Raw genomic sequence first — 288,358 nt, forward strand, 5'->3', positions numbered from 1 at the left:
GAGTGGTGAAGGGAGTGGTGAAATCTAAAAAAATTTCTACCGGTTCTGTGGGCGTGGCTTGATGGTGGGGGTCATGTGACTGGGTGGGCGTGGCTATGTAGTCATGTGACTGGGGGGTCAAAACTCACTTTAACAATGTCCTGATAGAGCAGGGGGTTGGACTGGATGACCTTCAGGTCCCTTCCAGTACTGGATTGCTGTGCTCTTTCAAGGTATCCTTTGAAGCTGCATCTAGTTCCAGATTTGTGGTCCTTCCTCCCTCTCCTTTTTTCCCTCCCCCTCTCTCTATTTCTTTCTTTCTTTCTTTCTTTCTTTTTTTCTTTCACTGCACCCCCGTTTTTGGCCTAGCAGGCCTCAGGGAAGCCTCCTGGGAACAAAAACGGACTCCAAATGCTAAAAAAAAGTTTTTAAAAAAGTTCCTACCATTGCACAGCACAGCTGATTGTTGGAACTTCTTTTTACTTTGTTAAACATTTTTTTTTACTACTGGTTCAGGTGAATTTCTTATGCTCTTTATGTGCTAGCTGTACATGGAAATAGAAACTGTACATGGCCATAGAAATAGAAATGTTATTTCTACTTTCAAAATGCTTCTAATTCAAGATTACCCCATGAAGATGTTTAGTATTAGATTCGGAAATTCTTGCAACATGTAAATTAAAAGGTAAAAAAAACCCCTTTGAGTTGCGCTCCATTCTAGGTGACAGCATGAACATTTCCCTGTAGGTTTACTGTAATATGATAGAAATGATTTGCCATTAACTTATTTCAGGATGCTTGCATTCAAATATTCTACAATCTACAATATATAACCCATAACTTCCTGAAAGTACCTGATAGAAGCAATTAACCAGATCTGATTCTGCTTAGATTTTTTTTTCCAAAATCCGCAGTCAGCTAGTTGCTGCCCCCTAGCTGTTAATTGTATTAACTGGTATTAAGGGGGATTTGCAAATCTTCAAACAGGTGCTTTGCTTTGATCTGAGCGAAAGGATGTAGCTTGTCTTGTAAATGCTGGCGCAAATAACGTGCTTTACATCACTTCATGCCAATGAGAAGGGCTTTTATGCCTGCAGGGGAAGCCATTCTTTTGAACTGAAGTGATAAATGAAGCAAATCAGCTGCATCTTGGCGTTTCGCGAAGGGAGGGCTTTTACCTCTGTGAAGAGAAGGACTTCTGCTAGCCTGATCAAGTGTGATTCGTGGAGGTCTCTTGCTACGTCCCAGGAATTCATTTCTATAGGATGCACAAGGCTAATTGCACAAGGCAAGAGATGCAGTGGTGAAATTCATTTTTTTTTACTACCGGTTCTGTGAGTGCGACTTGGTGGGCATGGCAGGATACTGCAAAATCTCCATTCCCTCCTCACTCCTGGGGGAAGGATATTGCAAAATCTCCATTCTCTCCCCACTCCAGGGAAAGGATACTTCAAAATCTCCATTCCCTCCCAATTCCAGGGGAAGGATACTGCAAAATCTCTATTCCCTCCCCACTCCAGGAGAAGGGTACTGCAAAATCTCCATTCCCTCCCCACTCCAGGGGAAGGATACTGCAAAATCTCTATTCCCTCCCCACTCCAGGGGAAGGATACTGCAAAATCTCCATTCCCTCCCCACTCCAGGGGAAGGATACTGCAAAATCTCCATTCCCTCCCCACTCCAGGGGAAGGATACTGCAAAATCTCCATTCCCTCCCCACTCCAGGAGAAGGGTACTGCAAATCTCCATTCCCTTCCCACTCCAGGGGAAGGATACTGCAAAATCTCCATTCCCTCCCCACTCCAGGAGAAGGGTACTGCAAAATCTCCATTCCCTTCCCACTCCAGGGGAAGGATACTGCAAAATCTCCATTCCCTCCCCACTCCAGGAGAAGGGTACTGCAAAATCTCCATTCCCTCCCCACTCCAGGAGAAGGGTACTGCAAAATCTCTATTCCCTCCCCACTCCAGGAGAAGGGTACTGCAAAATCTCCATTCCCTTCCCACTCCAGGGGAAGGATACTGCAAAATCTCTATTCCCTCCCCATTCCAGGGGAAGGATACTGCAAAATCCCCAATCCCTCCCCCACTCCAGGAGAAGGATACTGCCAAATCTCCATTCCCATCCCACTCTGTGGCCAGTCAGAGGTGGTATTTACTGGTTCTCCGAACTACTCAAAATTTCAAAACCTGCTGGATTTCACCCCTGAAGAGACGGATCTCAAAAGTAGCTTAGGTACGACACAGACTAAGCAACTGAAACTTAATTAACTTAATTAACTCACCCCCAACTCAAGATTCTTGACAGAATGCTCCGTATGATTTATTTTATTTTATTTATTGGTCACCTATTTCCCAGATATGAAAGACTCGGAGGATTTATTTTTTTCCAAGAAATCATCGTAGATGGATTGCTATTTCTGCTGATTGATTGAAGGGTGGCCTCATTCTGGTTTCAGGTTCTATCATGGTGCTCAATCCTTCTGCTTGGTCAGCAGACCCAATTTGGGGGGGGGGGTAGACTTTTGATTGCTGCTGCTTAATGCTAAGTCATTCTATAACAAGGCTATATAATGTGGCCAATAGGTTTCAGGCATGAGATTGATGAGAAATTAGGGCAAGGGCAGGGGTGTCATCCAGGAGTCTCTTACAGCTTTAAGGGGCCCTGGTCCAAAGATTACCCAGTATAAGGCCTTAACTTTGGTTCTAGGGATGGTTGGTGTTGTATTAGGTTCCCTTACTCCCATTATGGCAATCCTGTGGCACATGTGCAAGAGATGGCACACAGAGCCCTCTTTGCTGGCAAGCGGGCCATCGCCCACGACGAAACAGAAGCTCACGAAATTAATTATAGATATAGATATATAGATATAGATTGGTAGGTAGGTAGGTAGGTAGGTAGGTAGGTAGGTAGGTAGGTAGATAGGTAGAAAGGTAGACAGGTAGATGATAGATAGATGATAGATGATTGATAGACAGATGATTGATAGATAGATAGCTAGATCGATAGATAGATAGATAGATAGATAGCTAGATAGCTGATAGGCTAGGTAGGGTAGGTAGGTAGGTAGGTCGATAGTTAGATGATAGATAGACTAGATAGATAGATAGATAGCTGATAGATAGATAGATAGATAGCTAGATAGATAGCTAGCTAGATAGCTAGATAGATAGATAGATAGGGATGGATGGATGGATGGATGATAGACGCTGGTAGGTAGGTAGGTAGGTAGGTAGGTAAGTAGGTAGGTAGAGATAGATAGATAGATAGATAGATAGATAGATAGATAGATAGATAGATAGATAGATATGGATGGATGGATGGATGATAGAAGATGGTAGGTAGGTAGGTAGGTAGGTAGGTAGGTAGGTAGGTAGGTAAGTAGGTAGGTAGAGATAGATAGATAGATGATAGATAGATAGATAGATAGATAGATAGATAGATAGATAGATAGATAGATAGATAGATAGATAGATAGATATGGATGGATGGATGGATGGATGGATGATAGACAGATGGTTGGTAGGTAGGTAGGTAGGTAGGTAGGTAGGTAGGTAGGTAGATTGATTGATAGATTGACAGACAGACAGATAGATAGATAGATAGATAGATAGATAGATAGATAGATGATAGACAGACAGACAGACAGACAGACAGATAGATGATAGAATTGTCCTAAAATGCAAGTTCCAGGTGTAGTTATAAAAGAACAGACATAATGATCTCCGGAACTTTAAAATACTGTATATTGCTCACTGAGCTTTTGTTAGCTACTGCTAACATTGTCAGAGTGTAAAAGCATTAAAGAGATACATGCCTTATACAATGCTAATCAATTTGGCCATTGCCATGCTGTTAAATCAACATCAGACAGCTCAGCGCTATTTCCTGAGGAGGAACAGCCAAGTTGTGTCAATAAGGGAGGAAGGAAAACAGGCACCGATGTAAAAACAACAAAGCTAATCACAGGTGGGAGGCGGGTGGATGGGCCTATCACAAGCGCAATGGCCAAATGGATTAACATTGTATGAAGGCAGGTATCTCTTTAATGGCTTTTACACTCCCACGATGTTAGCAGTGGCTAACGAAAGCTCAGTGAGCAATATATTTGAAAGTTCCGGAGATCATAATGTCTGTTTCTTTGGGGTTGAAGCTGGGATGGGGGTTAAGGTTAAGGAGTTGATTAACAACTCCTAGTCAAAGAGCAGGTGGCAATCATAACCAATAGGAGCTTTGTGTTATGCGCCAGTTGCACTTCCTGGATCAGGAGGCTCCAATCTCAGTAACTCATTCTCCAGTCACTTCCTGAATGGATGCAACGTTGAAGAGGACCCAGATGTTTCAGCTGGTACAAAATGCATCATCATGGCAGTTATGTGTGCTCTAAGAAACACTCCACAAACTGTTTGCTTGCTAGTTTCTCCCAGGTCCAATTCAAGATGCTTCTTTTGATCTTTAAGACCTAACATGGCATGGGACTAGATTATTTGAGGGACAACCAATCGTGACATCAATCGTTCCCATTATGTTTGGTAGAAAGGATATGTCGTGGGAGCTAGAAAAAAGCCTTTTCTGTGGTGGCACCTGCCTTCTGGAACATCATTCTCCCCAAATTGGTCCTGCTGGCCTTTCAGAAGCACCTCAAAACTTGGACGTGCCATCAGTCTTGAGAAACCAAGAGATCGTGGAGCCTATTCCATCATTGCAGTGCCTTTAAGTTTAGGCTGCAGTCCCTTGTCTTTTGTTCAATAATTTGTTAACTTGAAATAATTCTCCAAGTCTTCTCCAAGTTCAAAGGTGTCAATACCCATCCTATATTGCAGGGATGGCTAACATTTTTGTCCTTGAGCGCCAAAAGTGTGTGTGTGTGTGACAGCATGCCCGTGCATACCCACACACATAATGCAATGCAGGCGTGACAGCCCCCGTGTCCCGTCCCTGTGCATGCACATGTGACACCCCCCCTGTGCTCCCTCGCCCACCCACGCTTCCGCGTGCGACTGCCCTGCCCATTTTAGGCCTAGCAGGCATCCCAGAAACCTCCTGGGACCTCAAACAGGCCACGGGGAAGTTTCTTCTACCCCATGCTCCCCCCGCCCCATATATGCATGTGTGCCCCCGCCCCCTGGGTATGCATGCGCACCTCCTCACGTGTGTGGCAGAGATCTGAAAATCAGCTGGTCGGCAGGAGGTGCTGGGCATGCACGGTGGAGCTGAGCTGGGCGACAGCTTGTGTACCTGCAGAAGGGTTCCATGTGCCACCTGTGGCACGCATGCCATAGGCTTGCCCCCATGGCTACATTCCTTCTTCAAACTCCATTTTTTGCTTCCAAAGGCGTCAGCGGAATACCGTGGAGTCCATACTTCTGTGGGTATGGACCATCACAGCATTTGAACATCTTTCCAAGGGGCTGCCTTATCAGATGCTAGTCTGCCACATATCCCTGACTGCTTATTCCCTTACTGTTGATGGTTGATTTGAGACGACAGACGCTACCCCACCACTTGATATCTTCATTGCCAATTCTAAGGCTACTTTTGCTACATGCTACATTAGTTTGGTTTTGGCTCAGTGGATAAGACGCTGAGCTTGTCGATCAGAAAGGTCGGCAGTTCGATGGTTCGAGTCCCTAGTGCCGCGGAACAGAGTGAGCTCCCATTGCTTCTGCCAACCTTTGCTTTGCAAAGTCCTAATACTTTGTAGAACAAGATGACAATCTGGATTATATTAGATGGTAACAGTGTATATAAAGGGACGTGGTGACTCAGTGGCTGTTGCTGAGCTGTCAATCAGAAGGTCCAGCAGTTCGGCGGTTCGAATCCCTAGCGCCACGTAATGGAGTGAGCTCCCATTGTCATAGCTTCTGCCAACTAGCATTTTGAAAGCATGTAAAATTCAAGTAGAAAAATAGGGACCACTATTGGTGGGAAGGTAACAGTAATCCGTACGCCTTTGGCGTTGAGTCATGCCAGCCACATGACTATGGAGAGGTCTTCAGACAGCGCTGGCTCTCGGCTTTGAAACTGAGATGAGCACTGCCCCCTAGAGTCAGGAACGGCTAGCACATATGTGAGAGGGGAACCTTTACCTACCGTATTTTTTGGAGTATAAGACGCACCTTTCCCCCCCAAAAAGAGGGTGAAATCTGGGTGCGTCTTATACACTGAATACACCATTTTTGACCTTCCGAAACCCCACTCCACAAATCCTGTTTTTCACAAAAATGGATGTGCAGAGGGTTTGGGAGGCCTGCCAAGTGCTCCTGGGGGCTGGGGAGGGCAAAAATGAATGAAAAATGGGCTCGTCTTTTGCAAAAATGTGTTTTTGCGCTGCCAAGCCCCTAGGAGTACTCTGCAGGCCTTCCAAACTCTCTGCATGCCCCCCCTTTTTTGTAAAAATCAGCCTCGTTTTTGCAAAAATCATCACCATATTTTACTCGTTTTTGCCAGCCCCCGCCCCAGGAGCACTCTACAGGCATCCCAAACCATCTGCATGCCCCGTTTTTGTGAAAACCGTGGTCATTTCTTCCATTCCTATTTTCCTTAATATGTTGGCTAAATAAATAAGCAGAGTCCTTTGTTAGCAATATATAATGTGAGTTTGTGGAAGACCTTGAGTCTTCGGTATTAAAGGTAACCGATGGAAAAAACCAGCGTCTTACACTATATCCAGGACCATGTAGCTGCAGATAAACTAGTCTTCTCTTTTGCTCTATGGAGGCGTTATTTTTCGTGGAGATTGTGCATTGTTTTGCATGTGTGAGGTTGCAGAATCAGTGTCTGATTCCAAGGAAAGATATTCTAAAGAGAAGGTGGAGGCCAAGATACTTCTTAGCCAAAGGCCCTGGAAGGCTGCCACCAGTCAGAGCAGGCAATGCTGGGCTTGATGGCAAAATAATCTGCCTAGACAAAAGGCAGTTTCCGATCTTGTTTTAAACGCTCTTTTGTTTTCCTCATCGTCCCGCTTTTAAACTTCCAATATTTAAGCCTAGCCCGCAACATTAAGCAGAACTAAGTCGTCATCTACAGTTGCCTTTTGGTTGCTGGCGAGCTCTGCCTTCCTATCGTTTTTAAAAATTCTACCTAGGGATAAAAAAAAATGCATCAACCTTGAACTGGAGCACTAGACATGACTAGCTGGAGAGCAGTGATGGGTTTCAAATTATGATTTTAAAAAATCTGGCTTGAAAAGAAAGGGAGCAAGAGGAGGAGGAGGAGGAGAGGAGGAGGAGGAGGAGGAGGAGGAGAAGAAGAAGAAGAAGAAGAGAAGAAGAAGAAGAATAATTATTCTGCATGTGCATTTCAAGATTTGCATCCATCATCCCATCTCGCTGGAACGAAAAACATGTTTCTGAACAGTTGGGGGAAGAAAATGCATCGGTGCCCTTTGGTAAAACCCTAATATTTGGGGTTGGCCTTCTGGCAGCCCTAGTGCAAACGCAATTGCTCACAGGGTAGGAGCTCTGCAAATTATTAACCGGTTTATTAAACTGTGATGTTAACTTGTACCAGCGCGGGGGGGCGGGAGGGGAAGAAACCCTCTGCAAAATAATTGTTTGTGGAGGGTTGTGAGGACAAAGGAGATACCAAAAACAGCCTTTAACAGCATTGGCAAGAATTCCAGTTCGCTCCCTCCTGAATCTTTCTGGTGAATTAAATTCTTTCCTAATTAGATTTAGAAGGTGACTTTTTTTGCTCCTGCTCTTGATAGGAGGGAAAACAAGCTTTGATTACACAGCATGAAAGTCCACGTAGGGTGGAACTGAAGGGGACCCCCGGAGCAGGAAAGATTAATGGGACAGGCGGGGGGGGGCGGTAGAGTGTGCCGCCTCTGCCAGAAGCAAAGGGGCTCTTAAAACTGCCACACACACACACACACACACACACGTGACATTTCTTTGAAGTCAAGTCAAAGTCAACATTTTTTTAGAAATCAACATTGCCGAGCCTCCTCGGCTCCGCTTATGCCTGCTTGATATTGTTTAGCTCGCACCTGCCACAGCGCTTACAGCAGGCGGGAGCAGAAAGCAAAAACAGCGGTTGAAAACAGCCGCAGCAGCCTTTCAAAGCCTTCCGTTGAGACTAGTTGGACGGGGGAGAAAACGCTTGGCAGTGACATCCCCTGGAAGAGGCGTGCGGGCTTCAGCCAATCCACCGAGGAACTTGAAGGTGGTGTGCGGATTTTTCCGAGCCTGGTGCCTTTGCCACAAGAGCCGAGGAGAAAGAGAGAGGAAGGCAAGAAATCATCCAGACTAACTGAAGGGAGAGCATTTTCTTGCATAATAATTAAGGGGTGTGTGTGTGTGAGAGAGAGAGAAGCAGCTCTTTGAAGCGCATCTCTAATGGACAAGGGGAGCCTTTGGGAGATGCTGTCGTGATTTTCGTCCCCTCTTTACAGAGATTTTTTAAAAAAGGAACCATCCCAGGAGCCTTCAACACAATTCTTTGCGGGGGGGGGGGGTGTCCTTTTGGCTATTGTTCTCATCTTCCATTTACGCACTGCTGTTTGCTGACCTTTCGCACCGAAGTCTCTGCTGCCACCCCCCACCCCCTTTCCCAGTTGCTCCACCTGTACAGTTCCAGGGGGAAGAGGCACGGTTTGGGGAAAACGTGCCACGAAGCCACCCTGCGTGGTACCTTCCACGAACAACGAGGGCTGAGATTTCTTTTTCATCAAGGCGGTAGGGCATTGCGACCCTTCCACGGGAAATAAAACTAGGAGCGAAAAGAGTGAAACGAAGCCCTCCGAAAACCACTAGCAAAGAAGGGAAGGGACAAACTCCCCCCCCTTTTTTCTCCCCCTTGAAAGTGTGCCATCGCCACGTTCAGCCAAGGCGGAGAACATCCACCCGTCTGAGATACTCAGGAGTGGAGATGAGAAGACGAAAAACAGTAGCAGATAAGAATGACTGATGGCACCATGACATCCCAAAGTAGACAGTTGACATCTGCTTTGGGCTAGCAACTCTTTCTGAGGCCCGCATGATGCCTGAAGACAGGAATACGGGGGTCCGTGCCTCCTCAGGTACCCTGGCATCTTCTCCTTTTGTTCCCAAAACTACTTACAGGAGGATTAAGCGATGTTTTAGCTTCCGAAAAGGTAGGTAGACTTTTCCTTCTTTTCCTTTCCAGAAAGGGCTCCGGGGTGTAAGAGAGAGCAGAAATGCCCTTTCATAACCAATCCAGAAACAAAAGGAGGCGAAGCGATCAAAAGATTTGCCAGGTTTAAGTTTTATTTCACCTCGCAGGTGAAGTTTTATGCCGCAAGAGTCGCCATCCTCTTTCCTCCAGACCCACCAGGGGAAACCAAAAGGGTTTAAAATCCCAGCGCAGGGGAACTATAAAATCGCTCGGGCATCAAGGGCACACTGCTTTCCATCCAAGAGGGAAGAAATGGCCAGCGGTAGAGCTTAAAAAGCAGAGAGCCATTTGTGTCTGAAAAGGATTGTGCTGCGGGAGATTTGCAGTTCCAGTGTCCCTTCTGTTCACATTTGGCTCTTGTGAGTTTGCTTGCATGCTTTCTAAACCTCGTTTCTTTCTTTTTTTACCTTTCCCTGGTGCAAAAACAAAAACCCACAACCCTTTTCATTCTGATCGTTCCACCCCCCTTTGCTTAATTATTACACTTCTAATCAATGCATCGGATTTTCCCTGGGCATGTGTGCATGCATGTGTGTGTAACACAGCCGCTGTTGGTGGAAGTGCAGAAACGTGTTACTGAGGGGAAGGGCAGGATCGTGTTAGTTTTGAAAAAGATAGGAAAGAATTTTCCCCCAGGATTGATCCAGTTGGCTAACCCAACGGCACTCAGAACTAGGGCATAAGACCAAGCACATACTGTCTACCAATTCCCTTAAGATCCAGTATTTTCAGACCGTTTAGTTTTAATTGCATTCCCCTTACTTACCTGTGACAGTTAATGACTCCTTTATTTCTGGAGGCAATATGTTCTTTGGCACAAAGTCTTGAAATACAGGCATTAATATAAAAAGGGGCAGTGTGCTTTGGGGGTGGGTAGGTAGGAGGGGACTTAAGACACTAAATATCTTTACTGTACAGATCTGAGATAAGACTCAAGAAATAAGATCTTATCTTGGGTCACGAGAAATTCAGCCATCCCTTTATTGTTAGCCTTCTGGTTGTGTCATTCAGTTTATTTCCATTGGGAAACTTGGGAGAAATGGGAGAAATCATGGACAGAAAGACATTTTCAAAGTTTCACCCTATGGTGTTGACCAAGTTGCCAAGGGATTGTGTCATGTGTATCTGTCATTTCTTAGATGTATTTAACATGGGGTAAAACATGTATCCATGTTGGCTATAATGCAAGTCTTGGGATTATATACAATTGCAGTGAACTCTTTAAGAAGCTTTCTTGTTGTAAATGTTTTTTTTAAGTATAGACCTTTCTTTCTGTCACTTTCCAGAAATTTAATAAATGATCTCAACATTCCTGACATCCTTTTATATTTCTCATTTTAAAAAAATTCTCTAGGCAAAATTCAGTGAGACTTCAATGGAGATATGAAATAGGTGGGTAGTCTTTGACAAACCATTTGCTTCTGGGGGAATTTAAACTTTAGTTTTTCCTACAAAGGAGCCCCCAAATTCATCTCCAATGACATCTTGAAGCACGCTATAGAACTAGAAGATTCCATTGAGGGTAGATTTCTTCAATTGAATTCATTTCAAGCATGTGGATAATATTGCTGGAGATACACAGACCACTCCCTCAACTGATTCTAACCCAGATAGTGAAAATTGGAGCAACAGGGCCATCTCAGCTCAGCTGTGATAAATTTTAGGTCAAAACTGAACATCAGAGCTCCTACTGAACAAAAAAAAAATATGGCATTTCATCTGCCACATCTGATTCAGTCAGAATTAAATATCTCATTTCTCAGCAAGCTTTGAAGCAAAGAGCAAGCAGAGAATTTGAGGATCAAAGCAATGAGCAAGACCAAGAAATGACCATTCAGCCTTCCTGAATTCATATCCAGAACAGATACAATATCAAGAATCCTCTCTTGTGCACTCTTGTTAAGACATAAGAAGAGGAGGTGTGATGGTATTCAGTATTCTAGACTTTTTATGAAAGAACAGATCAGGAGCTTTTAACCCCAGATAGAACAAGAGATAGATAGATGATGATGATGGATGGATGGATGGATGGATGGGATGGAGGATGGATGGATGGAGGATGATAGAGATAGATAGATCTAGATCTAGATCTCTATCACTATCTAGAGCAGTGATCAAAAAAAGCATCAGACCATTAGTTGTAGTTTACAAAGAATCTTGCTGGTGAACTGTAACATGTCCATCAAACTAAATATCTTTTAAAAAACCTATTGTCTCATAAAATGGCCAAATCTTAAGACTTTTCTTGGTTTCCCTGAAGTTCGTTGTGCTTAAATGTCCCAGAATTTGATGATCTCCCACGATCCTTAACATTTAAGTTAGTTTTTAAAAATATCTTTTTATTCACAAATATCAGTTCAGGAGATACTCATGTTCTACTATTTGTCTACATGAGGATCAGCAAACGTTTTTAATGGCATCCACAAAATAAATAAGTAAATGATTGGAAACTATAAATATTAGCCCAGTAGCAAAGAATAAATAGAGACCAGGTTACGTTTTTCTGACACCATGGGACTTAAGCTTGGGGAAAGTTGTTTAATTTATTTTCTAGTGAATATGATTGTCTGCTGGGCGAGAGAATTCAATATTTTGGAATGTGGTTTTGTTTTTTTATACCATCCCTCTACCCAAAGAAAAAGCTTTCACAGTTACTGCATATCCACCCAAATCAAAAAATAAAGTATTAAAAGCAAAAAAATCTACCATTTAAGTCTTAAACTGAAAGCTAAACGGAAGAATTATTTAAAAAATAGTTCAGCCTGAATGAGGTTTTGCTCTTGAAGTTGAGTAGTACATATGCGTGTTGAAATACTCACTGTTCAAAATTTAATAGCATCTGCAAGGCAAACCATGTTTCAGGGAAAAAAAATATTCATTAAATACAGTGTGTGGAAATATTTACAAAAGTATAACATTAGCGATTTTCCCCCAAAAAACACCATTAGAAAGAGTACAAAATTGCAAATGGTAAAATGCAGCAATGAGGGTTTTTTTTCCTTACAAATTTACAGACGAATAGCTGAAACAAACAAAACATCAGTAAAATTAGAATCCAAGGGAAACAGGAATATACACATTCAACTGTCCTCTGTTAAACGCATTACCGAGATGTAATATTTGGCTCCTTTCTGCTTTAGAAAAATAGCCAAGACACCCCCTTTTGCCTGGTTTAGAAGGCAGACTTTATTTATTTTTAACTTAGCTGATAACCGGGGCTGCCGGGGTATTTATTTATCCCAATCCTCCTTCCATGAACGTTGCCGCAATTTCTAATGTTGGATTTCCCCCCATTCCAGAGGGAGCTCCCTTCTGGAGTACTGTGAAACCGTTACCACGGCAACTCCACAGCGCTGTACAGTAGAAGGCATTTTAAGGCAGTACGGTAGAATCCATTTTAAGGCACAACAGGCTCTTACAGAACACACCCTGAGGGATGTTAAGGGTGTCTTACCCCCCACAGTATTTTTTCCAGAGGGTAAGTAATCTGTGTACCAAGTGTGGTTGAAATTGCTCAAGGCGTTCCAGAGTTATGCTGGAACACACACACACACACACACACACACACACACACACACACAGATAGCCATTTAGATAGATAGATAGATAGATAGATAGATAGATAGATAGATAGATAGATAGATAGATAGATAGATAGATGATAGACAGACAGACAGACAGACCAACCAACCTATTTTTATATGTTACTTATGTCTGTTTAATGGGATTGCACATTCTATCCCTGTCTACCCATCTCACTTCATGTTGCCTTCAGCCACAATGGAGGCTATAGGCAGACCTAATGAAGGCCTTGGATTTATTTAAATACAATTGTACTTTAAGAAATCTTGTCTTGTTTGGATTTTTGCTCACATACACGTAGCCCTTGACTTACAAGCCTCATTTAGTGACCAAAGTTACAACAGCACTAAGAAAAGCGGCATGGCCATTTTCCACACTTAATGGCCATTGTGGCATCCTCACAGTCATGCGATCAAAATTCGGGCGCTTGACAACTGACTCATATTTATGACGGGCTGCAGTGTCCCGGGGTCATATGCTCCCCTTTTGCGACCTTCTGACCAGCAAAGACAATGGGGAAGCCAGATTCACTTAACGACGGTGTTCCCAACTGATTAACCACTGCAGATATTCACTTCGCAACTATGGCAAGGAAGGTCATAGCGTGGAGCAAAACAAATGTTCACAAATGTTTCACTGAGCAACAGAAATCCCAGGCTCAGTTGTGTCCGTAAGCCGAGGAGTACCAGTGCTTGAACCCAGATCAATGAAAGTGCAATTTTCCTTCAAACTTTCAAGGTGAAAGAATGGACATCTAGGACAGTGATTGCGAACCTTTTAGACACTGATTGCCCAAATTGCGCGCACACATGCCCAACTGAAAGGTGTGCAAATGTGCACACGCATGCACTGACATGCGTGCATGCACAGACATGCATGAATGTGTGCATACGCAGGGCATCCCAATACCGGCAGCATGGCAAGAGGTAAGATTTTTTTCATATGCTTCTGTTTCGTCATTTGCAGGGTAACAGAAGCTCACAAAAGAAACACCATGGAGATTTGACCTGGGGCAGCGGCGCATGTGCCAGCAGAGAGAGCTCTGTGCCACCTCTGGCATGCGTGCCATAGGTTCGCCATCACCGATCTAGGAGAATATGGGATTGGCAAGTAGTGAAGATATATGGGATGAGTTCAGCCTGCACAAGCCCTTGTTTCACTCAGTTTGAAGCTCTCGTAACTTTAGATGATAAACCGAACAAGGACTATCGAGAGAGTAGGGGGCAATTGTAGGTCTGAAGCAGTGGTGGGATTCAAATAATTTAACAACCGGTTCTCTGCCCTAATGACCATCTGGGTAGGTGGGGCTCGGTGGTCATGTGACTGTGGGTGGGCGTGGCCAACTCAATCACTCAGGTCCGTGGGTGCTTCACCTTAGCTGTTACAATGTAATAAGGGTTCACCAGAGAGGCAGTTTCTGTAAGCAGCAATCAAGATAGGCTAGAAACAACACCAGAATGTTTCCTTCCTGCCTTCCTTACAGGATTAGCCCTGTAAAGTGGAAAAAAAAAATGAGATTTCTTCCAACAATCAGTTCTGAACTGCTTAGAAAGTTACCAACCGGTTCTCCCGAATAGGTGCGAACTGGTTGAATCCCACCACTGGTCTGAAGGAAATATATAATCGGGTGGGATTCAGCTGGTTCCGACCGGTTCAGGTAAATCAGTAGCTCCGACAATCACTGATAATCAGGGGTGCCTCCCACCCCTGCGCTATAGACCTATATTTCCTTTGTTTGAAGCCTAGCTGATAGGCGCGGCAGAGCGGATTGCTGCGCCTCAGCCGTTTTACTCACTGGGGCTGCAGTAGAAGGTAAGTTTCTCCATAGTTGGTGGAGATAGCATCCAGGAATGGGTTAACTCCGTCCAGTATCCAATCGGACGAGTCTCAATCTGTGATGTCATACCTGCTCTGGTAGCTCCTCCCAGCTTTTAGACTCAGTCTATCCTTGGACTGGATGTGATTTTTTTCTCTCCTCCGAATCTTTTGTAATTGGCTTCCCCCCCCCAAAAAAATTTATTCCTAAATTAACTATCTGCTCCCTCACATGCGGGTAGAGCAGGAGGTACTTATTTCCAGCAGGCAGGAGTTTTAAATGCATTATGCGCGCTCAATGGACTGGTTGTTCCACAGGTTGAATCCCACCAGTGTATATAATGCCTCTTTATGCCTGGCATAAGTATTTCGGGGGGGGGCGGTCCTTGGTGCTCTCTGAGCTTGCTTGTTTCCTTGCAGACCATTTCATTACTCAGACTAGCTCTAGCACTGATGACGTTACCTAGCTTGGTAATGAAACGTCGGCCGGAAAAACCACCAAGCTCCGGGAACGTCAGGGACTCCTCATATCAACCTTGAAGCTACAAATATTCCCCTTTATTGATAAGGGCTTCTGAAATGGCAACATCTTCAAAAAAAAAGGCTGTTTTTCTTTTTGTCCAGGCGTAATAATTGAACAGCTTCATAGTGAGACGGGCCGTCCCCTATGAAGACAGGTCATAGCTGCTCAGAGCTTTGAAGATTAAAATCAATGTCTCAAATTGATCACAGAAAACAATTAGCCAGCAGCTGAACATTTGCACAAGCAGCTTTTTCAGCACTGATGTCACGTGGTGCCAATTCTGCGCACTAAGTAGCATCCTAGCTGCGGACTTCTACCAGTTACCATCTGGGAAACTCCTGTTCAACAGCAGGTCTCCCAAATAAGACCGACCGTCGTACAAAATGTTTACACAAAGCTGAAAACTAATCTAGACGTTTTTCCTGGCGGACAGGTCCCGAGCTGACAGATCTGTGTTTTCTTACATTTCTTTAATGGGTTTCCTCAATCCTCTGAAAAGAGCACGCCAACGGTCTGTAGAAAGCCAATACTGCAGCTTGAATGCTTGATAACCGTGCGGCTCGTATGTCCATGAAATCCAACATGTTAGTGAGCCAACGGTGAACTTAAGCTTGTCTGATTGCATAATTAGATGCCTATCTTCATCTATTCAAAATCAGCTCCTTGGGTTCAGATTCCCCCCCCCCCAAAGTGTCCTCTATTTGAGATTTTTTTCGTGCCTTTTATAGCCGATTCCCAAAGCAAAATGGAAATATACTTAAGCTTGCTCAATATGGAGAAATTGAAAACTAGGAAAGATTCCGTTTGACAGATGTCTTCATAACAGAAAGCATAAATTCAAAGGTTCCCCGACAAATGCGCACTCGACGAAACCGCAGCGATAAAACCGCGAGTTCTAAATCGCACCGACGAATGAGCGCAGAAGCACGCCGACAACAGCGCGCCGACAAAAGCGCGCTCTAAACCTAACCCTAAACCTAACCCTGAATCTAACCCTGAAAGTAACCCTAAAACTAACCCTAAAACTAACCCTGAACCTAACCCTTACCTTAACTTAAATCGCTCTTCTGTCGGCGCGCTGTTGTGGGCGTGTTGATGACGTCGCGGTTTTGTCGGCACGCTTTTGGCGTGCGCACATTTGTCAGGTCACGACATTCAAATACTTTGGGGATACAATTCCCCCCATGTTCTCAACTCTGCCTTTCTCTCTTGTGTGCCTATCTCTTTCTCATGTTCTCCTCTTCCTCTTTCTCAGTTCACCTTAACTTTCTCCTCTTTTCCTCTTTCTTTGATGGTTAGCAGTGTTTTCTTTCCCAGGCCAGCTTTGTCCAGTTTTGCAAAGAGTGTAGACAAAATGGTGTAGGTCAGTGATGGCTAACCTTTTTTTGTCACGTGCCGAAAGCACGCGTGCCCCCTGCACTCCCCCCATGCATGCACACTCAACACCTCCCCTGCACCCCATTTAGAGCCTAGCAGGCCTCTCTGGGACCAAAAACAGGGCATGGGGGATACGCCGCACACTGCACCCCCTGCTCCCTCCCTCACCCCTGCGCATGCACGTGCAACCCCCACCCCCACCCCAAAGCATGCATGTGTGTCTCCCGCATGCGCCCCGCCCCTACGGATACACAGCGGAGACCCAAAAATCAGTCAGCAGGCAGGAGGCATGCACGCATGCACAGTGGAGCTGGCTGGGGCGACGGCTCGCATGCCTGCAGAGACAGCTCATGCCATAGGTTCGCCATCATAGGTAAAGGTCATGGGTATCAAACTCAAGGCCCGCTGGCCGGATCTGACCCATTGGGGCTTAGATCTGGTCTGCAGGATCACCCTGGAAACAGCGAAGGACTGGCCTACAGTGCCTCTGCCAGCAAAAATGGAGCCCAGGCTGTTTTCGCTGGCAGATGGCTTCAGTAGGCCATCCAGGCCAAAAACGGGGCCTGGGCAGGCCGTGCACGCCCCCACCCCGGCTTTCCTTTTCACTGACAGATGGCTGTAGGAGGTCATTGACATGAGAGACCAAATCTAGAACTAAAGAGAGATTCCTTAACAGTGAAAATAATTAATCACTGGAATGGTTTGCCTCCAGAAGTTGTGAGCACTGCATCGTTGGAAGTTTACAGAAGAGATTGGACAGCAATTTTCCCAGAATGGTATAGGATGTCCTAGTTGATCATGGGCTAAACTAGAAGACTTCCAAGGTCCCTTCTATTCCGTTATTCTGTTTACGTGTTTCAAGAGAAATTGAGTTGGATCCCCTCTTTCTATCTTATGCTATCTTACCTTTGGATTTCCTTGGAACCTTATCCAGTGTCATTCACTCCCTTAAAATCCCTTGATTTTATATCAGCATATCTCAAAGACCACTCAAATGAGAAATAAACTGGAGTGGAGAAGATGGATTGACTATATTCAAAATAAATACGGGACTAAGAAATTCCAGATAGTTTATGACTGAAGAAGCAAGGAATGATAATCTGTTTAGAGTTAGCCTAACAAAAGAGGAGTTAAAGCTCAAATGAAGATGATACTAACTTTTTTTAAAGTTTATTTTAGAACAACTTTCTCAAAGATTTATACCCTGTATTTGTTCTGGGAAGTCGGGGGGGGGGAAGGTTGGGGGGGGGTTCGGGTGGGGGGGGGGGGAGGGGAGGTAAATATTTGTAAAAGCCTTTTTTTCCAAAAAAATTCAATTAAAAAAAAAAACAACTGAGAAAAAAAATTCCCTTGATCCTTTTGTATGCGTGTGGGGGGTGGGGGGTTTTTCATTAACCACTAACTGAAATGTAGCCTTTCACTCAATAATGCATGCACACTATAAAGTAAGACCACACTTAGCGTACTGCATCCAGTTTTGGCCCCCACACTATAAAAAGATGTTGAGACTCTAGAAAGAATGCAGAAATAAGCAGCCAAGATGATTAGGAGGATGGAGACTGAAACATACAATGAACGGTTACAGGAACTGGGCATGGCTAGTCTGGTGAAGAGAAGGACCAGGGGAGAGATGATAGTAGTGTTCCAATATTTGAGGGGCTGCCACAGAGAGGAGGGAAGTCAAGCTATTTTCCAAAGCACCCAAAGGCCAGACAAGGAATAATGTATGTGAACTGAACAAGGAGAGATTCAACCTGCAAATAAGAAGGAATTTTCTGACAGTGAGAGCAATCAACCCATGGAACAGAAGTTGCCTTCAGAAGTTGTCACTGGAAGCTTTCAAGAAGAAGAAGAGACTGGACTGCCATCTGTCGGAAATGGTGTAGGGTTTCCTGCTTGGGCAGGGGGTTGGACTACATGACCTACAAGGTCCCTTCCAACTCTCTTAATTTGTTAAAAGTGATATCTGGCCTCTAGGCTCCAAAAGGCTAGTTGCTCATGGCAGAGGTGGCTTTCAAAAGCAGTTTAGGGAGGACGTAGAATAAGTGACTGAAACTATACTTTTTGTCAACTTGCCGGTAATTGGGTTAACTTAATTAACTTACCCCTAACTGGCAAGACTGAATGGTAGGTGGCTCAAGCAGCGGGTTGGACTAGGAAAACCCCAAGGCAGTTCTGTGACTCTTTCTCCAGCAGTCCCCACCTGCAGTCATTCTCCATTGCTCCTGGGCCCATTGCCAGTGTACCCATTAGTGGAACAGTCCAGAATTGGCCAGCTCTCGGCTTTTATTATTCTCCACTTTTTGCAAAAGTTCCTGGAATGTTCAGAACTTGAGAAAAAAAAATGCTTCAATTTGCCGTTAATGAGTTCCAAACTCCTTCCGTTTTTTGTTGTTGTTTTTTTTAAATTATCTGCCCAGGACATTCATAAGAAAATAGGATTGTCAGCTGTTTATCATCCTACATGATTCAACAAAGGAATCGGGCCTTTTGAATCATGCATTAGCCATTAATGAGAACAGCTCCCTTTGCCTATATTAAAGGAAGGTCAAAGCACAGAATTGTCAGTACATTCATTGCACGACTGCACCAGATATATCTCTCTCTCCCATCAGAGCTGGAAGCAATCTTAAAAACTTGGCTGGTGATATAAATAAATATATATTATGTTGGGATAAAACTATCAAAAGTACTAGATTAGAAGTGTGCCGTAAATAAAAGGAACAGGTTAATTTTTGCAGATCAACCCCAAGGAATTTACTCGGGTACAATTTGCAGTCCTTTGTTAGTATATGAGGTCCTTGAATATAACAGTTCATTTAGCAACCGTTCAAGGCAGAGGTGGGTTGCAAATCCCGGCGCTACCAGTTCGCTCGTGCTCGTTCGTGCTTGATGCTTCTGCGCATGCGCAGAAGCATCCAGGTGGGTGGGTGGGCGGAGCAACCGGGAGCAACCCACTTCTGGTTACAGCGGCATTGAAAAAAGCGACATGACTATTTTTCATACTTCACAACCACTGCAGCATTCACATGGTCACATGATCAAAATTCAGATCTTGGCCACTGGTTCATAGTTATGACGGTTGCATTGTCCCAGGGTCTTGTGATCCGCTTTTGTGCCTTCTGACAAGAAAGCCAGATTTATTTAAAAACTGGATTATTGATTTATCAACTGTAGTGATTCGCTTAACAACTGGGGCAAGAAATGTCATAAAATGGAGCAAAGCTCACTCAATAATTGTCTCACTTAACAACAGAAATGTTGGGCTTAGTTGTGGTTGTAAGTGAGGACTACCTGCATATGACTGTAAGCCCACCCAGAGTTACCCTGTGATAAGATGGGTGGCCAATGCCTTCTATAAATAAATTTTATAAATAAATAAATCTGTAAGTGACTTTCCATTGTAATTGCGGGCTCAAATAAGGTCATAAGTTGAGGACTACCTACAGTAGATTAGCTTCAGGATATTGTCTTGTGCTAAGATTTTCTCAAAAGAGGCCTTTTAGGGAACATATTCTGGCACTTTCTCTAGGATGCTCCCATTGCAAGATAAATAGATAGATAGATAGATAGATAGATAGATAGATAGGTAGGTAGGTAGGTAGGTAGGTAGGTAGATAGGTAGATAGGTAGATAGGTACAGATATAGATATAGATATAGATGATATTGATATAGCTATATAGATATTGTCAAACATTTTCTACTAGCTGATAACCCGGCACTGCCCGGATATTTATTTATCCCAACCCTCCTGCCATGAACGTCGCTGCAATTTCTAATGTTGGATTTCCCCCCTTACCAGAGGGAACCCCCTTGTGGAGTACTGTGAAGTCGTTACCATGGCAACTCCACAGATCTGTACAGTAGAAGCCATTTTAAGGCACAACCGGCCCTTAACAGAACACACATCTCGAGTGATGTTAGGAGTGTCTTACCCCCATGGTATTTGTTTCCAGAGGATAAGTCATCTGTGTACCAAGTTTGGTTAGAATTGCTCGAGGCATTCCAGAGTTATGCTGGAACACACACAGACTCACACAGGTGTCTATATATAGAGAGAGATTTTGTTTTACTTTTTCTTGTGTGACAGTTCCTAACCAGTCCTAAAATATCCTAGAATTTTGCTATATTTGAGGCACTGTGGCAGATACAAAATGGCAGTCTAATGAACGGAAGACTTTGGTTGCTGCTAGCAGTATTAATGGTGTAGAAAAATATCTCTCTCTCCAAATCTCTTTGCATGATATCTTCTCCAGAATGAGGAATGATTACGCCAAGCTAGGCAAACGGCCTCTGTAACTTTAAGAGATTTTCAGTCATCGCTCCTGTCCCCTGGGTTGTTTGAGATTCCATGATAAGAGTATTTCGGAAATATTAATGGAATTCACCATTTATCTCTGTTGCCTTAGTTAATGAGACCAGACATGCATTCTTTGCACACACAAAAAAGCTCTCCTTTTCTTGGTCCTCAATTTATAATTAATCTGTTTAGATAGATGACTCTGTAATTTAAGTTATATGTTGCATTCCTTTTCATTATTTTTTCTTTTTTTAAAATGATCTACAGTCTAAAATCTTTTCGACAATAAAAAAATATTTTTAGATGTTTTCAGAGTTTAATCATTAGGTTTAGCTCAGGAATTACAAGTGAGATATTTCACCAAGTCAGTTCAGGCCTTTGTGGTCATTAACCAGATGTTTCTCCAAGCTCTTGAGGCATTTTTGTGGGGCGGCCAATTTTGATCACCGGTCAAATATGACCATATTTTCAAATTTGATTAGATTTATGGTACTGTGGCTAGGATGGTGGCTTCAGAGACCAAATGCCTCTTTTGTGCCTGGAGGCACAATAGAGTTCTGGTTGGATTTTTCTCAGATTGATAGTCTTGTGAAACACCAGGAAAATCGGGAGATTCAAGCAGTTCAAATAAGTATAAAGATTTATTGCAAGTATAAGCTGTCTACAAGAATCTGACCTACTAACAGTCAAGGGAAATCAGGGGAATAAGAAGGCAGACAAGGTGAGCTGAGCTTAGATCTCTGTTTGGTGTGCAGGAAATCATGACTTATGACGCATTTGACCTCTCCTCGGGCTCAGCCTGGTCATCTCCTACAGTTCTTTAGTCAAAAAATATGCACTCAAGAATGCCATGAGAAAAAATGTGCAGAATATGCATACCAGTGAAATTATTGTACAAGTGATTCTTTTGAACTGCAGAAAAAAAAACAATTGCTACCAACCTGCCTTTCATCAAAAATCTGTATACTAAGCCCAATGTAAAGAAGTTATCAATTTTTTCCCCAATATATTTAGACTGTTTTTGTTAAAGATTTATACCATGTATGGGTTCTGGGAAGTCGGGGGAGGAAAGACTGGGGGGGGGGGTGGGGGGGAGGGTAGGAGGGAGGGAGGTTTTACGAGGTGTGTCAGACTTTAATGTAATATGATTGCACATGTATACTGTTTTCTCTTTTTTTCTTTAAAACTACGATATGTTAAGTATATTGTTATGGAAGTATAAATACTATCAACATAGATTGGAGTTTGCTCAGAAGCGGAAATACACCAATGAGAGGAAGAGTGGGAAATAGAGGGGAGATGGGAAGAGAGGGAGGGGAGAGGTGAGGGGGGAAGATGAGGAGGATAAGGAGGAGTGGAATGTAGAGAGAAAGATGGGAAGAGAGGGATAGGAGGGAGGGTGAGGAGGGAGGGAGGATGGGAGGATGAGGATAGGGAGGAGTGGAATGTAGGGAGAGGAGGGAGAGGGGAAGGGGAAGTAGAATGGGAAGGGATGATGGAGGGGAAAGTTAGGAAGACGGAGAGAGGTAGAAGAGGGAGGTGTATGGCGAGCAGAAGAGCTAATAATGGATTTTTATTTTGGGGGGGTGTTGATGACAAGAGGAACTGATGTGATCATTATTTGTTACTATATGATACTGGCTATGTATAGTATACATGTGATTGTATGTTGTGAAAATGGAAATTAAAAAATATGTTTAAAAAAGAAGAAAATCTGTATACTATATGGGTCAAAAAGAGGGCTGTGAAAATAACCACACACCTCTCAGATCCTGGACATAAATTGTTTCAACTTCTACCCTCAAAATGACGTTATAGAGCTCTGCACACCAGAATAACTAGACACAAGTACAGTTTTTTTCCTGAATACCATCACTCTGCTAAACAACTAATTCCCACAACACTGTCATATTACCTACAAAGACTGTATTCGTCCTATTCTTCTCTTCCTTCCTAGTACCTATCTTTCCTAGTACCTATCTCTTTCCACTTATGACTATAAACATGTTGTGTATCTTTAAAATTTATATGGTTTTATTTGTTTCCTAGTATAATTTAATTGCTTATTAGTAACCTATGACTATCACTAAGGTTGTATTTTATGATTCTTGATGAATGTATTCTATTTCATTTTCTTTACGTACACTGAGAGCATCTGCACCAAAGACAAATTCCTTATGTGTCCAATCACACTTGGTCAATAACGAATTCTATTCTATTCTATTCTATTTATCCTATTTCAAAAATAAAGAACAAAAGTCCACAGTGAGTGGCAGACAAAATTCCACAGTGAGTGGCTTACAATTGGAAATATGTCAGAAATAGAATTCATTAGTTTTATCCGTTCTTTGTCCAATATTTCTGCAGATGGGATGGGTATTGCTATTGCTCCCATGTTGATGAAGCCACAGAATGTGTGCTATGCAGAAAATAATGCTGACTTGATCCTTTCTTCCCAATTCTTCTATTAGTTTTGAAGAATGGAGTTGTGCTAATAGCAGGAAGGAGGGGGAAGGACACTATAAATACTATTGGAGAATTCACAGAGTTTTATATACCTACAACGGGAGGCAATCAATACTCTTGTACAGGTTGTGCTCGAATATAAGATCCGTGATATTTCTGTAACTCCTTTTCTACCAATGGCATCAAAATCTTTTCCCAGGGATGATCAGGGAGTGGGTATTCTGTGATAATACAACAGGATATAAACTATATGTAGATGTACCACTACCAACCAAGCAATGGGGGCAGGAGGCCACATAGTGGATTTTTGCCAGAACCTCCCAAGCAGGAAGTCCTCAATTTACAATGCTCATTTAGTGACTGTTCAAAGTTACAACGGCACTGGAAAACAGTGACTTCTGACCATTTTTCACAACTGGTGCAGCATCCCCCTGATCGCATGTTGGCAAACCACACATATTTATGATAGTTGTAGTGTTCTGGATTATGTGATCCTCTTTTGCGATCTTCTGATCAGCAAAGTCAATGGGGGATGCCAAATCCATTTAACAACGGTGTTACTAACTTATCTGCAGTGATTCACTTAACAACTTTGTCAAGAAAGGTGGTAAAATGGGGCAAAATTCGCTTAACAAATGTCTCGGTTAGTGTTTTGCCCGCCGGGGGGCAGCAGAGCTAGCAGCATAATCGGACAGTGAGTAGGTTTGGGAGGAACATGGGCCAGTCCTGGGGGCTGAGGAAAGCTCAGACGAGGGCTCTGCGTCAGAAGCAGAGAGGGAGCTAGACAGCAGTGAGGCAGAGGAACAGCTGGAGCCTGTTCCCAGTGTGCGCATGCACAGAGCTGCCAGAAGACCAGAACAACTCAGAAAGCATGGTTTAAGCGTGATTGGCCCCTCCCAGAGGAAACAAAAAAGAAGTGAATGGGGAGTGGGCTTTTGTAGGAAACAATTTGTTCCTTCAGTCATTTCAAGAGAGGAAAGTTTTGTTTGTGATTATAAGAGACTCTGTGCCAAGTTTTGCCTTGCCCTACGTTAGGAAGCTAGTTATCTGGCAGCTTGCCAAGCGAGATAAGGTTCGTGTTGGTAAACATTCCTCTGAAAGACTGTTTGCCAAGCCTTGCTGACTGTGAATGAAAGGAATTCACAGTCATGTAAATAAAAGAGGTTTTGCCGGGACCCAGACTCTGCTTCATGCCTGTTAAGGAAGCCTAGGTCAGAACAGTTAGCAACAAAACTTTTGAGCTCAATTGTGGCCGTAAGGACTGCCTGTATATCCAGATTTAATAAAGACAAATTTCCTTCTCCCATCCCACGCACAGACCCAGCAAGGTGGAGCAGTGTGGACCACCAATGAATTTCTTAGAAGGTTTTCCAAGTATGAAACACTCAATATTAGTGATGAGAATCATTTGAAATCATTAGTATGGCAGTTTGCTGTCTTGCCTGGGGTGGAGGGGGATGGGGGGCAGACAATGGTTTGCTTTGTAGGTCACCATTTCATCTTGCTTGAGTAAGCGAAGAATCCAGGAGTCTCCTGAGCCTGCAACTGTCACAGCTAGTTACAAGGAATTTTGCCGCCATTCATAACCTCATTGTCCTTGCAAAGAGAGTTTAGCGATTCTTCACAAAGAAGAGAGGCTGAGTTTCATTATTGTCTCCACACTCCATCAAAAAGCATCACCACTGCACTCTAGAAGTAGTCTGTGATTTATAACACTATATGCAGTGGCAAGGAAAACACCACAGTGCAAATTAGCAAACGTGAGATAGAGGTGCTTTTGCTCCTGGTAGCAAGCTATTGCAAATGTAGTCTGAACCTTTCCAGGAATGTTTGGAAGGATTAGGGTGAACCTTAATGAAAATTGAGCTGTGATACTTTGATCTCACTGAATAGACTAGATTAGGGCGAATCTTAATGAAAATTGAACTGTGATAATTTAGAATAGAATAGAATTAGGTAGAGTAGAGAGAAGATAGAATAGAGGTAGAAGTAGAATAGAGAGAAGAAGAATAGAATAGAGGTAGAAGTAGAATAGAGTAGAGTAGAGAAGAAGAATAGAATAGAGGTTGAAGTAGAATAGAGTAGAGTAGAAGAATAGAATAGAATAGAATAGAGGTGGAAGTAGAATAGAATAGAATAGAATATAATTCTTTATTGGCCAAGTGTGACTGGACACACAAGGAATTTGTCTTCAGTGCATAAGATCTCATGTCACCGCTTTGCAAAATCATATTAAATAGAATTATTTAGCCAACTTTGGTCCATGTTTTAAAAGGGGATGTCAAATCCGTGGCACGACAAAACCGCGGTCCACTAAAGCGCGCCCGATTAAAGCGTACCTGACGTCATCAGCAGCGCAACAAATACGACCGCGGAGAAAAATGGGCGCTTTAAAAAGCGCTTTTAAAGCAAGCTGATTCACGTTAAGGTAAGGGTTAGGGTTAGGGTTAGGGTTAGGGTTAGGTTAAGGGTTAGGGTTAGGGTTAGGGTTAGGTTAAGGGTTGGTTAGGTTTAGGGTTAGGTTAAGGGTTAGGTTTAGGGTTAGGTTTAGGAGGGTTAGGTTTAGGTTTACGCGTTAATTTTAGCTTTACAGCTCACAGCGTGCTTTTTTCGTCGTGCTGTGATTATGTCAGGTACACTGTTTCGTCGAGCGCACTTTAGTCGACCGCGGTTTTGTGGTGGAACCGTCAAATCAGTAGCCAAAGGAAATAGAAAAGAGAAAAATGCTAAGAAGGTGTTTCTACATATCTATAACATTTTCATCATGAAAAAATATGAAAGAAGTGTTCATCCATTAAACTCTCTTGACTTTCATAAATTCACCCAACCCCGTATACTGATGTAAAGTTCAAGTTATTTCAATACCCTAATCCTAAGCATATTCTTAAAATGAGATGTAGATTCTCAGACAAATGAGTGCTTCATTAAACATCTTATTAATAGCAAACTCAACCGTTTCCCAAGCATTCTCTTTCTTGTGAAACAGCTCAATATTTATGCTGGTTCCATACCAAAAATGTCTCCTTCATTTCCTCTCCATCCCTTCAAATGGATGGAAAATAGACTCCTTTGAAATATCTTAAAAGAAGAGAATGACATGTATGTGTGTGTATGTATGGTTTTGTTTGACTTGACTTGGCCTTGATTTGACTTGACTTTGACTTGATTTGACTTGTCTAGATTTTGGTGAAATCCTGATGAATGGGCTATTGTGTTCTTGTATCTGTTTACTTTCTTGTTGACCAAATGTTATGTGTGAATGCCCTGTTTTTCATTGTACTTTCATTCCTGCCGACCTCTGACTTCCCACATTTCAATCCAAGCCAGGATTTGTCATAAGAGTTCAGTCCATGAGACTTTGCGGTTTGGTAGCACAACTAGCCATAGAGGCTTAAAAGTGGGTTGGGGGAGGAATCAAATTAAGAATACTTTTTTTTAAGCTGAGGGAGGGAACTTTTGAGAATCTGCATGTCAGATTTCAGTGCAACGTTCGTTTCTGCTAACATTCAAACAAAGCCTGCTTCTGTTCAACTTCCACCACCTGTAAAACCACTTCCTTCTGGGGAAGAAAAAACTTCTGTAATCATACCCAATATATTATTCAAGCATCGTTGCAGTTTTGAAACCTCAAACAATGGATCTGTACAGCTTATGGAACGAGCATGGATGAAGGGTCTGGAAGATCATGATGTATAATCAGAGAGGTCTTCTTTGTCAGAGTTTGTGGCATAAATTCAAATCCAGAAGCCCACACAGATAACTGATTCAGCTGGATTCATTAACTTCTTTATATACATAAGAATAGATGAATAAATGTACAATACCAACAGGTGGTTCTTCCAAGGAAACACAAGGCAGGAGAGTTACAGGCAAACACTAGCAGTTAGTTCTATTTCAGCAGACAAGCCCAGACAGACTGCTAGTTTACTTCTCAGAGCAGTTTCTTAAGTTTCTGTTTCAATTCTCTGCACAGACTCAGATCTGTTTAAGCTCCCTTTGGCTGGCTTAGTTACTATGCCTATTCATTGGCTGGCCTTGTTCCCATGTCTCTCCCAGTCATGAATATTCTAACATTCTTCTACGTCGATTATGACTAACGTGGCTAAAGAGTTATACATAAACCATAAACAAGTGGTTGTATTTTTCAAACAGAAGCTGATTTGTCCTTGAGAGCCTTGCCAGAAAGATAAAAGGGAGTGCAGCTAAAATACAACACAAGCAATGTTGGTTGCTAATGGAAACGTGACGAAAAAAAGGACACCCTTCCATAGGAAGCTAGCAGATCTAGGCACAGATAGAGGTTCACTTGGATTGAGGAGGAATGAGACAATGTGGACATTCCTGGGTCTCAGGTCTCTCAGACTAGCCAAAAGCACTTTAAGAAACAATTTCCCCAAACAATGCAAAAATAACATTGCTAAGGTTTTTGCTCGTTGTTTTGCTCAGCCTTACTTGCAAATACTTCATTTGAGCGGCCCCATTTGTTTGCATATAACATTCAGAGTACTTCAGTTTTTAAGGATAAGAAACTTCTCCCAAACAATATAGAAAAATGGCTTGACGTTTCCTTATCACACAGAAAGTTCTAAATGATTAATCATATTGCTTTTACCCAACAAGATGAGATTTCAACTCTATTAAATAGTAATGACAGCATTTCTGTCCTGTTCTTGTTTTTTTTCTCTTCTTTCTTTCTCTCCTTCCTTCCTTCCCCCGTTCTTTCTTGATTTCTTGCTTTGCTTCTCTCCCTCTCCATTTCTCTCTTTCTTTCTCTCACTTTTTCTTTCTTTCTTCTTTCTTTCTTTCTTTCTTTCCTTTCTTCCTTCTCTCATTCTGTCTTGATTTCTTGCTTTGTTTTCTCTCTCAGTTTCTTCTTTCCTTCCTTTCCTCATTCTCTCTTGATTTCTTGCTTTGCTTCTCTTCTCTCTCTTTCTTTCTTTTCTTCCTTCCTTTCTTCTTTCCTTCCTTTTCTCATTCTTAGTGTGTATAGCTAACACAACATAACCACAGGGCCTCAACCTCCGATAAATTCTACATACTGCATTTTGGGGATACCCTTTTACCCTAGACCAAATTCTATGCAAAGAGTCCGTTTTTAAAGCCCACCAGAAGGCTAATAGTATGGCAATCCTCTGAATGGAACTGAGTATGTCTAGTTTAATGAAAAGAAGGACTAGGAGAGACATGATAGCAGTTTTCCAATCTCAGGGGTTGCCACAAAGAAGAGGGAGTCAAACTATTCTCCGAGGTACCTGAGTGTAGAACAAGAATCAGTGGGTGGAAACTAATCAAGGAGAGAAGCAACTTAAAACTGAGGAGAAATTTCCTGACAATTAGAACAATTAATCAGTGGAACAGCTTGCCTCCAGAAGTTGTGAATGCTCCAACACTGGAAGTCTTTAAGAAGATTTTGGACAACTATTTGTCTGAATCGGTATAGGGTTTCCTGCCAAGGCAGGGGGTTGGACTAGAAGACCTGCAAGATCCCTTCTAACTCTGCTATTGTATTGTATTGTATTAAATGTCCTCTTTGTGGATGTTTGTCTTTGTGGGGGTGGGGAGGTGTCTGAGATCCCACCAGATGGCAACATTTAAGGGAAGGCAGCTGGAGTTACAGTAGGTTTTCCCTTATTGTTGACAGATCAGCTTCATGTTGTGGTCTACCAGACTTCTTATATTTATGTATATAGCTAACGTCCATCCTGTTGGCTCTTTCTTCAGATGCCTTGTAGTGAAATAAACTCGTAGTACTTTTGTACCACTCTATTCTGGTTCCTGAGTTCTTGCACCTGACATCATTGCAGATAACGTAGTTTTAGTGTTAGGGTTTCCCAAGGCCCACATAAAACGGTGCAATGAAAGACATATTTACCGCTAAGAGTTCACCTGGAGTATTTACAGCTACTGTTGTCATACACAGGAATATTTGGGCAGAAGCTGGAAGACACGTTCGTTATGAGAAGCGATATGGAAACCATTTGGCTCCATTGCTGGTAGAACAGTGTGTGGATTTTATTCGTCTGCGGGGGTTGAAGGAGGAAGGACTTTTCCGATTGCCGGGCCAGGCTAACCTCGTCAAAGAGTTACAGGATGCCTTTGATTGCGGAGAGAAGCCACTGTTTGACAGGTAAGACCACAAACGTTTCTTTTTATAGACTTCTCTTTCAGGGGTCAAAGAACACATTTCTCAAAGCAAGCTCCCCTACAGTCCACTATGTCTCTTTGACTGTAACTCCACATACTGTGATGACCCAGGGAGTGGCACAAAAGCAACACAGAGAACAGGTCTAACTCCCCTTGATTTCTCCCACTCTGCCACCAAACGTTCCCACATTCACTATAAGTCCGGGAGCAAAGCTCTCACACGCATCTTCAAAAGCCTCAGGCTCAGTGTTGGTTTCCAGATCCTGTTGGAACTGGTACTCTGCAACGGGGTCCGGCGTCCTGTGAACGCACATGCACAGCGTGAGCATTCGTACTTACCACCCGCGACACTCCAGCTGCTTGGCGGAGCATCACGCAGGCAACGTACGCTCCATACGGGAAAGCCCCGATCGGCTGAAATAGCAGTAAGGAGAGTGGGCAGGCAGGCGGGCCCTTCGGAGCACCATACTGGAACAGTACCTGGTGCTCCCAGCATGCACCGGTACTCTCGTACCGGGGCGTACCAGTCGTATCCCACCACTGCTCTGGCTTCAAGTAATCCAGTAAGTAAGGTTAACTAAATAGCAACCAGGGCCAGCAGTCCAATAAGCTAGAACAGTAACCAGAGCAAGAAGTTCAGCGAAGCAGGCAAACTGACAAGCCCCACAAGGCAGAGGACAGTAGTCTCCAGGCGTCAGCAAGTTCACATGAGACGCCACAGATTCAATGCTTGTTCACAACAAATGCCCCTCCAGTGGTGGGTTTCCAAATTTGTTACTACCAGTTCGCTCGTGCGCACTCGTTATGCTTCTGCACATGCACAGAAGCATCCAGGTGGGTGGGCGGAGCGTTCTGCCACCGCTACTACGGATTCAGCTGAACCGGGAGCAGCCCATCTCTGTGCCTCTCTCACTGGCACCTTCTTACGTCTCAGTCCCCAGGTGTGCCTTGTGAAAGTGGGTGCAGCACTCTTTCATAGTCGGCTCAATCTGCGTTGATCTCTCCTTCTCTCTTCCCTCCTGGTTCTCGGATCAGGGGGGGTGGTCCTTGCTCTTCTCCTGAGCTCTCCCTGTCTCCAGGACTTACTAATTCAGAAAATCCTTGCCTGGACCGACTCTGCCCTTCCCCAGTTTCCTCCAAGGCCAACGGAGCCGGCCTCTCCATCTCTGTCAGTTCTTGTTCTGAGGGGGGCATGACACACACATTTATATTATGAGCGCAAGAACAAATGCAATCCAGCATGGTCACATTGACTATGAGATTCTGGGAGTTGTGATCCTCACACATCCATAAGACACCAAGTTGGGAAAGACTGTATTAAAAACTTACTATTGTGGGAATTTATAATAAAAGGAGATTTGGACTTGAAAGGTCTAATTCAAATTCATTCTCCAGTATAAATCCTTCCAAATTTTTGAGATGTATTAATAATTATTCACTATGCTAATAATGAATGTGAGACTTGGGTCTCCGTTACACCTTCAAAACCGTTTCAGAAGTACCTGATAGAACCTTGGCTTTTCTTTAAAAATTGTTAATGTTGTACACCTCTTAGAGCAGGAGTGTCCAAACTGGGAACTTTAAGACTTAGGGACTTCAACTCCCAGAATTCCCCAGCCAGCTGGCTGTGGAATTCTGGGAGTTGAAGTCCACAAGTCTTAAAGTTCCCAAGTTTGGACACCCCTGTCTTAGAGTCACTGCCTATGAGATTGGCAGACATATACATTTGATAAATTTATATGTCCGTCCATAAGAGCTACGGTGGCACAGTGGTTAGAGTGCAGTACTGCAGGCTACTTCTGCTGACTTTCAGCTGCCTGCAATTTGGCAGATGGAATCTCACCAGGCTCAAGGTTGACTCCGCCTTCCATCCTTCTGAGGTGTGTAAAATGAGAACCCACATTGTTGGGGGCAATAGGGGCTCTATAAACCTTAGAGAGGGCTGTAAAAGCACTGTGAAGCGGTATATAAGCCTAAATGCTATTGCTATAAAGAAATAAAATTATAACCTTCCATTTGATCCAAGAATTCTTGATTGGGTGGGACGGTTTCCCTCAATCAGATAGCCACTAGAATATTGAGACTAAAATTTCCAGAATGCTGAAATCTGGAAGCAACAGGAAAACAAGCTGCTGTGTGTGATTTCGCATTTCACTACCAAGAATTCTTCTACCTTTCACGTATGTGTGTGTGTGTATGTGTGTATGTATGTATGTATGTATATTATATGTGTGTATGTTGTATGTGTGTATGTAGGTATGTATGTATGTATGTATGTATGTATGTATGTATGTATGTATATATATATATATAATATATATATATATATTATATATATATATATATATATAATATATTTAGAGTCACAACCCCTGGTAAGCCCCAATTATGGGAGGAAGCTAACTGCGCTGATAACGGATCAGAGCCTGTGGCCTAATGGCTAAGATGTCTGCCTAGTATGTAACACAGCCCAGGTTCAAATCCCAGTAAGGGTATGGCTAGCTGATGAGAGCTAAATAGCTTGAAATAGATGTATACTAGTCTCCCTTTATTTATTTATCAGCACAAATAAACACACACACACACACACACACACACACACACATATATATATATATATATATACACATACATACATACATACATACATATATTTAGCCTCGCGAAGTATTTTATGTTTTCCTTTCCCTCTGTCTGTGTGCCAAGCGCTCTCTTTTTTATGACTGTTCATCTTGCCTTTCTCTTTCCAAAAACTCCTACTCGCATCTGGCCGACGATAAGGCGATTGTCATAATAGCTGAATGAAATGAGCAACTTGTCTGTACACGTTGTCAATTTGAAGAGTCGGTTTTCATAAGACGAAAAAAGCTAAAAATGAAATGCCAAGTATTACTCTCGCACGTTGATTGATGGGGCCAGTGCATATGAAATAATATATTTGTTAAGGGTCAGGCTTATGGCACTATCTGGTTCAATATCGCTGACAATGACTGGGAGTCCATGGCATTTCAGACAATCTAGTTCTTAATAGAGAGGAGAAGATTTATAGCCCAAGGTTGAACTGTGGGGTCCTTGGTGCTCTCTGAGCTTGGTTGTTGTCTTGTAGACATTCTTGTAGACATTCCAGATGTTACCTAGTTGAGTAATGAAATGTCTGCAAGAAAACAACCAGGTTCAGAGAGCACCAAGGAGCCCACTTTCTTTTTTCCCCTCCTTGACACAAAGACATCCCGGCAGATGTAATTCCCCTAGGTCAGGGATGGCAAAACCTTTTCGGCACCGAGTGCCAAAAAGAGAGCAAGCGCATGCGTGCGCAGCACCGAGTGCCAAAAAAGGAGTCCTTCATGCTCACTCGTCTGGGCCGCGACCAGGAAGAGGAGCCCCCCAGGGGCATGCGCGTGCCGGAAAATGAACTTCCAGTTTCTGGCGCACAGATGCACACCAGCCAGTAAGTCTTCCGGTTAGTGATTTATTTATTTATTTATTTATTTATTTATTATTTATTTATTATTTATTATTTATTATTTATTTTATTATTTTATTTTATTATTTTATTTTATTATTTTTTATTATTTATTATTTTATTATTATTTTATTATTTTATTTTATTATTTATTTTATTTTATTATTTTATATTTATTATTTTATTATTATTATTTTATATTTATTTTATTTATTTATTTATTATTTATTATTTATTTATTTATTTAATTAATTAAATATTTATATGCCACCCAATCCCGAAGGATCCGGGCGGCTTACAAAAAATAAGAAAAAAAAACACCTAACGAGAAAAAAAACAGTTTAAAATAATAGCAATAGCAATAGCAGTAGACTTATATACCGCTTCATAGGCCTTTCAGGCCTCTCTAAGCGGTTTACAGAGAGTCAGCATATTGCTCCCAACAATCTGGGTCCTCATTTTACCCACCTCGGAAGGATGGAAGGCTGAGTCAACCCTGAGCCGGTGAGATTTGAACCACTGACCTGCTGATCTAGCAGTAGCCTGCAGTGCTGCATTTAACCACTGCGACCTTGGCTCTTAAAAACAGCAACACCCTCATACATTCATTCTAATTGGGGCTGGACCACAACAGTGATGTCAACAGCCCCAGGCCTGCTGGAACAGCCAAGTTTTTACAGCTTTCCTGAAGGCCGGAAGCATTGATCAGCTGGCCAGCATGCATACTCCCGCTGGAAAATGGAAGACCAGCCCTTCCGGTTTCCGGCACTGCTGCCTGCACAAAGGCCAGCTGATCATCGTATACGCATGCACGCCAAAAACCCGGGAGAGGAACAGGCACACACATTGCCAACAACATGGCTCCGCCTACCACTTTGGACACCATGCCATAGGTCTCTTAGGCCCTAGTTCAACTGTGACCAAGATGTTGGCCTTAACCTTTCTCCATCTTTTGTTGAAAGAATCCATCACCTGTTTGGAAGTTCCTAAGCTCTGCTGGCTGTTTAACCTTCCAGGCATTGCAATTGCCCTGGCACCGTGTGTGCCTCAATTTAATCCACAGTGAAGCCTGCTGAAAATACATCCATGTGAAATCCTTTTTCACACAGGTGTGCGCTCCTTCCTCTGCAACAATTCTACGCCTAGGAGTTTCCTCAAGAGAGATAATGCTGAAAAGAAAGTTCCAGCTGAGCTCCTGTGATTTTATAGATTAAGCACATTTTTGCTGGGCTCAGCAACTGTCAGGGAGCGGTGGCTATTCTTAAAAATGGACCGTTGCAGGAAAAGACAAGTTGGCAAAAGAACCTTTGCAGATTTTTGCTGTTCCAGGGTCTTTCTGGCCTTCTATTCTGTACTTGCCTGAAGGCACAAGCTGCTCACCCTTTTCACACTGTGGCAAATTGCAGGCACCCGTACAAGGCATGTATTTACAAAGAATGGTCCTGAATTATGCCATTATCTTCCTTAAAATAAATGGAACCAAAAATATAGTTGCCAGTTTCAGCTGAAATTAATCATTCACGCACACTTGAAATACGTGCATGTCGCATATTTGCATGTACATGCATATATGTATGTACCTGCCAGAAGCTACATTTCCCCCCACCACCAAAAAAAAGGGCAGGGCCAAGAACAAATATACTAATTAAGTTAACAACTATCAATTAAAGTTAATTCCTTGCAAAATGAAGTGTCCCGGTTACAAAAATTGTTCTCTTATCTGCATATGGCAACCAATCACTTTCTGAGATATGGCCCAGTTTCACACAAAGAAGTGAAAGAACACACACACAAACACACACACAACACATAAACACACCCTTATTCCTTTCAGCGGGACCAACTCCCAAAATGAAGGAAATTATGGAGGTGAAATAAGAGTAAAGGGGAAGGGAGAGGGAGGACAGGACATCAGACGGAGGTAAGGAACAGCTAACTGGAGAAAGAAAGAAAAAGAAAAAAAGGAAAATCCCATTACAAAAGAGTTAAGTTTAACAGGCAAGAAACTCTTCCAAGCTAATCTTCAAATCATCTGCTGTAGCCATTTATTTTTTGTGCCCAGTCTGTTGCTTTCAGCACTTTCCTTTATACTTATCAGGTACAGTATAAGATAAATGCCCCTCCCTCCCAAAAGAATATTGGTAATTATTATAGGAAGAACCTTTTATGTCTTTTCCCCTCTTTCAAACACCAATGTGATTGTATCCCTTCATTAATTTTCTTCATTTCCTAGAAGTAAAAGTGTAAAAGGCCACCTCTCAGCCTAAGGGACCTAACCTCTCTGTGATGTACCTTATGGACAATTTTAAAATTGACCAGGGATCTTAATCTTACAAGTCCGTTTGTCTAAGATTCACCCCGTGCCACCCAACAGAGCAACTGGTTGATACAGGTACCAGATTATCTGTCCAACTGCCTGTTGCTCACCTTGGCTTTTTTTTTTTTTTTTGCAAATTTATTTTTTATTTTTTATTTTAAACATTAAAAAAACATTTAAAAAATTCTCATCCATTACATACAGCGTTACAAGTGTTTTTGCATCCATATTCTGAAGTCCCCCTAAAAGAAAGGCAGATGGCATTCTATAATATATTAACATTAAAATAGAAATTGGCATCCTTTATGGAGAACCTGGATTCTTTCATGTGTCTTTAAAGCAGTCAATATGTTAGATTTTGAAAACCAAATTTTAAATGGGCAGTTATGTCTGGTTGTAGTGTGCTATGGAGTACCAAAAATGGGTTAAAAGAGCCAAGGTGGCACAGTGGATTGAATGCAGTACTGCAGGCTACTTCAGCTGACTGCTAGCTGCAGTTCGGCAGTTCAGATCTCACTGGCTCAAGGTTGACTCAGCCTTCCATCCTTCCAAGGTGGGTAAAATGAGGATCCAGACAGTTGGGAGTAATAAGCTGACTCTGAAAACTGCTTAGAGAGGGCTATAAAAGCACTCTGAAGCAGTATCTAAGTCTAAGTGCTATTGCTATTGCTAATAATTCAGTTTAGATTTAGCCTAAAGACCCAGTCATTCCTGGGTTAATGACAGTATCTAAATTAATCAACTGATTACAGTTAGTATAATTACCTGGTTATCTATGGCAGTGGTCTCCAACCTTGTCAACTTTAAGACTTGTGAACTTCAACTCCCAGAGTTCCTCAGCCAGCTTTGCCAGATGTGGTGGAGCCCAACAATTTGTTTAAGTTGGGTACCAAGTAAAGAAAGTGTGATTTAAATCAAAGCAATTCTAGTTCTAATGTTATCACTGTCTATTCAAACTACAAATGATGTCAAATGCATCTTTGATTCTTCTTCTCTGGATTCTCTGGTTTTTCTTTAAAATACAAATAGTTGCAAGAGGAGGCAACTGCAAATGGATTACAATGTGGACATAGACCAATTCTACTTTTCCTGTGCCATTTCCCCCTCTATTGGTTTCTAAAACAAAGATCAACTTCAGAAGAGTAATTTTAGCAACAAAATTACGAGTGAAAGCATTGATGCTATTTCCTCTCCATTCTGCCAGCTGTCAAAGCTGCCAGCTTTGCTGGCTGAGGAACTCTGGGAGTTGAAGTCCACAGGTCTTCAAGTTGCCAAGGTTGGAGACCACTGATTTATGGGACTTCCATTGTCCAACTGCCTCTTTTCTGAGAATAGTATATACAATCCATCTACCTTCCCTCACTTTCATTATACAGCGTATATTCAATTACAATTGGCTTTTTTTTAATGGACATTTACAAGATCTTAGGTAGAGGCAGTCACTAACAGTATTCCTTTGGTTTTTCACAGACATACAAAATTTAAATGGGTTTGATGTTTTTAGATGCACAGAAAGCCTTTGACAATGTGAACTGGCGATTTATGTTGATACAGCTGGAACAGATGGCTTTGGTAAGAAATTTACCCAAGCCATACAAACTATATACCATAAACAAACAGCAAAGTTAATGATAAATAGAGAATTGTCAGATTTTATTGAAATAAAGAAAGGGACGAGACAAGGTTGTCCACTATCACCTCTGTTGTTCGTCTTAACATTAGAAGTCCTCTATTTTTGGGGGTACTGCTGATAAGAGGAATGGCTGTGTTTATTGTTTAATGTTATATGGCCCTGGTTATGCACAGTATATATGACTGTACGAAAATGAAAATGGAAAATAAAAACATTTACATCGGGGGGAAAAAAGAAGAAGTCCTAAATAGAAGCATCAGAGAAGAGAAAGACATAAAAGGAATAAAGATTAAAAAGGAAGAATATAAATTGCAGGCATTTGCAGATGACCTGGTCTTCATCTTAGAGGACCCACTAGAAGATGCACCTAAATTGATAGAAAAATAGAGAAACATGGAAAAGCAGGTTTGAAAATAAATAAAGATAAAACGAAGATTTTGACAAAGAACATGCTAGTAAGACAAAAGGAAGAATTGGCAGAAGCTTTGAAGATTCAAGTCCCGAACAAGGTGAAGTATCGGGGGATATATTTGACAACAAGATGTAGTACACTTAAAGAGAACAACTATCAAAATTTAAGTAGGAAGATTCAGGAACCTAAATGTCCCCAATATCTTTCTGCACAGGTAGTCCTTGACTAGTAACCACAATGGAGCCGAAATTTCTGTTGCTTATCAAGACAGTTATTAAGTGACCTTTGTCCCATTTTATGACCTTTCTTGCCACAGTTGTTACGTGAACCACTGCAGTTGTTCAGTTAGTAGCACAGTGGTAAATTGAACCTGGCTTCCCCATTGACTTTGCTTGTCACAAGGTCAGACTCGGGGGCACTCCAGCCATCATAAATAAGGGTCAGTTACCAACAAGGTTGGGTTCCTGCCAGTTCTAAGCTCTTCTATAGAAGAGGTTCCACAAATCTACATTTAGAACCGGTTCCAGCTCCCTCCCTCCGCCCGTCACACATCATCAAGATGAAGAGCAAGAGGAGGAATTCTGGGAGTTGAAGTCCGCAAGTCTTAAAGCTGTCAAGTTTAAACACCCCTGGGGTTTTTTTTTCTAAAGGGGGAGGGGTCCAAGGGTCTTGTAACTTGACAGCTTTAAGACTTGCACACTTCAATGCCAGAGTTCCTGAGCCAACATGACTGGAGGAGGAATTCTGGGAGTTGAAGTTCACAGGTCTTAAAACAGCCAAGTTTGAATACCCCTGGGGTATTTTTTCCTAAAGGGTTAGGGGTGCAAGGATCTTGTAACTTCACAGCTTTAAGGCTTGCACACTTCAATGCCATAGTTCCTGAGCCAACATTTGGGTTGCTAAGCAGAGCGTTGCTAAGTGAGTTTCACCACAGTTTACAAGTTGGCTACGCCCACCCAGTCACATGGCTGGCAAGCCACTGCCACCCAGTCACATGGCCATCAAGCCACTCCCACCCAGTCACATGGCCAGCAAGCCACTCCCACCCAGTCACATGGCCAGCAAGCCACTCCCACAAAGCAGACCACACCTACAGAAGAGGTTCTAAATTTTTGAAACCCACCACTGGTTACCAAGCATCTGAATTTTGATCACGTAACCATGGGGATGCTACTACAATCATAAGAGTGGAACATATTTTTTAACAGTGAGTTTGTTTATATGTTAGGGCAGTGATGGTGAACCTTTTCGGCACTTGCACGGAAAAGCCGTGCACACGTGTGTGGGCTCGTCGGGGCCGCGCTCCGGAAAAGCCAAACTTCCTGGTTCTAGCACGCATGCGCACCTGACAATCAGCTGGCTGGCACGTATGCACAGGTCGGTTTTCGGTACTGCCGTGCGCAGGAAGGGATCACACTCCGGAAAAGCCAAACCGGGTTTCGGCACTGCTGTGCGCACGAAGGACAGCTGATCGTGCACGCCTGCATGCCAGAAACCCAGAAGACAAAGAGGCAAGGCTGTGCGTGCCGGGGGACATGGCTTTGCATGCCACTTTGAGCACACGTGCCATAGGTTTGCCATCACGGCGTTAGGGTTTTTTAGTTCACTATCTTCAACATCTTTACTATTTTTAATCTTCTCCGTGGCAATTATCCAGTGTGCAAGAAGACAAAGCACTGAATTCCATGAACAGTACAATGAAGGGAGAAATGAATAAACACTTAGAGCCTCTCTGTACTCATAATCAAGATTGCTTCAAAGCGATCGATTGTTTAATGGTACTTTTATGGATCTCCACAGCTGACTTCTTTATTGTTTTGCTTTAATACGTAATACGTAACATGTTAGGGACGCGGTGGCTCAGTGGCTAAGACACTGAGCTTGTCAATCAGAAGGTCAGCAGTTCGAATACCTAGCGCCACATAACGGAGTGAGCTCCTATTACTTGTCTCAGCTTCTTCCAAACCACAGTTCGAAAGCACGTAAAATGCAACTAGAAACATAGGAACCCCCTTTGGTGGAAGGTAACAGTGTTCTGTGCACCTTCGGCATTGAGTCATGCCTGCCACATGACCACGGAGACGTCTTCGGATAGCGCTGGCTCTTCGGCTTTGAAACGGAGATGAGCACCAACCTCTAGAGTCAGGAACGACTAGCACATATGTACAAGGGGAAACATTTATCCATCTTCAACATCTTTACTTTTTTAATCTTCTCCAAGGCAATTATCCAGTGTGCAAGAAGACAAATGAACAGTACAATGAAGGGAGAAATGAAGATAAATACTTAGAGCCTCTCTGTACTCATAATCAAGATTGCTTCAAAGCGATCTATTGTTTAATTGTACTTTTATGGGTCTCCACAGTTGACTTCTTTATTGTTTTGCTTTGATACAGTACGTAACGTGTTTTAGTTTTCTAACTGGAGTGTGAAGAGGTGGGACTGAATTCAAGCAGGTCTGATTATATTGATATTCATCCTCCCAGTAAACATAACTATGACATATATTTCCCAGAATTTGTGTGAGTGCCTGTGTATTCAAGAAGCAGTAATAACATGCACACTGAGACCAATTTCACTTGGACCTTCTCATTAACAAAAGAAGCCACAGCTAAAAAAGCATGTACTAGTTTTTGACTGCAGTTTTAAGAGTGTCTTGAAGTTCAACAGACTCTCAAGGATCTTCTCCAGCACCATAATTTGAAAGCATCAATTCTTCAATGCTCAACCTTCTTTATGATCCAACTCTCACAGCCCTACATTACTAGTGATGTTGTTTACCTTCCACCTTAAAATGGCCCTGATTCACTTACATGCACTCTGCTGTCTGAAAATCAGGCTGAAAAAATTGGGGTGTCCTTATCTATCTCTCCCTCCCTCCTCCTCTCTCCCTTTCTCTCCCTATCCCTCTCTCTGTCTCTCTCTTGTGTCTCTTTCTTTCAGTCTCTCTCTCTCTGTCTCTCTCTTTCTCTTTCACTCTGTCTCTCTTTTTCTCTCTGTCACCTCTCTTTTTCTTTCTCTCTCTCTTTTACTCTCTCTCTCTCTCACTAACACTCTGTGTCTCTGTCTCTCTGTGTCTCTTTCTCTGTCTCTCTTTCTCTCTTCTCTCCCTTTGTGTCTCTTTCTCCTCTCTTTCTCTTCTCTTTCTTCTCTCTCTCTTGTCTTTCTCTGTGTCTCTTCTGTTCTCTCTCTCTTTTGTGTCTCTGTCTCTGTCTCTCTCTTTCTCTTTTCTCTTTTTCTGTGTCTTTTTCTGTCTCTGACTCTCTTTCTCTGTGTCTCTTTCTTTCTCTCTTTATCTCTGTCTCTCTTTCTCTTTCTCTGTCTCTCTTTCTCTCTGTATCTTTCTCTCTCTGTGTCTGTATCTTTCTTTTTCTCTTTCTTTCTCTTTGTGTCTCTTTCTCTCAGTCTCCCTTTCTCTTTCTCTGTGTCTCTTTCTGTCTGTCTGTCTCTCTCTCTCTCTTTGTGTCTCTATCTCTCTGTCTCTTTTTCTTTCTGTGTGTGTCTTTTTCTGTCTCTGTCTCTTTCTTTTCTCTGTGTCTTTCTCTTCTCTGTGTCCTTCTCTTTCTCTGTGTCTCTTTCTCCTGTGTCTTTCTCTCTCTTTCTCTCTCTGTCTCTGTCTCTTTCTCTCTGTGTCCTTTTCCCTCTCTCTCTTTCTCTCTTGCTCTCTCTTTCCCTCCTTCCCTCCCCCCTTCTCCGTTTATTGTCTCCTTGGACTACCCCAAACAATACAAACCATAGCATGAATCTGGTGGCAACAGTGCCTAGAAGAACCATTCCAAAACTGCAGGTTCTTAGGTGAGAAGCTGTGAAGTGTAGCATGCAGAGAGGATGTCAACAGATAGATGGGAATTTTGGAGACCTGCTTAGTATCCACTTATTCTATGCCCTTAGTGAACATTGGCTGACCTATGAATGATTTGTAACAGAGACCAAGCCATGCAGAAAGTAGCTGCTGTCCAAGGTTCTGCTGTCTCTGCATTTTTGTGTTTCTCTATCCAGTTTCAGCCAAAGACTTCAGGAAATGAATGTGCATATTAAATTGGAAGCAAGACAGGGAACCCAACATCACAGGATAAGCTGTATACTTAAGTTGCTCCCAGTCTCAGATTAGTTAATGGTTTGCAAATTCTCCCTTGGAAGAATTAATAATTAAATAGCTGGCTCCCGTTAGCAGTACAATTTATCACACAACCCTCAAAGCACTTTGCAAACATTAATTAGTAAAACGTTCCAAGTGTCATGTGAGTAGAAATATGGAAGTACACACAGGACATAATTCTTTTCTTTTTAAATTTTGCTTGGTGCAATAGGTTGCAAAAACTCTATAACTCAACCTTTTTTTTTTAAACTAGCCAGACATAACCTTTGAATCTACTGAGTTGCACATAAAGGAGAAAGACATTCTGGGATAAGCTGAAAGGAAAGCAATAATGATGCACAGGTTGGATATGGAAAGCAAGAACGAAGTAGTACTAATGAAAGGAAGGGTGATTAAGAGTCTGACACTTGCAATCTACCTACCAGCTGCCTAGTCTATTATTTATTTATTAATACCCTTCTTACCTAATCTACAAAATAGATAAGGTAACCGCAAGAGAATCAAAACTTCTATTTAGTTTTGTTCTATTCATAGCTTATAAGAGTCAACATTTGAAAACAGCATGTTATTGCTGCTAGTTGGTGAAGTCGTGTCCGACCCATCGTGACCCCATGGACAACGTTCCTCCAGGCCTTCCTGTCCTCTACCATCCTCTGGAGTCCATTGAAGCTCATTCTGACTGCTTCAGTGACTCCATCCAGCCACCTCCTTCTGTGCCCTCCCTTCTTCTTTTGCCTTCAATCTTTCCCAGCATTAGGCTCTTCTCCAGGGAGTCCTTCCTTCTCATTAGATGGCCAAAGCATTTTGAGTTTCATCTTCAGGATTTGGCCTTCTAAAGAGCATAAAAACAGCATAAAATAATCAAACCTGTATTTTTTTTAAATGCACATTTCCTGGATAATTTAGAGATCTTTAAAATGATTTGTCATATATGTGACCTGCCCATATTTGAGGACTGGCTCTCAGAGACAGATTTAATTTGAATTCAGGGCAAGAACTGGTTAGATTGCTAACTAATACATTACACTGCAACAGATATTGGAAGTATGGGGAGTTAAGAACCTTTGCAAACCATTTCTGTGGATAAGTAGGGTATAAGTACCTACAGCCATGGATGGTTGCAAGTTATTTGATTTCACCTTATCCCTGAAGAAATCCAGGGAAGGCATTCCTCTGTCCTGTTTTATCATCATGTCATAACTGTGAGTAAGTCAATTTGGGAGAGAGAGAACCATATGTATAGTTTACTGTATGGCTGAGTAGATATGTTAAGACAGGTTCAACTATATCAGTATACCAATTTACAGTCTCTTTGTTTTTTTCTTTTTTTTTTTTATTAATGTTTTTTATCAATTTACAGTCTCTTTTCCATCTTTCCTGAAGAAATACCAATAATTTATGTCAATTGCTGAATAGCTGCTGCTCAAACATATATTCCATATAATATTATTTAAGAAGCCAGTGAAAACATAATTTGATTTTGATAAGCTTAGTGTTTTAGAAATACCATCTTTTTGTTGGTAAATAAACAGGAAATTAATTGGAAGGTTTATGTTTTGTAAAAGTAATATTATTTTTAAAGGTTTTCTTAAGGGAAGGATTTTATTTCAACCCTTCTCTGATTGTTATTGCTACATGAATTGGGAAAAATTTTGGAGTAGGAAAAGGCTTGAGCCTGTCACCAATAACGTTATTATCTTTACATGGGAATAACTTTCCAGAATTTCAGAAAAAGTAGGTCTCAGAAGAAGTTAATAGTGCGCCAACTGAGACTGCAGATGTTTGACTGGAAGAGTATAATAATACTACTGAGTATCAAATGAACACAATACACTTTAGTGTCTGTCATTAATTGAAATACTACATTGTGTTGGTAATAGCACATATGCATAGAGCTGAGGTGGCGCAGTGGTTAGGGTGCAGTACTGCAGGCCACTTCAGCTGACTGTTATCTGCAGTTCAGCAGTTCTAATCTCACTGGCTCAAGGTTGACTCAGCCTTCCATTCCTTCCGAGGTGGGTGAAATGAGGACCCAGACTGTGGGGGGCGATATGCTGACTCTGTAAACCGCTTAGAGAGGGCTGAAGCCCTATGAAGCGGTATATAAGTCTAACTACTATTGCTAGTGCTTAAATATTATTAAATTTGGTCACAAACTTTGAAATTTATGTCTTAAATCCCCTGCATAAATCTAAGACTGAAATGACATTGTAGAAATTAACCCAATAAGAGCCAGAATGTGGCAGCCTTGTTCTCTTGAAGGAAGTCTCCATAAGAGCCGAGGTGGCGCAGTGGTTAAATACAGCACTGCAGGCTACTTCAGCTGACTGCAGTTCTGCAGTTCGGCTGTTCAAATCTCACCGGCTCAAGGTTGACTCAGCCTTCCATCCTTCCGAGGTGGGTAAAATGAGGACCCGGATTGTTGTTGGGGGCAATATGCTGACTCTGTAAACCGCTTAGAGAGGGCTGAAAGCCTATGAAGCGGTATATAAGTCTAACTGCTATTGCTATTGCTATTGCTAAGTCTCAATGTGAGGTGAGAATAGGCTTGTCAGATCCAGGCAAAGACATCCACCAACTTTGATGAAAGAAAAGAGTAAACTGGCAGAAATTCCCTTCGCTCAGTTTTTTGGGCCAGAAAACTGAGTGAAGGGGGAGGGGGGTCTTTACTTTGTGTTTATTTGACCAACAGAAACAGAGTACAGAGAAGTATTTTTTTTCCCTTCCTTCCTTCCCTATACTTTAAAGTAACAACCCAGGAAATGTTTAAGTTCATTTACAAGAAAAGTTTCATCCTTGCAGTTATTGTGTGTTTAAATGATTTTACCTGTTCATTTCTTTCCTGAAGCATGTGAATCCAGACCCCTTTTCTCATCTGTGATATCCCCATAATGTTACCAGTTTATCTGTTTAGCAACTGATGGTTTTTTTCAACTCTGCCTGCAAGCTATGGGAAGTGATCAGAAAACCAGAAGTATTTATCATGGTCTGCCACTTGGTATCCTAGCTTTTTCATTGACTTTTTCTGAGTCACCGCTGTGCTGTTTTTGTATGCTCTCAACAACTAAAAGATGTTGGAGTTAATCTAAAGCATAATGCCCAGCTGAAGGTCATCTTCTGAAGAAAGATATGAAATCAAGGCCACCTTGACTGAACGCTCTGCATCTCCTTTACTTCAAAGCTCCTTGTGCTTTTAGGAATTGGAAGTCGCTCGTTCAGATCATTAATACAGTGTGCAATTCCCTGAAACATGCACCAGCAGGCTGTCACACAAAACACAATCGTGTTGCCATGGCTCTCCTTTGTTGCTTTCCATCCACCTAGATCAATCTAATTAATGTTCTGTAAACTTTACCCTGGTTGGTTATCAGCTTTTGCAGGTGCTCATTCAGATTGAACACCTGGCATATGCAGGTATGAATGGTCCAAATGCATCATTTCTTTAAGATTCAAGGTTAAACACTGATGGAATAAATAAGTAAAATGCAGTAAAAAAGGTAAAGGCTCCCCTCTCCCATATGTGTTAGTCATTCCCGACTCTAGGGGGCAGCGCTCATCTCCGTTTCAAAGCCGAAGAGCCAGCGCTGTCCGAAGACGTCTCTGTGGTCATGTGGCCGGCATGACTAAATGCCAAAGGCACATGGTACGCTATTACCTCCCCACCAAAAGGAGTGGTTCCTCCTTTTCTAATTGCATTTTTTACGTGATTTCAAACTTCTATATTGGCAGAAGCTGGGACAAGTAACGGGAGCTCACTCTGTTACGCAGCGCTAAGGATTCGAACCATCAAACTGCCGACCTTTCTTATTGACAAGCTCAGCATCTTAGCCACTGAGCCACCATGTCCCTCGTCATATCGTGCTAATTCCAGCTGCTGGACCACAGGTGTCCATCCACAGCTGGTTGCCAGTTAGCTCTTGTGTTATAATTTACACTCACTGGAAGGTGAATTAAAAAAAAAGAAAGGCAACACATTTCAAAATTATGGAAGAATGATTCTATCCAAGGTCCTGGGTGTTTCTCTTGTCTCCTAAATTCTGACCTCTGTATCAGAAACACTACAAACTATGTAGCAGCTCCTAAGTGTAAGTTGAATATGCGTCTGTCATCACTGAAGAAGCTTCTTGGAGGAGAAGCGAAATGTTCTTCAAAGAAAAAACAGAAAGTCCAGTTGCCTCTTGAAAAAGCACCTGTGGGACTCCATTGTTGGAGTAACCATAACCTCTGGAGGCAAGTTGTTCCACTGATTAATTGTTCCAACTGCCAGGAAATTCATCCTAGTTCTAGGTTGGATATCTCTCCTAACAAACGTAGAATATACCTGCTGAACAAAACTCTGTATTGGTGACAGGAAGGGCATCTGGCCATTAAAACACTCCATTTAGCTCTGTTCAGTTGCCCAGACTCCACCCTGCAAGGGATTATGGGGACGCCAAATTAAGGTGATGATTTCATTTAATTTTGAAAAAGCAGGTACCAAGAGCCGAGGTGGCGCAGTGGTTAGAGTGCAGTACTGCAGCCACTTCAGCTGACTGCTAAGCTGCAGTTTGGTGGTTCAAATCTCACCGGCTCAAAGGTTGACTCAGTCTTCCATCCTTCCGAGGTGGGTAAAATGAGGACCCAGACTGTGGGGGCGATATGCTGACTCTGTAAACCGCTTAGAGAGGGCTGAAAGCCCTATGAAGCGGTATATAAGTCTAACTGCTATTGCTATTGTCATTTAGGCAGATTTACACATTTTTGAAAGCCACAAGCAATCTGACAACCTTTCTCTCCTTAGATGTCTTCACCTTCTGCCTGAAATTGGTTGCCTTACTATGTTCGTAGCAGTGGCGTCATCATGGACACACCTCAGTCTCCATGTTTGCTTCTGCATGTAAAGGTTCCTTGTGCATATGTAAGGTCAGCTGCTGAACTGCCCCCCGAGTTTGTAATTGGCCTGACAGCATTTCTTCAATGCCTCAAAGCAAAAAATCTTGTTGACACAACAAATTGCAGGGAAGGAAGTCAGTGACAACGGAGGCTGTGATAAAAAGAGCTCCCAATCCAGGTTGTTTAATTGCACAGGAAAAGTCCTGTGAGTGTTTGCACATCCCAAAGCCTTTATTTTATCTTTCTATCGGAGATTTATTGTCCAGTGGTGTAAGCATTAAATGAACAATAAACTTATCTGTTCCTCATAAGGTCTTCTAACATGTTTCTTTAAAAGGAAGAGTATGAGGAAGCTGTGAAAAATTGATGCAGAAAGGGCAAGAATTTAGAATATTCCAAATATATGTGGGTTTTGTATTAATCATTCCAACTAGGAATAAAGTTTGACATGACAGTAATAAGTCTAACTATAGCAACATTTTAAAGCCTTTTCATAGAAATTCTATACAGAAGCATGAAATCGCTTAATTCACTCACAAAATCCTTTGAATACAAGCCAGTAGTGTGCTGCAGCAGCCAAAAAAGCCAACACAATCTTAGGTTGCATTAACGGAATGAAGATCACATGAAGTACCGTGTTTCTCGGAGTATAAGACGCACCTTTTCCCCCCAAAAAAGAGGCCAGAAATCTGGGTGCGTCTTATACCCTGAATACAGCATTTTTTTTGCCTCCTGAAACCCCATCCCCTTCACCAAAATGGCTGTGCATAGCCTTTAGGAGGCTTTCATGGTGCTTGGGAGGGCAGAAATTACTGGAAAATGGGCTGTTTTTTGCCGAATTTTGCACCCCCCAACCCCCCAGGAGCACTCTATAAGCTTCCTAAAGGTTATCCATGCCCTTTTTTTGACAAAAAACAGGCCTGTTTTTGCAAAAAACTGGCAATTGTTTGCTAGTTTTGGGGGGGCCCACCCCCCAGGAGCACTCTACAAGCCTCCTAAAGGCTATTCATGCCTTTTCTTTAAAAAAATGGGCCCATTTTTGCAAAAAACGGGGCATTTATGGGAGGTCTGCAGAGTGCAAAAACTTTTTTTTCTAATTTGCCTCTTCAAAACCTTGGTGCATCTTATACTCCAAAAAATACAGTATTAGCATCACTTTATAAAACCTTAGTAAGACCTCACTGAGAATACTGCATCCAGTTTTGGTCACCGTGTTATAAAAAAAAGATGTAGAGATTCTGGAAAGAGTGCAGAAAAGAGCAACAAAGATGATTAGAAGGATAGAGTCTAAAACATCTGAAGAACAGTTGCAGGAATTGGGTTTCTCTAGTCTAGTGAAAAGAAGAACTAGGGGTGACAAGATAGCAGTATTTCAATATTTGAGAGGTTGCCACAAAAAATAGGGGGGGGGGTCGACCTATTTTTCAAAGCATCAGAAGGCAGGACAAGAAGCAATGGGTGGAAATTAATCAAGGAGAGAAGCAACCTAAAACTAAGGAGAAATTTCCTGACAGTGAGAACAATTAATCAATGGAACAACTTACCGCCAGAAATTGTGAATGCTCCAACACTGGACATTTTTAAGAAGAGAGTGGACAACCACTTGTCTGGAATGGTATAGAATCTCCTGCTTGTGCAGGGGGTTGGACTAGAAGACCTCCAAGGTCCCTTCCAACTCTCTTCTTCTGTTATTCTGTTAAATGCAAGCCACAAAACTCCAAATACCATACACAATTCTCTTAGGCAATGGCCCAGATGAATTGAAAAAATGGTGGGGGGATATTTATGTGATCAGCTAGCCAGCTACAGTATAATGGGTTGCTTCTGTTAAAAAGGAGCAAAACATTGAATTACAGAGAAAATGGAGAGGAAATCAATCTAATTTAGAAAATAGCGGTCATTGTTCAATACTCCCCGGTAATTTTGAAGCAGCCGTGTAATAATATTACTTTGGCAAAATGAGTTTCTGTATGAAAATTCAGCTTGGCTTAAAAGCTGCCCGGTGATAGTTTTCCAATTAATGCATTTCACAGGGCTCAGTTATGGGTCGAATTTCATGTTGGTCCATTAGATGGGAAAGAGAAGCAGGATGCACCAGAAGACTGTTATGAAAAAGGTGCTTTAGCTAAAATCAGTAGACACTACTTAATGCATTTAATAGTTAGTAGTCTTAGCTAAGGTGTCCGGTGTACTAGAGGTGGTATTCAGCAGGTTCTGACTAGTTCTGGAGTTCTGGTAGAGGAAATTTTGAGTAGTTCGGAGAACCGGTAAATATCACCTCTGACTGGACCCGCCCCCATCTATTTTCTGCCTCCCGAGTCCCAGCTGATCGATGGGAAATGGGGATTTTGCAATAACCTTCCCCTGGAGTGGGGAGGGAATGGAGCAGTGGTGAAATTCAAAAATGTTTACTACCAATTCTGTGGGCATGGTTTGGGGGCATGGCAGGGAAAGGATACTGCAAAATCTCCCTTCCCTCCCAACTTTGGGGCCAGCCAGAGGTGGTGTTTGCCGGTTCTCAGAACTACTCAAAATTTCCGCTACCGGTTCTCCAGAACCATCTGAATTTCACCTGTGGAATGGAAATTTTACAGTAACTTTCCCATCACACTCCCCGAGCCATGCCCACCAAGCCATGCCCACAGAACTAGTACTAAAGGCCAACTAGGCCATGCCCACTATGGCCACACCCATCCAGCAACTGGGCAGAGAACCCGTTGCTAAAAATTTTGAAGCCCACCCCTGATTATAACCCGGTGTATAAACTGTGTAGAAGTGTGCTGCACAGGGATGGGGGAACAATAGTTGTAATTTTTTTTAAAAAAACAGCGGTCCAAATATCAATAGCAGACGATTGGAATTTTGCACACACATTCTCAGAGAATTGTGACAGAAGCCACATCTGCAACCTAGCAGGCCTTCGTATGAATGTAATAATTTTTAAAAACCCGACTTCTAAGTGGAATTCTGCAGAAGGGAGCCGGGTATGTCAGCAACAGTCTTGGTATTAATGGAAATTGTATAGTGTATTTTGTCAAGGTCGTGCTATCCTTATTGCGAGCTCACCATAAGCCATGCTGTATTTCATCAATTTTCGAATATGCCACAGTGGCTTAGTTCATGCATGCCATACCATGCTATAAACCACGACTGAGAACCTATAGCAGAGGTGTCAAAATCATGGCCCGGGGGCCGGATGCGGCCTGTAGGATATTTAGATCAGATCCGTGGAGCCACCCTGGAAAAACTGAAGGACTGGCCCATGGCGCTTCTCCCAGCGAAAACGGGCTCCCAAGCTCCGTTTTCAGCTGCCATGGCCTCCTACAACCCTCTGCCAGCCCTCCCGAGCTCCATATTCACTGGCAGAGGGTTGCAGGAGGCCGTCGCAGCCTAAAACGGAGCAAGGGGGCCCGTTTTTGCTGGCAGAGTGCTCGGGCCACCACAGGCGCCCCCAACAGGAGTCGAGCTGGCCATGCCTATCTGGCCATGCCTACAGCCCAGCTCCCTGAGATAAAACACAACCCAGATGTGGCCCTCAATGAAAACAAGTTTGATACCCCTGACCTATAGTGTCTACCAAAATCCAGTAAGTTACAATAGGTGTACTCCGAGTGTTTTTAACTTGGAGGAAAATGGTTTTTTCTTATGTTTTATCTCCCTCTGGTGATAGCAATTCCTCTTTTTCAGGGATGTGTAAATAGCTATCAACTCATACAATATCCAAGCGTAGAGGAATCCTCACTACTGAAATATGATTCTGTCTCCACTTTCATTCCAGGAAGTTCTCCTTTTAAAAATTAAAGAACCCATATGTACTTAAATCCTGCCTTCGGGATGGCCATTAAATTCAGCATAACAGTAATTCCCTGCCATGAATAAATAGAATTTGAGCTTACAATAATTTCTTCCATCTTATTTTACAAGAGCGCCATCTAGTGGGCCTAGAGGGAGCCATCATAATTTCCAAGGCTTTAGCTATCTGCCTTACTGGGGGAAAAGATGGATTGATTGATTAGTTGATTGATTGATTGATTGACTGATTGATTGATTGATTGATTGATTTTTCCTGGGGTCACCTGATTTAGCGGCACCATTGTAATTTTCAGGATAGAAAATTGGCTGATCTTCCAATCTCAAAAAAAATAAAGTTGTAGAAGAATGTAGGACTTGGTTAAGAATCTTTTTGAAAATACAGAGTATAGACTACACTGGAAGGAAGACAAGTCAACTAGAAAAAGACAATAGTAAGCCACCTCAGAACTGTTTTTGTAACTCTGTATAGACGTGGAAAGTTTCATGAAACCACTTTGTCTCTTAATTCAACTTGATAGGGACTTTAATTCTTGACTTATGAGGAGTCACTAACCAATCTTTTGAAGGCACTAAGGACCCCCCCCCCAAAAAAAGGTACTTACTACCTGAATTTGAAATTCTGATGGTCACTGCCATCCCCCAGCACCCCCCCCCCCCGATCACATGACTGCATTCTGGGCACTCGGAAGCTGGCTTGAATTCATGACTGTTGGCAGTGTCAGACTCTTAAACACAACCACAATCAATCCATCCACAACGGAAATGTATGGCTAGTTTTTCTTTTTCTTTCTATTTTCTTTTCCTAATTACTTGCTTTGGGATTATTCTTTAGACTATTTATGTTGTTTGTATTTTTTGTCATGGATTGCACCAGTGAGGCTAAAACCAATTTAGTTGTATACATAATATACAATGACAATAAAGAGTACGTTATTCTGAATGTATGACTATTTGCAATGTCCTGCTCAGGTGACCACAGCTTATGAGGTTTTTGCCAAAACATTTCAGCACAAATGGCCCAGAGCAAACAACGGGTTCGCTTTGTGACCATGGTGTTTTATAACCAAAAAAGGCTGTAAAATCAAGTTGTGCGTGACCCACGTTACGACCAACACAACTTAAAACCGCAAGAGGCAGGCTCCATTATGGCCATAAGTCAAGGAATACATGCCAATCACCAAGCGCTGGAGGCTTGATCATTGGACCACAGGGATGCGTAAGTGTGCAAACAGTCCTAATTCAATTTAATTAGCATCATTGTAACTTCAAACAGTTACTAAACGAATTGTTGCAAGTTGAGGACTAGCTGTGCACAGGTTTTCTGAATAGCTAATATGACTTGCTTTAGAACAAGGGTGTCAAACTCAAGGCTTGCAGGCTGAATCCAGCCCATGGGGTGCTTAGATCTGGCCCGCACAGTCACCCTGGAAACAGCAAAGGACCGGCCACAGTGCCTCTGCCAGCATAAATGGAGCGTGCTGCGCACGCGAGCTCCATTTTTACTGGCAGAGGACTGCAGGAGGCTGTCGCAACCGAAAACAGAGCTCAGGAGCCTGTTTTTGCCGTCAGGGCACTCGGAGCACCACAGGTGCCCCTGACACAAGTGACGTCAAGCTGGCCATGTCCACTCTGCCTACACCCACTCTGCACGCCCCCCCAAGGTCAAACGCAACCCTGATGCAGCCCTCAATGAAACGAGTTTGACACCCCTGCTTTAGAAGCATCCTAAAAGGTCCAAATTGGATAGAGGATGTTCAGAGATCCAATCTTACCTTCACAACTGGATAATTTCTGTTCCATTCCTGCAGAAATACAGATGTGCATACAGTGGCCTCACTGTTGAAACTCTACCTCAGGGAGTTGCCAGAGCCGGTTATCCCGTATTCCAAATATGAAGAGTTTCTCTCCTGTGCCAAAATGCTCAGCAAAGAAAAGGAAACGGTGAGTTTGGTCTCTTGGCTTGGATTTACGTTAGCACCCAAATCCCCTTATCTGGGGATTTCTACCTGAATTTAATTCCTAATTATTTGCAGGGGAGCTGTATGTTTCTCCATTTTCACTTTTTTTTTTTTTTTTTACATATTCACACAGGGGCTGAATGAATTAGCAAAGCAAGTGAAGAATTTGCCGCTCGTCAACTTTAATTTACTCAAGTACATTTGCAGGTAAATCATCCTAACATCCACCCCCACCCCCCCCAAAATCATACTATGGCTGTGCCCAGTAGATCATTAGACAGCCCAATTGTTTTCATCTCTTTTATTAGAATAATTGCAGACGGGTTGATTTTTGGGGGGGTCTGAATCCTTATTACACGTATGAGAGACTATATGGAGACCACAATATCTGAGAATTGGCTGGAGATGTGGAGACTTCCAGTCCCACCACATCAGGGGAAGCTACACTGGAGAAATCTAGCAAATCCATCCACTTCTGATTTGTGTTTAGCAAGATGTAGTAATTTCCCAGATTATGATTACCTGAACTGCAAGGCTATGCCATTTGGTCTAATGGTCTTCAGATAGGCTTGATTGTGGTTACCTTCATCCTCTAGCCAGGGGTGTCGGATCCAGGGGGGTGTGTGTGTGTGTGCTTAGATTTAGCCCACAGGGCTGCCCAGGAAACAGACCGGCTCATGATGCTTTTGCCAGCGAAAATGGAGCTCGGGAGGGCCGTGCGCAGCCCTCTTGAGTTCCATTTTTGTTGGCAGAGGGTTGCAGGAGGCCGTCGCAGCTGAAAACGGAGCTCGCGAACCCGTTTTCACTGGCAAATTGCTTGGGCCACCACAGGCACCCCCAACATGAGTGACATTGAGCTGGTCACGCCCCCCCTGCCCCCCACCAGCCCCCTGAGTTCAAACACAACCCTGATGTGGCCTTCAATGAAATCGAGTTTGACACCCCTGCTCTACAACAAAACCTTCTTACCAAAAATAATGGAAGTTATGATCCAGACCCTCCAGAAAGCAGCATTGTTTGCCCTAGGTAGAAGGCAGAGGTGGGTTCCTACCAGTTCGCACCAGTTCGGTAGAACCGGTTCGTCAAATCTACCCAACCGGTTAGAAGAGGTTTCACCAGTGGACCTGGAAAGTAGGCCACACCTACAGAAGAGGTTCCAAAAATTTTTGAAACCTACCACTGACACACACACACACAGACTCACACAGAGAGAGAAATAGAAAGAGAAAGAAAGGAAGGAAGAAGAAAGAAAAAAAGAAAGAAAAAGTGAGAGAGATGAAAGAAGAAAAAAGGAAAAAGGGACAGAGAGACAAAAGGAAGGAGAGGAGAGAGAGAGAGAGAGAGAGGAGAGAGAGAGAGAGGAAGAGGAGAGAGAGAGAGAGGAGAGAGAAACACATGGCTGGCAAGCCACTCCCACCAGGTCACATGGCCGGCAAGCCACTCCCACAAAGGAGGCCACACCCACAGAGTAGGTTCGAAAAATTTTTGAAACCCACCACTGGTAGAAGGGAATCACGACAAACACCCAAGACTCTTATTGGATGAGCATGTGGTTGGAAGACTAGAACAGTGTTTCTCAACCGTGGCGACTTTAAGTCTTGTGGACTTCAACTCCCAGAATCCCCCAGCCAGCTCTTACTGGCTGGGGAATTCTGGGAGTTGAAATCCACAGGACTTAAGTCGCCAAGGTTGAGAAACACTGGATTAGAAACCATTTTTGTGCCGGGACAATAACATTTGCATTGATTCTTTTACATGTTATTGGCGCTCTGCTTTTGGAAGGAAGGGGTATATAAAAACGAGGGAGATCATTTTTGAGGAAAATGTGCAGTTCGGAAATGTGAAAAAAATAATTAATTAAATAAAGACATTTAAGGATTTATAAGAATGGTGATAATGCTTTGTCCTTAGATTTATAACTGAAACTTAGTTGAGATGTATGTTCCATTGATTTCAGTGATATGCATTAGGTGGACATTAAACTAAGTCATAGATCTGGGTTCATGTATTGTGCTAAATCATGATTTCCTGAATAAGCCACAATGATCTGGGATCATGCAACATAGTGAACCATACAGTAAATCATGCTATATATACTTCGGTGGTTTGATTCATACAACTGGCTCAGCCAAAATCGAAGCAAAATCATTTAGTGCTTTGTATGACCTCTTACTATAGCAAGCTCACTGGAATTAATTGAACCGATGCAAGTCCTTAATGGTTTTAATAAATCCATTTTATGTCTGGATACATCTGGATTCAATACCCATATGAACAAATATCAAGAAAATATGAATAGGAGGCTAAGAATGTAGGTAGAAGTGGGTGAAGAACAGTAGTTACTCTTCCTGGAGTCTAGCCAAAACTTTCTGATGCTCTTCTAGTTTTTATCTTTGCTTTCTTTTGACTTTATATTCCATTTCTTTCTCCCCCCCCCCCCAAATTCAAGCAAGGAAATTTTCTGTGGACTAAAGTAGACAAAATATAATCAGTTGCACCAATGGGTATATGAAAAATAAGAGCAAATAGCAATAGCAATAGCAGTTAGACTTATATACCGCTTCATAGAGCTTTCAGCCCTCTCTAAGCGGTTTACAGAGTCAGCATATTGCCCCCAACAACAATCCAGGTCCTCATTTTACCCACCTCGGAAGGATGGAAGGCTGAGTCAACCCTGAGCCGGTGAGATTTGAACAGCCAAACTGCTGAACTGCAGTCAGCTGAAGTAGCCTGCAGTGCTGCATTTAACCACTGCGCCACCTCGGCTCTAGAGAACCAAATCAATCCTTGGAGAATAAGGGCTTTTTAAAAATCTTTTGTTCCTCCTCCAGGAATTATCTGTCTTTCTCCATTTCGCCCCCAAAGTTATTGTCTGTGTCATTTCTCTACTTCCAATATAAAAACAGCTCCAGAGAATAGGACAGGCAGTCCAGTTCAAGATTGCAGCAGAAACCTATTATTATTGCAGCTTATTTTTAAAAGAATTTATGTATACGATCCCTACATCTATTTAGCGTGATCTATCTAATGAGATCCTGTCATCATATGTGACTGAATCCTGGGCTTTCATTCTCCTCCTACCCCTGGTTCCTTGAATGTCTGAATAGATTCCTGGATGAAGTTCAGTCCTATTCTGGAGTCAACAAAATGAGCGTGCAAAATCTTGCAACCGTGTTTGGCCCCAACATCCTCCGTCCCAAAGTAGAAGATCCTCTGACAATCATGGAAGGTAAGTAGATGAGGATGAAAATGATAATGCAAATTGTCCAAATTCCATGAACTGTTTTAAAAGATAAAGATACAGCATGGGTAGAATGTTCTTTTCTCATACTTAGTTACCGTATTTTTTGGAGTATAAGACGCACCTTTTTCCCTCAAAAAAGAGGCTGAAAATCTGGGTGCGTCTTATACACTGAATACATTATTTTTGCCCCCTTCACCAAAATGGCCGTGCACAGCTTGTAGGAGGCTTTCCGAGAGCTCCTGGGGGCTGGGAAGGGCAGAGTCCATTTTTTGCTCAATTTCCCCCCCCCCCAGCCCCCAGGAACACTCTAAGCTTCCCGATGCCCTTTTATTGACAAAAAACAGGCCAATTTTCACTAAAAACATGCCATTTTTTGCTCGTTTTTGGCTCCCCCCCCCCCCAGGAACACTCTACAAGCCTCCTAAGGGCTATTCATGCCCCTTTGGGGGGGGAAAAACAAGCCTGTTTTTGCAAAAAATGGGCCATTTTTGGCAGATTTGCAGAGTGCAAAAAGTTTTTTTTTTAATTTGCCTCTTCAAAACCTTGGTGCGTCTTATACTCCGGTGCGTCTTATACTCTGAAAAATATGGTAAATCATAGAGATTATCTGAAACGAACACTGGAAGTTTACATTTTTGCTAGGTGGCATGGCAAAATTGTAAATTTCTCCTACCCAGTACAGGTAGTCCTCAACTTACAACAGTTCATTTAGTGACTGTTCACAGTTACAACAGCACTGGAAAAAGTGTCTCTTATGACTGTTCTTCACAGTTACAACCTTTCCAGCATCCTTATGATCATGTGATCAAACTTCAGATGCTTGGTAACTGGTTCATATTTATGACCATTGCAGTGTTTCAGGGTCATGTGATCCCCTCTTGCAACCTTCTGACAAGCAAAGTCAATGGGGAAGCCAGATTCACTTAACAACCAGCTTACTAACTTATGAACTGCAGTGATTCACTTAACAACTGTGACAAGAACGTTTGTAAAATGGGGGGAAATTTACTTAACATGTCTCACTTAACAACAACAAAAAATGATCTCAATTGTGGTCATAAGTTGAGGACTGCCTGTAGGATCCATCCCGTGCCCTGAAAAAAACAGCTACATATCACAAAATATAGCTATTTTCAGCATTTGAGCTTCTACAGACAAGAAGGAGTTAAAGCCGATAATCTATACATTCTAATTTCTGAGCCGCTCTAAATGTTATAGAGATTGAAATTGTTAGATCGGCTGTATGAAGAATCAGAGGCGTCTGAGGTAACAGTAACCATTTATTGTAACAAGAACGTTTGCAACAGTAACTAACAGTAGACCGGATAGTCTCTGGAGTTGTGTGTGGTAGATCGGATAGCCTCCGGAGTTGTGCAGCCTTTTATACTCGGCTGTCAAACCGTTTAGCCAATCGCCTCTCGCATGACAGCCCGGCAACCCGCAGGCGCGTCTGATTGGTTAAGATGTGCCTGGCTGCTGCCAAGCTGTCATTCGTAAGTGCGAGGACTTACGAGGCTATTCAACACTTCTTCCCCCCCAGCTGTGCGCATGTGTTAGACTTGCGCACGCGTAATCATTGAGATACGCTGGTGAACGGCGGACACGCCCCGACCGCCGCAGTTGTACTGCAGGCGGATCTGGTAAAGGATGTCCCGCAGGCACGTCTGATTGGTTAAGACGTGCCTGGCTGCTGCCAAGCTGTCATTCGTAAGTGCGAGGACTTACGAGGCTATTCAACAGAAATAAACATAGCAAACTCAAGATATCGTAATGGTGTAATTATAGGAACAGCCACTCCAAATCATTTATAAAGCATTCCTGTTTTATAACCATGTTCTAAAACATATAAATGATATAGAATTATTCCTGGGGGAGGCGAAGCTTATATGACCTTGTGCTCAGGCTTAATGCAATGCAGGGTTCCCCAACTTTTCAATTTTTGCAAACCGCCATGGGAGGAGAAGAGCGGAAATAGCTCCGCACGAGTGGCAGTGGCTCACACAAATGGAGCCTGCACGCGCTCACTCGCTGCTCACACAAATGGAGCATGCACGCATGCACGCACTCCCCCACTGTTCTCATACCACTTCCATGGCCTGGTACTGAATGGCTTAAGGCCCGGTACTAGGCCGCAGCCTGGAAATTGGGGACCTCTGAGGTAATGATATCTGAGAATGACCTTGGGAGATAGGAGGCAAAGCACGGAGTTGCCAACTGGTGTGTAAAAGATATCTCAGCCCACAGAGGACGGTTGTGGAAAATATGTTAGCGTCCTGACCTAGGCTTCCCCAAAAAGCACGAACCAGAGTCCTGGTCCCGACAAAACCCCTTTTATTAAACAAATGTGAATTCCTCTCATTCACATTCAGCAAAGGCCTGATCTTTCAAAGGTGAATTTATGACCACAGACTTTATCTATCTTGGAAATCTGCCACGTTATTATTTTCCAAATGAGGTGCTGTGCAAAGAAAGATTGGGCACAGAGTCTCTGAGATTCACGGACAGATCTTCACACTCCTGAAACGAATGACCGAACAAACAAATGAATTGTGTCCTGCAAAAGCCTGCTCCCCTTTCCTATGGGAGGGGCCATTCACCATCCACCTGTGGCTTTACTCCCAAGTCAACCCTGATTTCTGAGCTGTTCTTTTCTTCTGGCAGCTCTGCGCATGTGCACACTGGGAACAGGCTCCAGCTGTTCCTCTGCCTCACTGCTGTCTAGCTCTGAAGGCAGCTGAGAACTGCCAGACGGCCTTGGCCCCCTCTTTGCCTCCAATGCAGAGCCCTCGTCCGAACCTTCCCCAGCCTCCAGGACTGGCCCATGCTCTTCCTCAACCTCCTCACTGGCCGCTGGTGGGCCACAACAGTTAGAAGGGACCCTCCCAAGTTTTCTAGAAAGTAAAATGAAAGGAATGGTGAAGTATTTCAAAGGTACAGTTTCAAAAGCCAACTGGATTTTTTTCTTGAAGATGTTTGGCTCCCCATCCAAGAAGCTTCTTGCTGGTTCTGATGAGAAGTGAAACATCTTCAGGGAAAAACATAGAAAGTCAAGTTGCCTTTTGAAAAAGCATCTTTGAGACAACCTGAATGGCTGAGTATCTCCATAGAGAAAAATAATTTCAGTCTTACAAGATTCTATTAATATCACCTTACAATTAAGGTAGAGTTAGTAATTCTGGTTAGGCTCTTGTCTGGACTATTTCACAGAGTAGTTCACATAGATCAGGGGCGTCAAAGTGGACGCCCATGGGTTGGATGCGTCGCACGGAGGCCACGCCCACCCCAGCTCCGCGAAGGGGGGGAAATGTCACGAAACATCACATGACGGCAACGTGACGAAGCGAGTTTGACCGCCGTGACATAGATATTCTCATTTGCCAAGTGCTACTTAAATAATCCAGACAGTAATTATATATAGCAACAAAAGCAATTAAAATACGATCCTCTCCCCCCATTTCTTTACAATTATGGAATTCAGGGCCATACGATGAAAACCAGATCTTATGGATAACGGGAGAGATAAAATTATTCTCGCTCTCGCTCTCTCGCTCTCTCTCTCTCCCTCCCTCCCTCCCCCCTCTCCCTCTCTCTCTCCCTCTCTCTCTCCCCCTTCTCCCTCTCTCTCTCCCTCCCCCCTCTCTCTCCCTCTCTCCCTCCCCCTTCTCCCTCTCTCTCTCCCTCCCTCCCCCCCTCTCTCTCCCTCTCTCTCTCCCTCCCTCCCTCCCCCCCTCTCTCTCATACTGTTACATAACCATTTCCAGATCAAAGGATCTATGTTTCCAGCTGGGACACCATTGGAAAAACTAGATCTGGTTTGGCTCTGCATATCCTGCACATTTTTAGCAATTTAGAATATTGGGGAAAATGTTTTACATTTCAGTGGTTTGACAATACCAGTATTAATGAGTTTGCCCATTGCTTTATGCTGCTGGAATGATAAATAAATAAACATACCGGTGAATATAAATACATGAGGGACTCGGGGATGGATTTTTGTTTGGAAGAATTGTGAACTCAGTTGAGTTCTGGTCGACTACCTAATTTGGTAGTCTTAGAATTAATTTTAAATATGTATGTAAGAACATGTGCATGAAAATTATTTGTACAGTGGAACCAATGCTGGAGGGACGTGTTGGACTCTGCTTTATTAGAAGAGTTGAAGCAGACACATTTGAGAGGAGTGTAAATTCCTGCACCAAGGAATTGGTTGGATACAATACAATACAATACAATACAATAGCAGAGTTGGAAGGGACCTTTGAGGTCTTCTAGTCCAACCCCCTGCACAAGCATTTCAGACAAATGGCTAGCCAACATCTTCTTAAAGACTTGCAGTGTTGGGGCATTCACAACTTCTGGAGGCAAGCTGTTCCACTGATTAATTGTTCTAACTGTCAGGAAATTTCTCCTCAGTTCTAAATCTAGTGATCTAAATGATTCTTTCAAACTTTAATTGCTTCAACTTTAATTGATCTCTGGATTCTAGTTTAAAAACGGAATCTTTCCTTCCATGCTTAAAGACTCCCCAGCTCTCAATTAGATGTCTCTAACATTCCTCTCACAATATTAAAGGCTAATTATGAAAGTTCAAACGCTCCAATTGCTTCCAAAGATCCAGATCTAGGTTTTCATCTCAGATGCATTTTAGCAGTAGCACTTAGTCCTCGACTTCCAACAATTCATTTAGTGACCATTCAAAGATACAACGGCATTGAAAAAAGTGACGATCTTTTCTCACACTTATGACCATTGCAGCATCTCCATGGTAATGTGATCAAAATTCACATAGCAATAGCAACAGCATTTAGACTTATATTACCACTTCCCAGTGATTTACAGTCCCCTCTAAGCGGTTTACAGAGTCACCGTATTAGCCCCAACAATCTGGGTCCTCATTTGACCGACCTCAGAAGGATGGAAAGCTGAGTCAACCTTAAGCCTGGTGAGAATCGAACTGCCAAATTGCAAGCAGTCGGCAGTCAGCAGAAAATACTCTGCAGTACTGCATTCTAACCATTGCGCCACCGCGGCTCTTTTTAACCCATTAAAGTAGCATGGGGGGAAAAATGGGCATATCTATCTTGTGCCTGCAGATGTTCAGATTGTCCAGGTGTTACCTCCAATCTGAGGAGGCAGATTGCTGTGCTATTCACATGAAAAGAAAGAGTTCAGTCAGCAGCTTACAAGTTTTCCATTTTCCTTTTGTCTGATCTGCATTTGATTTTTTTTTTTTAAAAAAGGGCATCCATCTTGGTAGCTAAATCTAGCTGGTGAATTTTTGAAGCTCAGTTGTCTTTACAGCTGCCTAAGGGTAATTTCCACTAAAAGAAGCAGAAATCCCATCCTAGGAGTTGTGCCTAGAAGAATCCTGTTAATCTAGCCTGGCATTTGGTGTAGGTAAGCAGGCTGGTCATGACGGCTTTTTGGAAAATGGGGACATTAGTCAACTGCTCCACTTAGTAGAACAGGCTGGGTAGCGAATTGGACCCTCATTTTACCAAAACAGCTAAGATACCTGGTTTTCTTGAACAGCCACTGCTCCGCCATGATTACCTGGATGTATTATTTTGAACTTAGCTGTTGTGACCTGTCAGCTGCCCACCCCTCCAGCAGCCGAATCAGAGGAGGAGGAGGAGGAGGAGGAAGTGTGGGAGTCAGGGTCAGCATCAAGGCAATCTGAGAGCTCCGAGGGGGAAGAGAGAATGGAGCTGTCAGATAGCGACAGAAGGCGGAGCCTGGGCCATCCATCAGCCTTCAGATGGGGATTAAACAACTCCCAGGTCTGGAGGTGGCTGATGAGGAAGAGGGGGAACAGCTGGGTCCAATGCCTGATGTGCGCATGGGCAGAAGGCAGAGGAGAGGAGAGCAGTGGAAATCCGTGGGCTGGTCCTTGGGACGGAAGAGCCACTGCTGCTAGCGAAGCTGCACACTAGCTCTGGGGATAAAAGGCAAGGGGCGGAGATGAATAGACGCCTAGAGCACCTATGGAGGTCCAACAAATCCGAATCGAGCCGAGCACTTCTAACATCGTGCATCAAGGAATACATCAGGGCAATTAGGACGGCAAAAAGAGCTTATATTGCCACCTTGATCGCCTCCGCTGAGTCACGCCCAGCCGCCCTGTTTAGGATAACCCGTTCCCTCCTAAATAGGAGGGATACGGGGGATCCCCTGCAGGGTAGGGCTGAGGACTACGTCCAGTTCTTAGCGCACAAAGTTGCTCGGTTTCGGTCGGAGTTGGACTCCGATTCTGCAGATCCAGCCGAGGCACAAGGGGATAATCTGGTAGACCACCCCTGGGTTGAGTTTCAGGATGTTGCCCCTGGGGACGTGGACAAGGCCATGAGAGCTGTGAGTGCCTCCACATGTGTACTGGACCCGTGCCCCTCCTGGCTGGTTGCTAACAGCAGGGAGGTGACACGGGGCTGGATCCAGGCGGTTGTTACCGCCTCCCTTCGGGAGGGGGTCTTTCCCCCCGCACTTAAAGCGGCGGTGGTGAGACCCCTCCTGAAGAAACCATCTTTGGATCCAGCCGTTCTTAACAATTATCGTCCAGTCTCCAACCTCCCCTTTGTGGGGAAGGTTGTTGAGAAGGTGGTGGCCTTTCAGCTCCAGCGGTCCTTGGAGGAAGCTAGCTATCTTGACCCATTCCAGTCCGGCTTCAGACCTGGCTACAGCACAGAAACCGCTTTGGTCGCATTGACCGATGACCTCTGGAGAGCCAGGGATGGAGGCTTTGCCTCCATCCTGGTTCTCCTTGACCTCTCAGCGGCTTTCGATACCATCGACCATGGTATCCTTCTGCGACGACTGCGGGAGGTGGGGGTGGGAGGCACTGTTTTGCAGTGGTTCTCCTCTTACCTCTCGGACAGGTCGCAGTCGGTGTTAGTTGGAGGGCAGAGATCGACCCCTAGGCCCCTAACATGTGGGGTGCCGCAGGGTTCGGTCTTGTCCCCCCTACTTTTCAACATCTACATGAAACCGCTGGGCGAGATCATTCGGCGGCACGGGATAAAATACCACCAGTATGCGGACAATACTCAGTTGTATCTGTCCGCCCCGTGCCAACTCAATGAAGCGGTGGACGTGATGAACCAGGGACTTGAAGCTGTTAGGGACTGGATGAGGGCTAACAAACTCGTGCTCAACCCAGATAAGACCGAGTGGCTGTTGTGTTTCCCTCCCACCAATTTGGCAAGTATTCCACCTCTCAGGCTGGGGGGGTCAAACATTATACCCCTCAGACAGGGTCCGCAACTTGGGAGTCCTCCTGGACCCACAGCTGACTTTCGAACACCATTTGTCAGCTGTGACCAGGGGGGCATTTGCCCAGGTTCGCCTGGTGCACCAGTTGCGCCCCTACCTGAACCGGGAGGCTCTCACAACAGTCACTTGTGCCCTTGTGACCTCTAGGCTGGAGTACTGCAATGTGCTCTACATGGGGCTGCCCTTGAAGAGTATTCGGCGACTTCAGCTAGTCCAGAATGCGGCCGTGCGAGCGATTGTGGGTGCACCTCACTTCACCCACATAACACCTATCCTCCGCGAGCTGCACTGGCTACCTGTCGATCTCCGGGTGCGCTTCAAGGTGCTACTTGTCACCCATAAAGCCCTACATGGTAGTGGATCTGGGTACTTGAGAGACCGCCTACTGCCAATTACCTCCACACGACCTATTAGATCTCATCGATTAGGCCTCCTCCGAGTTCCATCTGCCGGTCAATGCCGACTGGCAACTACGCGGAGGAGAGCCTTCTCGGTGGCTGCTCCGACCCTATGGAACGATCTCCCCGTGGAGATTCGTACCCTCACCACCCTCCAGACCTTCCGCACAGCCCTTAGAATCTGGCTATCCCGTCAGGCCTGGGACTAAGACTGTAACCCGCCCGAATGGTATGAATGTTGTGTTTTTTAATTATGTATTGTCTTATATGTTAAAAGTTTGTCTCCCCCTCCCCTTTGGGTTGTGAGCCGCCCTGAGTCCCCCCAGGGAAAAGGGCGGCATATAAATAAACTTCAAACTCAAACTCAATAGGTGTGACAAACAACTATTCATCTCTCTGTGGGTCTGCTACTGATAACCCGCACTTCCGAATCCTGTCTGGAAATTATCGGAATTCTTCTTGGAATCTGCAGCACCCTCTGAGTGTGTGTGTGTCTCTGCTGCTGGAAGAAAGCGAACGCACCTTCCAGAACTTCCTTTGCAAGAGAGGGAGAGAGACTCCTGGTGTGCTGGGCCAGTTCAGGGGGAAAGGGAGCGAGCGTCCCTTTCCGCAGGATGTAGAGACTTCGGAGCCTGCTGTGAGAGAGCAGCTGCTGGCAGGTGGCCCTCCTGAGCTCTCTTTTTGCTGGCAGAAGTTTGCAGGAGGCCATCCAGCCAAAAACGGAGATTGGGAGCCAATTTTCCCGGCAAAGCACCACAGGCGCCCCTGATGCAAGTGATGTCAAGCGGGCCGCGGCCCCCTCTCCCCCCCTCCCCGAGGTCAAACACAACCCTGATGCAGCCCTCAATGAAATCAAGTTTGACACCCCTGGCTTATACTATAAAAAAAACCATTTTGAAAATATGCTTAAAACGGCCCCTCCAAGAACCCCACCCTAAATTTACTTTGAGAAATATGGAAGGAGGTGGGAAGGATTGTGAAGTGCTGGATGCCATGTTCCACATGAAAGCTCCATAAATTAAAGAAAAGGAGGCCTGCTGTTTGGCTTCCAGGAGTCTCTAGAGAAAGCAGTCTGGCCATTCATTATCTACATCTCGAATGACACCCCCCTCCTGGCTTCCTGGAATTCACTTTGATTTATAATACCGGCAGCAGCATAGTCTCTACTCAAGAGATTGGGAGGCTGCTCCAAGTATCATTCCGGAGTGTTCATTTATATTGATATTAGATTAATTTTACAGGCCTCTTCGTTATTATCTGCTGTTACAGTCGGCAAAATCAAATTTGTAGCAATGGGAGCCAGGGAGCTTCATCTTCTTTCTTCTGAAGGTTTCTGAGGTGGACCTCCTCTAGGGCAGGTGACCCTCCAGCCATCTGGAAGGGAACGTCAAAAATCCTAATTAGACCATTCATCTCTCTGCTCAGTATGGCTTCGCTCCCAACCGTGTCCTCCCAGAGTTCCTTAAGGGTTTCTTTAGTTACTTGTTTTGTTCTGCTGTGAAAAAAATGAATCTTTCCCATACCGTGCAATCCATAGAGGTTCACATTATATGGACTAAACAGGGATGAAAGGAGAATAGAGTTTTTTCTGTGTGTAATATGGGCTTCGGTCAGCTGCATTGTATGCCTTCAGAATCCTAAACCACTGTGGCTAATTCTGATGACGTTTCTGAGAATAATTAGTCCAATGATCAGGCAGTAATATTGGTACATAGTTAGAATAAATGGGGCATTAATAAAACGGAAACATAGCAGAGAAAGAGGGAGGGGGAGAAAGAAAGAAAAAGAAAAGGAGAGAGGGAGAGAAAGAAAGAGAAGAAGAAAGAAAGGGAGAGGGAGAGAGAAAGAAAGAGAGAGAAGAAAGGGAGAGGGAGAGGGAGAGAAGAAAGAGGGAGAGAAAGAAAGAAAGAAAAGAGAAGGAGAGGGAGAAAGGAAAGAGAAAGAAAGAAAAGAGAGAGGAGGAGGAGGAGGGAGAGGGAGAAAGAAAGAAAAAGAAAGAAGGAAAGAGGAGAGAAAGAAAAAGAGGGAGAGAAAGAAAAAGAAAGAGAAGAAGAAAACAAGGGAGAGGGAGAAAGAAAAGAGAAGAAGAGGAGGAGGAGGAGGAGGAGGAGAAAGAGGGGGAGAAAGAGAGAGGGTGGAGGGAGAGCGAGAGAGAGAGCAGAAATCACAGATGGATTGTCCTCATAGCTACATAGTTCTACAGAAGTTTAAAAGAATGCCCAGGTGAGCACCAACCTGGATTGCGTTGGACTTCATTTTAGTCTTGGATTTGGACCTGTTTTGGTTTTGTTCCTGGAAGAACAGGCTGTGCCGACTTTGCTAGTCTTGCCAGCAATGCTTACCACATCAGCCATGGTTGCCACACACCCGGGGGGGCTGGTGGTGATGGTTGAGGGCCACCACCCCTCTAGATGCCCGTGTGCTCTGGCATCTCTCCCACTGCAGGCATTTTTCTTTGTGGCAGTTGGGGAGAATGACAGAGGGGCTCGGAGAACCTCCTGGAGGTGCTTATAAACTGTGGACGTTGATTTTTATTTTGCAAATTATGGAATCAGAGATGAGAACGAGAGCAGAAGGGAGTCACGTCCAGCTGTTCTGAAGCTGTATATATATATATCATCTTTCTATCTAGTCCGTAACAGCGTATTCTGCATCAAATTTCATGCTGTTTTACCACTTAATGTAAGCAACTGAGCAATTCATAGGCAAGTGAAGCCATGTCAACAACGTTTAGTTCTTGTCACTTTTTCTTCAATGCCCTCAGCATAGAGCGTTGGGCTTCGTCTCCAGGTAAAGCAAAACAAGTGGGCCAGCCCTTAGAAATCTATCCATTTATCCTATCTTTTAAAATAATTTAATACAATCTGTTTAAAGAGCTAATGGCTGTCTTGATTCAACTTCACAGTCACTGCTTCCTACCCAATTACAGAAAAACATTCACTGGGAGAGTAGGACAGGCTGTCAAACTTCATTTACTGCTATAAATCATGGGACTTTTAGTTGAGTTATTTTGGTATACAATGAGATGCTGAACATTTCTTTTCCTAGATTGCTCTCTTCTTGAAGTGGGATGGAGGGATGGGGGGATGGAGGGATGGATGAGGAGGAAGGGAGGGGGAAAAGAGAGAGGGAGAGAAGCTATTTTGCACAAAGACTATTTTATGTGATACTAGCTGATAACCCGACATAGCCCGGGTATGTATTTATCCCAATCCTGTATTACAGGGAGCCCCCTTGTGGAGTACTGGGAAGCCGTCACCATGGCAACTCCACTGTGCTGTACATGAGAAGCCTTTTTAAGGCACAACAGGCTGTATCTTAACAGAACTTGAATCCAAAATGCACACTATCACTATCAAAAGTACTGTGACTTGACACTATAGATATAGTTCAGTCCTTTTCATTTTAGCGGCCCAGACGTTCCAGAGTTATGCTGGAACACACACACATAGACACATGCACACATAGACACATGCACACACACACCGAGGGGTGTTAGGGGTTCTTACCCCCACAGTATTTGTTTCCAGAGAGTAAGTCATCTGAGTACCAAGTTTGGTTGAAATTGCTTGAGGTGTTCCAGAGTTATGCTGGAACATACGCACACACACAGCCATTTTTATACTGTAGATAAACATCATTGGTGCTTTCATGGATGAAGGATAATGTTGCAGGGTCTAATCTGGGTCTGTCATTGTGATCAGAGGTTTCATTTTCTGAGCTTTCAGACTCATGTTAGAGCCCCTCCTCAGGGAACTTCTGTCACTCAACATTCTGGTTTGAGAGAGAGAGAGACGTTCCCTGAGGATGGCCTCCAGTATGAGTCTGAAAGCTTGGAAGACTAGACCTCTGGCCCCGGTGACCAACCCAGGTTGGATCCTGCCCCATGCTTTGCTCATGACCAATGAGGATTGTAAGAACTTTCTAGATGAGAAAGTCTCCTCTTTTATTTTTCCCCATTGGAAAATAAACCTGCCACGAGACATTGGATCTCATGCAAAGATAAAGCTTGGATGTAAAGTATGTGCAGAAGTAGCATTTTTTTATTTCAAAAGTTACGGCATGCTGAACCTGGATTTCTTTGTGTTATTTCCTATTAGGTACTGTGGTGGTTCAGCAATTGATGTCCATGATGATAAGCGAACATGAGCTGTTGTTTCCCAAGGATGCAGAGTCCCAAAGTGGACAGGAGGTTTGCAATAACAACAACGAGGTCCAAAAGAAAGTCATCATTGGACAACTCCAGAACAGAGAGAATAATAATACCAAGGAGTCGTCCCCTGTAAGGCGATGTTCATGGGACAAGCCTGAATCTCCACAAAGAACCCTGGTGGACAATGGATCTCCTACAGCTCAGCCCGGAAGCAAATCCAACAGTCCAAGGAACAGCCTTCACAAACTGGACATGACCAGGAGTCCACCCCTTACGGTGAAAAAAAACCCGGCGTTTAATAAAGGTAGCGGCATAGTCACCAACGGCTCCTTCAGCAGTTCTGTAGAGAGTCAGGAGAAGACATCACCCTCTCTACCCAACGGCACTTTGCAGACCAGGAGAACATCTTCTCTGAAAGGGCCAGTAACCAAAATGGGCACGCACAGCGTGCCAAACGGAGGGGTGCGAATGGGTATCTCCAGCACTGATGCCCACAGCAACTCTTTGAACAGCCGTTGCCAGAGCTGGATGCCTAATGGCTACGTGACCTTGAGAGACAACAAGCAAAAGGAGCCTATGAGCGATTCAGGCCAACACAACAGACTTTCCACTTACGACAACGTGCACCAACAGTTCTCGGCAGTGAACGCCGAAGATAAGCAGAGCGTGGACAGCGCCACTTGGTCTACGTCCTCGTGCGAAATATCCCTCCCTGAACATTCGAACTCCTGCCGCTCGTCCACCACCACGTGTCCCGAGCAAGACTTTTACGGGAGCAATTTTGAAGACCCGGTTTTAGACGAGCACCAACAGGACAATCTCCTGAACCCGGCCGAGGGTGAGAGCAAAGTCGACCGGAGAAGCATGGGTGGGCGAAGCAGCAGGGCTACGAGCAGCAGTGACAACAGTGAAACATTTGTGAACAACACGGGCAATCACAGTGCTTTGCACAGCCTGGTTTCCAGCTTAAAGCAGGAAATGACGAAACAAAAGCTGGAGTACGAAACGAGGATAAAAAGGTAAGATTTCAGCGGAAGAAATTTCTGAAGCCAAGATAGGTTTAGGTTTAGGTTTATTGGATTTACATGCCGCCCTTCTCCCAAGGACTCAGGACGGCGTACAACATAAAAGAAAACACATATTACAAAAATTAAAAGGGACATTAAATAAAGTATCCAAAAAATCCCCAATTGATATTTGCAATAAAAATTAAAAAATTAAATTAAAAAATTAAATTAAAATTAACAACCAAATTAATCCTATATTTTATTCTATTCAGGCCAGGCCGGCTTGCTGGAAAAGCCAACTTTTTAGGGTGCGTCAGAAGGACTGGAGGTCGGGGATTATACGAAGCTCCGTGGGCAGCTCATTCCAGAGGGAAGGCGCTCCCACAGATATAGGCTGATTGGAGATTGTGAGAAATGGACTCCATTTCTGGCATATAGCAATTAAGGGAAGACTGTGTCAGGGTTCCGACCGATGTCCTCATTAAATCATGAGACTCGAGCCAAGCTTCAAAAGAATTCCAGTTATTTATTAGGAGCTTCACGTCTGCATGTTCCCAAGTGAAGCCAACTCTGACCTCCCTTAATTCATGCCCTGGCTCTGACCCTGTTCCCCCCTCCCCCCCCAAGGTGTGTCATCAGTCACATTCCCCAGCGAAGCAATTTCGTGGGTTGTACAAGTCCCTCCCTCTAGCCACTGTGGGTGTCCGTGGAGATGGTCTTGACATAGAGATGGCTGGAATGTGTTTTTGTTTTGACTGAAGTGCATTTCTCTCGCTGCAGCTGCGAGGCTCGGTTCCTTATCTCCCTGCCTATGGCAACTCAAGAGCAGGTCAGGAATGCTTTGCGAGTTGACAGACTGATTTCCAAGGTAGTGCTGGAGGTACAGAAATCCCTCTCTTTGGTTTCATACCTGGAGGTTGTTCACTGGGTTAGATTCCAACTTCAATTTCAGTAAATTGTTCTTATACCAAGTGAACTTATACTAAGTGAGACCATTGGTCCATCTAGATCAGGGGCACAGATGAGGCACATCACCTGCCCCCCAAAAACCTCACCTTCGACCCAAGTCCTTCCAAAACATGCCAGCAAATTGTAATTTTTAATGGGTCATATGAAGAAAACTATTAAATATATGGGGAATTAAATTAAGGGGACATAATTTACCTTTAAATACATCAGATTCAGTTTTTCCCCTGGCCTCATGTGTTTTTAAGAGTGTGCCCCTGACTCAACTGTTGATAGTTGTGAAGTTGTGTCCGACCCATAGTGACCCCATGGACAATGTTCCTCCAGGCCTTCCTCTCCTCTACCATCCCCCGGACTCCATTTAAGCTCAGGTCTACTGCTTTGATGACTCCATCCAGCCACCTCATTCTCTGTCGTCCCCTTCTTCTTTTGCCCTCCATCATTCTCAGTATTAGACTCTTCTCCAGGGAGTCCTTCCTTCTCATTTGGTAGCCAAAGTCCTTGAGTTTCCTCTTCAGGATCTGGCCTTCTAAAGAGCAGTCAGGGTTGATCTCTTCTAGGACTGGCCGGTTTGATCGCCTTTCAGTCCAAGGGATTCGCAGGAGTCTTCTCCAGCACTAAAGTTCAAAGGCCTCCATTCTTCGGCGCTCAGCCTTTCTTATGGTCCAACTTTCACAGCCATCCATTGGAACTGGAAAAACCATAGCCTTGACTATATGCACTTTTATTGGGAGGTTGATGTCTCTGCTTTTTAGGATACTGTCTAGATTTACATAGCTTTCCTCCCCAGGAGCAAGCATCTTTTAATTTCTTGGCTGCAGTTCCCATTTGTGATGATCTTGGAGCTCAGGAAAATAAAATCTGTCACTGCCTCCATTTCTTCCACATCTATTTGCCAGGAATTGAGAGGGCCGGATGCCATGAACTTAATGTGGGTTTCAAGCCAACTTTTGCACTCTCCTCCTTCACCCGCATCAAGAGCCTCTTTAGTTCCTCTTCACTTTCTGCCATTAGCCTGGTATCATCTGCATATTTGGCTCAATACCAAAGACTAAATGTGTCCTTGAGTCCCTCTTTTAGGTTGCCTCACTGGGCCACATAGATCTAGTCCCATAATTTGTAGAACATAAATCAGTAGTGCCAACCATCAGCACCTCTTGTATGTTTTAGAAATCTGCAATGAAAGAGAGGGGGGTTGGAGGGAGGGAGGGAGGGAGGAAGGAAGGAAGGAAGGAAGGAAGGAAGGAAGGAAGGAAGGAAGGAAGGAGACAGACAGGAAGAAAGAAAGGAGGGAGGGAGGAGAGAAAGTTAAGTAAGTCAATTTGGTCTACACACAGCTGGTTTTTAATAAACCTTACTGTCTTTCATTGAACTAAATCTACATGATCATTATGATAATAGCTTTTATATGATACTGATGCAGTCACACAACTGACCAGGATACGCCTCTGTTTAACATCAAACAATTCAAAATTGCTTTGAATAGAAACAATTTAATTTGAGCCGTTTGTATTTCTTCCGGACCAAAGAGGGAAAATGCCAATATATGATTTACTACAGATAGTCTTTGCTTAATGACCATAGCTGAGACTGGCAACTTTGTCCCGTGACCATACTTAGAATTACAATGTCACTTCCACTTTGGTCATTAAGCAAATGAGGCCTCGTGTGTTGCAACTTCTGAACTCACTGCTGACTTCTCCGTTGAATCTGCTTGTGGGAAGCCAGCTATGAAATGTATGAATTGGGGATCATGGGACCACAGGATGCTACTACAGTCATAAGTGTGAGGATTAGTCATAAAGTTACTTTTTCAGTACACAGTACCGTTGTAACTTCAGACGGTTTCTAAACGGGGCACTAAGAATAGAGTAACAGAGTTGGAAGGGACCTTGGAGGTCTTCTAGTCCAACCCCTGCCTAGGCAGGAAACCCTACACTGCTTCAGACAAATGGTTATCCAACCTCTTCTTTAAAACTTCCAGTATTGGAGCATTCACAACTTCTGGAGGCAAGCTGTCCCACTGATTAATTGTTCTAACTGTCAGGAAATTTCTCCTCAGTTCTAAGTTGCTTCTCTCCTTGATTAGTTTCCACCCATTGCTTCTTCTCCTGCCCTCAGGTGCTTTGGAGAATAGGTTGACTCCCTCTTCTTTGTGGCAGCCCCTGAGATACTGGAACACGGCTATCATGTCTCCCCTGGTCCTTCTTTTCATTAAACTAGACGTACCCAGTTCCTGCAACCATTCTTTGTATGTTTTAGCCTCCAGTCCCCTAATCATCTTTGTTGCTCTTCTCTGCACTCTTTCTAGAGTCTCCACACCTTTTTTTACATCATGGAAACCAAAACTGAATGCCGAATTCCAAGTGTGGCCTTACCAAGGCATTATAAAGTGGTGTTAACACTTCACATGATCTTGATTCTATCCATCTGTTTATGCAGCCTAGAACTGTGTTGGCTTTTTTGGCAGCTGCTGTACACGGCTGGCTCCTATTTAAATAGTTGTCCGCTAGGTCTCCAAGATCCCTTTCACAGTTACTAGTATTGAGCAAGGTACCACATAAACTGTACCTGCACATTTCGTTTTTCTTGCCTAAATGTAGAACCTTACTTGTTAAGCAAGAACTACCTGTGGTCAGGTGAGTTAGAATTTCAGATAGATGGAAAGGGGGGATCATTTAAATTATACATGGGATGTCATAAAGCACTGCATGAACAATGAGACAAAGGGGGGAAAGGTCAGCATTTAGCTTAATTTATCTCTTAGGGGATTATACATCTGTCCCATCTTCCATTCTGCCACCAAGTAGTCTTAAAACTCTGCCGTGAATACTAATGAATACCACAATTTATTTTGTTGGATGCCGTGGGACAGAGCTCAAGACACTTGGAAAAAGAAATGACTTTTCAGAGCAGCCGTCGATGGAAAAAGACTCTCTCTAAAGATTGCTGCTTCAGATTCATAGCAAGGTTTTTAATGAGCTCGGGGGGGAGCTATGCTGTCTTTCATGGAAAATCGCAAATGAGCCTCCTAAATGGCTTTTAACATTTCAGTCATGAGATGGTTCTGTGTAAAGCTGGGATCAGAAAAGATGCAGATTTAAAAATGATATTAAAAAGTAAAAAAAAAAAATGGCATTGTGAGGAGCTCCTGCAGTTCTGGCTTTGTTGAGTTGTCCAAATATCAGCCTCATCCTTGGAGAAAGGAAGAAATTAAAATTTCTGAGCAGCAGAACATACAAGTGGCCTCCAGAGAATGTGGCTTCCAGTCTTAGTAACAATAGGTGTCCATTGTCATGTTCAGTCCTGTCCAGAGGAAGATAAGAATAGCTCCTTTTGGTTCTAAAGGAAATAATTCGACCACAGAGGTAGCTTTTTATGAAGATGTAAACAAGATCTTCATGGAGGACGCGGTGGCTCAGCGTCTAAGACACTGAGCTTGGCGATCAGAAAGGTCAGCAGTTCGGTGGTTCGAATCCCTAGTGTTGCGTAACGGAGTGAGCTCCCGTTACTGATTTGGCTGATAAACTCATTCACACATCTTGTGGTTGAACCACTGCCAAGTCTGAAAAACTTTGCAAGTGAGAAGATTTCTCTTCATCCCGACTCTTGTGGACTCCAGATGCAATGGCAGATTCTCTGCCTGTTTATGTCAGGGATAATAGGCAAGATTTGAAATTTTGAGGCCCTATCATGGTTTTTTTTCATAAAATGATGTCAGAACAAAGTGGTGAGATCTCTTCTCATCTGCTCTTTACCCAGGAAAGATATTCTCCACAACCTAATTTTCTTTTTATGTAATAATTCTGTTTCATTACTCATAATCCTTTTCTTTTTCTCTTCCATTAATTTTTATCACTTTTTTCATTATTACTTGTGATGGTTTCCATAATTCAAAACAGGCTGTCCCAACATACTGTATTTTTCAGAGTATAAGACGCACCAAGATTTTGAAGAGGCAAATTTTTTTTAAAAAGTTTTTGCACCCTGCAGACCTCCCCAAAATGGCCTGTTTTTCACAAAAACGGGCCCATTTTTTGTCCAAAAAAATGGCATGAATAGCCTTTAGGAGGCTTATAGAGTGCTCCTCAGGGCTAAGGGGGCCAAAAACGAGCAAAAAACGGTCCATTTTTCGCTCATTTCTGCCCTCCTCAGCCCCCAGGAGCACTCCCCCAGGATGCCTCCTAAAGGCTATGCATGGCCATTTTGGTGAAGGGGGTTGGGTTTCAGGAGGCCAAAAATGAGCCAAGGTGGCGCAGTGGTTAAATGCAGCACTGCAGGCTACTGCTAGATCAGCAGGTCAGCGGTTCAAATCTCACCGGCTCAGGGTTGACTCAGCCTTCCATCCTTCCGAGGTGGGTAAAATGAGGACCCAGATTGTTGGGGGCAATATGCTGACTCTCTGTAAACCGCTTAGAGAGGCCTGAAAGGCCTATGAAGCGGTATATAAGTCTACTGCTATTGCTATTGCTATAGAAAAAATGCTGTATTCAGTGTATAAGATGCACCCAGATTTTCACCCTCTTTTTTGAGGGAAAAAGGTCCGTCATACTCCCAAAAAACATGGTAGTTTTTGCATCTGCCCATTCCATGTGTTCAACAGGGTGGACACACTCCAAGTACCATCCTTGAAACAGTGTCATTTGATGTTACCTAGAAAGCATCCCTTCTCTGTTTTGGTGTTTACCTGTGATAAATCTTGTCCACCGAGATTCAGATTGCCCTGATCCTGTTGGATGTTCCCTTGAGCTTTGAAATCAAGATGTTGATGAACTTGTCCTCCAAGTCAGGGGTGGACTTCAAAAATTTCAGCAACGGGTTCTCTGCCCGGTTGCTGGGTGGGCGTGGCCATGGTGGGTGTGGCCTAATCAGCCTCCTGCACCACGCGGGGGGGGGGGTGGTAGGCTAGTGTATCCTATGCGTGTTTTGTTCTGATTGTAGGTTGTTTTATCTGTTGTGTGCTGCCTGGAATTATAATGGGACACCTGCACAGCCTAAGACCTTAGCATAAACATTTTTAAAAAGGCAAAGTGATGAGTTAGTATAATTTTTTAAAACTGGCCTACAATAAATGCGTTTATTTATGCCTTATTAAGCATATAAACATTCAGGAAACATGAGTAGAGCTCACTCTTACATTCTGAAGTCTAGCCAAGTCCACAATTGATCGGCAGTTAGTGAGAAAACCATGACATATTTCCTGCACTAAATAATGACATTGGCGGTCCTCCTTGTTTTCCATTCCCCATAATATTTTTTAAAAAAAAAACACTCCTGAGATCTGTGAAATACTTGTTCATAAGATGCTTCATTTCAAGTATTGCAATATTTTTTTTCCATGCCAGTCATTCAAACGGCAGTTGCAATAAAACTGCACCTAACATAATAGCAGAAACTGTATGTACTCATGTAAAGATTTGCTGCTGACCTTGTTTACATCAATTTCCTCTTTCTTATCTTTGCATAAGTGCTTTATTTTAAAATAGAGTTTCTGTTATCCCTGAATATCTGATTTAATAATGTTGGAGTAGTTTATGTTAGGGCAATTGCTTTCCCCACGTGGTCATAAGTAATATCTGATGTCCACTTTTTCCGGTATGATAAGAAGAAATCTAATTATTCGGGAGTATGACAATATGCTTATAAATAAGCATTTTTATTCAGCAAAATATGCTGGTAGGTGTTCATGCTGTAGCATCAGAAAGTAGAGTTCAGAAATAGAATATATATTGCTGTTCTTCCTGTGAATGAATTAACAAAAGGACTGGCAATATAGTTAAGTGTTCTGACCCTTTCCTCCGTCCAGTAATGAAAGCCGAGACAAGCTTAACTAGAATGTACTCTAATAGCAAGACCAAAATCTCGGTGGCTGGAAGCCAAGCAAACAAACAGATAAGGAACTTGACAGCAACTCAGACAAACCTTGGCAGCAATCCAGCCTGCCAAGTTAGTTACAACAGTTCTCTTTAGTCAATGCGTTGACTTCTGCAAAGAGGGGCGTGTGCAGAAGCAGTCTTTTTATAGCCTGGAGAGGAGCCTAATGACCACCAGATGAGCACAATTACCTCCTGTACTTGCGTAACTGTTCCTGACACCTATTAGCTCTTCGATTCCGGGCATCCAGGAACAACTCACTGCTGGCTTCTGGATCACTCTCCCTTGTCTCCTCCCCACTGGTCCAAGGCTCAGGCGCCACCTGGTGGCCAACCAGTCTCTCTGTGCCCTGCTCAGAGTCGGAACCCTGTCCAGGGTCCTCCACATCCTCCAGACCCGACTCATAGGGCCCCTCGCTGTCGGAGTCTGGTGGCAGCTCCAATGGCTCCTGCTGGGCCACAACAGTTAAGTACACAAAACCTTTAAGGGATTTATTGGCCCAAGTGCTTTTCTTGTCCCCTTTCATAGCTACAGATGATTTCCGATTAATGGATGCTGGCATCTTGTGCCCATGTTGTTCAATAACACTTAGAAAGCCGTCAATGAAATGAAACATTCCTTCCTTCCTTAGAACATAGAATATTAGGGTTGGAAGAGACCTTGGAAATCAAGTCTTTTAGTCCAACCCCTTGCTCATGACAGGAGATTCTGTACCATTCTGGACAAATGGCTGCCTGGTTTCTTCACTCACAACTTCTGGAGGCAAGTCATTCCACTGATGAATTGTTCTCCATCAGGAAAATTCTCTTTAGTTCTAGGTCATATCTCTCTTTAATGATCTTCCACTAATTATTTCTTGTCCTGCTCTCAGCTGCTTTGGAGCTGCTTTGGAACTCCTAGTCAAACTATTTTCCAAGGCATCTGAGGGTAGAACAAGAAGCAATGGGTGGAAACTAATCCAGGAGAGAAGCAACTTAGAATTAAGGAGAAATTTCCTGACAGTGAGAACAATTAATCAGTGGAACAGCTTGCCTCCAGAAGATGTGAATGCCCGAACACTGGAAGTTTTTAAGAAGATGTTGGATAGCCATTTCTCTGAAATGGTATAGGGTTTCCTGCCTAGGCAGGGGGTTGGACTAGAAGACCTCCAAGGTCCCTTCCAACTCTGCTATTGTATTGTATCTCTGTGACAGCCTCTCAAATATTGGAAGACAGCTATCATGTCACTCTTAATCCTTCTGTTCATCAAACTAGACATACCTAGTTCCTTCAAGCATTCCTATTTTCCTTCCTTTCTTTCCCTACTCTCTCCCTTCCTTCCTTCCTTCCTTCCTTCCTTCTTTCCTTCCTTCCTTCTTTCCTTCCTTCCTTCTTTCCTTCCTATTTTTTATTAAAACTATCCTGACTACCAAGAAAACTTAACAGCAAGAAATTTTGAGATTCAGGAGTCTAAAACAATCACAAAAGACAAAGGTGGCGCAGTGGTTAGGGTGCAGTACTGCAGGCCACCTCAGCTGACTGTTATCTGCAGTTCAGCGGTTCTAATCTCACCGGTTCAAGGTTGACTCAGCCTTCCATCCTTCCAAGGTGGGTGAAATGAGGACCCAGACTGTGGGGGCGATATGCTGACTCTGTAAACCGCTTAGAGAGGGCTGAAAGCCCTATGAAGCTGTATATAAGTCTAACTGCTATTGCTATTGCTAAAATCAAAATACCCTAAAACAGAGGTCCCCAAATTTGACAATTTTAAGACTTGTGGACTTCAATTCCCAAAATTCCACAGCCAGCATAACTAGCTGGGGAATTCTGGGAGTTGAAGTCCACAAGTCTTAAATTTTCCAAGTTTGAAGACCCCGCCCTAGAAGAACAAAAGAAAATAGACATGAATAAAAACACACGGAATAACAGGCCATAAACTTCTCATTTTTTGTCCTGTAAGGTACCCAGAATCATACAGGAGATAGGAAACAAATAGAAGAAAATATTTATATCTCCGGATTGAACTGTGGTGGTGTCCTTAGTGCTCTGTGAGCTTGGTTTTAAATGGGATAATAATAATAATAATAATAATATAAGAATGGCAAAGAAAAAGAATAACTATGTGAATGTATACTTATAACTGTATGTAAGAGAATAAATGACAGTAAAAATATAAAGCACAATATAGGTAAATAATATTTGGTCATAAGTAGCTAAGTATAAATAAATAAAGAATTGTACATAAAAATGGATAACGAATAAGGAGATTATGAACGCAAGTTAGAAATGTATAGAAGGGAAAATACTAACTGTATAGAAACCGATTCGGAACTGCTGTAGGATATACGATGGAACTTATTGTTCCTATGTTGTTTTTAAGTCATGTGTTTGTTTATGTGCTTATGTGTTTAAAATAAAAATTAATACAACAGAAAAACACAAGGAATAACAGGCCATAAACTTCTCATTTTTTGTCCTGTAAGGTAGCCAGAGTCATACAGGAGATAGGAAACAAATATAAGAAAATATTTATATCTCCAGATTGAACTGTGGTGGTGTCCTTAGTGTTCTGTGAGCTTGGTTGTTTTATGTATTTATTTATTTATTTATTTATTTATTATTTATTTATTTATTTGGAGTTTTTATATGCCGCCCAATCCCAAAGGACTCCGGGCGGCTTACAAGAAATATATGGATGTTAATGGATGTTTCATTACTCAACTGGGTAACATCATCAGTGCTAGCCACTTGTACATAAAGAGAGAGCAAATCTCAGTCCCTTCTAGCAGTGATGATATTATCTAGTTGGGTAGGGGTGGGCTGTTACGGGTTTGCTCAGGTTCGGGAGAACCAGGAGCTAACATTATGGCCAGTTCAGAGAACCTCCAAATCCCATCCCTGGCTGGCCACCCCACCCCATCCCTCCTACCGTGCCCCTCCCCTCCCAGGGGTCTCCACGTGGCCCATTTTGGATGCGAGATAAGTGCAGGGCCCATGCGGAAGCTCTGGGAGGGGGGAAACGGGCCTCCCGGAAGTTCTGGAAGACCAGAAATGGGCCTCCGAAGCGCGGGGGAGGACATTTTCACCCTCCTGGAGACTCGAGGAAAGCCCCTAGAGCCTGGGGAAGGCAAAAAGGCCCCCCAGCCATGATGCAGGAGCCAACTAGGCCACACCCATGCCCACCCAGCAACCAGGTAGAGAACCCATTGCTGAAACTTTGGAAGCCCACCCCTGTAGTTGGGTAATTAAAACATCTGCAAGAAAACAACCAAGTTCAGAGAATACCACAAAACTAGGAGAATTGGCTGTCCATGCCATCAGTGAGAATGTATCGACCTAAAACAAAGTCACCAGAGATCAAACCGATTTATATTCCCAAGGAGACACCAAAGTAGAGTCAAACAAGTGAGCAGATTCTGCAGAGGTTCTTTGTCTGCTGATTGTTTCAGAATCCCAAACTGAAAAATCTGTTCAAGTAATTGTCAGCTTTTGTCTCATTTGTGTACCTACTTTCCATTCCCAGCCTTGAGCAGCGGAATCTCTCCCTGGAGACCGAAATGATGAACCTCCACGACGAACTGGATCAAGAGAAGAAGAAGTTCACGATGGTCGAGATCAAAATGCGCAATGCCGAGCGGGCCAAAGACGACGCGGAGAAACGGAACGACATGCTGCAGAAGGAGATGGAGCAGTTTTTCTCCACGTTCGGGGAACTGACAGTGGAGCCGCGGAGGACAGAGCGAGGGAACACCATATGGATCCAGTGAGGGCTGTTCCCGCCGCTCAACAAGACTGTGGGATTCTGGGAAGAGGATAGCTGTGGTATTTTATTGCATTGTTTCTCAACCTTGGGGACTTGAAGGGGCGTGGCCTTCAACTCCCAGAATTCTGGGAGTTGAAGTCCACGCCAGTGCTGTGTTCTGGATCCCATCACAACTGGTACACTGCGATGGGGCTGGGCGTCCACCACGGGCACGCGCGCTACACACGCATGCGCATCCACCACCTGCGACACTCCAGCTGCTTGGCGGAGTGTCGCACAGGTGCCGTACACTGTATGCGCATGCGCAAATAGCCCAGTTGGCTTAAATACAGGTAAGGAACGCGGGAGGGCAAGTGGGCCCTCTAAAGCACCGTTTTGGTACAGCGTCTGCTGCTCCCAGCAGCCACCACTACGCCTGTACCGGGACGTACCGGCCGGAACCCACCACTGGTCCACGCCCTTTCAAGTCGCCAAGATTGAGAAACGCTGTTTTATTGTAACAGGTGACTGGTCACCTGACTGAGGCTAGCACTCAATGTAATGTTACGAGATCTCCGGAGACTCTTCATGACTGCATCCACCCACCATACGTCTGCAAGTTGCTCTCAGTGGAGAAATCCTTACACCTCAATCCATCATCATGCTACTGTTACGTGTTACAGCAGGCTTTGGGCATCTAGATTTTAAATAGGTTATGTGGGACGGGGGAGGGGTGCGATAGAAAGAGGCGAAAGATTATTTTAATGCAAGTCTTATATTGAAACTGTCCAATGTTAACTTCATTGCAATCCAGCTTTTTCTCCCTTGCACTTAACATAGTAAGCTATTTTTTGGGCCTTGTGTTTATAATCAGCTAATTTTGTATATTATTTCTCTCCCCACCCTTCGGTTGCCCCGTCACTGCAGAATTAATTATATAATATATATAGATATATATATATATATAATATATGTATATTTATACACACACACCGTCACACACACGAGTTTGTGTCTTTGCGTGTGTATATATATAAAATGTTAGCTATTAAAACGAGCAACAACAAAAAAAAGTATTGTGTGATTGTGCTGTTTATGCCAATTGAGTTGCCCATGACCAAAAAGAAAAAGAAAAAAAAACCCCAGAAGGGGGAAAAAACTGTACATAATTTTATAAATATATGACGTGACCATCGACTACGCTTGTTTTATTTTCCCCTTTTTTCTTTGTGTTTTTAATATTTCATTTATAGCTGTCAGTCCTGAACTGTGCACATACATCTTCAAAAACCTCTCCTATGGTCGCTTCCTTATACCCTCAAGATATCAACATCATTTGCACTGGAATTCTGGGAGTGGTCTATGTTAGGGAGAGAAAACAGGGGTGGGATTCAGCCGGTTCGCATCTATTCGGGAGAACCGGTTGTTAACTTTCTAAGCAGTTGGGAGAACCGGTTGTTGGAAGAAATCTCATTTTGATTCTTTCCACTTTACAGGGCTAATCCTGTAAGGAAGGCAGGAAGGAAACATTCTGGTGTTGTTTCTAGCCTAACCTTTATTGCTCTGCTTACAGAAACTGCCTCTCTGGTTAACCCTTGTTACATCGTAACAGCTAAGACGAAGAGCCCATCGACCTGAGTGACATTGAGTTGGCCATGCCCACCCAGTCACATGACCGACGAGCCACGCTGGTCATTAGGGCAGAGAACTGATTGTTAAATTTTTTGAATCCCACTATGTCATAATCCTCACCAAAATCTGATCATTATCTAACTGACTGACTGACTTGTACCAAAAGGATAGCTTTTTCTTAAACCTCGGAAAAACAAGAAGAGCCATTCACCATATTCTAATAGAGCGGATCAAAAGTAGTCCTTGACTTACGTCCACAATGGAGCTCAATATTGCTGCTGCTAAGCAAAACTGTTAAGTGAGTTTTGCCCCATTAGACAACATGTTAAGTGAATCCCTGCAGTTGTTAAGTTAGTAACAGGGTTGGTAAGTGAATATGGCTTCCTCGTTGACTGTAATTGTCCAAAGGTCACAAAAAGAGGATCATGTGGCCTGGGGGGCACAGCAACCATCATAACTATGAGCCGGTTGACAAGCGTCTGAATTTTAGAATATAATAACAGAGTTGGAAGGGACCTTGGAGGACTTCTAGTCCAACCCCCTGCTTAGGCAGGCAACCCTACACTGTCAGATTTCCGAAAAATGCCCTAATTAATTCATGAGTCTCGAGCCAAGTTTCAAAAGAAATCCAGTCATTTATTAGGAACACCATTTCAGCAATACCCCATTGCAGTCAGATCTGACCTCATTTAAATTATGGCTCAACTTTGCCCACTTTTTTCCCTCCCCTTAGTCTGCATCATAAATCACATTCTCCACTGAGGTGCACACCTCACAAGCCTGCTATAGTAAATTCAGATCCGACTCTAGCCGAACATATGCATGGAATGCACTCCTCCCGCCTTTTCTCACCATGGCAACTTGATAACAGATATGCAAATGCTTTATGAGTTGACAACACCACTTCAGACATGGTTATCCAACATCTTTAAAAATTCCCGTGTTGGAGCATTTACAACTTCTGGAGGCAAGTTGTTCCACTGATTAATTGTTCTAACTGTCAGAAAATTTCTCCTCTAAGTTTCTTCTCTCCTTGATTAGTTTCCACCCATTGCTTCTTGTTCTACCCTCAGGTGCCTTGGAGAATAGTTTGACTCCCTCTTCTTTGTGGCAACCCCGGAGATATTGGAAGACTGCTATCATGTCTCCCCTAGTCCTTCTTTTCATTAAACTAGACATACCCAGTTCCTGCAACTGTTCTTCATATGTTTTAGCTTCCAGTCCCCTAATCCTAATCCAACAGTCATAGGTTTTGTCACAATAAAAGAAAGAAATTACAGTAAAACTAATAAAAGGGGTGAAAAGTTTTTTAAAAAACAAAAGATGACAATAACGGCAGAGTTCTTGGGATGAAGAATGAATGAAGTGAGGAGTGTCCCTTCCCTTTGCCAAAGTCCTGGGTAAAGAGACAGTTCTTCATGGATCTTCTAATCAACAGCATCTTGAGGCCATCCAGATCTTACGAGAAAATCTTGTCCCAGAGGACAGATCCTCAAGTCCTTGACTTGCGACCACAATTGGGCTAGAAACGTCCTTCATTTAATGAAGCGGATGTTAAGTGAGGTGTGTCGAGTCTACATCCTTTTTTTGCTATGGTTGTTAAGCAAATCCCTTTACTCAAATCACATGGACATGGTTAAACAAATCTGGCTTCCCCATTTCCCCCTTCTGCTTGTTGAAAGCCAGCTGAGGAAAATCACAAATGGGGAATGTCCTGACAGAATATATAACAAAGTCAACACACTTACCTTCTCAGGCCAGGCGAGGAGTGACAGGAAAGGGAGAGAGAGGGGCGAGCGAGCCACTGGTGGGTTCAGCTGAAGGGAGCCAAAATAGGGAGACGAAAGGATTGTGGGTTGCCAATACCCATTGCTTCGGCCAGCCTGCGCTGCCACCCCGCTTACCACAACAGCAACAGTACCTCATACTGGCCGGGGAAGGCTACGCTACTACTTTCAAATTGCACCAGTGGTGGGTTGCAGCCGGTACACCCCAGTACGGGCGTACTGGTATCTGCCTGGAGCACTGGGTAATGTTCCGGTACGGTGCTCCGGAGGGCTCGCTTGCCCGCAGGAACGCCTGAGCTGCTTATCTGTATTTCAGCTCTTCCGCTCAAGCGCCCAAAGCGCATGCGCCTGCACGACACTCCGCTGAGCAGATGGCTCGCAGAGGTGTCACAAGAGATAAGGACGCATGTGTGCACTGCACGTATTCATGTGGTGGATCCAGAACCCACCACTGCATTGCACCTTCTGCAACATTTTGCGTTCCATGTACCATCTACGGCGGAGATTTCCAGCCCAAACACTAGCTGCCTGGCTGGTCTCATATTCCCCACTGGCCCATTGATCATCCCACAGCAGCTCCTCAATCTGGGAGCACTGCAGAAAACAAAAACTTTCGCACAGACCAGGGGTGATTGCCAGACAGCCAGTTGGTGATTGCTACCCTAAGTGAATATTTCATCCATGGGATTTTCCCATGTATTTTGCCAGGAAATGTACATTAGGCCAGCTCAAAAGGTGTGCCCCCAGCTAACCATACCTACGAGCTCCGAATCCAATAGGGATGTCTGTTTTGCTCTGAGAATTCATTGAGAGTTAACCCTAACCCTAAGTGGAATTTTCCCCAATGGGATTTTCCCATATATTTTGCCAGGAAATGTACATAAGGCCAGCTCAAAAGGCGTGCCCCCTCCTAACCCTACCGATAGGCTCCGAATCCAATGGGGATGTTTGTTTTGCTGTGTGAATTCATGGAGAGCTAACCCGAACCCTACTTCAGGGGTCACTCATTTTTCGGACCTCAGGGACCACCAAATTCATAATTTTATATCCTACGGACCATTAATACGAAACAAGTTCAATCTGTCTTCCTCTCCCACATCTCTTTCTCTATCTCTCACACATCTTTCTCACTATATCCCTTTCTCATGTCTCTCTCTCTTTTTCTCTCAACTCTCTCTCTCATCTCTGTTTCTTTCTCTCAATGTCTCTCTCTCATCTCTCTCTTTCTCTCTTTCACACACACACACACACACATTCTGATTCTCTCTGGGTCTCGGGTGCTTCTTTGGCCTTTGTTTCTGCTGGACGTACCTCAGTCTACAGCTGCGGCTGATGCTCTGCATTGTAATGGACTCCAGGAATTGGAGGGGATGCAATCTCTTCCATTGTGAACGACACTAAGTAGTGGGAAGGGAGGGCAAGGGGCTGGGCCAGCCACTGGTGGGTTCAGCTGAAGGGAGCCACAGCAGGGCGACGAAAGAACCACAGGTTGTCAACACCGACTGCTTTGGCCTGCGTGCGCCGCAAAGCCCCCTTGCCGCAACAGCACCATTATCTCATTTTGGCCATTGAGAGCTGCACTCTGCTTGCACACTGCACCACCTGCAAAGTTGCAGGTTCCACGTACCAGCCTCTATGGCAGAGATTTCCAGCTCCACCATGAGCTGCCTGGCTGGTTCCATATTCCAGAGCTCTAGTCACAGGACTGGCCCATTGGTCATCCAGGAGCAACTCCTCCACCTGGGTGCACTGTGGACCATCAAAAAAAATATCGTGGGGCACCAGTGATCTGTGGACCATCGGTTGGTGATTGCTGTTCTGGTATGTATCTGTCCAGCTTGCTCCGGTTGGAAAGGATACTACAGTCAAGGATGATATTACGGCATTCTATCTTTGGATCGACATAGTTGGAATGTTGTGAAGGTAGAGGTCTATGTCATTATCTACCACCTATGGCAACTTTATGAGGTGTGGACTTCAACTCCCCGAATTCCTGAACCAGCATGGAAGTCCACAGGTCATAAACCTGCCATAGTTACCCACCCTGATCTAGCAGGTGTTTGAAAGTGTTTTTTGGGAGGGACCCAAAAGTGTTGTTTCTGATGCTGCCATATCCAAAGCAGAAGGGAAAGGGGATGAGCAATTTGCACTAAGAAACTGTGGCTATAATTTAATTTCCCTGCTTAGCTTGTGAAGCTACTCAGCACTTAAATCATTCAGTGCTCCAATATGTTTGGACGCATGCTCTTCTTTCCGGCATTAAACCTAAGAAGGAGACTGCAAAACCGCTTTGGTTTTTTAGCAGCTGATCTACAATGGACTCTTATGAAGAATGGCATGTTTTGATCAGTGTCAGGAATTCAATGGCTTCTGGTCAATCATTTTAAACATAATATAGGCCAGTGGGGGTTGGGGGTATGGGGCCAGGGTGGACATGGTAAGGGTAGGCGTGACTAGCTTGATGTCACTCGTTGTTGTGGTCCACCAGCAGCCAGTGGAGCTCGCAGCAGAGTCGGACAGTGAGGAGGTTGGGGAGGAGCATGGGCCAGGTCTGGAAGGCTCGAACGAGGACTCTGCATCAGAGGCAGAGAGAGGGCCAGGGGCCATCTGGGAGTTATGTGCTGCCTCTGGAACCTCCAGTCAGACATCAGCAAGGCAGAGGAACAGGCTCTCCCTGTTCCCAGTGCGCACATGCACAGAGCTGCCAGAAGACAAGAACAGTTAAAACCAAAGGGATGATTCAGGAGGAGATTGACCCCTCCCATAGGACATAAAGGAGGAGCAAAAGCACATGAGTCTTTGCAGGAAGCAGCTTGGTTCGTGCTGGTCAGTTTACCTTCTGAAATTCCATTTGGACTCTTTGCTTCATGTGGCCTTGCCAAGCTAATTGCCAATTAAGTTTGGCAGTGTTTTTAAAGAAGATAAAGGTGGGTGCCTATCAGCCTTATCCAGAAGGACTTTGGCAGCCTCCTGTAGAACTCTTTCCAACTATTTGGGACTCATTACCGGCTGTGAATCAATATAATTCACAGCCTTTGAAATAAAAAGAGGGGTTTTTTCCTACCTAAGTGTGTGCTTTTTATTGTATCAGGAAGCCTAGGTCAGAACACTCAGCCCACCAGGGTGACAGCAAAAACAGCACTCGGGGAGGCCGTGTTGTTGCCAGAGGGCTTCAGGAAGCTGTCACAGCCGAAAATGGAGCCTCTGAGTGCCACCCATGGCCCTCCCAAGCTATTTTCAGTGGCAGAGGCACATGGGCTGATCCCTCACTGTTTCCAGGCCAGCCCCTTGGGCCAGATCTAAGCACCCTTTGGGCTGGATCTGGCCTACGTCTTGAGTTTGACACCCCTGAATAGGCAGATCCTTTTGGACACTAGCCAAGATTAGCATTAACTATACTGTATAATGCAATGTGAATCTAGGTTGACAGATCAGGTCCATAAGTTGGAAGAGTTTCTGGACTTCGTTTTCACCTATGCAGCTGTAATAGGGAAGCACTCGTGAACAGTTTTAATAGGGCATTCCAAATTCTACAACTCACTACCTTTAGAGTACCTTCATTTAGGACTGATATTGCTCCCAACTCAAAATATCCAAATGGCTCCCCCCTGTTGTGGGTCCCAAATGGAGAATCTCCAGACATTTATCTGTTATGGTATTCCAAAACACTTTGAAAACTGTGTGTAGAGAGCTGTGCTTTCCTTCTCAAATGCTTTTCTGCTCCCTTTGCTGTGAAAGTTCGTTGCTACGATTCTGATTTTTGTTGTTTTGCTTTTTCAGCATTATTTCATGGTGTCAGCTTGACTTTGGTGTGTGTGACTTAATCTCATAAGTCTGTTCAAAAGCCCATTCATGGTGAAAGTTTTAAAAAAATACATTTTTTAAAATTTATATTTTAAAGAAATGAAATTAATGCTCTAAATATATAGTAACGACACACGTGCTTCTAAGCTCCCCTGTCAGGCCTGCAGCCATCTTTTCTTTTGGGATCTTTGGCCTTCCACACTTTCTATTATTCTACTATGCATTTTCTATTGTGGGAAAATGGGAGGGGGGATTGTAGGAGTGAGATCAGAGGTGGGTTCCTACCAGTTCGCACCTATTCGGTAGAACAGGTTCATCAAATCTACCGAACCGGTTAGAAGAGGTTCCACCAGTGGACTCGGAAAGCAGACCACACCAACAGAAGAGGTTCCAAAATTTTTTGAAACCCACCACTGGTCCTTGGATATGATTATTCTACACTATCATGCTCATATTTATAAAACTCAGTGCCTCTGTGAAAGGTAAGGATGACTACTGCGTTTGTGGTGCAATCAGAACATTGCGTGTGTTGAAGTTGTTTTAACGCAAACCAAAGATGCCTTTTAAAAAACAAGTTTACATCCTATTCTTATGCATGCCAGTGCTGTGTGTGAGGTAATTTAAGGAGGTTCTGACAAGTGTCGTCGGCATCTTCATATCCGGTCACATGGGTGGCAAGCCACTCCCATCCGGTCACATAGGCGGCAAGCCACTCTCACAAAGGAGGCCACACCCACAGAGTAGGTTCGAACAATTTTTGAAACCCACCACTGAGTGAGATGATATGTAGCCATAACAAAATTCTTTCTAGAAAACCAAGGTCATCCTTTGTCTCTGCACCTCTGCACCTGACAGGAACTGGATGGGTGAAACTGCCAGCATGGCAGTGGGAGATTGGACCATGTGATGGACTTGTGGGTGTGGGGGCAAGATCTTGAACTTTCAACTGGGTGGGAAAACCCTAGAAGCTTTAGATTCGAGTTTTCCCAGATGTGCCAACATGGCTCTCTTAATAAATTGGAACTTTGAGCAATGCTTTGCCTTGGGCTCCGATTTAATTTTGGATGCTATTTGGAACCCTGACATCCACAGGTTTACAGTTCTTCAGAGACAACATTCTGATGATAAGTTAGCTTGATTTCTCTGCTGGAGAAACATATTGAATTTGGGAATAAAAATCCCCCCCCCACACCATGGATCACAGGAAAAAAAGAATCAAGACAACAAGGCAAAAATATTTAGACAAGAACTCCAAAAAGATTTTTTTTCTCCTTATTTTTTTTTTTTTTTGGCACAAAGGGGAAAAGAGACTCCCTTCTGCTTTTAATAACTCAAAACAAATAGAAGTTAGAATGCATTGACTCAACATTGATCCACAAAAGGTTGATGAACAAAGCCAAATCCCTCCATTTCCCCCTCTTACCACCCACAGGAAACAATGAAAGGTAGAAAGTAAAATGGCTGAAGAAGTAAACAAAATGTAATGATGTTCATCTCCTTTTCAAGCTTCACATTGGTCAGTTCATCCACGTCACTTATTGTGACTTGTCGAGTTCAAAACTAAGATCTTGGAAATTAAGTTGGACACTTCTTCTTCTTCTTCTTCTAGTCTTGATGCTGAACAAGCTTTGGGTTTTTGTGTGTTGTTGTTGTTTTTTCTTCCATACAGTATATATAAATTTACATATATATATGGAGAGAGAGAAACAGTGTTTTTAAAAATGGTGGGAGTTTTTTTTCCCCTCAACACTACAAGTCATGCTCTTGGTCGTTGTAAATTATACGTGAAACGCCAATTGTGCAGAAATATAGCAAATGCAATTTAGGTCTTATAGGATGGACATGGCAAGGTGAACAGCTTGACGTTGCTACTTGGGATTTGTAGATCCGGGATATCCTTGTTTCAAAACATATTACTGGCCAGAAGTCCCACTTACTCGGTTTGCTAAATATACATAAATGTCTCTATATACAGCTGGAACCCCTAAGCCTTTTCCTTGCTGGAGGAAGACTGGCAGAGGAAATGGCCAGGGGTAGCACATGGAGGCATAACAGTGGTCTTTGAAATGTACAGAAGGAACCATGGTTTGTTGGAGGGAAGTGACAAAAAACGAAGGGAGGGGAATCGGTACAGATATTTACAATACAAGATGCTCCTTGCTAACTAGAACTGTATAGCCCTGTTCAACAGAAAGAAAGCGTTATTTAATAAGCTCTGCTATCTGAGAATCGACATATTTATGCCTTTGAGGGTAGAATCATCCCAATGAAGTTGAGACTGGATTGCTGAATTCAACAAGTCAGAACTGACTTGTTCTAAGATATACTTGAATTAGCAGCTTGGGCTAAGTAAAGGTGATTATTGAAACAAGCAGAATAAAACCCCACCTCTTATGCCCAAGCCAGCGAAAGAGATTCATGCACACAATGGAGGTGGGTTTGCAGGTGGACTTAACTGATGATCATACTCCTTATATCATCACTTGCACTGCTTTTCACGCTAGACATGAGTCCCTGTTCCTTCTTACACGTACTGCAGTCCCAAAAGGACGTGGCATCCAGAAATCTACAGGTATAAAAATGGGATTTTTTTTAGGGAGGATAAGAGGAAAAACACAGTGTTCCTACAACATTTTTCTTTTTGCCAAAAGAAAAGAAAGAAAGAAAGAAATCCTAAGCAAAACTTTCCATTTTGTGTGTGTGTGTGTGATTGAAATAAAAAAATGAAACTTGCCTTGGGGTAAAATGGATATTGGATTTATAGCTGGCTCATTTCCTTGGGACTAAAAGGGAATTTAACTAACTTTTATCCTGGGATCAATACATGGGTTAAGATTCGTCACAGCTGAACAGAAGGTTTTGAGTTCATCTGTCTGATCAACAGCATCTCTCTTTTTTATATTTTTGATCCCTGGTCCATAATGAAGTCCAATCCAGAATTGTTTTCTATCAACACTGTGTAAGAATGCAACTGGAGCAAAAGAATGCTTTTCCTGTGCCTTTTTCAGAGGCCTTCCCTGATCATCATCTTCTTTTAACGACCGCATAATCCCTCGCGGGGTGGAGTCTGGGCAACTGAATGGAGCTAGCGGAGTGTTTTAATGGCCAGATGCCCTTCCTGTTGCCAATGCGGAGTTTTGTTCAGCAGATATATTCCCATTGTGCCTAGAGACAGAAATACGTATCTGCCTCTACCTAGGATCGAACTAACAGCCTCCTGATTTGTGAGGCGAGAGCTCTAGCCACCGCACCACTCGGAGGCCTTCACCAATGACATTTCAAAAAGATTTTCATGGGGATAAGATATAAAGCTGCTGGGCGGAGGCACCATTCTTTCCCCCCTTCCTTTTCAAAGCAAAATTGTTCCCTGGAAACAAAACCGCATCATCCTTATTCCTTTTGTGCTTTTCTCAAAATAATAATAATAATAATAATAATAATAATAATAATAATAATAATAATAATAATAATAAACTCCGCCATTGCCGGTCCCAAGCCCGGATGAGAAAGGAAGAAGGTTGGGATCAGGTTGGCATCTGGTCCCGTAAAAAAACCCCCGCCAACCCATACAATATGGTAAAAAAACAAATAAGAATTCCATACCGCATCGGTCGTCGCGCGGGTTAACAAGGGCCGCGGTGGATGTTGGGGTCCCTGGACATCCGTCGACAAGTGGGCTACAAGTGGACCAGCCAACAAAACGACAAAAATATAGTGCAGATGAAAACCGTGCCATAATGGCCTGTTACTACAACTCAGAGCCAGAAAAAAGAGGCTATTTAAAGCGAATGTATGAATTATGGAAACAACAATATCCAGATTCAAATGTTAGTGAACAACGACTAGCAGATCAAAGGCGATTTATTATACGGAATAAAGTGTTTAGTGAAGTTGAACATGAGGAAATTCAGGCAAATTGCAAAACCCAAAAAACAATATCACAAGCGGAAATAACTGATATTCAAGACACAACTAAAGACATTATAGTAGAACTCCCAGAAGAAGCTCTTGGGGAGGAAATAATATCACCACCACTAGAACCAGTTATCACTGAACCAACTGATGAACTAACTCAAAAACAAAAAGAATTGAAGGATAAGATCATGGAGCATTTTCTGCTTAATGAGGAAAGGCAACGTTTACCATCACTAAAAACTGTGCCTAAGAAAATTTTGGCCCCTATCATGAAAATGGTTAATGCAGTGTTTTCAACAATTGAACCGGGATCCATCTTGGAAACAAACCAGTTAATGTACAGCGCAGCTGTAATAGTCACTAATGAACTAGGCATTAAAATTAAAGTACCTAGTCATACAACAGAAAAAGCATCAAAGCCAAAGTGGAAAATCCGTTTAGAACAAAAAATAAAAAAATTAAGGGCAGATGCTAGTAACTTAAAGAACATGCATGAGCAACGGCTTAAAAACAACAAAATCATAGATCGGCTAATCAGGAGATATAGATTGGATACAAGAAACATCAATGAAGCTGTAGAGATTGTAAAACAGCAGATAACAGCAACAGCTAGAAAAATTGAAAGATATGAGGCACGAATCATCCAATATAAACAAAATCAGCAATTTAGATCAGACCAACGGCGTTTTTATCAAAGTCTTAATGTAAATGGTGACACCAAAAGTGAAAAACCAGAAAAACAGGCCACAGTTGAATTCTGGAAAAAATTGTGGGAAAATGCAAAGGACTACAACAAGGAAGCAAAGTGGATACATGACTTTGAGAAAAGCATTGGCAACAAACAAATGCAAGTATTAGAAATAACAACTGAGATGGTCAAAAATCGAGTTAAAAAGGTAAAGAATTGGACATCACCTGGAAAGGACCAATTACATGGTTTCTGGCTCAAATATCTGACCAGTTTACATGCAATATTGGCCAGGCAACTGAATGAAATTTTACAAAAGGGCCAAATTGATGAATGGTTGACAACTGGAAAAACATACTTGATTCAGAAAGATCCAACTAAAGGAACAACACCTGAAAACTATAGACCAATAACATGCTTGCCAACAACCTTCAAATTACTCACAGGCATTATTGCAGTTAACATGATGGATTATTTGGAAACAAACAACATCTTGCCAGTAGAGCAAAAAGGCAACAAAAGAAGGAGCAGGGGCACAAAAGATCAGCTTCTAATTGATAAAATGATATTAGAAAATTGTAAGAACAGAAAAACGAACTTGAATATGGTCTGGATTGATTACAAAAAGGCATTTGACTCACTGCCACATAGTTGGATCATAAAATGCTTAGAAACAACTGGCATTAGCAAAAATATTACATCCTTTACTGAAAAGGCAATGAAACAATGGAGAACTGAGTTGGCAGTAGGGAATGAGAGCTACGGAATGGTTAATATCAAGCGAGGAATTTTCCAGGGTGATTCACTTTCACCTCTTCTCTTCATCATCGCAATGATCCCACTATCAGTAATCTTAAAAAAAATGAAATTAGGCTACCAAACAGCCAAAAAAGCTGAAAAAATTTCGCATTTACTATATATGGATGATTTGAAACTCTATGGAAAGTCAGAAATAGAAATCCAATCATTGACAAATACAGTCCGAGTATTCAGCACCGATATTTCAATGCAGTTTGGCATGGAAAAATGCGCCACTGTATCCATAAAAAGGGGCAAAATCACTGCATCTGAGGGAATTGAAATGCCCAATGGCCAACTAATTAAATGCAAAGAAAATGAAGCCTACAAATACTTAGGCATTCTGCAGTTGGATAACATCAAGCATGGAGAAGTAAAAACTATTGTCAGACGAGAGTACACCAACAGAGTTAGGAAAATTTTGAAATCTAAATTGAATGGTGGAAATACAATCAAGGCCATAAATACCTGGGCAATACCAGTTATAAGATACACAGCTGGCATAGTTAACTGGACACAAGCTGATTTGGACCTTTTGGACCGAAAAACCAGGAAACTAATGACAATGCACTACAGTTTACATCCACGTGGTGATACTGATAGACTATACCTGCCACGAAAATCAGGTGGCAGAGGATTATTACAAGTGAAGCAAACAGTTGAAGAAGAAAAACATGCACTGGCTGATTATTTAAAAGAAAGTCAAGAACATCTATTAATCGAAGTAAAGAACAAAAATCTACTGAAGGCCCAACAGACAAAGCAAGAATACAGAAAAGATGTGATAAATCAAGAATGGAGAGTTGGCAGAACAAAGCACTGCATGGTCAATTTCTGGAAAAAATAAAAGATAAAGTGGACAGGGAACAAACTTGGTTATGGTTAAAAACAGGTACATTAAAGAAAGAAACAGAGTCACTAATCCTGGCTGCGCAAGAACAAGCTATCCGCACAAATGCCATTAAGGCCAAAATCGAAAAATCCTCTGATGATGCCAAATGCAGACTTTGCAAAGAAGCTGACGAAACTGTTGATCACATACTCAGCTGCTGTAAAAAAATCGCGCAGACTGATTATAAATTGCGGCACAATTCAGTAGCACAAATGATCCATTGGAATTTGTGCAAAAATTATAATATTAAAACAGCAACAAACTGGTGGGAACATCAGCCTGAAAGAGTCACAGAAAATCAGATGGTCAAGATCTTGTGGGATTTCCGTATACAAACCGACAAAATACTGGCGCATAATACACCAGACATCACACTGGTTGAGAAAAATAGGGTCACAATCATAGACATCGCAATACCAGGTGATAGCAGGGTCGCCGAGAAGGAACATGAAAAAATCGCAAGATACCAGGACTTAAAAATCGAAATTCAACGACTATGGCACAAACCAGCAGTGGTAATTCCAGTGGTAATTGGCACACTGGGTGCTATTCCAAAAGCACTGGAATTACATTTAAAACAGTTAAAAATTGACAAAATCACCATCAGTCAAATGCAAAAAGCCGCACTGCTTGGATCTGCACGCATATTGCGAAAATACGTTACGACGTCCTAGGCCCCTGGGTGGGGCCCGACTAGTAACCAATGCCAAATCCGGCGAAACAACTGGCCGCTGTGATACAATTGTATAATAATAATAATAATAATAATAATAATAATAATAATAATAATAATAATAATAATTATTATTATTATTATTATTATTATTATTATTATTATTATTGGAGACCCAGAGAGCCATGTCTCACTTCTGCCAGAAAATCTTCAACTGAAAGTGCCACCGCTGCTTCCTCCTCCCTTGGCCACTGACATTTTGAAAATGAAATATGCTAAAGTTAGACTTGGATAATGATAATCCCACCTAAGCAAATCTGTAGGAAATATATTCTAGTTTTTTTGCTATAAAATGATAAATGATCGATCCAAAAAAAAATCATGCTGATCTTAAATTAATTTTAAAGAGCCTTCTGCAAACAGTGCTCAACGTCATCTACCATTATAGATTTATATAATTAAATCATTTTTAAAGTTAAAATTCTTTCTACAGCATACATTTAAGCTTCAATCTTAAACCTCCCCAGAGCTCTTCACTTTAAAGAAACTTTTCAAGTTAGATGGGCAATTGATTGGAGATTCCATTGGGACTAAACAGAGATGAAATTTAATTAAGCCCACAAGGTAAGCAAACATTTTGCAACAAAACCTAATCTATCACATTTTAGGAACAAGGGTATTTTTGTTCACAGATCAGTAAGAGTATCAACAAGTTCTTTTCTCCTTACCACACACAGAGACACGCTCACACAATCTTGTATTTATGTAGAACAATTCAAGTGGACTGTGTCTTCTCACTCAAAACAATTCCAGATTACAACATATTGTTTTCTCTTTAAATAGACAAATTCAGTTTAAATTTAGCAAATTAGAAACCTAGCCAACATTTCCGCCATCTATCAGAAACTGGTTTCTTTAAAAACAACAACAGGTAAACAACCAAATCTAGGTAAATAGCAAATCGCCTCCAGTTTTCCACACAAAAGCTTAATCTTAAGAAATCTTCTTGGCTTACATCTTGACTACGTGATGTGTAACCCTCTACGGCAGATTTGATAGACAACAAAATTTTGCTAATAATGTACTGAAGTAAAGTGGAAGACTGAATCTTGTCAAATGCAAATATTTGCACTGTTTCTGAAAAAAGTGGGGAAAGCTTCAATCTGACATATCTGTACAAGGCTGTTGGTTTGAGCTCCGAGCTTGGCAATTTGGTTGCAAACGTTTCATCATAGACGAAAACATGGCATAGATGAGCACAACTCAAAATGCACTGACGATGTCTCCTCAAATAGTGACAAAATGTTTGCAACCAAATTGCCAAGCTCGGCGCTCAAACCAACAGCCTAACTACCAACCCAAGCTACTAATATTCAAAAACACTTCAAATATCAGCACAATTCTGACCGGATGGAAGGTGGAAAGTCCTTCAAATTGCTGTTCTGGATTCAGACAGGTTAATTACAATTTAATCATATCTACAATATACTCCTTGATATGATGGGACAGCATCAGGCTGTCTTGTTATCCAATTCATTTCAAGAGTCTATCCAAAGCATCCTACTTGGTTGATCCAGAGCCTATCACACTCTCACAAATCCAGGAAGGAAGCAAAGGCAAAAACTTATTGAACCTAACCCTAACCCTTGCCAAGAAAACTACAGGAATTTGTGCAGGAAGTTGCCAGAAGTCATAAACTGACTGAAAGACACAAAAATAAAACCAAACTCTAAACATAATTAAAATGGAAGCAAACAAATAAACTATAGACTAAGCAATTTACAAAATTACATAGTCTAGAAAACTAAAAGTTCAGAGAAAATCTTATATCTCACCTTTGTTCTGAGGTGTAACCCTGTGAGGTAGATTAATTTTAAAAGAAGATAATGATCAATTGATTGGTTGTTTTCTTAGTGTCCTGGATGGCTGTAGGGAAATTTAGGAATCTCAAATCTTACTAGAATTACGTTCCATTGTTTTTGTCTACACAGCGATTATTATTATTTTTTAAAAAAATTAAAATGTAAGTGTTATCAGCCCTAGCTGCAATCTGAAGTGACATTCATACAGATATAAACCTAGCTGCCCTATGAGGCGAAGTATTTCTTTGAACGAGTATTTTAAAGAAGAAAATCTTCAAAATGCTCAGAGGAATCTACCAACGTCCTTATCTTTACGGAGTATTTGCCAAAGGCTGATTATTATATTTCTTCACTTCCACTTCCTGTGTATCTTTCGCAGCTGCATAGCAGGCTGAAATTCAACAGGGATGGCTTTCAGCAACAAAAGGACGTGCAACACAATTTCCTTTAATGTGCATTCTGCCAAATCCCTGATTCTCTAGCCATGCCGTCCTACAATATAAGGGGGGGGGGGGCTGCAAAGATTCTGCCTGTAGTACTTTTATGACTTACATCATAAACACACTACAGAGCCTAGCTGATTATGGCTATGGTGGATTTGGGTGGAAAGATATTATCCATTTCATCCCAATATTAGACTGGCCTTCAGGAAATGAAAAAAGCGAGCTGGCTTCCTCCTTCACCATGCCAGTTTTTGATGGTTTTGCAAGTAGCAGAGAATGAAAATTTAAGATGGCGTTTTTATTGTAGACGCTAGGAATCAAAAATGATGGCACATAATGCCTCAAAGGTGCTTTTTTCGAGAGGCAACTGGAGTTTCTGGTTTTTCTTTGAAGCTGTTGCACTTCTCATCCAAGAAGCTTTGCTTCAAGCTGAAGACGTTTCTTGGATGAGAAGCCAAACATCTTTAAAAAAAAGTCCAGTTGCCTCTTGAAAAAAGCACCATTGGGACAACCATGACCTGGATGACTGAGAATCTCCATAGACAATGGCACATAATCAGTGATTCTTTAGAACACTAGCTCTTTTAGTAACCTCAACTTGCTTTTCTCATTGACCAATGAATGCAGTATACTTCCTTGCAAAACCCATGCCATATTAAAAAGCCCTCAGAGGTTTTTGTGGCAATTCAGAGTTGGCCGAGAGAAACTTCTGAACTCATAGATCCAGAATGACAGAATAACAGAGTCGGAAGGGACCTTGGAGATCTTCTAGTCCAACCCCCTGCTCAGGCAGGAAACCCAATACCATTTCAGACAAATGATTGTCCAATCTCTTCTTAAAAACCTCCAGTGTTGGAGCACCCACTATTCATTTTTGTGTGTGTCTAGATTGGTGAGTTCAAACACGAAATGCCCTCTTCAGCTTCTATCAGATTCGTGGACAAACATACGGTTATAAATCTGAAAATCCAGAGTTGAACCCCCATTTAGTAAAAGCAACCTTAATGTTTTGGGAACAAGGGGAAGTGGAGCTAAAAGGAAATTGATATATGTTTAGAACCTTACTTACTTGGATAAAAGTTTAAAAACCCCTGAGAATTCGGAGGGAGGTTTTAAAAAAATGCACATAAGACTAACCAAGTATTTTTGGGGCTGCACAACCTTTGAACAGCTGATCTAGGAAGTTGTGAACCACAACCCAATCAATCTGCCATGCTTAGGTAAAAGTTTTGGAGCAAAATAAGACACCAAGGGCAGACATTTTAAAAAAAGCCTAAGAAAATATGTCTCTTAAAAGACATTGCTCTCTTAGGCATCATTGTATCTGGATATTTTCTTCACATCATTTAACTTTGTTTCTAGTTATATACTCCCTGATATGCGATGCTGTTGAGAGTGATCTGTTTCAAAAGTAGAATTATGGTAATTATTGAATTATTCGCTACTTCATTGAATTCATAAAACATCTTGGCACTTAAAAGATGCCCCAATCATGTTTATCCAAAATCATTTCTGGAGCAGTAATTCCACAACAAGAGTATTCTCAATTGATGCCCATCCAGTCCTGCTAAAAATCTAGAAAAGGGAGAGGAACCTCCAGACCCCATTCATGCCATTGCCAAACAACTTACAACTTTAGGAGCAAATGATTCTTTTCTTGTAATTTGGTACTAACCTCTAGGGCCAGGTTGAAGGAAGAGGGCATCGGTGGCCCTCCTAAAGTTTATTAGCACATTTTTTCCTTTGTTTTTGACTACTCAGTTTACCTTTTGCCTTTTTTTTTGATGGGGGAATGTTTGGAATTACTCATTTTGCCTCTTTAAAAAACTCTACCTTGCTCCATGCCACCCCACCCTAAATCTGAGCCATTTTTAATTTCTTTCTACTTTCAAATTTGACACGTTGCACAAAGCCTATGTGGTTTCCAGCAGATGGAAATAATTAATCCTTGTACTGCGGTGATAAAAAGCCAATTTGTCCCCTTCATCTTTCTGAAAATACTTCAGATATTTGAATATGGCTAATAGATTGCTCCTGTGAGTCCCTTCGACTGCAAGACGATCCAACTGGTCAGTCCTAGAGGAGATCAAACCTGACTGCTCTTTAGAATGCCAAATCCTGAAGACGAAACTCAAATACTTTGGCCACCTAATGAGAAGAAAGGACTCACTGGAGAAGAGCCTCATGCTGGGAAAGATGGAGGGCAAAAGAAGAAGGGGACGACAGAGAATGAGGTGGCTGGATGAAGTCACCGAAGCAGTCGGCGTGAGCTTAAATGGACTCCAGTGGATGGTAGAGGACAGGAAGGCCTGGAGAAACATTGTCCATGGGGTTGCGGTGTGTTGGACACGACTTTGCAACTAACAATAATTAGATTGCTTCTCCATACTCTTTTCTCTAGACTAACCATACCTGATTCTTTAATTCTTTCTTTGTAGGATATGGTATAGTTTATATAGAAACTATATAAAATAGTTTCTATCCTTGAGCTGTCAGACTCTTAAACATAACCACAATCACTCCACACACACGCCGAAATGTATGACTAATTTTTCTTTTTCTTTTTTTCTTTTTTCTTTTCCCCTAATTATTTGCATTGGAATTATTCTTTATACTATTTATGTTGTTTGTATTTGTTGTCATGTGATTAAACCAGTGAGGCTAAAACCAATTCCGTTGTATTTATTTTGTACAATGACAATAAAGGCTATATTATACTATATGAGATCTGGGAGCTTCATCCTAAACATTCTAGTTTATTAATATCCTTTTCGACTGGTCGTTCAAGAACTGGGTACCAAATTCAAGGCAAGAATTGTGGTATTTCTTCTTGTGAACTGCATAACAACACTACAATTTAAACAGCCTTTTAAAGCAGAGCACTGAAGTGCAAATTATTGCTTTGTTTGTGAATTACTCAATTTCTGCATCCTTTCTATACCTACTGTGATAAAATTGGCGATTGTTCATCCTCTAACCACCAAGCTATAAAGAATTCTTCTTTATACTATCTTAAACGCACATAATGTCAGTTGGACATTATCCTTTCTATCAGTTCTCATAAAATGAAACACTTCATATCATTACTTTGCTTCGAGGTAACTCTAGAACTTGGTGCATACAATCAGCCTGGCTTTGCCCTTCCATTCCCATCTGCGATCCAATTTTCACTCAACTGGTTGTTAACATTGCTGCACACGTATTTTGATGCGATTCTGAAAATCTACTTAATTCAGATTCAGCGATAAGATAAGTTGCATTCTAGCATTCCTATTTTGAAGTTGACAATAAGCGGAACACATTGCAATTTGCTTTACTTATGCGAAGTTATCTTCACAAAGGATATGAACAAGACTTGTTGCCCAATTAATCAACCAATCAAATGCTACATGTTCTGACCATTGTCTTGATCATTTTCTAGTTCTGATATATGTTGGAATATCTGAAACACTAAGGAAGTCGTTGACTTTCAGTGAATCATCTTTCTGAATTGATCTTGAGCCATTCTGCAACAATGATTTTCATCTCAATCACAGTTGCATTGTTAAATACTTAGTTCCCTTTATTTACAACCACTACAATTATTTCTGTAGATAATTCAGAGCATTCAACTGTTGAATATTATCTTTCTTCACTTTCTCTCTTGATACACTTAGTGTATGACCCAAGCTTACCCTCGGAAGAACTTGATCGCCTTCCATCATTCTTCATTCATCAACCCCTCATTCTTTTCTCAATGATGATGATATCCTTTCTGAAATGAATTGCCCAGAATGGCATCCAGGTTTTTTAAGTGATGGGTGGACAAGAGATGAGGCAACAGGTTTATGACACCAGTTGCTTGATTTTTGAATCAGTTTGTTAGTAATTAGTAATGACGGTTGTCTCAAAGTTTCGTGGATATTTTTCTTAAGTAGATCCTTCATGCGGTGGTTAGATTTGGTCCTAACATCCTCACCTTGTGCTTTTGTAGAAATCTCATCTGCCATATCTAGTGTGGAGAGAGATTTTATTTATTTATTATTTTTCATAAATGCTGCTTGGCATTTCACTGTCCTGAGTGATTTAGTATCTTCTCTAAACTCAGTTGCCTAGCTGTTGATTGTGGCAATAGTTAACAATCACATCTTATCCTAATGTGTGATTCCAAACGACTCCCAGGTTTTAGTCCTGTCAGCACCAAAATGGCGGACAGGGAGAAGTGGCTTTTAATTGCCCATGATATTAGGAAAGAAAATACACATCAAGCAAACGCCATTATTGCTTAGAACATCCTTTCTCTGTTATTGCCTTTATGGAGTCCCCAAACACACTCTTGTCCCTTCTTGTAAATACTACCATTTCTCGTGTATTGGGATTTCTTCCAGGCTGAGTTCAAGTTACAATGCCACACGAGATAACGTAATTTCATGGCTTTGAGAAGAATACGGGGGCAACAGATTAAGCACCATTGTTTTGTGACATGTATGGAAGTGGCATGTGATTTTTGTACACATACCACCCACATGGCTTTGACTTATACTGGCACTTAGTAGATTGTCCCCTATATTGCTATATATATGTATCTAGTTTTTATATATATATATATATATATATATATATATATATATATATATATATATATATATATATATATGTATATTTTCAGTAATAACCTATTGCTTATTGCTGTTATACATACTGCACAAACTAAACTTTCTGATTCTTTTTCTTCAAAGAAAAATCTACTCCCTCACTACTTTACTTAGCAACTGAAACTACATTACATCATTAGAAATACTTCTAGAAATATTGTATGGAATTCAGACCAGTGTGATATGAATAGGCTTAAACTTATTGGGGTGACTTGAAATTCTGCATTAATTGTGCATACTTTTATGTTTATTTCACTTCACTGAAATTAACTAGAAAGTTAATTTTGTTTTGATTCACATCATCTAACTATGAAAGTTGTTAAAGGTAAGCTGGGGTTGTGTTTTTAAAGGCTACACAAGGGGTTGAATTTCAACATCCAGAGTTGACTCCCTGACTCTAACCTTGGAGAAGACATTGGGTTTCCATCTTCTGTTTAAGTCTCTGGAATGAATCTTCCCAAAATTTCACCCTCTGAGGAATTGAACAGAATTGCTCTAACCCCCTTGGATATGTAAGAAGGTTGAGTTTTTCATGAATGAAAATGGAACGTAATGAATGATGTTAATATTTTCTGCCATTCTGAACATGGCTTTATGGCAATCCGTACAGATTAATCCATAGCATTGATTTCTAGCTTCATTTAGGAGAAATAAATGACATCTTGGATTTCCTTCAAAAGTTAGACTACAGTCCTACCATTCATTCAGGTATCAACAGACTCAACACATACGTTTTGAAAAAAAAAAAAACTAGGTTTGTGACATTGCTCCTCATGACCAGATATAGTATACCATTGGTTTGACTGAAAACAGGGTGCGAGCTATATAGAATATGTGCAGAGAAGATAGATGGAGTCTTTTGGAGTTTCTTCATCATTCCAGAACATTTTTGCTCCTGCATCTCCCAAAGCCCTTAGATGACATATTTGAACATTGTCCCATATGAGGCAGGCAGATTTGTGCCTTAACTTCTTGCTCAAGTAATATATCTTACAACACTAGTTGCTAAAGTTGCTAACATCGTGAGCATGTCTTGGAATATTTTCACTCTGGCTTAGATTGTTTGGATGGAAAGGTACAACTAAGGGAAAGTGAAAGCTCAAAGTAGTTAGATATACAGCACTTTTATAAAAGGGAAGTTTTAAAGCAAATTAAGAAGTCATTCACAGCTTCAAACACATTGACTGACCTGCTCCACACTTGCTAAATTGCTATAAATAAACAGACCTGCAATATGATCTTCTTGCAATTGGACTTCATTATGTTCCTGCATTAGGGAATACACCACATGATTCAAGATGTAGCCATAATATGTAGTTTACCAATAAGTACCTGTTATTGCCCAGGGAAAAAAAAATGTTTGCTTACTCCTACACTAAATAAACACTTTCCAGATTTTGATAATGTTCCATTCAGATCTAAGAAATAAAACCAAGGCTCATATTTGCCTAGCAAATCATCCAATCTGCCTTGATGTAGAACCTGGTAATTATTTGAGAGTTTGCTGAAACTTCTGCAGAGAGGAATCTTGTAACCATTTATGTGTGATGGATTTTAGTTTCCCAAGACCAAATTAGGACAGAAGTATGCTACTTTCCCCCAAGATATAAGTCCAAGGATGTGACTGAGGCTATGGATGACTTGTCTAATTTATACAACACCTTTCAATAAGATTGATGGTCACTTTCAGTAGATAAGATGGTGCTTAATTCTCTCTTCTTCGCTTAAGATGACACACATTGGATCAAAAGATCCATAGGAGCCAATTTAGGGCTTCCAAAAACTTCACAGGAACAATACGATAGAAATGAGGTTCTCTCCCACCAATGTCCATAGAAAAACATGCTATTTCCATAGATGAATATTTTAAAAACCAATTCCTACGGTCGTGGGTATGAGTAACTAATCAGTTGAGTCACCATCCTACATTTTTCCTCCCCCAAAAGTTGCTGTTAAAACAACACTGAACTTTAAGACGCTACACTGTCTAGATTTTGAGAAAACTTCACTTGGATTCTGATTGTACATATTTCCATCTTAGCTCCCACACATACCAACCCAGAAGTGAGCTTTATAGGATTTTAGCCGTAAAATAATTTAAACTAACCCATGGAACAACTAAACAAGCCGTACTGTACATTGAGATTATAATTACAGGTGAAAATGTCATTTAAAAAACACGACGACAGGAGGTTGTTCTCCACGGCAGGCCGCGTGTAAGACATAAAGGCTCCTGCTTCTTCGGTTTATGCATACACACAGCTTCATGTATTAACTGTATCTTCAAATGCATATTTGTATGTATGTACACCAAGATACATGTGCAGTTCTCTGTATATTTATCCAAAACAGAAACAGAGAGCAGTTAAATAAGCACACATGTATACACAGAAAGGGAAGGGGGGGGGGCTGTCCACCTTGTCATGCCATTATGAGAAAGGACAGTTGCAGATTGCTGATTTTACAACCATTAAAATTTTTGCCATTTTTAATGGGGGGGGGAAGCTCTTTTAAATCTCCCCCCCCTCTTTTCTCACTCTTTTTCTTAACCCCCCCCTTTTTTTCTTTCTTTCTCTCTCTCTTTTTGTGCAGTAAGCATCGTTGGAAGAAGACCAAAGCAGAGCAACTATAAGTTAAATATACACTTGAGCTTAGCTGCATTTACATTACTCTTTTTTTTTTAAGGAAAAGCAGGCTGAAAGGGACTTTTTTTGTTTGCTTAATCAGTATGTGTATTTTGATCTCTCTCTCTCTCTCTCTCTCTTTCTCTCTCTCTCTCTTCCTTGCCATTATCACATTCTTTCACTAATCACCATAGATTTGTCTCCCTACAAATTGCATCATCTTCTGAAGAACGTCGGGTTTCGCAGGCAGGCGGCTAGTCACCTGCAACAACCAAGGGGTCCTGCAGAAGCTTCCAAACTGCTGTCAGTGTCCGATGCCAAGGTCTGGTCTGTGGACATGGAGGAAATGTCATTGACAGATGAGGAGGGAGGGAGGCTTTCGCTGCTGTTCACTGCTGCACCTGTGCTAAGAAAATGAACACCGACGTGATTCAACCTGGAAGCAAGAGAACGCTCAAAGAGACATGAACAAACACACGCGCCTCTCAGTCGGATATGGCCCGTGGGGGGTCACCCTGGAAACAGAGAAGGACTGGCCCATGGTGCCTTTGCCAGCGAAAATGGAGCTCGGGAGGGCCACGGGCGGCTCTCTCAAGCTCTGTTTTCACTGGCAGAGGGTTGCAGGAGGCCGTCGCGGCCAAAAATGGAGGTTAGGTTAGGTTAGGTTAGGTTTAATTTATTTGTATGCCGCCCTTTTCCCTAAAGGGACTCAGGGCGGCTCACAACTCAAAAAAAGGGAGGGGAAATACAAACAGAGTTACAAAAACATAAAACCATACATAGTTAAAAACACAACAATCATACCATTCGAAGTCGAAGTGGGGCAGCGAGTCTTTAGCCCCAGGCCTATCGGAACAGCCAGGTTTTAAGGGCTGTGCGGAAGGCCTGGAGGGTGGTGAGGGTACGAATCTCCACGGGGAGTTCGTTCCAGAGGGTCGGAGCAGCCACAGAGAAGGCCCTCCTCCGGGTAGTCGCCAGTCGACACTGGCCGGCTGATGGAATTCGGAGGAGACCTAGTCTGTGGGATCTAATTGGTCTAGTGGAGGTAATCGGAGCCCCGTGAGTGGCACTTCCAAGCTCCGTTTTTGCTGGTAGAGGGTTGCAAGAGGCCGTCGTAGGCGAAAATGGAGCTCGGGAGCCTGTTTTCACTGGCAGAGAGCGCGGGCCACCATAGGTGCTCCCGACACAAGTGATGAGCTGGCTACGCCCACCCTGGCTCCCCAAAGTCAAACACAAGCCTGATGCGGCCCACAATGAAGTCGAGTTTGACACCCCTACTCTAAGCTAAACAAAAATGGCAAAAGTTACATTTGCCTCTTCAAAATCTTGGTGTGTCTTATACTCCGAAAAATATGGTAAATGTAATTAAACAACCCCAGTGTAATGCAATTACTATGTAGTGAGTATGATTAAATGTATTAACTAATATATCTATCGCCCAAGAAATTGCAATATTTGATTTGCTCAGAGATGTATGTTGCATCCCTTACTGGATTTCATCAATATTGAATAGAATAAACAAAAAAAAATGCTTTGTATTACTTTGGTTTCCCATTGCAATCACAAACTTCTTAAAGTAACCCATGTGCTTTTCAGTTGTCCAGTCCTGTGTTTTCTACCATCCTTGAGAAGTGACCAATATGCACTTATTATTAGAATCCCTGGTAGCGCAGTGGTTAGAATGCAGTATTGCAGACAAAGTCTGCCTACAGCCTGGTGTTCGATCCTGACAGGGCTCAAGATTGGCTCAGCCTTCCATCCTCTCGAGGTCAGTAAAATGAGGACCCAGATTGTTGGGGGCAATAGGCTGACTCTGTAAACCATATAACAAGGGCTGTAAAGCAGTATGAAGCAGTATATAAGTGCTATTGATATTGTTATGTTTCTTTATGGTTTTTAATTTTATTATTGTCATTTATTATTAAAATTATATGTTGCCAATTTTTCCAAAAGTGACTCTAGGCAGCTTACAGATTAAAATGCACTATAAAATATTAAAACAATAAATATGGATTTTAAATTTTAAATTCAATTAGTATAAAACTAAGTTGGATGGAGAGGGAGGGAGCGAAATACACACCCTGTCAGGCCTGCAGCTGGTTCCTTTTGGGATATTTGGCCTGCCACACTAATATTCTATTCTACTATGCTGTTTCATTAGTGGGATATTGGGAGGGGGAATAGTAAGGAGTAGAATGTGATGTTGTCAAAATAAAATTCCTTTCTAGAATCCAAGGTCATCCTTTGTCTCTGCACCTCTGCACCTGACCGGAACTGGATGGGTGGAACTGCCAGCATGGCAGTGGGAGATTGGACCATGGGATGGACTTGTGGGCGTGGTGGCAAGATCATGAACTTTTAACTGGGTGGGGAAAACCGGGAAGCTTTCAGATTCGGGTTTTCCCAGATGCGCCAACATGGCTCTCTTAATAAATTGGAACTTTGAGCAATACTTTGCCTTGGACTCTGATTTAATTTTGGATGCTATTTGGAACCCTGACACACACTCCATTACCCAAGTGCTACGCCCCAATTGGGGCTCCAGGCTAGTTGGCACAGACTTGCTTTCAAGGCCTTTTGCAAGCGGATCTGATTTCAGGGTGGGCGAGGCAAGACGTTCCAGAGAGCAGGAGCCACAGCAAAAAAGGCCCTTCTCCTGGACTCCAAAATTCCTTGGTTGATAATGTCCACAGCACGCCTCTTCTGCTGGTACAAATGGGGTGGACTAATCCCATTGGGGTGAGCTGGTTTCTTAGATGAACTTTTCTAATTTTTTTTAAAAATGTTTTTAACAATTTGTAACCAAGCAGAGTCACTGAGAGTCAGGCAACATATAAATTTTAATGAATGACTAACTAGTCTTTGATAGATAGCCATGAATTACTGCAGGCTATGGCTGAAGAGTTGTATTAGCAAGCTGTTTCTTTCGTTATAATAACAAAAAATATAGATTTTTCTCTCCCTCCATCACGGAACTTTTCTAAATGAGTTATATTGCATGATCTTGGTGTTTGGTTGATAAATTCTCTCTATGGACACAATCCCCTCAAGATGGATCCTGGAAAATTACTGTTTTATGCCCTAGTTCATTTTACCATTCCTGATTAAAATTAAAAAATGATAGCGCTTAAATTCTACGAAATTAAAAGTAAACATGTATAGGTAGTCCTTGATTAACAACCGCAAGGGAACCCAAAATTTTCATTGTTAAGCAAGGCAGTTGTTAACTTTTGTCCCATTTTATAAACTTTTTTTGCCGTAATTGTTAAGTGAATCATGCAGTAATGAAACCAATCTGGCTTACCCAATTGACTTTGCTTGTTGGAAATCATCTGGGAAGGTTAGAAATGGTTGATTACATGATCCCAGGACAGTGCAACTCTCATAAATAGATGTCCCAAAGGTGCTTTTTCAAGAAGCCACTGAACTTTCTTGTTTTTCTTTAAAGAGTAGCAGTAGCAGTAGCAGTTAGATTTATATACCGCTTCATAGGGCTTTCAGCCCTCTCTAAGCGGTTTACAGAGTCAGCATATTGCCCCCAACAACAATCCGGGTCCTCATTTTACCCACCTCGGAAGGATGGAAGGCTGAGTCAACCCTGAGCCGGTGAGATTTGAACAGCCGAACTGCAGAACTGCAATCAGCTGACATAGTCTACAGTGCTGCATTTATCCACTGCACCACCTCGGTTTCGCTTCTCATCCAAGAAGCTTCTTCAGTTCTCCAATGAGCTGAGTAGTAATTTACATGGCACGACAAACCCCGTTCGACTAAAGCGCGCCCGATTAAACCGCGTCGCTGATGTCATCAACAGGGAGACAACAGCGAGCGCAGAGAAAGAAGGGCGCTTTAAATAGCGCTTTGAAAGCAAGCCGATTCAAGTTAAGGTAAGGGTTAGGGTTAGGGTTAGGTTTAGGGTTAGGTTTAGGGTTAGGTTTAGGGTTAGGATAAGGGTTAGGGTTAGGGTTAGGTTAAGGGTTAGGGTTAGGATTAGGTTTAGGTTTAGGGTTAGGTTTAGGGTTAGGTTAAGGGTTAGGTTTAGGATTAGGTTTAGGATTAGGTTTAGGGGGGTTAGATTTAGGTTTAGGGGTTAATTTTAGGTTTAGCGTTTACAGCGTTTACAGCGTGCTTCTGTCTCCACGCTGTTGTCGCCCTGTGATGACATCAGCTACGCGGTTTCGGCGAGCGCCCTTTAGTCGAACGCGGTTTTGTGGTGGAACCAGTAATTTATACATTTAAATGCATATGTCTCAGCGACTCTGGTCGGTTACAATTTGTTAAAAACATTAAAAGAAGAGATTAGGAAATTAGAAAGGTTTATAGGAGAAACCAGCTCACCCTGATGGGATTAGGGGGCTGAAGAAGCTTCTTGAATGAGAAGCAAAATGTCTTCAAAGGGGGGAAAAAAACAGAGAAAGCCCAACGGCCTCTTAAAAAGCACCTCTGGGACAACTATGACCTCGATGAATGAGAATCCCCACACACATCTGTCATAAAATACATGTTAACTGCCAAGCACCTGAATTTTGATCATGTGGGAATGCGGCAACAGTTTTCATAAATATGAAAACTATTCATGTCACTTTTTTTCAGTGCTGCTGTATCTGTGGACAGTCACTAAATGGATGCTTGTAAATCGAGGACTACCCTCAATTGGAGAGAAATCAGTGTTTAAAACAACAGTCCTCCATTTATCAGGAAAGAGGGAAATAAAGTGTTTTCTGCCAGCCACAAACAGCAGTTTCGAATAAGTCTGATCCTCCATTTTAAGTGAAAGCTGAGTTTAATTAGTCCTTCTATATTATTCCCCCCCCCCTTTACAAGCACATCCTATTTATTGTTCCTCATAAATCACCTAAGAGGCAGGGCTTTCTTTGACAAATTTGCCCATGAACAATGATTTATTCTGACATCCACTCCATCTTCAAGAATGATGATGCTGGGCCACAGCTCAGTAAGCTCTTAAATCAAATTTGTGTATTCTGTCCCTCACTTTTCGGCTCTGTAAGGACTTGTTGAATGGCCTTTCTGACATAACTGAAACAAATGTGCGGTACTGAAAGGCTTATGCTAATCCAAGCATCTACCCTGAAATTCCTGTTGGCTTTTCTGTGCTGAGCAACGACATGGCGGGAGGGAAGTTAGTGAGGGAAAGTAAACGAATGTGGATGTTCATTTTGCCTCATGTTTTCCCTTAGTTTCTCAGTTAGTTAGGCAGTCAGTTTGCATTTTTATGCCATGCCTTTGTTTATTTTTAGTTAAAGGCTAGTTGATAGTGGAATTTATAATTCCAGGTGGGGAGTGTGCTGTCCCAACAGTATATAGTTAATTTAAAAATTAGAAGCTGTCTCCTTTAAGCAACTATCTCAAGGGAAATGCAACTACCTTGTGGGAAATGTAGTCCCATAACATGTGACCACATCTGTGCTCCCTGATTGGACAGTGGGGTATTTTGCCCGGGAAATTGTTTTATTACTGCGCACTCACTGAATCCCTGTCAGCACTAGCAGAAGCAGCTTTGCACCAGCAGCATGGGTTAGAGGAATTAATGTCTTTTTACACTACGTGAAGGGACAGATCAGGGAAAGTCAGAAGAACCTCATTACTGAACTGTAAGTTTTGTTATTAAGGATTCCTGACAATAAACTTGATCTGAAAAATATTCCCAAGCGTGGAGTTAACTGGCTGCCCAAGCAGAACCTCATTGCCCGGGGCAGAACAAGCAAGTCTGAATCTTCTACCTGTGCCAGGGTTGGTTTGATATAAATCATGATTTAAATCACTAGTAAAAACACTTGATTAAAATCGACTCGATTTAAAACATAATTTTTAAAGAGCAACTGTCATTTCTGTTCCTTCTGTGGCCTGCAGTTGACTCACCAACAGTCCCAATATTGTGGATATTTACAGCCTCATGCGCCATTTCATGCTGAATAAACTAAATTATTAATGTATCTTAAATAGAAAAGTATCTTTAGATAGATTTTTTTTACTCCAAAAGCATTTTATTAAAATAAATTTGATAAAAATCAAAACAATCCTATTTACCGTATTTTTCAGAGTATAAGACGCACCTTTTTCCCTCGAAAAAGAAGTTGAAAAATCTGAGTGCGTCTTATACACTGAATATATTTTTTGCCTCCTGGAATCCCGCCTCCCCTTTGCAAAAATGGTGATGCATAGCCTTTAGGAGGCTTCCAGAGTGCTCCTGGGGAGGGCAGAAATGAGCAAAAAATGGCCCGTTTTTTGCTCAATTTCCCCCCCCCCCGCCCCCAGGAGCAGTCTACAAGCCTCCTAAAGGCTATTCATGCCCCTTTTAAAAATAAAATGGGCCCATTTTTGCAAAAAACGGGCCGTTTTCAGGAGGTCTGCAGAGTGCAAAAACTTTTGGTTTTAATTTGCCTCTTCAAAATCTTGGTGCATCTTATACTCTGAGAAACACGGTAAATCAAAACAATCCAATTTAAATTTTAAAAAGAATTAAATTTTAGAAAATCTTCAATTTTCATCCATCCAGTCCCATGCCCACAAATACACGCCAAGTTTTGATACTGCTAGCAAACTGCAAAGAGAAAGAAACAAATAAAGGGGAGGCAACAAACATCTGGTACGTCAAATATGTAACGCATAAGTTGAATATTGAGTAGACCTGGCATTAATTGAGGAAAAACAATAATTTCTGATATAATGACAGTGAACAAAGAAAAACATGAGATAAACCTGCAGCTGAAGTAAAAAAAAAAAAACGCGTGTGGGAACAGGCACGAGATACCACAAGCCCATCTGTCAACCCTTTAATGATGGCTAAAGAACTGACTACAAAAACTTAATGTTTCATTGAACACTGAATTAATACATGACATGGGAAAACTAGCTTCATCCACTCAAAGTTCTGAAAGCCAATCAGAAGCAATATATCAGCAAATCTGATATATTGTTATTTAGAAGTAAGCCCCCAATTAATTCTGCAGGGCTTATTTCTAGATAAGCGGATTAGCGGAGAGTTAATACAATTCTTTTTTTTTAACCGAGTTCAGTTAATATAGTTTATCTTCTTCTAGTGCTGTATCTCAGCCTTCCCTAATCTGATACCCAAACCAGGGGTGGGTTTCTCGCCCCGTTCCAACCGGTTCGGTTGGAACGGGGCCGACGGCGTCCTCGTGCACTTGCGCGGTGCACGGATGCGTACTAGCGTCTCCACGACGCTCCAGCTGCTCCTGGACAATCGCGCAGGCGCTGTATGCATCCTGCGCATGCGTGGAAGCGCAGAACTCGTCAAAACCGGGTAAGGACCGCGGGCGGGCGAGCGCACCCTTCGCCGTTCCCGGAAGTTACTTACTTCCGGGTTCGGCAACCAACCGGTTCGCAGGGACCGCCGCGAACCGGTTGAAACCCACTCCTGACCCAAACCCTGCAACTTCTCAGAATACTAGCTGGGGATTCTGGAGTTATGGCTTCGTAAACACATCTGCAATGCCCTATATATTTAAAAGGGACCAAGTTGGAAAAGGCTATAAGATGACTTGGAATACATCCTAGCTTCCAATCAATGAAAATCTACTGTTTTTAGGTACTATTTCTAGATGCAGATGAAAAAAGAATGTCTCTTAAGGTTTGTCATTCAGCTGGTTCTATCTGGTTCAGGCGAACTGGTAGCAACGGGAGGCTGCGCCCACCCACCGTCACTTCCTGTTTTTGGCACATGCGCTCTCATTTGCGAACCGATAGCAAAGGTAGGTTGATTTCACCTCTGGTCTGTAACCATATAAAATATTGTCATTCACTAGGACTGAGTACCTGAGGGAGATGGTTGTCCTTTTACTACGCCATTTTTAGTCTTTTCTTCAGAATTCATTACTTCCTTGTAGATTAATTCTGCAAGAGACAAAGGAGCCTGTTACGAAGATGTTGCATTACTTCCCCATATGAAAAAATGCTTTATTATTTCCCCACATTATTTAAAATCACTCATGAAAGTGAATAAAAATGTTCTAAATCAGGCAGGGTGGGCTTCAAAATTTTTTAGCAAGGGGTTCTCTGCCCGGTTGCTGAGTGGGCGTGGCCATGGTGGGTGTGGCCTAGTCAGCCTCCTGCACCACGGGGGAGGGGGGTGTTTGCCCTCTCCGGGCTCCAGAGGTTTTGTTCCAAGCCTCCAGGAGGGTGAAAACGGCCTCCCCAGGCTCCAGAGGCCCTCTGGAGGCTGGCCTTCCCAAACTTTCAGTAGGATGGTTTTTTGCCCTCCCCAGCCTCCGTGCGTGCCCTGCACTTACCCGTATCCAAAACAGACCGCGTGGGGACTCCTGGGAGGGGAGGGACAGGGTGGGCGGGGCCATCCAGGAGTGGGATCCGGGGCTTCTCTGAACTGCACAGTATCTTAGCTAGAGCTTTTTCCGAACCTCTGAGAAGCCACAGCAGGCCACCCGTGAAACCAGGCCACAAAAATGGATAGCTATGTTTTTCCTAGCTATCATTTGTCCTACTCTTTCCCTTGAGTCAACTGCCTTGAAGAGCAGAGAAACCACAGGGAGTCCTCCTCTTACAACGGTTCATTTAATGACAGATGAAAGTTACAATGGCGCTGAAAAAAAATGATTTATGACCATTTTTCACACTTATGACCGGTGCAGTATCCCCATGGTCAGGGGATCAAAATTCAGATACTTGGCAACCACCTTGTATTTATGACGGTTGCAGTGTCCTGGGGTCATGTGATCTCCTTTTGCGGGATTCTAACCAGCAAGCCAGATTCGTTTAACAGCCGCGTGACTAACTTTAAGAACTGCAGTGATTCATTTAACAACGGTGGCAAGAAAGGTCGTAAAATGTGGGTCAAACTCACTTAGCAAATGTCTTGCTTAGCAACAGAAATTTGGGGGTCAATTGTGGTCATAGGTTGAGGACTACCTGGACCTGTCTTCCAGCTTGCAAAACTTCACAATAGCAATAGCAGTAGCAGTTAGACTTATATACCACTTCATAGGGCTTTCAGCCCTCTCTAAGCGGTTTACAGAGTCAGCATATCGCCCCCACAGTCTGGGTCCTCATTTCACCCACCTCGGAAGGATGGAAGGCTGAGTCAACCTTGAGCCGATGAGATTTGAACAGCCGAACTGCAGAACTGCAGTCAGTGAAGTAGCCTGCAGTGCTTCATTTAACCACTGCGCCACCTCGGCTCTGATCCTTAGCCACTAACAATTTCTTGAAAAGTGCCTCTGATGAGCTTAAATCTAATTTTCTGGATCCTTGGCTTTGATTGTCACTCACTTCGACGGCTTGTTCATTAAATCTGTTAAGGAAATGCCTGCTATCTTGAGAAATACTATATTATATTTAATATTCATTATATTAATAAATCATATTATATATTCAGGCACAAAATCTCTATCACTACACCACCTGCTGAAATCAATTGGATGAGCAGGGGGAGTGGACTTCAACAGTAGCTAATGTATAGTATAATAATTATATCATAAATGGAGATATTCCGCGACTTACAACCATTATTGAGCCTGGAATTATAGTCATAAATTGTGTGGTAAGTGGGTTAGCTGTGATTTTGTGACCTTTGTGTGACAGTCATTAAGTGAATACCATGATTATTACATGAGTGTCACAGTCATTAAGCAAATGCAGTGGTCATTAAAATGAATCCATTTTATCCAATGAGTGTTTTTTTACTGAATGCCAAAACCCGGCAAAATTGTGATCACATGATTGTGGGATGCTGCAAACTTTTATAAATGAGAGCCAATTGCTAAGCACCCAAAATGTGATCATGTGACCACCACGATGGGGGCAGTGAGGCAACTGCTGAAACTCAGGAACAGGTTTGTAAGTACCGTGGGGGGGGGGGGGGGCGGTACTTGTAACTTCGACCGGTCTTTAAGCGAGGATTACCTGTATTGCATCTGAAAACAATTTAGGAATCAAGTGCAGGTTGCATAGTGAACACAATTCTGTCCTGCATTAACTATAGCAATGGCGGTGGTGTGGTTGGGTGGGTGGGGTTATAAGAAATTTGGTGTGAAGTCACTGCCGCCATCATTCAGCATCTGCTGCCTGACTCTATGATCACTCTGCCCAATGGTAGGACTGGTTCTAATTATGGCATTATAGCTTTCCTGTGACCACATGCTTCTTGTAAATCTGGAAAAAACACTAGGTTTTTCAGAGATAACAAAACAATTTTGTAAAGAGAAAAAACAAACAAGTGAAGGAAGATTCTCAAACCTGGCTGCAAATATTTCATCACCATTCGAGGAGAAATCATGGTCTAATTTCGGCTTGTTTGATAGCTTGAGTGGCTGACTGCAAACAAGCCGAAACCAGACCATGACTCAGAAGCACCCAGATAACAACTCTAATCCTAATCTGCACCATACAGATGGTACTTAACTACAGCCCAACAACAATAGGAAGCCAATCAAACTTTATAGTTGTAAATTGTGTGGTAGTTAAGTGGGTCACCACATGACCCACTTAAGTTTTTGTGACCTTTGTCCGACAGTCATTAAGTAAATATCATGGTTGTTAAATGAATCTCAGTCATTAAGCTGTCCGAAATCAGACTATGACTCAGAAATATCCGAACAAACAGCATTCAGACTAATTTGCAATCTCACAAAAAGATCTTTAAAGACCTGTGTTCTGACAGACGAGCACAACTCAAAAGGCACTGACGATGTCTCCTTAAATGGTGATGAAATGTTTGCAACCAAATTGCCAAGCTCGGAGCTCAATCCAAATGCCTAACTACCAACCCAAGCTATTAATATTCAAACCCATTCTCAAACTTCTCAAGAATTATTGATCATGCTCTGAGTGCATATGCAATTCCCATGGAGTGCAGGAGGCATCAGGAGGTGGGGAAGAAGAGGTCAAGGACAGATATCAAGTGCAGAATCAGATGCTATACCTTGTATAGGTAAAAAAATTACCTTTCCACTCTTCAATTGTGTGTTCTCTTTCATCCAACTGCTTGTCATAGATCTGTGGAGGTGGCTGTGAATTGAAACATAGAGAGGTCAACGGAATAAGTTAAATTGGGAATATAAACCAAAAGTTTTGAGCTCAGTTAACTTGGGTGCCAAAATAGTTAGGAAATGAAAACCTCAGCAAATACATTCCAAGCATGATGGGTGCAGTGGCAGCCAAAAAAGCCAATGCAATCCTACATTGCATAAACAGAGGGATACAATCAAGATCAAGTGAGGTACTAATACCACTCTATAAAGCCTTAGTAAAACCATACCAAGAATACTGGATCCAGTTTTGGTTCCCACACTATAAAACAGATGTTGAGACTCTAGAAAGAGTGTAGAGAAGAGTAACCAGGATTATTAGCGGACTGGAGATTAAAACATAAAGAACGGTTACAGGAACTGGGCATGGCTAGTCTAGTGAAGAGAAGGACTAGGGGAGACATGATAGCAGTCTTCCAATATTTGAGGGGCTGCCACAGAGAGGAAGGGGTCAAGCTATTTTCCAAAGCATCTGAAGGCCAGGAAAGGAATAATGGATGGAAACTGAACAAGGAGAGAATCAACCTAGAAATAAAGAGGAATTTTCAGATAGAGAGAACAATGAACTAATGGAATAGCTTGCCTTCGGAAGTTGTGGGAGCTTCATCACTGGAGACTTTCAAGAAGAGATTTGACTGCCATTTGGTGCAGCCAGAAATGGTGCAGGGTCTCTTCTTGGGCAGTGGGGTTGGACTAGATCAGTGTTTTTCAACCACTGTGCCGCGGCACACTTGTGTGCCGTGACATAGTGTAAGGTGTGCCGTGGGAGAATTACTTTATATATAGTCAATATAGGAACAGAGTTAAAAAATTTTAACATTTTCTAATGGTGGTGTGCCTCGTGATTTTTTTCATGAAAAAAGTGTGCCTTTGCACAAAAAAGGTTGAAAAACACTGGACTAGATGACCTACAAGCTCCCTTCCAACTCTGTTAATCTAATCTAATCTAATCTGTGCCTCAACCAGATCTAACCTGGTTCTTCAAAACCCAGCTGGAGAGATCCTACTCATGATTTTGTGAAGCCCTTTTGCTCATCTAAAGAGTGAAGCATGCAAGCCTGTCTCAGACAGACGAAAACTTGAGATCGATCCTGTGAAGTGTGACAGCTGATGGTTCCCACGCTCTGCCAGACCTATAGCTAGCATTTGTTAATGAGTGAGAAAGCAGAAAGCGCGAGTCACAGGGCAGTAGGAGAGGAAGGGGTGGAATGGAAGAGCCAGACCAAAAAAATAAATAAATATTAATGTGAAATCTCATCCAAGATGATGCAGTTGTTGTTTTTTCTTTCTTTCTTAGATAGCCCCTCTTTAGGTTTTGAGCTCATGGATGGGTGGAGAAGGAGGAGGAAGCTGGACTGAGCTAAATAGGGGTCACATCAGCCGAGACACTAAATTGTTGATTCAAGAAAAAGAACATAACACAAAGGAAAAAAGCTTAAGCTCTCTGTAGCCGTTTTCTTCTGGAAAATCTCTCCCAGAAAGGAGGAGGAGGAGGAGAAGCAGAAATAGCTTACCGTGAGCCACACTTTAGCTTTTGAAGCAATTTTAATAGGTTATGACAGGGGCTACTAAAAATGTAGCACCTTTAAGCGCATGGACATTGCAAGCATTGCAAGAGGGAAAAGCCAATTCCTTGCATTCTTTATTGACCAAGGATTTAATCATGACTTCTAATTGGAAATTAACAGGGGTGGGCTGATGGGGATTTGCAGGGGTTCAGGAGAACCTCTAGTTAAGATTCTGTGCAGTTTGGACGTGAACCTGACTAATGCGCGCTTGACAAATGCGCGCCGACAAAACCGCCGCGACAAAAGAGCGAAATCGAAAACCACGCCCACAAAAGCGTGATTAGGGTTTTTAGGTTAGGATTAGGGTTAGTGTTAGGGTTGTTAACGTTGTTACCGTTGTTTTTGCGTTGTTTTCGATGGCGCACTTTTGTCGGCACGCATTTGTCGATGCGCTTTAGTGGGTGTGATTTCGATTTCGCAGTTTGGTCAAGGCGATTTTGTCAGCGCGCATTTGTCGGGCGTGCATTTGTCGGTGAACCAGTTTGGTGAACCCCCAAATCCTTCCCTGGGCATGTTTCCGGCCTCCAGATGGTCTCCGGAGCCTGGGAAGCCATTTTCACCCTCCCGGAGGCTCAAAATAAACCTCCGGAGCCTGGGAAGGACAAAAAGCTCCCCCCCGCCGCCATGGTGCAAGAGGCCAACTAGGCCATGCCCATCATGGCCAGGCCCACCCAGCAACCGGGCAGAAAACGCTTTGCTAAAAATTTTAATTTTTTCCCCACCTCTGGAAATTAAGTACAGGTAGTCCTCGGTTACGTTCTACTGAAAAAATGACTTATGACCATTTTTATACACTTATGACTAATGCAGCATCCCCATGGTCATGTGATCAAAAAATTCAGCCTCTTGGCAACTGGCATGTCCACATGACTGTTGCACTCTCCCAGGGTCATGTGATTATCATTAGTCACCTTTCGACAAGCAAAGTTACTGGAGGACCAAGATTCACTTAACGATTTCATGATTCACTCCACAACTGTGCTGATTCACTTAACAGCTGCAGCAACGAGGTCATAAAATGGGGCGAATCTCACTTAATAACTGCCTTGGTTAGCGACAGAAATTGTTTGGCTTGCATGTTGAGGGCTACATGAATAGTTTGTCCACAATTAGGACCATAATTTCTAAGAACTCTTTTATTCTATTCTATTCTATAATTTCTATTGCTAAGTAAGGAGATTGCCGAGTGAGTTACAGCCGATTTTATGATCTTTTTTTCTTACAATTTTTAAGTGGTTGTTAAGCCATTGTTAAATCTTAACAACCAGTCATCTTGACAATCAGCAGCAATTGTAAATACATGCCAGTTGCCGAGTGGTTGAATTTTGAACTGCGGCGGTCATAAATGTGAGGACTTTCAAGTACTCTTGTAACTTGCTAAACGATTGGCTGTAAATTGAGGACGGCTCTGCCAATTTGTATTTTTCTTTCAAAAACTTGTTCCTCACTTAATTTCATTGAATTCTTTTTTTAAAAAAAATCAGAACCCTAACCCAAACATTTTTGTTAATAAAAGCAACACACTATAAAATAATTTATATTAATTCATGGGGTTGGTTGCTGCTATTGAACTGGCTTGCCCCTTACATCTTCCAACAGATGCTGGTAACCATGGTTACCGTTGCCAAGGAAATAAAAAGGAAAAGCCTTGAGACTGGGTTGACTTCTAGCTTGACCAGTTCCCTTCACCTGGAATTTGAGATCCTCTCAACATTACAAAGACTAAATGTGCCCATATCATTGGTAATAAAATTTTATATACTTTTAATCTGGAGGGGGGAAAAATACATCTATAACACCCTTCATTCTCCAGTGAAACAGGGCAAGTGTGCTGCAGAATTTATAGATAACTACCTGATAACCCGGCATTGCCCGGGTATTTATTTATCCTAATCCTGTATTAGACAAGAAAAGTCCTGATGTTGTTGAAAATGTCTGGATCAAACATAATTTCTAATGTTGGATTTTTCCCCTTACCAGAGGGCGCCCCCTTGTGGAGTGCTGTGAAGACAGTTACCATGGCAACTCCACTGTGCTGTACAATAAAAGCCATTTTATGGCAGTACATCAGAAGCCATTTTAAGGCACAACAGGCTGCATCTTAACAGAACACACAACCCGAGTACCCCCACAGTATTTGTTTCCAGAGAGTAAGTCATCTGTGTACCAAGTTGCGTTGAAATTGCTCGAGGAGTTCCAGGATTATGCTGGAACATACACACACCACACAGACACGAGCCATTTATATATATATAGATTGCTTCTCAAGATAAGTAGGCATGTTTGTGAGCATTTTCATAAGTTATTTTAGGGGTGTCAAACTGGCAGCCCTCAGGACAGATGTGTTACGCGCAGGCCACGCCTACTCCAGCATTCAAAGTGACAATAAAGCTTCTGTTCTGTTCTGTTCTGTTCTAATTCCATTCCCTTTTTCCCATTATCTCTTTCTTCTCTGTAACCAAGACCAATTTCCGATGTTACTACATTAGATGAGTCACTATTTTTTCCACATTCACTTCCCAAGTATTAAAATGATTAAACGCATTACTTCATATTGTGCTACCTTATCAAGCAACAATTCAGTCTAATGGAAAGGTCTTTGTGTATAATATACAGGTAGTCCTCAACGTTGACCACAACTGAGTCCAGTATTTCCGTGGCTAAGTGAAACATTTGTTAAGTGAGTTTTGCTCCCTTTTATGACCTTTCTTGCCACAGTTGTTAAGTGAATCGCTTCAGTTGTTAAGTTAGTCACATGGTTGTTAAGTAAATCTGGTTTTCCCATATATTTTGCTTGTAAGGAGGATGCAGAAACTGAACACATGGCCCTGGGACATTGTAACCGTCATAAATATGAGTCAGTTCCCAAGCAGCTGAACGCACTCTACATGGGGCTGCCCCTGAAGTGTTCGAAGACTACAGTTGGTCCAGAATGCAGCCGCGCGAGCGATACTGGGTGTACCTAGATACACCCATGTTACACCCATCCTCCGCAAGCTGCACTGGCTCCCTATTGGTCTCCGAACGTGCTTCAAGGTCGTAGTCGTTACTTTTAAAGCCCTGCATGGTTTAGGACCTGGCTACTTGAGAGACCGCCTCCTGCCACATACCTCCCAACGACCCACAAGATCTCAAAGGTTGGGCCTTCTCCGGGTGCTGTTGGCCGGACAATGCCGGCTGGCAGCCCCCCGGGGGAGGGCCTTCTCTGTAGCTGCGCCGGCCCTGTGGAACGATCTACCCGTAGAGATCCGGACCCTTACCACTTTCCCGGCCTTCCAAAAAGCCACCAAGACCTGGCTGTTCCGGCAGGCCTGGGGCTGTTGATCAATGTCCAGCCCCACTTAGACAGAATGGATGGTGTGCAATTTTAACAACTGTATTTTTACCTTTAATTTTTAAATGCTTTTTATCTTGTCTGTAAGCCGTCCAGAGTCCCATGGGAGTGGGTGGCATACAAATTTTATTAAATTTCAAATTTTGATCACGAAAACCACGAGGATGCTGCAATGGTCATAAGGATGACTAATGGTCATGAGTCACTTTTTTTCAGTGCTGTTGTAACTTCGGTCACTAAATGAACTGTTGTAAGTCGAGGACTACCTGAATATGGGTACATCCTTATCTACAAGGATATCACATTCAGTAATAGCGTCTTTCTTCAGCTTCTGATATAGAATGGTGGGGGGAAAATAGTTCCACTTCCCTTTAAGAGTCTAAAGTTTGATATTACTAGTTTGTTCTTCGTGGTTTTATTGGTTTTTTTTAAAAAAAATTAAAATAGTACTCTTCTGCAAGAAAGCAAGGGAACGGCAAGAAGTAGCAACAAGTAACTTAGTACAAAACTTAGTACAAAACCTTCTTTAGAGGAGAAGGTTTTGTGACATAGATAACAGTTACAGAGCAATTCATCAAAAAAAAATTGTCACAGAGGGCATAAAGGCAAAAATAACATACACATAGAATGCATTTGAAGTTGAACAAGAACTTTAATAAGTTCAGATCTCTATAATATGGAGTTATTTAAATTTAAGTACATGTTGTGGCCCGCCAGCGGAGCTGATGTCAGACTCGGGCAGTGGGGAGGTTGGGGAGGAACACGGGCCAGTCCTGGAGTCTGCGGAAGCCTCTGATGAGGGCTCTGCCATTGGAGGCAGAGATGGGGCCAGGGCCATCCGACAGTTATCAGCAGCCTTTGGCATCAGAGATCAGTGGGGGAGAAAAACAGCTGGAGCCTGTTCCTGATGTGCGCATGAGCAGAGTTGCCAGGAGATGGGAATAGTTAAGGAACAAGGGCCGACTTATGAGTAAAGGCACAGGTGAACGGTGAATGGCCTTTCCCAGAGGAAATAAAGAGGAGCGAAAGGGGAGTGGAGTTTGCAGGAGACAATTACTTCAATTCATTAGGGTGAAGATCTGTCCTTGACTTCTTACCAAGTAATTTCTGCTACAGCCTGGCGTTTGGAAGATATCGGCCTGGCAGCTCTCCAAGCCTGATAAAGGTCTACAGTTGTGAAATCTCATGAAAGACTGTTTGTCAGGACTTTGCTGGAGATGAATCCCTTTAAACTAAATAAAAGAGTTTTTATTGGGACGAGGAGTCGGTTTCATGATTGGGAAGCCTAAGTCAGAACAGTGCATAGCCAGAGACGTCTACAGAATCTGATCATTTTTATCATTGGTTTTCCCTCCATGCCCATCTATCTACCTGACCAACTCTAAAGTGCTTTCTAAAATGATGGAGAAGAAGGAGGAGGAGATTGTTCAATCTTACTGAAGAAATTTCTAGGAGCTGCTAATAATAGATATTCGATTTAAAAAAATGTTTAAATGCAGATGCATTCAAGGAGGAGCACAGGTAGTCCTCGACTTACAACAGTTCATTTAGCGACCATTCAAAGTTACAACGCCACTCAAAAAAAGTGACTTACGACCGTTTTTCACCCTTGTGACCGTTGCAGCATCCCCATGGTCATGGGATTTACATTCGGATGCTTGACCACTGACTCACATTTACGACGGTTGCCATGTCCCGGGATCATGGGATCCCCTTTTGCAAACTTCCGACAAGCAAAGTCAGCGAGGAAACCAGATTCACTTAACAACCATGTTACTCATTTAACAACTCCAGGGATTCGCTTGACAAATCTGGCAAGAAAAGTCGTGAAACGGGGCGAAACTCACTTAAAAAAATTTCTCACTTAGCAACATACACTTTGGGTTCCATTGTGGCCACAAGTCGAGGATTACCTGTATATAATTTTACAGATCAAGACAAATAGTATACTTTTCTGGCCCGTAAAATACACTACAGTATCTATATGAAACAGAGGTGGGTTCCTACCAGTTCGCACCTATTCGGTAGAACCGGTTCATCAAATCTACTGAACCGGTTAGAAGAGGTTCCACCAGTGGACCCGGAAAGCAGGACACACCTACAGAAGAGGTTCCAAAATTTTTTGAAATCCACCACTGAATCACACAGACAGACAGACAGACAGACAGACTGACTGACTGACACAGAGAGAGAGAGAAAGAAAGGAAGAAATAAAGAAAGAAAGAAAAAAGAAAGAAAAAGAGTGAGAGAGAGAGATGAAAGAAAAAAAGAAAAAAGGGACAGAGAGACAAAAGGAAGGAAAGAGAGAGGGGGGGAGAGAAAGAAAACACATGGCCGGCAAGCCACTCCCACCAGGTTACATGGCCAGCAAGCCACTCCCACAAAGGAGGCCACACCCATAGAGTAGGTTCCAATATTTTTTGAAACCCACCACTGGTATGAAATCACTTTTGTTAAGAAAATCAGCTACTTCACTTCTCCACTGTCCTGGCTTTTCTTAAGTATGAAAATGACTCAGCCTGCCCTGGTCACTAGTCAAAGCAAAACTCTTAACATCCTAACAAACGTGCTTTTAAAGCCAGAATTGGGCTGGCCCTGACTTTTAAAAAGAAAAAGGAAAATGGAAAAATGTCCTAGAGCAATCGCTAGGCAACAGGAGTTATTGGAAGAGACAATGGCTGGCCTGAAGCCACCCAGTGCATTTCATGGCTGAACAAGCATTTAAAATCACAATGCCTGAATTATATCCACGCACAGCCGCACGGCTCCTGTCTTCTTCATTACTCCTCAAAAGGTATGTTTTGTCAGAAAGCAGACTCAAATGAAAATAACCAGGGCATTTTTAAAGGGCTGATACTGATCCTTTAACCCTGCAAGGTATTCGCCACTATTTGGTTGGGTTGCTGGAACCTATTTGCCATGCATCTGGTTTGATTTTTCCAACATGGGCATCTCCTACTAGAGACTCACACATAAATTAAGGCAATAAGGAGAAAGCAAATTTCAAGGCTTTACTTATTTCACATTTGGCCACGTATATGAGTAGAACAATGTAATGGACTTACATATTACATTTTATTTTATTTGTTAAGTTTATATGCCACCCATATGTCCTTGTTTGCCTAATCACATTTGGCCAAATAAAGCAATTCTGTTCTGTTCTATGCCATGCCATGCCATCCTATCATATCCTATCATATCCTATCATATCCAATCCTATCCTGTCATTATTCTATTCAATCCTACCATTATGCTATGCTGTGCTATGCTATGCTATCCTATCATTATCCTATCCTATCCTATCCTATCTTATCCTATCCTATCCTATCCTATCCTTATCTTTATCCTATCCTTATCCTATCCTATCCTGTCATTATTCTATTCAATCCTATCATTATGCTATGCTGTGCTATCCTATCATTATTCTATCCTATCCTTATCCTTATCCTTATCCTATCATCCTATCCTATCCTTATCCTTATCCTATCATCCTATCCTATCCTTATCCTATCCTATCCTTATCCTTATCCTTATCCTATCATCCTATCCTATCCTTATCCTTATCCTATCATCCTATCCTATCCTTATCCTATCCTATCCTTATCCTTATCCTATCCTTATCCTATCTTATCCTTATCTTATCCTATCCTATCCTTATCCTATCCTTATCCTATCCTTATCCTATCCTTATCCTATCCTTATCCTATCCTTATCCTATCCTGTCCTTATCCTTATCCTATCATCCTATCCTATCCTTATCCTATCCTATCCTTATCCTTATCCTATCCTTATCCTATCATCCTATCCTATCCTTATCCTATCCTTATCCTATCCTTATCCTATCCTTATCCTATCCTTTCCTTATCCTATCCTTATCCTATCCTGTCCTTATCCTTATCCTACCATCCTATCCTTATCCTATCCTATCCTATCCTCATCCTTATCCTATCCTTATCCTATCCTTATCCTTATCCTATCTTATCCTTATCTTATCCTATCCTATCCTATCCTTATCCTATCCTATCCTATCCTGTCCTTGTCCTTATCCTATCCTATCCTATCCTATCCTATCCTATCCTTATCCTATCCTATCCTATCCTTATCCTATCCCTATCCTATCCTATCCGGGGGTGGGTTGCTGCTGGGGTTACTGACGGTTTGCTTTGTGTGTGCTTTGCGTGCGTGCTGCTCGCTTCGCTTGCACGTGTCCACACTGCGCATTGCTTGTGCATGCACAGATGCCTACAAATTGTTCTGTGCATGTGCAGAACTTATAAAATGACTAAACAACATGCCGGCAATGGCCTGGGCGACCGGGGAACCAGTTCGGGGGGCATGGCAAGCCTGCCATCCCTACTTGTTTGGCAACCCTGTTGCAATTTCCACTACCAGTTTGCCCGAACCTGTAGCAACCCACCTCTGATCCTTTCTTATCCTATTCTACTCTGTTTATTCTATTATCAAGCGACTCGGGGCAGCTTAAGTCATAAAATAACACTAGAAAAGAACTAGTACGTTATAAACATTGAACATTAAATGTTAAAACACTAAAATCAACAGCAAACTGAATTTAAAAAGGACAAATATGTAAACTGGGTAGAGGTGGGATCTTCTGTTAAATTATTAACCACCGCCTGAATACGTGGTATTCTTCAAATGCAGGTTCTTTTCTTGCAGATGTTTAATTGCCCAACCAGGTTACCCAAATATTCTCTTCTATTGGTACTTCCAGACTGATTAGGAAGATCCCCATTAGCTAAGGGCTATTCTGGCATCTTTTTTAAAAAATCACATTTTATCACTTAAAATCTTCCTGCCCTAAGGGTAACTCATTTTTGCCTTTATAAAAGGGAACTGGAATGAATCTGAGCAGGTGAGAAGTCAGGTTGGCATCTGTTCACGTTAGCACACATCTTAATACCCCGTTTCCCTGAAAATAAGACCTCCCCGGATAATAAGCCCAATCGGGCTTTTGAGCGCATGCGCTAAAATAATCCCTCCCCCCAAAATAATCCCTCCCCGAAAATATTGCAACACAGCAGCAGCCATGAGGTGACCACGCTTACTGCCTCCTGCACCTCAAAAATAGTAAGACCTCCCTGAAAATAAGGCCAAGCGCTTATTTTGGGGGGGGTCAAAAGAAAATAAGACCCTGTCTTATTTTGGGGGGAAACATGGTAATTATTTTCCAAAAATTCAACTTTTATTCCATGTATATGGAAATAAACAAGTCACTATTCGTGAAAACAAGCCCAAAGCAATCTCAAGTTATACAATGTGAATAATGTTGACATTAATGATACCCTACAAAACATAAAGAGGGCTGTAAGACCAAATTTAGAAAAAACTTCACCTTGTGAAGATCTCAAAAGCTTAACCGTTATTTTATAAAATGGCCAAGGTACTCTAGGACAGTGTTTCTCAACCTTGGTCACTTGAAGATGTCCGGACTTCAACTCCCAGAATTCCCCAGCCAGCATGGCTGGCTGGGGAATTCTGGGAGTTGAAGTCTGGATATCTTCAAGTGGCCAAGGTTGAGAAACACTGCTCTAGGAGACCACGCAGATCCTTGGTAAGTCAAAAGCAGGGGTGAAATGCTACTGGTTCGTATCTGTTCACCCAAACTGGTAATAAAAATGCTACCGGTTCACCTGAAACATTAGTAAAAAAATGCTACCGGTTCACCTGAAACGGTAGTAAAAAAATGCTACCGGTTCAGGCGACAATGCTATCAGTTCAGGCGATTTATATTAGCTGGAAAGCAGGATTTTGTTGTTCGTTTACCTTTGTAGGCGGGCTGGGTAGCAGGCTTCACCCCCCCCCCCCAGATGCCATCACATCCATTTTTGACCCTCTGTGCATGCGCAAATATGCACTCACATTAGCAATAGCAATGCAATGGCAGTTAGACTTATATACCGCTTCATAGGGCTTTCAGCCCTCTCTAAGCGGTTTACAGAGTCAGCATATTGCCCCCGCAGTCTGGGTCCTCATTTCACCCACCTCGGAAGGATGGAAGGCTGAGTCAACCTTGAGCTGGTGAGATTAGAACCGCTGAACTGCAGATAACAGTCAACTGAAGTGGCCTGCAGTACTGCACCCTAACCACTGCGCCACCTCGGCTCTATACATTGCTACCGAACGTGTAGCAAAGGTAAATTGATTTACCCCTGGTCAAAAACCAATCTATTCTTAAAGAGCTAGACGCAAAGGCAGGTTAGATTTGGCTTGTCCTTTCTTATAAATCTGTCTCTAAAGAGCAAATCCTCACTTTGACATACGCTTCAGTCATTCGGAGTAATAATTCATATTAGCCATAGGTTATCACCTGGCATTTAAAGAAAAGCCACCAGAGTCTGCGTGTTTTAGAACTGTCAAAAGTATAAGGACCTTGCCACCCATCTATTTCCCTACCTTGTTATTCTCACCGCCTTTTGAATGAGGCATCTTAATTTTAGTGCTCTTCTACAGGCTGTGAAAAGATCGTAAAATTTTAATGGATGTATATAAAAAGAAATTTTAGCTGGATGAAGGCTCTGCTTCTTAAGTGGGATGCCAACTAGCCTACCACCTCTTCACTTACGCGATTGGTACTGTGTCAGAGTTTTTTTTGCAGAAAAATCAAATCCAGAAAGTACACACAGATAACTGATTCAGCTGGATTCATTAACTTCTTTATATAGACAATAACTGATGAATAAATATACAATACTAATAGTAGATTCTTTCAAAGTGGTAGAAGTTACAAGCAGAACACAAGCAGGAGAGAACAGTAAGTTTCATTTCAAAGTTCAAAGCAGACAGCATAGTTTCAGTTTTGATTCTCAGCACAGACTCAGGTCTGTTTTAGCACCCATTGGCTGACTTAGTTGCTATGCCTATTCATTGGCTGACCTTGTTACCATGTCTTTCCCAGTCATGAATATTCTAACATACTGTAAATCCCAAGAAGCTACATATAGGGGCATTGCCTGTAGGTTAAGCTCTCGGTACAAAACCATAGGCATTGGTTTATATTTTTAATGCTTTTGCTCCCTCTCACTAATATTTATGGAGCTTATTCGGATGGTTTTGTTTCCAAAGCAGATACGCGGACACAAAATATGTGAAATCAAATCTTTGTCCTTCTGTTTAACTTGCTGCTCCCTTAATGCATTTGAATTACAGATAATCCTCAATTTACAATCACAATTGGGACCAGAATCACAGTCACTGGGTGAGGCAGCCATTCAGTGAGACATTACAACACTGTTTCGTTCAATAATCACAATCCTGGAACTCTAGATTGCAGTTGTTAAATGATCTCATGGGTCAATAAGCAGAGACTCAGATAAGTAGCACAAGGTGCCTTGTGGGACGGAGGGGGACAATGAATTCCTGAAATATTAAAACTTTTTGACGCCAAGTCATTGGCTCAAATCAGGGGCGTCAAACTCAATTTCATTGAAAGCCACATCAGGCTTGTGTTTGACCTCGGGGGACCGGGGTGGTCATGGCCAGGGTACACATAGCCAGCTTGATGTCACTCATGATCGGGGTGTTTGTGGTACCCCCCTCTGCCAGTGAAAATGGACCTCAGGGAGGGATCATGCACAGGTGGCAGGAGGCCGTTGCAGCTGAAAACGGAGCTTGGGAGGGTCGCACACGGCCCTACCAAGCTCCATTTTTGCTGGCAGAGGCACCGCAGGCTGCTCCTTCGCTGTTTCCAGGGCAGCCCCACAGGCCAGATCTAAGCACTCCACGGGCCGGATTCAGACTGCGGGCCTTCAGTTTGACACCCTTGGCTCAAATCCTTGATGGTGCACAAATGCGACTTTACAGTATGTGAAGAAGGATGCAAACAAAATTATTGAGATTAATTCTCACTGCACTGAATGGAACAGCAAATGCCCAGGCTTGAGACAGGAATGTCCACATCCCTGGAAGGGAGTCTCAAGCACCAGGCAAATCAGGAGATCCAGATGTTACTGTAAGCTTAAGCTCTCTATACAAGAATCTGATCTAGTAACGGTCAAGGGAAATTAGCAGGAGTTAAGAATAGAAAGGAATTCAAGGTTTGCTGGATTTAAATATCTTGTGAGTGTGCAAGGATTCATGACTGATGACTTGTTTGACCCCTGCCTCATTCTCAGCCTGGTCATTTCCCACAGGAACCTGGAGGAGGAGGATAAAGTACCAGCTGAAAATCCAATTCTTTCTGCTCAGGTCGACTCCTCTAGTTTTAATGGATAATTTTCCTTCTTCCCAGAAACAGCCATGGAGCAGAGGTTTCTACACAATTCCTAATTTCCCCCAATGATTCTTTATTTCTGTAGGGTATAACTAAGTCAAACAATGGTTCACCCAAAGAATAAGAAACACGGAGTACCAAAGTTAATAAGTTGCTTCAACATGGTAGACATTGGATAAACAAGGACACTTGGGAACCAGCAAAATAGTTATAAAATCTAACTTTCCTCAGGCTGAAGATGCCATTTTTCAAAGTCAGACATAATATCTTACATTGCAGCAAGGCAGACACTCCAAAATCCTATTAACCAAGCGTACCTGCCCAGGTGGTGACAAGAAAATTGAATCCATTTCTCACATACTATTACCCTGCAAATCCCACGGAGATATCAGGTCAGCTTACATTTGCCCCTAATAGGTAAATTCCCAGGAAGGTCAGACAATTTCTATGTGAATCAACTCATAGGAGATTCAAAAAAAAATCATCACTTGTGCAGTAGCCAAATTCTATGTTGCCATGATGAAAATAAGACATAGCGGGTCACAGGAATAACTTGTTTTATTCACCACTTCGTTAATTATCTTTTTCAGGAGGATATGCAATTTTATTTTGTAAGTTGTAATACTTTAGATTTGTACTGCTAATGAATATACAATTATAATAGTATATGTGTATGTGTGTGTGTGTATGTATGTATATATACACATACACATATACATATACATATATACATATACTGTATGCATGTACATACATACATATAATACATCTACATCTACATCTACATCTACATCTACATCTATACATACATACATACATACATACATACATACATACATATATATGTATTCGTAGATTTTCACGGGTACAGGTATGCAGGTCTTGGCGTATTCGGGTCTTTCCCCCTGTAAGATTGAGAGTATCTTGGCGATGTTTCGACGAGGTCCCACTAGCCATCTTTAGGCTGGTGCCTTTGGCTTCGTACTTGTGCGAGTAAAGCGTGATCAGAGCTGCCGTCTTTCTATAAATATTGGTGTGTTTGTGTGGAGTGCTGGCTTTGTTGCTGTAATCAATTTCATGTCCTGTTGCTTTAAGGTGCTAGAAAAGAGGAAGTTTTTTCTTCTTTTCTGATTGTGTTCTTGTGTTCTGCAATGCGTGCATTTATTCTCCTATTAGTTTGTCCAATGTATGTGGCTGGGCAGATTTTGCATGGTATTTCATTGATTTTGAAAGAACCAAATTAATCTCCAAAACTGAACACTTCAACAAGAGAATAATTATGGAAGCCATTGAAATAGAGAAACACCCCCACAATATGAATAAACATGACAATACCAGACATCTGGAAACTAGCCCTAGTCAGCAAACGAGTCCCAGCCACGAAAACCGACACCGGACCCAGAACAACACAGGACGCCATCACCAATCACCCTCACCAGACTCAAATGCAAACCTATCCCATAGACAAAATGCAACCACCATCCAGAAGCCAAACCACGGTGGCATCACCAACTGCTGCACTCCCCTCCGACCCCCACAAAAAGCAAACTGACACACGGCATGAACACATGGCCAGACCGCAAACTCGGAGCCAAACCAAAGCCCGGGATGTCACATCACAGCCATCTGCTCAGGACATTACATCACAGAACGCAGGAGGTTACAACGCAAAGGCTCAGGATGTTATAACGCAGCCAACCTCCCAGGACGTTGCAGCACAGGACTCAGGATATCACTACACTAGAGCTCAGGATGTCCTCACAAAGCCCATTACCCAGCTCGTTACAACACAAAAGACTAATAGGCACACAGCTAGTACCTCAGCCACACAGGATGTTACGACACAGCCGACTAATCTGCATACATCAACTCCATCAACTAATCAAGATGCAACAACACAGCCAACTAGCCCGCTTACAGCAACAAAGCCAGCACTCCACACACATCCCACCAATATTTATAGAAAGATGGCAGCTCCGATCATGCTTTGCTTGCACAAGCAGGAAGCCGAGGGCACCAGCCTGAAGATGGCGAGTGGGACCTCGTCAAAACGTCGCCAAGATACTCTTAATCTTACACAGGAAAAGACCCGAATATGCCAAGACCTGTATGTATGTGTGTGTGTGTGTGTGTGTGTGTGTGTGTGTGTGTGTGTGTATATGTATATGTATATGTATATGTATATATATATATATTGCCATGGACCAGCAACATTTAAAAATATGCAATATAAAAGTAAAATCAAAGGGGGGAGATTAAATACTAAGTATACACAAAAGTAAGATCAGAGGGGAGAGTTTTAAGATATTTCACTATTTAATCTCACCCCTTAGATTTTATCTTGGTGTTGCATATTTTTAAATATTGCTGGTCCCTGATCTTATAATCATTATGTCACTTATAAACTTCAATACTTGGAAGTCAAAATGCCAGACCTTCGCAGACAATACCACTTGGTCTTGAATCCCGAGCACCAAGTGGACACAGCTTTGATGCAACTAGAAAATTATGAATTAAAAAAAAATTGTCAGAGTATGAATGTTCATAGACTGGAATAGACATGGAAACAGGTCAGCCAATGGGGGCTATTTGGATACTGAAACATAAGAGACAGTTTGGAGTCTGGGCATGTCTTAGACTTGCTGAACTGTATATAAGAGCTGGTTTGGCCTCTGTAACTTTGCAGATTCTGTACAATATATGAGGCCTCTGAATCTCTCTACTCTGTAATGACTTGCTTTTATGAATATTGCTTCTGTGTTCCTGATATTGTATGCTGACGTCTGCTGAATGGCATTGTATATAATGACATTTCTTATGGAATTGAATCCTGCAGAAGTTCATTTACTTGTGTGCTGGTCAGATGTGTTGCAAAATTAACAGCATACTTCATAAGAAATGTTCTTCACCAACAAAGTTTCAGTGACTCCAATGGAAACAAAGGTAAATTAAGTTAAGCCTTGTTTAGACATCATTCTAGTTCCCCAGCTGTTATCAGTGACTTCTATTCCAGATTTATTATAGCAACTTCCACAATCATCGTAGGACTTTGGAGTGAGTATTTGTACAAAGGTTGCCCCTTTTCATGGGTTCATGCCTGCAAATTCCTTCCAGAGTTGCTTGATGACAGATAAGAAGGAAGCTTTAAAGGACACAGGTGTCACACCGGTACTTCTATTAGCCTGGAAGGATAAACGTCAATGCCAATCCAAGTATTTTGATCCAGACAAATTGGATTTTTTTCCAGACTAATTGCTTCTTGAAAAGGGGGAAGACAATGTGTGGTCGGAAGGAAATATCAGAAACTGAGATGGAAGCGAGAGAATATGGTAAGCTCATCTATCTTGCCAAACAAGCCGGGCCCTACCTGGCTTGTCTGGCATCCAGTCCCAGACAGTTATCTCTGAAGGAATGTGGTAGATGAAAAATATTTGAGCAGCGCAAATGCAGGCAAACGCTAGATCAGGGGTCACCAACCTTTCGGACCTCAAGACTACTAAATTCATAATTTTAAATCCTGTGGACGATTAATATGATCTGCCTAATGACAAGCTCGGTGGGCATGGCTAGGGTGGGTCATGTGACTGGGTGGGCATGGCCATCTTGATGTCACTCATGTCGAGGGGCGCCTTGCTGGCCTCTACCCGCCCCTCCACTCCCAGCTCCTTAGGGCCCCAACAGGAAGCAGTTGTTGGAGCTAAGCAGCCACCACGAGAGTTTGCAAGTTTGCAAGTTTAATTTTATTTATAGGCCGCCCAATCCCGAAGGACTCCAGGCGGCTTACAGAAAGGGGAAAAATAAAATAAAAGAAAATAAAGATAAAATAAAACAAGTTAAAACAACACAGATACATTCATTTCAGTCGGGGCTAGACCTCAACAATGAGGTCAACAGCCCCAGGCCTGCCGGAAAAGCCAGGTCTTGACAGCTTTTCTGAAGGCCATGAGAGTGGGTGAGGTCCGGATTTCTGGGGGTAGTTCGTTCCAAAGGGTCGGGGCAGCCACAGAGAAGGCCCTCCTTTGGGGACCCGCCAGCCCATATTGTCTGGCTGACAGCATCTGGAGGAGGCCAACCCTGTGGGATCTTACCGGCTGTTGGGAGGAGTGTGGCAGTAGGCGGTCTCGCAGGTATGCTGGTCCTAAGCCATGTAGGGCTTTAAAGGTAATAACCAACACCTTGAATTGTGTCCTGAGACCAATGGGTAGCCAGTGCAGCTCGCGGAGGATAGGTGTAACATGGGTGTATCTAGGTACACCCAATATCGCTCGCACGGCTGCATGCTGGACTAGTTGCAATCTCCGAACGCTTTTCAAGGGTAGCCCCATGTAGAGCGAGTTGGCAAAACAGCTCAGTTCAAATTGGATCTGACCGAGAAGGAGGCTCAGCAGAAGCACCTCATTTAGGACTGCGAGCAAAGGCTTTCCAAGCAGAGGGAAGACCTGCGGGAGGGCAAGGCCAGGTACTGGCACCTGGAGGCTCAGTGGGGTGAGATGGTCAGCCAGTTCCAGGCCATGATGCAATCCCACTGGAACGAGGCCCTCTGGCACTTTGCCACCAGCAGCGCTTCCTTCCAGCCTTCGCCCAAAGCCCCACACCAGGAGGGTGAAGCAAGCCCCAAGTCGGAATTTCTTCCCCCCTTTGCCCCACACAAAAAGACCCCAAAGGGGAGACTCTCTTCAGCAATACAAACGTTCATTGCACATATCTGGTCCAGGGGCCAAAGTTTGAGGACCCCTGATTTAGTGCAATATAAAAAATGCAAATAATTTTTCTGTGGACCACACAAAAATCTTCAGGGACCACCGGTGGTCCACGGACTACATGTTGGTGACCTCAGCACTAGATGACAGCAAAGAGAAAAGGTCAAGGGATTGAAAATATATACTGCTCTCTAGTGGGCAAGCAGATTTTTGCAGCCCTGCTATCGATTCTCCTGTCGTAGGAGAAGACATGTGCTCTCTCAATTGCTACCATCACAAGTATTTTATCTAAGCCATCCTATTTGCATCCCTGCTGATTGTCAAAGAATGGCGGATATATCACAGACAGGGAAATATCATCAGAAAATTGAAGGTTTAAGATGACAGATTTGCACGAAGACTATCATTTGATTTAACTGTTTCTAATAATCTCTGATAGACAAAGAGAATGCATGAAACGAAATCTAACACTATGAGATCCCGAACAGCTACAATAAATCAAACTAACGTTCAAGCTTCTCCCCCGCCCCCCACCTCTCATCTAAGGAAGAAATCCTCTTATGGCTTATAGTTATGAAGTATCAGTCCACAAAGGGATTAACCTTGAACATGCTGCAAAAGCCCTAATATGTTCAAAATTGACTGCTAAGAGTTTTGAACGTTTCAGCTAGGTGGAGCCACATCACACCAATTTGTACAGAACGACTTTCCTTTGTCTAACCATTCATTATTCTGAGGCTACTCAAAGTGTTCAAGTCTCTCTCAACCGAAACATACATCCTGGTGGCTTCATAAACACATCCATGTAGTTTTATTAGCAGCAATACAGATGTGGTTTGCCCTTGTCTTCTTAAGGGATGGGTCCCCGTCCCCCCCGATTTCCCACTCTAATCTACAGTTTTGCTGGTTCCTAATAAACAGGACCCCTGCTACTTAGCTGCTAGGCCAGGGATGTCAATTTCATTGAGGGCTGCATCAGGGTTGTGTTTAACCTTGGGAGGCCAGGCTGGGTGTGGCCAGCTCGATTTCACTCATGTCAGGGGCACTTGTGGTAGCCTGAACACTCTGCCAGCAAAAATGGGCTCCCGAGCTCCGTTTTCGGCTGCGATGGCCTTCTGCAACCTCTGCCAACGAAAATGGAGCTCGGGGCGGGGGGGGGGGCGTTCACAGGCAGTAAGAGAGCGTTGCGGCTGAAAATGGAGCCTGGGAGGGTCGCATATGGCCCTACCAAGCTCCATTTTTGCTGATAGAGGCACCGCAGGTTGCTCCTTTGCTGTCTCCAGGACGGCCCCACAGGCCAGATCTAAGCCCTTCGTGGGCTGGAATTTGACACCCCTGTACTAGGCAAATAAATTCTGCTAAGGTAGTGTCACCTATGGAGAAGAAATGCTGATGTTTATATTTAACACCTTAATAGCTGGCTCCAAATTCTTAAAGGCAGAGTTTCTACTGTACTACCCTGCTTTAAATTAAAAAAATATATATTCAGCTAACGACATTGTCTGACTATCAGGGTTTAGTTCTAAATCAAAGGAAACAGTCATTTCTTTAAAGGCATCCAAAATAAGATAATCAAACATCAACATTATCATTTTCGATGCAAGAGAAGGAAGTTCCATGTATCAAGGATTTTAAATTGACTTAACACAGCTTCTTTTTTTTTAAAGGGTGGCTCAGTGGCTAAGATGCTGAGCTTGTCAATCAGAAAGGTCGGCAGTTCAGCAGTTCGAATCTCTAGCACCGTGTAACGAAGTGAGCTCCTGTTACTTGTCCCAGTTTCTGCCAACCTAGCAGTTCGAAAGCATGTAAAAAATGCAAGTAGAAAAATAGGAACCACCTTTGGTGGGAAGGTAACAGCATTCCGTGCGCCTTCGACATTTAGTCATGCCGGCCACCTGATCACGGAGACGTCTTCAGACAGCGCTGGTTCTTCAGCTTTGAAATGGAGATGAGCACCGTCCCCTAGAGTTGGGAACGACTAGCATATATGTGCGAGGGGAACCTTTATTGTTACCTTTTAACACAGCTTTTGTTTGCAAAGTCATCTAAAGTCATTTTTTTCCACCTTTCATTTCTATCTCAAGTGAAGGTGTTTAGTAGGTTGTTTTCAAACAACCTAGAAGAGCTTTATTCAGTATGAAGATGGATTAAAATTAGGGAGTTTGGAGAACGGAAAAAGCTGGGAAGCAAGCAAGTAATTAAACGTCAACTCTCTTGTGACTGATTTCCCTCCAGCTTCCCCTTTCCGCCCCCCTAAAAAAATAAGATTAAACTTCAGATATAAGTAAATAAAAGGTTAAGGAGCAAGTTCCAATCTCTTAGCAATTCTAATGGAGAGAAACTTAAGGATTTACTCATGTCAAACAATCTCCTGAAAATAAAAAAGGGTGGGGGATCACTAAAAATCCCACCTGAGAGATTTTCAGAAAGGTTCTTGTGTTTTCCAACTCAAAATGTTGTTTTATCAATTTATTTGATAAATTTATTTTATTATTTAGTTTCCAACGTTGGTGGAATAGTTAGGAAGGCCTTCAGAAACTATAAAAAAGATAATGGGAAGAAGACAAAGCTGCAAACCCTTAAAAAAATAAGAAATCAAATGACTCTATTACAACATGCTAAAATAAATTATTAGAGGTGTCTGCATACATTCACACACACAACTCAAGAACTCCACAGTATCTGGGTCTCGTTGTCAAAACACCCCTGCAGTCTATATCTTTCCATTCCATGCCTCATCACAAATGGCAATTAAGCATCACATAAACACTAATGAATTCATTTCCAGTGCAACACAAACACTGAGAAAGATTATAAGATTCTCTGTGGGGCAGGGATGTCAAACTCAATTTCATTGAGGGATGTATCACAGTTGTGTTTGATCTCAGGGAGGGGATTGGAGGATGGGCGTGGCCAGCTCAATGTCACTCAGCCTCCCTGGGCTTCATTTTCAATGGCAGAGGGCTGCAGGAGACTGTCGCAGCCAAAAATGAAGCCAAGGCGAGCCACATTCAGCCTCCCTGGGCTCCATTTTAGCTGGCAGAGGGTTGCAGGAGGCCGTTGCAGCTGAAAACAGAGCACGGGCGGGCTGTGCTCGGCCCTCCTGAGCTCTGTTTTCACTGGCAGAGGCACCACGGACTGGTCCTTCGCTGTTTTCAGGGCGGCTCTGTGGGACAGATCTAAGTACCCTGCAGGCTGGATTCAGCCCATGGGCCTTGAGTTCGACACCCCTGCTGTAGGGGATCTTAGGAGGCTTCCTGTGATTCATTGCATCTCCTGTAACTAGGTATTAAACCTTTACCATTTCCCCAACAGAGAAAAAGAGGGTTAATGATGCTTAGATGGTTTTTAGTACAGAAGGAGGACCATGCTGATTCCCATTCCTACTAGATACATTATGGATGAATAATCTTCTATCACCTTGGTGTAGGAATCCAGATATCCAGTTAATCTTTCCTCCAACCTTCCGAGTTGAATATTTTGATATCCCATCATATGGGCCAGGGGTGGGTCCCGGCTGCCGCTACTGCTGGTTCATTCATGGCCGTGCCATGCAGGCGCAATGCAACAAAAATTGTGCTGTGCATGTGCAGAAGGAAAAAATGATATGGCAGCCCTTATGGCATCCTTAGAATAATTCAGGCAAAGGATCTGACATCTAATTCCTCTGAACTGCAGTGAGGGTCAAGGGGGAGCAGGATCATCACCAAAGATAATGAGAAACTGCCTCACTGTGGCCTCTCCATCCATCTGCTATCAGGCATATCCTTCCATCGGCTAAATTCAAAAGTGTAGTAAATTTGGATTCTTGCTCTGCTTGAACCATTTTTATTCCAGTTGGCCAGGGTAAGTGTTTTGTAAATAATTTCTGTGATTATTCAGATCTTTCAGTTCCTCATTGCTTTTTCCATTTGTGTTTTGTCTTGTAGTTTGTCAGCCCAAGAGGAGGGATTGCCTTTATTTTATAAAGCCACACTAAGGAATATTTTATTAAAGGAAAAAAGAGGAGAAGCGGGGGAGGACAAAATAGATTTGAAGATACTATCCCTCACTTAAGTTGAGGCCTTGAGATGTGGAGTCTCTAGAAAGAGTGCAGAGAAGATCAGCAAAGATGATTAAGGGACTGGAGGCTAAAACATATGAAGAACAGTTGCTGGAATTGGGTATATCTAGTTTAATGAAAAGAAGGGGTGACACAATAGCAGTGTTCCAATATCTCATAGGCTGCCACAAAGAAGAAGGAGTCAAACTATTCTCTAAAACACCTGAAGGCAGGACAAGAAGCAATGGGTGGAAACTAATCAGGGAGAGAAACAATCTAGAACTAAGGAGAAATTTCATGACAGGGTGAACAATTAATCAATGGAACAACTTGCCTCCAGAGGTTGTGAATGCTCCACCACTGGAAGTTTTTAAGAAGAGATTGGACAACCATTTGTCCAAAATGGTATATGTTTCCCTGCCTGAGCTGAGGGTTGGACTAGAAGACCTCCAAGGCCTGTTCTGTTCTATTCTTACCAATGCCAGGTCCTCGGGAAGGAATCGCCAGATGCCAGATCCAGTCTGAAAATCTGGAAGTCCTCCCTCCTCCCCAAGATTGGCATTTCCTCAGGCAATTGGGGGCATCTCTGCATCTACACAAGAGGTTGTATTCAGCAGATTCTGACCAGTTCTGGAGAACTGGTAGCGGAAATTTTGAGTAGTTCAGAGAACCAGTAAATACCCCACCCTCTATTCTCTGCCTCCTGAATCCCAGGAGGTAATGGAGATTTTGCAGTAAACTTCCCCTGGAGTGGGGAGGGAATGGAGATTTTACAGTATCCTTCTCCTGCACCAAGCCACGCCCACAGAACCAGTAGTAAAAAAAACTGAATCCCACCACTGATCTACACATAACATTATATCCCATCTTCTACCATTCCCTTAGCCTCCTTCTTGCTGAGATGGTTTATCCCTTGAAGTGGGAACAACCCAGTGGTGAAATTCATTTTTTTTACTACCGGTTCTGTGGGCGTGGCTTGGTGGGCATGGCAGGGGAAGGATATCACAAAATCCCCATTCCCTCCCCACTCCTGGGGGAAAGATAATGCAAAATCTCCATTCCCACCCCACTCCAGGGCCAGACAGAGGTGGTATTTGCCGGTTCTCTGAGCTATACAAAATTTCCGCTACCGGTTCTCCAGAACCTGTCAGAACCTGCTGAATTTCATCCTGGAACAACCTGTAACTATCTGAGGATAAGGACTGATTTATGGGTAACAGTAAGCTGAAGTGCGAGGACACTACAAAACAAAGAGAGAGAATCATTTCCTCCTGCTGGAGCACTTAGAAACCTCTACTTAGTATACCAGCTTGCAAGCAGTTCTTGAGAAATGCAGTTTCTCCTAGAATATTTCTCGGAGGCTGCCTGGCAACCCAGTAAATGTCATAGCAGCAGGCCACGTATTCACAAGCAGACGAGTCATGCTTTTGTTTGTTCCCCATGAAACCCAATCTCTTACGTCAGAGAAGAGGGTTCGTAGACTTTCCCTTGGTACGATGACTATGGCTGTCTTGCATTAACATGTGAGTTCTAGAAGACCTTGGGAGTTGGTAATTGTGGTTCCACCACAAAACCACGGACGACAAAATCGCGGTCGACGAAAGCGCGTATGTGACGTCATCACAGCGCGACGAAAAAGATCGAAAAATGTAAAAATAAAACGAAAACCTTACCCTAACCCCCCCAAACCTAACCCTAAACCTAACCCTAAACCTAACCCTAAACCTAACCCTAAACCTAACCCTTAACCTAACCCTAAACCTAACCCTAAACCTAACCCTAAACCTAACGAAAAACCTAACGCTAACCTTTAACCTAACGCTAAACGTAACGCTAACGCTCTAACCCTAACCCTTAACCTAACCCTAACCCTAACCCTTAACCTAACGCTTACCTTTATGTGAATCGGCTTGCTGTAATTTAATTTTTATTTCAATTTTTCGATCTTTTTCGTTGCGTTGTGATGACATCACGTACGCGATTTCGTCGACCGCGCTTTTGTGGAACGCGGTTTTGACGGGTCACGGGTAATTGTACAATAATTCAAGCCATGAAATGAAAGTCTTGGTGGATGTATCCTTCAGGTGCACAGAAATGCAGAGGCAGAGGTAAGACATTAAAGTCAGATCAACTGATCAGGATAGTAAACTTTTTTTTTCAGCAGGCAAACCAGGGTTGAAATCCAGCAGGTTCTGGAGAACCAGTAGCAGAAATTTTGAGTAGTTCGGAGAACCGGCAAATGTCACCTCTGGCTCATCCCAGAGTGGGGCGGGAATGGGGATTTTGCAGTATTCTTCCCCTGCCATGCCCACCAAGCTACACCATGCCCACCAAGTCACGCCACAAATCCGGTAGTAAAAAAAAATTGAATTTCACCACTGAGACAAACCCAAGCTTTTATTCTCACTCTGGCAGCCAAACACCCAATGGGAAGGTAATTTATTTTACTCTTCTTATAGATTCAGGCTTCACTACTGCAGCATGCTATAGTTTACAGTGCATCCATTAAGAACAAGAAAGCCAATCCATAAAGTAAATTGAAACCACCCACTGCTGTACCAGCGTCTAGTATTAGCCAGTCTCTGAGTTAAAGCCCAGCGAATTAGCTCAGTCTTCATCACTTTCTTGCTTACTGTAAGCAGCTCCAGAAATAAAACTATTGAATTGAATTCCAGGATGAAAGTGCTATTGACAATCTTGTTTCCTGCCTCCAACCTTCACCTACGGGATACTCTCAACACATCTACTCGGATATTTACAGACTAGACAGCTGGTTCTACATGAAGGAGACAGTCTTAATGTACCTAGGTGCTTAACATTGAAAGGAGGGGTTTTTGAGTATTTTTCCTACATTGGTAAACAACTGAGAGTGTTTTAACAAACTGCATCACTGGTTGGTTTGGTGGCAGCAGTGTCTCAGACAGAAAGTCCATACAGAGAGTGGTGAGGACAGCCGAGAAGATTACAGAAAGCTCACTTCCTGTTATTCAGAATACTGCTTATAAGTGCTATGTGCTTAAAGCTCAAAGCATGGTTAGAGACCCCACACACCCTCTTCATCGCCTGTTTCCGTGGCTCCCTTCTGGGAGGAGGTTTCGAAGTATCTCTAGCAGATACCAGATTCTGTAACAGCTAAGTTCCCTATGCCATCCATTTGGTAAACTCACAAGATTTGTTTTTCTCGCCATGAACATGTGTACATCCAACCTAAACTGTATTGCTTCTCTGTGTCGTATAATACATGTGGGTATGTGCATAATTTTGTATTTATAAGTATAATCTTTATTGTCATTGTACTTAAATACAACAAATGCTTTTAACCTCACTGGTGCAAAATTATAACAGAAAGGAAAAAAGAAAGAAAGGAAAAAAAAATAGCGTGTGCATGGAGTGATTGTGGTTGTATTTAAAATTCTCACAGCCCAAGGATAGATACTATTTTTAAACCTGTTTGTTCGGCTGGCTATACTTTGATGTCTTCTGCCTGATGGTAGAAGTGCAAAGAGACACTGACCAGGGTGTGAATCATCTCTGAGTATCTTCCTTACTCTGCTAAAGCAGCGAGATCTGGCAATGTCACCAGTGGTGTCAGAGGGCAATCAATGGTTTCTTGTGCCAAATTGATCACTCTGTAGTTTATTTATTCATTTTGTCATGTTTATGTAATGATATTAGAGGTGGCGAACCTTTTGAGAGCTGAATGCAATGAAATTTCACTTTAAGGTATCCCAATTAGTGTACACGCAAAGTGACAATAAAGTTATTCTAAGCCTAAGGTCCCTAGCTCTTCATTTTTTAAACTACTAAATCTATTTGAGTCTTGTGATGCTTCCTTAGTTTTTCATCATAAAAGTGGCATAACGTAATGCCACTTTTATTGGTAATTTATTGGTAATTATATAATGATGCAGTCTTGGGGTGAACTCTTAAACAAATAAGTCCATAGTCTAGAAAATAGGTTGACAATTTCTGCCATTGGGGATCTTACTTCTTGATGTGACAGCTGTTCTAGACCAGGGATCATCAACCTTAAACACTCAAAGAGCCACATGGGGCTTCCATCCTAAATGGAAACCCCACATTCAATTCTGGAGCTGGCTGGAACTCTGGTTCCCCCCACCATAGAGTCTCCTCCTAGTGCAGCACCCATTTTTCTCTGCTGACTGGATGTCTGCTTCCCCCCACCATAGTGTCTCCTTCTAGCATGGCATCCTTTTCCCTCTACCTGTCCTAACAGAAAGCCCTATCAATTGTGAAACTGACCAGCAACAGGGAGAGGTAGCAGAGGAATGAAAGAGCCACATGTGGCTCCAGAGCCACAGGTTGCTGACCCCTGTTCTAGACCAATTGAAAACTGAAAACTGAAAATGCTGTATTCGATGTATAAGATGCACCCAGATTTTCAGCCTCTTTTCTGAGGAAAAAGGTGTGTCTTATACTCCAAAAAATACGGTACATTGATCAAATGCTGTGCCAGCAAAAACAAAGTTTTAGATGCTACAGGTTGTCAGCTATTTCCTTCTCCAGCACATGGATAAATACACCTGGAAACATCTACCTACCTATCTACTCTCTCTCTCTCCCTATCTACTGTATTTCTCTCTCACTCCACCTCTATCTACCTATATACCTACCTACCTACTCTCTCTCTCTCTCCCCCCACCTATCTACTGTATTTCTATCTTTCTATTTCTCTCTCTCTATCCCTCTACCTACCAACCTACCTACTCTCTCTCTCCCTACTTATCTACTCTATCTATCTATCTATCTATCTATCTATCTATCTATCTATCTATCTATCTATCTATCTATCTATCTATCCTTATCTACCTACCTACCTACTCTCTCTCTCTCCTTCCCTATTTCTCTGTCTTTCTCTCCCTCTCATCCCTCTAGCTACCTACCTACTTTTTTTTTAAAAATTGCCTCTTCAAAACCTGGGTGCATCTTATACTCCGGTGCGTCTTATACTCCAAAAATATGGTACAATATGTGGCATTGATCAACAATTAGTTTGGGAAACAATAGATTCTACTGAAAAAGCTTTTGCTAAACAGTGTAATGATAAAAAGAAAACAAACAGAAAGCGGGTTCAAGGAAGGTGAGTTCTAAAACATTCACAGTTCTAATTTCAAAGTGAATGGTCTACTTACCGCCTCCACCTCTGCTGGGTCATACCAGACATTGATGTACGGGTGTTGTAAGGCTTCATCCACTGATATCCGTTTGGCTGGGTCAATCACTAGCATCTTTGATAAAAGGTCCCTAGCTTGGCTAGCTGGAGCAACAAAAACAGAAAATGCATCAGTATGGGAAAGAATGGATGGAGGCATGACTTACAATGCCATATTCAGTGACTTCAATACATGTTCAATGCACATCTGCTAAAGAACAAGAAAATTAATAGATGTTCCATTAGATTTTTTGGAAGCCAGAACTAGAAATTTTAACTTGAAGCTGTTTAGAAAATTAATATTTGTTTAGTTCATTTCTTTTCTTCTACATCAGTTTGGAATTTTTATTTTTCAATAGTTGTATACAATAAACATGTATTTATCTACATTTTCCTTAATGCACTTGGCATACTCTTTTAACTAAATATGCAGGTTTATTTGTGAGTGTGAATGTGTGTATGCATGTGCGTGTGCCTATTTATCTGATTTATATACTTGTATATCTCACACAGCAAGTGACTCTGGGTAGCATATAAGTAAGCTAGAACGATAGATATCCAAAATCATTACTTATTATTTATATAAAATTACACACACACACACACACATGTGCACACACATTCGGGAAAACTATCAAATTTCTTCCCAAATTTCCTTGATGGGTCCACTAGTTCAGATTTTAAAATAGTTCAGATGTGCTGAGAAAGAACTAACAGATCTAGGTAAGTTGGTTTAACCATTTAGGAGCTTAGGTAGGTAGGTAGGTGATAGATAGGTAGGTAGGTAGGTGATAGATAGATAGATGATAGATAGATAGATAGATAGATAGATAGATAGATAGATAGATAGATATGGATGGATGATAGATTAGATAGGCAGAAGACAGACAGATATAAGAGATTAGAGAGATAGAGTAGATAGAGTAGATAGATAGATGATAGATAGATAGATAGATAGATAGATAGATAGATAGATAGATGATAGATAGATAGATAGATAGATAGATAGATAGATAGATAGATAGATGATAGATAGATAGATAGATAGATAGTAGATAGATGAGTGGATGGATGATAGATTAGATAGGCAGAAGACAGACAGATACAAAAGATTATAGAGATAGAAAGATAGAGTAGATAGATAGACAGACAGACAGACAGACAGACAGACAGACAGACAGACAGACAGATAGATAGATAGATAGATAAAGAGAGAAGGAGAGAGAGAGATAGAATGGATGATAGATTAGATAGGCAGAAGACAGACAGATACAAGAGATTGGAGATAGGTAGATAGGCAGGTAGGTAGGTAGGTAGCTAGCTGGCTGGCTGGCTGGCTGGCTGGCTGGCTGGGTAGGTAGGTAGTTAGGTAGGTAGTTAGGTAGGTAGGTAGGTAGGTAGGTAGGTAGGTAGGTAGGTAGGTAGGTAGGTAGGTAGGTAGGTAGATAGGTTGGATGGATGGATGGATGGATGGATGGATGATAGATTAGATAGGCAGAAGACAGACAGATACAAGAGATGAGAGAGGGAGAGAGAGATTGGATGGATGGGTGGATGATAACCACAGTCTGATTTGATGCTGAATTACATGTTCTATACAGGATGGAGGCTTCATGAAGTAAATTCACTGTAAATTGTTCTGACCTTTTGCTGCTCTAAAATTTAGACTGCAATGCATCAGAAGAATTACACAATTGTAAGGAATGTGAGAATTCCTGCTTAGGCCAACCTGCATGAGTCTAACAAAAATTTAAGTATTTGTTCCAATAGTTTTTTAAATGATACTTTTCTTTATTGTTCCTGGGTGGTATCATTATCAGAGATGGGGCATTTTTTTTTGACTCCAGATGAAGAATCCATGCACATAAAAACAGATCTACAAGTTTAATTCAGGAAGGCAACAAACGAAAACATATTTTTTCTCTGCATATGTTTTAAATCCCCTGTTAAATCCCCCCTCCTTTTTTGCTTTTTGTTTCACCACAGGAGTGAAGTTGGATGAGGAAGGAATCAAGAGGGAAATAAATATACGTGTAAACAAATGACATGCAAATTGTTGCAGATTAACAAACATTGTGCATTGCCACCGCAGGCGGCCTTAGGAATCTATGCCTTCAAAATTGACACACATTTTAAGTGGGTAGATTCCAGAGCTGTAAATGAAAACATTTCCCATCAATCCGTGTTTTCTCAGGAAGTTTATTTTTCTCTTGAAGACAATCACGGGTTTCATTTATATTTAAATCATCTCTATTCAAACCTTTGCAGATAATGGCTACATCTCATCTGGCACCGTGGTTATCAAGGTGGTTTTCAATTATTGGTATCAAATCTGCCAAAAGTGAAGGTGGCACACCTTCGACTTAACAAAGTTTCAATTCAAGCCAATTTGAACTACTGGCCTTCACAATTTCTACCAAAGTTTCATGTGAATTTATTCAGAGTCATGTAAGGTTCAGTTTAGGGCCTCATCGTCTGAAGGGGCCTCTCAACAATTAAACCTTTCCAAATAGCTAACACCAACTGATTATTATGTTTTGTTTCTCCATTCATTCACAACCTTTGTTCAAACAAATATGTATAAATCAGAGATGGGTTGCTCCCGGTTTGACCCCGATCGGGTGAACCAGTAGTAACGGAAGCAGGGGGCTCCGCCCACCCATCCAGACGCTTTTGTGCATATACAGAAGCTTCTGCGCATGCACAGAAGCATTGCGCGCACAAGAGCGTGCCTGAACCAATAGTAAACAAATTGGCAACCCACCACTGGTATAAATCTATTCTTCTTTTTTGTGTTAAACTGGAAAATTTACAGCTCGGGTAAGACTATAGATGCAGTTTCATATGAAAATGAAGTAGAATAGATCTACACAAGTATTTATTTCAAAATTAGTTAATGCTGCAACACGCACAGTAAAAACACAACTTTTTCATTATGAAATAAACCAGAAAGAGACTCCTCCGCTACCCTTCTGCAACCAATACCAACAGATGTGTTGGAACTACAACTCCCAGAATTCTCCAGTCCCACCACATCTGGCTAGGTCTAGATGAAATTACCCATCCCTGGTAATTAAACTGAACAGTCCTAATTGTCCTTTCTTTGATAGTAGGAATTGAATTAAACATTTTCAGGAAAAATAAACAGCAGATGATGAACAGATATATTCATGTAGAAATTATGTTCCCAAAGACATTTTTACCACTCATTTAAATTTATCTACAACATTTCAGCGTTATAGTCTGGTTTTAAATCAAGCCCGTAGCCGGTGACATTTGACAACACAATCATGACCCTATTCTGGTGACAGGCATGTAAAAATAAGAAAGAAATTATGGCCGGCAGCATCAGTATGCATGTATATGTATGAGTTTGTGTGTATGTATAACCCCTGCCTTGTAGATAAACTAACCTATATATCATCAAAAGGGATGGGAGGAGACTAGAAGAAAAATAATCTGTCATAATTGTTGACTGATGCCATTATCGCACCCTGGAACATCAAAAAATCAAGATGAAGCCACAATTTCACAAAGAACTTCCCTGTTGTGGCCTGCCAGCGGCCAGTGGAGCTGGCAGCAGACTCAGACAGTGAGGAAGTTGGGGAGGAACATGGGCCAGTCCTGGAGGCTGGGGAAGGCTGGGATGAGGGCTCTGTGCCAGAGGCAGAGAGTGGGCCAAGGCCATCTGGCAGTTCTCAGCTGCCTACGGAGCTTGACAGCAGTGAGGCAGAGGAACAGCTGGAGCCTGTTCCCAGTGTGCGCATGTGCAGAGTTGCCAGACAAAGGGAACTGCTCGGAAATCAGGGTCGACTTGAGAGTAAAGCCACAGTTGGACTGTGATTGGTCCCTAGGAAATAAAAGAGGTGCGAAAGGGGAGTGGGCTTTTGCAGGAAACAATTTGTTCATTGGTTTCAGGAGTGTGAAGATCTGTCCGTGAATCTCAGAGACTCTGTGCCAAGTCTTTCCTTGCAATGCACTGCATTTGGAAAATAATTACATGGCAGCTTTCCAAGCTAGATAAGGTTGGTGGTCATAAATTCACCTTTAAAAGACTGTTTATCAGGGCCTTTGCTGAAAGGGAATGAGAGGAATTCACATTCGTTTAATAAAAGTGGTTTTGCCGGGACCAGGAATCTGCTTTGTGGTTTTTGGGGAAGCCTAGGTCAAACCTTTCCCTTTAAACATGTACCCCATGCAAGGCACATAAAAAAAAAAGAAAGGAAGGCTCTGATTGCAGACCATTATGATCTCCTCTTGACTTTTTGAATGTATCTGGCCTCCACCTGGCACCACCACTTAGCATTTTCAAACATGATATATAAAACATCATTTGGGGTAAAAATCCGAGTACAGGGAGTCCTCGACTTACAACCATTCATTTAGTGACCTTGCAAAGTTACAACAGCACTGGAAAAAAGTGACTTATATGGTAGGTTTTCACACTTACAACCACTGCAGCACAACCACTCCTGTGATCAAAATCCAAGTGCTTGGAAAGGGGTTCATATTTATGGGGGATAATGTCATGCGATCGATCCCCCCTTTGTGACCTAAATCAAAACTAATGGGGAAGCAAGATTCACTTAACAACCGGGCGACTAATTTAACAACTGCAGTGATGCACGTGTGGCAGGAAAGGTGATAAAAATGGAGGCCAAATTTCCTTAACAACTGTCTTGCTTAGCGACATAAATTTGGGGCTCCACTGCGGTCACAAGTCAAGGACTACCTGTAAATACTTTTTTTAAGGCTGAAAAGGAAGTGAATGTAATTGTGGCAGTGATCCTTTCCCCACATTATGTTCTGACCTAGGCTTCCTGCTATAGTAAAATGCCCACGATTAAGTCCAAAGGATGTGAGTTATATTCATTCACAGCCCATAATGAATTCCAAATAGTACTATAGAGTTCTACAGGAGGCTGCCAAAATCCTTCGGGATAAGGCTGATAAGAACCCACCTTTATCTTCTTTGAAAATGCTGCCAAAGACTTAATTGGCAATTAGCTTGGTAAGGACACACGGAGCAAAGAGTCCAAATGGAACTTCAGAAGGTAAACTGACCAGCATGAACCAAGCTGCTTCCTGCAAAGGCTCATGTGCTTTTGCTCCTCCTTTATGTCCTAAGGGAGGGGCCAATCACTTCCAAGCCTTACTCCCGAATCATCCCTTTGGTTTTAACTGTTCTTGCCTTCTGGCAGCTCTGCGCATGCGCGCACTGGGAACAGGGGGAGCCTGTTCCTCTGCCTCGCTGCTGTCCGACTCTGGAGGCTCCGGAGTCAGCACATAACTCCCAGATGGCCCTGGCCCCCTCTCTGCCTCCGACACAGAGCCCTCGTCCGAGCCTTCCCCAGACTCTAGAACTGGCCGATGCTCCTCCCAACCTCCTCACTGTCTGACTCTGCTGCGAGCTTTGCAAGCCGCCGGTGGACCACAATACATTGGGATCAACAGAGAGTGGGAGATTATATTTAGCAAAGCTTCTCTGACATGAGGCAGGACACTTAGTAAAGCTTAAGAGATCCAGATCCAGTCAGTGACCAGAAGCGGGACTGTATGGCTGATCCCATATATGTTGTCATGGGTTTCGCCCTGGCAGGAGTCTTGGATGTAAATGCAATAAATACATTTCTAATTCAAGGCAAGCGTGCGCTCATTGTCCTAGTTTAGGGGTGTCAAACTCAATTTCATTGAGGGCCGCATCACGGTTGTGTTTGACTTCAGGGGGCCGGGGTGAGTGTGTCTGGCTCGACGTCACTCATGTCAGGGGCGCCTGTGGTGGCCCAAGTGCTCTGCCCGCGAAAATGGGCTCCCAAGCTCCGTTTTCAGCTGCAACAGTCTCCTGCAACCTTCTGCCAGCTGAAACGGTGCTCGGGAGGGCCGCCTGCGGTCCTCCCGAGCTCTGTTTTCGCTGGCAGAGGCACCGCAGACCAGTCCTTCGATGTTCCCAGGGCGGCCCAGATCTAAGCATCCCATAGGCCGGATTCGGCCCCCAGGCCTTGAGTTTGACACCCCTGTCCTAGTTCACGCATGCTCCGCGCATCACTGTTGTTCTTACCTTTGAGTTTGTTGTGTTCTGAATCAGCTGGAAAAAGAGAGTCTGGGAAAAGTTTAGGGAAAGTTAGGCCAGCGTATTTGGGCCGGTTTTCCACGTAGTTCCGCACTGTAGGTTGGAGTTTCTTCATAAATTCTGGACAGGGAGTTCCCAGTTGTTCAATCACCTTATTCCACTGGTCAATATCTGAGCAGAGAGAGTTAAGGAAACAATGGCTGTGGATTCCCACCCCACCCCACCTTCTTTCCCAACCACTCCAACCAAGCTTTCTTAGAATCTTGCCGTCGTTGTCATCGAAAGGTAACAAACTAGATTCAGTTCATGAAAATCTCTTGCCAACCTTTTGTGTTTCTTTTCCAGGGCAATATAATACTGTATCAGAGCAATATCAGCCATACCAAAATAAGACCAGTGACTTGGAAATTCAGCTTGGTAGGTGACTCCTACTGATTTGGATGCAAATAGTCCTCACTCCACGACGGCCTCCTTCAACAAAGTTCAAGTTACAACGGTGTAAAAGAAAACCGCTTGGGAGGGAGGGGCAAACATTTCACATGTACCATTGTGAATGCAACAAAGTAGAGTTGATGGAGAACGCGGAATTAAAATAGCAACTCGCGTTCATGTGATGTTTCACTTAATGATCGTGTCGGCTCACTGAATGGGCGAATGGGAAGTGATGTCATCCGTCAAGCGCACTTTTGTGATTTCCTGCTGAGCAACCATACCACCTAGCCGCAGAAACGCCAGTCTCAATTGCGGTCGCTAAGCGAGGATTACCTGTATAAGAAGGCAATCTGATTCATACATTACCTTTGTGGCTTAAGTGGGGACTGGACCATCCACACCAATCTGTTTCTGATTCTTAACTCATACTCTACATGTGTTGGATGACACAGATAGTGGAAGCATCTGAGATACTTTATATAAGTACCTGCAGCCAGATGGAACTTGAACACAAGACTCCCATGATTAAAATATCTGCATTTTACCAAGATTGACGAATAACAGTGGGATATAACTCCTTTTAGATTTCTTTTTGTAGCAGTTCCCTAAACGTTCCCTAAAACCATGTGTTTTCCCCTAAGTCATCGGTATTAATTGCTATCGGTAGTTGGACACGTTGTTAACCTATTATTCCAGCAAGATACTTCTATTTCATAGTAACAAAGGAAACCCATCAAAGACAGTAAGTCCACATTTATTCAGTATGTTGGGGAAAATGCACATAGACTTTGGCGTATTCATCAGCACTGGGTTTGCTTTTTGAGCAGAACAAAATCCAAAGGAGTAAAAATGTTAACACCTTTTTTTGCAAGACCTTAATCCAGAAATAACTTTAAGCATCCTTCATAAGACACCTTGTATTATTTAACAGTATATGTCAGTGCGGGCAAACCTTTTCGGCACCAAGTGCAGAAATGTCGCATGTGTGCGCACTCTCATCGGAGCTGTACTCCGCAAAAGCCTAACTTCTGGGTTCTAGCGTGCATGTGCGCCTGACAATCAGCTGGCCGGTGCGCCTGTGCACACCGGTTTTTGGCACTGGTCAGGACAGCTGATCATCACATGTGCATGCGCACCAGAGACCTGGAAGACAAACAGGCAAGGCTGCGCATGCCACTTTGGGCACACAGGTTCCATAGGTTCACCATCACAGGCATATGTTCTTTTAGGAAATATGATGCTGAATAAATGGAAGAGAAGCTTTCATCAAAACAGTCCAGTGGATTCAAACACCAGTTCTTCAAATACACCCAGACATAAACATTCCATTCATTATATGCCATAACCAGTGGTGGGTTTCAAAAAATTTTAGAACCTCTTCTGTAGGTGTGGCCTACTTTGTGGGAGTGGCTTGCTGGCCATGTGACTGGGTGGGTGTGGCCAACTTGTAAAATGTGGTGAAACTCACTTAACAACGCTCTTGCTTAGCAACCAAAATGTTGGCTCAGAAACCCTGGCATTTGAAGCACGCAAGTCTTAAAGCTGTCAAGTTACAAGACCCTTGCACCCCTAACCCTTTAGGAAAAAAAAACCCCAGGAGTGTTCAAACTTTGGGACACCTTTAGAAAAAGCTTACTGGCGTAGCTGCTAACTTCCCATTGTCCCTGTCCTTCATTCTTCTTCTTGCTACCTAAGTTTATGCCTTTTCCACGTGCGTTTTTACCATAAAATTAGGGGAAAACATTTTGTTCTGTTGCACTTGGCTTGCCTATTCGAATTTCTAATTAAGAATCCACCTCCAAACTGCTATTTCTTTTTGATATAAAAATCATTCGTTTAGAAAACTCCCGCTTATTATCACAGACCATAACAAGGTCACAATAATGGTTTGGTGATGGATCGCACCGGTATAAAGTTTTCAATAAACAGCTCATTCAGTTCAGCTGACATAACACTAAGTATATCTTGCCGGGAAAAATGAGCAAGCGTTTGGTGGTTTTTTTGTTTTTTTTTTAGCAATCTTCTTCAAGGATATATATGCAAACATATTCTTACATTTGTCTAGGCCAGATTCTGCCAATGAACTAGTGGCGTGCATGGATTGAGAGCTCAACAACCGGAAATGAAAGCATGGAACTCCTTAGGTTAATAAAGAATGAGTTTAAATTTTTATCAGTATATGAATGCCGATAATGAGATTTCCTAAGATTAAGCAAAGGGGTGGATTATTTTAATAAAGAATGTTCGTAAAACAAAGTGACACATGAAGCCAGTACAGATTTTGGATATACAACTGTGCCTATTCAGAAGTTTAGGATAATTCTAGCTTGTGGTTAATAGTGGCTAATAAGAGCTATACCCTAGACTAGAGAAACCCAGTTTGTGGAATGTAAATATTAATTTCAATTTATAGAGGAAAAGTAGAGAAGACAATTCCCAATTCCCATCTAAACGTCTTTCACAATGGGTGAAATCCTGTCCTTTCTTTGGCTTTCTGTAGGAAATAGCTGTGATATGTCCCCATTATAAAATCTAATCATCTCTCCTCTTACTTCCCTTCAAAGGAATTCAAAAATTGGCTGCAACACAATCCAGATTATTGCATCAACTCATTATCCTATTGAAGAAAGTTAGCACCCACCCCTCTTAGAAGAATGAAATGTTTTAGGAAATATTAAAATGGCAGAATATTATATTTTCCCTAGAGAAACTTATTTCTAAAGACAGAAACTCAAAGCTTCAGCTCCCTGCCCCCAACAGATATTTGGTGCCCACTGAGAAGGACTGAGCCAGGCTATCTACAAAACAAAAGACTTTCAACTCCAGGATGATGGGATTATCTTTCAAGGCAAAATCCTTCAACCACAATAGAAATTGCACAACCAAGCCTGGGACTCAGATAGCCTATAAAGTTAGCAGTAACCATACAACAACCAATAGAACACATTTCTTCCACAGGAACAGGAAGCTCAAGGGCAAGGCCCAAGGAGAGGGTACAAATAACCCCACTTTTTGTGGTCAGCTGCCCAGGACCTCAAAGCATTAAAACCTGTCGACCATTAAAGCATCTTTCCAATCAGCCTCCCTGTTTCCAGTGTCTTTCTCCCCACTTGGAACGGAACCAGATGGATATTCCAACACTATATCACACATGTTTAAAATCTAGACCAAATAGTTTGGGATGCTTACAATGAATGGGCAACATAGCTCTCTCTGAAAACTTTTGCATCATAGATAGAACAGAGCTCTTTCTGGGCAATCTTCAAAGGTTTTTGATCTTAACAAGGTCAGCTGTACATGATGTATTTCAAGAAACACATCAAAATCAATTAAAGTGTTACTACCCTGTTTCCCTGAAAACAAGACCTCCCCAGATAATAAGACCAATCGGGATTTTGAGCGCATGCGCTACAATAAGCCCAACCCCAAAAATAAGGCCTATTTGAAAATATTGCAACACAACAGCAGCCATGAGGTGACCCCGCTCGCTGCCTCCTGCACCTCAAAAATAATAAAACCTCTCCGAAAATAAGGCCAAGCGCTTATTTCAGGGGTCAAAAGAAAATAAGATCCTGTCTTATTTTTGGGGAAAGATGGTACCTTAACAACTGCAGTGATTCACTTAGCAACTGTGGCAAGAAAGATTGTAAAACGGGGCCAAACTCACTTAACAACTGTTTTCCTTAGCCACAGAAATTGTGGGCTCGATTGTGGTTTTAAGTCAAGGACCACCTGCCCCCAACTCTATTACTAACAGTTATGGTAAATATCCTCATAGGATATTGTGATTTATATATCGGAACCGTGGTGGCACAGTGGTTAGAATGCAGTACTGCAAGCTACTTCTGCAGATTGCCGCATGACTACAATTTGGCTGTTCGAATCTCAACCAGTTCAAGGTTTACTCAGCCTTCCATCCTTCCGAGGTGGGTAAAATGAGGACCCAGATTGTTGGGGGCAATAGGCTGACTCTGTAAATCACTTAGAGAGGGCTGTAAAAGAACTATGAAGCAGTATATAAGTCTAAATACTATTGCTATTATGAAGATAAAAACCAAATTATTTTCCAAGGCATCATTTAAGCATTGCATGGAGGGAAAGCAAAGCAATGTTATCCTTAATCCCAACTAATCCAGCCATCCTTCCATTCTCAGCATCTTGAACAGATATCCTAGTGTATATAGCTTGTTTATTCTCGATATGCACTTTCTTTGCACAAAGCTTTAAACCAAAGCCTTTGTGGTTTATTGTAGCCCTTTAGGTTATTCAATAGATCAAAGAATCTGATTTGGCATTAGGTATCAATCTAGCCTGAACAAATCAGAAAGTATGACAGTAAAACCCAGAAGCATAACTAAACATGTCCAAAAAGACAGAATAATAAGCTAAATTTAAAAGAGCTTGGTTTATCATATGATTTCTAGCTTGTTTGCAGACACTGGAACAAAACCATGCGTCAAGATTATCAAGAAAAGTTCACCTCTATGGCAGTTTGCCATTTGTTCAATAGGAAAATCACACCTGGCATATTCTAAACATAGGGATTTTTTTTTTGTTATATTGTGGTTTATTAACCCAGCATACTTGGATGATCTTTATGTATCAATATAGAAAAGGACTTGCCATTGTTCTGGGGCTTATCATTCTGATATATAGTCTGCATATGTTTTTTCTACTCAGGTGGTGTGTCCTGGTTAATGATGCAGATCAGAGATGGGTAAAAAAACTGTGAGGTTCTTGCTTTCTCTGAGGCTGGTGTTTTTCTTGAAGACGTTTCATTACCAAACTAGGTAACACCATCAGCGTTGATGAGGGTGGGGGTGGGGGTGATAATACCTAATTTGGTAATGAAACATCTGCAAGGAAACCACTAGACTCAGACCAGGTTCCTGACCCCAAGGACCCCACAGTTCAACCCTGAGCTACAAATATTCTCTTCTATCAATATGGAAAAAACTGCCAACAGATTATGGATAAGCCTGAATCTTAAACGTGTGAAAGGAACAGGAAAGGAAATCAGCTTTGCAAGTAAAACAAAATTACAATCAATAGAAGCAGCTTTTGCAAATAAAATAAAATTTGTTGAAAAAGTTACAGGTTAAATGAGAACAGAGACAGGAGAGGAAATATTGCACAGCCTTGTAGAAAATGGACTGCATATTTAATGGCATTTCCCCCTGCATCTTATTTGTTTAAAAATACCAACACTGCTAAGAATGAATTTGAAACAAATCATCAGCTGCTAGTGGTTGCTTCTAGGGAATTTTTCTACAGCAAATGCTTTTAATGGTTTAATTATCGAGGCTCTGTGAACAAATTTTAATAACCATGCAGCTGTTTGAAAGAAACCAGGCTTTTAAAATGCATCATCTATAGGACATTTTGGGTCAGGTTTATCTTTTCTCCTGCCGATTTATTCGAAATAATTATTTTTGCATTAAAAAGCTATTCTATTTGCTTAACCACGCAAAAAGGATGACTGAATCCAGAGCGTATTGGGGAGAAATAGGGTACTTAAAGTAAAACTCATTTAATATTTATGCCTGGTTTGGAAGACAATATTAAAAGATTGGCTCAAAATAGCTGGGCAAAGATGTGCATTGTTGATATTGTATTGCATGATATTTATCAGAGCACTAGGAATACATGTGGATTCTCAGAAGGAGGTGCTGCGTATTGTAAAAAAAAAGACGCCAGTGTAGTACGGAATAAAATGATGGGGCTGGACTAAGCTGAAGGCCCAAGGTTCCTATTCACCCTCAATTGTAGAACCTCCAAGCATAAAGACTGCGTTTTTGAACATTGACTCAGTTGTCAGATATGTAGGAGTTATTCCCAATAGTGATATCCAAAATAAAAAATATTGCTAATATTTGCTGTTTTATCAGTGATGGCTTATGCACACCGATTTGAAACACTAAATTAGCTTGTATGAAACTATGAAAAAAAGGAGTATCTGATTTAATTAATAGCAGAGAAATGCTGTCTCTGCACAAGGTCCAAAGCAATTCAGAATTTACAATGGATCCCTTTAAACACACAACAGCAACTCAACCCTATTTGGACACATTCTTCAAAACTGTGCTACCCCCAGGCGTATCATTTGGCCTCAATAGGTGCGATTAAGGATTTCAAGCTCTTTTGAATTTGTAGATCCAAGACAGAACAAGAAATGGATCTGTGATGCTTATTTATTCATTGATCTGCCCAACAGATTCCATATAGGCTAGGATATAAAGCTAGGATATAAAGGCTAAAACCAACTTCCAACTATGTAACGTCAGATGACGATACTACAGCTATCTATAATTGCCCAATTGTAAAATCACAGCAGAACCTCTTTTATGTAAGTTGCAGCAAGCTATAGACTAGACTAGTTGAAAGGGACCATGGAGGTCTTCTAGTCCAACCCCTTGCCTAGGCAGGAAACCCTACACCACTTCAGACAAATGGTTATACAACATCTTCTTAAAAACTTCCAGGGTTGGAACATTCACAACTTCTGGAGGCAAGTTGTTCCACTGATTAATTGTTCTAACTGTCAGGAAATTACTCCTCAATTCTAAGTTGCTTCTCTCCTTGATTAGTTTCCATCCATTGCTCCTTGTCCTGTCCAGAGGTGCCTTGAAGAATAGGTTGACTCCCTCTTCTTTGTGGCAGTCCCTGAGATACTGGAGCACTGGTATCATGTCTCCCCTAGTCCTTCTTTCTATTAAACGCGACATACCCAGTTCCTGCAACCGTTCTTCATATGTTTTAGCCTCCAGTCCCCTCATCATGTTTGTTGCTGTTCTCTGCACTCTTTCCAGATTCTCAACAACTTTTTTACATCGTGGTGACCAAAACTGAACGCAGTATATTTGAGCAATGAATTTCTCTCCCTAATCAGTTAATTTAATTCAGTTGTCCAGACTGCATGGACATAGATTCATTCAATAAAAAATAAAATTAATGTTCCTGCAAACCAAGCTAAATCTACAAAGTACTGCCGTAAGCTTTATTAACCTGTGGAGCGTTAGGAGGATCTGTGGTCACACCAGTGGTGGGTTTCAAATATTTTTGGAACCTACTCTGTGGGTGTGGCTTGCCCGCCATGTGTTTTCTCTCTCTCTCTCTCTCTCTCTCTCTCTCCCCTTTATTTTGTCTCTCTGTCCCTTTTTTCTTTTTTTTTCAACTCTCTCTCACTCTTTTTCTTTCTTTTTTATTTATTTATTTATTCCTTCCTTTCTTTCTCTTTCTCTCTCTCTCTCTGTCAGTCTGTCTGTCTGACTGTCTGTCTGTCTCTCTCTCTCTCTCTCTCTCTCTGTCTCTGTCTCTGTCTCTCTCTCTCTCTCTGTGTGTGTATGGCAGTGGCAGGTTTCAAAAATTTTTGGAACCTCTTCTGTAGGTGTGGCCTGCTTTCCGGGTCCACTGGTGGAACCTCTTCTAACCGGTTCGGTAGATTTGACGAACCGGTTCTACCGAAACAGGTGCGAATTGGTAGGAACCCACCCCTGGGTCACGCAGAAAGTTAAAGAAGAATGCTTGACAAACAGGGAACAAGGAATTCAGGAATTCTGAATCTAGGGCAAAGGTTCAAATAAAGGATATTGCAGTAATGGGAAGAGATCGTTACGTACAATGTGCATTGCGGTTTATAAAGAGTCTGTAAGCATTAAGCTGCTCCAAATCAGAAGTGTCAATCAGAACAACAATGTTTATCTGGAGAAGCCCACAGCCTAGGAAGGATACGATCAGTGCCAGGAAACAACACAGCACCTTTAATCATTTCTCCCAAGATGCACCCTACAGACCACATGTCAACTGAAAACAAAAAAAATGAAATGAAGGTAAACAAGAACACAGCAACAGAAACAACAAACAAATGAGGAGACTTATCTGGTTGGCTCAAAAGGACAAGCACGGTTCCTTGCTACTAGGATGTGGGATTCCTGGGAATGTTGCTGTTGTTGTTGTTGTTGTTTTTATCCCGAATCAGATATTCTAATTAGAAGTAGAATCAGAATTCCATGGCAACCATTCTCTGTTCCATCCATCTGCTTCTTCTGCTTGTCTGTCCTATCAGGCCCTGCTATCACATTCTCAGTGATGTAGCAACAGAAGGGCTTGCTAGAGACAGAAGGTTTAAAAAACGAAAACCAACAGGAACTGCACTAATGAAGGTGCAACCGATCCCTATTTCTGGCCGCTGGCTTCGGATTTAAAAAAAAAAAATCTGTTCTTTTTCCCAGTCCCCCATTTATTTTTCACATTTCTACATAAAGCAGGCTTAGCATTTAGACGCAATCTGCAACATATCTAGGAACAGATTCCCCATGAAATGGGTAATTTATCCTGTAAATTCAAGACACTCCTTGATCGAATTCTACCTCCTTTGTCCTACTACCCCTATCTTACCTACCGTAACCCCCTGACTTACATCAGTTAATTGATCTGGAAAAGAAGAATAGCAATATTTCATTCTCCAAATAAAATCCTTCTCCGTGTTAAAAGTATTCCCTTTCAGAAACTAGGGAATACTTTTTGGGGAGGGACCAAAGTTCAAAGTTTAATGAATTTATATGCCTCCCAATCCCGAAGGACTCCGGGCGGCTTACATAAAACAACTCTAAAAAAAATACTAAAAAAATTTAAAATAGAGAGGAGACAAATTAAAAGACACATCATGCACTCAACCTTAGAGGGGCTCGACCTCATTCATGAGGTCAACAGCCTCAGACCAAAGAAAATGTTGGTTGAGCTTTACCACCTGGGTGAAAGGATGGTGGGAAAAGAGAAAAGGAGTTTGCAATTGTGAGATAAAATGGTTTTTTTTATTGCTAAGTATGTCTAAATTTGCTTGCATGCCTGGGAGCACTGTGGAAAGAAATAGAAAAGAACCAAAGACAATTTAAAGCTTGTTAGCTGGTCTTCTTAAGGTCATTCAACAGGGGAACTAATGTTGTTCCTGTCCCCTTTCTAGGCTGAATCCTGACTGCAGCAGCAGACCTAAAATGTTCCTCTAGGATTATCTACAGCCCAGGTCCCTGAGCTTGGCCTAATGCCATCACCCTCTGTAGGTTTCATAGATGAGTAAAATCAGTAAAGCAGAGGCATCTGAGAGATTGTGGGGAAAAGTCCAGCTTCTGTGGAAACCCTCAGTAACCGTTTAAGGGGTTTAGGGCAGGTCTGGAATGAACTATCCAAAACTCATCTGACCAGAAATCAGATATGCAAACAATGGAATCTTGGGAAACCCTCTTGTTTCCAAACTGGATGATATAGCTTTTCTGGTAAAAATTAGTTGAAGGCAGAGGTGTCTTCCCAATATATTAGCCCGGAGGTCGGCAACCTTAAACACTCAAAGAGCTACAACAGTCCTAACCGGAAGCCCCCCCCTCCCATTCAATTCTGGAGCCGACCGGAAGTCTGGTTCCTCCTTCTAGTGTGGCGTCCTTTTTCCTCTACCTGCCCTAACCAAAAGCCCTATCAATTGTGGAGCCGCAGCAGAGGGATGAAAGAGCCACATGTGGCTCCAGAGCCGCAGGTTGCTGACCCCTGTACTAGCCTAGCCATGCAGAAAAAAGAAAAAAAAAACCAGCAGGAAAACCCTGATTATGATTCTATCACAGGGTCTGGGTCATTGTGCAGTATTATATATATCAGAAGACTAGAGGATTTTTAGAATTTCTAATTAGAAATCCACCCAAGGGAAATGGGGTTCTTCCCACCGGTGTTTTAATTGGTTTTTCTATTGTTGTTTTTTTGTATATTGCTCCAGGCTCCTTTGGGAAGGACAGCACTAAAAAAATAACATAAAAAATACATCAGTGTCCTGGGGTGAAAACACCAACATTGGAGTAAATAGTATTGAATTCATGGTATGGTAGTACCTGATCTGCATGTATTGCATGTCCCATCTTATAAAGCATCTTTCCTGACTCCCATGCCAAAAATGTTGGACTTCAGATCTCATTATCACTTATAGCTTTTATGTACACTGACAGCATATGCACCAAAGATAAATTCCCTGTGTGTCCAATCACACTGGGTGAATAAAGAATTCTACTCTATTCTATTTCTATTTCTATTTCTATTCCTAATTCTATTCTATTTCTATTCTATTTTTCCTATCAAAGTGGCAGAAGATTAGGTGGGTCCAAACCTGGGTAGGATGCCCATTTTTAAAAAAATGCAATTAGCAATTAGAAAACAAGGCAGCCAAAGTTACAGTTACAGGTAGTCCTCGACTTACAACCATTTGTTTAGTGACCGCAGTTACAAGGCATTGAACAAAAGTGAGTCATGATCATTTTTTCACACTTACGACCATTACAGCATCCCCAGGGTCATGTGATCAAAATTCGGACGCTTGGCAATCTTGGGAGTTCATATTTATGAGGGTTGCTGTGGCCCGGGGTCGTAAAATAGGGCTAAAACTCACTTAACCACTTTCTCACTTAGCAACAGAAATATTGGGCTCAATTGTGGTTGTAAGTTGAGGATTATCCGTATTCATATGCAGCAGTGGTGGGATTCAGATTTTTTTAATCCCGGTTATGTGGGCGTGGCTTAGTGGGCATGGCATGGCTTAGTGGGTGTGGCATGACTTGGTGGGCATGGCATGGCTTGGTGGGCGTGGCAGGGGAAGGATGCTGTAAAATCTCCACTCCCTCCCCACTCCAGAGGAAGGATACTACAAAATCCCCATTTCCTCCCGATCAGCTGGGACTCGGGAGGCAGAGAATAGATGAGGGTTGGGCCAGTCAGAGGTGGTATTTATTGGTTCTCTGAACTACTCCGGACCTTGCCCACTCTCATGGCCTTCCGAAAAGCTGTTAAAACCTGGCTATTCCGGCAGGCCTGGGGCTGTTGACCACATTGCTGAGGTCCAGCCCCAATCAGATTGGGTGCATGGGTGATGTTTTTAAATTGTTTTCCTTTATTTTTTTTATTAATTACTCTTCTTCGTTTTGTAAGCCGCCCGGACTCCTCTGGGATTGGGCGGCCTATAAATCTACTAAATAATAAATAAATAAATAAATAAATAAATAAATAAACAAACAAACAAACAAACAAACAAACAAACAAATACTCAAAATTTCCGCTACCGGTTCTCCAGAACTGGTCAGAACCTGCTGATATGCAATAAATTCTCCCTGTTGAACACCAAATTATGTGAGGGGGGGGTGTGATATTTTTTAAAAAAAATCCAAGGGGAAAGAAAGACAGAAGTGTGAAATATCTACAATAATAGGAAGATAGCAGATGGTGGTAGCATATTTCTTCTGTGCTAGAACTTAAAATCATGGGTGAAACTAGCACTCAATTGGGACAAGCCCCCCAAAAAATGCTGCCATTAGCTGCAATTATCCTCTGAAATTTACTGCTGCTAGATTTGATGATGGCACTTCTGATTAAACAGTTTCAAAAGTTCAGAGGCATTATTCAGCTCGGCTCCATCTGGATGCCGTTGCCTTTTGCTTGCAGAATTACAAATACCTCCATGACTACTACCTTGCAATTAATTGATTAGCAAGTTTGCAGAGGCATCTCCACGATTTCAGAGCATGGACAGAATGAAAGAGGAGGAAAATCTCCCTGATTCATATGGTCTCAAATCATTTGTTAAATATCTGTATCTCTGATTTAAAAAAAAGAAAAAATAATTCAATTGCAAGAAGACACCACAAAGCAAGCCTTAAAACAGTCTTCCTTATTATGTAGGATTTTGGGACAGGAACTCCCATGATCCACAGCCTAACTTATCCAGAAAGTCCTATGCTGGGAAATGCTGTCTTTGGGAACATCAGTATATCTTGGTTTTCCCTGCCTTGGAATATTTTGTTTAGATCTTTGCCATGAAAAAAAATATATTAAAAAATAAATAAAACCAGTATTTACAGTATAAGGATCAGTTATTGGCTGGTCTTATTTAGATTTATTGTAGAACATCAGCTGTTCTTCCAGTCTATGACTCTATGATGTTCTGATACCCTTCCTTTTTCCAAGTTTGGTCAGAGTGGTAGTCCTCACTTAATGACCACAACTGGGGCCTGAAATTACATCACTTAGTGACATGGGTATTAAACAAAACATCACATGACTGGACTATTAGACTTATAAATGTCTTATAAATCCACCAGTGTCTCTGCAGTCATTAAGCGAATCACCAAGTCATTAAGCACAACATCACATGACCACCATTTGTGACTTACTGCCAACTTCTCCAGCTGGCTGGTGAAGCTTGCAAACAGTGATCCCAAGATGCTGCAGAGATCATAAATTTGAGCTGTAAAGATACCTTTTCAGCATTATTATAAATTTGAACAGTCATAAATAGGACAGGTGTTCAATGTGGAGTATCTATATTGCAATCCACAGATAAAGCTAGGATGTAAAAAGAAAGAGGGTAAGGTAATCACCATATTATTTGGAGTTCGTTGACATCTAAATTTGCCTGTATGTTCAATTTCATTTATTTTATTCTTAGCAATAGTGTGAAATCACTTTATCTTGAGAGCATGACTATCTCTGTGAAGTTGAGAGGGAAGAGATGTTAAGTTCACAGGCTATTCGGAAGCGATGACCATTGCTATACATCTCCATAAGATCAAAAGACATTGCTTAATGGGCCTGTTAGAGTAGAATAGAATAGAATAGAACAGAACAGAATAGAATAACAGAGTTGGAAGGGATCTTGGAGGTCTTCTAGTCCAACCCCCTGCTTAGGCAGGAAACCCTACACCACTTCAGACAAATGGTTATCCAACATCTTCTTAAAAACTTCCATTGTTGGAGCATTCACAACTTCTGAAGGCAAGTTGTTCCATTGATTAATTGTTCTAACTGTCAGGAAATTTCTCCTTAGAAGTTTGCAGTTATGTAGGAAGGTTCTCCTTTTGTTTTAAGCAAAGCTTTGCTGCTACCAACATTTGTGTTGTTGAGTAAAATGAGTATTATTATTATTTTAAGTGGAGAGTTAATTTCAATAAATACGCAATTGTCTGTACTTTCCTTCCTAGTTTAGTTCATCTTGTTCATCATTGTTCTATATCAGCTTGAGGATCCATGGCTTTTTTATGACTTGTGGACGTCAACTCTCAGAATTCCCGAGCCAGCAAGGGAGTTGAAGTCCACAAGTCATAAAAGAGCCATGGATCCTCACCCCTGTTCTATAGGAAGACCTTTGTAAGGTTCTTGACTTGTTAAATTTAATTCTGGAGGAACTTTCAAATCCGTCCTGCTAAAGATGTAACGTACATTTGACAGACACCTTATGAGACATTTGCAACATTATGGACCTGTAATAGTACTAGACACTTTGTGATATGTGAGCCTTTACAAAGGGTTTTTAATTCTTTAAAACTAGTAAAAAGTAAATGAGCCGAGGTGGCGCAGTGGTTGGAGTGCAGTACTACAGGCTACTTCAGCTGATTGCTAGCTGCAGTCCAGCAGTTCAAATCTCACTGGCTCAAGGTTGACTCAGCCTTCCATCCTTCTGAGGTGGGCAAAATGAGGACCCAGATTGTTGGGGGCGATAGGCTGACTTTGTAAAGCGCTTAGAGAGGGCTGTAAAAGCACTATGAAGTGGTATATAAGTCTAAGTGCTATTGCTAAAAAAAAACATCAAGATTTTGCCCCTTCAGTTTGTAAATATTTTCCATTTCATATTGTTGTCCCACTCTAGAAATCTTCAAAGTCTCCAAGTACCTTTTTCTTAGTTTATGAGTATATTTCCCTTTTTATTTTATTTTTACAGAGAAAACAAAGACCTGTTCCTTTCTTAAATGAGAGGGGTGGGGGGGGGGAATACACTTTAGTCTATACTGGGCCTTGGGCTGTAATAGGGCCAAAGTAAAACCTTGGTCTATGGGTAAATGTATTTAGTTCCTGTAAAAGTAAAATCTGACATTATTTCTTTAACCCACCAGATGGGCAAACAACTTAAACTATAGGCCACATGGTTAGCGGAACTGCTAAGTGTATGAGAGCATACTTTTTCATTATTTGGTAATGCATTTATTTTGCTACCGAAATCCTGTTAGCCATTTAAACAACATCAACTGTACAGTATTATATGCAGGGAAAAGTCTGGAAGAGAGATTTCTTTGCTATTTGAACGTCATTATAATAGAGTGGGGCATACATCTGCAAATAAATGTACTGCAAAAAAAATATTTAAAATATATGAAAAGTGAATTCCACTTTATAGGTACAATCGTGCTTACAAATACAGCTAAAGGAATGTTTTGATCCAATGCAAATCAATGACACATTACTTTAAAAGATGGGCCAATCAACAGTTATATTTTCTTTTTCGTGGCACGACAAAACTGCGCTCGACTAAGCCACGCCCGATTAAACCGCGTTGCTGACGTCATCAACAGGGCGACCACAGCGAGCGCGGAGAAAGAAGGGCGCTTTAAATAGCGCTTTGAAAGCAAGCCGATTCAACTTAAGGTAAGGGTTAAGTTTAGGGTTAGGTTAAGGGTTAGGGTTAGGTTTAGGGTTAGGTTAAAGGTTAGGATTAGGTTTAGGGTTAGGTTAAGGGTTAGGGTTAGGTTAAGGGTTAGGTTTAGGGTTAGGGTTAGGATTAGGTTTAGGGGGGTTAGGTTTAGGGGTTAATTTTAGGTTTAGCGTTTACAGCGTGCTTCTGTCTCCGCGCTGTTGATGACGTCAGCTACGCGGTTTCGTCGAGCGCGGTTTAGTCGAACACGATTTTGTGGTGGAACCTTTCCTTTTAATATAGGAGCAAGGGGTCCAATCTAGAGCAAGGCTTTAATCTACAAGGAAGGCAAAATCTTCTGTAACTCTTTGCTCTTCTCCTATGTTCTTTATTGAAATCCCACTAAACTGCCACTTATATTGCCTTTAAGTAATCCACTGCTTAGATGAATCATTTTTGGAGCAAAGTAAATAAATCCATGGAAAGTATAATGTAGATCACATTGAGTATTCAAAGATAAAATATATTTCCCTGCCGTAGTAGCAATCAAGAGTGGAGCCTTTATATCCGTGATGGCGAACCTATGGCACACGTGCCAGAGGTGGCACACAGAGCCCTCTCTGTGGGCATGCGCACCGTCACCAGTTGTTCTTCTGGTTTCCGGTGCATGCATGCGCGCTGGCCATCTGATCTTCATGCGTGCCGGAATCCCAGAAATCCGAAGACAAGATGTCTCCAAGTTTCCGGGGTTCCAGCGCGCATGCACATGCTTTCCAATTTGGACAACTCAGTGCCGAAAAGGTTCACCATCACTGTTCTACATTATAGATAAAATTAGTTATCTCCCTCTTTCATAGGGTGGGGTGCAGGAGAATATCTTTTAACTTTGACTCTATGATATGGGAAATGTTTGGAGCGGTTTGTTTTACATTTAGCAAATGAAAAAACATCCAAGCAATGATTCATGTTTGCTTGTGTGAATATATAAAACACATTATAGGATTTTATGCCTTGGGAGTGATGTTGGATTTATATTTATTGAGAAATATAACAGGGCAGCCAACTTCCCAAAAGCATATTTCAATGTCCCTTGGCAAAAAAACCAGCATGCCAAAATAGCCAAAAAAAAATTAAACAAACCATAAAATTGAAACTTAGAGCTGAACAAAAGTTTTATATCTTTCAGGACACACTCAAAACTGTAGAGTAGGTAACATTTCTCTCTCTTGGTTCACACAGGATGAAATTCCCTGTGTCACTGAAAATCTTGCAGGTATGAGAAATATGTGTGGATCCAGGTGGGCTTAAGTGGCAACTTGTGGGCCAATTGAGACAGATTACAATTGTGATGAGTAGAAGATTTATTTAGGGGTGTTTCTGTTGCATTGCTGATAACACTCCAGATTTCCACTTTCAAGCAAAATGGAAATCTCTGCAGATGTGTGGTTATCTGACAATTCATCTGTTAATCTTTACAGCTGATTTTGAATGCAAGCTGGTGAATGTAGACGATACAGTCTTCCTATTATTCAATAAGAGCCTACTTCCTCTATATGAAAGACTGGAGAATTTGCCTCAATGTATTGGACAAATCACCATATTTTTATAACTCAAAACTGTTGAACCTGCATGGCTGTCCAGCTATCATACCACCAATTTATCAACGAGATGTTTGTTTCCTTTTAACACAAAAAATGTTGAAATAAACATACAGTTTTCCCCCTCTTACTAATAGAATTTCTTACTGTATATTCCCAAAGCTAAGATAGAACTTTTCTTTTTTCTTTGTTTTAGTTCTTTTCGTTTTCCAATATTACTTTCACCATCTTTGAGAGATGGCCAAAAGAATATCGCCAAAGCTCAAATGGACAAAAGAAAATAGGCTGTAGCCAAAGTCTTGTTCATAATACAGAACCTCATGGATAATAAGGGCAATATTAATAGCCACACTAAGGAAAGCTCATTCTGAAAATCGGAGTAACTGCATCAGAAAGAACTGAAGAAGATTTCTAGGCAACAGGGGAGATAAATCAAAACATTCAGCATCAATGTTGTATTGACCCATCTCTGAATCCATACAACGCGAAGGTGGTCCCAAACCAACGATGCATTAGCAAGCAAAAGATTATGATGCCACCACAAAGGTCAAAAGGATTACAATGTTCAAAGCATCAAGCCAAAAAGGGAGTGGGGAAAGTTTAAAAAAAAAAAGCTTAAAGAAACACATCAGCCATTTTCTTAAAAGCGTTAACACAGATAAAAGTAGAGTAGTAAAATTGGACGTGACAATGTTTGCTGTATATTTGCTTCCCCCCCCCCCCCCAATCATCATCTCTGAATTTCAGATGACTCCAATAATAATTCCACGCAGCTCTACAATTCGGGGTTTTGGGAGATCGTCTGTTTTTGTTGTTTTTTTTTTTGCTTCTAGCTTTGTGTTCCTCTTGCATATTCTGTATTTGATTAGAAAACTGCAGAATGAGCCTGCGCGGGATGGGAAATGAATAATTCAATGAAAATTGCAAATGGCATAAGGATACAGTCCCTTCCTGGAAAGAGGATTTTATGGCGCACCATTTCTCCCATAATGCATCCTACTGACCATATATCCACTAGAACGGTAGAGACAGGGAAATGAAGAGAGAAAAGGGGTGGGGAGTGGGGGGAAGGAACAGGAAATGTTAACTAAAACACTTTGGATCCTATAGGAGGGGGAAAAAGAGGAGGTTTATCAGAGAAAGCACAATTTTATGTACCTTCCACCAAACATTTCTTTAAAAATACAGATACACACACACAGAGACAGACAAAATACCCACCCCCATGCACAATTACAGGTAGTCCTCGACTTACAACAGGTCATTTAGCAACCATTCAAAGTTACAACCGCACTGAATTTAGTGACTTTAGTGTTTTTCACACTTACGACTATTACAGCATCCACATCCAAATTCAGAGGCTTGGCAACTGACTCATATTTATAACGGTTGCAGTGCCCCAGGGTCATTTGATCACCTTTGGATGATCAGCAGAGTCAAAGGGGAAGTTGGGTTCACTTCACAACCCTAATGCTAACCGTAACCCTGACTTAACTACTGCTATGATTCACTTAAGAAATGTAGCAAGAAAGGTCGTAAAAGTGGAGCAAGGCTCCCTTAACAACTGTGTCGCTTAGCAACATATATTTTGGGCTCAATTGTGGCCATAAGTTGAGGACTACCTGTATTTCATAAAAAGCAGCAGCTCGGAGGTCCACGAAATCAGAAAATACCTACTTCGTCAAATGTCCATTCCCCTTTACTGAAAGAATGGAAATATAATTTCAAAATTGTTGACACTTAGTATTAATGTTCCACTTTCTTGTACTGTGTGCCATAGATAAAGACCTTATTTATTCAGAGATGAAATCTTATACCCACTTTTCTGGGAATAAAGCCTTCTAAATTCATCAGGACTTATTTTGAACGTGGACAGCATGGCATGGAGCTCCAATCATTTCTAATTGACCCTATGCAGGGAGAATCAAACCTGGTAACTCTATTTCACCCAGGTCACTCCATTTAAACGGTACCAGAAAAGTTGACGTATTCTCATTACACGTTCTTGTTTATTCCCCTGCACAAGGAAATTACAAAGTAAATGGATTTGGGACGTGGGGATGAGAAAAAGCTAATCATTCCAAAAGGGCTACTTAAAAGCATTTGGGAGGATTAAATTTTTTTTTTAAAACCTGGGTCAATGGTTGCCGTGTGGTGAAGATGTAGCTTAAAAAAAGGAACATTTTATGAGCTTTTGATTCCCGCTATGTTTACTAATAGCCTTTATGTGGAGCCGTTTCTAAGCCACATTTATAAGTTTTCAGCTACTACAATCGCTAAGTCAGACAGTTTTATGTATCTGGATAAGCGATACGGGGAGGATGTCCTAAGTCCTTTTTTTCCTGTGAAATTGCAAAGGTATTCAGAGGGCTCTTCTTTTAGCATATTGCCACTTTGCTAAGAATGCCTATAAATTATACAGCCAACAGGTTATAATCACCTTGTTCCTTCTCAAACCTTTTTTTTAAAATTGTCTTTCTCTCAGAATGATGATTGTACAGGAATAAGCCGCATTATGGGGGCCTTTCAGCTTTATGTGTCCACGAAAGAGCAAAGAGTTGTTTCCATGCAGCCGATGAGGTTCAGTGTTTTAAAGGCCTCAGCTAATCTGGTAAGATCATCCTATTAGCCACACCAAGAGATTTTATAAACCGTTGAGAGGCGGATTGGATGCTTTGTATTTTAACTGATGGGGGTGCTTTAAAAATATTTGGGGTGGTTCTTTGATCACAACAGAGAAACCTAAAAGGACCCACAATGTAGTTAAGGAATGGACAGAGAGAGATTTATAGAAAACTAGTTAATAACCTGGCGTTGCCCGGGTATTTATTTATAGGGGGAAAATGTCCGGACCAAACATAATTTCTAATGTTGGATTTTTCTTACCAGAGGGAGCCCCCTTGTGGAGTACTGTGAAGCCGTTACCATGGCAACTCCACTGCGCTGTACAGTAGAATCCATTTTACAGCAGAAAGTAGAAGCCATTTTAAGGCACAACAGGCTGTATCTTAGCAGAACACACACAGGTGTGTTAGGGGTGTCTTACCCCCACAGTATTTGTTTCCAGAGAGTAAGTCATCTGTGGACCAAGTTTGGTTGAAATTGCTCAAGGTGTTCCAGAGTTATACTGGAACATACACACACACAGCCATTTTTATGTATATAAGAAGATAGAAGTTATAATCTTTAGGTCTGCTTTTCAGGTTCATTGTATGAGTGGTAACTAATTATCAAGTGGTCCTTGGGAAGGAACAGAGACAGAAGGCAAATCAACAATAATCTTTCCCCTTTGGGTCAGTCACACCCAAAATCAGCGATACTTTTAATCAGTAAGAAAAATGGAACTCCTCAAAATGTTCAGCTGAAGACTAAATCAAGAGATATTCCATAGTAGGCCATTGATTTAAGTTGAAATGAATAGCTATAAGACAAATACAGAAGCAACTTTTGCTATGGATACTTTTTAGGTGAAGTTATCATGAGAAGCAGAGTTTAATTAAGAGCCTGGTATTATTTCTAATATTTCTTTCTATTCCTTCCCCAAGTAATTTTTCATTAATAGCTACTCCAACTAAACCCCTAGTCCATAATTACAGATGAAAAATACAGGGGTCAGGCAGTTAGAAAAGACTTCACAGACAAGGACAGGATTGCCCATGATCCAGTTTAAAGAAATTTAAGGGACATGTGAAATATGATGGAGTAATTATTCATCTTTCTATCTCTGTTAGATATAAAGCAAAAAAAAAACTCTACATCAATATATTTAGCAATGATAGGACTACATTAGGGGATGTGTCTGATATATGGTACCTACTGCATTCCTCAAGAAAAACATGGCTTCCATTTTGAGTCAATTTTAGGTATCCGAACTGGTACTGGTAGATTTGGTTCCAACTAAAACTAGGATTTCCTATCACTATCAAGCCTCCTTACCATTTTTATCTTAAAATGGTTTTCCCTGGAAAGTATACCTAGTTAAAGGCATTGCCAGTATGGAATTGAGTCCCAACCAACATTGTTTTTATATTATACATGATGATAATGGCTTTATAGAGCAAGGGTTTCCAAACTTGGCAACTTTAAGACTTATGGATTTCAGTTCCTAGAATTCCTCATCCAGCCATGATGGCTGGGGAATTCTGGGAGTTAGTCCACAAGTCTTAAAGTTGCCAAATTTGGAGATCCCAGTTACAGAGGGTCATTATATGAATACCTCCTACAAACGGAGATATAACATGATTGTCTCAACATAGGAGAGTCATAGATCAGGGATGTCAAACTGGCGGACCACAGAATCGATGCATCATGCGTAGGCCACGCCCACCCCAATTCCGCGAATGGGAGAAATGTCACAAAACATCACATGACGGCAACGTGATGCAGCAAGTTTGACGCCCATGTCATAGATTTCTTTACCTATTAACTTTATCCTATCCTGTTGCCTACTTTTCTGTCTAATGGGGAGGGGATTTCAAATGAGTGATGTCAAGACTTGGAGAGTCCTGTCCACTTGCAGATGTCACACTTTCCCAGTGATAAGTAATATTGTGTGTGTGGGGGGGGGGTGTTGTTCATTACAGGTGCACACACAACATAATATTCAGGCTGAAATCCAACTATTTTAGCAATATGAACCCACCATGAAAAAGGGCTAACTTATTCTATCAGTATCATCCATGGTATGCCTAGTAATTATTTTCTAATTCTCTTCTAATCTATTTTCTTTTCCTTTCTGCTTCTTCTTTTTTTTTGCATCCTTGGCAAAGAAACAAATTGTTGTGGAATCAAGCTATTCTTTTTATTAACCAAAACAAATCTGTATAAAATGTTTCATTTAGAGGACAAGATGGACAAGTCTGAAAAAGCAAGTATTTTAAAGGGAACAATAATTTAGGAACCTTGGGAACAGGAGGTAAGCAAATAAAGGTAAAATATATTATCCATAAACTTTCATCCAGAAAAATGAAAGCATGGAATGGCCCTAAAAGGCAAATAGCACAATGGATGGACATTAATTTAAAATAAATGACATTCCTTCCAAAAATTTAAGACGATTACTTAATATTTTACCTCCCATAGACCGATTAGATCTCATAGGTTAGGTCTCCCCCGGATTCCATCTGCCAGCCAATGTCAGCTGGCGACTCCCCGGGGGAGAGCCTTCTCTGTTGCAGCTCCAGCCCTCTGGAATGACCTCCCCGTGGAGATCCGGACCCTTACTACCCTCCCGGCCTTCCGCAAAGCCACCAAGTCATGGCTGTTCCAGCAGGCCGGGGGGCTTGTGAAACATCCAGCCCCACGGAAACTGTGAATGTTGCGTTTTTTGAAGTGTTGTCTTTGTCTATTTATCCCCCTTCCCCTGTCTATTGTGAGCCGCCCGGAGTCCTTCGGGAGTGGGCGGCATACAAGACAAATAAACTAAACTAAACTAAACTATTTTAAGTTTAGAATAAAATTTATGTCTCTTCTTTCTTACAATGGTTCTATTATATTTACAACGTTCCGGGAATCCAAAACCTGAAATTAATTTCTCACAACACAATATATCAATGTAGTCCCATTGATAGATGAGTCCCTTTCTCACTTGACTTTCACGAAGCAGCAAAATTACTGGATTGTTCATTGCACAATCATATCCTACTCTAGTTTTGCCTATGTGAAATAAATTAATTTTAACTATCACAGGAATGATATAAAGAGCCTGATCATGAATTTCTTGAGGAAGTTCTAGTAGATGTTTCAGTTCTGAGGAATGTCTGAATTCTGTTCAGTAGAAAAGGAAGACCATATTGGCCAACCTGAATGGAAAATGACATCGTATCCCTGTGTTTTTGTAGTTTTTTAGGATTGCCAATGATTATTTGGTCTTTTATCTGAACCAGTGTAGATTGCCTATATTATGTTTCTATCCACAGAAACTTGTCTTAATAAGTCTTGTGCTTCATTAGAGCTTACATTCTAAATCAAAACCAACCCTTGAACTCACCTTTTTCCAGTTGGCTATTACAAAACTTCTGAATAAGAAGATTTCCAAAGCATCTCATTCTTTATTATCATTTTTAAAAAAGATATCATTTTTTTAAAAAAATCTGAGTACTATTGATAACTAACTACAACTAGAATTATTTTTAGGACAACTGACAGTTTGAAACAGCAAATGCAAGGTCTACTTTAAAAGTAGACCACATTTTGATCCAATATAATCAATGGCAAAATCAGGCTAAAAATCAGTGCTAAATGTCAGCTTGCAGATTGTAGTCAAAATGTCAGTTAAAAGAGCTGCAGGAGGCTAATTGGATTCCCCAACTTAAAAGGGAAAGGTTTCAAAGGTGCAGAATTTCCTCATTACATTTAACACACACAACATATTCTTAGCAAAATAGCAAACTAATGAATGCATTTCTGTCGTTTTATTTGCAGCCTTGATCCATGTTATTTATGCAATCATATCATAATAATGTACTATTAGCAAGCATTCTTTTTAAGCAAAGAAATACTTGGTAGGATGAAAAGAATTGAGCATAACAAAATATCTCTTGTTAGCAGGTCATTTGGGCTAGAAGAGGTTCCTCCCCAACTCTATCCACCTCATTTTTTTTTTTTAAAGAAGAAAATTGCACAATTATGGTATAAAAGGGTACAATTTTCACACCACTATCTTCTCCTCTTACCTAGGAACCTAAATATAAGGACTACATTATTTTATTTTTTAATGTGGTAGCATCAAAATGGACCCATCTAAAGTCATTTCTGCATTTTTATGATAATAGAGGATTTTAGCAGATTTTCTACAGCTGAGCTGAGAAACTTTCAGTTCAAATATTGCTCCAGAAGAAATGTAGCCAAAATGGCTTTGTTATTGCTCTGACTTTAATAGACCTCCCCTCTTTCTAGATTGGGGTAGAGAACAATGGCCCTTTTATGACTTGTGCAGTTCAACTCCCAGAATTCCTGAGCCGGCCATACAGGCTCAGGAATTCTGGGAGTTGAAGTCCACAAGTCATAAAGGGACCATCTTTCCCCCAGTAGGCGGTTGCTAACCGGTTGACTACCAGTTCGCTTGTGCTCACCTGCAACGCTTCCATGCATGAGTCCAGGCGGGTGGGCAGAGCCTCCCACCACTGCCACTACCAGTTCGGCTGAACTGGGCCGAACCGGCAGCGAGCCACTTTTGCGTTCCCCACCTCTGTTCTAGATTAAACTTTCTACCTGAAAGGAATGGGGAGGAAAGGAGTCCCAGCAGGGGTGGGTTTCTCGCCCCGTTCCAACCGGTTCGGTGGAGATTACACCTTAATTCTCCCTTACTCCCATTCTTAGTCTTCCTTCACTGTTTCCTTCTGCAGCATTGAAAAATGGTTTTGTGGATAGTGAAACAAAGCTTGTTTGTTTGTTTTTTAATGAAAAGAATATTATATCACAATGTTCTGGTATTTTTTAGAGATTGAGACCATTATAGGCACATTTGGACACAGCACTAATCTTAGATAGGAGCAGTCCTCGTATATAGAAAGGCTGTATGTTTATCTAAATTAGCTCTTTATATCTCAGTTAGGTTGAGAGGTATATTGTATAGCGTGGCGTCCAATGTGATCTTTTTTTTTTAATTGCCTGGTGAGCTGCACCATTCTCTTCTCTTCAGTAACTCTTCTTGTAGTAATTTAGCAGGGAATTCAATGGACATGTTATTTCTATTCTCAAAATGACAAGTTGGCCAGTGGTTGTGGCTTTTAATATCAGACCTAAGACTTGCAAATTCTCCCCTACAGTCTGTTGAATTCTAAATTGATGGTATCGCAGTCCTTCACTTGTGTAGATAGTAAAGTTTTTTGTTTTCATGTTGGCTTCATCAAATGACATTTGCAGAGTCAGATCCTATCCAGAACTGGTTTGCTCCTCCTTTCCCTCCCCTCCCCAGACAATTGACAGTCCTTACTTTTCTCTGTCTCAATTTTCTCCACATTTATATGTCCTACCATTCTCCTTGTAGCCCATTCCCAGGATGACTTCTGGTGCTCTGTAATAGCGTGTGACCACATAGGGTGTCATCATGAAGCTAGTGCCTGCAGTCCTGGCCAGTCCAAAATCCAGGATCTTCAACGTACAGTCTGATTTTACCACAATATTACTTGGTTTTAAATCCTGAAAGAGAGAGAGAGAGAGAGAGAGGGAGGGAGGGAGAGAGAGAGAGAGGGAGGGAGAGATAGGGAGAGAGGGAGATGCAAGAGAGAGAAAGGGATAGGCATTAATCTCACACCCATAATATCATTGATTTTTGTCTATTGTGGGAGAAGAGTGTGAAATGAAAGACCCAAGAGGGCCTTCAGTTGGCTGAAGATTATTCACTGGTGAGGCAAGAAAAGTAATCAGTATTTCAGTGATCACCAAAAGTTTGATGACCACACAAGGATTTCATTTAACATTTTTGGAGACAACTGAGAGTATCAATAATGGGCCAGTGATGCAACAAAGTGGTTGTGGTTGTGTCTGTAGGAGATGACCAGACTGAGCCCAAGGGAAAGGTCAAACGCATCATAAGTCATTAGTATCTATACGCCCACAAGAGACCTAAGCCCATCCTGAATACCTTTTATTCCCTTTATTTCCCTTGACTGTTAGTAGGTCAGATTTTTATAGAGAACTTAAGCTTGCAAACTCATTTGAACTGCCTGAATCTCCTGATTTCCCTGGCATTTAACAGTGTCATAATCCCTTAGTGAAACCAGGTAGACAATAAGGAAGATGACAATAAGGAAGATGATGGAAATATACAAGAGCCACTCTTTAGGCAAAAGGGGCTGAACCACTTATTAAGATCTGAGAAATGAGACAATGGTTGGAAGAGAATCAAGTAGATGCCTTCCAGACTCATTGGAGTGAAGGGGTGGAGGTGTAGCCACAATGAGACTTGCAAGATTTTGTTATAGGTAAAGGAAAAGGTTCCCCCGCAAATGCATGCTAGTCGTTTCCGGCTCTAGGGGTGGTGCTCATCTCCGTTTCCAAGCCAAAGAGTCCAAAGACATCTCCGTGGTCATGTGGCCGGCATGACTAAACGCCGAAGGAACACGGAATGCTGTTACCTTCCCATCAAAGGTCGTTCCTATTTTTCTACTTGAATTTTTAATGTGCTTTCGAATTGCTAGGTTGGTAGAAGCTGGAACTCACTCTGTTACATGGCGCTAGGGATTCAAACCGCTGAACTGCCGACCTTCTGATCAACAAGCTCAGCGTCTTAGCCACTGAGCCACCGCATCCCTTATAGACAATCTCAAAAATATAGTTAGTCTTCCTGTGGAATTAATTTCTTGATATTGTCTCACAGACCAGGATTTTCAATACTATTGATTTTTTTAGAGGATTTTGGATGGGGGGGGGGTTCCCTTTAGTTTCTAAAACAACAGGACTTGTACTTTTGCATATTTTCTATCTTAAAAACCTTGCTACCGTAGCAAATGTAGTTACAATAGATTTCAGGGATGCAAACAACAAATTTAGGGTTCCATGTGTTCCCCTCTTGGGCTTTTAAAATCTACACTGTTGCTCATTCCAGTGTTTCTGGCTATGATAGAAGTGCAATAAAAGCTTGAGATGGGCATGTCCATGAATAATCAAGAATGCACAAGAGTAACGTTTATAATTTTCTTCATTTCATTCTTGTGGGAAAATCGTTCTTACTTCCATAGGGAGGAGGCCGGCTTACCCTGTGAATGATTCCTGCAGAGTGAAGGTGTTTGATACCACACAGCATCTGATAGAGCAGGTAAGACATTCTCTCGTGATCTAACTCCATTTGAATCACCTGGCACAAATTGGCATCCATCAACTCCATTACTAAGTAACTAGACAGGAGAACAAAGTGACATCATCATTCCTTGGCACCTGTGAGATGCTTCCGGTTGTAGCATTTCTTTCTACAATTTCAGCCTTTCCCAAATATCTGTAAAAGGTAAAGGTTCCCCTCGTACATATATTCTAGTTGTTCCCAACTCTAGGGGGCGGTGCTCATCTCCGTTTCAAAGCCAAAGAGCCAGCGCTGTCCGAAGACATCTCCGAGGTCATGTGGCTGGCATGACTAAACGCCAAAGGTGCATGAAACACTGTTACCTTCCCACCAAAGGGGGTTCCTATTTTTCTACTTGTATTTTTACATGCTTTCGAACTTCTAGGTTGGCAGAAGCTGGGAAAAGTAACAGGAGCTCACTCCATTACGCGGCACTAGGGATTCGAACCGCCAAACTGCCGACCTTCTGATCGACAAGCTCAGCATCTTAGCCACTGAGCCACCGCCTTCCTTGTTTGTTTGTATCCCACCTTTGTTATTTTTTACAAATATACTGTATTTGAGGCACTGAATATATCCAACATGTCTTCCTCCTTCTATTTCTCCTATCTTCCTCACCACAGCCCTGTGCGCTGGGCTGAGAGAGAGTGATTGGTCTAAAGTCATTCAGCTGGCTTTCAAGGCTGAGATGGAACTAGAATTCACTATCTACTGGTAACTGGCCCAAACTCACCAAATCAGCTTTCATGGCTAAGGCAGGACTAGAACTCACCATTTCCACCTAGCTTTCATGACAAAGGCCCACAGTCTTCCGCTTTCTTGCCTGGTTCCTTAACCACTAGACCAAACTGGCAAATTGCTCGTCCTCAGTCACCAAATGATATTTTATATCATGGCTTATAAAGAGTGGTTCATGGCTTAACATTAAGCTTGAAAAACTTAGTTTCTTTAATAAACAAATCAAGAGTTAGAACAATATGTGAACCCAAATTCCGGCTAGCAACATTTTTGTCACCTGCATTGTTTAAATAGATATATCTAGAGTTGGATTCTGAATTTTGGGCTTATTTCTAAATATACATATATATTTATTGTAATAATTATTGTAATGAGCCTATAACTTTTCTTTTGCTTTGTTTAGGTATATATGGAGTAAGTTCACACATCTTATTAAATCTTTGACTTATTGCACTAGTTATCTTTATATATATATGCATACTTACATACACACACACATATACATACACAAAGAGAGGGGGGGACGTTTTGACCCCAAAATAAGCACTTGGCTTTATTTTCAGGGAGGTCTTATTATTTTTGAGGTGCAGTGAGAGTGGTCACCTCATGGCTGCTGCTGTGTTGCAATATTTTTGGGAATGGCTTATTTTCGGGGAAGAGCCAATTGTAGCGCAAGCCCCAAAAACCCAATTGGGCTTATTATCCGGGGAGGTCTTGTTTTCGGGGATGTGTGTATGTGTGTGTGTGTAATTTAATAAATCTTAAAATAACTATGTGTTCAAAATATTGCCCAGCCAAGATTTGGCTTCACTCATCATAAGATACAAAGTGAGGACAGTAAATGAATTTAAAGATTACTTTGAGTCTGATTGTGTATCAAGCAAGAGAAAATAATGCTCAATAGAAATATTAATATGTTTTCTGTCAAATAATTTTAGAGTCATAAACTCTAATGAAAGAAAGTGTTTCACTTTTCATTCTACTCTTCCTCTTTCTTTTAAAGTGAGATGGCTTAAAGGTGAATTTTCAAAATCCTGGATATCTCAGGAAATTCAGAAGGAAGTCCCATCACAAAGCAATTAAGTCAAATTCCTGGGAACCATTGCCTATGTATGCGTCCTGCATTCATTCTTCTTTCTCATTCCCTGTAGCTGATTTATACATTTGCTCAGCTCTTTCTATTAGGGTTCTCAATGGCTGTTCTCTGTTTTTCTATTCCTACATCAAGCTGTAATTGATTTCTGAAATACCCAAAGTAGTGGAAGCCTTGAATCTGCAAAACTCAAGATTACCTTGAACTGCTCCTTAAGCAGTTTCTAAGAAAGAGCAGCTTTTTATATTTTGTTGTTCTTAGCTCTTAGTTTTCCCTGCAAGATACCAAAGCGGATTACTACACACACACACACACACACACACACACACCCTCACAGCAAAGTTTCTCTCTTGACTGCATTACTTACACATCCTGGAACTCCTCCAGAGATTTCTGTGGTGTAAAGACATTTAATAAACTGATAATCTGAAACGCAACAAGAGACAAAAAGGAGAGAAAAGAATAATTAAATATTAATGGTCGATCAGGTTAACATGGACTGCCTCACTGTTTCGAGTGTACACTATTCTATGCAGTAAAAAGGAAGGTAAAAAATTCAACCATGTTTTCTTCCCAGCTAAGAGTTGTGTGACTACATTTGCAGCCTCAGCGGAAGGACAGGTAGAATTTGCAAAACCATGAAACTGTCAGTGTAGATATATTCATGAACTGGAACAGAGACATGGTAACAAGGTCAGCCAATGAATAGACATGGTAGCTGGGTCAGCCAATGAGGGCTGTTTGGAAACTCAAACAGTATTTGCTGTGTGAGCAACAAGGAGACAGCAAGGAGCCTAGGCATGGCTTAGCTTATTTTCTAAACTAGTCTGCTGCTCAAAACTGAAACTAAAACTGTTCTCTCCCTGGCTTCTGTTTGTACCTACTTACAAGCTCTCTTCTCTATTACATTGGAAAACCTGCTTTTAGTATTGTATATTTTAGAGATGGCTAACCTTTTTGTTATGAGCGTGTGCACAGCGCACGTTTGCATGCCGGCACCCATAATGCAAAGCATCACTCCACATGCGCATGCACGCACAATCCCCCCCACACATGTGCCACACTGCTCGCCTTCAAGCTGAGGTTGATATTTCCTCCAGAGGTCTGGGGGAGGCTGTTTTCACCCTCCCCAGGCTCCAGGAAAGCTTCCAGAGTCTGGGGAGAGCGAAAAATGGGCCCAACATGCTTCTGGAAGTTCGGAAATGATCCATTTCTGGCTTCCGGAGGGCCTCCGCAGGAGGCTGGGGGAGGCCGTTTTTGCCCTCTCCAGACTCCAGAAACTTTCCAGAAGCCTGGGGAGGGTGAAAACGGCCTCCTTCGGAAATCAGTTGGACGGTGTGTGCATGCGCGCTAGAGCTGATGGCTCGGGTGCCGGCAGATATGGCACGCGTGCCATAGGTTCGCCATCACGGGTATATTTACTCTATGTGTTATATTATATATAAAGAGAAGATAATTATTCCCGCTGAATCAGTCAGTTGTGTGTGCTTTCTGGATGTGATTGCTGCAACAATCTGACAGAAACATCTCGGAAATTTTAAGCATGGATCAGAAGCTTAGAGGGAACCTTGTGAAGATTGGCAGCCTGCCTATTAAAACAAAAGGGTCATTGCGAAAATATTGACTTCTACTGTGGTTACTAATTTAGCTGCCACTGAAGTATAACTACAGATAAGATTCTGCTGCTATTGCCACTTTTGAATTCCTATGTTTAGCTAGATTGAAGGGTGTATCTACTAAGACTGAAGGATATACATCCAACAAATGTAAATTTAAAACCTAAATCTGCTGAGGTATGTCTTTCAATTTTGCTACCCAAATTCGTTGTCAGATGGGTCTTGAAAGTTAAAATTAGCAGCTGGTATTAAAGACAAAGGCTAGATGCTCTGGATATGTGACAATTTGTTTCTTCCATTGTTAAGATAAATCTGGGATGAGATTGATACAGTGATAATAGTAGGCTGTACAACTATAGAGTAAAATTGAGGTTCAGATACTTAAATGACACCGCAAACTCAGACTAGGGACTCTGACAGCAGTTCAGAAAATAAAACCCACAGAATTATGTTTATTTTACTTTTGTTCTTCTTCCTTAAGGCTGCTAATTTTGATATCCTGATTATATATGTTCCTCCTTTTGTCCTGGTACTTAATTTTTATTTGAACTTGACAGGTGTTTATTTGTGATTTTTATCAACTAATTGTTTACAGGATTCCTGATTTAGGCTTTGGGACTAAGAGTTTATAAGCATTTTCTAAATTGGGACACATTTAGCAATAGCAATAGCAGTTAGACTTATATACCGCTTCATAGGGCTTTCAGCCCTCTCTAAGCGGTTTACAGAGTCAGCATATTGCCCCCACAGTCTGGGTCCTCATTTCACCCACCTCGGAAGGATGGAAGGCTGAGTCAACCTTGAGCCGGTGAGATTAGAACCGCTGAACTGCAGATAACAGTCAGCTGAAGTGGCCTGCAGTACTGCACCCTAACCACTGCGCACCTCGGCTCTTTACTTTCATTAAAACTGATCCTCTCTTATGTCCTATGGGATATATTTTTAACGTGGCCATATGAAAATGGAATTTCTCTTCAATAAAATGTGAGTTTGCTACATGTATTTGCTTACATCAGGGATGTCAAACTCAAGGCCTGTGGGCTGGACCCTTAGATCTGGCCATGGGGCTGCCCTGGAAACAGCGAAGGTCCAGCCCACGGTGCCTCCACTAGCAAAACAGAGCTCAGCTTGGCTTCGGCCCGGTCTACCCAATGCAAAGAGGAAACATCGAGCCTGCAGTTTGGGGAGTGTCATCAAGCTGGCCATGCCCCCCAGTTGGCCACATCCACCCAGTTGGCCATGCACCCCCCCAGGTCAACCACAGTCCTGATGTGGCCCTCAATGAAATTGAGTTTGACACCCCTGCCCTATATCATTCCAGACAAATGACTGTCCAGTTTCTTCTTGAAAACCTCTAGTGATGGAGCACCCGCAACTTTTGGAGGTAAGACATTTCACTGATTAATTGTTCTCAGTGTCAGGAAACTTCTCCATAGTTCTAAATTGAAACTCTCACTAATAATCTTCCACCTGTTACTTCTTGTCCTGCCTTCAGGTACTTTGGAGAATAGGTTGTCTTCCTCTTCTTTATGACCCCATCTAAACTACTGGAAGACAGCTATCACTTCACCCCAACCCTTCCCTTTGTCAGACTAGATCAGTGGTAGTCAACCTGGTCCCCCAGCTTTCATGGTGGGCGGTAGGGATTTGCTATAACTCTGCTTTATAAATTTTATAAAGTAAAGTTACTTCCCTACTTTATAAATCACCATTACTGTGGATCCGGTGGGCAGTTAGAAAATTTTACTACTAACAGAGATACAAAAGTGGGCGGTAAGTATAAAAAGGTTGACTACTCCTGGACTAGACAATACCTAGTTCCCTGAATCATTGTTTTCTCAATTTTGTAAAGGAATGACTTGGGGAGAATGGTTCAAATAATTTGTGACCTAAATAAAGGCAGAATGTATTTCACAGCTGTTTTATTTCTCATGGATAACTTTTGTCCTTAATATTAATCCCGATTCTATTCAGTTGCTCTCCCTAGGAAGGAGGCAAGGGCAAACCACTTCCAAAAATATTGTCCAGAAAACTGCAGGGACTAATTCAGGCAGTCACCAGGAATCAATACAGGTTTTTTTTCACTTTTCTCTAGAGAACTTCCATTAACTTTCAAGGGGAAAGAATCTCCATACTGAAAGCATCATCAAATATGCTGCTGCATGGCTATACTATAATAACATTTTCTTCTTGCCACAAAGAAAGTGTGTATTTTGTACCCTTTCTTAGACATCTGCTGTGGGATGGGAATAAAGCATCTGTGATCGCATCGCCATTTCAGCAATAGCAATAGCAGTTAGACTTATATACCGCTTCATAGGGCTTTCAGCCTTCTCTAAGCGGTTTACAGAGTCAGCATATTGCCCCCAACAACAATCCGGGTCCTCATTTTACCCACCTCAGAAGGATGGAAGGCTGAGTCAACCCTGAGCCGGTGAGATTTGAACCACTGAACTGCAGATGACAGTCAGCTGAAGTGGCCTGCAGTACTGCACTCTAGCCACTGCGCCACCTTGGCTCAGTCACATTCTATCCAAATCTATGTGTTTGTTAGTAGAAGTTTTTTTTTTTAAAAAAAAAAAAAACATTTGCTGCTACACAAAGCCCTATCGGATTTTGCATTTAAAATAATGAAGGTTAGAACAGTCAACTTTGCAGCAATGTATTAGCACAATCTTTTTCACTTAGTAGTGTGAACTATGCAGGCTTCCGAGTCCTTCCAGAAAAGGAATACTTACATTTTTGTGATTCACACACTTCATGAGAACTAGCTCCCTATACGCCCGCTTAGCATGTGTCTGATTTTGAAATGGCCTGCTGAGCTTCTTGATAGCCACATTTCTGTCCAGTACAGCATCATATGCAGCACTAAAACAAGAAAAAGAAAATGACTATTAACTTGTAGCGTTCCCATCCAAATATTATTGCTTGAATTTGATTCACTTCCAATATTTTTTCCCTAAAAGAAAAGAAATAGAATTTTGCATTTCTTCAGTAGCTCTACTTTCCTTCCAAGACTTATCCCAATTTATTTGAACAAACATGACTCAATACAGCTTAGGAAAATACACCAAGTGACTACAATTGAGACTGTTGTAACAACTCAGTTGTTAAGCCAAGCTAAGTGAAAAGAGGCACAGTGGTTCAGTGGCTTAATGATGTTGGAGATGGTCTCTGCTCCAGCGTTTCAAATCCTAGCACTGTGCAGCAGGGTGAGCTCCCATCACTTGTCTCAACTTCTGCCCACCTAGCAGTTTGAAAGCATGTTATATGCAACAAGATATATAGGTACCACTTCAGTGGAGAGACGAGTTGGTGCTCTGTGCAGGCAGTCAGATTCCGTGGCACGACAAAACCGCGCTTGTCAAAATGGCGGTGATAAAATCGCGTCGCTAAAGCCGCGACGTCATCACCGTGCGTCATCACCGCCGCGACAACAGCGCGGTGACAGAAGGGCGCTTTAAAACAGCGCGCCGGCGGCAGAAAGCGGATTTAAATTAAGGTAAGGGTTAGGATTAGGTTTAGGGGTTTGTTTTAGGGTTAGGGTTAGGTTTAGGTTTAGGGTTAGGGTTAGGTTTAGGGTTAGGTTTAGGGTTAGGTTTAGGGTTAGGTTTAGGGTTAGGTTTAGTGTTAGGTTTAGGATGCTGAGTGCTTGGGAATGCGCGGATTTGCCCTCCGCGATTATGTCATCGCGGTAGGGTCGCGTTTTTCCTTAGCGCTTCGAACGGTGCGAATTAGTCTTCGCACTTATGTCTCCGCGGATAAGGGCTTTGCGGATTTGTGGTGGAACCGTCAGATTCCTACCGGCTCTGAACCTTCTTGGTTGTGATGCCCTCTTGTGAGGCGGCTCTGGGGAAGGAAGGGAGCCTTTGATGCTGCTGCACAAAGAGTCACTCATTTTTCTTTCTGGTGAGAAGCTAGCTTGAATCTTGGGAAGCGCACAAGCGTGTCCCTGACAGAGCTGGTAAACAGGCAACTGATCTACTACTCTGCAATAGCACTATAGTGGCTAATGTAACAAGGCCATATGCTAATAATAATAAGTGAAAAACCACATGACCCACACTGTGCTTACAATTTTACTTCAGCTATCATTTATTTTACTGCATCAAAAAGCTGGGACTCAAAACAGCTAGGTGAGTCCAAACAGCAGGTAAGATTTCTGGAACTCAGCTCAAGAGGAAGCCAGGTAAAAAGGCAAATCTTCACAGCCGTTTTTCTTTTCTTGCCTGCCTTTCTGAATTCTTACTTTGGCAGTGGAATGATTTGCAAAAAGAGGATCGATGTTTGTATTCAGAGTTACTGGAGAGATGTACATTGATTGAAAGATGTTGTGAAGAACATAAATGTGGGCACTGGTCGAAATCACTGTCATAACTATGAACAGGTACTGTCCAAGGCAATCACTAAAGGAAGACTACCTGCATGCTTGTTCATTATTTATCCTGGCCATTAATTGAATTCAATTTATTCCAATGTAACTTGTTTTTATAATGTATGCAAGTTGATAACCTGGCATTGCCCGGGTATTTATTTATAGGGGGAAAATGTCGGGACCAAACGTAATTTCTAATGTTGGATTTTCCCCATTACCAGAGGGAGCCCCCTTGTGGAGTACTGTTACTATGGCAATTCCACTGCTCTGTACAGTAGAAATCATTTTACAGCAGTACAGTAGAAGCCATTTTAAGGCACAACAGGCTGTATCTTAACAAAACACACACCCCGAGGGGCAGTGGTGGGTTTCAAAAAAAATTTAGAACCTCTTTTGTGGTTGTGGCCTGCTTTGTGGGAGTGGCTTGCCAGCCATGTGAGTGGGTGGGAGTGGCTTGCCGGCCATGTGACCAGGTGGGAGTGGCTTGCCAGCCATGTGACCAGGTGGGAGTGGCTTGCCAGCCATGTGACCAGGTGGGAGTGGCTTGCTAGTCATGTGACTGGGTGGACATGGCCAACTTGTAAAATGTGGTGAAACTCACTTAACAACGCTCTTGCTTAGCAACCAAAATGTTGGCTCAGAAACTCTGGCATTGAAGTGTGCAAGTCTTCAAGCTGTCAAGTTACAAGACCCTTGCACCCCTAATTCTTTAGAAAAAAACCCCCAGGGGCATTCAAACTTGACAGCTTTAAGACTTGTGGACTTCATCTCCCAGAATTCCTCCTCTCGCTCTTCATCTTGATGATGTCTGGACGGGCAGGGGGAAGGAGCTGGAACCGGTTCTAAACAGCACTGTAGATTTGTGGAACTCAAGAAGGCTGAGTCAACCTTGAGCCTGGTGAGATTTGAACTGCCAAACTGCAGTCAGACGGCAGTCAGCGGAAGTAGCCTGCAGTACTGCACTCTAACCACTGCGCCACCACGGCTCAATGTTGAAAAAAGCATACCAGCTACATTTATATGTAGGAAAAATTGGGGGAGGGCAAGAGAGAAATAAGAATTCCCAGTTCTATTTATTAAAAGGAAGTGCTGTTCAGAAAGAGAGACTGTAAGAAACTTAGGTCTCTATCTCCAGCTTGTAAGATTAGGCTGGTAGACACTTTAATCCACATTTCAGAGGTGTAGCCATCGTACATTTTAGCAGCAGAATAATCCACTGTTGTTAGTGACTTTTAACCTCAATTCTCACAGGAGATATTCAAGCTTCCCCCCCACCCTCTCCTTTGAAAAGGAGAGACTCATTTTCCAGAATTCCCTTTAGTCTCCTTAAAACTAAAGGTTCAATAATTTGGCCAGGTAAAGAAACAGCCACTAGAGAGAGTCTAGCACTTATTGGCTCTCTTATTCTGTTAATGTGTGCCTAACATTCTTCATGAATGTTGCATCTGACGCACAAGAAATAAGGGTAAACAAGATCCTCCCCCATTACCCGCTCCTCATATCGGCTTGTTTCAATCAAAAACAGCCGTGCCAAAAGCTGGAAACTGCAGATCCACAACAAGCAGCATAGGCAGGCTGAATTCTCTGACCTTTTCTATCAAATTGAATATTTCAATCATGGAGAGCATCATCACTTCAAGCAAAGGTTGCAGCCATGTTCCCAGATAGATATCACTTGAAGATGCATAACGCAGAGCCCGGAGTTTAAATAAATCAAATGTAACATGGCTGTAGCATATCTCCCCACCTACCATTCATTTCCATTTGTAATGGGGGGGAAAGCCTTATTAATTCAGCAACGGAGCAAAGAGTTTATTTGTTCATTCTCATTCACATTTTTTAGAGAAAGCTAAAAGAAAGATGTGTGCCATCAATAAGCAGGGGATCAAGTCAAATATATTTTCAAGGTCAAAATAGTTTCAGTAGTAACAATTTCATAGGTTTTTTTTTTACATAGAAACACCCTATTTATTTACTTAATACATAGGAAACAGGATGATACAGGTGTGGCACCAAAACGACCCTTATTCCCCCATCACCCCAAGAACTTATCTTCTAGTAGCTTACTAACATAAAACACTGCCTTCTATTGGCTTAGGCTAGCTCCAGAATTAAAGACAAAAGTCTTTGCATTATCTACTGCAGACTCAAGGAAGTATGAATGACAGGAGTTACTTTTCAGCAAGTTACATTCTTTATTGTTGCTGACTTATCCACCGGAATCTTGCCAGACTAAAGCACAAATCTGCATGGGTATTAGATATACCCGTGAAAGGCTAGGGAAGGTCCGCCTTGCCTCTGTTCCTGCACTTCCAAATTTCCAAGCATGATTTTTCAGGATGCTCATAATATAAGCCCTACCACAAAATTGCTTCCCCCCAGTAGCCACCATCCAGTGCAGCAAATTCCCTCCCCCTCGCAGCTTATCAGAACATAACAAATATAAACAGCCCGCCCGGCTCTGCATCTCGGTGCTGGTGCTGTGATGTCATCGATCATCGTCGCTGCTTGTAGATGGGATCAGAGGCCCCACGCTGGAATCAGGTTACTGCATTCCGCCGGCACCACCCGCTGCCAACCCCCGCTTGTAAGGCAGAGCCTCGGACTGGGGCTCAAACCCCCCCCCCCCAGTTAAGATCATCAGCCACAGAGATGCATTTAGTACCATATTTTCCTGAAAATAAGCTCTAATGCATCTTTCGGAGCAAAAATTAATACAAGACCCAGTCTTGTTAACTAATTAATTCTGTACAGTGGTACTTCAGTACTCGTCCGTAATTCATTCCAGAAGACGCTATGAATATTAAAACCAACAAGTACTGAGAAAACCACATGATTTTTGGCCAAAAGAAATAGCATGTCACAAGGCAGCCAACGTCAGGAAGTTCGTCCTTGCGTATCGACTACCAGGAGAAAGACTAGTGCTGGGACAAGATTTCTGCTTCAAAACCCGTCAAATACCAAATTCACCGAGTTTTATGCAGTCAAGTACTGTACTATATTTCAGCACAATCTGCTGCTGTTTCTTTTCACTGAAAATGCTAGGGGACCATCAGTTTTCTGGCTGCAGAGTAAATGCTTTGCCATGAATATTGGTCATTCCCTATGATCTCTTCCTCCACACACAAACATATTCACATACAAACATATAAAACAAGAAAGTAAATTTAACCAGTTAAAGAGCACTCCGGTGCAAGTATTGTATTTTTCGGAGTATAAGACGCACCAAGATTTCGAAGAGGTACATTTTAAAAAAAAGTTTTTGTACTCTGCAGACCTCCCAAACCCTCTGCACCTCTCATTTTTTGTGAAAAACGGGGCATGCAGAGGGTTTGAGGGGCCTGCAAAGTGCTGTTGGGGGGGGGCAGCTCATTTTTTGTGAAAATGGGCCCATTTTTTGCCAAAAAAGGGTATGCATAGCCTTTAGGAGGCTTGTACAGTGCTTCTGGGAGCTAGGGGGGCAAAAAAGAGCAAAAAAAAAACGGTCTGTTTTTTGCTCATTTTTGCCCTCCCCAGCTCCCAGGAGCACTTTGCAGGCCTCCCAAAGCCTATGCACGTCCATTTTTGTGAAGAGGGTGGGGTTTTGGGAGGCCAAAAATGCTGTATTCAGTGTATAAGATGCACCCAGATTTTTACCCTCTTTTTTGGGGGGGAAAGGTGCGTATTATACTCCGAAAAAATATAGTAGGTAAATCACTGACATGCTTCAGCAATAACACTTAGACTTACATACCACTTCAGGATGATTCACGGTCCTCATTTTACCGACCTCGGAAGGATGGAAGGCTGTCAACCTTGAACCTGGTGAGATTTGAACTGCCAAATTGCAGTCAGCAGAAGTAGCCTGCAGTACTACATTCTAACCACTGCACCACTGTGGCTTAAGACTGCAGTGTTCCTGCACAGCTCACTTTTGGCGTGCTAGTAGTATATCTTTTTGGACTTCTTGACACTTTCTCACTGATTTATGTTGGTTCTGCCGCAGTTGGTGTGAAAGCTATGGGGAAAATCTTCTGCCCAACACCCTCAGATGCCTGCTGTGTAATGACATGTCTTGAAGCATGTACCAGAAATCAAGTGACAACGGCAAATAGAAAATCAGTAGGGACCCATGATGAAAACTGGCATCTCCTGCTGGCAACGTATTCTCCCATCCAGTATTCAGATAGAAATGCAGATAAACATGCCTTAATTTTGGAGATTATTTTTTTTTTTGCTTGATTCTTTCCACCTGTTAGATTGTGTTGATAGTCTAATTTAGCAAATAAGTTTTTTATACCAAATTTCAAAAGATAAATTCATGAAGGCTATAGGGTATCAAATCCTTTCACAATGATAATCCTTTATGTACACTCTCTGGCCCAAATTCTTAGCCCTCAAAAACCCCACTGTAATAATATAGTCCCAAATATCGTTATATACGACGGGCAAAATACACAAGAGCACTTAAAAATTTGTCCACCCTGAATTCAATATAATCCCTGACATAAATGCATTTCTCTCCCTTGTTTCTCCTCTTTTTATCTCTACTTCCATGCCTAGTGTTTTCCTGTAGTTATTTCCCTATGTTTTAAAATGTAAGCTCCTTCTAGCACGGACTACTAAAATTTTTTATCCCATACTGATTAAAGAAAGGAAAGAAAGTATTCTTTAACTTAATTAACAATTAAGAATTTAAGAATTCTTAAAGAAAGGAAAGAAAGTATTCTTTAACTTAATTAACAATTCATTGATTAGAGTTTATGAAATAATCTGTCTTTAATCTGGTTGTCTCAAAGGTGCTTTTTATTTTTGAAAAAAGCAACCTGACTGATATTTTGAGGAGGAGGAGGAGGAGGAGGAGGAGGAGGAATAAAAAGATATTTCCCTTCCTATTCAGAAAGCTTCATCTAGAGCAGTGTTTTTCAACTTTTAATATGTGTGGAACTCAACTCCCAAATTTCCCAGGCAGAATTCTGGTTGGGGAATTCTAGGAGTTGAAGGCCACAGATAGTAAAGCTGCCCAAATTATGATACACTGGTCTAAAATCATTGTAATCTTATTTGCTATACCAGCAGAGAAATGCAGAGGAGTGAGGCCAAAACCACGCTATTAAAGAACAAATGACTGAGTCTGGGAAGAAAAAATAAAGAAGGTAAGAAATACTCAAAATAACTCTCCCTTGACTGTGTTAAGTATATGCTGAAGTACAAAAGGGCTTTATCAGGCTTTCAGGATTCTGATAAAAAAATCTCTGACTGCAATAAATTGAATTTGAAAACTCCTAACAACTCCTGCTTCCTAACCTTGCCTGTTTCCAGGGGATAACAAGTGTACAATATTTACAAAATCCATTTGGAAGTATAGCTTGTGGATTAAAAAATGTGGTCATATTTCTGGAAAGATTTATAGTGAAACGTCTTGCTTAAACCATTATCCTACTATCTGTATAGCTGCTATATATTTTTTTAAAAAATAGCAGCTTTATTTATATATATTTTTAAAAAATATATATGAGAGTTATAAGTCAGCTATGGTTTTATCCCAAAAGCTATAACTTAACTGCAATACTTACAATTAAAAAATACTGGTTTAACATCAATCAGCTGCGCCAGAGTGTATTAAAATCAACAAAACAGTAGAAATCAATTTTAATGGCCCAGTTTAATTGGGAGAAATATTGCTTTCAGCTAAACACATACATTGCTAAAGCCAAAACAAATGAACTATGGACAAGAGAGTTTTTTTTATATCAGGATATAAAGTATGCACATCTATTGATATGTAAGTCATATCATTTGTATATTACATTTAGTTATTAGATAGTTCATGGGATGGGGCTTAGGGTTGTATGACCATGCTTTCTGTATTATGCCAACCATGTTAACTTTATTTATTCAACATAGTATAGTTAAACTAAGGGTCAGCAATGCCGTCTCATTTTCACACATGGACATTAGTGGTCTTTAATGATCTGCTCAAGAGTTTATTTCAATTGGCAGGAAAGAAATCATCTGAGTGATGTTTTTTTTTTCAAAACAAAGGTTGCAGGAAACAAAATAAATGACTTAACATTAGAGAATTCATAGATCAGTGATGGCAAACCTATGGCATATGTGGCACGCGGAGCCCTTCTCTGTGGCCACCCAAGCTGTCGCCCCAACTCAGCTCCATTACAAATACGCATATGCCTGTGCCTCCTGCCGGCCAGCTGATTTTTGGGTCTCTGCCACACATGCATGGGGAACATGTGGGAAACGTGCCTGCGCAGGGGCAGGGGCAGTTTTTGGTCCCAGGAGCCTTCAAAACAGCCTCCCCCCTGTGCACATTTTTGGTCCTAGGATGCTGCAGAGAGACCTGCTACGCCCAAAATGGGCTGGGGGGGGGGGTGGTGGCTTCATTTATGGAAGGAGGGGGAAGTGTGGGGGGAGGGGGAAGCGCAGGGGGTCATGCGCACACATGCAGAGTGATGGGGCGCACAGGGGGATGTCGCACATGAATTGCATTAAGGGTGTGGGAACACGTGCACGAGAACAAAAAGCTTAGCCATCACTGTCACAGATGATTGATAATTTCTAAATCGTCAGTACATACTAAAAATAGTATTTCGACTTAATTCTTAAGGCAATTAAGTAACCTAACTTCCCCTTAATCTTTCTATTTTAATTTCAAATATGCAATAATTTTAAACCTCACTGATAAGAGTCCAGACAAAGGTTTTTCTTCATCTCAGGATGAAGAAGATCCCTCTTAATTTAAAATATAAGGCGAAACATTTGGCTTCAAAATCAAGGAAGTAGGACCCATGGAAGATCTGTAGTGACACGATAAGATTCAACTATTGAAGATTAAGACAGCTATTCATTTGATGAAAGGCCTACTGGGAGCAATTTAAATTGCAATGAGTTCCTTAGAGAAAGATCAGTATATAGATATATGAAACCAACCAACCAATTTTCTCTCCAGGATCTCTGACAGCAGGGACACCATCACATCCCAAACATTCCTTCTGTATAGTTTACTGAGGGGGAGGAAAGGTGTTTAAATGCATCTGCATTCTTCACAACCATGTATTTTGTTACTGTATTCAGGTATCTCTCCAAATTACCAAAAGTGTAAAGGTAAAAGTAAACGTAAAGGTTCCCCTCACACATATATGCTAGTCGTTCCCGAGGTGGCACATACAGCCCTCTCTGTGGGCACACGCACTGTTGCCAGCTGCTCTTCTGATTTCTGGTGCGCACCAGCCAGCTGGTCTTTGAGGGTGCTTGAGCACTGAAAAACAGCCTGAAAACAGCCCTCCAAAACAGCCAAAAAACAGGTATGGATGTACTGGTCAGCTGGTGTTTGGATTTCTGGTGCTCTGGTGCACACATATGCATGCACATTCCAGTTTGGGCACTTGGTGCCGAAAAGGTTTGCCATCACTGACCTAGCATATGATTTTCCCAAGCAGCAAAATTTGCCTTATGTCTTCTCTTATCAAGGAAAAGTTAGCATAAAAGGTAGCTACTGCAATCATTCACCCAAGGGAAGAAAGCAAAAAAACCTACCATGCTTTCTATCACTTGCTACACTGAGAAAAAGGGAGCAATAGAAGGAATTATGAGGCTCACCTTAAAGCAATTTGTCCTGAAGATGATTCCCTCAATAAAAACTATTAGGAAAAAAGATATGCGTATGAGGGGTCCTTAGTGTTCTCTGAGCATGCTTGTTTTCATGGAGATTTTTCATTACCTAGCACAGGGGTCGGCAACCTTAAACACTCAAAGAGCCACACAGGTCCTAACCGGAAGCCCCCCATTCAATTCTGGAGCCGTCCGGAAATCCGGTTTCCCCACCATAGAGTCTCCTCCTAGCGCAGCGTCCCTTTTCCTCTACCTGTCCTAACCAAAAGTCCTATCAATTGTGAAGCTGACCGGAAAATCCGCCCCTTGTCATAGAGTCTCCTCCTGGTGCGCCCAGCTCCCCCCTCCAAATTGGAAGCTGCTCTCAAAATTGTGGTATCAACTGGCAACAGGGAGCCGCAGAAGAGGGATGAGAGAGCCACATGCGGCTCCAGAGCTGCAGATTGCTGACTCCTGACACAGCACTACCATTGATGATGTTACCTAGTTTGGATAATGAAACGTTTACAATAAAAGAACCAAGTTCAGAAAATACCAAGAACCTCTCCTTTCAACCCTGAGCTACACATACTTCTTCTTCATTAGATGCCCACGTATAGTGACCGATAAGGAATGTTCCATAAGAAAATCTGGAGAAGGTTATATATCTGAAGAAAAGAAATAAATCTTTCCTTTGTATCTGTTGTTTTCCCTTATTTTACCGAACACAGTATTCAAATACAACAGACTAATGGCCAAACAGGTCTTTGTATGATATAAATCCCAGCTACGGTGAATATCCATGCTTTGAGCCAGCGCATACAATCCCTTGACACTAGCTGGATCAGGATTTCCAGTCAAACTATTGGCTGGAACACAGCTGCAGCTGCTTCTCGGATTAATTTTATTTATTTATTTGTTTATTTTTGGTAGTTTGCAAAGATTACAGGGTCATTCTTGCAGCCTGAAAATAGACTGAGTGATATCATTTCAGCAGTCATCCCTATGTAATGGGAGGGGGAATGATAATATAATATTATCTTCAAATATAGGGACAAATAAACTGCATTTGCTTCCATTGCCTACTTTCCCAGAGACAGAGAGGAGAGACAGACAGACAGGCAGGCAGACAGACAGACAGACAGACAGAGACAGAGAGGGAGGAAGGGAGAGAGAGAAGGAGAGAGTAGGGATCTAAATGCTAAGTGTGTGTTACAAGAAAAATAGAAAACTGGGTTAAGTAGAGGAATAAAGGAATGGAGTATCCTGCCAGAAAGCATTGTTGGCTGACTGGAACACAAAAAACATTCAATTTTGCAGACTTTTGTTAAAGTTCCTTGTAATTTCTTCGATCATCAGAAGAATTTTGTCTGCAATTTCAAGTCAGGGAAGGAACCCTTTTGCAAAGACCAAATTTATGGGGAAATAGGAACCTTTCAGCCAGGAGAATATAAAAGTATGCTCTTCGTGAATCTCAGAGAAGGATTGCTAAAAACACTTAGCCAATGATCAGAAACGAAAGAAACTGTGGTCTGTAATTGTGGATATGCACCAGAGGTGGGTTCCTACCAGTTCGCACCTATTCGGTAGAACCGGTTCGTCAAATCTACCGAACCGGTTAGAAGAGGTTCCACCAGTGGACCTGGAAAGCAGGCCACACCTTCAGAAGAGGTTCCAAAAATTTTTGAAACCCACCACTGGTCCTTGGATATGATTATTCTACACTATCATGCTCATATTTATAAAACTCAGTGCCTCTGTGAAAGTAAGGATGACTACTGCGTTTGTGGTGCAATCAGAACATTGCGTGTGTTGAAGTTGTTTTAACGCAAACCAAAGATGCCTTTTAAAAAACAAGTTTACATCCTATTCTTATGCATGCCAGTGCTGTGTGTGAGGTAATTTAAGGTGGTTCTGACAAGTGCCGTCGGCATCTTCATATCCGGTCACATGGGCGGCAAGCCACTCCCATCCGGTCACATGGGCGGCAAGCCACTCCCACAAAGGAGGCCACACCCACAGAGTAGGTTCGAACAATTTTTGAAACCCATCACTGATATGCACTAAATTGTCCAATCCTGCTTTCAATGCAACGTGGAAGAAATGTGAACATTGGAATATGTTCGTTAAAAGGACTTCAATACGAGGCTTCTAGAGAGAGAAGGAAAAGGGCTCCTGATAACCTTGCTACTTTAAAGCATTCTTTTTTTTTTTTTTTTACTCATTTTATTTATTTCATTTTCATTTTCATTTTATACAATCACTTATATACTGTGCATAAAAAAAAAAAAGGAAAAAAAAAAACCCAACACAACACTTCATTCCCCCATACACCCTCTCTTCTCCCCCTCCAACTTTCCTTTCACCCCTCCAGCATTCCCCTCTTCTACTTCCCTACCCCCTCAGACATCTCCCCCTCCCTCCATCTCACCCTCCTTACATTCCCTCTCACTCCCTCTTTACTTCTCCCTTCTCTTTCCCTCTTCTCCTCACTTTGGTGTATCTATACAATTCAGTTTGTTTTTAAAATAAAAGTAGAAAAAGAAAAAAAGAAAAAAAAAGAAAAAAGAGCCGCAGTATACAAGTGAATTCTTATTGTTCTAAGGATTGAAACTGTAATTCCACCCTCCCCCCTCCCCCCTATAATCCCCCCTCCCTAACCCCCTTACGGCTTCACAGGTCCCATACCCGGCATAATTCTTTAACAAGCATTTGAGTATAATAAGGCCAGCTAACTTTAAAATTAAAAAAATAAAATAAAAGTAAGGCCAAAAAGAAAAAGGAAAAATAGTAGAAAATAAGAAATTAAAAAAAAAAAAAAATGTGGATAAAATATATATGTGGATATGGATAAAGGCAGGGTGGAAAAAAAATTTATATGTGGAGGTGGGTAAGGATAGAAAGGGAGGTGTTGGAAATGAAAAATGAAAGAAGTATTTGAGCTTAATGGTGTTATAGAAAGGTTTGGATATTTGGATAAAAAAGAGATAAATTAAAGGTCTGAATAGATAGACAAAGCAATGAGACTTTTAGTTGGGGAATCCTAATTGATCAACTTACCTGGCTCTATTACAGTTTGAAACCCTGCAAGTAGCAAAATAACCGAAATTTGGAATGAGCTACATTGTTTAAGATTTACAGATAATGGGAAGCTGTGTTAACGTAGTGGGTTTATTGACCCTTTTTGTTTCTTTCTTCTTTTTGTGTGTGAGTGTGTGTTGTTTTTTTTTTTTTAATTTCTTTTTTTTTACTTTAAAGCATTCTTGGTTTGAAGATTGGGTCAGTTCAAATCAGCATGAAAAGCAAAGAGTATAAAAAAAAGGAAACAGAATCCCTGACATGACCCCACAGGAGTTAGCCTAAACCCGTGATGGTGAATCTATGGCACTCATGCCACAGGTGGCATGCAGAGCCCTGTCGGTGGGCACGCGAGCCGTCGCCCCAGTTCGGCCACACCCTGCATGCGCGCACACCTCCTGCCAGCCAGCTGGTTTTTGGGTCTCTACCGCACATGCGGGAGATACACATACATGCACAGGAGTCACATGTTGGTCGTGGACGCATGTGCGGAGTGGGGGAGCATGGGCAGTCACGTGCCCATGTGCAGGGGAAGCACAGGGGGGTGTCACATGCACATGCGCAGGGGTGGGGGAAGTGCAGGGGGGGTCACGTGAGCATATGTGGGGGTGGAGCACACATGGGGTGGGCACATGCGTATGCGTGGGGTGGTGGGAGGTGATGCGCACATTGCATTATGGATGTATGTGCGTGCACGTGATTTTGACACATAGCAACAAGAAGGTTAGCCATCACAGGTCTAAACCCTTTCACACTTTAGTGAGATAATTAGTGATATTTCTAATTAGGGACATTATATCCACATGTGCATAAAGGTAAATGTAAAAAGTTTCGTCTGCCCAATCATGTCCAACGTGAGGGGATGCTGTTCATTTCTGTTTTCTAGCCAAGGGAGCCCGCCTTGTCCAAAGACACTTCTGTGGTCATGTGGCCAACATGACTATATTCCGAGGCACACAGAAAGCTGCTCCCTTCCTTCCAAAGTGGTACCTGTTTATCTACTCACACTTGCATGCTTTCGAACTACTTAGGTTAGCAGGAGCTTGGGCAAGCAACGGGACCTGACCCCGTCATGCAGCCCTCGGGTCTCAAACCTGGGCTGTCAGCTTTCCAGCTGACCAGCTCCGTGTCTTTGACTGTTGAACCATCATGCCCCCTACATGTTGTGCATAGATACCTGTAAATCCTTTTTACGGATGGTTTTGTGTTTTGCTTTACTGATCAGCAATAATAATAAATTGAATATTAATATGAAAGATCCATTCTCATTACAATGTGCAGAGTGATCTATATTAAATATTTTATCACCTTTTCACCACTAATTCAGGTAGAATTATTTGGAAGGAATAATCGTATGTGCAATTTGTAGATTTCTGATCTTCTGAGATCAGAAATATCTGTATGTACTTAGACAAATGGGTTCAACAAATTAAAAGAAATTTTGCCTTTATGTCTTCATTAAAATCCAGGGAACTTTTTAATTCTTTATTTGCACCAGTATTTTTCATGCATCAACATAGATAAATTAAGTATAGTTTGCTATAGAGAATAATTGTGTTTCTAAAAAAATCATTCCTTTTCCTACCTAAAAAAAAATACTAAAGTTATCTCTAGGTATCACTTAACTTTTATTCAGGAAATCAAGACTTTTTTTTCTACTTTTGGATCCAAATCATTAAAATCACAATTTTTGCTAATAAATTCTGCCCCAAAAAATAATTTAATGTAGATGATGAGCTTGGCATAAGCACCATTTTTGGCACAGAGTATATACATGACATAGAAATTATTGCTTTAGCAAACCAATTATGGCTGTAGAACACAGAATTTTTTTTCTGTAGGGACTGTGATTAAGCATTTGGCTTTAGCATCTGGCATACATTTAATAACACCTTTTGTACATCCTAAATTATATATTTGAATTAGTAAGAAGGTAGGCAAAATTCAAGCTGGTTGGAAAAAAAAATGTCCCAAGCTCTGCAGGCATCCTTGACAGAAAATTGTTACTTGCATTATCTCAGCCATAATTTATCCAAACAAATACATTGGAAAAAATGAAAAAGAGTTAAAAAGTCGTGTGGTACTTTGGTTTTTTTAAAAAAGTGGTTTTTGTTATATCCAAGTAACAGTGACAAATATTTCTAACCAAGTAGAACCTGCAGGAAAATGTTGCGACACATAAACATTGCTGTAAATGTTTTTAAGCAATATGCTGTGTTCCTTTTTACCTGCCACCCTGTTTCTATTCTATTCTATTCTATTCTATTTATTGAATTTATAGGCCGCCCAATCCCAGAGGACTCCGGCCAGCTTACAGAAATAAGAATATTAAAAAGGATTAAAAGCAAGTAAACACAACAGATTAAAAGAAACACACCATGCACCCAGTCTAAGCGGGGCTGGACCTCAGTCAAGAGGTCAACAGCCCCAGGCCTGCCGGAATAGCCAGGTTTTGATAGCTTTTCAGAAGGCCATGAGAGTGGGTAGGGTCTGGATCTCTGGGGGTAGCTCATTCCATAGGGCCGGAGCGGCAACAGAGAAGGCCCTATTCCGAGGCGTCGCCAGCCGACATTGTCCAGCTGATGGCACCTGGAGAAGGCCCATCCTGTGCGATCTTATCGGTCTTAGGGAGGTGTGCGGCAGAAGACCGTCTCGTAGATATCCGGGTCCTAAGCCATGTAGGGCTTTAAAAGTAATAATCAGCACCTTGAATCGTGCTCGGAGACCAATAGGAAGCCAGTGCAGCTCGCGGAGGATAGGTGTAATATGGGTGTACCTTGGTACACCCAGTATCGCTCGCGCGGCTGCATTCTGGACTAACTGTAGTCTCCGAACACTTTTCAAGGGCAGCTCCATGTGGAGCGTTTCTGTGGTTAGTCTTTTATGAAGCTAGACTTTTTGGGTTTAGCTTGCTGCAGATGTGGTACCATTATATAATAAAGCTGATCCATCATCTAAGAGTGCTTCCTGACCTCACTGTATCTATGTGTTCTGACCCAGCCTTAGCAGAAGCAAGAAACAGACTCCTTGCCACAAAACCCCCCTCTTTATTTACCTCTTGTGAATTAATTGCATTTACCCACTGAAAAGTCCAGGCATTAGTCCTTCAAGGAGTTAACTGCAGCAACAGACCTTATCAGTTCCTTGCAATTAATTGCAAGGCCACGAGTTCCCAGCTCCCATTAAGTTCTGGCAAGTAGTCTTTGTGGCAGGAAACACAATGAGCAAAATCTTCAGAAATACGAGCTGTTGTCTTCTATGACAACCACTCCACTTTGTTTCTATTTATTCTCCAGCCAGGGAGGGGCCATTCAGCGTCCACGTATGCTTTGCTTCCTGAGTTAAGTCCTTGTCCTCCGTTGCTCATCTCTTCTAACTGCTCTGCACATACGTGCATCTGGAACAGTCCTCAGCTGTTCTTCCTCCTCACTCGTATCAGCCTCTAAAGGCAGTTGCCTCTCCGGGGGCTGGGAAATGTCGAATGTTTAAGTTTAAGTTTTATTTTATTTATATGCCGCCCTATTCCCTAAAAGGGACTCGGGGTGGCGAACAACTTAAACGGGAAGGGGAAACTTACAAGTACAAAATAAACATTTAAAATGACCAACAACCACACCTGTCGAGAGGGGAAGGGAGCTCATCAACCCCAGGCCTGCCGACACAGCCAGGTTTTAACGGCTTTTTGGAAAGCAGGGAGAGAGGTGAGGGTCCGAATCTCCACGGGGAGTTCGTTCCAAAGGGCCGGAGCTGCAACAGAGAAGGCCCTCCCCCGGGTCGTAGCCAGATGGCATTGGCTGGTGGATGGAACCCGGAGGAGGCCGACCCTGTGCGATCTAATGGGTCTTTGGGAGGTAATTGGCAGCAGGCGGTCTCTCAAGTACCCAGGTCCAATACCATGAAGGGCTTTATAAGTAATAACTAGCACCTTGAAGCGTATCCGGAGACCGATTGGAAGCCAGTGCAGCTCGCGGAGGATAGGTGTGACGTGGGTGTATCGAGGTACACCCACAATCGCTCGTGCGGCCACATTCTGGACCAGTTGAAGTCTCCGAATGCTCTTCAAGGGCTGCCCCATATAGAGCGGCCCTGGCTTTATCTCTGTGTCCAACACAGGGTATCTATCAGAGCCTTTCCCGGACTCTAGAACTGGCCCACGTTCCTCCCCAACCTCCTCATCGTCCGAGTCTGCCACCAGCTCCACTTTCTTTGAAAAACTGGATTTGTTTTGTTGATACCATAATATCCCTATAAACTCATGTTTGAAAAATAGCAAATTAAACCTCACACCTATAGAACCATATTTGTTTCATCAGTAAACAGCCAATTCTAGGCCTGAATGTGAAGATTTTACCTTATGGACCCATAGAATAGAATAGAATGGAATGGAATGGAATGGAATGGAATGGAATGGAATAGAATAGAATAGAATAGAATAGAATAACAGAGTTGGAAGGGACCTTGGAGGTCTTCTAGTCCAACCCCCTGCCTAGGCAGGAAACCCTACACCATTTCAGACAAATAGTTAGCCAACATCTTCTTAAAAACTTCCAGTGTTGGAGCATTCACAACCTCTGGAGGCAAGCTGTTCCAGTGGTTAATTGTTCTCACTGTCAGAAAATGTCTCCTTAGTTCTAAGTTATTGGAATATATGACATATGAATATATGATAGCTTTTATTTCTACAAGGGTGGTTATAATCAAAGCCCTGTTTTCATATAGACGTCACACATTCTATTCTTTATAGAAGTCACACTTTTACTTACTAAGCAGATATACATTAGTGTTTGGAGACTTCATATCTTCCAAGTATTGTGAGCTATGACTTCCAACACCCATTATCAATGGACAAAAAATAGCTAAAAAGACAGGAAATAATGCCTCAGAAAAGATTTTTCTGAACTCCACATTTCACAAAGCTGTGTCTCAATAACAAGCATCATGATAAAAGATGTCTGAAACATAAAAGAACATAAATACAGAGTATATGCCTGCGATGTGCTTTTCTCAATAGCATCAGCAAGAGCTAAAAATGGGGTTTTTATCAAATGGATGGAAGGATTTGTCAAATAATCACCATGCCAACCTTTTCCTTTTATTGCTGCACAACTCTTAAGCTTGAAAGGGGCCCAGTAATAATTCATATTCCAGTGTTGAATTTCAATTTTCTCTTGTATCAAAAAAAATGGCAAGGTTTATCCTGCCTTCAGATTTTCTCTGTGCTACAACTCTTCCAATTTTTATATGTTTATATTTTATACCACTACCCCTGCACTTATTTCCATGCCCTGAGAGGGTGTCAGATATTTTATTTAATTTGCTTTTAATTGACTTCTGCATTAAATTATGGACCCTTAATAAGGTAAGCTGCAAACCTGCCCCTTGGCTTGCTAGCCCAGCTTAGATGTACTATGTGATAAAATTAATAATGGGTCTTTTTGTTTAGCATGATGTGCAAGCCCTCCATAATTACTATATCTTTTGGAGTATAAGACACACCTTTTCCCCCCTAAAAGTGGGTGGAAATGTTGGTGTGTCTTATACACCGAATACAGCATTTTTGGCCTCCCGGAAAGCCCGCTTTCCCCCTCCCCGAGTGTTCGTGCGGGCCCTCCCATCTAAAACTTACCTCCCATCTAAAACGGGCCCTGTGGAGACTCCTGGGAGGGGTGGGGTGGGAGGGCAGGGCAGGGTGGGGCCAGCCATGGGTGGGATTTGGAGGTTCTCCGAACAGGCCATAATGTTAGCTATGGGTTCTTGGGTGAACTTGTAGCAGCCCACCCCTGGTTCCAATGAAATAGGGAGGGAGGGAGGAAGGAAGGAAGGCTAAGAATGGACAGAGGTGCAGTTATTCACTTTTCCTTGGAACAGCAATTGAATAGAAGTCAATGTAATGAAAATACAAAAATATCTCTCTTTCTGGGTGAAGTTGCCTTTTCATATGACTTTGTCAGGAGTGCTGGGTTATAATTTTGCTGATATCCAGCCCTTAAAAGTTTAAACTTAGCAAAGGACTAAAGCCTTTAACCACTTTCCTTCTACTGTATAATTTTCTTAACAGCAAACATTTGGGGAGGAAGGTTTGTACTGCAAATATACTTGGCCAGAAATTTCCAGTCTCATTCGGTCTGGTTTTGCTTTGCAAGCTAAAAAGAAAAAATGGATTGAGACTAAATTGCCAAGACTATTTGACAGAGATGAAGCATCTTTCCTTGCTAGGCTTGAGAAAATAACATGTGTTATGTTGGTTCAATGTTTATCATTGGACTTTTGGCACACACAAAAAAGATCAGACTTCATGATGCTTCTATAAAAACAGCATTTTTTTTTTAAGCCTGGCATTTTTCTATGCCTGAAGTACTACTTTTCTATTTAAACTTTGAGGGACCATTACTGCAACTGATAGCTGCACCATTAATGGTGAAGGAACGAGAAAACGTAATTATTGTCGGATGTGAATTGGTTAGATCCCATTCATCCAGGTTTCCTTATTCTCCACGGGAATTTGTCTGCCCCGGCCCTGCTGACTTTGTATGACACAAGGAGCTCCCAGGAGTCTTTTTAGAAACCAAATTACACAAACACATTGAACACGTGACATAAGGGGTCCAGACATCCCTTCCCCTGTCCTTTAGCTCATAATCATATCAGGGATGTGTTCTGGCAGTCACTATTGTCATGGGCTGCGCCGTGTGTGCATGCACAGTGCAATAAAAATTGCTCAGTGTATGCGCAGAAGCAAAAATCAAATGGAGGCGCTGCTGGGAGAACCAGTTGGGGGCGTGGCAGGCCTGTGTCACTGCCAGTTCCAGCGACCCAGGCCGCCAAACCACTACCGGTTCAGCTAAACCGGGCCAAACCGGTAGGAACCCACCTGTGAGTCATATGTTGGCAGTACAGACAAGCAATGCTGATCAGTTGTATGTCAGTCATTTTTTTAATCTCCCAGCCAATACAAAAGCTCTGACATTGCTCTGCTTCCATTTAGGGTTTTTTTCCCCCCTGCTTTCGGAGCAAAAAAGCAAAATAATTTCATAATGAGCAATTTGTCTTATACCGTTCATTTCTGTAAGGACTCGTTGGAAAAGACCCTGATGTTGGGAAAGATTGAAGGCAAAAGGAGAAGGGGACGGTCGGCAGAGGATGAGATGGTTAGATAGTGTCATTGATGCAGGGATCATGAATTTGGGAAGATTCTAGGAAAGAGTGGAGGACTGGTTCTACCTTGAATGGGTGACCATTTTAGTTTCCGAACAGGGAATTGACCTTGATGGACTTCGCGTTTCTAGATCCTATCATATCTCAAGACTTAAAATGGACGCCTAACATCAAAAATGTCATCAAAAAGCACAACGAAGAATATTCTTTCTGCACCAACTCAGAAAGTTCAAACAGCCCAAAGAGCTGCTGATTCTGTTCTGCAGAGGAATTATTGGGTCTGTCATCTGCACCTCCATATCTGTCTGGTTTGGCTCTGCAACCAAATCAAACTTCAAAGGATAATTAGATCTGCAGAAAAAACAATTGCTACCAACCTGCCTTCCATGGAGGACTTGTACACTGCACGAGTCAAAAAGAGGGCCGTGAAAATATCTACAGACCCCTCATATTGTAGACATAAATTGTTTCAACTTCTACCCTTAAAACGACGCTATAGGGCACTGCGCACCAGAACAATTAGACACAAGGACAGTTTTTTCCCCAAATGCCATCGCTCTGCTAAACAACTAATCCCCACAACACTGTCAAATTATCTACTAAGACTGTATTACTATTATTCTTCTCTTCATTTCTAGTACCTATCTCTTTACTAGTACCTATCTCTTTCAACTTATGACTATAACCATGTTGCTTTAAATTTATATTGCTTTATTTGTTTCCTAGTATGATTTGATTGCTTATTAGTAACCTATGACTTTCACTGTGTTGTATCATATGATTCTTGATGAATGTATTCTATTTTATTTTTCTTTATGTACATTGAGAGTATATGCACCAAAGGTAAATTCCTTGTGTGTCCAATCACACTTGGCCAATAAATAATTCTATTCTATTCTGTTCTATTCTGTTCTATTCTATTCTATTCCATTCTATTCCATTCTATTCCATTCCTCATTCTGTTCTGTTCTATTCTATTCTATTCCATTCCTCATTCTGTTCTGTTCTATTCTATTCTATTCTATTCCATTCTATTCCATTCTATTCCATTCTATTCCATTCCTCATTCTGTTCTGTTCTATTCTATTCTATTCCATTCCTCATTCTGTTCTGTTCTATTCTACTCTATTCCATTCCATTCCATTCCTCATTCTGTTCTGTTCTATTCTACTCTATTCTATTCTATTCCATTCCATTCCTCATTCTGTTCTGTTCTATTCTATTCTATTCCATTCCATTCCTCATTCTGTTCTGTTCTGTTCTATTCTATTCCATTCCTCATTCTGTTCTGTTCTATTCTATTCTATTCCATTCCATTCCATTCCTTGTTCTGTTCTGTTCTGTTCTATTCTATTCCATTCCATTCCATTCCTCATTCTGTTCTGTTCTGTTCTATTCCATTCCATTCCTCATTCTGTTCTGTTCTATTCTATTCCATTCCATTCCATTCCTTGTTCTGTTCTGTTCTATTTTATTCTATTCTATTCTATTCTATTCTATGCTATATGGCTGTTTTTTCTTCTGTTCAATCACAGCCAGTTCTCTGGATACATCCCTGCAGTTATCTTGGCAAGGTTTTTCAGAAATACTTCCTTCCTAGGGCTGAGAAAGAGTTACCAGCTACAGGTCACCCAGCTGGTTTTGTGCCAGGACTAGAATTCAAGGTCTCCATGTTTCTAGCCTGATTCCTTAACCACTACAATGCTCTCGCATTAATAGCTACTTACAGTTTTATAATTCTATGAAATTCTTATTTCTATGACTTCTACGCCCACTTTCTATTAGAATAATTCCCAACCTCCAGCACTCCTACTGAAAGGATGAACCAGCAGGAAATGAGAAAGACTGTTCCTGAGCTAAACCCAATCTGCTAGAAAATATTGTCCTATGAGACACTGTCATATGTTTCTAAACAGATGTGGGGGTGGTTTCAATCCCCATAGGAGTGGAGAACGTTGTGGAAGCAACAAACAAATAAAATTAAACTCTGAGTAGATTTGAAGTCTTTTCCTCCTGCTGATTCATCACAAATGCCTATTTCTACTTGTTTTTTTTTACTTGGCAGAATAAGAGAGTTGGAAGGGAACTTGAAGGTCTTCTAGCCCAATCCCCTGCACAAGCAGGAGACCTTATACCAGTGGTGGGATTCAAAAAATCTAACAACCGGTTCTCTGCCCTAATGACCATCTGGGTAGCGGGGCTCGCTGGTCATGTGACCGCATGGGCGTGGCCATCTCAATGTCACTCAGGTCAATGGGCGCTTCACCTTAGTTGTTAGAATGTAATAAGGGTTAACCAGAGAGACAGTTTCTGTAAGCAGGGCAGTAAAGATTAGACTAGAAACACCAGAATGTTTCCTTCCTGCCTTCCTTACAGGATTAGCCCTACAAAGTGGAAAAAACAAAAGGAGATTTCCTCCCACAACCAGTTCTCTGAACTGCTTAGAAAGTTAACAACCAGTTCTCCCAAATAGATGCAAACTGGCTGAATCCCACCACTGATATCACCCCTAGTCTTTTTTTTTTCATTAGACTAAAAACATACCCAATTTCTGAAACCGTTCTTCATATGTTTTAGCCTCCAGTCCTGTAAGTATTGTTAGGAAGGAAATTCAGTATGATCTTACCATCAAAGCGAATGTCAGGAGAAATGGAGAGAGGATTTAGGATCATACTTAAGTTTGATCCGTGCAATTTTGTCACTTTAACAGGAAATACAGAATAACAGCGTTGGAAGGGACCTTGGAAGGCTTCTAATCCAGGAAACCCTACACCACTTCAGACAAATGGCTTTCCAATATCTACTTAAAAACTTCCAGTGTTGGAGCATTCACAACTTCTGGAGGCAAGTTATTCCACTGATTAATTGTTCTAATTGTCAGGAAATTTCTCCTTAGTTCTAGATTGCTTCTCTCCTTGATTAGTTTCCATCTGTTGCTTCTTGTCCTGCCTTCAGGTACTTTGGAGAATAGCTTAACCCTTTGTATAACATAAAATTAGCTACCAAATTAATAGAAAGGTGATGGTTCATAATCAGGGGTGGGTTTCAGGCGGTTCGCGGCGGTCCCCGCGAACCGGTTGGTCGGCGAACCCGGGAGTAACTTCCGGGAACGCCGAAGGGTCCACCCGCCCGCCCGCGTTTCTTACCCGGTTTTGACGAGTTCTGCGCTTCCACGCGTGCGCAGGACGCATACAGCGCCTGCGCGATCCTCCAGGAGCAGCTGAAGCATCGCACAGACGCTAGTATGCATGCGTGCACTGCACGCGTGCACAAGGACGCCGCCGGCCCCATTCCAACCGAACCGGTTGGAACGGGGCAAGAAACCCACCCCTGTTCATAATGAACCATCTATTTTCATAATGAAAATAGAAAGAATATCCCAAAATCTATCAAAACATTCCAGGAAAGAAAAGAAACAAGTAGACTATAGAGGGTTTTAAGGCACTAGAACCAAGACCATTCATCAGAAAAATACTTGCATAAACCATAGAGGACCTGATTATTTACACTGTGAGATTGATAAGCCCTTCCTGTTTTATAATGCAACCTTCACAATATTATTTATATGTTTCGCTGAAATGTCAGGTTTTTTCTTTTTCCCTCCATGAAGAAGGATTAATGGTCCCGTCAACTTTGGGAACCTTGAATTTGTGACAATTTCAAAAATTATACAGGATGAGACATATTGCCTGGCAAATCCCAGATTGTTCTTGAACAGCAAAGGGGGAAATTACTCTTCTGCTTGAAATGTTCTTTCTGGAAGAAGCTGCAAAAATGTGTAAGCTGTGTACCACAATATCCGTTTGCTAGCTAGTATCTAATATGTGCAGGAAAAAATGAATACTATTATTTCCATGGAGGTAGTGACAGATTTTCCTTTCCTGGGCTCCAAGATCACCGCAGATGGAGACTGCAGCCAAGAAATTAAAAGATGTTTGCTCCTGGGGAGGGACGCTACGGCAAATCTAGACAGCATACTAAAAAGCAGAGACATCGCCCTGCCAACAAAAGTGTGTATAGTCAAGGCTATGGTTTTTCCAGTTGCAATGGATGGCTGTGAAGGATGGACCATAAGGAAGGTTGAGCGCCAAAAAATTGAGGCCTTTGAACTATCATGCAGGAGAAGACTCCAGCAAGTCTCTTGGACTGCAAGTTATCATACCAGCCAGTCCTAGAGGAGATCAACCCTGACTGCTCTTTAGAAGGCCAGATCCTGAAGATGAAACTCAAATACTTTGGCCACCTAATGAGAAGGAAGGACTCCCTGGAGAAGAGCCTAATGCTGGGAAAGATGGAGGGCAAAAGAAGAAGGGGACGACAGAGAATGAGGTGGCTGGATGGAGTCACCAAAGCAATAGGCATGAGCTTAAATGGACTTCAAAGGATGGTAGAGGACAGGAAGGCCTGAAGGAATGTTGCCCATGGGGTCGCAATGGCTCGGACATCACTTTGCAACTAACAACAACAAATTATTTCCAGAAATAAGCAGAGATTAGCATAGATTAGTGACACCTTTAGTCCCTTACTTCTAGTATTTTTATAAGCATGGAAGACTCGGAAACTATCATAGGTATGCCACATTAGACTCAAAACACTTTAATTAGTTTTTATAGATTGACCAGTAGCTATTCCATCACAATCACAATTAATCACAGTTAATTTATTTTCATTTGTGGCATTTAGTACCATGCAATGTAGAATCTGGAGGCGGGAGGGGGAACCAGCAAACCAAAATAGTACTCTTACGATCTTTAAGCATTAAGCCTCCCCCCCCACCTCTTATTTCAACCTTTGCATACATTTTAATTGTAATTTAAGGCAACGTTCATGACTCATACAGGTAATCCATGACTTACAACTGTTCATTTGGTGTTTATTTGAAATTACAACGGCACTGAAAAAAAGTGACTTGTGGCCATTTTTCACACTTATGACTGTTGCAGCATCCGCATGGTCATGTGATCAAAATTCAGAGGCTTGGCAACTGGCATGTATTTATAACGGTTGCAGTGTCCAGGGGTCATGTGATCAGCTTTGGCGAACTTCTGACCAGCAAAGTCAATAGGGAAGCCAGATTCACTTAGCAACCGCGTGACTAGCTTACAAACCGCAGTGGTTCACTTAACATCTGTGGCAAGAAAGGTCGTAAAATGGGGCTAAGCTCCCTTAAAAAATGTCTCACTTAGCAACAGGAATTCTGGGTTCAATTGTGGTCATAGGTCAAGGATACCTGTACTTAATGCATACCAGAGGTGGCATTACTCAATTCACAAGGAATAAAGATTGAGAAAAACTGAGCAACTCTTACCAAACTATTCCCTGAGCTCCAGAGCCGATTGGTTTTAAGTTCTGGTAGCGTTTGAGAACTGTGAAGGTCGAGTCACCTACTTCCACACTGTAGAACTGGTTGTCAACTTTGCTTTTACTCATGTTGTAGTATTTGGCAATATATGACACATCCACTTGTTTCCCAAATCCCTGTTATGAAGATGGAACGATGTAGACAAAGAGAGAAAGACAACAGAAATTCAATAAACCCGGAGCATAATGAGCTGCTCAAAACACATTGCTAATTTCAATATTCAGATATTTATATCTATACCCAGTTCTTTAAATACCTCAGTAAAAAGGAATTTAGTCATAGGTTTTGCTTAGAAAGATGAAATCTAACTTTACAAAGCAAGTTATAGGTAAAAGATCTATTAGGCTGAGCACAAGAGTTTGTATAACATTGTCAAGAGTTTGTTGCAGAAATCAAATCCAGAAAGCACACACAGGTAACCGATTCAGCAGGATTCATTAAGTTCTCTTTATAGATAATATAATACATAAGTAAATATGCAATACCAACAGCTGGTTCACAGGCAGAGGAGAGAACAGTTTTGTTTCAGTTCAGATAGGCTAGTTTCAGTTTTAGAGCTGAGCACGGAGCTAAGCCATGCCCAGATTTCTTGCTTAAGTTTCTGTTTTCCAAAAAAGCCCCATTGCTGACCTGTTATCATGCCTATTCATTGACTGACCTTGTTACCATGTCTCTGCCAGTTCATGAATACTCTAATAAACATGTTTTCCTTCTCTGGACAAGAATCCCCCTTTGTAAATACTAAAATATGTTTGTAAATAGGAGTTAACAAAAAATGATATTTGGTGTGTAAAGTAAAAACTGTCTGTTGTGCACTTGATATAGCCCTGTCAAAATGCAGTCTTCCTCAGAACCTTATTATATAAATGTGAAAACTTTCAAAATTGTGTAATAGATGCCATAGGCTCACCAGTAATTATTTATGGAAGCATGCTTGAAAAATAACATGTACGTGTGACTTAATGTGATGATCTAGTTCAGGGGTATCAAACTCGATTTCATTGAGGGCCGCATCAGGATTGTGTTTGAACTCATGAGGGCTGGGGGGGTGGCCATGGTGACTAGCTCGACGTCACTCATGTCATGGGCGCCTGTGGTGGCCCAATTGCTCTGCGAGTGAAAACAGGCGCATGCGCTTCATTTTCTGCTGCAACTCTCTGCCAGCGAAAATGGAGCTTGTGAGGGCCATGCTCCATTTTAGCTGGCCGAGGCACCACGGGCTGGTCCTTTGCTGATTCCAGGGCGGCCTTGCGCGCCACCCAGTGGACCGGATCTGGCCCACAGGCCTTGAGTTTGACACCCCTGATCTAGTTGAAACCTTAGTTTGCCAAGGGGCATACCTACCAATTACTGGTTCCACCACAAAACCGCGCTCGACTAAACCGTGCCCGACTAAACCGTGCCGCTGACGTCATCAACAGGGCGACAACAGCGCGGAGACAGAAGCACACTGTAAATCCTAAACTTAAAATTAACCCCTAAACCTAAACCTAACCCCCCTAAACCTAACCCTAAACCTAACCCTAAACCTACCCTTAACCTAACCCTTAACCTAACCCTAAACCTAATCCTAACCCTTAACCTAACCCTAACCCTAAACCTAACCCTAAACCTTAACCTAACCCTAAACCTTAACCTAACCCTAAACCTTAACCTAACCCTAAAGCTAACCCTAAAGCTAACCCTAAAGCTAACCCTTACCTTAAGTTGAATCGGCTTGCTTTCAAAGCGCTATTTAAAGCGCCCTTCTTTCTCCGCGCTGGCTGTTGTCGCCCTGTTGATGACGTCAGCGACGCGGTTTAATCGGGCGCGGCTTAGTCGAGCGCGGTTTTGACGGGTCACGCCAATTACTTTCATCGCATGTGGCATGGTAATTTTTTCAGACATGATCTTTCTCTCAGTTCAAGCTAGATGTTATTCAGGACAGCTAATCTTAAGACTTTTATGGCTCTTGTTCTATTTTTGCCTGCCAAAAAGTTTTTGCACACCAATCAATTAAGTCTGCTTATTTCAGCTCTCTTTTTCCCCTCCTGCCAAATGGGTTAAGGTTAGATTTAGGGCTATTGATCACGGGAGACAGTTACAGCTGTGAATTTATGTACTCCCTTCTTAATCACAACAAAGACATTGCTCCAGTGAATAATGGACGTCAGATTTTAACACGAGTGGTGGCAAAAAAAGAAGGACAGGAGCAGAGTTTCATATTATATTTCTATTACATTTCCAGGATTAAATCCTAGTGCAAATTCAAAATGTGCCCCAAAATAAATAAAACCCCAAGGAACTGAAATCCACAATACATTATTATTTATATTTCCCTAATATCCTTAGTACGTTCCTATGTTATAATAAAAATGAGATTTGAGGTTGATTTGTGTTCATGCGCTTGTACTTTATTTCATAAACTAGCTGATAACCTGGCGTTGCCCGGGTATTTATTTATCCTAATCCTGTATTAGACAGGAAAAGCCCTGATTTTGTTGAAAATGTCCAGACCAAAAGTAATTTCTAATGTTGGATTTTCCCCCTTATCAGAGGGAGCCCCCTTGTGGAGTGCTGTGAAGCCATTATCATGGCAACTCCACTGCGCTGTACAGTAGAAGCCATTTTATGACAGTACGGTAGAAGCCACTTTAAGGCACAACAGGCTGTATCTTAACCAAACACCCCCCCCCAGGGGTGTTAGGGGTGTCTTACCCCCAAAGTATTTGTTTCCAGAGAGGATGTCATCTATGTACCAAGTTTGGTTGAAATTGCTTGAGGCGTTCCAGAGTTATGCTGGAACACACACACACACACACACACACACACTCATTTTATATAGATAGATAGATAAACATGTTATTTCCAACACATTAAAAATTATACACTGCCTGACAAGAATAATAGAATAGTGTCACAAATAATCTGTGTAGAACAGGAAGACTGGAAATAAAAACTAACAAAATGACAACAGCTTAGGGAGGAAAACATTAAATAACATTTAAATAATGAAGAAATGATCTAAGAATAGACACCAGGCAAAGTGTTCCCCTGGGGCAGCGCCCATTTAACCCAGGAAACAGAAAGCAAAGACATTTGTGTGCAAGCAGACACAGATACAAACTGATAGTAAAGAAACTCTGATAGTGTCTTACTATAAGTCATGCTTATTTTTAAAAATGAGCACACACATTCTGAATTGTATTTGGAAATTTGCAGAGTTTGGAACAGGGGCAAGGAAACAACTGCGGGGAATAGTGTATCTTAGAACCAGTTTGGTGTAAGGTTTAAGGTACCCGGCTAGAAAACTAGAGACCATGAGTTCAAGTCCTGCCTTAGCCATGAAAGCCAGCTGGATAACTTTGGGCCACTCTCTCTCAGCCCATGCCGCCTCACAGGGTTATGGTTGTGGGGGAAAACAGGAGGAGGAAACTGTATTGGATATGTTTGCCCCTTGAATTATTTGTAAAAATAATAAAGATGGGAAATGAATGAATCAATGATCATCTTTGAAATAAGCCAGGATTAGGAAAGTACACGTAATAGGAATATCTAGGTTCCTAAACTTTGGTTGAAGACATAACTAATAAAAGATTTAATTACTGCAATTAATACATCCTACTTTACAACATATGAGACATGTTATTTTTATAGCCTTTTCCAGTAAGAAAGTCATTTTCACAAGAAAATAGAAAGTGAAAATGAAAATTATAGCTACCTTCTAAAAAGGTTAATTGTATTTGCGTATTAAACTATTAAATTTGGTTTGATCATCACTTTTCACGTAGACATATATCGTACATTAACTTCCTTTATACTAACCAAAGGAGTATCCTTTTTTTTTTTAAAGAAAGCACTGCAAAATTATTTGCTGTGCACAGCTTTATCGAAATCAGAATCATCTTGAATGAAAACACTTGAGCTGTTTCTTTCAAGCCCCCGTTTGCTTGGAGTTCAAAAAGAAGTTGAGTAAAAAATTGGCTGTCTGCTTCTAATTGTGGTGAACCAGTCAGAAATGGATGGTGACCACAAAGAAAGCACATTGGTGGAAAGGACAAGGCATCGTGAACACAGCAGCCATGCATAGAAGTCCTAACCCTTATCTTCAGCCTCATTAAGAGCCAAGGTGGCGCAGTGGTTAAATGCAGCACTGCAGGCTACTGCTAGATCAGCAGGTCAGCGGTTCAAATCTCACCGGCTCAGGGTTGACTCAGCCTTCCATCCTTCCGAGGTGGGTAAAATGAGGACCCAGATTGTTGGGGGCAATATGCTGACTCTCTGTAAACCGCTTAGAGAGACCTGAAAGGCCTATGAAGCGGTATATAAGTCTACTGCTATTGCTATTGCTAATTGTCCATGACAGGTTGCCTCCAATTGAAGAGAGAAACTTAATGCTAGGATTCCCAGCATTAGGAGCTAGGAGCTGTGGTGGCGCTGTGGTTAGAATGCAGGGTTGCAGGTTAACACTGCATTCCACTGCCAGGGGTTCGATTCTCACCAGCTCAAGGTTGACTCAGCCTTCCACCCTTCCGAGGTCAGTAAAATGAGGACCCAGATTGTTGGGGGCGATAGGCTGATTCCGTAAACCACTTAGAGGGAGCTGTAAAGCACTGTGAAGCAGCAGAGGTGGGTTCCTACCGGTTCGGCCTGGTTCAGCCGAATAGGTAGTAACTCGGCCAAACACATGACTGTACTGGTTCTATCCTGGGTGCCGCCATCTTTATTTTCTGTTCTGCACATGCGCACAACAATCTTCATTGAAAAAATATAATCCCCCCTTCTTTTAATGGTGTGAGCATGCGCAACCTTTTTAACTGCAAATGTGCTCAGGTGCAGAGCGCGCATCCGGCGTGCATGCAAGCGAAGCGAGCAAAGTTTTTCAGGCACCGAACCAGTAATAATGCCAGCAGGAACCCATCCCTGGTGAAGCAGTATATAAGTCTAAGTGCTATTGCTATTCCTGATCAAGCAAGAGCAAAGGTAAAGGTTTCTGTGTCAGTCATGTCTGACTCCAGGGCACAATGCTCATCTCCACTTCTTGGCCAAAGGACTTTTATGGTTTCCTCTTTTGTTTGTTTATTTTAAAACTACAATTATCATTAGAGTAAGCATTGAGTAGAGCTCTTGCTTCACAGTCAGGAGGCTGTGAGTTCGACCCTAGGTAGAGGCAGATATTTCTCTCTCTGGACACAATGATAATTCATCTGCTGAACAAAACTCCGCATTGGCGACAGGATGGGCATCCAACCAGTAAACAGCTCCATTCAGTTCCCAGGGTCATTCAAAGAGGATGATGATGATGATGATGATTAGAGTAAGCATCAATTTTAAAAGATTCTATGCAAATTCAGGGATGTGACATAGAGTAGAAGTGTATAACCTGGGCCCAGGCTGAGTGTTGTTTCCTAGTATTTACAACTTTTTGAATCCTTCAAAAGTTATAGCAAAATTGTAATTTTGATGTGACCCAAAGAGATGATAATTAAACATATTAAATAGTAAACATGAACAACTTTTAATTTAACTTCAGTTAAATTTAAACAGCTGTTGTTATTTTTAAAGTTGTCCACTTCTTCCCCCTTTTCTTTGCTTTGGTAAAAGGTAAAGATTTCCCTGTCAGTTTTGTGTCCGACTCTTAGGCAGAATGCTTATCTTCTTTTCTTGGCCGGGTAAGCCAGTGTGGTCCCAAGAAAATTTCTAGTCATGTGGTCAGCATGACTACATGCTAAAGGCACATGGAATGCAGGGGTGAGATTCAGTTGCTGCTACTGCCGGTTTGTTCAGGGACGCGCTGTATACGCGCACATGCACACTACTAAAAAAATGCTTCTGTGCACAGAAGCAAAAAAACAAGATGACGGCCCATCGAGAGAACCGGTTTGGGGGCATGGCAGGCTGAGTTACTACCTACTCGGCCGAACTGGTCCAAACCAGTAGGAACCCGTCTCTGATGGAATGCTGTTACCTTCCCACCTATTAATAGGTAGAAGTGCTACCTATTAATCTACTTGCATTTGCATGCTTTCAAACTGCGAGGTGGACAGGAGCTGGAGCAAGTAACGGGATCGCACCCTGTCTTGTACCCGGGCTGCCAGATGACAAGCTCAGTGTCTTTAACCACTGAGCCATTGCAGCCCTCCCGATCAAGCATCCCTAGATACATGCATTTATTCAGCACAAAGAAGTAAAAAGAAAGAACCAGCTTCCCATGCACAAGAAAAACTGATTAAATATCAGGTGGGAAAGAATGTATTTTCATTGCTAACACACTGCCATGTGCACATTTCAAGTAATTCTCCTAGGAAGGAGTCCGGAGAAATACTTTCTGGCAATAATTATTTGTATGTTACTATCAAGAGAATTAAAGTGGTTATCACCATCGATGCATGCATATCTCTAGGCAGCTGCACCAGTCCCATCAAGGGCTACTACCAGGGGTTTGCCTGGATCTGTACAATTTATTAATCGTATTTTTGGCTCAACCCTCCAAGCTTCAGAGCTATCTGGAAGGGTACACTATTTTAATGTTAAGTCTCCTGTCTTAACGTCCCTCTCTAAGAAGTTTAAATGCAGGATGGACACAGCTACCCAGCACTGCTTATCTTCCCAGATAAAGGAAAGGGTCCATGTTAGGATATTGAATTTTGTAGCCAGAACAGTAAAGTGTACAATAGGTCAGGACACAAAGTTGTAGTTGATTGATTGGAGGGTGCTGTTTCGTGCACGAGCCAATCTACACTATGATTATCTATGGAGATTCCCAGTCATCCAGGTCATGGTTGTCCCAAAGGTGCTTTTTCAACAGGCAACTGGACTTTCTGGTTTTTCTTTGAAGACCTTTCGCTTCTCATATAAGAAGCTTCTTCAGCTCTGAGAAAAATACACTATGATTAGTTGCTGTAGTATACAGGGGGGAAGGGAGTTTCTCTTTTCCCCCGTCTTTTTTCTTCTATGTGTTCTGTAAACTGTTTAATTTACCTCATGATGTTCTTGTATTTGTGACTATCTTGTGTTGTTTTTTTCTTTTTGGATGATGACAATAAAGATTGCAACTTTTGTGTTAGTGTTTCTGACTTCATCTGGACAGCTGCTACGCAATTCCCTGACAGTCCACCTACGCCCAATTTGTCCAACCCCTTTTCCAGTAGATCCCAACCCTTATTATGATATTTATGGACAAGAAGAGAACACTTATGCATGCAGTATCACAGGCTCTCCCCTGGATTCTTTTAGCGCACAATGGCTCCAACTATTCAATCATCTGCACATTGATGTCATCAGCAATCTATCAGTATTTTATCAATATACATTAGCTGTTGTGGCCCAGCAGGAGCCGTTGGAGCTGCAAACAGACTCCGATAGCAAGGGGCCCTATGAGTCGGCTCTGGAAGATGTGGAGGACCCTGGACAGGGTTCCGACTCCGAGCAGGGACCAGAGAGGCTGGTTGGCCACCAGGAGGCGCCTGAGGCATGGAGCAGCGGTGAAGGCCAAAGGGAGTGTGCCCATGATATCAGGTCTCGGAGCAGTAGGGAGGAGATAAGGGAGACGCCAGACAAAGGCGGGCAGATAAACGCTGAGAGCAACTGCGCAGATACAGAAGATAATTGGACCCAGGTGGTTGTAATTAGGCTCCTCCCAAGAGAGTATATATAAGGAGAGACTTTGGGAGGAGGCTGTTTGCAGGATTCAACTATTTATACCAATGCTGGAGAAGCTCTCAGGTGTATCTTGGAAGACTAGAAGTCTGGATTGCTGCCCAAGTCTTGTCAGTGTGTTAATTTACTATGAATAAATTGTCTAGCAGTAATCTTGTCTTGCCTTGCCTCAGCGTACGGAGGGGGGGAGGTCAGAACAATTAGCTATGGATGATTGTAAAAAAAATTAAGCAAAATGGTTATTGTACAACTTTTATGAGGTGGTGCTCATTTTACAGCTACAATTTGGACTCACAACTCAGTCATTAAACAAAGCAGTTTCTGAGTGAAACATCTTATCTTAACTGTGCTTTCGATTTTAAACAGGACAACATACACTAACCAATAGCAGTTGGCAAGCACACAATTGAGGGAGAGATGCTGTGATGGTTATAAAAGGGGGCATTGTAATTGTAATTGTAATTTAATAAATTTATATGCCGCCCAATCCCGTAGGATTCCGGGATTGGTCACAAAATTACATTTTAGCAATAGCAATAGCAATAGCAGTTAGACTTATATACCGCTTCATAGGGCTTTCAGCCCTCTCTAAGCGGTTTACAGAGTCAGCATATCGCCCCCACAGTCTGGGTCCTCATTTCACCCACCTCGGAAGGATGGAAGGCTGAGTCAACCTTGAACCGGTGAGATTAGAACCGCTGAACTGCAGATAACAGTCAGCTGAAGTGGCCTGCAGTACTGCACCCTAACCACTGCGCCACCTCCTCACTGTCATAACTGCAAACAATTGCTAAATGAGGCAGTTGTAAAATAAGTAGCTATTATTAGACGATAGCTTGTAAAAGTTGTAAAATGAATACCTATATTTGACTACCTATATTTTTATGTATATGTGTGAATATATGTCTTGTACCTTCTGGATGGGTTATAGCTTTCTTTTTTCCCCATCTTCTACAATTTCATACATTCTTTTTCCTTTTTCCTGTATCTTCTCTTATATATACACTGAGAGCTTAGGCACCAAAGACAAATTCCTTGTGTGTCCAATCACACTTAGCCAATAAAGACTTCTATTCTATTCTATTCTATTCTATTCTATTCTATTCTATTCTATTCTACTCTACTCTACTCCAGTGTTTTTCAACCACTGTGCCGCGGCACACTAGTGTGCCGTGACATAGTGTAAGGTGTGCCGTGGGAGAATTACTTTATATATAGTCAATATAGGCACAGAGTTAAATTTTTTTAACATTTTCTAATGGTGGTGTGCCTCGTGATTTTTTTCATGAAAAAAGTGTGCCTTTGCACAAAAAAGGTTGAAAAACACTGCTCTACTCTACTCTACTCTACTCTGTTCTGTTCTGTTCTGTTTATTGTATTTTAATGATACAAATAATACGTAATAATAATTCTGAACCAATTCTTTGACCAGACACCTGGGTTTGCCTTACTAGATGTTCATGCTTCAGCACACATTCTCAAGATTTTGGCCTTGCTTTCTGAGGTAAATCTAAATAATTTTTTAAAAAAACCTCCAAATAATAAAACAAGCACCAAAGACAACATATGGAAACTGCTGTCATTAAGCCAGGAAGGGAGGGGCAGGGAGAGAGAATGAAGAATTCTATGCTTCGAGGGAAAATCTGAGGTGCAGCATGTTAATCTGTTCCTGGATAATTGCCAAAAATGGCTTCCTCCTAATTACCTTCCACTTTTAAGTGTATTTATTTTTACAAGCTGCCCAGCATGGAGCATGCATTGAAAAGCCAGAGATGTGCATTTGTGGAATGGGGATGTAGGATAGGGGGATGATCTGTAAACATCGCCAGAAGGAGATGTTGATATGAACAAATTTGCAGAATAAACTGAATAGCATAATTTAGTTGCCTGTGGGCTTTCTTACATCGTCTTTGGTGAAGACCTCAAAGCATTGCGTGTTGGGAGAAGCTGCAATCGCATGTTGGCGAATACCCAGAAGGCACACTCAAGTCTTTGGTTGCAGGTGCTAGGAGTAAGCTTGCCATCTGTCTACTATGCATTATGGGGTGCGGGGTTTTTTTTTTTTTGGAAGCTTCAATCATAGCAAGAAGAAGGGCTTCTGAGTATTGTCACCTCACAAACGAAATTGGAAAATACACCAGAAAGTTGCACAAACAAGAGGAGCTACATGCCACTTTGACAAGAGTAAATTAAACAAAATATTATTTTTTAATATAGCATCGCCCATATCGCCAATGAGCTGGTACTGTTTCTGTCCAGAAGAATCAGAAGGTCGGAAAGATTTAAAAACCAAACCTATCTAACAACAAGCAATATTGGTTCAACAGTAGTTCTGGGTCAATTCTATTACATAAAGACTTATTCTCAAAATATTGGCCAATGATGGGCGAAGGAGAGCATGTTAGTCCAGTCGGTTAACTCCCAAAGGGTCAATTTAACAATAAAGGCCATAAAGGTAAAGGTTCCTCTCATACATATGTGCTAGTTGTTCCCAGCTCTAGGGGGCGGTGCTCATCTCCATTTCAAAGCCAAAGAGCCAGTGCTGTCCAAAGACGTTTCTGTGGTCATGTAGCTGGCCTGACTAAACGCTGAAGGCGCATCGAGCACTGTTACCTTCCCACCAAAGGTGGTTCCTATTTTTCTACTTGCATTTTTACATGCTTTCGAACTGCTCAGATGGCAGAAGCTGGGACAAGTAATGGGAGCTCACTCTGTTATGCGGCGCTAGGGATTCGAAACGCCGAACTGCCGATCTTTCTGATCCACAAGCTCAGCCCCTGAGCCACCGCGTCCCATAAAGGTCATAGACAAGGCTAAATTTTACCCAGTCGGTTGGGTCATGGGAATTTAGCATTTGGCATATCTAGCCCTCCAAGAAGATGAGTGGGAGAGAAAGGATGACAGAAAAAACAAACCACTCTAACTCAGGATTTCCTAGCAAGGCCTGGTAGCACCAAGCACATTTTGCAAGCATTGTCTGACTGCAGGAAATAAGCCATGGCTCCTGTGTTGTGAGTGTATGGGATGTATGGCTATGAGAAGATCGTTTTATGGCTATTGATGTCACTTTGAGCCTTCAACCATCCATGATTAGATAACATCCTTCAAAGTGGTGAAGAAGTAGATAGAATGAAGAGTTTGCAGCTACCACAAAAGCCAACACAGTCCTAGACTGCATTAACAAAGAGATAGAATCAAGATCATGTGAAGTGTTGATACCACTTGGTAAGGCCATACATTTTGCAAGCATTGTCGGACTGTAGGAAATGTGTCATGGCTCCTGTCACCTACTGGATCATTGGGTTTGAAGGGATGCTGGATATGGGGATTTTTCCTCCTTTAACTCTAGACAGTGGACAGTGTTGCTATCCTGAACAATTATGGCTCCCGGACTCATGAATCATGCTTGAAGAACACATGGCAGCTGTAGATAAGACGAGTTGCACAAATGTGGTGTGCCAATTGCCTTCATTCCTGGTCTGGGAGGCTCTGCTCAAGTCACTCATGCCTTAGTCCAATGTTTCTCAACCATAGCAAGTTTCAAATGTGTGGACTTCAACTCCTGGAAGTTGCTGGCTGGGGAATTCTGGGAGTTGAAGTCCATACATCTGAAAGTTGCTGAGGTTGAGAAACATTGCCTTTGTCACTCCCCAATTGGATTGCTGCAATGCACTGTATGTGAAGGTACTTGGAAGCATCAGCTAATCCAGAATGTAACACTGCACATTTTTTGGAGCACAAAGTTTATTTGAGTTACATCATTGTTACAAATTCATACTTTAACCCAGCAGGCTTCTGGGTGCAATTCAATGTTCTGGTTATCATTTTATAGTCCTTTATGATAAGGGGGTCAAACATTTCTACATGTCTCAGCAAATCTGACAAAGGGATCTTGCTTCAGGTCTCATCTATAAAAGGCGAGACTTAATTTTCATCATTTTTTAAAATACATTTTTTGTTATTTACAGTTATCTGTGTAAGATAGGCAACCGTATACATTTATTAAAATAAATTAGTTCCCCAACGTATTTATGGTATTTTTAGTCAGGATTACTGGCAAGATTTGACCAGGTGAGTGTCTGACTGGATTATACTAATTATATTATGGGAACAGAGCAGAGGTGGGTTCCTAATAGTTCGTTCGAACCTGTAGTAATTTGGTGGCCTGGATTACTGGAACCTGCAACGACCCATGCCTACCACGCCCCCAAACTAGTTCTCCTATAGGGCCGCCATCTTGCTTTTCGGTTCTGCGCATGCGCAGAACAATTTTCAGTGGATTTTAAAAAAAAATATTTTTAAGGTTTTGCGCATGCGCAGATATTTTTATTTGCACATGCGCGTGCAAAATTTTGGGGGCACTGAACCGGCAGCAATGTCGGTACCTGTGGAACAGAATTTAAACCCAGGTCATTTGACAGATAGTTATTTTTCAAATGAATCAGAAAAAAAGAGAGATTGTTGGGTAAACGCGGGAGTCACTGGCCTTAATCTAGTTCAATATTCTGTTGGAAGGCACAACTAGTAATTCATTATTAGCCTTTCTCTTCCAACACAACTAAATATAATACACATAACTAAATATAATATAATGTGAGAGAAAAAAGGATGTACTATTCTAGATGTGTTAGTTCCAAACATTCAGGTTAACTGAGAGTAAAAGCAAAAACACTGGACTCATCAGTTTTTCTGGTTTCAGCAAAATTGCATGCTGTGTTTTTGGTAATTATATGAACCATGCTGGTCAATTTTATTTTATTATGGCTTAACTAATTATCATGTAGTGCTCAGTTAGCAAGAAGTATTTTATCATACGTTGGTTTCAGGTTAACTATTTATAGTGATAATAATTTCACTGGCATCGACAGTCCTGAATTGAATAGCATACCGCTTGCTAATATCTTCGGGAGGAAGGACATCTTGAATTCTTGGTTCTCTTTGTGATTCCTAAGAAACTATAGTTGAAGCTTTCTGCTTGAATAGATGCATCAGTTTTGACTTCTTATCATATATGTGTGTGTGTGTGTGTGTGCGCGCATGCGTGTGTGCATGCGTGCGTGCACTCTGGAACGCCTTGAGCAATTTCAACCAAACTTGGTACACAAATGACTTACCCTCTGGAGAAAAATATTGTGGAGGTAAGATACCCCTAACAACCTTTGGGAGTGTGTGTGTGTTCTGTTAAGATACAGCCTGTTGTGCCTTAAAATGACTTCTACTGTACTGCCGTAACTCTGGAATGCCTCAAGCAATTTCAATCAAACTTGGTACACAGATGACTTACTCTCTGGAGTAAAATACTGTGGGGGGTAAGACACCCCTAACACCCCTCGGGGTGTGTGTTCTGTTAAGATACCGCCTGTTGTGCCGTACTACCAAACTGAATTCTACCGCACAACGCAGTGGAGTTGCCATGGTAACGGCTTCACCATACTCCACAAGGGGGCTTCCTCTGGTAAGGGGGAAATCCAACATTAGAAATTACATTTGGTCTGGACATTTTCCCCCTATAAATAAATACTTGGCAACACCAGGTTATCAGCAAGTTAAAAATATTGCACAGATAGATCATTGCCATTATAACCAAATGTATGTTACAACTTCAAGCAAAACCCAAACTGAAACAAAGTGATTTTGAGAGGGGAAATGGAAATTCTTTTAATTATTAACTACATGAAGCATAGTTCTAGAGGCTGACCCATTTCTTTTAACTATTTACCATTTTGGTATCAAAGAATTGGTGGGTGATAAATTGATATAGTGTCGGCATGGCTGTTACTTGGGGAAATATTTAGAATGAGAATCTCTTGAGTTCTTATATTAATAGGACATTTCAGATAATGAGCCTTAACTTTTATATATTTTTATTTTCATATTCCTTTCCTGGCTATAAAGGCATTTGAATGTTTTGTAATTTATGATTTTTACTGTTTACAATTATTTTAATATTCGCACAAACCTTGCAATCTACTCACAAAACTGTACTTGGGGCTGTTTTAAATATGAAAACTCGGTAAGGAATTTGGAGTGGAGGATGTTGGCAAAGTCAAGTTCACAACTGGGGAAAATTACTTTCAGTAAGTGAATCCAGCAAATTTGAGTTCAATAGGTTTAGAATAGGAAAAGTTGAATGTCTGGGCATGAGAAGATCATTTCATGGCCACTGATGTCACTTTGGGCATTCAATCATCCTTATGATTGTAGAACATCCGTCAAAGTGGTGAAGAAGTAGGTAGAACGAATAATGTGCTGCAGCTCTCACAAAAGTGTTGATACCACTTTATAATGCCTTGCTAAGGTCACACTTGGAATACTGCATCCAATTTTGGTCACCATGATGTAAAAAAAATGTTGAGACTCTAGAAAGAGTGTAGAGAAGAGCAACAAAGACGATTGGGGACCGAAGGCTAAAACATATGAAGGACAGTGGCAGGAATTAAGTATGTCTAGTTTAATGAAAAGGACTAGGAGTAACATGGTAGCAGTGTTTCAATATTTGAGGGACATGCACAAAGAAGAGGGGGAGGTCAACCTATTCTCCAAAGTACCTGAGGGCAAGACAAGAAGCAGTGGATGGAAAATCAAGGAGAAATCCAACCTAGAACTAAAGAGGAATTCCCTGACAATTGGAACAATTAATCAGTGAAATGACTTGCCTCCAGGAGTTGCGGGGGGCTCCAATCTGAAAGTTTTTAAGAAGAGATTGGACAACCATTTGTCTGAAATGGGTTTCTTGTCTGAGCAGCTGGTTGGATGAAAAGATCTCCAAGGTCCCTTCCAACTCTGCTGTTCTGAAAATGACTTACAAACTACATCTCTTGAGAATCTTGATTTATTTTTCTTTCCAGCAATGTAGGTTAGGAATAGTTGTGGCCCTTGTTTCCTCACGTTTATCAGAAGATAAACAAATTATAAGGAGCAATGTTCTCTGGTAGATGCATTCTTAACATACAGCAAGTTTCAAGTTTAATCCTTGACGGTACAAGAAGAAGGATAAAGTAGTAGACAAATATGTGTTTGGCTGAAGAATCTGAACACCACTACAAGTCACAGAATACAACAGTTGGCCAAGCTAAACACCTGATTTCATATAATTGCACATTATCTTTCCACTTATCTTCCACTTATAGAGCCGAGGTGGCGCAGTGGTTAAAATGCAGCACTGCAGGCCACTTCAGCTGACTGCTATCTGCAGTTCAGCGGTTCACATCTCACCGGCTCAGGGTTGACTCAGCCTTCCATCCTTCCGAGGTGAGTAAAATGAGGACCCGGATTGTTGTTGGGGGCAATATGCTGACTCTGTAAACCGCTTAGAGAGGGCTGAAAGCCCTATGAAGCGGTATATAAGTCTAACTGCTATTGCTATTGCTATTGCTTATTGGGCAAGGGTGATGGCAAGACACTGAAATCCTGCGCAAACAGAAAAGTTTGCTAAAGCAGATGGGGAGCATTCTATTATTTTTTATTATTATTTTTTATTTATTTTTATTTTATTTTATTTGGTTTATTTGTATGCCGCCCTTCTCCAGGAGGGACTCAGGGCAGCGAACAACTCAGGGGGGAGAGGGAACATAAACAACAGTACACATAATTCTCTTTATCAGATGGGTAAGTGTTTCTGTTTGTTTCCCAAATTATACTTCCACATATTAAATTTAAATATTGACTAAATTCTGGTTTGAAACAAGCATTAAGGGAAAGATAGTAGATGCAAAGGGTGAGGGGATCTCCAGATGGTGAAATATACAGAACAATATTTCTAAACCTGAAAAATGTGTTATTAGTGCACTAACAGAGCAATTGTTAACTGACAGTCTTTGGATACAACAATTTTATCTGACCCTTGGTGGTACTATGAGATTTTAATCAAAATGCTGTATTGTAAAAAAAAAAATGGCTTGAAGCAACTCTTTGAAAGAGACATTTCTAAAATCAAGTTAGGGTTATGCTTTTTAAACATGCATTCTTAGCCTAAGACTTTTCCAAAATTCACTGATATTTATATTCAATTACACTTCAGGCAACTGTTATTTTTAGACAGCAGATGTTGAAAATCGACATTATGAAGTTTGGGAGTGAATTCAAACCTTATAACCACAATTCTCTGGCAGTGGGCTCTATCATTTCAAAGCCAATAAGAGGGTGATGATGGAACGGATTAAAAAGAATGTGAAATGACCCAAAAGCATCCTGGCAATTTAATGCATTTTATGTGCAACGTTATGTGAAATTGTTTCATCTTAACAAGATATGAATACAATAACAAGACCTAACTTCTTTTTCCAGTTAATTAGAGGGGAGAAAAACACTGAAGTAATGACAGCTTTTATTCTGATGCTTTTATGCATTTGAATTTAAGAGAATATACTGTCAAGAAAGTTTAATCCCATTACTATTAGTAATCCCCTTATTAAACAATGTCATACTCTTAATTTATTTGATTGAGTTTCAAATAGATTCCTACAGTTTAACTTATTGGATGTTCTTTCTCAAGGAAAACCAACAGCAGAAGAAACTGAATTAGCCCTGCTTCAATGGTCGCTCCAAAGTAGAGGCTGGCCAGGAAATTATTGTAGGCTAATCATGGTAGAGTTCTTTGTGCCAACTCGGCTTGGGTGAAAGTTATACCTGGAGTACTAATTTGGAAACTCCCCTTATTTAAAAGCTAAATCGTACTTAAATTATTTGGGATTGCCACATTATGTGCTATTTAAAATAAATTCTAACATAAGTATATTTATAATTTATATTATTGTATAGAGTTTGAAGACTAAATGTTGATTCGGAGTGCATGGAGTGCTCATGTAGCAAATGTCATAAGCTTTTTAAAGCAGCTGTATCTTTTCCCAGTATCTAGTGGCTGTCCTCTACAGTTATAACATGATCGTAGGAAAATAAATGTTTGCTTTTAAGTCAGTGTTTCTCAGCCTTACCACTTTAAGGTGGGTGGATGTCAATTCCTATGCTGGCTGGGGAATTCTGGGAGTTGAAGTCCATCCATTTTAAAATGGTTAAGATTGAGAAACACTGGATAAAACAGCGGTGGGATTCAACCGGTGTAACAACCGGTTCGCTGAGCGCATGCTTTGCGTTTGAAAACAGCTCTAAAACATACCTTCTACTGCAGCCCCAGCGAGTAAAACAGCTGAGGTGCGGCAATTCACTCTGCCGCGGCTATCAGCTGGGCTTCAACCAAAGAAAATATAGGATAGACCAGCGCAGCGGCAGGGGGTGGGGCCAACTGATCCCCGAAACTACCGGTTCACCAGAACCGGTCTGAACCAACTGAATCCCACCCCTCATTACCATATTTTTTTGGAGTATAAGACACACCGGAGTATAAGATGCAACAAAATTTTGAAAGGGCAAATTTTAAAAAAAGCTTTTGCACTCTGCAGGCCTCCCAAAAACGGGCTCCGGGGGTGGTAATGGTGGGGCAAAATTGAGCAAAAAACAGCCCATTTTTTTGCTCATTTGTGCCCTTCCCAGCCCCCAGAAGCACTCTGGAAGCCTCCTAAAGGCTCTGCACGGCCATTTTGGTGAAGGGGGCTGCATTCAGTGTATAAGATGCACCTAGATTTTCACCCTCTTTTTTGAGGGAAAAAGGTGCATCTTATACTCCAAAAAAATATGGTAAGTAATTGCAGACTGGTCCTTTATAGATAACTACACAAGCTTCAGTGATCTACTTGCCTATGCCCAGATTTAGGTGTAGACACAACCACTGAGTCTAATCATGAGGGACCATAAGAGACACAATTCTAAAAACTTCATGGGACAGAAAGATTTACCCTACGTCAAAGAAAGTGATTCTTGAATTTCCCCTGCCAGCAGTCAATTATAAGTTCAAGAAAATCTTAAACAAGCCAAAAATCAGAACACTTTGAACAGAAATGGGACCATATTTTTCGCTCAATCAAAGCGTTCAACATTCCGCCTACAGCATTTGGTATCACTTGCAAATTCATTTCAAAGAATGGATACAATTAGGTCATTTGCTTTTTGACTGGGAGAAATAGCAATTTTAGAATTTTACTTCAGTGCCATCATATAGATGATACAAGATATTTCACAAGGTAGCTGTGGTTCAGAACAAGGCCTGGGGTTTCCTGTACTTTTATTATCAATTTTCTTGCATTTCTGGTGTTTGAAGTAAGGAAGAACATGTGGTGGCATGGGGCAATTGGCAAGGAAAGAGATCTCAGAAAAATTGAAGATATCAGCATCTCTACTCCATTTCCTGGAAGAGGTCACTAGCAAAGGAGCCAGAAATAAAACTGCCAATAAAATAAAACAGTCACGTAAAGAATAAGAATATTTTTCTCCTTCTTTGAACTGTATTGCTTTCTTCACTTTTTTATCTTCCTTCTTTCTCTAACTGTTCGCTATATTTGTTTATGTTTATCTTTTATTTAATTTTTTTCAATATTTCTTAAATCTTACAGGTAAAGGTTCCCCTCACACATATGTGCTAGTCATTTCCGACTCTAAGGGGCGGTGCTCATCTCCATTTCAAAGCCAAAGAACCAGCGCTGTCCAAAGACGTATCTGTGGTCATCTGGACAGCATGACGAAACGCCGAAGGCACACGGAACGCTGTTACTTTTCCACCAAAGGTGGTTCCTATTTTTCTACTTGCATTTTTTACATCCTTTCAAACTGCTAGGCTGGCAGAAGCTGGGACAAGTACATTCTGCTAAATCCTACCCTGTTACCCCGAAAATAAGACAATCCCGGATTATAAACCCACTAGGGTTTTTGAGTGCATGTGCTAAAATAAGCCCTCCCCCAAAAATAAGCACTCCCAAAAATATTTAAGCCAGAGGGGGGGAAGGGGGGGAAACATGTCCATGCACCAACTAACACCCTTACCTAATGGCCACTCCCGCCACCCTAGTCACCGTGCCCCTTCTGTCATGTTAATGGCTGCCGCAAAAAGAGCAGCAAGCCCAGCGATGCGCAACATAGAAGCAGCAGCCATGAGGTGACCACACTTGCCGCCTCCTGCACCTCAAAAATAACAAGACCTTTAAAGGTATGAAATACAAGGACAATAATGAACATAAGTATATTTTCTGAAAAAAATAATACTAATGTTAACTGAATATATATTGTAGAATGAAAATGAGGTTTTTAATTATACTAGATGAAAAGTTTGAGATGGTAAATATTATTCGAGGATGTGGATGTTAAAACACTTGTAACCAAACGACGTTGCATGTGATGATGGTTTCTTTTTCTTTTTGTGTTTTTTTTTCTTTTTAATTTTATTTTATTGTTGTGTCTATTAAATATATAACAGAGAGATATGGGTTGTCTGTGTGGGGGGAAACATAGTTGGGATGGATTGCCACAGGTAGGGGAATAAGAAACGATACTAAATTATAATCTATTAAATGAAACAATGAATGTATAAGAATGATAAATGTTAAAAGACCTGTAACCAAACGACATACTGTATGTGATGATGGGCTTTGTGTTTTTTGTTGTTGTTGTTCTTTTCTTTTTTCTTTTTTGCTTTTCTTTTTCTATTGTTGTGTGTATATGTTGTCTATGTAACAAAAATAAAAAAATCTTTTATATAAAAAAAAATAACAAGACCTCCCCAAAAATAAGGCCAAGTGCTTATTTCAGGGGTCAAAAGAAAATAAGACCCTGTCTTATTTTGGGGAAAACACGGTATGCCCCATTCACTTCCAAGTTTAGCACCATGAATTCCAGCCAAGATAACTAAGGATAGGATGAAGCAGATTGAGGTGGTTGTTACAAACTTCTAGTCACATGTATGATTGATATGAAATACTGATCACAAAATATGTAAGTACAAGTATATACTGTACCTTGTTTTACCTGTAAGGAACACACACCTGACAAAAGGCAATCTTCACATCCAGAGTAGGCTCACTGCAGTAATGTAAGAAATGGCGGCTCATAAATATCTGAAATTCAAAGAACAATGGCATAAATATTTCTCATCCAAATGGGACTAAGTTATAATGCTGTTTCAATCTAGTTAATATCTATGACATGGGTTCAATAGTAAAGAAAACTCAAAGTTAGCTTTTTAAGAAACTATTATTAAGGTTTCTTTAAGACCAAACTTTTTTTTCCTATAGGAAAAATATTTTCAGTATCAATGAGAATATTTGCAAGAAAATAAAATGATAGATAGATGATAGATAGATAGATAGATAGATAGATAGATAGATAGATAGATAGATAGATAGATAGATAGATAGATAGGCAGGCAGGCAGGCAGGCAGGCAGGCAGGCAGGCAGGCAGGCAGGCAGGCAGGCAGACAGACAGACAGACAGACAGACAGACAGAGTTTATTGTCACTGAATGCTGAACTAATCGGCATACATTAAAATTAAATTTCGTTGCATACAGCTCTCAAAGGGTCATTACCTCCAATGTACACTACATAAACATGACAAAATAGATAGATAAATAAATAGATAGATAGATAGATAGATAGATAGATAGATAGATAGATAGATAGATGATAGAAAAATAAATAACAGCATAATAGAGCTGGGAGGAACCTTGAAGGTCTTCTAGGCCAACCCCCTACTGAAACAGGAAACCCTATATCATTTCAGACAAATTGTTGCCTAATTTCTTCTTTAAAATCTCCAGTGATGAAGGCAAGCAATTCCACTGATGAATTCTTCCCCCTGTCAGGAAATTTCTCCTTAGTTCTAAGACTGCTTCTCTCCTTGATTAGTTTCCATCCGTGCTTCTTGTCCTGCCTTCAGATGCAACCAACAACCGAGCTCCGAGAGCACCAAGAGCACAAGTAGCCGGTTCTGGCAATCTGACTATTCATAATTTAGTGAGCAAGACTGACAGCATAATTGCTTAGATGGCAATGACCAGCAAAGGGAGGATTCAAGGCCTCCAAAGGGAACGAGAAACAACGAAGAGCCAGAGTAGAAGTTAAAATTGGCTTGTAGGTTGGACTTAGAAAGAGTTGTTTCATGTTGGATATCGGTTTTCAACGTACATTCCTTGCAGTGCATAAAACGATAAGATACAGCTGTTTGAAACATGTGGAGCATTTCCCAGACTTGCCCTTGGATGGTTACTACTGCTTAGCATGATTCTTTCATTACAAGATTGGCTGAGGGGATGACTACCTTGGTAGGAGTATGTACATAATCTGTAACGCTACTGAGGGAGCCATGTCTCTGTTGACACCCGCAGATGACAATTTTGCTAGAGATCACTCTTCCACATTATTTGCACAGCCACACTAGCTAGTTCAGTCACAAATCTTTCTCTGTGCAATGTTCACGTGTGTCCCTTAGTTGTTTGAAATATTACTGGGGTTCTTTCTGCTCTAAAGTATATCAAACATCACTGATACCTTCATGCAAAAACTAAAAATAAAAAAGCACAGCAGCACGCCCAGCTCCAAGTACTAATACAATAAACATTCAGCAATATTACTACATTTCCATGTTTGAATTAAATATAAAAGGGAACAAAGCATTATGCTTAAAATGAGCCCTGGTAGATTCTTCTACACACCAACAAAAATCAACGGACAGGGAAAGGTTCTGAACAGACAGGAGCTATGTCAGTGTAGCATTCATGAACTGAAATAGGGCTTAGTAACAAGGTCAGCCAATGGGAGCTGAAACAGTTTGGAGCCTGGGCATGGCTCAGCTCTGTAGCTCTAAGTCTGTGCTGAGCTCTAAACTAGTCTGCTGCTCTGAACTGAAATTGAAACTGTTATCTCCTCTGCCGGTGTTTGCTTGCATTTACTACCACGTTGGAAAACCTGCTTTGGGTATTGTACATATGCCTTATGTTTTATTATGTATATAAAGAAGTTATTGAATCCTGCTAATCAGTTACCCATGTGTGCTTTCTGGATGTGATTGCTGCTGCAAACTCTGACAAGCTATAGTTCAATAGTAGAGTACTAATTTCCATGAAGTAGATACCAAGTTCTACCCATTTGCATTTATATATAAAATAAGGATGGATAGATAATAACCATCAAGATATATAATGGGGGGGAAAAACCTTTGCTACAGGTAGTCCTTGAGGTAGGACCATTTGTTCGGCAACCAAAGTTACGATGTGCTGAATGAGGAGGACTTACAACTGACCTGCAAAATTGCAGCTGTTACAGCAGGGGTGTCAAGCTCCATTTTACTGAGGGCCACATCAGGGCTGTGGTTGACTTCGGGGGTTGGGTGGCCATGACTGTGTAGGTGGGTGTGGCTGATTGGGTGGTCATGGCCAGCTTGACGCCATTCCCCAAACTGCTAGCATGTTTCCTCTTCACACTGGGTAGACAGGGCAAAGCCATGCTGGCTCAATTTCCTCTTTGTGTTGGGTAGACTGGACCAAAGAGACGTGGGCCGTCCCCTTACATTTTCCAGGAAGGTCCCACCAGCCAGATATGACCACATCACAGTCCAGATCTGGCCCTTGAGCCTTGCGTTTGACACCTCTGTGTTATAACAGTCGGCATATGTCTAAATGCTATTCCCACAGTCATGTAATCGTGTCAGGATTTTACATGGCTCACAATCACAGCATTAAAGCAAGCAGCGGTTCTTTGATCACCAATGGGAAAGCCAGCAGGGAATGTTGCAAGTCACTCCCATAAATCCTTCCTCCTGAGCCATGCCAGGGCGTACGAGGTTTGAAGAATCTCACACTCATTAGCACCCATCATCTGTCCACGGCCCCTGCCAGCCTGCCTGTAGCCCCTGCTGCCACCCATGTTCAATAGTGCCCACCAGTGTTGGGTTCCTCTCCCTGTCGCTACCAGTATGCTGTGCACAGGGCCAGGAGTCCTGGTCGTGCACGCGCACTGCGCACTCAACCGCACACCTATAACACCCAGCGGCTTGTCGGAGGTTGCGCAGGTGCCACATGCTGTACACGCATGCAAAATTGGCCGGTTGCTTTAAAAACAGATATGGAATGCGGGCAGATGGGTGGGTCAAACCAGCCACCGTACTGGTACAGTGGCCGCTGCTCCCGGTTACTACCGGTATGGCCGTACTGTTCCATACCAGCCAGAACCCACCACTGGTGCCCACCTGCATTTCTTGCCAGCCAGCCTGTTTACCTAGGAATCTGGTCAACCTCGTGAACTCTAAAGCTCCCTCTTTCCGCTACGTCTTCAAGATGGACAGTGATTAATATTTATACATATTTATGTGTTAGTGTGCAGGTATATATACATGTATATTTATAGCATATCTATACGTATGTTATGTATGTGTACACTTTTGAGAGCAGGTAACAGATTTTCATTTTTAATGTGTGACCACAGAAAAAAGTGACAATAAAGGTTATCTTATATGATATGATATGATATGATATAATATTCTCTCTTAAGGACTGACACCGTCTCTGAGTTATGATAGCAACCCGGACTGCCGAGATTGCCATTGCTAAGGGATGAGGTCCATGATCTATGCAAACCAGCCAGACTTTTTTTTTCAATTTTCAAAGTTTCTGATTATACAGCAGCATTATCTATACTGCTTATAAACTACAATGCAGAATTTGAAATGCCCGGCCTCTCCTGAGCCTAAAATTCTATTTCACAGTTCTCCTAGTAGACATTCAACCACCCATTCCTTATGCCACTGAATCAGGAAGCGGGTAAGGAGCAAAATCCTCTCACCATGAGCTCAGCCTAAAGTGCCTCGTGCATTCAATTTTTAATGCATGAGGTACAACCTTATTTCCAAAAAATCAAGCACACAATCTTCCTAGTGCTGTATTGTGATAGCTCAGCTTGCTGTCTCATAGTTGAGTGACTCACTACAGAAGCTTTCTGTTCTTCAGATAGTTTGATTAGGCTTCGCCCCGCGCCCTCCTGTCTTTCTTTCTCCGTTGTTTTAAAAAGCTTTTAATATTAATCAAAATTGCGGTGATTTCTAGAACCTCAGAAGCGATATATAAGTCTAAGTGCAATTGCTACTGCTAATACTTGGCTGGGATCACTTGAGAATTCTAGGATCCTGGTTAGTCATCAATATGTATATCTTGGAAGAAGATAATGGAAAATCATATTCATAAATGCTACCAGGAAAATGCAAGGTTGTAGTCCATATATATATATATATATTTCTCCAGTTTAATGGCATTCAAAATTAGCACACATTTTTCAGTAGGCTTCAGGTGATTATTGGGATGAGTGGGCAAAGTAAAATTGAACATAAGGTAATCGTTTAGGAAGATGAAATAGTTGGAATCCCATAAGAAATGGTGTCTTCTGCCAAGAATCCTGCCAAGAATTATCAGAAAAAGGAAATAATGAATAATGGTAAATTCATATAAGATTGTCTCTTAAATTACAGAAGTAGTAGGAGAAAATATAGAGAGGTACAATGGAGTGGTGGAGGAAATGAAACTAGGACTACTACTGTAACTTTGCTAAGGAGCAATTAAATTACTTCAGAATCTCCAGAGTTCTTGGATTCAACCTCAAGAGACCTAAAACTGTTGGATCTACGATAAAATTGGCAATGGATTTGGGAATTCCTCCTCAAGTGAAATATGAGGAATTCTGAGAGAAGCTAAAGAGATTTAAGTAAATGTATTCCAATATACACTGTTTGATGGGCTTTTCATACTTAAAAAAAAATTACTAGACAACTCATGCCCCATTAGGACATTGTTTTACAGATCTTTCTTATCTAAACAAAACAAAAACTGCAAAAAGCAGTGGGAGCAGGAGCAACTTCTGACTTCCTGCTGGCTTCCCCATTGTGTATTCTTATGGGAATCCGGCAAGGAGTATCAAAAACCTTCCTTCCTTCCTGATAGGTAGCTGTTGCTGGGTGGGAGAGGAGCAAGGGATTGTCAGAGTGGCTGGGAAACTGTCATGGAATGTTGAAAATGAAGATCATATATGACTGTAGTAGCAGCCACTGGTGTTGAAGCAGCTATAATATCCCCAAATTTCATTCCCTTGGGAGTCACAGATCGTGAATTTGGGACACATACTGTATGTTAGCCCATTTGCCTTGGTTCAAATATTGTTGCGCTATGAGAGTGATGGCAAATCTTTTCCTAAAGGTGTGCCAAAATTGTGCCCGCGCCCACACTCACAATTCAAAGTGTCCCCCCCACCCACACATCCACGCATGCCCCCCACCTGCAGGGGGGATTTTTCACCCCACAGGCTCTGGAGGCTTTCTTGAAGCCTGGGGAGGGTGAAAATGGCCCCTCCCAGCCCTCCGGAAGCTGGAAATAGGTTGTTTCTAAAATTTCTGATTGGCCCGTTGGGCCCATTTTTTGCCTTCCCCAGGCTCCGGAGGCTTTCCCCCGGCCCTCCGAAAGGCCGAAAATCAGCTGATGGCTTGTGTGCCGGTAAAATATGGCTTCATGTGCCATTTGTGGCACGCGTACCATAGGTTTGCCATCACGGCCTTATGATATACCATTTCGCCCAGGTAAAGGTCATGGCCGTGAGGATTTTAGTAGTATATAGATATATATGAAACATTTGCTCCATTCTGAAACAATGTTTCCTTGAAGTAGCTTATCAAAAAAGTAAGAAAATCGATAAGACCCTGTCATCTCAGTTACAATCTAAGAGATAACAGCATAAATGGAAAATGGATTCTCTGAAGTCAAACTGAGAACCAATGTAGAGGATTAGCTATGGATGAAGCATCTAAGGAACTCCAAGGTTCTTTGATAAAGCCAGAAGGCACTCATCCTTAATCAAAACTTTTGATCACCAAAAAGGATTCATCTCATGATAATGTGCACTTTCTCCCACAGTGAGATTTAAGGTGAGCTACACAATAACACGGCTTTCACTCAGCCAATATGATCCCAATGTGTTGTATTATGATCTTCATCATTCCAGTGCAGGTGATCCTCAACTTACAAGCACAATTGAGCCCAAAATTTCAGTTGCTAAATGAAAGATTTGTTAAGTGAGTTTTGTCTCATTTTACAACTTTTCTTGCCATAGTTTTTAAGTGAATCTCTGAAGTTGTTAAGTTAGTAACACCGTTGTTAAGTGAATCTGGCTTCCCCATTGACTTTGCTTGCCAGAAGATCACAAAAGTGTCTTCACATTACCCCGGGACACAGCAGCTGCATTAAATATAAGTCAGTTGCCAAGCATCTGGATTTTGAGCATGTGACCATGAGGATGCCATGAGTGTGAAAACAGTCATAAATTCACTAAATGAACTGTTTGTAAGTTGAGGATTACCTGTATAGCATTTCTGTGGGGTCAGGGATGATGGGAGATATATTCCTTTGGAAGAGGCAAACTTGGTGAAGGACGCATTAATATGCAATAGTCAAAATTTTAAGAGTCCGTCATAAAAACACAAATCAAATTCAATCCAAACATGTTTACTTTGATGTAAGTTCACCAGGATTCTCTAATAATATATGCATTTGTTTCTTCAAGATTCAAGAGCCAAGATTCCCTGACTCCCAAATGATTTTGAGCAACTTACGGATGCTAAAAAGAAGAAAAGAATTAAAAAGGAAAGAATATGTGGACCTAGATAAAACACTTACTGCATTACCAAAATGTCCTGGAGCTCAACAAATAACCAAAGTCCAGGCCATTATTGAAAAACTAAAGTACTGTCTGATAAATAGAATGTTCTTGTTGAATAAATATTATAGAAGAGAGCTATGTGAACATTTACTTAAAACTTTGCTGATAGTTGATATTCACACAGGAGGGCCAATATTTTAACACGCCCCAAATATGAATTCATGGGACTGGACTGCCATAATATTTTCCCACTAAGCACATCAACCATAAATGAGCTTGTCCTTCATGTTTAGTTTCTCTACTACATGAATCCAATTTTCTCCTAGTAAGGTGGGTGGAGATTCTCAGTCATCCAGGTCATGGTTGTCCCAAAGGTGCTTTTTCAAAAGGCAACTGGACTTTATTTTTCCTTGAAGATGTTTCGCTTCTCATCCAAGAAGCTTCTTCAGTTCTGAGACATGAACAAGCTTCTTGGATGAGAAGCGAAATGTCTTCAGGGAAAAACCAAGTCCAGTTGCCTTTTTGAAAAAGCACCATTGGGATGTCCTTCCAAGGTCATTCCTTCATTGATTTGACCAATGTCCACCTATTATCTTCTATCCATCTAAACAAGAAATATATTCAGGGTTCAAATGCAGCAGCATATATTAAGGGAGCAAAATACTGAACCTGTCAGGGTTCCAAATAGCATCCAAAAGAAAACCAGAGTCCAAGGCAAAGTACTGCTCAAAGTTCCAATTTATTAAGAGAGACATGTTGGCACATCTGGGGAAACCCAAATCTGAAAGCTTCTCGGTTTTCCCCACCTTGTTGAAAGTTCAAGATCTTGCCCTCACACCCACAAGTCCATCACATGGTCCAATCTCCCACTGCCATGCTGGCAGTTCCACCCATCCAGAAGTGCAGAATCAAAGTGTGACCTTGGTTGTCTAGAAATAATTTTGTTATGGCTACATAGTATGCAACTCCTTACAATCCCCCGTCCCATTTTCCCACAATAGAAAATGCATAGCAGAATAATAGAAAGTGTGGCAGGCCAAAGATCCAAAATAAAAGATGGCTGCAGACCCAACAGAACCTTTCCTTGTATGTATTCCCATCCCCACTTTTTCCCACTCTAATGAGATGGAATGATACATTATTAAAGGAAAATGTTTATCTCTTCCAAGAAGCTGTAGCATGACATCAGATGTACTTGCAGCCCAAAGTCTCTGGGGCATCTGTTTTGTTTGCCTGCTGTAAAAACACTTTATGATTAAAAAGGCAAAGTTGCAGCTAGGAGATAGATCCCCTTGAAGATGTATCATGGAGGGGAGGGATAAATTAAATTCCCGTTCCTTAGATAAATGTCAGTAGTATAAGATACCTGGAGCTATCTAATGAACCATATATTAAGAAATGTCCACAATGTATTTCCAAGTCAACTATAACTTTTCACACTTTAGCTAAATTCAGCTTTGTTTGCCTCCAAAATATAGATACATTCTTTTCAGGGGTCAGTTTCAAAAATTTTAGCAAGGCCTTCTCTGCCTGGTTAATGGGTGGGCGTGGCCTAGTTGGCCTCCTGCACCACGGGAAGGGGCATTTTTGCACTCCCTGGGCTCTGGAGGCTATCCTCAAGTCTCTGAGAGGGTGAAAATGGCCTCCCTGGGTTCTGGAGGCTGGAAATGGGCCCATTTCCGGACTTTCCAAACTTCCAGTAGGCCAGGTTTTTACCCACCCCAAGTCTCAGCGCATGCCCTGCAGTTACCTGTATCTAAAACGGGCCACGTGGGGACTCCTGGGAGGGGAGGAGTGGGCAGGGCCAGCCAGGAGTGGGATTGCTCAAAATTATAATGGCACTGAAAAAAGTGGCATGACCGTTTTTCACACTTAAGACCGTTGCAGCATTCCCACGGTCATGCTATTCAAAATTCAGGCACTTGGCAACTGACTCATATTTATAACGGTTGCAGTGTCCCGGGGTCATGGCATCCCCGTTGACGACCTTCTGACCAGCAAAGTCAAGGGGGAAGCCAGATTCACTTAACAACCACGTGACCCCTTGAACAATTGCAGTGATTCACTCAACAACTGTGACAAGACAGATCGTAAAATCGAGCAAAACTCACTTAATGAATATCTCACTTTAACAACAGAAATTTTGGGCTCGACTATGGTCGTGAGTCAAGAACTACCTGTATAAGGTGAGACGCAAGTCGGATTGAGAAACTATGCAGGTGGGAGAAGAAGACACCTGCAAGGAACTGCTACCTCCCCATGAGCAGCGTATTATGTAAAGTATTCAGCATTTCATTAACATTATTTTCTTTCTAAATTGCCTCAAGTAACGTATGCTCAAGCCAATTAACATTTCAAAATGTTATTTAAGTCACCCGAAGAATTTATGACAAAATTATCAGAACTCAGCCCCAAATAAATACTCTGGGTGCATTCAGAAAGATAGTTAACATATATTAATGATCCATAACAACGGTGTATTTATTAGACTAGCTGGGATTTTTTTTTAATTAGTTGCAATTAGTTCAAGTTTCTTAGAACTGTTTATTGAACAAAATGGTAAAGCAAGAAACAAAAAAGAAGAATGAGAGCAACTCACTGATCTCTGAGACAGATTTCTACAGCTCACATTCTTATATAGAGTGAAAAAAGCCTACAGAAAACGAAATTGAGTGAAGGATATGGTACAGTATGTTCTGATGCAACAGCCCCTAGCACTGATGATGTTACCTAGTTTGGGTAATGAAACGTCTACAAGAAAACAGCTAAGCTCAGAGAGCACCAAGGACCCTTCATTCTGAAGTACTTCTTCTAATTGACTTTGAAGCATTGCACAACTCTGGGTTCTCTCAAAAGTTATTGGGAAGCAGAAAGAATGATTATGAATCTTCAATTTGCAAAACTAACGTCAATTCAAAATGTTATTAGAGTCTTCAACCAGAATACAAGCAAAACATTGGTTGTTAAAATAAATATAATAATAAGGACCATGCAATAATAGTATGTGCTATAGATTTGCACATGCAAACTCTTGATTCAGATGTCTTCTTCAAGACATTCCTGTGGGAATTACAAGAAATGAAAAATGTTGTCCTGCAGATTTTACCATCTAAAAGAAATCTATCTATCTATCTATCTATCTATCTATCTATCTATCTATCTATCTATCTATCTATCTATCTCTGTCTGTGTAACTTGGTACACAGATTACTTACTCTCGGGAAACAAATACTGTTACTGGGGTGTGTGTTCCGTTGAGATATGGCCTATTGTGCCTTAAAATGGCTTCTACTGTACAGCACTGTGGAGTTGCCTTGGTAACGGCTTCCCAGTACTCCACAAGGGGGCTCCCTCTGGTAAGGGGAAAATCCAACATTAGGAGGGTTGGGATAAATAAATACCATCAGCTAGCTGTATATAAAATGTATCTTGAGTGATCTAGAATTTTTTAAATTTTAGGTTAGGTTAACCTTAACTGGAAATCTATAATTTGGAAGTGTAGTGAAGTATGGTTAATTGGTTTAATTTCACCTGAAATGTATGGATAAACCTATGGAAAACTGCAGTATTTTGGATTTTGCCTTTTAAGAGGCAAGTTAAGAGCAAGTTGCAAAGAATATTCATCAATATTTCGGATGAATGAATGACTGGTAAATTGCTGGACCTGTTCTTTCAAATCACTAGCTCTGCCCTCTTGAAAAGCATCTCCCTCAGAGCTTTAAAATGGATGTATAAATAATTTAAGACAACGAAAACATTTGGATGTTTGACTTATATCATCCTGGAACTCCATGTCTCAGATCCTCTCTTTGACAGCTTCCAAGTCTTTTCTGATCCCAGGGATGATGGATACCTGGGTGAAAATTCACACAAGTGCCAGAGGTTACTGATGGTCTTTCGCCCAGTGGAAAATTATTAGATGGTATTAATTGAAGCAAATCGTTTGGAGCCAAGTTACGCATTAACCAAGCTATAAAACTGAAGTCAAAATTATTCCTATGCTGTGTAACTTGTACAGACTGGTAGTAAACAGAAAGGTAGCTAAATGGCTAGTCTTTTATATTAAGAAAATGGATAATAATTTAAGATAATTTATACATGTCTCAGTCAATTAAAACCAAATTTGAAGATAGATAAGAGTCATTCTTTAAATTGATAAAACTTAAATTGATAAAACTGGTATCTGCTCAGGTACTGGAATAATGTTTTCCAGTGCATTTTCTTGATGTTAATAATACTGCTTATAACTTAAGAACATATCAAGAGCAAGGGTGGGCTGCTTTGAAAGAACCCATCACTAACATAATGGTCGGTTTGGAGAACCTCCAAATCCCAACCCTGGCTGGCCCTGCCCACCATGCCCCCCCTTTGCCACCCCACCATGCCCCTCTCAAGAGTCTCCATGCAGTCCATTTTGGTTGTGAGGTTAAGTGTGCGGAGGCTCGGGTAGGAGGAAGAAATGGGCCTCCCGAAAGGCCTCCGGAGCCCAGGGGAAGCAGTTTTCACCCTCCCGGAGGCTCAAAGAAAGCTTCCAGATCCTGGGGAAATAAAAAACACCCCCCCACACCGTGGTGCATGAGGCCAACTAAGCCTAAGGTGACCAGATGTCCTGCTTTTGGCGGGACAGTCACGATTTTTCAAAATTTGTCCCGTGTCCTGCGGCTTGTTCAAAAAGTCCCGATTTTCCAAAAGAAAGAAAAGACGCCGAATCATCAATTTTAAAAAGGACGCCGTTAAAAAAAGTTTTTATTTCTCTGAAGTGTCATTCCCGATGTGGTCTTTAGAGGGCAGTGGTTTCCCTCCCTCCGCTCGGCTTGCTTGCCGCGCCTGACGAGGGGCGAGGCTCCCTCCCCTCCTGCGCATGCGTGCACCGACGTGTGACTTTTTTGCGACAGCTGTCCAGAGGCCTCGGGCGGCGGCAGCGTGGCAAGGAGGAGGCTCGGTCCCGGGCCAAGCAGCTCAGCCGTCGGAAGCTCCTCAAAAGCATGGCGGAGGAGGCGGCAGCAGTAGGGGTAATGCTTCATGGTTTTACAGCCCTCTTTTTTATTTTACAGCTCACGTGCTCCGAGCACCCCCCCCCATCAATGGTGTCCTGCTTTACCCATCTTAAAATCTGGTCACTTTAAATAAGCCACACCCACCATGGCAATGCCCACCCAGCAACTGACCAGAGAACCTGTTGCTGAAATTTTTGAAGCCCACCTCTGACCAAGAGATATATCAAAGAACATGGATTAAAGATAGAAGACAATTCCTTTGCTAGCTTCCTACAATTAAATTAAGATGACTACTGACTAGCTGAAACTGCTTTGTAGGTTGCTTGACTGCTGAGTCTGGTCCTGAATTAATCTCTCTGTTCCTGACACCTGCTCTGTGTTCCTGTTCAACAACCACAACTGACATTCCACTGTCAACACACAACATCCAGCAGATGATGTCATCTCTGCTTAATACATTGGAATTCCTCAGATCACAGTACAATTTCAAAATGATTATTCTGGGACCAGAATCTACAGAAGTACTTGATAGGGAAGACACACTATCTAATTCTCAGAAAACAAACCTTCAAAAAGAGGAAAAAGAGTATAACTACAGGCCAGTAATTATGGACCATTATATGCAATAGCCTGTGATTGCTTGGAACAGAATCCATTGCTTGGCGGGAGTCAACGTAGATTTATCATGGACAAGTCATGCCAAATCAAGTTGGATGCACTTGAGCAGTGAGCTGGAATCAAGAGAATTTCACATGAAAAACAATATAATGGTTTGCATCTGCATTGGAAAAAAAATGTATTTCTATTTACTTTACTATTGCCATTGCACCTCATACGAAATTAAATGCCATCTTCAGTGTACATTATACATAAAAAGCAGCTGGAGCATCGCAGAGGCTTGCGGAAGCGTCACTGGAAGATAAGATGTAATTCAAAGTCCCTCTCGCTGCCTAGATTCCTACTCGGAGGGAAATGGGCAGTTCAAAAATAGGAAAAATAAATAAAATAAAACAGCAAATAGATTTTGATTGAATATCAGAGGTACAAAGTCATATTAATGGATAATGTTTCAGAAGATAGTGAATAATCCTTTGTGGATGGTATTTAAATAGAGGTTTGATGACCATCTCTCAGGGTCATACATTAGTGGACTCCTACATTGGATAAGATGTTTGGACCAGATAATTTTTAAAGGTAAAGGTAAAGGTAAAGGTTCCCCTCGCATATATGTGCTAGTTGTTGTGACTCTAGGGGGAGATGCTCATCTCCGTTTCAAAGCCGAAGAGTCGGCGCTGTCGGAAGACGTCTCCGTGATCATGTGGCCGGCATGACTAAACGCCGAAGGCACACGGAACTCTGTTACCTTTCCACCAAAGGTGGTTCCTATTTTTCTACTTGCATTTTTACATGCTTTTGAACTGCTAGGTTGGCAGAAGCTGGGACAAGTAACGGGACCTCACTCTGTTATACGGCGCTAGGGATTCGAACTGCCAAACTGCCGATCATTTGATCAACAAGCTCAGCATCTTATCCACTGAGCCACCACGTCCCTTTTTAAAGGTACTTTTTTAACATTTACAATATAGGATCTTATGATATTTAAAGAAACAAAAACTTTCAATATATTCAATAGGAAGTAAAGGCTTCAGGAGCTCTGATTAATCACAGATAAATCATCACAACCCATGAAAGTTACTCTTAGCAATAATTAATTTAAAACCCACTTCTCTAAATCTGAATACCTTTTAATCCAGTCCATAGTCTCTAAATTATATATTGGATTCAATCCTATTCAAAGTACTTTTCACTCCTTCTCAAATGGACCTATTTCCACAGAAACGTACTTCTCAATTTGTAACTAGAAATATTTTAGAAAAATAAATTTCATAGAACAGGCCTGAATTAGCTGTCAACCCTCTTTCTCTAGCATTATCTGTCACATCGTATAAATCTTTTGCCTTTTATCTGTCTTTTTTAGAATATATAGGACCGTGATGGCAAACCTGTGGCATGCTGACCCATATTTGCCAGCACGTGAGCCGTCAGCTCCAGCTGATTTTTGGCCTTCTAGAGAGCCGGGGGAGGCCATTTTCACCCTGCCCAGGCTTCAGGAAAGCCTCTGGCGTCTGGGGAGGGCAAAAAACGGGTCCAATGGGCCAACTGGAAGTTCAAAAACAATCAGTTTCCAGCTTCCGGAGGGCCTCTGGGGGCCTGGGGGAGGCTATTTTCACCCTCCCTGGGCTTCAGGAAAGACGCCGGAGCCTGGGGAGGGCAGAAGCTCCCTCCTAAGTGGGGGGATCATGCGAGCATGCACAGGGGGGGGTCACATGTGCATGAGCAGGTCAGCGGGGTACATTGCATTGTGGGTATGGGCATGTACATGCGCGCTGTTGGCCGCGCACACCCAATTTTGGCACACCTTTACAAAAAGGTTTGCCATTAGTGATATAGGACGACGGAAATACTAATGCATTACATCAAGTCAGAAATCCAGTGTATCACAGCCCAGATTTCAAGCAAACCAGTCTATACATGGAATCTGGGACACGAGACTACCAAGCTGCATAACCAGTGGTTACCGCAGCTTGCATATCAGAGTGACATTAAATGCAATTTTAATTGACTGCGGATTATACTGCTCAGTGGTGTAAAGACAGAATTCCAAACAGCACAGCTGAGTTGCCAGGTTTCCCTTAATTTCCTGCTCTCTTTGGAACATTTTCTAAGCTGCCATAAGTTAAGAGAAAGTAGCAGTAAGATAAAAACCAGTCATCGGAGTACTTTGCTCAGGCATCACAATTCAAGATCATGTTAAAATATCAGAAAAGACATTACAGAGGAATAAGAGAGATGATTAAAGGAACTGGAATGAAAAACATATGGAGGAAATGGGATGCATTCAACATGGAGCAATATATGACTTCAAAAATGTTGCAATAAATAGGGGAGGGAAAAGTATTTTTCTATTGTCTACAAGTAAGAGAACTATCTATAAATAATAGAAATAGTACAGGTAGTCCTCAACTTGGAACCATTCATTTAGTGACCATTTCAAATTACAATACAATACGATAGCAGAGTTGGAAGGGACCTTGGAGATCTTCTAGTCCAACCCCCTGGCTAGGCAGGAAACCCTATACCGTTCCAGACAAATGGCTATCCAACATCTTCTTAAAGACTTCCAGTGTTGGGACTTTCACAACTTCTGGAGGCACGTGACCCGACAAATGCGCGCATGACAAAAGCGTGCCGACAAAACCACGGCGCTAAAATTGCAATGTCATCAACGCGCCGACAACAGTGCGCCGACAACAGCGTGCCGACAGAAGTGCAATTTAAGTTAAGGTAAGGGTTAGGGTCAGGTTTAGGGTTAGGTTTAGGGTTAGGGTTAGAGCGCGCTTCTGTCAGCGCGCTGTTGTCGGCATGCTTCAGCCCTCATTCGTTGGCGTGGTTTAAAACTCACAGTTTTGTGACCGCGGTTTCGTCGGGCGCGTTTTTGTGGTCACCCTTTTGTTGGTGAACCCTGGATTAATTGTTCTAACTGTCAGGAAATTTCTCCTCAGTTCTAAGTTGCTTCTCTCCTTAATTAGTTTCCACCCATTGCTTCTTGTTCTACCCTCAGGTGCCTTGGAGAATAGCTTCATTCCCTCTTCTTTGTGGCAACCCCTGAGACATTGGAACACTGCTATCATGTCTCCCCTAGTCCTTTTTTTATTAAACTTTCATTAAATACCCAGTTCCTGCAACCGTTCTTCATATGTTTTAGCCTCCAGTCCCCTAATCCTCTTTGTTGCTCTTCTCTGCACTCTTTCTAGAGTCTCCACATCTTTTCTACATCGTGGCGACCAAAACAGAATGCAGTATTCCAAGTGTGGCCTTACCAAGGCATTAATAAAGTGGTATTAACACTTCACGTGATCTTGATTCTATCCCTCTGTTTCTGTAGCCAAGAACTGAAATTACAGCGGCACAGGAAAAAGTGACTTATGACCATTTTCCATATTTTTGACCATTGCAGCCTCCCCATGTTCACGTGATCAAAATTTGGACGCTTGGCAACTGGCATGTAATTATGACAGTTGCAGTGTCCTGGGGTCATGTGATCCCCTTTTGCAACCTTTTGACAAGCAAAGCCAAAGGGGAAGCCAGTTTCACTTAACAACTCTGCTACTACCATAAAAACTGCAGTGATTCACATAACAACAGTGGTAAAAATGGGGCAAAGTTCACTTAACAACAGTCTTGCTCAGCAGCGGAAATTTTGGGCTCGACTGTGGTCCTACATCAGGGACTGCCTGTAATGAGTTAAACTCCAAAGGTACAGATGCTTGCGAATCCAATTAGAAGGAACAATGGAAAGGGAATGGGAAATATTATATTTCAAGGCAACATTAAACAAGCAGATGTATTGAGAGTTTATTGATCCAGATTCAGCTCTTGTTAATGTTCTTCTTTTTGTTGGCAAGGTAATCCAATCAGGGGTGGGCTTCAAAAATTGCAGCAATGGGTTCGCTGCCCTGTTGCTGGGTGGGTGTGGGCATGGTGGGCATGGCCTAGTTGGCCTCATGCACCACGGGGAGGGGAGTATTTTTCACTCTCCCTAGGCTCCGGAGATTTTCCTCGAGCCTCCGGGAGGGCAAAAACTGCTTCCCCTGGGCTCCAGAGGCCAGAAACAGGCCCGTTTCCAGACTTTATGACTTTATGACAGATTTCCAGACTGTAGGCCTGTTTTTTGCCCTCCCCAGGCTCTGGAGGTTTTCCTCGAGCCTCCAGGAGGACAAAAACTGCTTCCCCAGGGCTCCAGAGGCCCTCCGCAGGTCGGAAACAGAACCATTTCTGGACTTCCGGTAGGCCCATTTTTTGCCCTCCTTGAGCCTCTGTGTGAGCCCTGCACTTATCTGGAATGGGACATGTGGAAACTCCTGAAAGGGGCGGAGTGGGCATGGCCAGCCAGGGGTGGCACTTGGGGGTTTGCCGAACTGGGCAGAATCCTAGCTAGAGGATCGCCCAAACCCGTGCAAACCCCCATCAGCCCACCGCTGAATGTGCTAGCACTCTCCTCAAGCCAATACAGATGCCCTGTGATTCCTTATGCACGTCACCCCAAACTTTGGCTCAAAAGTCCTATTTTTGGTTTTATTTTGTTATGGAAAGTAGCCCAATTGGAATACATTGTTGGAACTGCCAAGAACAAGAAGGGTTGATTACTATTGTCTGTGTACCTTCTTGGATAAGTGTACTAAGAAGAGGCAGAATCATTCTTCCACTAATGGATTTGATGCGCGCATCCCCCAAGAGATAGTAGAATTCTGCACTGTGTATTTTAATCATGAGTCACCATCCTGCCAGTAAATGCCAAAGAAGAAACTCTAGATTAGTCAGGATGAAGCTCTGACAGGAAATACCTTGATTGATTTCAAGTATCGTTGAAATTTATGATGGTTCAGAACAACTCTTTTTTTAATTTCTAGCAATTCGGTTCTAAATAACTGGGAATCAAGCAGTCCGGGGACCAACCTGGACTGCTTTTTTGGTTAAAACATTGCATTTTGAAGGCATTGCCTGGAAATGTATGAAACGTTTCAGGTCAGAGGATAATGATTTCGTAATTTGCTATTCCTTGTTGCAGGTTGCTTATATACGGCCTTGCTCAGGAACATCGTACATCAGTTTGACTCAGGATTAACCCAGGGAGCATTTATTATCTTTATAATCCTAATACTGTCTCCACATTTGTTAGGAATGGTGCCTAGAGACATCGGGAGTTAGGATATCCATTCCCTAAAACAGTGACGGTGAACATTTTCGGCACCAAGTGCCAAAAAGGCAGCACTTTTTGTGCGCTCATCTGGGCCGTGACCAAGAAAAGGAGGCATGCACACACCAGAAAATGTACTTCCGGTTTCCAGCAAGTTTTCCAGTTACTGCCGCGCATGCGCAGATCAGCTGGCGGGCACGCATGCTCATGCCAGAAAATGGAAGATCAGCTATTCCGGTTTCCGGCACTGCCACACGCACAAAGGCCAGTTGATTGTCGCATGCGCACCAAAAACCCAGAAGAGGAACGGGTGATGATGCACGTGCCAGGCAACATGGCTTCGGGTGCCGCTTCGGGCATGCGTGCCATAGGTTTGCCATCACCCTAGAATCTATCAAAGTATATCAATTGGGCTTTTTGAGAAAAAAAAATCCCATAAAGATGGCACAATTTTAGCTTCTTTGCACCACAAATATTCAGGGACCTGTAAACCAAAAATCTAGAAATAATGATGTGGACGATTTCACCACATTCCCAAATCGGAATCCATAATATACATATACATATAAAGAGCCGAGGTGGCGCAGTGGTTAAATGCAGCACTGCAGGCTACTTCAGCTGACTGCAGTTCTGCAGTTCGGCTGTTCAAATCTCACCGGCTCAAGGTTGACTCAGGCTTCCATCCTTCCGAGGTGGGTAAAATGAGGACCCGGATTGTTGTTGGGGGCCATATGCTGACTCTGTAAACCGCTTAGAGAGGGCTGAAAGCCCTACGAAGCGGTATATAAGTCTAACTGCTATTGCTATATAGAGAATACTGTTGTGGCCCAGCAGGTGCCGTTGGAGCTGCCACCAGACTCCGACAGCGAGAGGCACTATGAGTCAGCTTTGGAGGATGTGGAGGACCCTGGACAGGGTTCCAACACCGAGCAGGGTGCAGAGAGGCTGCTTGGCCACCAGGAGGTGCCTGAGCCTTGGACCAGTGGGGAGGAGACAAGGGAGTGTGATCCGGACGTCAGCAGTGGGGAGGAGCCAAGGGTGTTGTTCCTAGATGCCCAGCACCGGAGAGCTAATAGGCGTAAGGAATAATTACGCAATTACAGGAGGTAATTGCACTCAGCTGGTGGTAATTAGGCTCTTCTCCAGACCATAAAAGGAATGCTTGTGTGCACGCCCCTTTTGCAGAAGTCAACGCAGGAACTAATGTCAGAGAACATTATTGTGAGCTTGGCAGTCTGGATTGCTGCCACGGCTTATCTGTGCTGGATTGCTGCCCAAGCTTGTCTGTGCCGGTTTGCTGCCAAGGACCTGCCTATCTGTTAATTAAATGCCGTAACTTATCTTCGGCTCAGAGTGTGTGTTGGTGTGGGACAAGGGGGGGGGGGTCAGAACAGAATACTATGTTGAAAAAAAAATGGGTCTGTCAGGTATCAGGAAAATCAGGAGATCCAGAGTGAATTCTCTACAAGAATCTGCTACTACTAATGTCCAGGGCAAATTAGTGGAAGATAAGAGTAGAAGGAATTCAAGGTAGGCTGTACTTAGATCTCATGTGGGCACAAAGGGATTCGTGACTAATGATATGTTTGACCCCCCCCTTGGGCTCAGCCTGGTCATCTCCTACAGGGGCTGCCATAAAGAAGGGGGGGTCAACTTATTTTCCAAAGCACCAGAAGGCAAGACAAGAAACAATGGATGGAAACTAATCAAGGAGAGAAGCAACCTGGAATTAAGGAGAAACTTCCTAACAGTGAGGACAATTAACCAGTGAAAGAGCTTGCATTCAGGAGTTGTAGGAAGTTCATCGCCAGAGGTTTTTAAAGAAAAGACTGGACCTATCTGAAATGGCTTAAGGTCTCTTGCTTGAGCAGTGGTAGGGCTAGAAGACTTCCATGATCCCTTCCAGCTCTATTCTAATATGTTGGACACCTTGTGTGAAGACCTAGCTGTCTTCAGAAGACTATGATGCAGGGAAAGATGGAAGGAAAGATAATAGCAATAGCAATAGCAATAGCAATAACAGTTAGACATATACCGCTTCATAGGGCTTTCAGCCCTCTCTAAGCGGTTTACAGAGTCAGCATATCGCCCCCACAGTCTGGGTCCTCATTTCACCCACCTCGGAAGGATGGAAGGCTGAGTCAACCCTGAGCCGGTGAGATTTGAACTGCCGAACTGCAGATAACAGTCAGCTGAAGTGGCTGCAGTACAGTACTCTAACCACTGCGCCACCTCGGCTCTTTCAAGATAAGAGAACTACTGGTAGCAACATGGCTGAGCTCAGTAACAGAACAATGGATTCACTGTTAGAAGACTTGGAAAATCAGGTCAGGGACCAATTGCCTTATAGAAAACCTATTGATATGGTCACAAAGAGTTGATACTAGCAGATTCTTGTAGAGAATTCACTCTGGATCTCCTGATTTTCCTGACACTTGACAGACCTTAATCAACCAATCAACCAATACTCCACTTAATGGTTCAATCAAAGTAAAGATTTGATATTAACATTCTAGTCTGCACTAACAAGGTGGCAAAACATCCTTAAAAACTGTATGACTAGAGTAATTGCCATATTTTAAACAGAAAACCTAGTCATCATAATAGTAAATATTTTGCTTGAGAAGGTTGAGATAGAACCTAAAATCTCATCATTCTTAGATAGTTTCATGGACTGATACACTCTCCTTATATATTCAGTATTGTTTTAATATTACTCATTACAATATTGTTGAAACTGAACTGTTAAGTGATACCAGAAAATATGTATAATTAGTATATGAATACTTTAATAATAAGATACATTGCCTTTTATCCTCCAGGCTGGGTTGTATTTTAACATTGTAGTCATTCTTTTTCATAAAATCTCCCCAGATTTGTTTTACGATATGAATAAATACTTTATGTTTAATTGCAGAATATTTAGGCTGTGCTCTGAGATATAATTTTTAAATGACAAGGTTTGCTGTTGTGAACCATGAAAAAATGCAACCCTGTTGATATAAACTATGTAAAACATTAAAGATGCATTTTTATTTATTAATACATACATTTGTGTGCATTAATTTATAATGTGCTTAGCAATATATCCAAAAATATACATATTAAAATAGTGATGTCCCCACTGAGTCTCGGTAGGGTTTATTCTTGTATGGAAAATTCTAGCCCAGAATAATAGCAAAGATAACGGTCTATCTGAATTATATACATTTAATATATACATTTAGTAAGCTAAAATGTATTTCTGTATCTTTCTCTGCTTCCACATGTGCATATGTCATACAGCATATCACAAAACATGTCAATTGTTATAGAGATTGCAAACATACACATTTTAGCAAATTGGAAATTATTCAAAACAAAGAAATACGCAGTGAATGGTTGCAAGAACTGGGTATGTCTAGTCTAATGAAGAGAAGAAGTTACTTCAGTGGTGGAATTCAAATAATTGAACAACCGGTTCTCTGTCCTAATGACCAGCTGGGAAGGCATGGCTCAGTGGCAATGTGACTGGGTGGACATGGCCAACTCAATGTCACTCACATCGATGGATGCTTCGCCTTAACTGTTACAATGTAATAAGAGAGGCAGTTTCTGTAAGCAGGGCAATAAAGATTAGGCTAGAAGCATCACCAGAATGTTTCCTTCCTGCCTTCCTTACAGGATTAGCCCTGTAAAGTGGGGAAAAAACAAAATGAGATTTCTTCCAACAACCGGACTGCTTAAAAAGTTAACAACCGGTTCTCCTGGATAGGTGCGAACCGGCTGAATCCCACCATGACCTGATACCAATCTTCCAGTATTTGACGGGCTGTCACAGAGAGGAAGAGGGCAACCTATTATCCAAAGAAACTGAGGGAGGTCAAGAAGTAAGGAATGGAAGCTTATCAAGGAAAGATCCAACCTAAAATTAAGGAGAATTTTCCTCTTAGTGAGAACAATTAGTCAGTAGAATGGGTTGCCTCCAAAAATTATGGTTGCTCCATCGCTGGAGGTTTTAAGAAGAGATTAAACAGCCATTGACTGGATCGTACAGAATCTGTACGATAGGAAGGAAGGAAGGAAGGAAGGAAGGAAGGAAGGAAGGAAGGACCATCCAAATTGCTGGTAGATTGAAGAAAGGCTTAGCTAAAGAAAGTCAGTGTTGACATGACCACACATGTCTATTAAGAGAGCACAACAGCTAAAGAGATATGAGGGAGGGAGGGAGGGAGGGAGGAAGGAAGGAAGGAAGGGATATGATCATTCAAATGTCTGATAGATTCAAGCAAAGCTTAGCTAAAGAAAACCAGTGCTGACATGACCACACGTGAAACTAATTTTGGAAGTCTGAGTTAGCATAAAGTAGAAAAGAAGATTTGAACCTTCAGTTGTGGTACACTAGACAAATGAATAATTTGTGTTCCGGGCAGACATGTTGCAAATTTAAAATGTGTGTGTTTTAAAGTCTAAATCAGGACCACTTTTGCTCCACATATATAACATTAGGCACGACTAAAGTAATTTCAGCTATACCAGATCAGAGTCTAACCGTCTCCAGGATCTCATCATTTCTGTGTTTAGCTGGAGCTCTGTTGGCTATAATCAATTCCTGGAAGGCAGCGTGACTTACAGCAAAATTTTACAGATTATCCATCACTTTTACTCACCTTGAAAGCAAGCCATATATATATAGCAAAGCTTATATTCCAATAATATGACAAAACCGAGGCAGCTCTACCAAGTGTGAGATTTTAATGCTAAGCAAGGACACAGTCTCAAGGATGCTATTTTGTATGTTAGAAACATACTTGGAAGGTATTTACCAAATACGAACAAATACCCTGGGATTCTGCTTACAGCTGTCCCTTAACATTTACAGTGATTGTATAAAACCATTACGAGGGCAAGACAAATCATTTTAAATACAATTTCTCTGATCCGACTTTCTGAGTCTTGCCCCGCTAAGCAAACGTGAATTGATTCCTTCTTCTCCGTTAGAAAAAGGAGTTTATATTTATGTTCAATAAATATTACAGCAGCCACATCAAACATCGTAAAAAATGTGATTCCTGCTTTAATTGGCAGATGCTCAAGAATTAGGCCCTCTATTTTGTATCCACACACCAACCTGATTCGTGCTTTCAAAGGCTATGATATCAATCTTGTTTCCCATCTTAATTGTAACGCTGAAATCAAAGTATCTAGAAAAGGTGAATTTTTGTTGGGTGGTGGTGGTGGAAGGACTGTGAATTCAGTTCTGCTACAGGTAGTCCTTGACTTACGACCAAGTACCTTTTGGAAGTATCTGTTGGACCTTCAAATAGTTGCTAAGCAACAGGTTGTAAATCAAGGACTAGAAGTATTCAAATTTTTGGAACACTTCCATTCCAAATGTATGATTTCATTTCAACTCTGGTGATGAACATTTTTGTTTCAACTATAACTCCCTTTTATTTATTTCCTGTTAGTTGCTCTATCTTCTCTCCCCCCCCCACCCCTTCTTTTAATTTATTCCAAATGTTCCACAGAATTCAGCCCATTTACCACAGTATGGCTCTTCTCTAGAATAGGCGGAAACTACCTCTAAATATCATTGAGTAATTGTCCTGCACATAGCTCTTCTCTCCATAAAATGAGCATGCTCATCTTTTGCAAGCTGTTCGTACTGTTGTACTATTCCCCCTGGCAAAGAGTTATTCCCTTGAAATGCATTAGAACTCGGTTACAGCAAAGTTTTCTTTACATTAATTTTCCTCCTTTCCCATCACTTCAGTCATTTCCTTCTGTTGGCTCTTACGTACAACGCAAAGCTGCAGGTTCAGTTCAGTGAAACGGAGCAAGGAAAACCTGGCCACACTGTGATGCTTAGAACTCCTTTTTTTCCTCTCTGAGCAAATTTGCAGAAGATAAGCAGAGCTCTCCTTAAAATGAAAGGAGACCGTAACCTCGGGGCACTTTCTTAGAACTAATCTCTGTTGAGAACAGTTGGGATTTGTTCCTTAAGTAGGTGCAGGGACTCGAAAAAGTATCACTATTTTCTCTTTGTTCAGATTAAATTCTATTTTTGTGAAAGCTTCTCTTATCATTTGTTTATAGATTTAATTTCATTTCTAGGTCAAGCAACTCCTTAACATCTCTTGGTGGCTTATAATTAAAAGAGAGAAACAGCATTTATAAGAAATCCATTCATTAATAGACGAATAGAGCAGAGCATAGCAGTGGAACAAGAAGGGTCAACGTTGAATACACTAGCACAGGGGTGTCAAACTCAATTTTGTTGGGGGCCACATCAGGGCTGTGGTTGACCTCGGGGGGCATGGCCAACTGGGTGGGTGTGGCCATCTGGGTGGGTGTGGCCAATTGGGTGGGTGTGGCCAACTGGATGGGCGTCGTCAGCTTGACGCCACTCCCCGAACTGCTGGCATGTTTCCTCTTTGCATTAGGTAGATTGGGCTGAAGCTATGTTGGCCTGATCTTTCCTCTTTACACTGAGTAGACCGGGCTGAAGCCACACTGGCCCGATCTTTCCTCTTCGCATGGGATGGACCAGGGTGGCCCCACAGCCCAGATCCAACCACATCGTGAGCCAGATGTGGTCCACGGGCACTGACTTTGACACACCTGCAGTAGCATGGTAAGATCAAAATTGATATAAAGATGAACATCCAACAACTGAAAGAAGCTGTGCTTGACAAGGTACCATGGAGATCACTTGCCTATAAAATCACCAAGAGGTTCTTCCTGCGATTTCCATGGTTTCTCTTAAAAACAGGGCCGAAAAGATAAGCATTTCATAGAAACAAAGGATTGACATTGCTCATAATCCTCTTCCCAGCTTACAGCATTACAAATGTTAAAGAATAGGTCATCAGGTCCAATTCCATTATTTTTTTATACGGACAACACAATTTCCACCCTCCATTCTGATACAAATATTTGCAAATCTCCCAAAACAATGTTCTAAAATGAAAAACCTGTTTTTTAAACAAAAATTAAAAACCCCAATAATTGTTTCTATGTAGCCTTATTTCTGTAAGCTTCCATACGGTTTTCTTATCTCTTACTGCAGCAGTATAGAAATGTCAAGTCTTAATTCATGAGCATCTGTCCCTGTTTTTTTGCTCTGTCACTCCACCTATTTCATAGCGCTGTATAACTTACATGCATACATATACATATACGTATACGTATACGTATACGTATACATATACATACACATCAGGGGTGGGTTTCTCGCCCTGTTCCAACTGGTTCGGTTGGAACGGGGCCGGCGGCGTCCTCATGCACGCGCGTAGTGCACACATGCGTACTAGCGCCTGTGCGATGCTCCAGCTGCTCCTGGAGGATCACGCAGGCTCTGTATGCGTTCTGCGCATGCGTGGAAGTGCAGAACTCGTCAAAACCAGGTAAGAAACTGGTGGATCCTTCGGCGTTCCCAGAAGTTACTTACTTCCGGGTTCGCCGACCAACCGGTTCGCGGGGACCGCCACGAACCGCCTGAAACCCACCCCTGATATACATATACATATACATACATACATACATACATACATACATTTAATGTTCACAACAAGAGCAATCACTGGGATTTTTCCATGTTCTAAAACAGGTTCCACCATTTCACATCCAACTTGATGTCATGCAAAACAAACAAACAAAACAAAAATAAACGAAATGCCTCAAAGGGGAATCGTCATAGACAGATCACTCAATGACATTTTATCTGCTTTTTATTTCATCAATTAAAATAATGAGAAAAGCCCTGAGATTCTAGATTTACTCTGTGAACTCATGCTGCTTCAATGGGGCTCTGCTTAAATTTCCACACGCTATAAGACTTTTAAATTACTTTTCCTTCTTTCTTTCATTCATTTTTTTTTTTGGTTCCATTTGAAATAATCTATTAAAAATGCCAATTCTCCCTCGGTGCAAGAGACTGAAAGATGAAGTCTATTAAAAAGTGGTTTTTTTAAAAATATATATATATTTACCCACCATCATTCTTGTTCTGACAGTGATGTATTGTCTAACGGAGGTGGGGCTACACTTTGGAACATATTCATACTGACAAGCCAAATGAAAGAATCCTATTTTTTTTTAATCTTCTAAGTTTAAAAGCCATCAAAGACAAGCGAGAAAACGAATCAATATAAATGCACATTGAACCATCCACAGAGCAGGTCAGTAAAATGAAAAATGTTCGGCCAAATTGCTATCTATGCAAAAGAAAGTGGCTAGCCACCAGTGTAATTCAGCATCAGATAAAATACATAAAACTGACAAGAGACGCAGCTAAAACATTAGGAATGAGAAGAGGTCATGATCTCCAGTTTACTAAATTAGAAATCCAGGCTACGCTGCATTTCGGGTGTTGAATTCAGGTGGTGAAACTTACTTGAAGTTACCTATTACATATCATCCTGCCAAATCAGTGCGGTAGTCATATTTCCCTCCAAGAAAGCTTACCATACAAGGGTTTAGGATGGAGTCCATCAAGGAAACATACCAATGGGCAAACATGGTATTAGTGTTCCAAGGAACAATTTTTAGGGAAAATTTGATGAGTATATACTAGCAGTGATGGATAACCTTTTTCTAAAGGTGTGCCAAAACTGTGTGCATGAGTGCTATCACAGGCATACACATGCCCACCTACCTGCGCATGTATGAGGGACCCACCTTGCGTACGGGAGGGGGGAATTTTCACCCTCTCTAGGCTCCAGAGGATTTCCTGAAGCCTGGAGAGGGCAAAAATGGCCTCCCCGACCCTCCAGAAGGCCAAAATATAGAGCTGAGGGTTGCCGAGGGCTGCCATGCCCCCAAATATGGCTATGCAGGCCACCTGTGCCATGCGTGCCATAGGTTCGCCATCCCAGATATATAGGAAAGAAAATGGGGTGATTGGAAAATGGGCCTGGATGTGACTGGAACAAGTGAATGAAGTGATGTAAAGCAAGGATTCCCAACCCCCAGTCTGTGGACTGGCACCAGTTTGTGGCACGCCAGAAACTGGGCCGCATAAACAAGCAAAGGCCCATCTGCAGGGTGCAGGCAGCACACAAAACCACATCCATTTGATCCACAGAAAAAACTCTCTGCACGGAACCGGTCCCTGGTGCCTAAAAGATTGGGGGCCACTGTTGCAAAGAGTTGTGAGAAAAACCTTGGGAGAGAGGAGGAAGAGCCACAGAAAACCTAGACAACCATTTGAGAACAGAAATCTGAATCCAAAGGAGGGTGGGAATCAGTGGTGGGATTCAAATAATTTAACAACCGGTTCTCTGCCCTAGTGACCATCTGAGTAGGTGGGGCTCGGTGATCATGTGACTGGGTGGGCATGGCCAACTCAAGGTCACTCAGGTCAATGGGCGCTTCGCTTTAGCTGTTACAATGGAATAAGGGTTAACTGGAGAGGCAGTTTCTGTAAGCAGGTCAATGAAATGAGGCTAGAAACAACACCAGAATGTTTCCTTCCTGCCTTCGTTACAGGATTAGCCCTGTAAAGTGGAAAAAAACAAAAGGAGATTTCTTCCAACAACCGGTTCTCTGAACTTCTTAGAAAGTTACCAACTGGTTCTCCCGAATAGGTGCGAACTGGCTGAATCCCACCACTGTTTGGAATGGAAAAAACATTTCAAAACATACCCTCCTCAGTGGTTTGAAATGTATTGGCAGGGGAAGGGAAAAACACTTTCAGAGTGCAAAATCCTCTTACTATAAAGGTAAAGGTTCCCCCTCACATGCATGCTAGTTCTTTCCAGTTCTAGGAACGGTGCTCATCTCCGTTTCTAAGCCAAAGAGGCAGCGCTGTCCAAAGACTTCTCCGTGGTCATGTGGTTGGCATGACTCAACACCGAAGGCGCTCGGAGCGCTCTTACCTTCCCACCAAAGGTGGTCCCTATTTTTCTACTTGCATTTTTTACGTGCTTTCAAACTGCTAGGTTGGCAGAAGCTGGTACAAGTAACGGGAGTTCACTCCGTTACGCAGCACTAGGGATTCGAACCGCTGAACTGTTGACCTTCTGATCGACAAGCTCAGCATCTTAGCCACTGAACCACCGTGTCCTTTCCTCTTTTACTATATAACTTTACAATAAAGCTAGCATTGGTACTCATAGTTTTGGTTTTCTATCTGGACTATCTCAAAAGGATGACAGGTGCTGGCAAGAGTTTATCTATGTACTTAGTTGGAACCAAAAAAATAAATAAAGCTGCTTTGGATGAAAGTTCTGAATAAAATAACTGGAAGTCATTTTGACCTCCAAAAATCTGAGACTGCAAATTCAGATGGGTGTTCATTAAATATTCAGACAGCAACTCCAAAGGAGGTGGGACAGAGACAACAGACATCATCCCTGGCCTGCCTGGGCATCTTCTGGACGTGAGGACTTCAATCCACAGAATTCTCTAGTCAGCTTATTCCTTTTCAGTCTATCTGTGGGGGATACCACCTTCTTAAGCACTGTTTGCACTGGTTAATATCAACAAAACAGAACTCAGATTCACTCATAGTCTGTATTCTGTGTTTATGCGGACATGCGGTCCTATTATGTCAATAACTGTTTTGTAAATTGCGGTGATATATGTTAATGAATTCTATATCTGTATTCCAACGGTGCCATAAAGTTGGCAAACATATAGCCGCCTTACAAATAGAAACACGGTTTTCAAAAAGAAAATGGGCTCTTTTATGTATTCATTCATGTAAATTGCTGCATTTAAAATGGTTGCACAACCAAATTGATAAGAAACAAAATACCAAGTTGACGGCCTTGAGAAATTTATATATGATCCAGGTTTAAAAATAGCTTCTTTGCTATTTATTTAGAGGTTCCCCCCCCCCAAAGTCTGGATTTACTAATGAAATTGAGAACCATTTTGGCCAAGGGTGATCTTATATAGTAAATGATGAAGGTTTGGAGAACAAGATGTATAATTTTCTAGCTACTACCTATTTTCTTTTCACACTATCCTTAGGAAATAGGCTTACGAATAACTGGCCCGAAATAAATTTCATGGCTGAATTGCATGCTTTCGAACTGCTAGGTTGGCAGAAGCTGGGGCAAGTAACGGGAGCTCACTCCGTTACGTGGCGCTAGGGGCTCGAACCGCTGAACTTTCTGATCGACAAGCTCAGGGTCTTAGCCACTGAGCCACCGCGCCCCACAACAACATTATTGGCACTCATAAATCTAATAAGGCACAAGGGTGAGCGCAGTAATTGTGGCTTTTTTTAAACCTTAATTTAAGATTCATCAAGTTGTGTACCAGGCAAATTTAACCAAAACCTAGGTAAGCAAATGAGTCTTTATTTCATTTATTGTGCAATTTTCATAGCTACCTGTTGTGGCCCAGCAGGAGCTGTTGGAGCTGCCGCCAGACTCCGACAGAGAGGGGGCTTATGAGTCGGCCTTGGAGGAGGTGGGGGACCCAGGACAGGGTGTCGACTCCGAGCAGGGCGAGGAGAGACTGGTTGGCCACCAGGTGGTGGCAGAGCATTGGATCAGAGGGAGTGTTCAGGAAAACACTTGTGAGTTGTTTCAGGATGCACCCCCTCGAAGGGCTAGTCGACGGAGATGATTGTGCTTAGCTGATGCTGATTAAGATCCTCTCTTGATTATAAAAGGGACTGTTTGTGCCACGCCCTGGTTGCAGGAGTCAACGTTCTCGTTCGCGTTCACAAATTGAGAGAAACCAACTTGGATAAGTGGTTTGCTGTGAGAAGCCTGTTTGCAGTGCTGCGTGAGTTTATAGGACTTTTTGCCAGAGTGATTATCTATTTGTTTATTTTGGGCTTGCAGCCAACAAGAATCCGGACTGATTAAAATATTCTTTCGTACGTGTTTTGGCTTTCGTTCCTGGACGGAGAAGGGGGGGGTCAGAACAGCTACCTATCTCATATCTATAACGGTAAAGATAAAGGTAAAGGTTCCCCCTGTCCAGTCGTGTTCAACTCTACAGAGCAGTGCTGATCTCCTTTTCTTAGCTGAGAGAGCAAATGTTATCCAAAGGCACTTCTATGGTCTTGTGGCCAGCATGACTATGCACTGAGTTGCATGGAATGCTGTTATCTTCCCACCTAAGTGGTACCTAATTATCTATTCGCATTTGCATGCTTTCAAACTGCTAGCGTGGCAGGAGTTGGAGCAAGTAACGAGAGCTCACTCCATTGTGCGGCACTCGAATCTTGAACCCGGGCTGTCAGCTTTCCAGCTGAGAAGCTCAGTGTCTTTAACTGCATCACAACCCCTAGATGTGTGACTATAATTGATGTCATCCTTAGGAAGATTCATGACCATTCTGTACACCCTGTTGTTTCATGAGGCTCCCAGTGTCTTAAGGTACCACAAAAGTCAATAGTTCCTCAATCAATTATGCCAATATATAGCACATCCCATGTTCTGACCTAGGCTTCCTGATAAAGCATAAATCACACACTTAGTCCCAAAAACCCTCTTTTATTTAAACGGCTGTGAATTATGGTCGTTCACAGCCCATAATGATTCACAAACAGTCTGTGAAGAGTCTTACAGATGTCTGCCACAGTCTTTCAGGGTAATGTTGATAAGCACCCACCATTATCTCCCTTGAAACACTGCCAAAGGCCTAATTTCCAATTAGTTTTGCAAGGTCAAACAGAGCACAGAGTCAAACGGAGCTTCAGAGTTTGAACGGACCAGAATGAACAAATTGCTTCCTGCAAAGGCTCACATCCGTTTGCTCCTCTTTTATGTCTTATGGGAGGGGCCAATCATCTCCAAGCCTTACTCCTGAATCGCTCCTTTTGTCTTAACTGTTCTTGTTTTCTGGCAGCTCTGCGCATGCACACGCTGGGAATAGGCTCATACTGTTCTTCTGCCTTGCTGATGTCAGACTTCGGAGGCTCTAGAGGCAGCACATCACTACCAGATGGCCTTGACCCCCTCTCTGCCTCCGAAGCAGAGCCCTCATCCGAGTCTTCCCCAGACTCCAGGATTGGCCCATGTTCCTCCCCAACCTCCTCACTGCTCCGCAGGCCACTGGTGGACCACAACACCTTTGGATTCAAGGAGATGGGATCTATATTCAGTTTGATCAGTGCATTATAGCAGTAAAAATTTAAGTATCATCAGCAAGGTGGGCAAAGGAAGAAGAAATGGCCCAACTATGTGTTTGACTCCACCCATCACACTAGAAATCATAGCAGGATGGAGTTGTCACATTTGCTTGGCACATCTTGGCAAATTTGTGCGAGGTGGGAAGAGAGGATGGATTGCGGCTGTACCATAAGCAAAAGAGAGCTATTTACTTCCACGGGTCGAAGAAGATCCTGCCTAAGCGAAGTTGCTGTCATTAAGAAGAAACAAATGGGGCGATCAAGGGCAGCCCAGCTCCTCCGGTTCTCAGAGATTTGCATTAAACCTGCCACAGAGACTCATTCCAGCACTGAGTGGTTTCCTGACTAGCCTTGGCTGCACATCAATGGAGATAAAAATAAAATAATTTGCACATGCTACCCATTCAGTGGGGAGGGCTAGGTTTCATTGTTAAGAACGGCACAATTTCCCAAGCAGCCCTTTGCTCCTTGAAGATCTGCTTTATCAGCAGAGCCTAGAACAGCTGTTGTGGCTGACGGGAAGAAAGCAGAAGTGGGGGAAAAGCTGTAAAATAGGGGTGTCAAACTCAAGGCCCCGGGGCCGGATCCGGTCCACGGGGTGCTTAGCTCTGGCCCATAGGGCTGTCCCAAGGTGCCTCTGCCAGCAAAAACAGAACTCGGGGGGAGGGGTGCCTCCTGCAGCCCTCTGCCAGCAAAAATAGGGGGTGGGATGCGTGCTTGGCATCCCCAAGCTCTGTTTTTGCTGCCAGAGGGCAATCAAAACAAACTAAAAACAAAAGGTGAAATGTTTCCACTTTTGCATTGGAGCATGCAAGAAGGGACAGGAAGGGAGAAAAGAAAAGAGGAAAGACAAAGAAAAAGAACAGAAGATGGGAAGAGAGCAAGGAAGGAAAAATAAGGAAAGAGGGGAAGGAAGAAGAAAGGAGAATGAAGAGGGAAGGAAAAAAAGAAAAAGAAGAAAAGGAAGGAAGGAAGGAAGGAAGGAAGGAAGGAATAATGAAAGTGAGGGAGGGCTTCAGGGAAATCCTGCATTAGCACTTGGCCACTACAGGTGCCCCCGACAAGAGTCCCGTGTCACACCCATGCCTGACCATGCCCATGCCTATCCCCCTGCATCCCTTCGAGGTCAAACATAGCCTTGATGTAGCCCTCAATGAAATCGAGCTTGACACCCTGTTGTAGAAGATACTATTGAAGTAGGAGGGAAACAAGAACCAGGTGGCCTGAAAAAAGGCTTGAGCGAAGTAGGATGTTCAATCATTTCCATCCACAAATTTCAGAACCAATCAGAATCAAAGACTTTCTCAAATGCTTTTTCAATCATAAGTAGGCAACCTGATCATTTTTTAAAAAGAGCAATTAAACACACAACATTATGTGGGCTGACTCATAGAAGTAGTACATTAATTCTTCATTCTGCCTGGAGACATCAACTAGCCAGGTGATCTCCATCTATTGTGCCATGAAGGTGATTGAAACTTTTAATGTTGTGATCTGTCCTTGTTGCATTGCAATGAATCTTGCTCGTGACTGAGCTATTAAGAGTCATTAGCATTAGCAGTTTAGCAGTTAGACTTATATACCGCTCCATAGGGCTTTCAGCCCTCTCTAAGCGGTTTACAGAGTCAGCATATTGCCCCCAACAACAATCCGGGTCCTCATTTTACCCACCTCGGAAGGATGGAAGGCTGAGTCAACATTGAGCCGGTGAGATTTGAACAGCCGAACTGCAGAACTGCAGTCAGCTGAGTAGCCTGCAGTGCTGCATTTAACCACTGCGCCACCTCGGCACATTACAAAAAATACCTGTTTCTGCACAAGTGAAACCTGCTAGGATATGTCTCTGCTTATTTCTGAATCTTTTTTCCCCTTCAATGGAAAGCTGTTGTTCTTATATTTCTCGGTACATCTACTCAATTGAGAAGGAAATGTCTTCAAAGAAAAATCAGAAACTCCAGGTGCCTCTTGAAAAAGCACCTTTGGGCCTCTTTTGATATCTGATTTGTCAGAGAACATAATGGTATCCTATCTCTTTGATACTGCATATACAGTAGAAGAGCATCCCACAACCACTACAGCACAACCAATGCCTTGGCATAAGAAGGGGGAGGAAGAGGAGGAGGAGGAGGAGCAGGAGGAGGAGGAGAGGAAGAAGAAGAAGAAGAAGAAGAAGAAGAAGAAGAAGAAGAAGAAGAAGAAGAAGAAGAAGAAGAAGAAGAAGAAGAAGAAGAAGAAGAAGAAGAAGCAGCCATCGAAACTATGACCATTGAAACTACACAATTATGGATGAAACATGTAACAGTGATACCCATTGTCATTGGGGCACTTGGTACCATGTCCAAGAATTTTCTAAAATACATCAGGAAATTGTAGCTTCCTGCAATAACACCAGCGGAACTGCAAAGAATCTGCGCTACTCAGAACATCATACATTTTAAGAAGGTGCTTGGTTGATACCTAGGATGCTGGCAGCAACTCGGATCAACCATTAGCAGCTGTCAATGGTATTTGTGATGCATTTTTTAATGTTCAGTTGACTGAGTTTTGTTTAATTAATAATAATATCAAATAAAACAAATACATTTCTGTATAGTTCTGCCACTGAGACTCAATGTGCTGCCTTATCTCGACCCCTTCCAGTCGGGCTTCAGACCCGGTTACAGCACAGAAACCGCTTTGGTCGCATTGACCGATGATCTCTGGAGAGCCAGAGACGGAGGCCATGCCTCCATCCTGGTTCTCCTTGACCTCTCCGCGGCTTTCGATACCATCGACCATGGTATCCTTCTGCGACGACTGCGGGAGGTGGGGGTGGGAGGCACTGTTTTGCAGTGGTTCTCCTCCTACCTCTCGGACAGGTCGCAGTCGGTGTTAGTGGGGGGGGCAGAGATCGTCCCCTAGGCCCCTAACATATGGGGTGCCGCAGGGTTCGGTCTTATCCCCCCTACTATTTAACATCTACATGAAACCGCTGGGTGAGATCATTCGGAGGCACGGGATAAGATACCACCAATACGCGGACAATACTCAGTTGTATCTGTCCGCCCCGTGCCAACTCAATGAAGCGGTGGACGTGATGAACCGGGGTCTTGAGGCCGTTATGGACTGGATGAGGGCTAACAAGCTTGTACTCAACCCGGAGAAGACCGAGTGGCTGTTGTGTTTCCCTCCCAATAATTCGACCAGTGTTCCATCGCTCAGGCTGGGGGGGTCAAATTTTATACCCCTCAGAGAGGGTTCGCAACTTGGGAGTCCTCCTGGACCCACAGCTGACTTTCGACCACCATCTGACGGCTGTGACCAGGGGGGCATTTGCCCAGGTTCGCCTGGTACGCCAGTTGCGACCCTACCTGAACCGGGAGGCCCTCATAACAGTCACTCGGGCCCTTGTGACCTCTAGGCTGGAATACTGCAATGTGCTCTACATGGGGCTGCCCTTGAAGAGCATCCGGCGACTTCAGCTAGTCCAGAACGCGGCCGCGCGAGCAATTGTGGGTGCACCTCGGTTCGCCCACATAACACCTATCCTCCGCGAGCTGCGCTGGCTACCTGTTGATCTCCGGGTGCGCTTCAAGGTGCTACTTGTCACTCATAAAGCCCTCCATGGTAGTGGATCTGCGTACTTGAGAGACCGCCTCCTGCCAATTACCTCCTTGCGACCAATTAGATCGCACAGATTAGGCCTCCTCCGAGTTCCATCTGCCAGTCAGTGTCGACTGGCAACCACACGGAGGAGAGCCTTTTCAGTAGTAGCTCCGACCCTTTGGAACGATCTGTTTTCTGTATATAATTCAGGGTGGACTGAGAAATCCCAGTTTTTTAAATTCTAAGGATTATGCACATTTGCAGTTACTGATTATTAATATAATCTGTGAATGAACTGAACTTTTAATTAGCTGACTTAAGACATTCTTAGTCAAGCTAGCATCTTCCTTGTTTTCCCTGCTCTTTACTGTTTTTTTGTGTTTTCTGTGAGTCTAATAGTAACACACTTCTTTAGATAATTATTTCCTGCTTTTGCTTTAACTAGATGCCTAATCACTGCTAGACACTTAACAATGCGGCTAATCCTTCTAATACAGAACTTCCCCTTAGTTATGCCCAAACTCTGCATCTTGGTTCCTAACTTAATTTCCCCAAAGCAATCTAAGTAACTCCTTGTAGATGGGGGACAAATGAGAGAAAATAAATGGCTATAAAATTTGCTCAACAAAGATAGCAGATTGTGGGTGGTTTTGTAATGGCTTGACCTCTTCTGTTGTTTGTACTTAGCACAAGCTGAGAATTCTTTGGGTCTATGACAACTCATCATGGCCAACTCCTCCACAGCCAACTCGCTCTAGTTAATTGGCCTCAGCCAACTCGCCATGGAAAATTCATCAGATCCAACTTGCCGTGAGACAAGAGTTATACTAATATCAAAGAAATGGTGAAATAGAATCATTAAAAAAAGGAATGCAAGAGGAGGGACAAAATGAAATGTGAATGACAAAGATTAAAATATTTTTTATTTACTTTAAATAATTGAATTGTTGAATTGTCCTGCGGTGAGTTTTCTCGTGGCAAGTTGGCCATGGCAAATTGTCTCACAGCTAGTTGGCGTTGGTGACTTAGCTGCAGTGAGTTGGCTGTGGAAACTGGGCCACAGTGAGGTGGCCGCAGCTAATTGGCTATGGTGGGTGATCCCATTCAATTTTTCTAGATAAGCATTGTTGAATTAATCAACAAAGCTTTGTTGAGTGCCTTTATTCTGGTTTCTGATGTCCATTGCTTCTTTATGATCTACATAATGAGTCAGTCAAGTAACATTTACCGCTATGCATGATGAATAACATTTTGTTGGATAACCAAAATGAAAACATTCAATTTTTCACACTGGGAAAGGCCAAGATATCCTTCCCAACACATATCCAGATAATCAACTTCACATGTATAATAGTTTCACAACATTATGCATGTAGATATACACACCCTGCCCTCCAAAACCTGTGCATTGCTAAAACACTGCTAAAACATCATGCCTGTAGCAGAACTTTACACATAATTCTACATGCTCATCTATATGTCTAAAGTGTGATACTTCAATTGATAAGAAAATAAGAGATATTTATTTATTTTATTTAAAACATTTATATAGTCACCCATCATATAACAAACTCTGAGCAACTCCTAATCAAAATTTACATGATTTTTTTTAATGGTGATATACAGACAACTATTTCTGAGTTTACTGCTTTACCTAGCAGGGTAAAGAAACAACAAAATATACTGTGTTTTCCCAAAAATAAGACAGGGTCTTATTTTTTCCCACTCCCCCAGAATAAGCACTTGGCCTTATGTTCAGGGAGGTCTTATTTTTGAGGTGCAGGAGGCAGTGAGCAAGGTCACCTCATGGCTGCTGCTGTGTTGCAATATTTTCAGGGAGGGCTTATTTTCAGGGGAGGGCTTATTTTAGCGCATGCACTCAAAAGCTTGATTGGGCTTATTACCCGGGGAGGTCTTATTTTGAGGGAAACAGGGTATTTCCAAATATTCTGAAACTGCAATAGTCTCAGAATATATAGCATACTATAGAATACAATTCTAGCAAAGATTATATCGAGATAGATCTAAGGCCTACAGAAGATTTAAACAAGTGTTTCATATTTCTGGACAGAAATACCAATATTTATTTATCGAGATACGAATCATACAGTAGGTAGGTAGCAGGATTAAAAATAATAGAGGGCTGCTTAACTAAGCTCTTAATTATCATTCCATCATTCCAACAGCCAGCCAAGTTAGCTAATCTATTCCATATAGTGGTTGCTAAGGACAACAGCACCCGCCCACATCTTGCAATAAAAAGGAACAAGTGGAATTCAGATGCTGTAAATGTCCTCACACTAGCTTGGCATCAAATCTTGGCGAGGTCATTATAATCTGAGATTTGACTTCACTACTCACATGTTTCCTCAAAGATGTGTTATTGTTCATCCTACATCCATTTTCACTTGAGCTTCCATTCCCTTCTTTTAGACTAAACCTGTCAAACCCTGTCAAATCCCCTCAGTATGTTTATTTCTCACAGTTATTGCTGGGAATGGAGGCATCCTGTGCAATTATTCACTGAACAATGCAAATAGATGGCTAGAAAGATCTCATTTCAATCCTGAGGAAATTTTTTAACCTGTCACTGAGATCTTTTAGTTCAGCGCCTGCATCCACCTGAAACCCAAGTTGAGGATATCTCAGTATAAAGTCACCAGCGTGGAATAACAGATGGTTTATGGACTGACTTTGCATTTGTTCAGTTTTGGATTGCATATTGCTTCTGCCAATAGGGGACTTATTGAAATGATCTCTCAAAACCACTTCAGCTGCCATATGTAGCATATAGGGCTTATTCTCACCACGATAATTTAGCATCCATCCCTTCCTTTATTAAATTTATATCCCACATTCATTTGTACCACTCAAGGTGATAGACATAATGTTCCTCTTCCTCTTTTCTCCACGACAACCAGAGGTGGTATTCAGCAGGTTCTGACCAGTTCTGGAGAACTGGTAGCGGAAATTTTGAGTAGTTCGGAGAACCGGTAAATGCCACCTCTGGCTGGCCCCGCCCCCTATCCATTCTTTGCTTCCCGAGTCCCAGCTGATCGAGAGGGAATGGGGATTTTACAGTATCCATCCCCTGGAGTGGGGAGGGAATGGAGATTTTACAGTGTCCTTCCCCTGCCACGCCCACCAAGCCACGCCCACTAAGCCACGCCCACAGAACCGGTAGTAAAAAAAGAATCTCACCGTTGACGACAACCTGTGAGGTGGGTTGGGCTGAAAGAGAATAATTGGTGTAAAGTCACCCAGCTGCTTTCAGGCCTAAGAGAGGACTAGAACTCATAATATCCCAATTTTTAGTATAGAACTTTACCTATTGCATCAAACTGGCTCTTTTCTTTTTTTCTCTTCTTTCCTTTCCTTTCCCTTTTTGGTCTACATCTAATGTTCTGGTTTGAAACTTGAAAGTCCCATCAACATTATGTTATTCCAAAGACCATTCACACAGAGAACTAACCCTAACCCTAAGAAAACACTACTTGAAAGATACTGGCAATGATATAGATTGGGTCCAACAGTGCAGAGATTTTTCAGTGACAATCTGAAGCTCTTTTCCATTAAAAACCATCTTCTACCAGCCTTCAGATGGTCACTAAAGATTATTAAAATAAACTGTTTAATAATTTTACTAACATTTAATTTTTTTTAACTCCACTGTGGTACCACATTATTTATAACATTCCTCTACTAATTTGATTTCTATAATGTTGTAGCTAGCCTGGTAAGGCATTTCTCACTGGGAAAGGACAGAAAACAAATAAGCTACAATCCAGAGTCACTAAGATGGATTTCTCAACCAAATTAGTCAAATTTCTATTGGCCTTTCTCTCTTAAAATAAGCCATAGAAAGATGTGTGGGGCAGAATTGAGCAAACTATGGATAGAAACTGAACTCACATGCTGTACTAATCATGGATTGTGTCATCCATTATTTGTTAAACAAGCCACAATAGCTAGATTTACATATGAAACTATGGAATAAACCACAGCTTTAAAGCTATAATAGTTTAGCTTATACAACGCAATAGGCCAAAGAAAATAAACTATTGGTATGATTTGGTGTGATGAATAAACCTCTCTAGAACTTGCCACTAACATAGCTATTATTCCAGAGAAGTCCCTTTCTAATATCTTTATCCAGTGATGTCCCTGTTCTTAATGAGACATGGTAATGACTTTCTCTTGAAGATCTAAGTAAGCTTAAAATGCAGTGTTTTATCAAGGACTAGGCAGGGGTGTCAAACTCATTGTCAACCCTGAAGCTGGTCTGGCTGAAACCATCTTGGAGTTTCAGTGTTGCCACACCGGAGCTGAGGGATAGGGAGGGGGGATTAGAGATAGCTGGGGTTGTATAGTCAAAAGGAAGGAGGAGTGATGTTACCAGATCAGTGGATGCTGCCTTGATTGGGCCATGTGGGTGATTGTTTTGGGACTGGGGAAAACTTTCACTTTTAATTAGGTGAAAACCAAGGGACCCTTCAGAGTCGGTTTTCACCAGTTATGTGCCAATATGATATTTCCAATAAAGCTATTCTTTCGGGAATCTACCTGCCTCGGAGTCTTTGCTTGCAATGTATCTTTTATTTGCAACCCTGACATTCACATCATCACGTTGGTGTCACGTGACGCATTGTGACCTTTCCCACCTTCACTAAACTGGGTGTGGGTGTGGCCAGCGCATGACACATCCGGTCCATAGGCCGGGAGTTTGACAGTCCTGGTCTAGGGCAACATAGAAGGAGAAAAGGCAAATGAACTCATACCTATATGTACTATATGCGCTCTCTCTCTCTCGCTCTCTCTCTCTCTCTCCCCCGAAGGAGAAAAGGCAAATGAACTCATACCTATATGTACTATATGCGCTCTCTCTCTCTCTCTCTCTCTCTCTCTCTCTCTCTCTCTCTCTCTCTCTCTCTCTCTCCCTCCCTCCCTCCCCCCTCCCTCTCTGTATTATATATAACCTTTAGTTTTTGATTGTGTGTGAGATGAGTCGTCCCTTGGTGCATCATTTCAAGCAAAGAGTCAGCCATCTGTTCCTGATTCTAGATTTGATGGCTCTCTCAAAAAATAATTGCCATAGCTCTATAATTCCAACTCACAGAACAGTAATCAGCTCGGTGATTAAGGTTTACATTTTTCAGGTCTGTCTCTTTGATTACTCCTTTTTTTTTCTTTCAAAAAAAAATAAAAGGAAAAAGCATATTGTTTGTCATTTCTTCTTCTTGCCCCCTTATTTTATCCCTCACTATTGGTATAACAACATACAAGGATTTATAAGGATAAGGTTTCATTCTTGGGGGTAAGGAGTAGCTACTCAAATAGGGCACACTGCTACTGATATACATGTAGTCCTAGACTTACGTCCACAATTGTTGCCCGCTTAGTGTTCTGACCCCCCTCGTCCCACACCAGCACGCACTCCAAGCCAAAGATAAGTTACGGCATTTAATTAACAGACAGACAGGTCCTTGGCAGCAAACCGGCACAGACAAGCTTGGGCAGCAATCCAGCACAGATAAGGCTTGGCAGCAATCCAGTCTACCAAGCTCACAATAATGTTCTCCGACACCAATTCCTGTGTTGACTTCTGCAAGAGGGGCATGTGCACAAGCAGTCTTTTTATAGTCTGGAGAGGAGCCTAATGACCACCAGCTGAGTGTAATTACCTCCTGTACTTGCGCAACTGTTCTTGACACCTATTAGCTCTTCAGTGCCGAGCATCCAGGAACAACTCAGTGCTGGCGTCCGGCTCACTCTCCCTTGTCTCCTCCCCACTGGTCCAAGGCTCAGGCGCCTCCTGGTGGCCAACCAGCCTCTCTGCACCCTGCTCGGAGTCGGAACCCTGTCCAGGGTCCTCCACATCCTCCAGAGCCGACTCATAGGGCCCCTAATTGTTGAAGTCTAGTGGCAGCTCCAACGGCTCCTGCTGGGCCACAACACTTAGTAAATTTACAGTTGAGATCTAAACTTGTAACGCTCTATCACAATTCATTCATTTAACTACCAATATATTACTCTAGTAAAACGGTGGCTGCTGACTTTTAATTCAGTATGGTAACATAAAGTAGGAAAATACAAATTGCTGTACTGAAAACAAGATCCTGACAGCAAATCACATCTCTTACAAAATGAGCCTTAGTAAACCATATTCATGTGATTGCAACTCTATTCTGAAATTAGGAAATAGCAATAACAACAGCGTCCAGTTCTATAGGATTGTTTTGGGAATGACTGGGATAAATAAAACATTTCAGCTCTTAAAATTATTACTAATATTATTAATTATTAACGTGATTTATACAAGTCATGCATTAGTGCAGTGACTTGTAAAGGGCTGTTCTTATGTTCACAGAGATTTAAACCAGCATAACTTTAGTTCATCTTTTTAAGCTTTTTCTGCTCAAGAAAATGATAATACTGTTACAAATCCCTAGCTTGTGTCCATAAATATCCCTCGCTTATGTCCATAAATATTCTTTCTCTACTTAAGAGAAATTACCATATCCGGATCCATAAAGAGGGTTGAAATTATATTCAATCAACACCTTATATAGAAACTCTTGGCATTATATGGTTCTCTTCACCAATTTGCCTTTTTCTTTTGTTGATTGGCATTAGCTATTAAATGCTAATTTTTAGTATCCATATTTTTAGAATCTTTTTAGTTCATTTCAGTCCAACTCTATTATGTTTTGAAGCCAGAATTATCATGTGAGAAACAAAATCATAAATCTGTTCTGCAACATTAATGCCAATAGCTGTAAGACTTTATTCCGTTTAGTGAAGTGTCTCTGCTGGCATTAAATGTGAGAAGAGACTTGTGGAAATCGCTTTCCATCGGTTCTGTGAAATAAACTGTAAAAAATATTCAGCCCAAACCTAATTTTCTTTATGAATCGTGTCCTCAAACTCCCCAGAATATCCTGAAAGTGCAGAGAAATTGTGTTGCCAATGAACAGAAGCCCACCGAGAACAGATATATAGATGGAAAGTGAAATGATCCTCCAAAATTTTGATTAACGAAGCAGCCTTCCACACAATGCAGAATATCTCGCTAATCTTAAATACTATCAACCTATCTAGAACCGATTGGAAACATGCACTCTTAAGATTAAAAATTACACTTGTTTTAGAATACCTAAATATTTCTTATTTTAGAGGAATTCTGTTTGCAAAACGTAGATAAATGTCCCGAACGTTGCCTTAGATGCAACAAAATTAATCTCCCTGGAGCTGAATAACTGCTCGTCGAAACATGAATTTGATGAAGACAGGATAAATTCTGTAAGCAATTTTGCAATTGCATGGAGTTGCAAAGCTACAGTATTTTGTTATAGAAGGGAAGATAGCTTCTGTTCACAGATGAAGAGGAGCAGAAGGAAAGTGAATAAGAGAGACAAATGCAAGGGTAAGTATTTAGGGGTCACAAATCAAATACATTAAACACACTGGGGAAAATCAATGTCTGGCAAAAGTACTTGGGGAAGAAATCATGAAACAGAAGTGCAATGCAAACTGAATATGACCAACTTTTGGCTGCATCACAAGAATTAGTTTTCAAATCAAGTAACAGGATGATCGGGGATCTAGGAACTAAATTGAAGGAAGTGGGAATGTTATAGCTTTGGGAAGAAAAAAGCAGATTATGGTGGTTGTTAGTTGCGAAGTCGTGTCCGACCCATCACGACTCCATGGACAACATTCATCCAAGCCTTCCTGTCCTTACCATCCTCTGGAGTCCATTTAAGCTCACGCCGACTGCTTCAGTGACTCCATCCAGCCACTCATTCTGTTGTCCCCTTCTTCTTTTGCCCTCCATCGTTCCCAGCATGAGGCTCTTCTCTAGTGAGTACTTCCTTCTGATTAGGTGGCCAAAGTATTTGGGTTTCATCTTCAGGATCTGGCCTTCTAAAGAGCAGTCAGAGTGGATCTCTTCTAGGACTGACCGGTTGGATCGCCTTGCAGTCCAAGGGACTCGCAGGAGTCTTCTCCAGCACCATAGTTCAAAGGCCTCAATTCTTTGGCGCTCAGCTTTTCTTATGGTCCAACTTTCACAGTCATACATTGCAACTGGGAAAATTATGGTAGCACTCTTCAAATATGGAACAGCTTGCTTCCAGATATTTTAGGTGCTTCAACACTTGTGTTTTTAAGAAGAGATATCATTTGTCTCAAATGGTATTGGGTCTCCTGCTTGAGCAAGGGGTTCTAGTCTTTCTGAAATGCCTTAACCATAAATGACATCCTTCCAAGTAACAGAATAACAGAGTTGAAAGGGACCTTCTTCCAGCCTTCAGGAAGATTTAGAACAGGGTGGATTTGATTTAAATCAACTTGGTTTAAATCATAATTTTTAAAGAGCAACTGTCATCTCTGTCCCGCAGCAGCTCCTCCTCTGATCCAATGTTGACTCACTGACAGTCCCTATGTTGTAGAACATACAACCTCATGCTACATAACTAAGCTCCATTTCATGCTGAATAAACTAAATTATTAATGCATCTTAAATAGAAAACTATCTTTAGATAGATTTTTTTTACTCCAAAAGGATTTTATTAAAATAAATTTGATAAAAATACAAAAAATTCAATTTAAATTAAAAAAATCTGATTTTTAATTTTAAAAAAAAATCATTGATTTCTATCCCCCCTGACTAGAAGTACTTGATCTAATCTTCCTGAAGAGTAGAAGAAGGTCCCTCCCAACTCTGTTTTTTTGTTATATGGAAGGACGTCATTTATGGTTAAGGCATTTCATCCATCACTCCTGCATACAAGGCGCAGAACACTGGATTTAAGTTATAAGATGGCACAATTGAGTCGAATATAGAAAATCCTTACAGTATGAAGAGTTTGATGGGAGGCACAATTACCCAGAGTCTCTCTTCACTGGATATATTCATGAGGACCCTGAAGACCACCTTTAAGGAGGCTTTATGACTGCCTTCCAACATTATCACTCTATGATTGTGTGATACTATGTACATTAACAAAAACAAGCTGACTGAAATTACAATTTCTTCTTTCATCTACCTCTTCATTTATTACATTTTATGGTTTGTTTGTTATGCTTTCCTTCAGAAGGGTGAATGGACATATGTACTGTTCCCTCATCCCGGTTTTCCATACAACAGGGGTGTCAAACCCGTGGCATCATGTTGTCATCACGTGATATATCGTGACATTTTCCCCTCACATAACCAGCGGGTGACGCATCTGGGCTGCGGGCTGCGAGTTTGACACCTCTCCCATACAATAACAATCCTGTGAAGTAGAGACACTGACAGGCCCAAAGTCATCCAGTGAATGCTTGTAACCAAAAGAAACACTTGTGTTTCTTCAGTTCAACATCTAAATAACTTTCTATGCTGGCTATCTTATTTATGGACTGACTGTTGTTTTAAATGTGTTTGTACTTTTAATTACATTGTGTTGATTTTACACCGAAAAGCGAGTTATACATCTATTAAACCTTAAGCTGAAGAAAGAAGCTGAGAAATGGACTTAGATAATCTATATCTGCCTCTTCTTCTCCAGTGTTTTCTCCTACACATTGTGTGATTAAACTCCTACCTTTAATAAAACGGAAGTATTTTGTTTGTAACACCAACCGTGCATGGCAAAAAAAGAAAAGAAGAAGAGAAACAAGCTGTAGTTTGGAGAAAATCCACTTTATAAAAAGTGAATTTTGTTTGGTCTACTAGGAAAATTACCAGTCAGATTTTATCCAAATGAAATTATATTTTTAATATATATATATATTAACAATCGCTTGATTTTTAATTCAGCATTGAATATTTTTTCAGTCTCATTCTATATGTTCATTTCATATTAAAAGTATGTTCTTACAATGCTCCGATTATCTTTGAGCTTTGTTCAGTATATTTGCAAAATAACACACTCCATAATTTCTTATTTTTTGCAATCTCCACCTTGGCACCTCATCTCTCTACAACAGGGGTCTCAAACTCGATTTCATTGAGGGCCGCATCAGGGTTGTGTTTAACCTTGGGGCCGGGTGGATGTGGCCAGAGTGGGCGTGGCTAACTCGACTTCACTTGTGTCGGGAGCGCCTGTGGTGGCCCGAATGCCCTGCCAGTGAAAACGGAGCTTGGGTAGCTGTGACGGCCTCCTGCAACCCTCTGCCAGTGAAAATGCAGCTAGGAAGGGCCGCTTCCCGAGCTCCATTTTCGCTGGAGAGGGTTGCAGGAGGCTGTCGCAGCCACCCAAGCTCCGTTTTCACTGGCAGAGGCACCACAGGCTGATCCTTCGCTGTTTCCAGGGTAGCCCCGCGGACCACATCAAAGCACCTCACAGGCCGGATCTGGCCTGGCCCCCAGGCCTTGAGTTTGACACCCCCTGCTCTACATGCTTCCTGTTTGGAAGTCATTGATTTACACCTTATAGGAAATTTCGTCTGCCATTGTTTCAGCTGTGCAAATGTTACTATGAAATTGAATTCGGAGCCACATATTTAAACATCCTGGAAGGCTGAATCCTACTGAATCAAATTAATGTTTGTGGATATATTATGTGGCAGCCCATAGTTCCTTAAATTAGTCCATATGAGCTCACATCAAAAGGCCTGGAAATCAGACAGATGGCATGCAGAATTGGAAATATTCTGGTGTGTATGAATGAACATTATGCTACATATCCACAGCTGCAACTTATCTATGCTCAATAAAACTAGGAAGGAGTTGCATTATCTCGTATTATCTAGCATGCTTTGCAGGCTTTTTAAATCAAGGGATCCATGCCAAACAGTTCAGTTTTGAGAGATTTCAGATAAATGGAATGAAATGGAATGAGAAGCTTTAGAATTTCTCTAGTCAATGAGAAGCCTCTCCAATCAATCAAAGTGAAAGACATGTTCCTCACAAAATGTGCCTCAATTGCAAATTATTATTCAAATGCCTAATTAAATTGGGAGCAACCACGCAGAAATATTAGGCAGGATATTTAACTTCCCTTAACTAGGAAGTTAAAAATATTCAAGTCAATTAACTATAGCAGGGGTGTCAAATTCAAAGCCCACGGGCCGGATCCGATCCATGGGGTGCTTAGATCTGGCCCATGGGGCCACCCTGGAAACAGAGAAGGACCAGCCTGCAGTGCCTTTGCCAGTGAAAATGGAGCTCAGGGCGAGGCTGCACATTTTCGCTGGCAGAGGGTTACAGGAGGCCGTCGCAGCTGAAAACGGAACTCAGGAGCCTGTTTTCCCCAGCAGAGTGGTTGGGCCACCACCACCAGTGCCCCCAACGCAAGTGATATTGAGCTGGCCACACCTACCCCACTCATAGCCCCCACCAAGGTGAAACACAATCTTGATGCGACCCTCAATGAAATTGACACCTCTGTACTATAGGGTGTTTTCACCCATTGTCGCAAATGGCAACAGTAAAGGAGGACTGCCACCGAAAGATTTCCATGAAAGAAATCAAGTGTCTTTTGTGTGAAGCCCCAAAGAATCTTTCGATTGCCTCAATTATAAAAAGAGAATAATGTTAACTGCACAAATGTTAAACAAATAAATACACTTCAAGTGACTTTTAATGGAGGTTTCCATGCTCTTTTCTTAGCAACACTATAGAAGAAGTCTTCCTTGGACTTAGGACTGCCTCCTTTGGGGAAATGTTTTGACTTGACAATCCTAACCTATATACCTAGTTTCTCTAGTAGTCATTCATTCAATAGGAAACGGGCCTGATCCTGCATAGATGCCAAGCTCAGACAAGGTTATGCAACAGAATGTTTGTTTTAGTTGATCAGATATTTAACGTACCTTTCTGTTGTTGTCTATCTCTAAAGTGGAAGTAATATATTAATATATCTCAATGTTACATATTTAGTAGCAGGGTTACTGCTTCGTCACAATGGTTGCTCTTGTGCTGATCCCACTAAGTGCCCCATGAACACTATCGCATCTTCTGGGCAGGAGTCAATCCAAGATGCGCATGTTTACATTTCTATTTTGCTTCTGGTATAGCATAGCCCAGTGATGGCTAAAGCTTTTCTAAAGATGTGCCAAAACTGTGTGCACATGCCCACCCACCTGTGCAAGCAACTCCCACACCTGCGCATGAGCAAGCGCCCCCCCTGTGCATGCACATGTAACCCCACACATCTGCGTGTGACCACTGCATGGGTGGGAATTTTCACCCTACCAAGGTTCCGGAGGCTTTCCTGAACCCGGGGAGGGCAAAAGCTCACCTCCCCTAGCCTTCCAGAAAGCCAAAAATCAATTGCCCAGCATGTGCATGCGCGCTGGAGCTGAGGGCTCCGGAGCTGGTAAATATGGCTCTATGTGCCACTTGTGGTATGCGTGCCATAGGTTCGCCATCAAGGGAATTGCCCATCATGGGATATTAAAAGGGCAGCATGCTCAGCACCATAATGGTTTGGAATGATAAAACATTGGGGAATAGTAGAAAATTGAATTGACAGTTCCCTGATTCAGCAGACAGGCACTGATTACAAGAGAAGAATCCATGTCACAGTTAAAAACCCACCAGAAGGATTTTTAATTACGCTTCCATCAAACCTGGAGATGGCCTTGCCTGCTAATTCGTTTCATGTAGGAGCAATTGGCAGGGAGACCTGAATGGTTAAGTATCCGATTCTCTGGCCATCGCAAGTGGGATCATGTGGGAATACCGTTGAAACTATAAATCTGTCGCAAGTGATAGTCCAAGACCACATGTGGCACTGAAAAACATGGCTGTGGTCTCCAGAAACTTCAGAAAGTTAATCTCTTACCAGGCCACTGAAAAATTGCCTACTCCTTACCTTATCTTTTGAAAAAGTGAACCATTTGATCAGGAGAAATTGCTATCCATTTCCTGCTCTAGGGAAATGAGAGAGACGAAGGCTAGGCAGAGCTGCTTTTCAATTGTGGCTTTCACAATCCCAGTGGACATCTGATTAGTTCAGAGGTGGGCTCCTACCGGATCGGCCCAGTTCGGACAAGTAGGTAGTAACTTGGCCAGCCACATGCCCGAACCACTTACATCGGTGGCGCCATCTTAGTTTTTGTCTCTGTTCATGCGCAGAAGCAATTTTTTACTTCTGTGCATGCGCGTAACCCGAAGCGCGTCCCTGAGCAAACCGGCAGTAACAGAAGCCGGAACCCACCCCTGGATCCTCCTCCTCCTCCTCCCCTATCTTCTCCTCCCATCATGACTACTTTCCAGAAGAAACTCGACACCAAACTCTTCTAGAGTTCTGTTCAGGGTACAAATCCCTTCTTGGTTGCATTATAGTTTTGCTATATTTGCTATGTTATGTTGGCCCATGCTTTTAAATTGGATTGTAGATTTTTTTTTAAAAAAAAAAATCTATTATTTCTATTGTAAAGATAGTTCACGACATGCAACCATTTGTTGAGTGACATTCGAAGTTACAATGGCAATGAAAAACGGGATTTATGACTGTAAAGAAAGTGGAAACTATAAAAGTGTTTGACTATGTAAGCATCCTACTTGATTTCTTGACATTCTCACATACTGCATATAATATTGGAATAGCTGAACCAATTGTTTGACAATAGTGAATATCTTCCTGTTGATGTAACAGATTTTTTATTTCAAGAAAACCGTGGCTGTGAATACAGGGAGGACTCATATAGATCTTTTTTTCCCATTAATTGTCTCCAGATAGCCCGCTTCGCTATCCTGTAAATACAACTAACATACCAGTGAAATTCTTCTGGTGCTCTGGTGGAGAAACGTGGGAAGGTACCATATTTTTCAGAGTATAAGCAGCACCTTTTTCCCTCAAAAAAGAGGGTGAAAATCTGGGTGCATCTTATACACTGAATACAGCATTGTTGCCCTCCTGAAACCCCGCCCACTTTGCAAAAATGGCCGTGCATAGCTTTTAGGAGGCTTCCAGAGTGCTCCTCACCTTTTGCTGGTAAGGGCAAAAATGAGTGAAGCACAGGCCATTTTTTTGCTCGTTTTTGCCCCCCCCCCCCAGCCCCCAGAAACACTCTATAAGCCTTCTAAAGGCTATGCATGCACTTTTTTTGACAAAAAAACAGGTCCATTTTCGCGAAAAACAAGCTGTTTTGGGAGGTCTGCAGAATGCAAAAACTTTTTTTTTATTTGCCTCTTCAAAATCTTGGTGCGTCTTATACTCTTGTGCGTCTTATACTCCGAAAAATACGATATTTTCTAAAAAAAAAAAAAGATAGGGCTTAATTCCACCTGGTTATGCACTGTCTACATTAATTTACTGAACCCTGATGTCCTTCAGAAACATTGAAAATCCTTCACGTCAAGAAGGTATCAATTTAAGAGCAGTTTGGCCGCACTGAATTTTTAAATCCTGTCAGGATCTCAGGCAAGGAGATGCTAAAGAGAGAGTCTGGAACCTTAAAAAGAGTTGCTTAATTATTGATCTGGCCTTTCGTTAGTACTGCGTGAGAAGTTACTTTTCAAAATTGTGCAGGACGTTGAAGGAACAGCAGAGGAACAGCATGAGAAATGCAGAGCCCAAAATCGGTAACAGAAAAGCTTAACAAAAAATCTCTCATGTTGACTACATCAAACAGGTGTGTGTAGTTTTTCTGGGCTACAACAGAGATGTGCCAAGTGCTCCAGCCCTATTTGCTTTTTTGCAGAGTCAAGGAGACCTCATTTTTCTCCCATACAATTGAGCCAGAAGATAACAGAGCCAATGAAAGTGGGTGCTTGAGATGCCCAACCTTGGCTAGGTGTGTAATTGTGTTTCCACAAATTGGTGTTATATTTTGTCTTTGATGTTGACACTTTTATTTCTGTTAATGCACACACTCCCAGAATTGTAAATCATGATTGACTGCATTAATAAATATGGCACAACTCCATGACGCTAGCAGAAAAGCTACTGTATGTCAGGCCTGCATTTATATTTCTTTTAGAATTTTGGCCTGCCACACTTTCTCTTATTTCATTATGCTGTTTCTTTAAGTATAGTCAATGGGAGGGGGGAATAGACAGGAGTGAGATTGTGGAATGTATTGTTTTCATTCTTTGCTAGAAGCCAAGGTCATCCTTTGTCTCCGCACTTTCACACCTGACCGGAAGAAGCAGGGCGTGGATGCCAGCGTGGAAGAAGAAGATTGGACCATGTGATGGATTGTGGGTGTGGGGACAAGATCATGAACTTTTAACTGGGTGGAATTCTGATGTCATTTCCAGTATTGGGATTAACACAGATGTGCCTAAGATGTCTGTCTTATTAAATTGGAACAAAAAGGATCGTTTTGCCTTGGACTCTGATTTAATTCTGCATGATACTTGGAACGCTGACACTGTACATACATAGGGAGCAAACTCCACACTCACTAGCACAGGTGATGTTACCTCCTCAGCTAATGAAACATCTGCAAGCAAACAATCAAGCTCAGAGAATACCAAGAATACCAGGGCATTATAAGATCCATTCATACTGTACATCCATCAATCTGGTAATCATTATTTTCTTCTGGTTTTTTTTTTAAATACCGCATTTTTCAGAGTATAAGATGCACCACGATTTTGAAGAGGCAATTTTTTTAAAAAAAAGGTTTTACACTCTGCAGACCTCCCAAAAATGGCCCATTTTTCATCAAAAAAGTGGGCATGCATAGCCTTTAGGAGGCTTATAGAGTGCTCCTGGGGGCTGGAGAGGCAAAAATGAGCGAAAAATGGCCCATTTTTCGCTCATTTCTGCCCTCCCCAGCCCCCAGAAGCACTCTGGAAACCTCCTAAAGGTTATGCATGGCCATTTTTGCAAAGGGGGCGGGGTTTCAGGAGTCCAAAAATACTGTATTCAGTGTATAAGACACACCCAGATTTTCACCCTCTTTTTTGAGGGGGAAAAGGTGTGTCTTATACTCTGAAAAATATGGTAAGTCTTGCTATAGTCCTGGAAGTTCCTAGGGTTTGGAGCTGAGGATCTTTCGTAAGTCTGATTTTCTTTAGTTCCACCATGGTGTTGACTGTCTTCTATGAAAACAAGCAGCTTATTTTGCTCAATTTTCTTTGAAACCGTGAATCTGGATAATATCTCAAGTAACCTAATCAGAATCCCAGTGTAAGGGAAAGTGCACTGGCTGTGGCTAAATAGATGAATGGATGAGAAAAGATAATGTGGCCCCATACTTACAATTTCCTACTGAAACGCCTACATGGACTCCTAACCATGTACATTCAAGTGGAACAACAGAAAAATGGACCGATTCCTGTATGCAATTGCTGAGAGTCAACAACAAATTGATGCCGCATAATCAATGTTTAAAAAAACAAAGCATAGAATGAACATATTGCAACAGCTCTGCAACGAAGCAAATAAATGCTTTTACTATCGAATTTATTTTATTTCCTTTTTGCAGGATGATGATCATTATTATTGCTATGTTTTCAATCAGTCATTTACACAATTGATGTTAAAGTATACTCAACTGGCAAGGACACATCATAAACATCAGAAGTTTGATATATAGATATGGTTAAACAGTGTAATCTCAGCTCTATGTGAATTTTTCCAATTCACATAGCTAAGACTTTAATTCTTCTCAACTTTGAAACCCACAATTGAGTTTTTCACTTCTTCCACACAGATACAAGCAGTGTGGGAAACCTCTAATACGGTTTATCAATTATTAATTATGGTATTTTAGTTTATATCCAGCCTCCCAGACTACCTTCTACCTAGGTACCACTTAACATGCTTAATTACAGCAAAGTTACCAGATTAGAGGTATCTGTAGGTTAAAAAAAATGGATAAAAAAGATTGATGGAGTTTGAGCATTTAATTGTAGGCATCATCTTGGCTTTAATTTATTTTTTTGCCATGCTCTGTAGACAGTCCAGTACAAAATGGATGTTTCAGCTTACAGTAAAAGCAGATAAGGAACAACATGCTAGAATACAGACTGAATCGATCTGTAATATCCTTCTTCATTCTGTTGAGATGTACAGAATTTCAGCACTGTGAAATTCTTCAGCAAGCTCAGGAAAAGACATGGCTGCTTTAAGAAGTTTCAGAAGTTCCATGGTGATCTTCCACAAGCTCTGAGGCATTTGAAGCAGCAGGTTCTGACTAGTTCTGGAGAACTGGTAGTGGAAATTTTGAGCAGTTCGGAGAACCGGCAAATACTGCCTCTGGCTGGCCCCGCCCCCATCTATTCTCTGCCTCCCAAGTCCTAGCTGATTGGGAGAAAATGGGGATTTTGCAGTATCCTTTCCTTGCCATGCCCACCAAGCCACACACACCAAGCCACATCATGCATGCCAAGCCACGCCCACAGAACCGGTAGTAAAAAAATTTGAACCCCACCACTGATTTGAAGGCTGAATATAAAGCACTGCACAACTCTATTATGCAGTATTTCTATTTAAATATTGGATAACTAATTCTTCTTTAGTCTTCTTACTTGACAATGATTAACTTGCCACATGAGCAAGATGGATGTATCATGCACCGTCATATGCCCAGGACATGTCCCTGGGCCACATCTTTCCACCATAATTAATCAAGCATATCTGAATAGTTATTATGCATGTGGAATTCCTTTCATTTCTACATTTCTAAAACAAATATCGTATTTTTTGGAGTATAAGATGTACCTTTTCCCTTCAAAATAGAGGGTGATAATCTGGGTGCGTATTATACACTGGATAAAGCATTTTTGGCCTCCCGAAACCCCACCCCCTTTGCAAATATGGCTGTGCATAGCCTTTAGGAGGCTTCCAGAGTGCTCCTGGGGGTTGTGGAGGGCAAAAATGAGCACAAAATGGCCTGTTTTTCATTTCACACACACCCCCAGCCCCCTAGGAGCATTCCATGAGCCTCCTAAAGGCTATGCATGCCCTTTTTTGACAAAAACCGGGCCCGTTTTCGTGAAAAATGGGCCATTTTTGGGAGGTCTGTAGAGTGCAAAAAACGTTTTTGTTTTTTTTTTAAATTTGCCTCTTCAAAATCTTGGTGCATCTTATACTCCAAAAAATACAGTACTTGAATTCACAGGTACAAATATGTGTATCTGTTCCCCTTCCTCACATATGCCTCAGCCGTGTGCACCAGTGGTTGGTAGTTATTCACAAAACTGGGCAAGTTGCTCATTGATTTGCGAAGACAGCCCTATGATCTTTGCCATGGGCAATTTTTAAAGTCTGTATGTTGACTACAGGGAAATAATACCTTATATTCTTCCTGAATCAACTCAAGGTGTTCAAGCTGCCCCAGGAGTTGTTGATACAGTTTTACAGAGGAATTATTGAGGCAAATTATTGTTAACTTCCATAACTGTCTGGTCTGGTACAGCAACCTAACAGGACAGGTCCAGACACCAATGAACATCTGTGGAGATTCTCAGTTATCCAGGTCATGGGGCAGCCCTTGAAGAGCATTCGGAGACTTCAACTCGTCCAGAATGCAGCCGCGCGAGCGATTGTGGGTGCACCTCGGTACACCCACGTTACACCTATCCTCCGCGAGCTGCACTGGTTACCGATCGGTCTCCGGATACGCTTCAAGGTGCTAGTCGTCACTTATAAAGCCCTTCATGGTATTGGACCTGGGTACTTGAGAGACCGCCTGCTGCCAATTACCTCCCAAAGACCCATCAGATCACACAGGGTTGGCCTCCTCTGGGTTCCGTCTACCAGCCAATGCCATCTGGCTACTACCCGGGGAAGGGCCTTCTCTGTGGCAGCTCCGGCCCTTTGGAACGAACTCCCCGCAGAGATTCGGACCTTCACCTCTCTCCAGGCCTTCCGAAAAGCCGTTAAAACCTGGCTGTGTCGGCAGGCCTGGGGTTGATGAGTTCCCTTCCCCTCTCAACTTGTGTGGCTGTTGCCTATTTTAAATGTTTGTATTGTACTTTTGTGTTCCCTTTCCCCCTTGAGTTGTTCGCTGCCCTGAGTCCCGTCAGGGAATAGGGCGGCATATAAATAAAACAAATCTCAATCTCAATGGCTGTCTCAAAGGTGCTTTTTCAAGAAGCTACTGGACTTTCTGGTTTTTCTTTGAAGACGTTTCGCTTCTCATCCAAGAATCTTCTTTAGCTCTGACTGGATGGTGGGGACTGGAAGGATTTATACTCCTTGCATATAGTATAATTGTCCAGCTGTCTGCAAGGAGCATAAATCCTTCCATTCCCCATCATCCAGTCAGAGCTAAAGAAGATTCTTGGATGAGAAGAAAAACATCTTCAAAGAAAAATCAGAAAGTCCAGTTTCTTCTTGAAAAAAGCACATTTGGGACTCCCATAGATAGTAGGGACTGCAGAAAGAACAACTGCAATCAGCCTGCCTTCCATGAAAACCTGTATCGTGGCACGACAAAACCGCAAAGCCCTTATCCGCGGAGACATAAGTGCGTCGCTAAAGCCGCGACATCATCACCGCGCGTCATCACCGCCGCGACAACAGCGCGGCAACAGAAGGGCGCTTTAAAACGGCACCACGGCAGAAAGCCGATTTTAATTAAAGTAAGGGTTAGGGTTAGGGGTTTGTTTTAGGGTTAGGTTTAGGGTTAGGTTTAGGGTTAGGGTTAGGTTTAGGGTACTGAGTGCTTGGAAATGCGCGGATTTGCCCTCCGCGATTATGTCATCGCGGTAGGGTCACGTTTTTCCTTAGCGCTTCGAACGGCGTGAATTAGTCTTCGCGCTTATGTCTCCGCGGATAAGGGCTTCACGGATTTGTGGTGGAACCAACCTGTATACCATGCAGGTCAGAAGGTGGGCTGAGAAAATATCTACAGACCCCTCACATCCTGGACATAAATTGTTTCAACTCCTCCCCTTGGGATGGCACTACAGGCCAAAACAGCTAGAGGGCAGTATTCCCCTCGTGCCATCACTCTGCTAACCGCCTAATTCTCTCCTAATGTCTATTAACTTATGTACTGTGATTGTAGTATTATTACTGATCTCTCTTGCTATATTATTTATTTCTACTTTTATTGGTGGTACTGTTGCTTTTCATGTATACTGAGAGCTTCTGCACCAGAGACAAATTCCTTGTCTAATCCCACTTGGCCAGTGGCGGAATTCAAAATTTTTACTAACGGTTCTGTGGGCGTGGCTTTGTGGGTGTGGTGTGGTTTTGTGGGCGTGGCTTTGTGGGCCTGGCAGGGGAAGGATACTGCAAAATCCCCATTCCCTCCCCACCCCACTGACCTGCTTTCCAGCTCCGTTCTCCTGTTCAGGGCAACAAAAGAAGATCAGATGGGAGCCTGGGGGGCAGCCAGGGTGGGGTCAGCCTATTTGTCGGTTCTCTGAACTACTCAAAATTTCCACTACCGGTTCTCCAGAACCTATCAGAACTAGCTGAACGCCACCTGTGCATTTGGCCAAATAGAGCATTCTGTTCTCTTAAACAGCACCAGCATCTGCTGATGTAGAAACAGGCACCATTTCCATTTATTCACAGCGCTATGGTTAAGCAAGGACCTTTTCACAAGCAATGCACAAATATCTCTTACTTTGCCTCCATAGCCTGTCAGAGATTGAAAGGGGGTGGGTATTGCATCCTCTAAAAGCTATTTTTAGCAGACAACAGCCTGCCCTTACATTTTGTTCAGCACATAACTGCCTGCAAATGATTTCTGAATAACTATCAGTAAGCATATGACTTTTCACACTTGCTAATACATACCATATTTTTTCAGAGTGTAAGACAAACCTTTTTCACTCAGAAAAGAGAGTGAAATTCTGGGTGCGTCTTATACACTGAATACAGCATTTTTGGCCTCCCAAAACCCCACCCCCTTTGTAAAAATGGCCATGCATAGCCTTTAGGAGGCTTTCAGAATGCTTTTGGGGGCTGGGGAGGGCAAAAGTGAGCAAAAATGGGCTGTTTTTTGCTCATTTTTGTCCCCCCAGCCCCCAAGAGCACTCTATAAGCCTCCTAAAGGCTATGCATGCCTTTTTCTTTTTTTTTTTACAAAAAATGGGCCCATTTTCACAAAAAACAGGCCTTTTTGGGGAGGTCTGCAGAGTGCAAAACTTTTTTTAAAATATGTGCCTCTTCAAAATCCTGATGCATCTTATACTCCGGAAAACTACGGTACCTACAGCCTATGGAAGATCTTACATTTAATGCTTTAAAGGTTCTAAAAGAATAAACTGTACACTGTGACTGCTGGATGAAACGATTCTATAGTTGTGACTTTTGAAGGTGAAATTTAATTAGTAGGTTATTGTTTTATTATTGTTATTTATTCAATGTATATGCCTATCATTATCGAAACAGCAAAGGAGCCTTTTCTCCCATCTGGTTGAATGAGTATCATGCTTAGGATAAAAGAAATTGAATATTGTTCCCAAAATGGAAGATATTAAAATTATGATATGTAATGGAACCAGAGCATTCACTGAGATCTACATAGTCATCACTCTGCAAAAGTTATCAAGGCAGAATCAATTATTAAGAAAAGTGGATACTCCGTTAATAATATGTGAACTGTGCTAAGAAACATCCCTCCATTAGAAAATGAAATGATTTGCATCTGAGTTTCCACTGAAGGGCCAAGGCACTAAATCACTCTCTTAAAAATCTGCTTGTTCCTCTTTCAAGATGAAGTACAGGTGCAATGTTTCCATTTATTTATTTATTTTCAGAAGAAGAGCTTTGGAAAATGCAAACGAAGGGATGGTGCACCTGTCTCTGATTCATTGAAGCACTTATCTCTCTTCAGAAGCACACAGCAGTAGCCGCAGGCAGACATGCAACATTATGAAAAGACATAGCTGATTTAATGAGCCATAGACAGGTGCTGTGTTCACGCTGTTGTATATTCTAAGCCAAATCTTCCAAATCAGATCAGAAGTATTACAAAGAATCTTCTGTTCACGTTTCTCTTCCTTTCACATTTTTTTTATGTTACATTGACTATACCAACTGCAGAATATTTCTAGCAAAAAGAATGGCATGAGAATGCATTTATTTAAACAATTTATAGGGCCGCCCATCTCACATCACGACTATTTATGCTCATACCGTGAATGTATCTTCTAATGTATGCATCTGATATAAATTTTGCCTAAAATATACTTGTAGCGTGGGTTTCCCCCCCCTAAAATTAATGCATTTTCTTCGCACTTTTCCCTGAGATACTCATTTGTAGCAGAAAATGATTTAGTGAACTGGAAATATTAGTGGGTTTACCTTGCATATGAATTAGGAAAGGTGAACTTGAGTAAATGTGCATGATAATATAAATAAAATGTATTTCTCCCCTACACCTCATATGATAACCAGCATTCAGCCATAGTTCCCTGCCAGCCATTCATATATCCACATAAACTTGGAAAAAAAGCTATGGACTAGATAGGTAATAAGAGAAAAAGAGATTAGGGAATGGTTAGCCCCTAACAGCATTTCCACAAGAGAGAAAGGAAGAGTCATCACTCAATTCACGTTGAACTTTAATGGAGAGGTGATGCTTTCCAGTTTTCCTAGTTCCCATCACACCATTCAAGGCTGTGGGAAATCTGGGAGCATCCCCCAAAACCTGTGCCCCAAGTTGGGAGGAGAAGCAGGCAGAAGAAGAAGACAAGAAGAAGGAGAAGGGGGAGCAAGAGAAGGAGAAGGAGAAGAAATAGGAGGAAGAGGAGAAGAAGAGGAAGGAGAAGGAGAATGAAGAGGAGGAGGAAGAAGGAGGAGGAGGAAGGAGGAGGAGGGGAAGAAGAAGAGATAGGAGGAGGAGGAGGAGGAGGAGGAGGAGGAGAAGGAGAAGGAGAAGGAGAAGGAGAAGGAGAAGGAGAAGGAGAAGGAGAAGGAGAAGGAGGAGGAGGAGGAGGAGGATGATTTGGTGATTTGAAACTAAATCTGATGACATTTGCTGAAAACCATTGTTGGGCATAATCTGGAAAAACAAAAGTGCTATAGATTCAAAGAGGAAGGTAAACCACAGAATATGGTCCACTCTGGGGAGTTTATTCCTCCCGTCCCAGGACAGAAAATCAAAGATTTACCATCCAGAGAAAAGCAACAGCTGGAAAAACTGATAGAGGAAATTTATACCAAGATCTATAAGCCCTTACAGGTAATCCTTGATTTAGAACAGTTCGCTTAGTTGACAGTTCAAAGTCACAACGTCACCGAAAAAGTGACTTATGACCACTTTTCACCCTTACGACCGTTGCAGCATCCCCGTGACAACATGATCAAAATCCAGACGCTTGCCGACCGACTCACATTTATGACGGTTGCAGTGTCCCAGGGTCACGCGATCCCCTTTTGCAACCTTCTGATGAGCAAAGTTCACGGAGAAACCTGATTCACTTAATAACTGTGTCACTATTTCAACAACTGCAGTTAGTCACTTAACAACTTTGGCTAGAAAGGTCATAAAATGTGCCCCAAACTCACTCACAAACTGTCTCTCTTAGCAACATAAATTCTGGGCTCAATTGTGGCGGTAAATTGAGGGCTACCTGTATTTAACCTCAAATTAGGAAACAGGCATTGTGCAACACATATGCTGTATGTTAATCCAGCATTATCGAATGCTACGTAACCAGGCTGAAAACACTAAAGCTACAAGTATAAGTAACAAAAATGAAGCAAAGAAAAATCAGTGGCTGCACCTATTTTAAAATAGGGAGGGAGAGATAGAAAGACTGAAGTTTAGCATCTCTAGCCATAAATAACTGTTGTGGCTCAGCAGGAGCCGTTGGAGATGCCGATGGACTCCGATAGCGAGGACCCCTATGAGTCTGCTATGGAAGATATGGAGGATCCTGGGCAAGGTTCAGACTCAGAGCGGGGACCAGAGAGGCTGGTTGGCCACCAGGAGGCGCCTGAGGCATGGAGCAGTGGGGAAGATCAAAGGGAGTTTGTCCCTGATGCCAGGCAACGGAGGGCGGAGAAACGGAGGCAGCAGTTACGGAGACAGACTCATAAGAGATAATCAAGCCCAGGTGGTTGTGGCTTGGCCCCTCCCAAGAGAGTATATAAGAAGAGACTTTGGGAGGAGTCCTTTTGCAGGACACAACCGTTCGTACTAATCTGGAGAACTCCTTGTCTGGTCTGCCTTGTGTTCCCGTGTCTGTTGGAGTCTGGGTTGCTGCCAATGTCTTGCCAGTGAGTCATGTTTGGGCTTTCAGCCAAAAGGATTATAATTGCTGTGAATAAAGTGGCAAACAGCTAAGCCTGTGTCTGCGTTCATTACCAGATGGAGGGAGGGGAGAACAAATAACCATGCTAAGTTTGCTAAAGAATGCATCCAGGAAAAGTGTAAATAAATACAGAACACAAACCACTTGCTTCAGAGGTGGGTTCCTACTAGTTCGGCCCAGTTCGGCCAAACTGGTAGTGGTATGCAGAACTGGCAGCAACCCAGGCTGGCCATGCCCCCAAACCGGTTCCCCAGTTGGTGCCAGTGGCTCTGCCATCTTTTTTTTTTTTAGTTCTGCGCAGGCGCAGAACAATTCCCATTGAACTGTGCATGCACATGGTCGTAAAGTTCGCTAGTGAACCAGCAGTAATGCCAGCTGAAACCCACCCCTGTCTTGCTTCCTTTGAATCCGGTTGTTTACAAAAAAGAGTTGGGGGAGGGGGTGAAATCAGCTGTCTGTCAAATCCTGAGAACCCGCAGAAAACTCTTGGGATCTCAAGCAACCCCTCGCAACATTATGGATTCTTCATACAGTAAACAGCTACTCTCCAGAGTGCAACTCTCTTGCGCAGAATCACTTGTGCAAAGGGAAAAAAAGGTGATTGTGCAGAGGAAGAGAGAGTTCCTGGCATAAATATATTATCTGCCAAGACGGAAAACTGCTGCTGATGCAAATGGTTAAAAGAAATGAAAGCTTTAGAAAGAACAGGGCATGAGTTTTCCAATGTCGACCGCAATCAGCATTTCTAACTGCGTTCCAACTCAAAGGATAATTACATCGCCTTTCAGCCAAGGTTTTCAAATGAAGGATCAACCACAAAATAGGACAAAGCGAGCCCAGGAATTGTTGGTAGGAAATGTTAAGTTTTGGAAGCATATCTCTAGCTCACCTTGGTTGATTTAAAAAAAAAAAGGAAACACAAGTGAGGTAAGACACATTAGGTGCGATACCACCACGAAATCACAAAGGTGTAGGACTGTTCTACATCAGGGGTGTCAAACTCAAGACCCGTGGGATGGATCCGACCCGCTGGGTGCTTAGATCTGGCCCATGGAGCCGCCCTGAAAACAGCGAACGACCAGCCAGGGGTGCCTCTGCCAGCGAAAACAGAGCTTGGGAGGCCCTCCCGAACTCTGTTTCCGCTGGCAAAGAGTTGCAAGAGGCCGTCGCAGCTGAAAATGGAGCGCTCAAGATTCCGTGTGACCCTCCCAAGCTCCGTTTTCACTGGCAGAGGGTTGCAGAAGGCCATTGCAGCGGAAAATAGAGATCGGGAGTCCGTTTTTGCTGGCAGAGTTCGCAGGCACACACAGGTGCCCCCAACACGAGTGATGTCAAATTGGCCACGGCCACCTTCGCCCCCCCTGCCCCTCCAAAGTCGAACACAACCCTGATGCAGCCCTCAATGAAATCAAGTTTGATGCCCCTGTTCTACATCGTGCTACGAGAACTCCAAAGATATTAATTTGTTGCCTTGCTCGGGAATGAATGGAATCATTTATACACGTTAAATCTAACCTGCCTTCCCTCGCTGGAGGTACAACTGACTCCTCAGGATTCAAATGACTGCTGCTGCAATTACTGGTGGAAATAATTCATGTCTCAGTTCTTGAAAGCAGAAAGATCAGCTGGTACCCACATAGAAAGGCTACAGGTAGTTCTCAACCTACAACAGTTCATTTAGTGACCACAGTTATAACGCCACTGAAAAAAGTCACTTATGACCGGTTTTCACATTTGCGACCATGGCAGCATCCCCATGGTCACATGATCAAAATTTGGGCCCTTGGCAACTAGCATGTTTTTATGGCAGTTGCATTATTCCAGGGTCAGGTGATCACCTTTTGTTAACCTTTCTCAATGAACTTCCGACAAGCAAAGTAATTTGGAGGAAAGCCAGATTCATTTAACAACCGCAATGATTCGCTTAGTGTCGCTTTACTTTACTTAGTTAAGTAAATTCGCTTTACTTTATTTAGTTAAGTAAAACTCACTTAACAACTGCCTTGCTTAACAACAGAAATTTTGCGCTCAACGGTGGTTGTTAAGTTGAGGACAACCTGCACTTGTGTTAATTAACACCACTAATTCACCTATCTCAATTTTATCGGAATTGAACTGTCATGGCTGTACATAGAATTGCTTTTACCCTCCATTTCTGTCTGGAGAAGCCAAGGACTGATTTAAAGACTTTCTTCATTCAAAATCTATGTTCTATTATCAAGCTGCACTTTTCTCTATCTTTTTCTCCCTGTTCTACTACTTTGGGATACGATACCGTGTTTCACCAAAAAAAAGGCAGGGTCTTATTTTCTTTTGACCCCCGAAATAAGCGCTTGGCCTTATTTTCAGGGAGGTCTTATTATTTTTGAGGTGCAGGATGCAGCGAGTGTGATCACCTCATGGCTGCTGCTGTGTTGCAATATTTTCAGGGAGGGCTTATTTTCAGGGGAGGGCTTCTGTTGGTGCATGTGCTCAAAAACCCGATTGGACTTATTATTATCCGGGGAGGTCTTATTTTCAGGGAAACAGGGTAGTATCAAACCCACATAGAAGCTTGCCGAAGAGGTTCACAGGTTGATGCTCCATCCCATCCTTCTTGTGGGATTTCCTGAGATGCACAGAATCTCTTGCACTGCCAAGCATGCAATATTTGATGAGAATGGCTATTTTGAAAGCTCACATTAGCAGCCAGCTTAAAATATGCAAGAGCTGATAGAAAAGTGAAAACAGAGAATAACCTCCCAGCAATTGAAGATGCTTAAACTTGGCAGCAAAATGGCAGAATACGCCATAATTCCCTCCAAAATCTTGGATGGAAAAAGGAAGAGGGCTCGTAGGATTTTTGTAGAATGAATATAAAAGGCCTCTCACCCTTCACTTCCTGTTTTAAAAAAACACAAAATATGGCCAGCGCTACCCTTTTCAGTGATGTTACCACACATCGTTCAATAGCTTGCTGTGGCCACTGGAAGGTAATGACCCCGTAACCCAGGGGTGAAATCAACTTACCTTCGCTACCGGTTAGCAAATGTGAGCGCACACACGCCACCTCATGGCATGCGCATGACCTTCCTCGCATGTGCAGAGCGTCAAAAACAGATCATGATGACGTCTAGGCGGGTGAGCGGAGCCTCCCGCTGCCACCGCTAACGTTTCGACCAAACCGGATAGAACCGGCTGAATTGCGGCTTCATTCGGCTTCCTTCCTGTAGAGCAGGAATATGGAACGAAGGCCCTTTTATGACTTGTGGACTTTCGATTCCCAGAATTCCTGAGCCAGCATGCCTCGGGAATTCTGGGAGTTGAAGTCCACAAGTCACAAAAGAGCCATCGTTCCACGCCCTTTCTGTGGAACAAAGCCGAATGAGCCAAACAGCAAAGCAAAGAAGTATTTAGACACAAGTCACATTAAGGACATGGCATACCTTTTTGTCTAAAGGCAGGAAAAGGAGATCAGGACCTTTAAAATGTTGGCGCTGGGCCACCTATGGTTGGGAAGACTTGAAGCTCTGCAGTTAAATGCCAACTCCTCCTGCTGCTCTCCCTCCTTAGGTTTTCTTGTTTGTAGAATCTCCGCTTCATCTGGAGCTCAAAGGAAAGGCAGTACAGGGAGACTTTTGATCCCCAGTTTCACACCTGAGAAAAGAAGGAAGGATGCTTTGAGCTTTCTCCTAACCATAAAGGATGAAGGGATAGGTAGCAACCACACTAAAAAAACTGAAGCCAGTGGTGGGATTCAAATTTTTTTACTACCAGTTCTGTGGGCGTGGCTTGGTAGGCGTGGCATGGCTTGATGGGTGTGGCAGCGGGATACTGTAAAATCCCCATTCCCTCCCCACTCCAGGGAAAGGTTACTACAAAATCCCAATTCCCCATTCAACCAGCTAGGGAGGCAGAGAATAGATGGGGATGGGACCAGTCAGAGGCAGAATTTATGGGTTCTCTGAACTACTCAAAATTGCTGCTACCAGTTCTCCAGAACTGGTCAGAACCTGTTGAATACCACCTCTGACTGAAGCCAATATTGTTGATATATAATTGTCTACATTAGGGGTATCAAACTCAAGGCCCGTGGGCCGGATCTGGCTCACAGGGTGACCGGCCTCCGGTGCCTCTGCCAGTGAAAATAGAGCTGGTGCGGGGGAAGGAAGGAAGGAAGGAAGGAAGGGGATTATAATGAGAGGAAGGGAGGGTCATAATGAAGTCCTGCCTTAGCACTTGGCCACCACAGCTGCCCCTGACATGAGTGACATCTGGCTGGCCACACCCACCCTGGCCACAACCCCCTGAGGTCAAACACCACCCTGATGCATCCCTGAATAAAATTGAGTTTGACACCTCGGTCTACATCATATCATAACTATCCATTCATTCCATACCTTTCTGCTAGATTCCACTGAATCCAGTTGATTCCTTGTCATTACGCAGACAAGACTACAATATGTAATATTATTTGCAACGCGGAAATAATACAAATGCAAAAGGAATTTTCCCTGGCTGCCTTCAGGACAAGGTCCATTGGGTGTTGCCGAATGGAAAATGAAAGTTCAGAGAGCAGAGACAATCACCATCTGCATCCCAGTCTATTTCATGTATCAACGACCCATGTTTCCCCGAAAATAAGACTGGGTCTTATATTAATTTTTGCTTCAAAAGATGCAGTAGGGGTTATTTTCAGGGAAATACAGTACTAAATGCATCCATCTGACTGATGATCTTAACTGGGGTGTATTTTGGGGGTAGGGCTAATATTGCAAGCATCCTGAAAAATTATGCTAGGGTTTATTTTCTGGTTGGGTCTTATTTTCGGGGAAACAGTACACAAGAGACCAGATTTTTAAAACTTAATATTTAAGGGAAGAAACTGAAATAAACTTTTTTACTATTGCTAACTTAGGCAATTGGAACTCAAAAACTATGCAATTACAACTTATAGAGAGATCTCCTTTAGACACACACACACCCAATATCCTTTCTACTGTATATTACCTATACAGGTAATCCTCGACTTACAATTGAGCCAAAAGTTTCCGTTGCTAAGCAAGCCATTTGTTAAATGAGTTTTGCCCCATTTTACAAGGGGCAAAAACTCTTTGCAACTTGTTAAGTTAGTAGCACAGCTGCTAAGTGAATCTGGCTTCCCCATTGTCTTTGTTTGTCAGAAGGCAGCAAAAGGTGATCGCATAACCTCGGGACAGTCATAGTGTCATAGTGCATGCCAGTTGCCGAGCGTCCAAATTTTCATCACATGACCACAGGGATGCTGTAAGGGCCGTAAGGGTGAAAAACATCATAAATCTTTTTTTTTAGTGCCACTGTAAGTTCAAATGGTCACTAAACAAATGGTTGTAAGTTGAGGAGTACCTAAATTAATAACACTAAAATAATGTCAGTTACATTGCTCAATTCATGAAAATGCAGGAAGTCTTGGAGTTGCTGAAAAGGAAGAAAACAGCCCAGCAGGAACAATGAAGATTTAAAGAAAAGGGGGGGGGGGAATAGCAAAACAAATGAGGAAGGAAACTTACCTACAAACACACCACTTTCTCATCCTTCTTTTTATTTCACTTGAAAAACTCAGTGGCATATATGATCAGGAAAATAAGATATCGTAAACCTGATGTTTAACAAACTCAATGCCACTGAAATATTTCTAGTGGAAGTAGTTAACAAACAATGCTTTGTACAGGTGTAAAATCTGCCCAAATCTATACTCTAAATTTTGATGGCAGAAAAAGGAAAGTAAGGAAACCAAATGATTTTGTATCAAAGTTATTCACAAACACATTCACACAAAACTCTCTTCTTTCGGAATGACTTATTTCTCAACGGGTTTAGAACTATAGCTTTATTATACAATCTCATTAATTGTGGCTTCCCATGGAAGCATTCTGCATTAAGAAAAGAAATCTCTTTGTATATTAGATGCAACGATGCTTCTAATTTGGCCCTTGATTTTGAATAGAAGAGGATATATGTCTTCACTGTGCCTCCATCATTCTCTTTAGCTTGCTTCTGTGAAACGTCTGCGCAAATCTTTAAGAACAACACAGGACAATCTCTCCGATTCTACATTAGGCAGACTTCCTTTTGGCTAGAGTAAATCTAATTAGACTTATTCTATAAAGTGCCCATAATTGAGTTGGATGGCTACAGAAAACAGACTGTACTGAAAATATAGCACACGGAAATTCTGCAAATGAACTGGCACTGTAAAACAATGATTGACTATTCTTTCCCCAAGGTTGATGGCAAGATTCTGGGTACAATGGCCTACTTCCAAGTATGTGTAGCCAGAGAAGAGTAGAGTAGAGTAGAGTAGAGTAGAGTAGAGTAGAGTAGAGTAGAGTAGAGTAAAGTAGAATAGAATAGAATAGAATAACAGAGTTGGAAGGGACCTTGGAAATCTTCTAGTCCAATCTTTTGCTTAGGCAGGAAACCCTATACCATTTCAGACAAATGGTTATCCAATCTCTTCTTAAAAATCTCCAGTGTTGGAGCATTTACAACTTCTGGAGGCAAGTTGTTCCATTGATTCATTGTTATAACCATCAGGAATTTTATCCTTAGTTCTAGGTTGCTTCTCTCCTTGATTAGTTTCTACCCATTGCTTCTCGTCCTGCTCTCAGGTGCTTTGGAGAATAGCTTGACTCCCTCTTCTTTGTGGCAGTCTCTGAGATACTGGAGAACTGGTATCATGTCTCCCCTAGTCCTTCTTTTCATTAAACTAGACATACCCAGTTCCTGCAACTGTTCTTCATATGTTTTAGTCTCCAGTCCCCTAATCATCTTTGCTGCTCTTCTCTGCACTCTTTCTAGAGTCTCCACACCTTTTTTTACATCATGGAAACCAAAACTGGATGCAGTATTCCAAGTGTGGCCTTACCAAGGCATTATAAAGTGGTATTAACACTTCACGTGATCCTGATTCTATCCCTCTGTTTATGCAGCTTAGAACTGTGTTGGCTTTTTTTGGCAGCTGCTGCACACGGCTGGCTCATATTTAAATGGTTATCCACTAGGA

General features: G+C 42.1%; 2 protein-coding genes across 5 annotated transcripts; one reads left to right on the forward strand and one right to left on the reverse strand.

Moving 5' to 3' along the window:
* Positions 1 to 7,870: 7,870 nt before the first annotated feature.
* Positions 7,871 to 79,154, forward strand: ARHGAP24 (Rho GTPase activating protein 24). The gene is given in 8 exon segments (XM_032223732.1): positions 7,871 to 9,079; positions 29,105 to 29,131; positions 29,134 to 29,311; positions 51,746 to 51,878; positions 52,029 to 52,102; positions 55,003 to 55,124; positions 66,904 to 67,975; positions 78,306 to 79,154. Coding segments are annotated over 8 exon segments (1,968 nt in total). The 5' UTR covers positions 7,871 to 8,961; the 3' UTR covers positions 78,550 to 79,154.
* Positions 79,155 to 102,534: 23,380 nt separating this feature from the next.
* On the reverse strand, positions 102,535 to 223,228 carry MAPK10 (mitogen-activated protein kinase 10). 4 transcript variants are annotated; one of them, XM_032224188.1, is made up of 12 exons: positions 223,163 to 223,228; positions 203,604 to 203,773; positions 178,839 to 178,968; positions 174,852 to 174,910; positions 172,573 to 172,711; positions 170,849 to 171,014; positions 154,578 to 154,649; positions 146,403 to 146,585; positions 140,325 to 140,449; positions 113,214 to 113,277; positions 110,074 to 110,151; positions 102,535 to 102,677 (listed from the first exon to the last, which is right to left on the reverse strand). In XM_032224188.1, the coding sequence occupies exons 1-12, from the start codon at positions 223,226 to 223,228 to the stop codon at positions 102,535 to 102,537; spliced, it is 1,395 nt and encodes a 464-aa protein (XP_032080079.1). The 4 variants fall into 4 exon arrangements, with proteins under 4 accessions (XP_032080079.1, XP_032080078.1, XP_032080080.1 ...); XM_032224187.1 differs by lacking the exon at positions 154,578 to 154,649 and adding an exon at positions 163,815 to 163,886; XM_032224189.1 differs by lacking the exon at positions 223,163 to 223,228 and having other exon boundaries at positions 102,535 to 102,671; positions 203,604 to 203,725.
* Positions 223,229 to 288,358: the final 65,130 nt, after the last annotated feature.

This window comes from Thamnophis elegans, chromosome 9, assembly GCF_009769535.1.
Source record: "Thamnophis elegans isolate rThaEle1 chromosome 9, rThaEle1.pri, whole genome shotgun sequence".
NCBI lineage: Eukaryota > Metazoa > Chordata > Lepidosauria > Squamata > Colubridae > Thamnophis > Thamnophis elegans.

Excerpts from the sequence above, each read along its gene's own strand:
- MAPK10 (XM_032224188.1), bottom strand. The coding sequence starts at position 223,228 with ATGAGCCGCCATTTCTTACATTACTGCAGTGAGCCTACTCTGGATGTG. Across the intron at positions 174,911-178,838 it reads AGTGTGTGAATCACAAAAAT|ATTATCAGTTTATTAAATGT; the intron begins GTAAGTATTCCT and ends GTTGCGTTTCAG. Across the intron at positions 146,586-154,577 it reads GTTGTTTCCTGGCACTGATC|ATATTGACCAGTGGAATAAG; the intron begins GTATCCTTCCTA and ends CTCTCTGCTCAG.